Raw genomic sequence first — 288,358 nt, forward strand, 5'->3', positions numbered from 1 at the left:
GCTTAATTGGAGGGAGAAAGAATTTGAGGTTACAATGGTCCTGAATCCTTGTCCAGGTCATTTTTGTGGCAACATCAGCCAAAGGCAATATCTGATATTGTACTGCTGTGCCCACCACCATAAGGCACTGGATGAGGCATTGTCCATTGGGAAGGAAAGCCACCATCAGAAACAAATGCTTCACACCTGGACAATAATTAAATACTACTGTAACACTTGAAATTTGTTGAAGTGAAGGAGAAATTAAATTAAAAACTAAAGCACATTGTATTTGGGCTGATAGAAAAAGAGTTGGAAACAAACTGTGATGATGGTTGCACAACAGTGTGAATGTAATTAATGTCACTGAATTGTACACCTAGAAACAGTCAAAATGGCTATTTGTTACATATATTTTACCATATAAACATTTAAAAAAAAACAAAAGCAAAACAATCTTTCGTGTACGCCTAACATTGGCAGATATATAATATCAGGAAAATATCATGACAAGCCTCAGAGAAACAATGAGCTACATCACACCAAACAATCCCATCCCCACCCCCAATCTTACATTGCTTTGTCCTTACCTGCTAACAGCTACAGTCCAGTCTATGCTACATAATTAATATGATGAATACCTGACCCAAGGATAATTAACATGGATTGGTAATTAGAGACCAAGATCCCACCCACTTTGAGGTTCCTTCAATGTAAGAAAATGGTTCTCTTTTAAGGTTTTATTCAATACAATATCTTAGCCAAAAAAAGGCACACAGACAAAAACAAACAGGAGTTCCTTAAGTCCAAAAATTTCTTTTGGAATGTTTTTCAAAACAGTAAAAATTAACTATATGCATGAAATAGATTGTCTCAGTTACACAGTACTTTGAGTGTCACGCTCGTATATGCAGAACAGCTGCAATTGTAACAATTGTATAAAGTACTAATTTGCAAATTGTCTACATAAAAAGACTTTAGATTCTTTTTTTTAATAAAAGAAAATTTTGTTTAAAAAAGGCTTTCAAATTTAATCAGATCAGTTACTTTTTTAGTGCTAGTAATAAGGATGAAAGTATATCTACATATAATAATTTGAAATATCATCTTTTCCTATACTGTTCCACAGTTTTCATATCATCTATTCCTATGGATTTTATATTAAACACTTATATTAATGATGGCATTTTTAACGATTTGGAAATTCGTGTATAAATCATTTTATTGAAGTTCATATCTATATTTTTTCTTAAACACATAATTAAGGAATGCTAATATAGTGAAATCAACTTACAAAGATATATTTATTATGTGTAAAAGCATTAAATAAAATACTAAAAGACAGCTTCACAGTATAGCTATACTTAAAGCATATCCAATTACCTATCTTGTAGGTGCCTTTTTCTTTATTAATGTGTTCATTTAAAAATTTATTAGATAACTAGCATGGACTATACATGGACATTTTGAGCCAACATGAAGGAAAAAGTTGATAAATAATGCCACAGTAGAACTTTAAAAAAAGAACTAGAGAGCCTTGAGGCTGTTTTTTAATCATTTATTTTTATTTATTTTGCAAAGACTTTTCATTTGTATTATTTAATACATAAATACACTTGGGAGAGAAACAAATAGCACATTTATGAAAAATTTTGATGGAAACCAGCTTTCTGTTTTAAGACTAGACTGCTTTAAAGGTCAATATCCACTATTCTTCTATTTTACAGTTGAAGAAACACTATATATTCATATTATATTTAATAAAAATTAACCTCATCTCTTCTTTGAGGTAACAAGGCTCTCAAAAATAACTTTTTATTTCGCTTTGCACAAAGGGGTTTTGTCACTAAAAATTTACAACACTGCAACCAAGTGTAAATGTATCTTCAAGGCTGGCATATGCCGCAGTTTAGGATGTAAAACCAAATCTTGTGGCAGTCTCAATAGATTTGAAAAATCCAATTGTTTGGCCAACATCCAAGTAAGAATAAGCATATATATATATATATATATATATATATAATATACACATAGCATAACATTTTTATATGTACACAGATAATATTTGCATGTTATACAAGAGAGTATTTCACAATTTAAAACTAGTCTACCACAGTTTTCATGAGAAAGCCTTTAAAACTCAGAGTTAGTATAATACCCCTACTATTAAGTAACTCCCACAAAAAGGAACATAAATCACATAGTGGGAAAAGTAGTGGAGAAAAGATAGAGAAACTAGATTTGGGTCTTGCTTCTTACTCTACTCACTAGCTGAGTGATCCTTCATTAGTTAAGCAGGATCAGGTTCCGTATCTATAAAATGAATGGGTAGAGTCTGATCATCTTTAAGATCACATAAAAAAAACTCTTTCTTTAATTAAAAAAATTAAGTTCACTTGAAAGAGAAAATACAAATACAAGGAAATTTCTCACATGCTATGTTAGATGTTTATCTCTATATAAGAGACAGGTGTCAAACAAACAAATTAAAAAAATAACCGCTAAAGCAAAGAGAAACTTTAACTCACCAGATTCCATCTGTTACATTTGAATTCATGCATAATTGATTATCCATGACTGGTAAATTCTTTTCTCACTAGCCGACCACAATTTTCTAAACGTTGTGTATTAAATCACTACTAAAGTAGACTGCATTTCAGAAACGGCATGGGGCAGAATACGAATATTTTAAATGAAAAATTACATGCCGGTTAGTAATAATACAGCTGACCTATGTTTAAGGGAGAGAAATTTTAATCATGTGCATATTAAATATTAATAACCTATTCTGTTATTGTTATAATAAGGTTAAGTAGGCTTCTCCATGCTTAAAGAAAGAGGGAGAAGTGGGAATGCATAATGGTGCAAAAAGATACAGAGACAGGAGACAGACATAAGGAAAATGTGTCAACAATAAATAAGAGGAAATGAGAAAGAAGGAAAAGATGAAGGTGGAAACTAATCTCTATGTGTCATTATGACTGCCAGAGTACTGGCAAAGAAGCAGCATCCTTTTATTTCAATTTTAATCATTTCTGAATTTTAATACCCGGCTCCTTTTGTAATTCTCCTGGCATTCCCCATATGCCTCCATCCCAGCCAAAACACCAGTGTAAATTAAATGGCAGGCAACCACACCACTGATGTAGCCTCCCCAAAGAACCTACCAGGTGACCAAAAGCAAAAAAGGTATGTCTACCTTATGTCCCTGAGGACCTCTAGCCAATTAACTGGCTGAATGTTTTCTACTTTCTTTAATTTTGAAAAGAAGGACAGTAGTTAGGTAATCTACAGATAGAGAATCATTAAAAAAAATAAAGCAAGCCAGTAGTAATACAATAATCAGTGACCATCAGGGCCTGGAAAAATGAGTTTGCTCTCATTGGCACTAAGGAGCATCACATGATTATTTAATTACAGCTCTAATTTTTGTCTCGTGGATGGCAACATATCAACAATTAATAGGGCAAATAGAGGAGACTGTGTTTTTAAAGAGACAGAATGTGCATGATAATGTAATAGGTCACACAGCAGTGCACCACTTAAGAAATTCTGTCTTTTGTGCAACTAAATAGGACTGTCTTGCAGGCAGCCCCGCTCATATTTTAAAATGAAAATAAAATTTAAAAGGAAGTGTCTTTTTTTAAGATAACTTTCATAGAATGCCTAGAACTTTTCAGAATATTTTGGATGCAGCTAACACAACCCTACTGCAATTTCAGAATTAGTTTTAAGGAATGGAATAAAATATTCATATATAAACACTCCAAATCTTAGAATATTTTTCAAACAATGTATTTAAGCTGCAATGAAAAATATCTTTTTATGCAATAATTATAGTAGTATTTATTCAATGGGAGCCTGAAAAACAATCATTATTGTAGGAAAGAATTCACAGAAGGTCAATCAGCCTTGAAGCACTAGTCCATAATATTTTTGGTTCTGGAATATCAGAAGGATGGCTACTTGGTGGCTCAAATTGCAAGGAACTCAGGGGAGTGCTCTGTTTGACTCCAGTATTGTTTGTTACCACAACCAAACACCAAAGAATGAAGCTGAGCAGGCATACTTAACCTAATACTGAAGGTCAGACAATGAGGATAGAACAGAGACCCAGGTGCTACCAAAAAAAAAAAAATCATCCAGTTATCCAGAAAATGAGGCACATGCAGATTAAGTGTTCAGATAACCCTAGTAAAAACAGAAAATTAGAAAGAAAAGTCTCTTTGCCAATAAATCTTTATCGGCACAAGCTACATTTTATATTTTATTATTAATTTAGCAATTCTTTAATGAGTGCCCAATACGTACAAGGCACAGAATGCTAACTATGAACTTTCTGTTTTATATAACACAGACATACCTTATCACTTACTTACTTTTTTGTAGTTTAATACTTACAGAAATATATAGCAGCTTCTACAAACTTCAGAAAGTGGGAATACTAGTGCGTTTTTAAGAGCCATATTACAAGGTTACAAGATCTACAAATTCAAATCAACCAAGATAACTCAAATAGTTAACCAATTTGATAGAATTGTCTAAGTAAGGCTAAGTCTAGCTTTAAATCCCTCCAGTTTCAGTAACCCATTGTTTTGCCATGCCAGAAGCCATAGTGAAAACCCAGGTTTGAGATTTAGACAATGAAATAATCTTAGAACTACCTCTGTGATTAACTGCTGAAATGTATGTAGAATATTGGGTTATATAGAGTTGTAAGTAATCACAATTTGGCTAAAGAAAAAGTGACTAAAATTATTCCACAAAAAGAAGTATTAAGAGGAGCAAAATCAATTGAATAAGCTTTTAATGGATTATGTTGGCCAAAGTCATCAAAAAACAAGAAAACATGGGTATCTCAAAATACAATTTGGAAAAACTAAAACCACTGAGGAGCAATAATTTCTAATGACACTGGAAAGAAAAAAAACACAGGAGAAAAATTTTATAACCCAGTGAAAAGTTTTAAAATCAATTTGCTTTAGTAGAAAATCTTTCATAATTCTGAACCAAAACCCTGACTCCATACATTCTAAAAGAATTTTTTTAAAGAATCAAGCAAGCAGCCGCTTGTATGAGGAGTATACATCATTCTTTTTTAACATGGTTGTTAATAGTTAACATGTCTCAGAAAAGGCTGTAATTAACTGTCTACTGCTCTAATAACACTAATAAGCATACAGTATTATTAAAATACAGTGATTCTATACAAACTGTCATTGTTAAACTTTTAAGATAATGTTCTAAATTGTTTGAGTCCTCTTAAACCACCCAAAGGGAAATGCAACTCTAAGAAATTTTTTAAAGCATAGTTATTAAAATATTGTTTTTTCCTCCCACAGTCTGGAGATCACTGTCTACCATTAAACAGTACATCCAAGTATCATTTCAGTTGGTGAAAATACAATGGGAAGCATTTGGATTATTTTACAAATTCTATAGATTTTTTAAAAATTTAAAACTGTATGCATCTTAATTTAGTACTTCATTCATTGATAAAATATTTTCTGGGGGAAAGAAAGGCTTGCTATATCAAGAATCACATAGCCCTGTTGTTAATCCCCAATGATTTCCATTGTCTGTTTCACTAGAACAGGAAAACTCAATTGCATTCAATATCAAACAGCTAATTATGGATATGCTATATTCAAGATTATCTCCATTTCAAAGATATCTGCATACACTAAGTTCTATTTATAATAATTATTACAATAAAATATTTATAACATAAAACCTCTTTTGCCTTAAAGTCCGTGACATTATAAACATTAAAAGGCCAAATTGTCATTTACATGCTCTTAATGGCATATCAGCAACCATTGAATAAGACTATAGAGGAATCTCTAGCAATCAACTCTACTACCTGCCTAGCTTCCGGGAAAACTGCATCTAAAGAATGCTCCCTCACACAGATTACTGACTACCTTTACTTTAAATATTTCAAGAAGGTCTAATAATTCTCCCTGGGAACTTGCTACTATATCTCACCACCCAAAAAAGAATGCCCACTGAAGAATTTTTCTTAGTATCTGGTCCCAAATTTTCTAGAGCTCAGAAAAAGCAACATCCCAACAGAAAGCCCTCCCCCGAACACTCAATGCCTATCTGTCACTGTGGCTGGAGTCCTGATTCTCCATATGTAACATTACAGTAACTTTTCTGGCACTTACCCTCCAAATATCAGAAGCTGCTCTCCGAATCTAGCCCTACAGGAGATGTCTGAAAAAGTAGTCTTGATGAGGTGACAATGATGAAGTTCTCTCTGGCACCGCTAGCAAGGCAGAAACATCCCCAAATGAGGTGGTTACCAGTTGCCTGTGAAGCAGCTGGACCATTACTGCAGTTCTGAGGGTGCGTCACAAATCAGGTCATAGCTCTGGGTAGAGTCCACCCACTTCACCCAGTATAACGCCCTCTACTTCCTGCACACCTGGGGGGAAAGGGGTGCAGAGGGGGAGGCAGCTTAAGTCCACATAGGTACTAGTAAAGGCACAGCCAGGTGCAGCCTGACATCTGCTTCTGCAAGCATTTCAGCCTCATCTGGGGACCTGCACCCCTAGGTATTCAGGAATGTGTGCAACAATAAGCAGGCTCTAAAATGAGTGATGAGTGTAATAAAATATTGCACAGTTAAATGTTTTATCCAGCAAAATCTTTCCTCCACTGGAAACTGAACCAACTCTTAATTTTTGATTACAAGCCACTTCTCTACAAAATGTCAAATAACTGGACTGAATAAATTTCAGCAGAAACCAGGGACATAAATCCTGAGGTACCAGTTAACTAATTTTCATCTCTTGTAACTAAACTACATCACCGCATAAACTGAATTACATCCTTGAAAGTCCATTGAAAGAGGTTATTAGAATTTCGATTAGGAACTTTCAAACTGCAACAACTGTAGAAGTGATACAAAATAACTTGAAAGCATAAAAATAGGCCAATATGTTGGAGAAATGCTACACTACTAAATCTCACCCTGAATATATATACACACAATCTGTATCTATTTACTCTGAAATATCTAATCTTAAAAAAGACTTAAAAAAAATAAACAGCAAAAGATACCATTGGCATAAGTTCAAAAGTATGAAATAATGTGTGTTAATGTGTTGATCACACTCTATGAAGACATCAAGTTTAAATAGACTTACCATTGAGAACAGCATTTAGGAACGATATATAAATTACTATAGTAGACACTTTTTCTTCAGTATAGTGAAGGAGAAGAACCTTGTGTAACAGATTTGATTTATATGTTGTTATTAAGACCATATTCTACCCTGATGTCAGTGGAATATGTGACTAGGTATTGATAACTGTGTATAGACAGTTAAGTGTAACCGCTTCTTAGATAATTTAAGTGATAATAAGCCTTTTCTCAAGTTAATTGTGAGTTCTGGAATTCAACTTTAACAATATTTTGATGTTTCCAAGGGGTCTTGAAAGAGAAAGGATTTTTAACGTAAAAGAAAAACAACAAATACATTTAGTATTATAACAAAGTAGAAATCTCCCTTATTTTAAGGATGGCAGATTAACAAGAAGTCAAATGAAGGAGGTAAGAATATTTTCAGAGAAAAGCTTAGAGAGTCAATCAATAAATCAATCAATGAGCCCCACTTTATATTCATATTTTCAGAACTCCATTAAAAACTCAAACATTCCATCTAAGACTTGGAAAAGGAGACACTTTATTGAAGTTATTATCTGAGGAATCAAATAGTTTAATCTTTTTGGAACTCTGTAGAAAGTTAATTTAGCAAAACACATTTGAATGTGTTTGAACATATTTATCCCGAGGTTGCTTTAAGATGACTATTTTAAGTGGCATGCAGATTCTTTTGGGGTTTTGATGTTATAGTTGAGGTATGCAAAGTAAAAGTGCATAACATTTCTTTCAACTGGTTCTCACATGACAGAAATGAGAAGATGAAATTAGCTGTCTTTAAAGTTTTGCCATAGGGAAATGATAAGAAAAACTCCTCTCGACCCCTATCCCCAACCAGGAAGAGTCTGAAGCCCTGGATTATAGCACAGGTAGATATTAAAATGGAGACAGAGCCGTTATTTAGTGGTGACAGGAATATAAATACGTGCACTAACCTATAAACTGGTATTTACTTCAGGAAGGTAAGTAATATTTTTCCTCTGATTGCTGCACTGTCAGTTTAATGCAGCGTAAATAAACAGTAGGTGCCTGCTAGCTCGAAGTAGGAAGTGTTCATTCCACACGAGGAACAGATTACTGAAGCCTGATGCTCATCATGCTGAAACATAACTTTCATTTTACCAGAAAATATACCCTACTGTGGATGATTTTTCGTGCCTGATCTATTAATTAACTTAACTCTGTTCTGTCAAAATGTAAACCAATTTGTAAAAATCATCACAGAGTTTTGGAGTTTGAAAACCAAATCAATTTGAAAAGCAAGAGTAATGACTGTTCTGTAATCTGATCACAAATGCTAAAAATGAATAGCTAATATAATAAGCACAAACCACACAAAACCGAAAAAGACAAAAAGCATTTTGAAATATCATAGAACTTAATCTGAGTTATCTGATTTACTCGAGACAGTCCTCATTTGTTAATTAAAAGCACCTGGCACCTTTAATATTTTGCAGCCTTGTGCCACTTTGGTCTTTTCAATATGTATGCTTATTCTGCTCTCTGAAACATCTGAAGGTAAACCATTCATAAAAATCAAACCCCATTCCTTAATTCCAATAGAAATATTGCTGAACTCTCCTGAGAGAACCGGCAAGTTTGAAGATCAAATGATGATATCCTTCCTAACAGTATTCATGTAAAACGTGTTTTTTCTATTTTATGTATGCCATAAAGCTATGACAGTATATAGCAACTAATTTTCTTTTTATATATGAGTACTGAGCAAAAAATTTTGTAGCATCATTTAAAATAAGAACCCATCTTATCTAAAAAGTGTAAAAGGCAATTTGGGGAGGTTTCTGTTTATAACATGAACAAAATTCTGATAATCAATATATTGAAAAGGAAAAAGAGATTAAAAACATTTTTGCATTCAACTACACCATGTCTAGAAATAGTCTGAAGATTGCTTTAGTCATATGCATTTATTTTAAATGCTTCATCAATTCCAAGTGCTAATATATTAATTACAGCCATCCAAGACAACATGTATGGAAGAAACTATGTGTGTAAAGGTCATATCTATGTATAGCCCTTTTGGAAATTTACAGAGCAGATGAAAACCCACTAGAGTGCTTTATAGAGTCCCTGCTGTATATCCATGTTGTGTTTAGCTTAATAGTGTTTGTAACCAAAATATTTTTACAATAATGAGGAACAGGTGCCTGTCACCTGACCTTTCAGGCCTAATTTACAATCCACAACCTGTCATATGAAAAAGAACTAAAAATTCTCCTCCAGATATTTTAGTCTTTACTAAGTTAATGTAGTATTTCTTTACCATCACTGAGCATATCATGTCTTATTTAATCACAGGTTCATATAGCTGGCAACAGATTTCTTTGCAGAAATAAACCAATATTCATTTTGTTGTCGTTCTTAAGATGTTGGGAGACAAAAGAACTACTTTTGTAGATTATCAACCAAAGAATATATTAATTTCTTACAAATCTGAACAAAAAACATTCCTTTTGAATACTTTTACATACAAAGAACTATTATTTATTACATATTTCAGCTTGTGGGAAAGTGAGGAATGCATTGATTCTGGAAATAACTATTCAGACTTTTGGAAGTTATTTAGGTCTTCTTTCTCTATCATTTTTCTCCCCCCATCCTGCCCTCCCACCAAATTTTAAGGAGCTAGTACTTTAGGAGGGAAATCCCTATTTGTTATTTTTTCATACATCATTTATATTCATTATTCAGAAAGAAATACAAAATTGAATTGTAATTTTATTTCTCTTGTATAATGTTAGATGTAGCACTATCCAAATTTGACAATCCCTTGTATTTTATAGCTACTGTTTACATATTATGTATTACGTATGACTGAACAACTCTACATTTAAAATATTGTTTTCATTAAAAAAAACTATGAAGTAATAAGTGTCAAATGAAGAGGAAGAATAAACATATTTGGTATATTTATAAAATGCATAGTCATTTAAAACGTGTACAAATAGAATACATAGTTTGCTACTGTTACATTTTATATAGTATACACATTGTCCACAGTGTATTTAATAATGTGCTTAACCAAGTTAATTAAAGTATTTGTCTGATGATTGTGTAATAAACACTTGGAGAGGTAGTGAAAGATACAGCCAGTTACTTCTGCTAACTAAAGTTGAAATTATGCACTTATTATAACCTTTTCTAACAGTGTGAGAAAAACAGAGTAAATATATTAAATTTGTTTCACAACAGATGCTTAGGTTGTTAATATTTAAGATGCCTATTCATGCTATTCCTGTCTGCACATTTGTCAAAAATGTAAGCTTGAATGCTAATGTTTGCCAGCAGACTGGAGCAGCCAGTATATGAATGTACTACTGTTCTACGAAAATAATATGCAATAGAAATAAAGGACTACTGCTAAATCATAGCACTAGTACCATACAGGAGATGAGAGGTTTTTAGAGCAAACACCTCAACCTTGGTTTTCTTCAGACTTAAAGTATGGGTTTTTGTTTTTTATTTTTGCAGCTACATTTGACCACAGAATAAATCTCACATTCCTGACATCTCAGAAAAATCCACTTTAGATAGAGTGTAAATTTCAACTAAGTTTCAACGGGATGAGTTACTCTGTCAGCAGTACAAACACCGTAAATATCAGATTGCTTAGGACAAAATCTGACACCGAGCGGTAACATTTTACTCATTCTTACCCTACCCCCCGCCCCCTTGAGAAAGTCAGGTCCCCTGGCCTCCAAGGATGCAAACATGGAACCCCAGTCAGTCAGAGCAGTAAGGTTCTCTCCGGGGAATAGGGCATCTTTCTGTTTTCCCTGTCTCTTTTATAACCATGTGGAGTTCAAGTCTTAGAACATTTGCTTGTAAGTCCCGAATGCCACTGAGAAAGTTCGCCCAGGAAGGGAGCAGAGGTCAAAGTTGCCAACCAGGACACTTTGAGAGAGGACCCTGTGGTTGACATTTGTTAGTGAAATTTGCAACACCCCAGTGGAGGCCAAGGCCAAAACCTTCAAGGAGATCCCTATGCCCCTTTCCCCTGTTGGTCTTCTGAGGTCATCCCAAGAAGAAACTGCGTTTCCCCAGTAAGCACGTGGCACTCCCCGGACCTGCCACCTGCCTGCTTCGTCCTCCTCGTCGTGGTTTCCCAAACCCCGGTTCTGCCGCCCCGGGAGTCTTGGCACTGGAGCAATAGGAAAAGGCCACCGCGCTCGGGTCTGGACAGCAGGAGGGAGACACGGTGTGGACTGCGAGGCTGCACCTGTGATGTCCCGGCCCCTGCTAAGAGGACGGCCCTTTCTTCTGCCTCTTGCCCAACTCCAAACCCACATTCACGCCAGCAGCCTCTCCAGGACCGGCCTCGCTACAGCCAGCGATGGCTCGAAAAGAGGAGTGCCGCCGCTTTCAAACTCCGGGCTCCAACTTGAGCGCCCCGGCGCCCGAGTAGCTGCCGGGATGCAGAAGTTGCCACAAACTTCCCAGGCCCCTCTTCGCCGATGCTTACAATCAGCCGTGCCGGCAGGGAGCGGAGGGAGGCGGAGATGGGCCGGGAAAGGATGCTGAGCAGACTCGCGATCCGGTGGGGGAATATTACCACTCCCGCAGCCCACTCCTTCAGGCACCTTATTGCCCGCCCGGCTCCAGAACGCACGGAGAGGCTCCCCTTTTCCCCATTTGCTTCCTTCGGTCTTTTCCACTCCCTTTTCCTCTTCTAAAAGAGGCCATACCGGTGACCTGAAGGAGTTTGTTCAGCCAGGGTCTACTGGGCAGGTGTGGTGGTGTGTCCACACCCAGACAGAAAACGAATGGCATCTTCAAGTCCCCCATCCCGACCGCTCTCCCCTACTCTACCAGCCCACCCCTCCGAGGTCCGTCTGCGTGAGAAAAGGGGCTCAGAAGACCGTTGAAGCCCTGCGCCCAAGAGAGGGGAGCCGAGCCGCCCCAATAGGGGACGCGGGGTGGGTGCTACAGAGAAGTTTGGATTGATTCCGGAAAAAGAGGGACAGAGATAAAACAGTAAGAGTAGCAAGGGGAAAAGGGAGGCAAAAGAGCAGAACTCACTCAGGCATGGACGTTGGGGGCGGCGGTGGCTGTCGAGTGCGGGCCTGAAACCAAGAACGGCTCCCCGGGCGGGCGCGCCGGCGTCGGACTTCCGAGGCGGCGGCTTCTGCCTCTCCTGCCGCCGCCGCCGCCGCCGGAGCTGCGGCTGCCGCGGAAGTTAATTGCAACTTGACTTCAAGTTGTCCTCTTTCCCCATCCGAAGTGGGCGTTTAAAGGGGAGAGCGAGGCGAGGAGCGAGCGAGCGAGCGCGCGGGGCCAAGGGAAGGAAGAGAAGGAGGGGGAGGGAGGAGATGTTAACGGGCGGGGGGGGGGGAGAAGGGGGAGGGGGCGGCGGGGGCGGGAGGGGGAAGGGGCCGGCGGGAGCTGCTCTCGGCTCGTCGGTCGCGGCGCCCGCAGTCTGGAGGCGCACCGGAGCGGCCGGGGCGCCCCCCGCGGGAGCCCGCAGCCACCCGGGACGCGCATCCAGCCTTGGCGCTTCGGGCCGGGCACGCTGCGTCCGGGGGCTCGGAGGACCCCGCGTAGCCGCCGCTTCGGAGCCTGTGCGGCGCGGGCTGGCCAGCGGGGTGGCCAGGGCCCGGCCCGCCTCCCCAGCGCCCGCCCGGCTTCTCCCCCTGGCGGTGGGAGCCTCGGCGGCCGCTGGCGACACTAGGCGCACTGAAGCCCGAGCCGAGCCGAGCCCGAGCCGCCGCAGCCGCCGCTGCTGCGCGCCGCTCCCGGGCTCCCTCCCAGCGCGCCGGCCGGGGTGTGGGGGGCGGCGGGCCGGAGGGCTGAGGGCGGGCCAGGGGGCGCACACGGGGGTTGGCGCGGAAGACAGGACCCTCAGCCTCGAGGGGTAAGTGTGGGCGCTTGGGGGTGCGCTTGGTGTGCGCGGCGCGGTTCTCATCGCCCGCCAACCCTGCCCCCTCACCTCTCCGGGGGCCCCCAACACGCGCACCCCTCCTCTTGTCGCCTGCGGCTTCCTCTTGTTGTTCGTTGTTTGGCTGGGTTTTGGGGGGTGAGTAGAGGGGGTTACTGTAGTGTGTGTGCAGGCGGAGGAGGAAGTCAGGTGAGAGGCCCCGAAGCACCCCCACCTCAACCCAGCCTGCGTGGGGTGTATGCTTCCCCACTAGGGGCATGTGGGCCAATTTTTTTTTTTTTTTTTTTTTTTGTCTGTCAATGTTCGGTCGAGACGATGTTTCCTAGAGGGCCTCCTTCACTTACAGCCTGGTCTGTCCATCTCCCTTCATCCCACCCTCGTCCCTCTTAGCCCCCTATTCAGGAGCCCTGCACCCCAAGTGAGGAGCACGTGGCGGAAGGAGGAGGAGGCCCTCTCTTGACGACCCCCACGCTGTGACCCAGCCCATTTGTTTAAATATTTATCCTCACGTCACCAGCTGTACTTTTCAACCCACTGGAACAAGATGCCTAAGCAAGGTCCAATTTCTCCAAAAAGCTGGGGGCAAAGCGGGAGAGATGAGGATTTTATTGACATTGGGAGAGAAGGGGCCAAGGAGCCTTCCCAAGTGGAGACTGAAACTCAAAAAATCTCTATAAAAAGACTAGGGTGACTGGAGGCTCGGGACTGCAGGCTTAGGAGAAACTGGAGCTCCATCAACTTTTATTTCTCTCCCCCTGCCTCTCCTCCCCCCAGCTCTGAGGAAGCTAACAGGTCTTTTGTTTTGTATTGTGTAGCCTTCGAGAAATTTGCACTGAGTATGTCAACAGAAAATTACTACTGTTTACTCAAAGGGATTGCAAGAAAAAAGAGAAAACATAGTTTTTACTTTTCCTCTTCTTTGTACGCGTGTGTGTATTTGGCAAGAAGTGTAGTTAGGTTCATGGCATGAACTGCAAAACGTCAGGTTGTAACAATAAGGACTGTAGAGCTGCCTAGGTGTATTTTTAGAAGCCGCACTTTCTGGAATTCCTTTCACACAAGGCTTGCTCTCTCATTAAGTCCCCATAAATAATTTTATTTAGAGAGGAGGAAACTATGGAAGCAGGAGGGAGATTGCTAAGATTTCCATTCTGCCAGCGCACAGCACTGTTTGCAGGGAAGTTCCTGGAAAGTGATTGTGGGCTGAGAATTCAGTTTTTCCTAAAAGCTCTGTTAGGTCCTGTTGTGTCAGATGGCTATGAATAAAGCACGCTGGGAAAATCCTGATATCCGTGCAGTCTTATTTTATCTTTTACACAGTAGTTGATTCGACTTTCAAGCCCTGGTGACAAACACATAAACTCTGCTGTATTTTTGTGTGATTTTTCTAAATAAAGGAGAATACAGCATGTATTCATGCTGCTGTTTTTTCCCTCATCCATGGTTATTGAATTCACTGGAATTTATTCATCTTTTTTCAGTTGATCATCATTTTATGCCGAGACCACAATTCCAAACATATAGGAATTTTTTAAAATTATGAATTAGGGTCCTTTTAGGGAACCAACCCTCCTTTTTAAAGATACAGGTGCCCACCACAACTCCTAGTTTTGTAAAGCAAAGCAAAAAGGTATAAATGATTATAATGAGCAAAACAAAGTAAAACGTTTTCCTTCTTGGATCACTTTCTGCCCCCACAGGTCCCAGGAGACATTAAGTCCTCCTGCCTTAATTTACCAAAATGCTGCATTTCCTAACCAGTAACAATATCTGTGTCTGAGAAAGACATCAGGCTTGGAATGGAAAAAAATACATTCTCAGTATTTAATTACTGCTTAACAGTAATTTTTGGTAGCAGGCAGTTGATTTTCCAATTCTGAAAGCCTGAAATGAAGCTGAACAGAAATTTGAAATTTTTAAAAAAGGTTTGTTTTTTTTCTTTCTTACACTCATATGCTCATCTGCTTCCCTAAGTTATCAGCCAAGCCCCTATAACTGAAAGTATGATATGCTCCTCTGAGTTGAACCAAGAGACCATTTTGCCCCTCATTTTTTGAATTTGCTTTTTCCTCCAAATAGTCTTGTATAGAAAGCACATGGGCTTTGTTAGAATACAGAATTATGTAATTCTGGGTGCAGTGCATTAAATAACACAGTTTGATAAACTCTTAAGCCTTACACCTCCACATAGTAGGGGTTTATTAAATGTTAAGATGTTAATAAAATATTGTAGTTGGCCACAAATTTCATAGCACAAGGCTAAGATCATTTTTCAGAAGAAAGGGGCATTTAATCTGGATTATTTGGTTAGCTGCTATGGTCTGAATGTTAGTGTTCCCCCAATATTAGGGTTCATGTGTTAGAACCTAATATCAAAAGTGATAGTATTAAGAAGTAGGGGCTTTGGGAAGTGATTAAGTCATGAAGGCTCCAACCCTCATGAGTGAGAGGAGTGCCTTTATAAGACAGGCTGAATCTAGCTACCTTGCCCCTTCCACTGTGTGAGGATACAGCAACAAAAGTGCCATCTGTGAAGCAAGGAGTGAGCCTTCACCAGACACTGAATCTGCTGGTGCTGTAATGTTGGACTCCCCAGCTTCTAGAACTGTGAGCAATAAATTTCTGTTGCTTATAAATTACCCAGTCAAAGATAATTTGTTATAGCACCTCGAATGAACTAACACAATAATATATTTGTGCTACTAGATTTTTTTTAACAAGTCCAAATCTAACTTAAATGGCTGAAAGACAAATCTGGAACATATCAAATGGCCAATAATAGTAGCTGGTATCAAAAGCTACACTGGTTATTTCCTTAAAAGAATAGACAATAAAATACCACCTACTAAATATTAGAAGAAAGATCAAGGGAAAGGATAAAACAGCATTGGCCTTGAAGGAACTTATTTGCTGGAAAAAAGACATCAAAATGTAAAAAGACAATGGATCAGTTAGTGGTTTGAATCAAAGAAATACTTGAGGAAAAAAAAAATTATATGTACGTATTTTTCTCTTCTTTTAAGACCAGAGGAATCAGAGGTCCTAAAGCTCTAGGTTGGAAGGTATTTTTAATTTGTTCTGTCAAATCTTTAGAGGCCATTGCATGCAGACATTTTGGGTGTGAAGGAGAACTTACTACTTACCGCCATTAAGGCAAGGATTTTTACCTATACAGTACTTACCAGATAATAGAGTTCACTATATATTGTGCAAGTGAATGGATAATTTCAAAAGTATTTCATTTTATCTTTATATACTGTATTATGTTTTTACCTTATATTTTTTTTTACCTTATATTGCACAGAATTAGTCTTCCTGAAACTTCCAACCATTAGTCTTCATCCTGCCAGTTACAGCCAAACAGAACAAATTTGTTTGTCAGTCAAGATAGGCAATGTTGTGCTGGAGTAACAATTCCAATTTTTTAGTGGCCTGTAACAGCAAACATTGTTTTCTTGGTTATGGTTTGAATCCATTGCAGTTCAGCTGGTCTGTTCCATGTCTGTCACTCCAGGTCCCTGGCTAATGGAACAGTTGCCATCTTGAATGTTTCATGTTGTAATGGCAAAAATAATGATCACTCTGGAGGGTTTCATACTGATATTTAAATGCTATGGCCCAGAAATGACATACATCATATGGCCTCACAAAGAATTAACCAGGATTAGTTGTGTGGCTCCAAAGAATCATGACAAGGAGGTCAGATAGTGCAGTCTATCTTGTACCCAACAGTAGAGAGCTGTGGTACACAATTCTGTGGACTACTGCTACTGGTAGTAATCCTTGTCCATATGATAACCTGCCAGCTAAACAGTATCTTCCTGTCACTTTATGGCCCAAGTCTTACATTTTTTAGGGCAAACACTGCCAGAGTAGCCACCAGCTTAGAGTGAAACGTTGTTATCAGGGGAACCCGCCCCCAATATTTCAATATAGAGTCTTTCTATTTTCCATAAGTGTCGGCCAGTCTGAGCAATAAAGAGAAAGAGTACAAAGAGAAGAATTTTACAGCTGGGCCGCTGGGGATGACATCACATATCAGTAGGTCCGTGATGCCCACCTGAGCTGCAAAACCTGCAAGTTTTTATTAGGGATTTCAAAAGGGGAGGGGGTGTATGAACAGGGAGTAGGTCACAAAGATCACCTGCTTCAAAGGGCAAAAGGCAGAGCAAAGATCACATGCTTCTGAGGATACAGAACCAGAGCAAAATCAGAAACTCCTGATAAGGGTCTATGTTCAGCGGTGCACGTATTGTTTTGATAAATATCTTAACAGAAAACAGGGTTTGAGAGCAGAGAACCAGTCTGACCTCAAATTTACCAGGGCTGGGGTTTCCCAATCCTAGTAAGCCTGAGGGTACTGCAGGAGACCAGGGCGTATCTCAGTCCTTATCTCAACCGCATAGGACAGACAGTCCCGGAGTGGCCATTTGTAGACCTCCCCCCAGGAATGTAATTCTTTTCCTAGGGTCTTAATATTGTATTCCTTGCTAGGAAAAGAATTTAGCAGTGTCTCTCCTATTTGCACGTCTGTTTATAGGCTCTCTGCAAGAAGAAAAATATGGCTCTTTTTTCCCGACCCCACAGGCAATCAGACCTTATGGTTGTCTTCCCTTGTTCCCTGAAAATCGCTGTTATTCTGTTCTTTTTCAAGGTGCAGTGATTTCATATTGTTCAAACACACGTGTTTTACCATCAATTTGTACAGTTTAACACAATAGTGGTCCTGAGGTGATGTACATTCTCAGCTTACGAAGATAACAGGATTAAGAGATTAAAGACAGGCCTAAGAAATTATAAAAGTATTAATTTTGGGAACTGATAAATGTCCATGAAATCTTCACAATTTATGTTCAGAGATTGTAGTAAAGACAGGTGTAAGAAATTATAAAAGTATTAATTTTGGGAACTGATATGTGTCCATATTAAAGTGAAATCTTCACAATTTATGTTCCTCTGCTGTGGCTCCAGCTGGTCCCTCTGTTTGGGGTCCCTGACTTCCTGCAACATATTGTGTGACTTCTTTTACTCTCTACTGTCTCTGAATGCAACACTACAACCTCCTGTAACCTTAGAACCCCTAACAAAGTGTGGCTTCCTATCAATTTTACGTCACTCTTTTATATTTACTAATATTATATACATTCTATTTTCTCAGGACTTATTTTCCTGGCAAGGGTATAATAAACAGGCATTTTTAACAACTGTTATATGAAAATGTCATGATCGTTATCAAAATTTAAAATTTGGTCTTGAGTAGCTACTTCCCTTGTTGTGAACGTCAAATGTGTTATATGATTTTGTAACACAAATTTTAAAAATCCTTCATTAATTCATTTATCCTACTTTTGTTCATTCAATAAATACTCATTTTCTACCTAGTAGAAGGCAGGCACTCTTTTAAGGACTGCAATATGGAGATGATTAAGAGTTCTCCTCTTCAAGAAACACATTTTCTGATTGGGCAGACAGAATTAAAAGTCATTATAATGCTAATAGAAGCACAAAGTGTTATGTGAACACTTAGAAAGAAGCAAATAGCTAGCTGGCAGGATTTAGAAAAGCTCCATAGAGGAACTGACACTTAAACTAAGTCTTGAGGATAAGTGAGACTTCTCCAGGCAGAAAGAGGAGGGAGAGAGGGGATATTTCAACCAGGGGGACCAGCATGGACAAAGACACTGAACATGACAAAGCTTATTGTTTATGGAACTGTAAGGAATTCAGTGAGGCTGGCACATAGGGTCTTTGTAAAGGCTGAAAATTCTGAATGGCCTTGCAGACATTATCTGGAGTTTGGACATCATCCCATACATCAGGAATTGCAAACTCTTATATCTACCTTGGGCCATGCATGGATGTACATGACTAAAGCAGACCAAGTTAAGACTATAAGCAGTGGTGGGGCTGTGGCAATGTGAAGAATATATCCTCTGTCCAAATGGGATAGTAAATGCCATTGATGCCTCCATTCTCCAAAGAAAAGCAGGAAATTTAGATTTATATGAAAAATTGAATATTAAATGTTGTCAACTTATCCATATTTTGAAGTACACTGTTAGTCCTTAAGCTAATTTTGACCTACAGACAAATTTTGTATAGCTTTTGCATGTATATTTCTACTGAAGGTCAAAGTGTTTATACCCGTTGGAGAACAGTAGCCACTCTTTATCTGCAAGTTATATGTTCCAAGATCCCCAGTGGATACCTGATACTGTGGACAGTACTGAACCGTATGTATACTGTTTTGTCCTATACATACATACCTGTAATGAAGTTTAATTTATAAATTAGGCAGAGTAAGATATTACTAACAATAGCTAATAATAAAATTGAATAGTTATGATACACTGTAATAAAAGAGACTGTGATCTCTCTCTTTCAAAGTTAACTTATTACACTGTACTCACCTATTTTCAGACTGCAGTTGACCTCAGGTAACTGAAACTCCAGAAGAGAAACCTCAAATAAAGGAAGACTATTGCCTGTTTTATCTCAACCTATCCCATAGCCATGTGCCTAAGGACTGTCTTGAGGATATTTAATTTTTGTTTTTTTTTAATTGAGTCCACTAATTACTTACTCTTCCTAGCTGCTCTCTTGCTTTGATGCCAGACTTGCCTGCCACTCAATAGTCAGAAATATGCAGCAACACCCCACACTTTCCTATAACCATTATAATGTTAGAAATACTAGGTATCCTTTCATAATGGATGCTGACCATTTTCTTGTAGATTTGGTCCCATGGGTACATCCATATTCTTAAAGTCATTCAATTCACTGGGCCATCAGGTCTTTAAGTTCTTGACAACTTGGCTCTACAGATTACAAATTTTTTTCGATCTTATTGACTAAAAGAAAGTCAACGTTCCTGAGTTGTTTTGTCTAACTTATAAACAATAAAAATCATCCATTTTATGTGTTCTGTGAGTTTTGAATATGAAGGGGCAGCATGAGCAAATTATATTTTATGTGAACTTTGGAGTAAATAAATACATCTAGGCAAAGCCACATTAGGTGTCCAACTGTCTGGATTCTAATTCTGGTTCAATTAGTTGCTAACTATGTGACCTAGAGCAAATCTCCTAATTTCTTTATGCCTCAATTTCCTCATCCATGTTACAGGGTTGCTAATAGTAGATGGGGTTAGTAGATGCAGAGTGCTTCAGAATAGCAAAATGAATTTATTAGGATGTAAGTGGGATATAAGTACTTACTCCTGGATGACATGATGTTGTGCTGGGGGTACACAAGCCAAAGAAGAATTATGGCTTCTATTTCTGGAATATTTATTTTTTACTTGAGAATTTTAGAAATTATTTTCTTATGAAAACAGTCACACATATAATGGAATTAACTGTAGCATTCTGCATGAATTTTAAAGAAAAACAGTCTTTAAAGATCTTTCAGCTGCTTCAGACTTTGGGGGGAAGAATGGGAACTGCATTTTCTTCCTTTTGCTGCGCTCTCTCCTTTATCAGGTTGGTGGAAATGCTTATGATTAGCAGACCATATACACTAGTTACATTAGTTACATTTACCTCAAAACTGTGAAAGTACCTCCTGTTTTTATGTGCTATGAATGCTGCCCAAGTGTAGAATCTTTGCCATTTAAATGTTCAGATTTTAAATCAGAAATGTGTTGGGGTAAAGAAGAAAATTATTAGAGCATGACCTTAGGGAAATCAAGTCACAAAAAAGAAAAGAGCTGAACTGAATTCTATTTCCCATTCTGTTACTAACGAGCTGGCTTATTAATGTCCATAAAGAGAGAGATTTTTGTCCTTTTCACTGATAATCCTCCACACCTTGAATAAATAGATAATGTTGAATGATCTTGGGAAGGACACTTTCTTAAAGTCTCAGTTTCCTCAGCCACAAAACAAAGATGTGATCTTAAACTTTATTGTGTATGGAATTAAATAGAGTGTTTGTTTAAAATGCAGGTTCTTTGAGTCCATGCCCAGAAATTCAGATTTGGTAGAACCAGATGCTATTCAGCAATCCACATGGATTTGGGGCTTGGGTTGTAAGGAGCAAAAATACAACTTAAAAAAGAAGGTTTTATTTTTTATTTTTCTTCATTTTTTGTCCCCCCTCTCTTCCCCTCCCCGCACATAAATTGGAAAATACAATGCAAGGACTGCTTAAGGCATAATTAGATCTAGCTGCTCAAATAATGTCACCAACCATCTCTTGGTTATGCTTTCTTCTCTTTTAACTTTATTCTTAGTCTGGTTTTTCCTTTAAGGAGTTCATTTTTAAGAACTTCATTCTTAATCTGCCTTTTCTCCTAGCTTCCATTCTTCTGACATAGAAACCCCAGCACAAAGAGTATTCCTTTTTCTCAAATTTTCCAGCTAAAGAACTACGCCCAACTTGACTGTATTAGATTATGTCAGGTACCCATACCTGCACCCATCACCATGGTGAGCACCTGCGATTCACTCCTCAGCAGCCTTGAGTCAAATGCCCACCTTGGATTTGGGAGTACAGTCACTCTACTCAAACCATGTGGGCTTGGACGTGAAGGTGGGATGGTTCTCCAAGACAAATTGGAATTAATTTTTTTAGAAATAAGGAAAGTGGGTACTTTTTAGCCAAAACTATAGATTTCCTTCCACTACTGAGCATTTTTAAGACGTATTTAGAGATGAATGATCCAAAAATGTTACCAAAATATAACCAGTGTTCCAAGACATTGAGGCATTCAGCCCTCAACGTGACAAAGCAGGGGCTGAGAAGTACCTAAGATGGTCACAGTCCCAGTGCCAGGTGCCTCACCTATTTACCTCAGTGTTTGGGGAAAATATTAAGGATTTTCCACATGTGTTATTGTATTAGTTCGTTTTCACACTGCTATAAAAACTACCTGAGACTGGGTAATTTATAAAGAACAGAGGTTTAATTTACTCACAGTTCCACATGGCTGGAGAGGCCTCAGGAAACTTACAATCATGGCAGAAGGCGAAGGGAAAGCAAGACATGTCTTACATGGCAGCACGAGAGATAGAGAGAGCAAGCGAGGAACCGCCACACACTTTTAAACCATCAGATATCATCAGATCTTGAGACAGCACTAGGGGGGATGGTGCTAAACCATTGAAACCACCCCCATGATCCAGTCACCTCCCACCAGGTCCCACCTTCAACTTGTGGGGATTACAATTTGTCATGAGATGTGGGTGGGGACACAGAGCAAAACCATATCAGCTATGAAGGTGATTCATGTGCAGGTGATCTGTGACTTGTGCTATGGGAATCAGTGGATTTTGAGAATCGGTCAAAATCATTATTGTATGTTTGATGTGACACTTTCAAGTCATCCCAGACATATAATAATAGTACTACTCTAGGATCTTCATGAGATAACCTGGAAGTTGGTTGATGCAATTGAAAAGACAAAGCTGTAGTACAAAAAAAATGGGACAAAGAAACAAGCAGGACCAGCAATTGAATCTTGCTTTGATTTGGTTATCAGTTTGTGTTTATTTAATAATCTTGGACAGATGTATTCATCTAATGAATACAGCCCCAGCCTGGATCCCAGCATGCCTGGTTCCCATTAATGTTTGAAACATAATGGATACACGCTATACAGATAATGAAAAGGGGTAAGCAGGCAACAGTGTGGAAGACAAAACTGAGTTGACTTAGTTATCAGATAGGTCTTAGGTGTATTACATGTGAGTTCACGGAAGTAAATTCTGATGAATGAATTATTAACCCCTATTTTTGTTAAGTGAAGAAGCTGCTATCATTTCCTTAAGCTTGTTAATACAATTAATAAAAATAAAATGTCTACCTCTTCATTTTAGTATTGTCGTTAGTTTAGTTTCAGATGGCTTTTCCATACCCTCCCCCCACTGTTACCTTCACCAAAGTAATCCAATGTGCAGAGAAAAGTGTTTTCAACAAATAATGCTGGAATAAATAGATATCCATGTAGGAAAACAAAACAACATTTATCCATATCATACCATACACAAAATTCATTTGCAATGGATTATAGATCCAAATATAGAAGCTACAAGTATAAAGCTTGTATAGGGAAACATAATGTAAGTTGTAGATAGACAAAGATTTCTTAGATGAGCCACAGAAAACAATAACCATAAAATAAAAAATAGGTAAATTACATGTTAAAATGTAAAACTTAGCATAATGGCATGTGCCTGTAGTCCCAGCTACCCAGGAGGCTGAGGCAGGAGGATCCCTTTAGCTCAGGAGTTCAAGTCAAGCCAGGGCATCATAGCAAGACTGCATTTCTACGATTAATTAATTAAAAAGTTATGTCTAAAGAAAAGCAGAGTGAGGAGTGATATCTGGAAATTCCTTATTAAACAAACATTACTACTAGAAGGATTTCCTCTCTTGTGCATTTAGTTCAAGTTTTTTGTTTGTTTTGCTTTGTTGTTTTTGAGACAGGGGCTTCACTCTATCACCCAAGCTGCAGTGCAGTGATAGAAGCTGACTCTGTGAGCTTAAGCAAAGCACATGGGGGATTTTCATGCAATCCAAAATCAGGGATGCAATGGAGCCTTAAGAATAGAAGAACTGGGTTGGTTCCAAATCTTTGCTATTGTGAATAGTGCCGCAATAAACATACGTGTGCATGTGTCTTTATAGCAGCATGATTTATAGTCCTTTGGGTACCAGTAATGGGTTGGCTGGGTCAAATGGTATTTCTAGTTCTAGATCCCTGAGGAATCGCCACACTGACTTCCGCAATGGTTGAACTAGTTTACAGTCCCACCAACAATGTAAAAGTGTTCCTATTTCTCCACATCCTCTCCAGCACCTGTTTCCTGACTTTTTAATGATGGCCATTCTAACTGGTGTGAGATGGTATCTCCTTGTGGTTTTGATTTGCATTTCTCTGATGGCCAGTGATGATGAGCATTTTTTCATGTGTTTTTTGGCTGCATAAATGTCTTCTTTTGAGAAGTGTCTGTTCATGTCCTTTGCCCACTTTTTGATGGGGTTGTTTTTTTTCTTGTAAATTTGTTTGAGTTCATTGTAGATTCTGGATATTAGCCCTTTGTCAGATGAGTAGGTTGCGAAAATTTTCTCCCATTTTGTAGGTTGCCTGTTCACTCTGATGGTAGTTTCTTTTGCTGTGCAGAAGCTCTTTAGTTTAATTAGATCCCATTTGTCAATTTTGGCTTTTGTTGCCATTGCTTTTGGTGTTTTAGACATGAAGTCCTTGCCCATGCCTATGTCCTGAATGGTAGTGCCTAGGTTTTCTTCTAGGGTTTTTATGGTTTTAGGTCTGATAAAAAATGATGAGTTCATGTCCTTTGTAGGGACATGGATGAAACTGGAAATCATCATTCTCAGTAAACTATTGCAAGGACAAAAAACCAAACACCACATGTTCTCACTCATAGGTGGGAATTGAACAATGAGAACATATGGACACAGGAAGGGGAACATCACACTCTGGGGACTGTTGTGTGGTGGGGGAAGCGGGGAGGGATAGCATTAGGAGATATACCTAATGCTAAATGATGAGTTAATGGGTGCAGCACACCAACATGGCACATGTATACATATGTAACAAACCTGCACATTGTGCACATGTACCCTAAAACTTAAAGTATAATAATAATAAAATAAAAAAAGAAAAAAAAGAAGAACTGGCTGGGCACAGTGGCTCATGCCTGTAATCCCAGCACTTTGGGAGGCCGAGGTGGGCAGATCATGAGGCCAGGAGATCGAGACTATCCTGGCCAACATGGTGAAACCCTGTCTCTACTAAAAATACAAAAATCAGCTGGGCATGGTGGCACACACCTGTAGTCCCAGCTACTTGGGAGGCTGGGGCAGGAGAATCACTTGAACCTGGGAGGCAGAGGTTGCAGTGAGCCAAGATTGCGCCACTGCACTCCAGCCTGGGTGAGAGAGAGAGACTCCGTCTCAAAAAAAAAAAAAAAAAAAAAAGAATAGAAGAACTATTGAAGTGCTATAGGGAACCAAGTCAATTCTTTCTCTCCATATCTCATCTTTGTCTTTCTTCCTCAGAGTAGTCCAGCTCCCCGCCTCCTCAGTTCGCACAGCAAATCATGGTTTCCAATTGTTCTTGAGCCATTTTCAGTCAGTCCACCCTGAGAAAGGACCATCTTCCTGTCTTTCACAATTCTTAGGAAAGAGTCTGATTGGCCTGCTTGGGTCCAGTGACCACCCTTATTCCAATAAGCTGTGACCAGAGGCAGGATGATGTTTAAAGAAACATAGCATTTTCTTTCATCTCTTGTAATGTGGAGTGAAAAGAAATTGCATTGCAGTTGAGATCCACTGTACATTTACTCTTCATTAGACACAAGACGGAGTTCACAAAAATTTTGCATTTGGTCACAGTTTTTAATGGCAACAATTATTGTTGTGTTGGTTTTTTACTTCTTTGGTTATCTAATATTGGCATCTCTTCTCTGCTTATCTATATATTGACTAATACATATTAAGGGCCAAAACAAAGATGGTTCATTTTAGAAATGGGCACATTTATTTATAAATTATTAGCCAAGATCTATTCAAATCCAGACATGATTTGTTCTAGTCTGGATATACAACAAAATTAATTTAAATAATTCTAGTCAACTTCAAAAACAGCAAATTCCAAGACAATTAGGATAACTTTAAGAACTCATATTTATTGAGTTAACAGATGGTAAATTAAAAAACAATGAAGCTAATTTTTAAAATCATTCATTGAATTAAAAAATAGACTTATTCAACAAAACTGTTTTTAAGCTGCTTTTTTATCCTAATATGCATGTTTTAAGATTCCAATTTGGGGGACTCTAGAAAGACGCAAAGTGAGTTTCAGTATATGAACACTCTTCTACTGAATTACTTTTTAAAAGCTTCAGAATCATCTGGAAAAAAAAAAACTATCAACAATAAAAATATAAGAAATAAGAATATGTCAGTTATTGGAAGGGATGGAGGGTTTGCTTCTTCAATTCCAGTTTGCTTGCTAACATGGTCCTATGGTGTATTAGTTTGTTTTCACACTGCTGATAAAGACATACCTGAGACTGGGCAATTTACAAAAGAAAGAGGTTTAATTGAACTTAAAGTTCCACGTGGCTAGAGAAGCCTCACAATTATGGTAGAAGGCAAGGAGGAGCAAGTCATGTCTTGCATGGATGGCAGCAGGCAAAGAGAGAGAACTTGTGCAGGGGAACTCCTCTTTTTTGTGAGGCTTATTCACTATCACGAGAACAGCATGGGAAAGACTTGCCCCAGTGATTCAATTCCCTCCTACCAAGTTCCTCCCACAACATGTGAAAATTCAAGATGAGATTTGGGTGGAGACACAGCCAAACCCTATCATATGGTCTTCTGTATTGCTGACCTTGAAATATCTTGAGAGTTTCCTCTGCTAACAGGGTGAAAGTTGCTCCTGGCCAGAACTTTATTTCTGCATTTTAATGGACAAACATAAAAAACTTCCCATCTGATGGCTTCTTGAGCCTAGTGCATGGGTGACTTGAAATATGCTAGCACCACACAGACATTTTTTCTTTGATCTTTTCTGTTTTCTCCTTTGTTTTCTAGTTGTAAGTGCCAGAAGCTGACTCTGTGAGCTTACAGGAAAAGGGAATTTCATGGAAGCACACTGAAAGCATGGGTTCTTTTCCTTTTGGGTTCCCACTTGGTGGGGTCTCCTTGCAGCTTTTGGAGGTGGGGCAATTAATATCCCCGAGTACATGAAATGTACCAGAAACTGTGGTTGTTTTCAAATGAGAGTCCAATCACTTCTACGTCCTGAGGATTTTATAAATGAAATTGGAGATAACACCATTGATGCATTAGGATATATCATTTGCATTTTACCAGCTATTATCAGTTTTAACATGATGGCATATTTAGAACTAGAGCTGTCCATGTAGAAATGAAGTTGTTCCATAAAAAAAAAATGGGAATACATTTGTTCGAATGGCTAGTTGCTCAATTACTGTTATAGTCTTTACCATGGGCAGTCACAAACTGATGTAATTTATTTTATGGTCCTGGAAACTTCTTGTCTAAGATCTGATCTTATTTTACATTGTAGGTGTTCCATTACTTGATCAATAATGTTTAGAATTGTATATATTTGTTTTTGTAGACCAACTCATTAGTTGTAATTTGAGTTAAAAAAACATTTAGAGATATAGAAACACATTTATTGTTGAGATTGTAGTAAAAATTATTTTATTGTTATGCATTTGAAACTCTTTGGCCCCTAGCCCCCTTTCCTCTGGAAATAATTGTTTTTATAATACCAATTTGATAATATGAATGTTCTTAGGAATGTAATTATAACAATATAGTAGGAGAGACTATATTGTTTTTAATTAAACAAGAACAGGTGAAAATAAAAATAGATCATGACCAAATGAAAAAAATGTACTAGACGTAACTTCCGTTTTGCAGAAATAGAAATCAAATATATAGAGGAAAAACTTCATAACTTCATAAACATCCAAGGAAATGAATAGAGTTAAATGGATAAGAGGTAATTAGATGACAAATTATGGAGCTCTAATTTAGAATATAAGCTACTTAATGGCAATAAACATCTTGTTGTTACCCAACCCCAAAGACATAGCTTAACATATAGTATATACTATTATTGTTAAATAAACATTCTTTTCTTGAATTTATAAATAAAATAATGAGTGTTTTAAAAATAGAGCAGATGGATCAGAAGGAAAAACTTGTTATAATAAAATAAAACTTTCCATATGTAACAACTACACTGACATTGTAGGATTTCTTTTGAGCAAAATTAAGGAATGCAAGGCATAAGTAAATAAATTTTTAAATTTCTGGGACAAAGAAAATTTCTTAAAGTACATGTGAAGGAAAAACATACACACTTTTGTAGATTGCCTTCATCTTTCTTATATAGAACAAGAACTTTTTAAAGAACACAGGTAAATGTCCACATAATTTTAAGAGAAACAAGTTTGAAGTATACTAGAAACTCTGGTTGTTTCCGTATGAGAGTTCAATCACTTCTACTTCCTGATATTTTACAAATGGAATTGGAGATAACCACAATGATGCACTAAGCTACATCATTTGCATTGTACCAGCTAGTATTAGTTTTAACACGATGGTATATTTGGAACTACAGCTATTTATGTAGAAATGGTGTTGTTCTATAAAACATTTTATGCCTACCCAATTATCAACTTATGCATAAAAGCAACAGAATAACAAAATCTTCCAGGTATCAGAGAATATAACAACCGAATGTCTTTTCCTTAAAAATTGCAGAGAAATATTGTCCAGATCACTGAGAGATGAGATAGTATAAAAACTCAGGAATAAGAAATTCCAATGAAAAAGATTAATACTAAGCATTGAAGGCAAAGACAAAATAAATGAAATATAGTGAAATCAAAGTGAATTGGGAATTGATGCTGATAGCTAGATATTTTTTACTAAGGGAGCAATGTTTTCAATAAAATAATCCTGGAAGGTTTTACATTTAGATGCATAAGTTTACATTTAGATGCAAAAGTTTATATTACATATAGAAATAAAGCATCTATACCTAGTGATCACAATATGGAAAGAGGACAGGAAGGAAATAAAAGCATTATAAGAAGCAGCATTGTTGCTTTATTTTCAAGTCATTAAATAAGAATGCATATAAAAGTGTAGTTGTAGACAATTTAATGTCGGCACTAGTAGAATTGAAAGCAGGGTATCTATTTTCTAAATAATTATCAAAGATAAAAAAGCAAACATAGTCCATTCAAAAGACAAAATGGAAAGACAACAAGGAACTATTGAAGAGAAGAAAGTTTAAGTCCAATCAAGCTTAAAAAATATGACAAGTATAAATGGCTTAAGTTTTCCTATTCAAATGGAAAGATCCTTAGATTAAATTAAAATGAAAGTCAATGATTTGGTGGTGCTTAAAAAAGTCATACTTAAAGAAAAAGGACACAGAATTATTTTTTAATGGCAAAGTTTTTTCCAGCCTAACATGTTCACGTCCAACTAAAAAATACAATATGAATATCAAACAGGGCAGAATTTTTGGCAAAAAAACTCCAAAACAGTAAACATGACAAAAGGGACTATTTTATACTTGTTAATAATGTCGTTCTACTGAAGGAATAATAGTACTGAAAGATTATGCATTAAATAACTACAAATAAAAAATAATTTATACATTCTGTGTTAAAAATACAGTATTACTTACCACAGCAAAATAATATATATACAAGCAGTACAAAAGTTTACAAATTTAGGAGCTATACAAGTGAAATACTTTGTATCAGTAGGTTAAATAAGAAATAAATTATTAATTTAATAGGTTTTTTGAGAGCAGAAGAGAAAATTAACTATCTGTTCCTGATAAAATGGTGAAAATAGAAAAAACAAAATATTTTTCAAAATAATAAATATTGTATCCTAATTATTAATATCAAAATTAATTCAGAATACTAAAAATGTACATATTTAAAACAGGATGGGATGGAAGTTGTTATAATGGTTTTGCCGTAGTAATATCATTTAATAGTATTTTTAAAAGTCTGATCAATGTAATAAAACATACCAAGGAAAGAAAAGCTACATAGAATGAAGAAAGAGATACAACATTATGTATTGAAAAAATATTTTTATAGTTTAAAAACCCAAAGTAGTCAATGAAAACATAAATAAACTTAATAATTAGTAAAATATTAAAACATATAAACATTAACATAAATCAGCAGTATAAATGTAAGCAATCATTAACTCAAACATAAACTTTTAAAAGAGAGAGCTATAAAAAACAAATTCACAAACTGGTTTCAAGTGTGAAGGATAACATTTTTATATTGTTAATTATTTCCCAAGTTTAATGGAAATATAATAACAATCTCCCTTTCATTTTTTACTTTTTGAGGTACTGGTGAGAGGAATTTGATTTTATTATAAATCTAGAAGAAAAAGTAGTCAAGAATAGCAAAGTTCAATTTTTAGAAAGAAGAAGAATGAGTGACTAGTCTCATCAAATATTAAAATATATAATAAAGTTATAATAATTAAAACCATACTGGCACCAAAATAAATATATTAATGAGGCCAAACATGTGGGCAAATAAATTATATATAAAAATGAAATATTTGATAATGGCTGGACCACAAATTAAAGGAGAGGGAAAATGTTTTGCAATATATGGACTAACAGTTTGGAAAAAAAATCAGCTTTTACACTCATTATATACATAAAATACATTACGCAAACTCAAACCTTAGGAAGTCTAATGAGACTTTATTTTATAGGCTTAAAACATTGTAACAAAATTGCAAAGTGAACAGTAAAATAGATTTGATTATATTAAACACTTGATTATGTTAAAACAACAATGTAACAAGCAAAGGGTGGCCTAGGTGCAATTGCAATTATTTGAACATAATAACAAAGAGTTGATATGATTATTTCACAAGAGCTCATACAAACTCATACTTAATCAATATATGAGATAAGAATGAAATCACATTTCATAAAATATGAAATATAACACATTTGCAAGCACATAAAAATCCAGCCTTAATAATAATCAAATGAATATACACTGAAACAAAAAAAAATGAGTTATGTTTAGGTTTAATCAACTATTTAAAATTGATGTCAAGGACTTAACACTTTCAGCTGTTACATTTAGATCAGCTCATCCTATAAGGACAAGTAGAACAAATAGAAAAGTTGAATAAAATCTACCAACGTTTGTTTAAAAGCACTGGAGAGCTCCACAGTGGAGAGAGCTTGAGAGCAGAGAATTTAAGAGAGATCCTAACTGCCTGTCAGAAACTAAAGTAAAACATCACTTAAAGAAGAGATGATCCGGCCGGGCGCGGTGGCTCACGCTTGTAATCCCAGCACTTTGGGAGGCCGAGGCGGGCAGATCACAAGGTCAGGAGATTGAGACCACAGTGAAACCCCATCTCTACTAAAAAAAAATACAAAAAATTAGCCGGGCGTGGTGGCGGGCGCCTGTAGTCCCAGCTACTCGGAGAGGCTGAGGCAGGAGAATGGCATGAACCCGGGAGGCGGAGCTTGCAGTGAGCCGAGATTGCGCCACTGCACTCCAGCCTGGGCAACAGAGCAAGACTCCATCTCAAAAAAAAAAAAAAAAAAAAGAGATGATCTTCCAGAGTTCTAAATTATCTCTACAATTTTTCATACACAATGTCTGGCATTCAATAAAATTACCAGGCATACCAGAAGACAAGATAAAAGGACTGAAAACAGAGCTAGAGGAGATCCAGATATAGGATTAACAAATTTTAAAATATCTATGCTAACTTTTAAAAATTATATAAGGAGATAGAAAATTTCAACAGATTACTATTAACTGTGATAAAGAATCAAATGGAAATTCCAGAACTGAAAAACTAACTGAAATTAAAAACTCAGTAGTTGGATATAAGAGCAGATTAGAAATTGTTGAAGAACAAACAAGAGCAATAGAAAGTTTGATGTTAATACCTAACAAAGTCAGAAAAGCTGTATTGGAAAATGGTTTCTCTCATTTAACTGGTGACATGTAAACCTATATACCACTTTTTGGAAATACTTTGACAATGTGAATTCATTATTTGAGCAAAAAATATTTATATCTTTTAACCCAGTAATCTTATCTCTGGGAATGTACCATAGGAAGTAAGTTTTTAAATCCACAGTGCCTCATGTATGAAGATATTCACTACAGACTTATGATAGTAATAACTATCTACAGACAACGTTTAAATACTTTATTTCAATTAATGCAGGTTAATCCTCACAACAATCTATGGTGCTAGTGAACATTACTATCCTCATTGTACAGATGAGAAAACTGAAACATTGAGAAGTCAAGTAACTTGCTCAAGATTATATAGCTAGTGCATAGAGGGGCAAGGATTTGAACCAGGCTGCCTGGTTTCACATGCACTTTAACCTGCTTTATTTAGGCTTTTGGAAGCAACCTAAATAGCTAACATTCGCTAAATAAGTACAGTATACCTGGTCTGTGTGACATTTTGCAGGTATTAAAAAGTGAACATTCTGAACCCTTTTAGCGACATGGCAAATACTTCTGATGTGATGTATGCATATAAATATGATCGAAAGCAAATATCCCAAAAGGTTAATGGCAGTTATGTGAGGTTAGTAGCACAATAGTTTCTTTTCTCATTTTCTCACATTTTTAGTAATGTGTGTTGCCAATATTAAAAACCAAATATTAAAAAGTAGTAGCATGTATTGGATCAGAGCATGGGCTCAGACTGCCTGTGTCATCTCTTATTAGATGTGTGACCAGGGACAAGTTATTGACCTTTTGTTTCTAAGTCTCTAAGTTTATCCTGTAAAATGAAGACAATTGTAGTAACTACCTAATAACATGATTGTAAGGATTAAATTATTTAGAACACTGTTACTTGGAAAATATGCAAGCATAAGCTATTTTGTTGTTATTGTTATTTTACTACGAAAGCTTATTGTTTCAGAGCCCCTAGGTGACCAGGCAAAATGACAGTTCCCTCCAGCTGGTCCTCAGATGGGCACATCTATTAGTTTCATTTCTGTATGTGGATCTTTATTCATCCTTACTATGAATTCCCCAATATGAGGTTTCTAGGAACCTACCTGCCATTGGCTGAAGAGTTGCTTCTGAATTCTTTCCCAGAGGCAGTGACAAAAATCAAACGCCTGGTGTGTTCTTTAACTTTCAGTAAGCTCAGGCTCCCTGTTTGTGTTGCATCTCTAAACATATGTACATGCGTGATTGAAACTGTCTATTGAAAGCAATATTACATTAACATTATCAATACTGAATTAGAGAAAATATCTATCAATGTCACCAATTCCACTTGTCTCTTGATGCATGACTTTTTACCTGATAGGCTAAATAACAATAGAAAGTTTTTTTAAAAAATAGAAGAGTTGCTATGCAGGGATTTTTTTGAATTAAGTGCCCCAGAGAACCTAGAAATTTGCTCTAAAACTTTTTGTTCCACGTGGCAGATCCAAAAAAAATTCGGAAACTTTTGGTTGAATTCCCTCATTACTTGAAGTTGTTTCATGAAAATTGAATATATATATCTGTTAGGTTACCAAGACTTATGGTTAGCTATCTTAATGGCTAGTGATATAAGACGTTGTAACAAACCCTACCAATGGAACTGACAGGATTTTACCAGGGAGGATATTGCAGTACCTGTAAGAGGAAGGAATACAAATTAGCATTTCATACGTTTGTGAGAACAATCGCCTTTAATGTGTCTATTTGGTTTTCATGATATTGCAGGCCTCTGCTCTTGTAAGAAGTTAGCTGCAGAACCCACGTGTGAATCCTTGTAGGTGAGTCCACCATTTCACTAATACTGTCTGTGTTTTAATTGCCTCAATTAAGTCCATCTGACATTCATTGGCAAAGTCCTTTGGTTAAACTTCCTAATAATTCTCAGCTCTTTCATATGGCAAATGTTTAACACATTGCTTTAATGTTTGAGTTTTTCATTTTTGCTGAAGTTATTATTCCTCTCAGGCTTATTCATGAAGGCGTTTCTGGATTTATGCCTCCCCCGACCCATTCCAGGATTTACCCCAAACCTTCCACACTCTTTTCTAACAGGAAAGTTCTGTTATGACACAATAGTACTTATTAAGACAGATTTACCATCCAAGTCTCAGGACAGCATTTCACAACCAGAAATAACTGGTCACATGAAGAACCAGAGTCTGGTAGTAGTGAAATTCATTTTCCTTCTCGAAAAAGTGGATCAAAGGATTCAACCAGCAAGTGGTGAATCAATAAAAAGTGGTAAAATGGTGAGAAAAAAATGTTACTAAAAGATGACCTCAAGATTACTGGTGCATATGAATTGCTTTTTTATATAGGAAAATACTGGATAATTTCTTACTGTCATAGTATAATTAGAAGCAATTTCATGTATTCACTTTGCCACATGAGTTTACATGGAATCGATTTGGTTCCCTCTCTAACATGAGTTCAGTATCTGAACTTGGGCAAATTTCTAAACAATTCTGAGCTTCACTACCTCTGCTTGAAAATGAGAACAATTGTATTTATCTATTATTTGTCTATTAGGTTATGAGAGCAAAAATGTCATAACATAAAACACCTGGCACCCAGCAAGCAATTAATGCTAGTCCTTCCCACCCCTATTTATGGAGGTAGAAAGAAAAAAGATAACAGACAGCTCTACTTTTATTTTTACATATATCCTTCATTGATTACCTTATGAGTAAACTTAAAAACAGGCAAAATTCTCATCTCTTCATCCTTCATTTCTCAGTGCTTTATCAAATTTCTACTATGAACTAAGAACTGAGTGCTATGGGAGACACAAAGGAGAGTCAGGTATTGTTCCGTTCTCAAGGATATTGGCATCTAGAAAGGGAGATTTTTTTTAATGCCATTAGAGAGACAAAATAAAGCACTGTCCTAGTTTTAAGTAGGAAAAATCATTTTAACTGGGGTTACCAGGAAGGTTTCATGGAATAGGTAGTGTTTGGGCTTTAAAGAATGGGTATAGTTTGCAAAGCAAGAAGAGAGGAAATACAATGAGTCATGACTGAAGCACAGTTGACCCTTGAACAACACAAGTTTGAACTGTATGGGTCCACTTATAGTGGATTCTTGTCATCCAGAAGTGGATCAAAAATATGGTATTTGCTGGATGCAAAACCCATGTATAGGGAGGACCGACTTTTCTTCTACGTGGATTCAGCAGGGTCCACTTGAGTATACCAGGATTTTGGTATGCTGTGGGGTGTCCTGGAACCAATCCCCTGCGCATGCCGAGGGGAGGGACAACTGTAGTATAATTGAGAGAAAAACCATTGTCCCAGGATTGGAAAGACAGGTTGGCATTACCTTGGATGAACCACTTCTCCCCTCTAGCCTTCAACTTCTTCACTTGTGAGAGATGTAGAATAATCCCTGCCTTGTTGGTCTTTCAGAACTCTGGAGAAGATCAAATGGGAGCTTGGATGTGGAAGCTCTTTGGAAACGAAGAAGTACTCTGCAAATGAAAAGGGTATCTTTTTTCCTTTTCTCCCTTGTACCATAAATTTCATGATGGCACTTAACAAAGCCAGTCATTTTGGTATTTAAAAAATGTTTGGTGAAATAATTAGTTATTGGTTGAATGAATGAATTTATAAGTGAATACATGAATTAAACAAAGGTATGGAGTAGGAAAGCACATAATATGAGCAGAGAATATGGGGTTCTATTTGGAGGCATGCACTAGAACTAGATGTTAGGGATGTGAATGTGGCTAGCTGGAATGGGTCTGTGGTTCTCACAATGTGATCTGTTGACCAGCAGTGTCAATACCACCTGTTAACTTGTTAGAAATGGAAAAAGAATTGTGAATTTGAAACTCAGGGTGGGACCCAGCAATCTGTTTCTCTCTAAGTCATTCTGATGCATAGCAAAGTTTTGAGAACCATGACTTTGTATTAAGGTGGGGAGTTTGGAAATTATTTTTCTGTAAGTTCAATGCTAATGAAGATTTTCAACTGTGGGTGGACATAATCACAGCCGTATTTCCAGGATGATGAGGCAGGAGGTTGTATCTACAATATCTATGACTTCAGCATTAAAAGGATAATTAGAAGTACTGGAAAACACACTGTGTTTGCCAAGCTCCAGAGATGAAGATTTTGTTTTTTCCTATTTCCAAATAATATCCCCATACTTACCTAAGAGGCAAAGCAGAACAAGCATTGCTCCCAGGCACTGGGGAAACCCACTTGGTCTGCAGAGGCCAGGCAGGATGAGAATGTTTATGTGAAAAAAAAATGAGAGCAGACTGTCAAATATGGCCCCAACCTTTCTGCAGAGGGAGGAGAGGAGTAAGTAAGCCTTCAGTCCTGACCAACTGTGGGGAAACATTAAATGGAACCTTCCAAATTGGTTTAAAGTGGGCAGCTAAGCCTATGCCAAGGACTAAGCCAACTGCACTGGCTACAAATACACCTATGTCTTTAGGGCTGGTGGATACAAATCTGCCAAAGGAGAGCACATTACATGGAGGAAAAATGAAGAGCCGCAGGGAAACATTTATCCTAAAGGGGAAAGAGTCAAGACAGGGATATCATCGGTCAGTTGGGAAGGAGATGGAGGGGAGAGGCAGGAGGTGAGCTGTTCAGATTGCTAGCATGACCAATCCAGATGGCTAGAATGACCAGTCATCCTGGTTTGCCCAAGAGTGAGGGATAGCCCATATCATAGGATTTCCAGGACAATCCTTGTCAAAGCAGGACAATTAGTCACCTTAAGACTCTGCCCTTTCACCTGTGTTCAAGACCTGGGGAGAAGGCTTAATAAAAATAGAAAAAAATCACTGCTGTCAACCTCGCTTCTCAAAATATTGTCCAGAAACTAGCAGTGTAGGCTTCACCTGGGAGCTTGTTAGAAATGCAGATACTCAGGCATCCTAGACCTACTTAATCAGAATCTGCACATTAACAAGAGCCCTGAGTGATTTGTATGCACATTAGAGTTTGTCTCAAAAGATCTTGTGGCATCCCACGGTAAATAATGGAGCACAAATAGCAGAAATAATTTCCTCTGGGCTGTAATATGGCTAACATCCAGGTTGATCAGATACTAAGCTAAAACCAGATCAACCTTGCCTGGGAAGGACGCAACCTAGGGATGGAGAGCAACCCAGGCAGAGAGGGAGAAAGATGGCTGACACAAATTAGCCAAGAGGGGACCTCCTGAACTATTAATAGTAGTAGTATTTGTAGGGAATGTGAGAAAAGCCAGCAAGCCAGCAATTGTATGGTAAGAATAAAGCTAGAGAAATTAATGTTGCCAGTACTGTGACCCTATTTTTACCACTTCTAGGCTGATGTGGGCTGGGAAATGGGTTATGCTTAGAAATGTGGAGCCTGCCAGGTGTGGTGGCTCATACCTGTAATCCTAGTACTTTGGGAGGCCGAGGCGGGCGGATAACCTGAGGTCAGGAGTTCAAGACCAGCCTGACCAACAGGGAGAAACCCCGTCTCTACTAAAAATACAAAATTAGTCTGCCATGCTGGTGGATGCCTGTAATCCCAGCTGCTCGGGAGGCTGAGGCAGGAGAATCGCTTGAACCCGGGAGGCGGAGGTTGTGGTGAGCCGAGATCACACCCTTGCACTCCAGCTTGGGCAACAAGAGTGAAACTCCGTCTCAAAAAAAAAAAAAAAAAGGAAAGAAAGAAATGTGGAGGCACAAGTAGTAAGCTTGTAGCAGTAAGCTTGTAGAGAAAAATCCAAAATGATCATCCACTAAGTGTTCAACTCCAGATCTTGGCCTCATCCACTTGCATATCATTCAAATATAGTGTGCAAAGAAAATTTAGTTTTCTTTCTTTTTTCTACCTGGTCTGATCTTCATGGGCTCCAGCTCTGCAGTCTAGCAGGAATAATTGACACTTAATTAATAGTGTTTCATTCTCCTCTAGCTTGAACATATTTCTTTCACTTTCAACATTGAAGCCAGTAGTTCTTAAAATCAAACATGCAAACATGCATCAGTCACCTGGAGGGCTTGTTAAAGCACAGATTACTGGGTCTGCCCTCAAGGTTTCTGATTCAGCACATCTGAGGTGGAGCCCTAGAATTTGCATTTCTAATGAGTTCCCAGGTGATGCCGACATTTTGGTCCACAGGCCACACTTTAAGAACCTCTGATTAAACTATTCAGAGTTTATTTCATATCCAAAAGTGATTATTTAAAAAGTATCTTAGGTTAATCCTCCTCAAACTGATTGATTTTTCCAATCATGTACCAAATACATAGTCCTATTGCGCATGACCAGTATTCAGCTTTTGCTACAAGCAACTCACCATGCCAGTTCTACACAACTGAACTGGTTATATCCTGTTTAACAAGATCAGCCCATTGATCACATACTAGAATGTCATGGCAATGTCAATTTATGATAGAAGTTTCTAAACATGAACTTTCATCTGTATTTATCTCACCCCGAACAGGAACAGTTTGTGGACTGGCACTGGCCCTTGGACCACACTTCGAGTGACATTGTTATAGATGACACAGTCTCTTATAGGAAAATGCACAGTCTTTCTTAGATTCTCTACCTCCCTCTTCCATCTCATTCCCAACATAGATCTGGGCACATGAGTGGGGTCTTATTATAATCTTGTGACACCCTTGGATCATGCACTATCCTCTAAATAATCAATAGTTTCTAATATAGAGAGGCTCAGTTTATCTTCTCCCTGGAATTGGGACCACTGAAATATAACTAGAACCCAACTGATCTTTTGAGATGTTGTGTGCTTGCCCTTACTGCTACTGCCATAGTTCTGAACATTTCCCCAAGCATCAAAAAGGCCCCATGACCTCTTTTCCCCTAGTCCTCTGCCAGTCCACCAACACTCTCAGTGGGGAAGTAAGAAGCCTGGTGGATCCTGCTTCCCACACAAAGGCCATGATGAGACAGATGCTTTCTAAGTCCAATATATCTACCCACCTTCTGCTGTCACCTCTGTACCTCCTGAGTCACATGGAATGTGGTGCTGAGCCAAATGGTCAGTCTTCTAGAAGCAGTGGAATGTTGGAGGCAGCTTGTACCTTAGCTGATTCTTAAATTTTCAGGAATTTTGTGAGCCAGTTTTTAAACACAGCCATTGTTGAAAATTAAACAATATAAACTTATAATCAAATATATTATATTAAAAATAAAGATAATGCCCTCAACTGATCACTTCCTATTTGTTGTTTTACACTTTAGTACTATCTATGCTTATTGTCTGTGTATGGTGGAAATACTACATAATGATATTTAACAGTGTACTGCCACATAGCTCTTCCCAACTCTGCATTGGGTGACGTCACTTTGGTAGCTTGAAATCAGCCATGATAGGAGTATTTATATCTTGGAAATTGGCAAATATTACAAATCAGCATTCCACCCTCCCTTACATCCCCACCACCCAGCCAGTTGTTAAACATTTACCAGCACACAACCACCCAGAGCCTGCATCTGGGAAAGTGAGCCACTAACCCAACGACCTGTGATAACCCTATACATATCTAGCTGTTACTAAGCTGCCCTTCCCATAAGGGTCCACCCCAAAAAGGTGTGTGTGTGCAGAGGAGAATAAAAACTAAAACCCTAAGATCATCTTATTTGCTTGCCCTATTTCTGCCTCTTTTCTCTCCCTGCCATCTCTGGGGTCCAGAAGTAGAAGCTTTTTATTTCCTCCGGAGTTTATTCTTATACATCAAGGATAAACATTCATGACCTAACATCACCTCTCTTGTTTTCTCCCGCCAAAGCTGTAAGGATAGTCTAATCATGAAAAAACATTAAACAAACTCAAAATGGGGACAGTCTATAAAATACCTAACCAATTCTCTTTAGAACAGTTAAGGTCCTGAAAGGCGAGGAGAGAACAAGAAACAATCACAACTTGGAGGACATTAATGCACTAAATTTAATATGGTTTCATAAGTTGGGCTGAAAAGAAAAGGACAGTAGAAAAGCTGGGATATGAGAATACAGTCTGAGTATAGTACTAATGTTAAGTTTTTAATCTCTAACTTGATGGCATGGTTGTAGAAAATATAAACATTAGGCAAAGCTGGGTGAAAGGTATACAGGAACTCTATTATCTATACAACTTTTCTGTAAACATAAAATTATTTCAAAATAAAACTAATATAAGAAAAAACATGGCCTACATAATAGTTAGAATGGATATCTTCTCTAGTCTATGAAAAACCCTGTGTCCTACATTCACTTGCTTTGTGATATAGTAAAAGGGGGAAAGGAAGGGATGATAGAAACATTATTTCTCTTAATAAGCTTGGATTTTAAAATCTTTTATCTTTTCACAGCATAAAACATTCCACTTAGGATGCTATATGTTGAGCATTAACTTTCCCTTTCTCTTTTTCTTTATAGTCTTTCTGTAATAGTTCAAATCCTGCCCACCCTGAGGGTGGATGTTTCTAGATGATGAAGGAGGTCATAAACACAGAGTAGATTAATATAATTACCTTTATTTCATGTCTATTTGCAAATGGGCCATTGTTCACATAGTTGCCTCTCTTTCTAAATGGAAGAATAGTTGGAGTTGGGGCGGGGGGAAATACCAGAACTGAGAGGAGTAAAGGTGCTTCAAGACAATGCTTCTTAAACTTTGATCTGTGTTTGCATCTCTTGGGGATCTTGTTTAAAGTAGTTTGAGATTTAGTATGTTTGGGGAGGGGCCCATTAATCTGATTTTATAAAAAGTTCCTAGATGATGCCATGCTGCTGGTCTCTGAGAAGCAAGAGTCTGGCGTCCTTTCTAAAGTGTTTCCTCTCTCCTCTATACAGTCAGAAAAGGAAAGTGCTTACTGGTCAGAGATTTAAAAGACATAGGAGATATACCATACTTCTATAAGACCAGAAACAAAAACAAAGAAAGAAGAAATATAATAATCAAAATATGACATTATTGCACACAATAAGATGCAGTAAAAGATGGACTACTTAGGCATTCACTGGATATAAGTGAAGCTGCCTTTGGAGTTTAATTTTAAGTTCTCAGTAACTCACCGTGTTTAGTCATATCATTTCACACACAGACAAAATCGTTCTCTACTAAGAAGGAACTAAAGCTCTCAGAATTACTGAGTTGCACAGTACCAATTTACATGAATTTTTTTCTTCCTCTAGAAGTTTCTAATGACTATGGTTCCTGGAAAATAATATTTCATTTTTTCAATTCATACTGTTAATCTACCAAAAAAACACTCTTCCAAAAATGTAAGCTAAAAAAACAGGTAATTTGCTCATATCATAGAGACAACTCATACCAATAAAAAATACATTTTAAAATTTGGAAAATTGGCCGGGTGCGGTGGCTCACGCTTGTAATCCCAGCACTTTGGGAGGCTGAGGCGGGTGGATCACGAGGTCAGGAGATTGAGACCACGGTGAAACCCCGTCTCTACTAAAAATACAAAAAAAAAAAAAAAATTAGCTGGGCATAGTGGCGGGCGCCTGTAGTCCCAGCTACTCGGAGAGGCTGAGGCAGGAGAATGGCGTGAGTCTGGGAGGTGGAGCTTGCAGTGAGCCGAGATCGCGCCACTGCACTCCAGCCTGGGTGCCTGGCTGACACAGCGAGACTCCATCTCAAAAAAAATAAAAAATAAAAAATAAAAAATTTGGAAAATTACAATGAGAGAATAAAGCATTTTGCATGCAAATGTGTTGTGTTTTTACTCTACAATATTGGGAGCTTCCAAAGTGTAACGTGCATTTACAGAGCCACTCTCTTAGCATTTAAATTGGGAGGCATTTTTCAAGAAGCATGAGATGAGTCTTGCTCAGCGGTCCTGTAGCCACTCTAGCAATCTCACACGGTACATGACTTATAAATATTGTGTGTGCTTGATGGAAGTAGACCTGACTTTGCTAATCACTTACCAGTTCTTTTGCCCAGTATTTCTTTGTTTTAGAATCAACTTTGTTTAGCTTACCAAATGTATATTGTCCAATTTGCAGGAAATATAAATAATATTACAAGTAGCAAAATGGGATTGTATGTGCAGATCTCCGCATCCTGGTGGGCCCTGTCATGTTTAGTAATAGCTTTTCCTTGTGCTGTTGCCACTACCAGACAGACGGCTTATGCGATCTTTGGCTTTCTTAACGCCTCTTTGGGGATCAGTAAAGTGTTTCTTTTTTTCTTAGATACCAACTTCATCTCTCTTTAAGAATACAATCTTAGTTTAAAAGATTGTTCAACTTAAAGCAATCTTTTTTTTTTTTTTTTTTTTTTTTTTTTTTGCGACGGAGCCTCGCTCTTTCGCCCAGGCGGGACTGCGGTGGCGCCATCTCGGCTCACTGCAAGCTCCGCCTCCCGGGTTCACGCCATTCTCCTGCCTCAGCCGCCCGAGTGGCTGGGACCACAGGCGCCCGCCATCACGCCCAGCTAATTTTTTGTATTTTTAGTAGAGACGGGGTTTCACTGTGTTAGCCAAGATGGTCTTGATCTCCTGACCTCGTGATCCACCCGCCTCGGCCTCCCAAAGTGCTGGGATTACAGGCGTGAGCCACCGCGCCCGGCCTTAAAGCAATCTTGTGGAGATTGTCACCCATGATTGATGCTGGGTGAGTAGAAAGGAAAATGTTGATGTTATCCTCTGCCTTCAAATCTTTGAAGGGGAAAGTGGGCTAGTTTTTTAAACTGCAGCCTGATCAAATGTTTCAAAAGTTGTTCAAAAGTAATCTTAGTCCAACACTGCTCTTCTGACTTTTATCTAGAGAAATGGAAAAGTTTATATATTAACCATTTGTTTCTTTTAAGTACTTGTGTACATTTTTCTCTTGCAATAAGTATTAATAATTGAAAATTATTAAATTGTCATTTTAATGTTTTTTATTAAGTAAGTTTGATATGTTTCTTAGCAATGAAGACCTGTGGCTCAAACAGGAGCAGACAATTCATGGAATCAAATTTTAAATTCAAGCAGAGCTATCATACTGACATATTTGTATTTCTCTTTGTCTTGGAATTATTGGTTTGTTTAAAATAGTAAGTTTAGCCAATTATTTTGTTATTCTGTTATTTAAAATATAAATTTGCTGTCTAAAATTTTTTGTGTAAAGGTGAGTGTATAAATGAATATAAATATAAATAAATAACTAATGATCACATTTCTACTGGGAAACATCATTATTTCTTACTTTAAATGTGTCAGTTATCTTTCCATGATATGTTTGTGCACATGCAAGTGTTGGCTAAGCCTGATTCTCTTTTATAAGAAAAAATGGTAAATCTCAAATAAAAGTGCAAAATATTATCTTTCATGCAAATACACTAAGAATACCAAAGAAAGCAGAAAAACTTACTTAAAAATAATTTTTCTTGACAAGAGATTTATAAATAGGAGCTTGACTAATCAATTTCATTACTCTTCCTTAGCTGCAGCCATGTTCTCTTAGACTATATTGCTCAGATGATCTTGTGCTTTCTTTGCTACTCATACTAAATAATTTGTGGTGTTTTGCATTTTTTATATCAGGTAGCAAAATACTTAAAAATTTATAAAAGTTGAAGGGAAAAAGGGCACTCCCATAGTAGATAAAAGAAAATGTAGCATTACTTCATCATCTTTATAGAAACTCTTCAGAAAGATACATGGTTTTTTTAGAAATATGAAATGATATAGTGTCTGAAAGTTGCTTTAACTACTAATGATTGGGATGGTAAATTGGCACAACCTTTCTGATGGGCAGGTGGGCACTGGTCATTAAAAAACAAAACAAGAAAACCCTTAAGCTGTATAAACCTATTCATACAGAGAGATTTACTTTTATAAATTTATGCTAATGAAATAATTATGATTGTGTTCCCAATTTAGCATAAGAATGTTTATCACAGCGTGGCATATATTGGAAGTTTAGTAAATGAAGATACATCCAATCTGACATTCCATTCACAACCACAAAGAGGTAATGTAGAAACATATTTAGTAATGTGAGAAAATACTAAATATTAAGTGAAAAAGGTAAGTTACAAAATAATTTGCATAAAATCATCTCATACACCACCCCCCCATATATACTTATAGTATGTTATACAATGAAATGTTAATGGTCTCTGGTTTGGGGTGTGGGATTATGAAATACATTTTTTTTCTCATATGTATTTTCTTGACCCTTCAACTAACAAGCATTATCTTTTTAATAAGGAAAATAATCATTCACCTTTAAAAAATGAATTCCATTAATATGCTTCCATTTGTCCTTTGAAAATTTAATAGCTTTATATATTAGTTATTCCATAACAAGTAGTTGATTTTGAAAATAGAAAATTAGGTAGTTGTTCTAAAACAAAGCAAGAAAGGGTTGTGTAAAATACCATAATGACTTATTTTATTAATAGATAAGCCATAAATATCCTGATGAATTATTTTCTGATGAGAAATAAGAATTGTTGTGGCTCAGGGTTACATTTTCTTGTAATGTGACCAAGGCCATAAGGAATTTGATAGCTATTCCAGCTTTGTATCTTAAGGAGTAGTTTTTAACATTCCTGAATAGATAAGATAGCTCCTGGAATCTTCCCAGTTTTCAACTATTTCTTTGATGACTATCTATAGTGATTGGATATAAATGTTAAATTGACATATATTTACTAAATGTCTATTATTAGTTAGATTTTACCAACTACTATGCATACCAGAGAGCATGAAGTATGGGCTCTCACCTAAAGGAACTACAGTATTGTTGGGTAATAAATTATATGAAACAAAAAATTTTTAGAGAATATAATGCAAGTACTAAAATGACTGAAGAGATAAGAACCATGATATTTATAAAAAGCAGTGGATAAATGTAGGCTGAGAGTTTGGGAAAAGCTTCAAGAAAAGTTGTGACTTGCCTGGCTTTGGAAAGATGAGTGATACTTGGTTATGAGAGAGGAGGGAAAAGCATTTCAGCTTGTGAGGTGAAGGTCTAAAGTCCTTAGGGCTGAATTTGCTGGTTGTGGCTATGTTTACTGCAGTTCCAGCAGAGTTAGGGATGTGGTTAGGCCAGGATAGTAAGGATATCTGCCCGGAAAATTCCTATTTTCTCTTTAGAGGGAATAGATTAAGGTGGCAGGGATCAGGTAGGAAATGATCGGGGACCCTGAAGTTAGAGCTGAGGATGTCTTCTCAGCTTCTCTGATACCATGCTCTAAGTTTGCTCCCATTTCTTTCGTGGTTCCTTCTCTTTTCATTTGTTGGCTCCCAACCTCTTTTCTACTCAGTCTCTGAATGTTGGACTTATCTGAAATTCCTTAGCTGCTCTTCTGACTCTGTTCTCATTCCCTGAATGAAAGGAGAGGGTTCAAACTATCCACCACTATGGTTTAATACAATTACAGAGCTCCTTGGAAAAGTGATTTGTCTAGGGCTGGGGCAGGGATAAAAGAAGATGAGCCTGGAGGATGTCATGGTACCAAAAAGTAAGTACTCAAGAAAAGGGTGGGGGCACATTGAGAGAACACAGGAGCCAACCTGAAAGAGCTACCAATGGCCAAAGCTAGACCAATTTCAAAGACAAAATAAAATATTGAATTATGAAGCAGAATAAAATAAACACAATTTAGTCCATACTGATATAAATAAATGATTGAATAAAAGTAAATGGTAGAGAAAGGACAACTTCTTACAGAATAATTCCAAATAATAGATGTAAAAGGAAAGGAGGAAATAGAAAATCATTGTGAGAACACTAGAACACTGGTGAAACGTTGCTGCAGGGAGGATCTGCCTATGCATGCATAAATTAATCAACAATGTTTTGAGAGAAAATGGTTATTTGGGGCCAGGTGCAGTGGCTTACACCTGTAATCCTAGCACTTTGGGAGGCTAAGGCGGGTGGATCACGAGGTCGGGAGTTCAAGACCAGCCTGGCCAACATGGTGAAACCCCGTCTCTACTCCAAATACAAAAAATTAGCTGGGCGTGGTGGCAGGTGCCTGTAATCCCAGCTACTCGGGAGGCTGAGGTGGGAGAATTGCTTGAACCCAGGAGGCAGATGTTGCAGTGAGCCAAGATTGTGCCACTGCACTCCAGCCTGGGCAACAGAGCAAGACTCTGTCTCAAAAACAACAACAACAACAAAAAACAACAAAAACAAACAAACAAAAACCTTTACAATAGTTAAAAAGTGTGGTAAACACCACATTAGCCAAATGATCAAGGTCAACATCACCAGTAATAAGACATACTGACAACAGGTACCGCGAATATGATGTACTGAAAAGAGCACCTCACCTCTGTGGTGTCTTTCCTGTGAATACATAGCCTCAGTTTGATCGTGAGAAAGCATTAGGAGATATATCTAATGTTAAATGACGAGTTAATGGGTGCAGCACACCAACATGGCACATGTACACATATGTAACCTGCACGTTGTGCACATGTACCCTAAAATTTAAAGTATAAAAAAAAAAGAATTACTCAGACTAGGAGACCCAATATTTGAAATACAAAGTAAACCTCTAAAAATAAATAAATAAATAAATAGTTATTACTGCGAAAAAAATGCAAATTGAGGAGTGTTTTACAAAATACCTGACAGGTATTTCGCAAGAGTGTCATGAAAGACAATGATAAACAAGGAATTGTCCCAGATTGGAGGAGACTAAGGTGATGAAGAATTAAATACAATGTGGAATCCCGGATTGGACCCAGGAACAGAAAAAGGACATTAGTGGAAAACTGGCAAAATCTGAATAAAGTCTGTAATTCAGGTAATGATACTGTACCAATGTTAATTGCTTACTTTTGATCATTGTACCCTGGTCATGTAAGATGCTAACATTAGAAGAACCTGAGTGAAGGGTATATGGGAGCTCAGTGCTATCTTTACAAATCTTCTGTAAATGTAAAATTATTTCAAAATAAAAAGTTAAACATACAAAACATCTACCTACAGAGACCTCTCAGTCCTCTGTTTCTCTGATAGGATCTTATTTTTCTGCCTTTTTAAAATCTTTGCCTTCTTCCTGTCCACATTTAAAATCTTCACCCCCTTAGTCCTCACATGTGTTTGTCTTGTCACCTTGAAAATAAAAGCCACTGGGTCTTCTGGATAATTTCTCAGATGGAAATGAATGGCAAGTCTCCTTTTTCCCTCCAAGTACAGAAATCCTAGATAAAATATTGTTTTTAAAATGTATGAAATGTGTAGGTAAACTCGAACAGGGAAAATTCCCAGGTGCCAACACAGAAAGCGATGGTCTGTAGACATTCGAAACCCTGGACCTGAGTGCAGGACTAAAGTTGTAGTGCCATTGCTGGGACAGGAAAGAAAGCTTCAGGCCTGGATAAGGTAAGGAGCTAGAACTGGACCCTGCATCCTCAACAACACAGGGTGTAGGAAAGACCAATCATTGGCCAGGGAGGTGTCAAAGATGTGAGCCTTATGCTAGGGGCCACAAGTGGGAAAATAATCACTCATAAATTATCAAACTCAAACCTGCACTCTTTGTAGTTGTGGGATCCAAATTCATACTATCTATATGGCACAGAAGCTAATAAACGAATGTAGAAATGGTTATGAAATGGGTAACACTCCTATGGGTTTGGCAGGGACAAATGCAAAACCACTTTGCAGGGATGTTTTCATAAGCCTGAGCATGAGAGTCTCTCAGGTAAAAAGCTATTGAATGTCAGTTTACTATCAAAAATTATACAGCAAAGAAACAAATCCTCATCAGCAATGAACCCAGAGAATTAACACTCTAAAAACTAAAGATAATAAAAAAAATCTAAAATATAGTTTGAAATAAGTATGTTTAATTTGTTTAAGAAAAAAAGACAGTATGAAACTAGAAAAGGAAGATTTTGGAAAAAATGGAATTTTAGAAATAACCCATGTAAGCCGTTGATATTAAAACCTCAATGGAAGTGTTACACACGAGATTAGACACAATGAAGAACAAGAATTATACTAGAAAACAGATCTGAGGAAGTCATCCAGAATAAAGATCAAAGAAGTGCAGAGAAGAAAATTTTGGAAGAAAATTTGATTCATGAAGGCTAGAAGGTGGAGGTTCAATATTTTTCTAAAAGCAATTCTACAAGAATAGAAGAGAGAGATGGAGAAGCAATATTTACATTTTATCTACTTTATGGTCACACACACAGATACCCAATAGCTGATGGATAATAAGGACTGTCTGCTCTACTCAGCATAATCTCACTATTTATTAAATACCACACTCAACTCATCATGCTATTGCTGACTGGAAACATCCCTTTTTCCTTTCATCCAAATTATTTTACTATCTTCCAGATTCAATTTAAGTTTTGACTTTTCTATGAAGGGATCTCAATGATGTATCTCTTTTTCTTACACTTCTCTTATTGTTGCATCTGAACCACTCAGTACTAAATTGTGTTCTACACCAAGCTTGTCCAACCGATGGCCTTGTGGCTGCCTGTTGCCCAGGACAGCTTTAAATGCAGCTCAATACAAATTTGTAAAGTTTCTTAAAACATTGTGAGATTTTTTTTAGCGATTTTTTAAAGCTCATCAGCTGTTGGTAGTGTTAGTGTATTTTATGTGTGGCCCAAGACAATTCTTCTTTTTCCAGTGTGGCCCAGGGAAGCCAAAAGATTGGACACCCCTATTCTACACCAAGAGTTGGGAAACTATGAAAGCCAAGCAAATCCTGTCCGCTGACTGTTTTTGTATGGTCCAGAAGCTAAGAATGATGTTTACATTTTTAAGTGGTTGAAAAAAAAAAAAGAAGAATGTTTCATGGCATATTAGAAATTATATGAAATTCAAATTTTGGTGCCCTTCAGTGTCCAATAAAGTTTATTGAAACACAGTCATGTCCACTTATGTATGTATTGTCTATAGCTGCTTCCACGCTGTAACAGAGTTGAGTAGCTCCAACAGAAAATATGTGGTGCACAATGGCTAAAATATGCACTTTCTGGCCATTTCCAGTTGAAGTTTACCAGTCTTTGTTCTACACTGCAATTTTGTCATGTGAAGTACAGGATTTTAAGAAATGAATCTCACTTCATACTGCAGGAGGTAGCAGTGTCCCCTCTCCCTCTTGGGAACTGGACTCAAGAGCAGTTCTTTTCAAAGTGGTCCTCCTCAGAAATTCCTCTTTCATCTCTCAAACCTGACACTTTTATATCCTTGAGGTGGGTGAAGGCTTCCAGGAAATTTGTAACTAGGTTTCAGCACATCCCCTTTAGTAAATTTCCATATGGTCTAGCACCTCCCTTATCACATGGCATCACTCTTATGTGGTAACTCAACTGAAACTAACAACTTAATATTTTGATAGGGCTATTACAAAAAAATTGTGCTGGAAATAAAATGAAATAGACGTGGCTAACATGGACCTTTTATAATTGGAGCTCAACAATGAAAAAAATAGGTAATTAGTAGGAAAAGTAAAAGTTTAGTTTTAGGGTTCTGTAATAATTTTTTAAATAAGATAAGCAGGTCTTTACACATTTGAAAAGATCCTGGGTGAAACTACAGAGCAAAAATAGCGTTTTACTGTGGTATCATTTTTCTTTTCTTGGCTTCAGCTGTGTGTTTTTAGTGAAATAAATAAGTATTGAATGTCTTGGGAGATATGTGATTTTCTTTGATAACTGCTAAGACACCAGAGGTTTCAATTGTTTTTGATCCTCTTTGATCTCCCTCAGCTACTCTTTTTTCAGCATTGTAGCATTTTTGAAATTTTTACATGAGAATGAACAATAAAAGTTAACACTGTCATAATTAATTTGAAGAGTATGGCTGTGTTTACACAATAAAACCATTTGCAACCATCATCTTCATCTTTTTCTCAGTAGATTATTTTTTCATTTGCATATATACAGCATAACTGCAGCAATAGCAAGCAAATATCTTTTTGTCTTTCCAAAAGAATAATTTTTTTTAAATTAGACCATTTCATAGTCTTGAAGTTTAGTGCTAAAGAATTTCAAACAGCATTCGTATTTGAAAACTTACCACTGTCTTTTACAGGAATAACAGAATGTTTAATAACCAGACTTTAGCCATACCAAACTTTGAATTTCCCCAAATGCCTAAGATGGCAATATTTCATGGGTCCTTTCTAGTAGCTCTGTTTAGAAAACAAAACAGCTAGGCTTTGTTTAGATGGATAATTCAACAAGGATTTCCACTAATAATCATGTCCAGTTCGTTCAGGGGGAGCACACTCAATTTTGATGCTGCATCAACCGAGTATAAACCACGACTGTTTTCTGCAATTTTAGCTTTCAGTCTGTATTAGCTGTGTTTTAAAATGAACAAAGAAGAAAAGAAAAAGGAAAAATGTAATGTTAATAGGCTTCCTTTTGTGATCTCTTAGGGAGAGGTCGTTTTAAATAAGGGGCTTGAACTTGACCTTCTTCAATGGCACAAAGGTCCAATGCACAGTTTTTAAAGCTATATTTAAATTTTAATAATTATACTCATTGGAGGCTAGAATGAGACTTTGAGAACTTAATCCTCAATCTTTTAGTGCAACTGCTTGGCAAAGAACAGAAGCTTAGGAAAACGTCTGCAATAGGTACACAAATATTTCCCTGATTTCTTCATCCCACAGAATCAAACTGACTGCTTTGAGGTCATCACTATAGTATTTGAGTTTGCAAATATAATTTAATGTAGAGTTATAATTTAAAAAATGCTTATCTTCAAGATAAATCTAGTTTTAGTGACCTGATACTGAAACTAGATTTTCAACATTTTAAAGAAATCACACTCTCAGTGTTGGCAAAATGGCATGGAAAAGAGCCACTGTTGTATGCTGTTGTTGAAAGTGTAAATTTTTAAAATCTTTCTGGAAGGCAGTTTGGCCATATCTGTTGAATGCCTCCAAATTTTGCATAAAACCTTTAAACCAGCATTTTTACTTTAGGGGATTCATGCTAAGAAAATAGTCATAGATGTTTGCAAAATTATAGCTACAAGATTTTTATGTAAGTGTTTTTCGTAGAAACAAGAACTGGATAAAGCATAAATATTTAACAACCAGGCTCTATTCAGCCATTAAAAATGATACTAGAGAAATATTTAATGCCATGGAAATGGTTAAAAAAGCTGATTAAAAACAGTATGCACAATGTGATTCCCTTTTGTAAGAAAAAAAATTTGCATCAAAAATACTGGATAAAAACAAATAGAATGTTAACAGTAGAATCTGTATATATAGAAATTTTGAATACCATTTTTCCAACATGAAAATAGCTTTTTAAAATATTCTTAAAATAAAAATGTATAGCAGGTGTAAAAATCTCAAACTATAGGAAAGTAAAATAAAAATTGTAAGCCCTTTTCCTTTCAATTACATAATTTGGTAGGGGACACACACACACACACACACGTGCACACACACACACATGCTAACTTCTGTTTTGGTTTTTTATTCAACAGTTTATCTTGGAGAATTTTACGTGTTAGTGCATATAGATCTACTACATTCTTTAAATTGCTACGTGGTATTCCATAATATGATTGTGTAATACCCTTTCTTATCAACTACTCTGATTATTCTTATCAACTACTTATCATACTTATCAGCTACTCTCACCATTCTGTTCCAACAGCAGGATTTATAGATTTGACCTTTTTCTTCATTTCCTCTCTGCTTTTCACTTCCCTCCTTTTCCAGCTTATATAGTTATTATTTCATTTGACGCTCTCTTTTTTTGCCCCATCTGCAAAACCACAACTCTAAATTCCCTGTGTAAACAAGCAGACAAACACTGTTGAAGAAAATCCTGCCATAGGGCAGTTATGTCCCACCTTTTAAGACACTCAATACTACCCGGCAATCCTGCTAGTTTCTCTGGTTAGGTCACCCTCCCACTGTCTGCCACTATTATTTCAAATGGTCTCTATTCCCCTCAAAAGTCAGATTTCCCTGGATCTCCTCCAACTTTCCCTCTCAGAGGTTGATGATGTCTCATAATATAGAGAAAATTGAAGGCTTGACTTCCATATACCAATTTATAAACCTTCTTAATTGTGTATCTTTTCTCTCTCTTCCTTCTTTTTACATGGAAGAAATGTATTTGCTTTGCTGTTATTTCATTTAGGAATTTTGTATATATTTTTATGTAATATTATTTTAACAGTTTTCCTATGTAGACATGCTTTTCTTAGTTTTGATATCAGGGTTTATTCTCCTTGACTTGTAGAATGACTTGGGAAACTTTCTTTTGTTTCTTTGCTTTTTCCTTTTACTCGGTGCTCAAAGAAATTTGTTCCTTGAAAGTTTGGTAGCAGCATTTTGGTACAAGTCTTTGAGTAGTGGTAAGGGTGATATTAGTGTATGTGTGTGTGTGCCTGTGTGTATGCCAATCTTTGATTATCGTTTTCTTTAGTTTCTCCTAAAATTACTGGTCTATCTCAATGTTCTTCTACTTCCTTGGTTCGTTTTGGTAATTTTTATCTTCAGAAAACATCTACTTTGTCCTTCATCTAGATTAGGGATTTGTTTCTTCCCTGTGGAACTCTTTGGCAGTTGATCAAGTTGATGAAGTTGATAAAGACCTCTTCTTAGAATCATTTAAAAAAATCCTACTTGGGAGTGGAGTCACATGACTTTCTGTGCCTTCCTACAAAAATGTGTGTGTGTTTTCTGTTTACATACATGGTTTTCTCACAATGCTATCTCAATATACTCAGTAATTTTATGGAATAAAAATGTATAAACCCTGCTTGAATAATATATTCTGTGTGCTTACCTCCTTTACCTCATAACACAGTGTATGAAAAGGGAATTGAAGCGGAAGTCAAATAAAAGAAAATACTACCTGTGCAACTTGCAACACGTATGGCCTGTATCACCACACAATCTGTGAATAACAAGAAGTTACTTTAAATAATACTTCAGCAGTTATCTCAATCATGTGATTTGTTTGAACTTCCAAGGCTAATACTTTCAGCTCAACAGTTATCTATATTATAACATACCATACTGCCTTATGGAGAGTTAAAAATTCTCATTTCAACTGTCCTCTTCTGCAAAGCTTTATTAAGTAGTGCAAAAAACTCACCCCCTTTCATGTATTGATGAATATAGGTAGATAAAAATTTTAGAGAGCAAAATAGGAGCTGGGTCACCAAGATGAGAACGTAGATAAGTAGGCACATTTGCCTGGTGGGTGGTCAGCTCATTTGCAGGGGCATCTGTAGACAGAAACTTGGAGATTATGTGCAATTTATAGGCTGATCTAATGACTGTCATGAATGATAGTTTCACATAGATGCACCAACTGAAAAGTGACATACAGATGGTCCCCGATTTATGATGGCTCAACTTAAGATTTTTCGACTTTACAATGGTGTGAAAACAATATACATTCAGTAGAAATTGTACTTAGAGTACCCATAAAATCATTCTGTTTTTCACTTTCAGTACAGTATTCAATAAACTCCATGATACATTCAACATTTTGTTATAAAATAAGCCTTTTATTTGAGGATTTTGATCAACTGTAGGCTAATGTAAGTGTTCTGAGCACATTTAAGACAGTTTAGACTAAGCTATGATGTTCAATCGCTTGGGTTTATTAAATGCATTTTTGACTTTGAGATATTTTTAACTTATGATGGGTTTACCAGGATGTAACCCCAACATAAGTCAAGGAGCCTCTGTCACCATTTCTGTTACTTTTATTGATGAAGGTCACAAATATTGCTAATATCTCTGTGTTTGTTACCTAAATTCATAATTGAAGGCCACGCTAAGCTTGAGTTAGAGATGAGTGGAAATAAAGACATAATTTATTTTAACATCTAAGATTATGGACCCATTGAAACCTAGAATCCAGGATCCTGGAGTCTTGATTTCTAGATTTACTAGTGTATTGGTATAAAGGAGTATATAATATAATATTCTCCTTTTTTATGGGTATATACTTGCTATTTTAAAAAAGTATTTCTAGAGAATAAGAATTATACAATTGCCTTAAATGTCTGTTACTTAATAAATAACGATAATTTAAATTGAATAAAGATTTTAATGGTTTTTTTCTACTTTTTATATCATGCTTTTTTCTTTATTGCATGTGTATGTATATGTGTATATATATACACGTATATATATACGTGTATATATACACATATATATACGTGTATATATATACACGTATATATATGTGTGTATATATATACACGTATATATATGTGTATATATATATATACGTGTATATATATATATGTATATATATTGCTTCATTTGAGTACTGAATTGAGTAATTCTGGTATAAAAAGTTTGTGGATTTTAAGCTGTCAGAGTCTTTTTATGCCCATGAATGTTTTCCTTTACTCTTATACATGATTGATAATTTTGCTGGACGTAGAATTCTTGGTTCAAAATAATGTAATCTCAGAACCCAAGAAGACATTTTTTCATTGTCTTCTAGGATCCAGATTGCAGTTAATGCTTATGTATTCTCATTCTAATTTCATGCTTTTGAAGCTGAAAATAACTCTTTTCATATTTTTGTGTAGGTTTTGTGATTTTTTTCTTTATTTTTGAAGTTCTACATTTTCACCAGGTTATGAACATTTCTGCTTGGGAGTTGACAGTCCTATCAGATTAAAGATGTGCATCTGTTTTTCCAGCTCAGGGAAATTTTTTTATTTTTCTTTCATTATTCCAACCTTATTCCTTATTAATTCTGTCTTTATTGAGTCTCTGTTAAATAGAAATTGAAACTTTTAAATCTATACCTTATTTTTTCTGTTTCTTCACACTTTCTACACCTTTACCCTTCTCAATGCATTCTGACAGAATGGTTTGCTTGATCTTTGAGGTTGCTAATCTGTTCATCAATGTCTACTTCTTTTGGAATAATTTATATCAATATATTTGTTCATGCCTATCTCAGAATCCAAAATGTAGGTGCCCCTCTTTTAAAAAGAAATTATATATATATATGTATGTATGTATATAAACAAACCAGGTATTATACTTCTAAAAAGATAAATGCATCTTCACTCACATCTCAACCTGTACTATATTTGAAATCATAAAGCTTTTTGATTTCTAAGATGATATAAAGTGATATAGGGATTTTTGAGTGAATGTAGGGCAAAACTATTTGAGGTCGTTATTCTTTTTGAGTTCAATAAATAGTTTTCCGTTTGAAATATTCAGGTTTTGCCCTTCCATATGTGTTCATCTTCCTACCTGAACAATATTTGTTTGCTGAGGATATAAATGCCTGTGCAATGATAGCTTTACAGGCAGACAGTAGGTTCAATCTGATTGCACTGAATAAAGTGCAGTGATTTGCACTCACTCTTTCATAAGATATTAATTATTGGAGTAAACCCTATACATTATATAGATTTGTCACTTTTATCTATTTTAAAATGTCTGTTTTTATTACCTTCTGACTATTGTCTCACTGTGCTAAATATTAAACTACCTCTTTTTTATTTAGTCATTCTTTTAAGGAGCTATGAGTTTCATGTGCCAACTTTTTAATTTAATTGATTAAAAGCAAAACTAATTTTCTTAATCACAGTTTGCTTGGCATTGCACAGCTCAACTTGCAGTTAGAGAAAAGAATACAAAACAAATAAGCAATCTGTACTTAAAAAAAGTTTTGGACAGTAAAAACAAATGTAAAATTGTACTCAAGTAAGCAATGCTAATTAAGTGGTGGAGTTATATTTTAAATGATTAAATCAATGAAAGAAAATATGCCTTTTCTCTGAAAATTAAGCACTTTTTTGTGTTCTTATTTTTGGTTAGGACAATTTGGTGAGGATAACTCAAAGAATAGTTCTGGATTATTCCTATTATAAGACCAAAGAAAATAGCAAGATCAACATTTGCACACCTTGGTGGTATATGTGGAGCAAACAAAAAGGGTCAGAAAACTTTATTGCTTTTGAGTGTGTGTGTATGTGTGTGTATTTTTCAGTGTGATGAGGAAAACACCTACTAATCATGCTAACTTTGCAGCAGTTAAACGTATGATGCTACTTTCTTAGTTATGCGATAATGTGTGTGTTTGCTGCTGTGGTGTGTGATATAATGTTTGCTTTTCTTGATGTTGTTACACATCTTACAACTAATGGCCTGTTTTTTAAAATGTACGCATATGACACTAATGATCAAACACAAATGTTATGCTTTATTAGGGTTTAATGTATGGCAAATAATGTTCAATTTTTAACCTCCACTTATTATGCAGATTTAAAAAAAACTCTTACTATTTGCTCAGCTCCAGAAATGCACAGAAACAAATAGGGCAAGGCTTTTGACCTCAGTGAATTCCCGGGTTATTGGCAAAGTCAAAGGGGCTACAGGAGTCAGTATCATAGTGCACTGAGGGAAGCTATAGCCACTATGAGGCCGTATAAAAAGAAATGTCTAATTCAGGGGTTGAGGCAGTTGGGAGAGGGGCATTTCAGACAAAGTCCCCTGGAGGAGATGGGTTCTGAGCTGAGTGTCTAGGGAAAGCAGGATTTAGTTAGGTGAAGAAGGTGTAGGGAAGGCATTTCAGTCAGGGAAAACACAGTCTACAAAGCAGAGATGCAAGAGAGAACATTTGAAACACTTGTCGTTGTTAAATGCAATGACATTTCAGATATGCCATTTTCACTCAGAGAAAAATAAGCAAAATTGAGATGCCAAGTTTGGAAAATTGATATCCCATTTCACATCTGAATTATTGAGAAATCCTTAAACACAAAATGTTCGTTCCTCTGCTGTTTTTGAAAACTGAATGTTTGAACATTACCTCTTCTGCTGAAAGTAAACACTTTATAGTGAACCAAAGTTTTCCTTGATTTTCCTAAATATACTCTATTAGAAAGAAAATATAGATTTTCATTGCATCAGGAAATTCATATGATCAATTTTATGCATTTTTTGGAATAAGCAATACACAATGGAAGAAGATTTTGCTTTTGTCTGGAGCCACCTTCCTGGGCCTGCTAGCAAACTTGAGATCCTCACGCTTTCACACCTGAGGCACAGCTGCAACCACATCAAGGTCATCAGCACAGGATGTTGATGCACACACTCACACACGCACAAATAATAAACATATGCATTTTCCTTGGGGACAAAAGCAAATGGTACGGTTGAGTTTTCTTTACTTTGTCTTCAGCAAAGTGGCACGGTGGACATTATGTTTTATTTTAAAACTTTTAAATAACATTTATGTATTTTCATACGTAAGTGGAATCCAATTCTGTTGGGCCTGGATAACTGTTTCCCAAGGTGTGACCTTGAACTGTCTAGGTCAGAATAATCTAGAACATTTTGAGAAGGTACAAATTCCCTGGTTCTGCTCAAGATCTGTTGAATCAGAATCTCTGGCTATAAGTACAGATGTTTTATTTTTAGCAAATCCCCAGGTGATTTCTTGTCACTCTAGTTAGAGAACCACTGGTATAGATTTTGCAACTGCTTTGGCCCAGGGTCAAATATTTAGGGCCCAAAATAAGTGAAAACCAATAGCATATGTTTGGCACGATCCATCAAACTTAAAAACATTTATATATATATTTCAGAATTATAGTCTTGTAGCCTTTTTTATAATTTCAAAACTCCTTCTAGCCACCATGGAAAACACCACAAACATAACTTTTTTGTGCTCCTAATACTTTCAGAAGTCCAAAGCTCAATTGTATGAAGCATGGACTGCCTAGCATTTATTTCTTCCTGACACATTTGAATTTGTCTTACAGAAAATTTTTTCTTCTTTACTAATTTATACCTCTCAAGGTTACATTTGCCTACAGACTCTTCTTTCAGTATTTTGGTATTTATGACGGGCACTGAAACCTATTTAAATTATTTCTGACATACATTTTCCTTCAAATGCCATAAACATTTTCTTGTCTCACTAAAATGTCTAGTGTTAGTTTTCTCTATTTCTGGTTTTAAAAAATGTCCACAATTACTATTCCTCAATACAATTTTTGCATAGGAGATCTTTATCTTTTCAGATAGTATCATAATCCCCCATGCTATTCTGTAAAAATACCTTCTGAGTCCTCTTGGATTTATAACTGGAGCAAGTGAGGGGCAGGAATGATTTTAATGTTTTTTCTTACCCTCTGTTTCTCCATGCCAGGTGAAGAATGAGTGAGCTGTGTGTCCCTTATAATGTAAGGACATTTTCCAGCATCACTCATGCTATAAAAGCAAACTAATACGGGAGCCTCAAAATAAAACTGTGATCACATAGAATGCCAGAGCAAAATCTCATCCTTTGCATCTCATTTCTGATCAGTTGTGTTACTCTGTCAGAGTTCAGTTGGGGAACAAAACTATTATGATATATAGAATCCATAATAGAAAGACCTTATACAAATGTGAGGGTAAAGCTGAAGAAATGTCCAAAAGGAGGAGTTGAACAATCAAATAAAAGGACCATTCAGTGGTCCTTTTGACACACTGGTATGAGAGAACCAGTAGCTTACAGGAAAATCTGGGAAGCAAAGCATGTCCAGATGCTGAAGTTGTACTGTGAAGGGGAGAGAGTAGAGAAGTATATGGAAAGCTGTTGCCTCTGTGTCAGGTGGTGTGTCTGGGGTAGCAGTTGAACAGCAGTGCCACAGATGAGCAACAGAACTGGACATGGAACAGAAGTGAAGTAAGGACAAGCTGGAATCTATAGGCATCTCTGCATCTATCTTTCACTGCATCTAGCCATGACAAACTTCAGAGTATAATGACTACAGCTTTACCTCCAACTTTTTTTTTTTTTTTTTTTTTTTTTTGAGATGGAGTTTTCCTGGTTGGAGTGCAGTGGCGTGATCTTTGCTCAATGCAACCTCTGCCTTGTGGGTTCAAGTGACTCTCCTGCCTCAGCCTCCTGAGTAGCTGGGATTACAGGCATGTGCCACCATACCTGGCTAATTTTTTTTTTTAAGTAGAGACTGGGTTTCACCATGCTGGCCAGGCTGGTCTCGAACTCCTGACCTCAGGTGATCCACCCTTCTCTGCCTCCCAAAGTGCTGGGATTACAGGTATGAGCCACCGCACCTGGCCCACCTCCAACTCTTAAAAACCTCATGTGAATTTTGATTTTGATCAACTGTAATCTGGAACTGTAAGTGAAAGGAAACTTTGGGAAAATTCTTCCAGCATAGCCAATTTGATAAATTATCAATAGGAAAACTTTAGAGTCTTTATGAGTTTCATACATATACTTCTATATTTTTCTAGAGCACCATGTTTTATTTCTTTTTCAGTTATAGCCAAGATTTTGTTTTAATCTGCCTTAAAACAGGTAGAAAACTATAACCTCCCCCTCCTTCTTTTATACACTTCCTACATTGTTGATATTGTATTTGATAAATGTATTTTTTCCTTATTGACAAATATGCTATTGAGAAGTTGTATGAAATCTCTGAAGACACTAGGACCTGTGTCTTCATGACTTGAGCCATAAGTCATTCAGCTCTCTGGATCTGATCCACCACATTACATAGCACATTTATAAGAGTCTTTTGATAGCAGCATACTTTGCGCCCAAGCTGAGGTATCGTTTGTCCTTGCTGTATAGCAAAGCACCCTAAAACTTAGAGGCTTAAAACAACAACAACTCCTTATTTCTCTTGATTCTATGGGTTGGCTGGGTGCTTCCTCTGCTGGTTTCATCCAGGTTCACTCATGAGGGTGAGTTGGCTGGAATATAGGCTAATCCGCAAAGTCCAAGATGGCCTCATTCATATGTCTGGCAGTTGGTGCTTGCTGTTCACGGGGACATCTTGTTTTGCTTTTGTGTGCTCTCTCATCTTCTAGGAGGCTAGACTGGCTTCCTTTTATAGTGGTCTGAGGGCAGCACCCCAATACAACAAACTGGAAGCTTGGAGACCTTTTAAGGCCTAGCTTCAGGTGTCACACAATGTCACTTCTGCACATTCTTTTTGTCAAAGTTCTTCACAAGGCAAGGCCAAATTTGAGGAGAGGGGGAAATACATTTCACATCTAATGAGAGGAGATGCCAAATGCTGTGGCCATGTCTTTCAATGCACAGTTGCATCTTAAACGAGAAATTATCTTTTAGTTAGGTTTCTTTAGTAAGAAACTCCACCCTCTGCCTCCCCCGTCTTCCCTCCCAAAATACACAGACACTACTAGTAATTTTGTATATGAGTGGTTCTCAGTTGAGTGCAGTTTTGTCCCTGTCTTCCTCAAGGGACATTTGGCAATGACTGGAGGCATTTTCGATTCTCAGCGAGCCTTGGGAGTTACTACTGGCGTCTAGTGGCTAGAGACCAGGAATGGTGCTACACATCCTACAATTTATAGAACAGCTCCCTGTTACAATCAGTTATCTGGTCCAAATTGTGCTGAGGTTGAGTAACCCTGCCTTATATGGAATATAATGCTAGCAAGTTGCCTGCGTAAAACTTTGGTCAAGAGTAATACCTAAAGGTATTCTTTTTACACAGTCTGAAATGATTTAAAATTTTGAAGGAATCATAAATTTCTTTTTGGGTGGAAAGGGACTAGTTATGGAAGCTGCCTTTCTGTCATTCATTATTTATGAGCAAACCATTTTAGATAGAATATGACCACTCAAACCCTTCTTTAAGATTCAAACTGAACACAGTACTTAGACTTTTGAGACTCTGCGTGTTAGTTTTTATTTTCACCTCTCATTCTGGCTTTTACCTTTGTGTGTGCACACACACGTGCACACATGCACATTGTTTTAGCTACTTTTGTCAGAAATCTTTTAAGGACATTTCCACATTGTTTTAAAGGTTGAAAAGTAGGTATTAATTGGTCAAAGCCATTGTCTCTCATTAAATCAGAAATAACAATTTACATAGAACCCTGTGATTTTTCTACTTGTATCTTTAGATATGGGCTGATAAAAGTTAAACATTCTCTACCATATTGTTGTTATGACAGGCTGAAATTTTCAAGATTTCCCCTCCAGAATAAAACATGGTGCAATTTAAAACAAAATGGGACAAATTGGTGATAACGCAAAACAAGAATTACGTACAATAAATTAGATTTCCTTAGGGCAGAGAAAAATAAAAATGCTGAAAGGGGATACCGGGGACAGTTTTTTCATTGTTTTTAAAATAAGAATTAAAAAAAATAGAAATGGGCAGAAACTAGTTATGCATTGTAGCCCTTTTCCATATTCCAATTACAATTCTTGGGTTACTCCTGGCTTGGATGGTCACCAAGTTTGGTTATTCACATTTCTCACCCTAACACACCCCATCTGCTCCCCCCTGAAGGTGTGTGATCACAGGTATCATACCTCATCAAGCAGTATGTAGTGACATCCCCTCTCAACTGACAGAGGCTGTTTGTTGTTGTGCCCGTTCCAAAGCAGTGATGACTGATAATGGTAGAGTGGGTACATAATTTGAATTCCTCAGTAGAAGTTTATTACATTAGCTCAGGCCTGAGGATTCTTGCACAATTTTGAGAGAAAGAGAGCACAAGAAAGAAAGAGAGAGAGAGAAAGATAATTCTTGAAAATTTAAGAATCCATTGAGTTCAATAAAATAGTTACTCCAATCTGTGGATGAGACCAAACCCATAGCTGTAATTAAGATCACTTTGGTTGTCTCAAAAACAGATTAATTCCTCTTTTCAGTTAAAAGATTGATGTCATGAAAGCAATATTTTACTGGAGAGAAATTGCTAAAATCTGTTTGCTTAACAAAGCAATTATTGATAACCTGCAATTGCTTATTGCTTCCCCTGTCATCCACTTGTTGGCAAAAACGGTCTCACGTCTCGATAGTGATGCCTACTTTTACTTCAGGGAAGACTGATAAATAATATAGTTTTCATAGAAACATGTAAGACAACAATAATCCTTAAACTATGAGACATCATATCCACAAAAATTGAAGAAGTGTTACTGAAGTACTAAACATATTGTTTGAGTTCTCTGCTTCAGGAGTATTAACCTTTGACTTTCAATTGATATCTCTCTTCAGAATAATAGTGATGAATAATGGAAACAAACGTCTTTAACTTGTGGTGTCACAGCAACAAGATCTTTTCCTTGGGGAACTTAACATATGGGTATCTTCCAGGGAGCGGATAAATGAACTGATTTTGAAGTGCTCTCCTAATGCAAACATTTTCTTTGTAACTGCCTCAGAAAAATGCAAGCATCCAAGGTAGGCCTTCATCAGCCTTGAAGTAGTCGTTTTGTTTGCTTTTTTATTTTTTTATCAAGACTCTTCCTTCTCTCACTCAGAAACAAATAGCAACAGCTTCTTGTGACATTGGCCTGTATCTTGAGTTCTTAAAAGTGTAAAACACTGGTTTTGAAGTATTACTGCACCCAATTCCCAAGGTATAACTACACTCACTTAAATGGCTCACAAGGATAGTTGTATCATTCATACCACTTTGGGGTATCGCTTCCTTTAGATGGTAGCAATAAGAATAGTGCAAGATTAAGACTCTTTTCTAGTAGCCATGGTAAGAGTACCACCTGACATTTATAGAGATTGTTAAACATTTTCAAAGTATACTTAAATGCATTAGAGGAAGAGGCAGTGTAGTGTAAAGGTCAAAAACTTAGACTTTGGAGTTAAGGCAACATTTTTTTAGCAATGTAAAGGCTTAGTTTCTTTATCTGTAAAAATATAGATAATAGTACCTAAGTTGTAGCATTATTATAAAGATTAGATGTATGCGAATAGCTTAGTCTTATAACTGTGCCCTAGTTAGCACAGCATAAACAGTAGCTATCATTGTTACTACCCTAATAATGCAGGTATCCTTTTCACTTGTTTTATATATTTAGATCTTAAAATAGTTATTATAAATTTATTGCTACAGTACAGAATTTAAAAAAAAAATCTACATTGGAACTGAGATCCCTGGAAAATTTGCACCACATTCCAGCAAAGAAGCACAAGAGAACAAGATAGGCAGTTGAATTCTCCGTGACCAAATAAACCACATTCTCATTGAAGCACCTCCAAGATCACAGATTTCAGCTGACATCTTCTAAACAGTATCTTCAAATACTGTAAACATGGCTAAAAACATCTTCTAGGTTATCAATTTTAAACCAGAGTCTAAAATTTGGATGGTGCTGACGGAGCACCAAATAGTGCTGAAACAGATTGAATCAGCTTCCTATTTTTGCACTCCATGCCATTAGGAACACCTTCTTTTACGATCTTTTTCTGAGGTGCTAATTCACTAAACAAACAGTACACGTTACCCCAGGCACCAAATCCTTCAGGATGCTCCCAAGTTGCCCATTTTCCTTGGAATGGTTTGGGAGCCACAGAAAGCTCAACAACTGTTTCAGAGCCTGCTGCCTGGGGTGCCAAAGAATTATGCACGAATAAAACCCTGGGGAGAAAATGTAAGATGCTAACTAAGCATCTTAAAGAATGGATAGAAAGAAAAAAGCTTTAAACCATCCAGCAAAATTCAAATTAGAAAGGGATAGGTAGTCACAAAAATGATCTGAATTGTGATGTAAAACAAAATACAAAAATAACATGCTGAAGTCTGACGTTCTGGTGTAGCAAACCCATTCACTAATTCTGAAATGGAATACTATTCTGATATGATGCACATTATAGTCCCAAATGTCAAAATTAGAACTTAGACATATATAATTTTGGGGAGTCCTTTAAATAAGAGACCCTCTTTGAGCATTTAAAAAATATAAAACATTTGAAAAATGATGTACACACGTCTTTTTTAGGATGTATGTATATTCTATATCAGATTTTTTATTGGAAAATCTAAGCCATCATTACCCTGAGAGAGGGCAGTCAAGGAGAGCAAAGAGCCCCAAGCATGTATTCTCAGAGTCCGTTTACTCTAAATTGGAAAAGACAAAGAAAATGATAAGTGTAATCAATTTGCCTTTACCTTGATGTCATTCTAGAATTTTGAACCATTTAATTTTGTTTTCTCCCAATCCTGGCCACAGCACTTTTTTTCTCTTTTTAGCTATTCATTGAGAAAACATGAGAAATAAGGGAGGCTTCAAGAGTGGTTTGAGGTAGTATGTCCATCCCCCAGGTTGAAGGGTACTCTGCCATTTGGTATTGGCAGCTTCTACTTTCCTTATGTTTATCTAGGTCTCTGGCTTCAGATCTGGCATACACACAACATCTGTGTGTGTTTTAGTTGGTTGTCTTCAATTAGAGAAGAATAATTCTGAGGTGGCATCTCAGGCATAGTCATTTTTTAAAGGAGTTCTTATTATCTGGGTATGTTTTGCTTAGAGATAAATATGTTTATCCTCCATTTTAACACCAAAGAGATGGCTATAAAAACAGTTGGATCCAAATGTTAAAAGTAAAATGGGAAATTCTCTTTGAGCAGAGTGTGCAAGGAAAGCAATATTTTTGTACAGTTTGCTATTGTTTTGTTAATCTTTAGTATATTAACACCCTGATGCTATACTCGGCTCATTTATGTGTCTGCATATTCACTCTGAAACCCAAAATGTCATTTCAAACATTCCCAGACATGTTAATTCCTTTAAGTTGGTGTCAACTATTTCATATCTTCCAACTTTATCAAGGTATAATGGAATGAATTACAATTTCTAGTTCTTAGAAACAGCTAGAAAATTTGTTCAGCTTGGTGTTTTAAAAAAGCAAATGGCCACCCCTTAGTTTCTGCTTCCTCAACAGTTTATGACTTTGCAGGAGTTATTTCAATGACTTCTCTTGGTAACTGCCAAGCCATCTCCTGCATTTGATTTAGTTTCTAGGAGATATTTTCTAGAAAAAGAAGAGAATGCTTGCAACAAAGATGGCAAATAGATTTACTGAATGTAACCCTTTCCCTGTAGGGAATCTTGATGGGAGTAAGCAAATGTTTGGTTTCACCAACCTGGGTCAAGTCGCTATGTAGGTGACTCTCACCTGGAGATCTGGTGTGAAAGACTGAATACTGAAGTCTTGAGAGCATGGTGGGAATGAAGGGCTGAGACAAGGGCACCAAACTCAGAAGAACTTAGAGCAATGTCAGGAGCTAGATGTGGAACCTGGAAGCTAAGGAGAGCATGACAGTTTGGGCTGAAGTCCAGGTGGTCAGACAGAAATTCAGTGTGCATGTAGTTATGGGCATTCTGAGGTTAGGTTGCATTCATTTATAGGACTTTTGGGTGGGACTAAGATACAAGATTCACATTGGCTAAACCCACTTACTATATCTTAGAATAACAAATTTTATCTTTTACATAAAGATAGTATCTTTAATTTGTTTCAAAACTATGTCTTGAGCTTCATAATGCATTGAACAAAGGGATGAGATTAAGCTTAGAATATGCTCTATTTCCTATTGCAGGATTTAAATTATGAATGAATAAGTGTATGAATTAGATCTATTTATAAGTAAACTGTCTCCATCTCCTTTGTTTATAAAATAGCTTTATGTGTTGGTTTCATGACAGATAAATTCAGCCTTGAAGGTTTTCCCAACAGAACTATAACTTTCACTTAAGTTTTTCATTTTCTGACTCCCATACACACCCAACCCACCCTCACAAACACACACACACACACACAGACACACACACACAAGCACACATATTTTACAGTTAAGTATAAGATATCCCTCTGGAATTTCAGTTTTTAGGGTTCTCTAAATTTTTTCACTCTTCTCTCCTTTTTTAAACTTCTGTTTTCGGTTCTGTTCCCAGAACCCATATACACCTCACCCAGAGTTTACCTCTAATCCTCTAATTTACTGCCCTAGTCATGAAATGTAACTTATTCAATAGGTTAGTATTTTTTTCCTCCTGAGAATCCCAAAAAGAAAAAATCATGAAAATTGCCTTTATTGGTCAGAATTTCCACGTTTCGAAGTTCTGATATTTTAGTATCTGATCAGGAGAGAAAAAAGTCTTTCACATGGAAATTAAATGATTTATGCAAACTAATTTGAAATATGAGATAGAAATAAGATCATTGAAATATATTCAGAGATTTAGCCTGAAAAGAACTGAGTCTTGAAGTCATTATCTGAAACAATGTGCCATATTATTTTGAAATAATTATAAAGATGGTTCGAGTAAGCCTATAGTTCTAGAAAATTCCTTATAGAGTTACTATAAATACTGAACAGTAGTCTTTGAATCATGGGGATGATTGGGTTTCATATAAGTCATTCACAAATGGCTCAGTGGACAAATTTTATCTCAGAAAGAGGATGCCCCATAGGAGTTAAAATTATGATGGCTGAGAATTCCTAGATGATGTCACCAGAATCTGAAAATACTACTATGGATGCAATAATGATGCTATCTGCATTTTCTGGGTCTAACTTCTGACAAGGAATCTGAGTTTTCTGGCAAACACAATGCACATCAGAGTACACAAGGGGCATGTCTTGGCAACTTCCACCTGAGCACACATGCACGGCTTCCTGTTTTGGTCTGATAGCTTCCCCTGGGCTTTTGTTAATGCAAAATTACCCACACAGAGATGGGTTGCCCATGCAAAAGAGTAGGTGTCTTATTTTGGGAAAGCTTGCTTCACATTCTCTTTGTTGTTTTATTCTACTAACCCTATTTCCTCTTTTATTTTACACTAGCGTTTTAAATTCACTTCATTTGTCTGTGAGAAATACTTCCCCCCGCCCCCCCACTTCTTAGGCTTATTTCTCTTGTTATCTGTTTTCTTTTTCTTCCCTAGGCAATGCCTTATTACTGCTTCATTTGTTTGCAATATTAATGTCTGCTAAAATGTCTTAAGATATACAATGTTAATTCATTTGCTCAATGATTTAAAAATATTTGTGAGTCTCTCACTCCTCCACATGTATATTTACCTTGGAGGTAGGACAAAGGTGCCTTAAATATTCATCGTACTTTCAGGTTTATACAGTTTGGGTTGGGAGTTATACTTTCACAAACTGTGGTACAAAAATAAAAAATGATGGCTCCTATCAAAGGTAATGATGAAATGCTATGAGGTATTTTCTCATGTGCTTTTTGGCCATTTTGTGTGTGCATATATATATATTCCTTTTTGAAGTGCCTGTTCAAGTCTCTTGCCAATGTTTCCACTGGATTAAAAAATTGCATTATAGAAATTGTTACATAGTGTAGGTACAAGTCCTTTGCATGTATATATTATATGTACATACCTGTGGCTTTTAAACCTATTTTCTTATGATTTTAATTTCTATGAAGTCTGCTATATCTTTATGCTTTTCCTTTAATAGTGAGTGCTTTCTGTGTCTTGTAAAAGGAATTTTTTGTTATTCTTAAGTCACTAAGATATATGCCTATGTTTTCTTTGATGCCTAGGTCTACATAATAAATCATTAGAGAAATGTGAATTAAAACCAAGGAGTTATTACTACAGAGTCACTAGAAAGGCTAAAACTAAAAGACTGACAATACTAAGTGTTGTTGAGGATGTGAAACAAGTGGAATCACCATACACTGATAATGAGAGTATAAAATGACAAAACAGCCTAGGAATTAGTCTGGCAATTTCTCGTATAAACATACACCTGACCTATGACTCACCACTTATGCTTTTAGGTTTTACTAAAAAGAAGTGGAGACATATGTCAACAAAAAGATTTGTACAAGAATGTTTAAAGCATCCTTATTCATAATAGCCAGTCACTCCAATGTCCATCAATAAAACAGTAGATAAACAAACTTTGGTTTATTCATATAATAGAATATTACTTGGCAATAAAAATATACAAATTACTGATATACATAAATAATATAAATTATTCTCAAAATGCTGAGCTAAAGAAGTTTTACACAAAGGAGTATATGCTGTATGATTTCATTTATATGAAGGGCCAGAATAGGTAAAACTCACCTGTGATGAAAGAAAGCAGTGGTTCTGTGGTCTGAATGTTTGTGTCTCCCTCAAATTCATATGTTGAATCTACTTACCAGTGTGATGACATTAGGAGGTGGGGACTTCGGGAGGTGATTAGATCAGCAGGACAGTGCCCTCATAATTGGGATTTACTGCACTTAATCCCAATTAAAAGGCTCCAGAAATCTCTCTTGCCCCTTCCACCAGGTGAGAAAACAGCAAGAAGGCACTATCTACAAATCAGAAAACAGGCCCTCACCAGACATTGAATCTGCTAGTGTCTTGATCTTGGACTTTCCACCCTCCAAAGCTGTGAGAAATAAATGTTGTTTATAAGTCATTCAATTTGTAATATTTTGTTAGGGCAGTGTTATGCTGACTGTAACAAGCGGGGATTGACTGGAACAAGCAAGGAGGAAATGTGCTTGAGCAATGGAAATGTTACATACTTAGATAGGAGTGTGAGTTATACAACAGTTTATCTTCATCCACAATGGGGGAATGTACATTTAAGATTTGTGCATTTCATTGTATGCAAATAATACCTCCTTAAAACAATGAAAAAGTTCTAGAGGGCAGATTTTGCAATTAATTGATTAGAAATATGGCATATGGGTTTACATATTGGGTTATACTCAGAGGTCTCAAATCATAGTTCTGAAACTTGTTAACTGTCAAAGTCTGGTAAGTAACATAACCTCCCTGAACTTGTTTTCCCTTTGCAGAGCTAAAATACTACCTTCTTTAAGAGATGTTATAGGAATGTATGTAAAAGGCTTATCACAAGGGCTGACATAAGAAATTACTTTATTGACTAATTCTCCTCCTTTTTTTCTTTCTTCTTGTTTATTACTTAGTAAAGTGTCAAATATGGCTGTCAGGTTTTGGTTGCTGCTGTTTGGGAAGATGATAAATTGTTAACAGAAATACAGAGCACACTAGTAAGATCATACCTGGGAGAGAATAATGAGTCCTCTAATGAATTTGAGACAAATAGGGATGTCCTGAATGTAGTGTCAGCAATGGGTCTTGAATTTGGGAGAGAAATCAGAAAAGGAGCTTTGGATCTGAGGTGTGGTGAACAGATACACCAGATCTCTGGGGATGGGAAGGGTCTAGAAAGGTGTGACTTGTAGTGTTTGCTGGTTTCCATGCTGTAAATACTGCGTCATGACCAATTTCAAGTTACCAAACCAGACTGCAAAATTCCTGAATGTTTATCAGTCAGCTCTTTTCAGCTGGTGACTGCCACCTCCAGCAAACTGCTAGATCTGAGTCATCTGCTGAGACAGAGAATGAGAAAGATACAAATATTTTCTCACCTTACACCAGGTCTTCTTGCTTGCAGGATACATTGAGTTTAATTAAATCCTTTTGCTATGAATCCCCATTTCTGAGTGTCTCTCTACAGCTCACGCCATTTCAGTTATGTATAAAAAAACACCTTATCCTCTTGTGCCCACTACCTTCAAAGAGGGCCTCCCTTTTATAATACAGAGGCCACCCGGGGACCACCAGACCTCAATCTGGGAGAGATTCAAGCACAGCCTCACACTGTGAAAAAGAGCAACTCTTCCCTTCTTTTCCTCAGTGTAGGCTTCTGCCTCACTTAAGAAAATATTTAATTCTCTCCTTGCTGGGAAAGACAGGGACACTTTCAAATCCAGTTCATCATCTCCTACCTCCCATTCCTCCCCCTGCCCAGTTCGTAAGTCTGTCTGCATGAACCACAAGTGTAGACAGAGTTGTTTTCATGAGCTGGAGGAATACCAACAAACCATGGAATGGGGTTTAAACCTATATGTAATGTCGTGGAGCTGTCTGTAGCAATAAGAGTACTTTTGTTAAGTGTACAAGAAGACTCTTCTTAACTTACAGGCCAACTAAACACTCTGTTAAAATTACATTTCCAGAAGTTTTTTGTCCTAAAAATAATAGGAATGTAAAGAATTTTTTGCCTAAGGATGTTTCTTTTCAATATTACCTTTTATAGCAAAATAAAATGAAAAACAAACAACAAAACTGTATGCCCATGTTTCCATGGTAAAATGTGACATACTCATTAAAAATAACATTTTGTAGTCCTTAAGATGATGATGATGATGATGATGATGATGATTTTTAAGACAGAGTCTCACTCTGTCGCCCAGGCTGCAGTGCAGTGGCACGATCTCGGCTCTCTGCAGCCTCTGCCTCCCAGGTTCAAGTGATTCTCCTGCCTCAGCCTCCCGAGTGGCTGGACTACAGGCATGTGCCACCATGCCTGGCTAATTTTTTCTATTTTTAGTGGAGACGGGGTTTCACCATGTTAGCCAGGTCGGCCTTGATCTCCTGACCTTGTGATCCACCTGCCTCGGCCTCCCAAAGTGCTGAGATTACAGGCATGAGCCACTGCGCCCGGCCTTCCTTAAGATTATTCTCATGAAACATATTTATACTATACTTTAGTAATGTATTTACCATTTTAACTCTTAAAAATATGAAAAGAGGAATGATTGGAAATAATTTTTTCAGACTATTAAGTCACTATTATTACAGTGATTTTTTTTCTTTTGGTAGTGGGATTATGGGTGGTTTCTTCCTCCTTCTCTGTGCACTTATGTGCTTTTCCAAATTTTCTATACAACAAGCAAAAAATATCTTTCAATAAATTCCCAGTGCCCCCGGAGACCACACTTATATTCCACTATCTTTTGTTTATCTATTCCAGTTTTTTTTTAATTCAAAACTCATTTGAAGTCTATAGTCAAATTATTTTTATAACACATATAGGACAAATGTCTAGTACCATAAAAATGGGCTCATTCATCTATGATGAGCAGTGCTGTCACCCCTCTGGTTATTTTCTCTTGTGCTTCAATAAAGAAGGCTAGTTTAAAAAATAAGAACCTAAGCTTTCCTCACTGCAAAGTACCTTTAACTTGTTGGCAATTCAGTGTTCAAACCCCTTTAAATGTATATGTATATCTATATCTGAGTTGTACATTTTCAACATTTTATTGTGAAAAATTTCAAACATACAGAAAAGCTAAAAAATGGTACAGTTTATAGTACTAATAGACCTATCAGCTAGCTTCTATAATTAACATTTTAGTATCTTTGCTTTCTCACATATCTATTTACCCTTCCATCAATCCATCTTATTGTTTGATACATTTCAAAGTAAGTAGTAGACATGAGTGTGCTTTGCTCCTAAATACTCTTTCATGCATATCTTTAACTGAAAGAGTTCAATGTTTTTCACTTTTTTTTTTTGCTTTGGGGGTAAAATTTATGTGCAATGGAATGTTGAAATATTTAGTTACCAGTCAGTGAGTTTTGACAAATGCGTGTGTCTGCGTCACCTAAACTCTTGTCAAAATATAGAACGTCACCGTAATACAGGAAAATTTCTTCATGTTTCTTCTAAGTCCCTGAACTGCCCATCCCAGAGCCAACCATTGTCCTGATTTGATTGCACAATGTAATTGTTTTTCCAAGGCTAGAACTGCATATAAATGGAATCATACAGCATGCAGTCTTTTGTGCCTGGCTGTTTTCATTCAGCATAATGTCTCTGCTGTTCATCCATGTTGTTTGGTTTTTTAGTCATTTTCTTTTTGTTACCAAGTTATCTCCCACTGTATAAGAGATTGTTTAGGTATCCATTTTCCTGTTGGTGAATACCTAGGTTATTCCACCTTTTAGTACTATGAACAACCTTGTATGAGTCTTTTTGTAGGCATCTGTTTTCATTGCTCTTGGGAAAATACCTACGAGTAGAATTGCTGGGTCAAAAGGTAGATGTGCATCCGGGTGTTTTCTTAAAAGAAACCTCTCAAACTTTTTCCAGAGAGGTTTATCATCTTATACTCCAATCCACAATTTATAGGAGTCCTATTTTTCTCTATATTCTCGGCAACACTTGGCATTGTCAATCCTTTTTTTTTTTATTTAGCTTTATTATGTGTGTGTAGTACCTGAATTGTATCTTTTACTGTATATATTTAAGGTAAATAAATTGTATTTTTAAAATGTTGAAATGTTTGGTCAATTTCTTTGCTGTCTAAAGGAGGAAAAGGCAAGAGAGTCAAGTTTTGCTCTAACAAACCTAGACTTCCTGAGTCCACAGCACATTGAAATTGGCACAATCCTAGTATTTTGTAAGAATCCATTTTTCTCCTGGGAAGAACTGTGTTTTCCCAAGATTTAAATGGTAATTACTATAGGCTCGCTTCACCATTATCATCATCATGATTGCTGGTCCCTCCTCATAAGTCCTTCTCTTTTGTTTCTTTACTTCTCAATTCATTAAGACTACTTGTAAGGATTATGGAGTTGCTTCACATATTCCAGGCATCTTTGTCAGGTAATTTCCTCTGCCTCATGTGTTCATAGGCTGTAGGCATTTGTGTCCATGTCTGATCCTTTTCTTAATCTGTAAACATTTTGAAGAAAGGAAGCATCTAATTTACCTTGGCACAGCCACTTGCACCTAATAGGTGCTGACTAAACATTTATTGAAGAGATGATGGAGTAGTGAAGAACACAAACCCTAGGGCTAGACTCTTCCACCTACCAGCTGTGTGATATCAAGCAGGTTACTTACCCTCTCTAAGCCTCAGTTTCCATCTGAATAATGAAGATAATAAGAGTACCTACCTTACTGAAGTTCTGTGAGGATTAATGAGCTAATTTTTAAAAAGCCTTTAGAAGAATGCCTAACATACTATGAATATATACAAATAAAATGAAACCAAATCATCTTTGGATCATATGCCAATTTTATAGAAAACTCTGGCTTTCTAAATCAATGTCTACCCTATTTGGAAATTTTTCTTAAAAGCAACAATAAGCAATAAGCAATAATTCAATCTAAAGCTATTTCTTTCAAGTATTCTAGTTCTGTTATTCCAGAATTTGGTGAATGAACCTATTTATCCATTATGATTTTGTAGCCTTTGATCATATGCCTCTCATTCTCCAGATTTTCAGAGGAAGCATGTCTGTAACACCTTTTCTTTTTTTCTTATCTAGGGTCTTTTATTATGTCTTCCGTGAAGTGCTCTGATCAGATCTGCAATACTTGAGATATAAATTCTACTCTACTTTTTTTTTCTTTTAAAAAGAAGAGCAACATAATCCTTAGTGGTCCTAAATATTATTCAACTTATCTTAACATTCAATTTCTTTATATAGGAAAGGAATGCATTTTTAGCAATGAAATAAACAGCAAACATTGACATTGCTTATTAACAGTATTTATGGTCGATGTGCCCCACATATTCTGAAAGATTGTGTTGTACATTCTTTTAAGAAGACTTCAGGGTTTTCTACTGAAAGAATTTGAAAATGAAGACTTGGAAGGGTCCTGAGAGCAACACTCTATAGAGGAAAAGGCTAAACAGTACCCCAGAATCTTCAGTAGCAGTGATAGTATGGCTTTATTTTCCTTCACTGGACTAGGCTCCATAACTAAGCGTCTTATATTTGGAAGTCAAAATGCATTTGTTTGTCTTCTTACAACATAGAGAAAACATGCTTACAAAATCAAAGGAGAGCATTGACTATTGTGACCTGTTTAACATATTTCTCCGCTTTGCTTCAGATGAGAGATTTCAAATCTCATCATTAATGTGGTGAAAAATATTGAATTGGAAAACACTAACATTGTCTTTCCATATTGATTCATCTTCTGTTTGTAACTTCAGAACAAGAAAAAGATACTAATGGTCACCTTGGCTGTTTCCTTGTGACCTCCAACATAGCTCGCATTTAAAATTAAATCTGGACTGGGGTGTCTGGGGGTGGAGGGTGGAAATCTACAGGGTGCAGAACAAAGGCTAGATATGTCCACTTCGTATTAAAGAAATGCTTCTGCAAGCACAAAAAGAAACAATATTTGGTAAAAATGAGCGTCGTTTTTCCCTGCTCCGGCATCTGCTTGCGTTGACAATGGCCGCAGTGTTTTTCTTTACCTGGTAGGTGGCCTCTCCATGTATCGATGAGGCACTGCGTGAAAATGTGCCTCCTTATGTCGGAGGGAAATTTGCTTTCACTTCTTTTCCCTGCTCTCCTGTGCCTCCCTTTGTTCTAATCATACATGTGAAGAGAAAAGCCAGTGATATCAGCAATCATTTTCTTCTCCAGCCACTTTTTGGAGTTAATAATTCAAACAGATCTTTTACAAACTCATTTTATTCTTAGAAATGGCCTTATTGCTAACAGTCTGCTCTCCAGTTGTACTTTATCAAGCAGCAGATCTGTTGTAAAATGTGATGACTGGATTTCATCTGTTTTGCCACCCCCTAAGAATTCATTGCCCACAGTGCTTCGACTGCTGTTATAAGAGACAGTTTAATTTTTGTGGTACATTGATTGATAACTGGGCTCCCTGGTAACATGGTCTTCCTTGAATAGGACTGCTGTTTTCTAGGTCTCAGATCCCCTGAAGATGCTACATAACTCCCTGTATGAAACAAATCTTCCACACCCTAATAGTAATATACCAAATCCCCAAATGAACAGAAAATACTCACAAATGCCTATAGGTATCTTCATGCCTGTAGGTGATATAATATGGGAAGGGAAGTTCCCCTCGGCCTTAGGTGTGATGAAATCAGCGAAGCAGAAAAAACAGAGAAACAACCAAGCAACCAACCAAACAAAACTGGAAGACTTGCCACAATTCTGAAAAGTTGTCTAAACTGGTCTCTACTGAGTAATAAAATTGCAGGTACTTCTTTACTCCTTGACTAATTTTCTGTAGCTCTCAGGTGAACCATGTAGGATACCTGCTATGTACCTTCAAATTAAAAAATAATAGTAATAATAACAACAAAAGAGAGGGCAAAAATAGTTGGCAAAAAGGAGAATTGTAAAAAATCATAAAAACTAGAGGTAGAAGGATTGGGTAAAGAGATTTGAATCTCCAAGTTATGGGAGCAATCTTATCATCAGTTTATGAAAAAACAATTTTTAAACAAAACTCTCATTATTCTTTTCACTATATTGAGGCCAAAAACTTCATGTTTACACACACTTCAAAGAAGAGGACAATGATGTAGTTCCTAATAAAACCATTACTACTGGTTAGTAAATTTGCTAAGCCTACTGCGTGGAAGGAAGTTGAGGGCTTGGTTAAAACCTTAGCAGATAATTTAGTACAAAATAAGTTCTTAGGAGCCTAACATGCCTGATGATTTTGGTGAAATCTATTTCTTCCCAACCATGTACATCCAATGACTGATGCATTTGGTGGCAATGTTAAGTTGGATGGTCACAAGTTCTAGTCTGGTCACAAGTTCTAGTCTGATACCTTATGTTGCTTCATTAATGATTGGCCTGGTCCCCCAGTGACCACTCCTGTATCCATTTCCAGAGCAACTCTTACTCTGCCTACTTCCTTTTTGCTTGAGTTAAATGCGATGATTAGATAAAACTATCTCTGTATTGAATGTTATTCATTCAACAAATATTTATTGAGATGCTGTAATGCTTCAGGCACTAGGAGCTGGAATTTAGTAATGAACAAGGCAGAAAAAAACTTCTGCCTTCCTGGACCTTGCATTCTAGTGAGTGAGAGGAATAATAAACAAAATATATAAACAAAGTAAATGAAATTAGATCGTGATAAAGGGCTAGGTGTAGTGGCTCACGCTTGTAACCCCAGCACTTTGGGAGGCTGAGGTGGGTGAATCTCTTGAGCGCAGGAGTTCCAGACTAGCCTGGGTAACATAGTGAAACACCATCTCTATGAAAAATAAAAAAATTAGCTGGGCACGGTGGCACATGCCTGTAGACCCAGCAACCTGGGCGGCTGAGGTGGGGGAATTGCTTGCGTCTGGGAGGCAGAAGTTGCAGTGAGCTAAGATCCTGCCACTGCACTTCGGCCTGGATGACAGAGCCAGATCCTATCTCAAAAAAAAAAAAAAAAAAAAAAATGGTAAGGGCTAATAGTCAAGAAAGAAGGAGGGTAGGAAGGAAAGTTTTAGATAGAGTAGCCATGGGTGGTCTCATTGATAAGGTGATTTTGATGAAAGACCTAAAGAGAGTCCAGGAAGTGGCCATGCAGATATCTGGTGGATTAGCAATCCAGACAAAGAGAATAGCAAGTGCAAAGGCTGCGGGGCTGGGACATGCCTGACATTTTTGTGGGGAAAGATAAAGAGGCTGGGATTACTGAAGTAGAGTAAATGAGGGAGAGAGTTATAAATGATGTCACAGAGGTAATGAAGACCAGGCCACGTAGGATCTTACAAGCCATGAAAGGAACATTGGCTTTTGCTCTGAGTCCCATGGGAAGCCATTGGAGCTTTTTGTGCACAAAACATTGCAGGGTTTTGTGCAGAATAATAAATGTTATGTTGACGGAGAATAGATGAAAAGAGTGCAAGGGTGAATGGTGGGAGATCAGTTAGAAGGCTACAGAAGTTATTCAGAGAGGATAGGACCCGGGTGATGGTAGTAGGGGTAGGTAGTCATGTTTTGGATACATCTTTGTGGTAGAAACAATAGAATTTGATGATGCCTGTTAGAGTAAGAGTAGAGTTATGGCTACCACCAAGATATGACTCTAAGTAACTGGTAGAATGGAGATTCAATGAATTGAGGTGGGGAAGACTGGAGGAGGTTTTTTTGTGGCATGTGTATGTAAAGACACTGACTTTGGACATGTTAAGAGTAAGATGTCTATTAGATATTCGAGTGGAGGTAGCAAGTAAGCACTTGGATATATGAGTCTGCAGTTGAGGAAAGAGGCAAAGTTGGAGATAGAAATTTGAGTATCATCAGCATATAGATGGTATTTAAAGCCATGAGACTAGAGGAGATCCCTTAGAAGACCTCTGAGAGAAGGCATCTATGAACTGAACCTTGGAGTTCAGGGAAATGAGGAGGAACTAGCCAATGAAGCTGAGAAGGAGTGGCCAAAAAGAGTACTGGCTGGGTATGGTGGCTCACATCTGTAATCACAGCACTTTGGGAGGCCGAGGCAGGCGGATCACGAGGTCAGGAGTTTGAGACCAGTCTGGCCAATATGGTGACACCTTGTCTCTATTAAAAATACAAAATTAGCCGGGCGTGGTGGCGTGTGCCTGTAGTCCCAGCTACTCTGGAGGCTAAGGCAGAAGAATCGCTTGAACCCAGGAGGCAGAGGTTGCAAGTGAGCTGAGATCGTGCCACTGCACTCCAGCCTGGGCGACAAAGTGAGACTCTATCTCAAAAATAAATAAATAAATAAATAAATAAAGAGTACCATGTCCTAGAAGACAAGTGAAAAACATGTTTCAAGGCAGATACAGTGATTGATTGCTGAAAGGTCACATGTCGCTGAAAGAACAAATAAGATGGGAATCATTGAGTGGAATTTAGTGACCACATTTAACAATATAGAGCTGATCATTGACCTTCAGAATAACTTATATCTGTTGAGCACAAGGTCTGAAGTAACCCAAAACAGCTTATCAACCTCTATGGATTAAATAAAAGAATGTGCTCGTGTGTAAGTAACTTGTTTGAAAGCAAGCTGGAGTGAGGGAACTAGATATTGAGAGTTCTAAGTTCCTTACCATCACCTTCTTGCACACTAAAGTACTGAAAGAATGTAATATTCAAAACAGGCAAGCATACAAACAAATAGAACATCATCTGAATAGTATTATATGTAACAGTCTTCAATGGAAACCATGACAACAGGGAAAAGAGGCCTTGTAAAAAAATTGTGTGTGTGCTTCTGCTCTGCTTTCTCAATGTATTTATCATGTCATGGCCTTGGCAAGAGCAAGAGGTAGAGAAAAATAAATAACTGATTTCTCATCTTTTGGAAAAAAACAAAACTGGCCTAATGTAAGTGGTTAAAAGTCCTCTCTGTAGTTTTCAATTTAAAGGTAAAGCCCCAATTAAAAATAAAGTGAATGGTGTTGCAGTTGTGTGGGCGGATTTGCTAGGGAGTTTAATTTTGCTACAGAGTGGAGGGTAATCTTGGCTAAAGAAAAGTATATCCCTTTGATTTTTTAGAATGCCCCAAGGTCCGTCTGGTGTAAACCAGAATTGGAAAAAGGGAAGAGAGATGGAAGGGAGTAATCAAAGTTGGAAAACTATAGAACTTCCCCCCATGAGATGCAAGAAAGGCAAATACAGGTGAAAAATAAAGATAGTGCTGCTCCACATGTTTGGAATTGCATTTTTGGTAGTCTCAACTAACCGAAATGCAGCCACTTAGAGAAGGCTGTCACGAAGCTTATGTAGTATAGGATAGGTGTGGTTATGGCTACCACCAAGATATGAATCTAAGTAACTGGTAGAATGGAGATTCAATGAATTGAGGTGGGGAAGACTGGAGGAGGGTTTTTTGTGGCATGTGTATGTAAAGACACTGATTTTGGACATGTTAAGAGTAAGATGTCTATTAGATATTCAAGTGGAGGTAGCAAGTAAGCACTTGGATATTACTTGATTACAGAGGGGAACATTAAACATACTGATTCCTGTTGGTTATTTGATTTCGTCTTTGAGGTTAGTGACAGAAAACTTACTTTTTAATTTGTGACCTATCTAGGAGTGGGGTACAGAGGAGAGAATAGAAACAAAGAGATAATCCATGAGAAAAACAATATACTTAAGTCCCTTAATGACCCCATTGGGAGTGATGTGGTTGGCTTGATACTGATGTTCAATAGACACCTCCCCCTCTCATCCTGGGTGGTCTTTAGCTCTAAAATCTCTGTGGTCGAACTTTTGAGATAGGCTGATGTGCCACCACATATGCCATGACCCCAGGGACTGGCTGGCAATTACTCTGGATGCTTCTTGAAGGTTCTTCATTGTTCTTGCCCTTAACCTGCCTCTGTAGGATCTCAACTTTTCTCTTCCTGCTCCAGCTGCACTGTGCTTGGCTCTCAGTTGTTGGATTCTCATGTCTCCTTTGTCACAGTGGCTCAGGTAAGGGGACTTGTTGCAACATCTCGAGATGCTGTCTTTAGTCCTAGCTCTCTTGGAAGGGAGGAAAGGAGATGAGACATACTGAAACCGCATTTTCTCGATGTTGAGCAGAATCCAGTTCACAGACTAGAAAATGTTTTATTCCTTGTAGGCTCAGCAGTACAGAAACAAAGTGGGGAAAGGAAAACAATTTCTAAAGAGTGAATTATTATGAATTATCTTATAAATGCCTATGCCACCTGCTTTACTTCTCATAATTCACTAAACCTCCTTTACTTCTCATAATTCACTAAATTCACTATGCTCTACATTTCATCTGTGGTGTGATGAGTTAAAGTTGCCTTGTTGGGAATTTTTTCAGAAAATTTGTCTACTTGAGTAAAAATCAATATTCTCTCTCTTAAACAGAAGCATTTGAACAAACTGCACTATGTGGAGGTGAGAATAATAATTATATTGGTCCATGTCTTAAAAATTACCCAGAAGCAGATGAGAATTTGTGAATAAATGACTCATTAAGAAAGTTCCCCCAGAAGAAGTCAGTAAGGGAGTGGGGGCATGAGGAGAGAAAAAGGGAAGTCAAGTAAAGTGTGCTATTTTTGGCCAAGTCTCATAGCAGGGAGCTTTGGCCTAAATCTACAAGGGAACCTTAGAGCCTAAATTGAGCTGTCTGCCATAAAGCAACTGGGAGGAACTTAGGTTTTCATACACTTGCATTATCAGTCGTAGCTAAGAACATCCAAGGGCCATGTAAACTCCCAATTACTTCTCTCACAGCCATAGGGTAATCCTCTAAAAACAGACAAATGGACAGGCCATTGGAAATAAGAGTCCTGGACCTAGGAAGAAATTCAGGAAACAGTAAAGGAATTCAGGGAAACCTGGGTGGGTCACTGCACTGACTACTACATCATTTTAAGCATTTATTGAGCATTTGGTGGTGCCTAGAAAGCTGTGTGTGTGAGTGTGTGTAGAAAGCTATTTAGTTCTCACAATACCCTTAGAATTATCTCTATTTTACATACGAAGGAACTGAAGTGTTCAGTAATTTGTAAGAGTGTTTAAAAAAAGGTCTGCAACAGAGCCAAGATTCAAATCCTGGTCTGTCTGAAGGCCATGTCCACCGTCACGTTATTCTCTCCTTATTATACTACCTCCTGGTCAGCCTCCTAACCAAAGTAAGGGGTGAAGTGCAGGAAGGATAGGAGAACTTGGGATAGGGTAAACAGAAAAAAAAACAGAGATGATAAAATAGTTTGTAACTAAGAAATGTTATAGCAAATGAGTGGGGATTATTCTATGGCCAGGAGAAGGGAAGACTGAGGAAACTTAATAATGATCTTCAAGTTCATGAAAGGGTTTAACACAGAATAGATTGGCCAGCTGTGCTCAAATTTCAACATAGCGAATTTAAAAAGAAAACTATTCGCTATTATAGCACGAGGATTTTAGGATGGATTGAAGAAAGTGTTCCCTGGCCAAAAGGGCTATTGAGCACTAGAGTGAAATCCTATAAACTCAAATTAGAAAGAAAATAAAACAGAAAAAAAAAAGAGAAGAAAAGAAAAAAGAAAAGAAAAGAAAAAAAGAAAAGATGTGAGCACAGTCTGTCATGCTGTGCAAATGTATGAGATGTTACCTTGAACACAGCTGCTTCACACATGCAACCTTCCACAGAGGGAGAGCCGTGAATTAATAAAATAAAGCAGCGAACTTCATTGTAGCTGAGGATGCCAGGAAACCTGATGGCCTTCTAGAAACTATCATATTAATTGTTGTATTAGGGCAGAAACATGTACTGGTCTGGTTTAGTAGTTTGCTCGTTAACGAGAACTCTCTTTTTCACTTATGTCCTTTCTCCCCCAAAGACAAACATTTCCAAGACATTTTATATGTAAAAGAGCATTTTATGTAGAAGTACAAGAAATAACATTTGGTGATGCAACAATGTGGCACAGAGTCAATGACTGTTCAGATAGCAAAGGGAATGGACTTTGACAGTACCTTGTGAAGTGGCACATATCATTGAATATTCTGTTGTCTTGATGTCCTCTATGCACCCATAGACCCTGCCCCTGAAAATTTTCTGCCTAGTCCAACTTAGATTTATGTATATATATATATATATATACACACACACACATGCACACATATCTCTCTATATATACACACACATACATATAGATATATATACATAAACACTCTCAATGATGTGTTGAGATGGTATGTACTGCAGCCAGACTTTAAACTAGCTCACTATTTTATAATGGGGTGTATACTAAAAATTTATTTTGAAGTCACTTACAAATGTGTTTTCCCCATCAACATTCTGGTGTAGATATCATTATTTGGGGGCAGAATATCACTGTAATCACACCAAATTTACCTGTGAAGTTACTATTTTTTAGCTACACTGTGGACTAAATTAATAGTTCTGAGTTACTGGAGGAACTCGATCACCAGATCACTATTTCTCTGGAAAAAAATGAATTCCATTTTGAATTTGGAACTCCAGAAATATTTCCATCCTACTGTGCCTCTCAGTAGAGGTTTGTTAGAGGATTTTCTACACATTGGGTAAAGCCAATTGTCAAAAGTCAAATGTTCCCTGAAATTGCTTTTCCTTTAACCAGAGTGGTGACTTGTGCTCTGTGAAAGAGAATTTTCCTTCCTTCCATTTTAATAGCAGGCTTTCATAGGATTGAAGAATTTGTACAAGAGCAACAATTATTGTTAGCACCTACTGTGTATTGGACACTATATTATTTATTGTATTTATATTATCTTATGTAGCCTCCATAACAACCTTGGGATGTTATTATTACCATTCTACAGAAGAGGAAATAGATGTAAAGAAGTCAGCTTGCTGGAAGTCCTGTAAATAATAAATGATAGAATTGGGTTGTGCTGTGGTTTGAATGTCTCCTCCCAAATTAATGTTAAAATTTAATTGCCATTGTAACAGTAGTAAGAGGTAGGACTAGTAAGAGGTAGATTAGGCCATGAGAGCTTCACCCTCATGAATGGATTAATCCAGCTTTCACAGGAGTGAGATCATTATAAAAGGCCACGTTTGGTCCTCTTTGTCGCTTGCCCTCTCTTGCCCTTCTGCCTTCTACCATGGGATGATGCCACAAGAAGGCCCTAATCAGATCCAGCTCCTCAATCTTGGACTTAGCCTATGGAACCGTGATAAATATTTTTTTTCTTTAGAAATTACTCAGATACTGGTATTTTGTTACAGCAGCACAAAACAATCTAAGACAGGTTGTAAACTCTGGACTGTCTGACCCTAAATTCAAGAGCCTTTTCATGGATGTTGTGGTGGATATTTGTTGGTAGTGTGCCTGACATCCATTCTCCCTTACCATTATTTTCCTTTGGAAAATTTTATCTTCACTACCTGTCCACCATACCACACCCCATCACAGACATTTAGTTTGTATGGAATTGACCCCACCACCTGTCTTAGGAGTGAGCCCAGATTGACTTAGGCCAACCACTGTATTATATTCCTCTCCCTCATTTCCCCCTCCCATACTGCCTGGCTCAGAGATAAGTAGGTAGCTCAATCAGAGCCAATGAGATAGAAGGAGATATTTGCTTGTCACCTTGGAATGAGAAGCTCCCTTCTTTAACTGTGTTGCAAAAGAATGTGAGTTCTGAAATGGTGGAAACATTTTTTTACCTATAGGAGACAGCCTGTTTCTGGTGTGGCAACCACTGTGTAGAGCCTTAGTTTTAAGCCACTGGGGCAGAAGACAGAGGGAATTCAGGGTCAAAACAACAACTTTTGGACTCCTGGATCAATCCTTATCTGAAGTAAGAGCTGCTTCTGGGCTCAATTGTAAACATATTTGCTCAAACAACAACTCGTAGTTTGAGCTACTTTATGGGGTTCGTGTCAATTTCAACATAAAGAGTTGTAAGTAGTACAGGCACTCCCCAGGACTATTCCTTCATTAAAAACATTTGCATCTTCCAAATCTCTTGTATGATGAGACTTGACTTCCACAATCACACTCCTGAAACAATTCAGCAACCTAATTAATCAAAGAAGATTACATTCAGGCTATTCTCCTTGCTAAGTGAAAAAACTTGCCCACTTAAAATTTACAAAGATTCTGAGCAATACAGAATAAAAACAAAGAATGTTTTGGTTAGTGATTTTAAGTTAGGCAGAAAAAAAAAACTAATTAAACGATGCCTTTTTCTAATAATTCTAGTTAATTGAAGTTTTAATTCCAGTAGGAATAATAAAAACTGGGGTCTAAGTTTGATAAGTAAAGTTTTCAAATTATTTATATATGCTTAATTTAGAAAAATGTATGTACACATTCATTTCCCTGTGTGACATTAAAATATATTAACATAGATTAAGCAAAATATATTTTCCCTTATTGTGATAATTCCTTGTTATCTCCACTCTTTCCCCTAAATGTGATAAGAATACATAGCTACAGTTTTCAAGGTGTCATATGTATTACATATAAATCCAGATCCCTATCAGTATATCCTGAGAAAATTAAGAAACTGAGGAAAACTGAGGAATCACTGTAAAGAAAAAAGCAAACAGTACAGAGAAAATAAGGTGTAGGAAGAAGTAATAATGACTCATTTCAAAGGTCATTTTACTGTGAAACTAAGAAAGATTAAGCTTCAGGATCCCTCACTTGGAGGGGCGTTTCCAAGGCTTTGAGAGAGACCCTAGCAATGTGTTCATATGGTTATATGATTTTTCAAAAACTTGAAAAGCTAAATATTTTAACTGCAGTTGGTCAAGACTACTGTATTTTTCCCCACTATAATCCTCCCTCGTCCATTATATTTTTACTTGGTTTAGATAATAGGGGAATGACCACAGAAATTTTTGGACGCTGGCTAAGGGAAAGTTCTATTGTGAATGCAATTAAAGTTAGGTATATTTATATATGTCATAGACACTCCCATATTTATTTAAGGTATTGGTAGACATCTCAGTGTAGGATTGCCTTCTAGGAACACATATTCTTTCAACTGTGCCAACTCACCTGGCATCGTGACAAGAACCTGCTTGGTCAGAGATTTTATCAGGATATGAATGGATACTAAGAATGTCTAGCACTAGAAGTATATGTGTAGTGAAGAGAAACCTCTGGTGAAATGTAGAGACAGATGCTAGTCTATGGAAATTCTTCCAATTATCTGAAATATAAAGCTGCCAGCTGACGATTCAGTTCTCATCAATATGAAGCGAAAAAGAAAGTTAGTTTCCTGTCAGGAATATAACAAATAATACTGCATATACAATTATTGATGCTGTGTGTGTGTGTGTATGTGTGTGTGTATAAGAAAGAATGAATTATCTTTATATTTTCTTATAGACAATGTTACAAAAATCATCATCTTATGAAAAGGTTATCGAAGAGTTTGCATAAAAAAGTGTTAACAAGTAGATTAACAACTCCTCGTCTTCTGGAACCCTCCATTCTATTTTCTGCTTTTGAGTTCTTTAATGGGTATAAAGTTATAGTTATGTAAGATAAATACATTTTAGAGATTTGCTATACAACATAGTGCCTATAGTTAATAATGTGGTATTGTGCACTTAAAAATTTGTGAAGAGGATAGATCTTACATTAAGTGTTCTTATCACATGCAGAAAAGCAAAGGGGCACGAGGAAACTATTGGAGATTGTGGATATGTTTACTACCTTGCTTGTGGTAATGGTATCATGGGTGTATGTGTATTTTCAAACTCATCAAATTGTATATATTCAATATACAAATATTTTATAAGATGCACTTATTTTTTATTAATTGTACTTCAATAAAGCTGTAAAACAGTGTGTTAAGTGGTTAGGTAATAAAATATTTTTCATGAGTTTTGTGATATTTGTAGTTTTTGTTGGTCTTTAAGATTGAAAGATTTTCTGGTTTCTTATTCTATATTAATAATCACTTTTGTACTCAATATCATATTTTTGAGTTTGTATATCTTTTCTTAAAGATTAACCCTGAAATAAACATTCATGCTCCAAACACCTAGATACAACCTTACCTATTTTAGCTTTTGGTACAGAGGAATTAGTTGTACTTCTAGACAAATCTTGTTTCCTCTCAAGGTTTCTGCCTGAGGATTATTTGTTGGGTCATCAAAGACACCATTTCAATCTTTATTCTTGTATAAAAGGAAGAATCAATCCCACTTATTTCATATTTAAACTTTTTATCAGCATTGTTGAGGAATAACTGCAATAACACCAATAATACATATTTGAAGTGTACAGTTTGGTAAGTTTTGACCTCTGTTTACACACACGAAATGTCAACGTAATCAAGATAATGGAAATTTCCACTACCCCCAGACCTTTCCTCATGCTCCTTTGTATCCTTTTCTTCTGTCTCTCCTCATGGCCACGTCCCAGCCCCAGTCAACCACTGATCTGTTTTTTTCCCCAAGATCTTGTAAAGTATTTATTTTTATTTTTTGTTTTTAATTTTTTAATTTTGCTTTAAGTTCTTGGATACATGTGCAGAATGTGCAGGTTTGTTACATAGCTATACATGTGCCATGGTGGTTTGCTGCACCCATCAACCTGTCATCCAGGTTTCAAGCCCTGCCATCCATTAGGTATTTGTCCTAATGCTTTCCCTCCCCTTGCCCCTTGACAGGCCCCAGTATGTGATGTTCCCCTCCCTGAGTCCATATGTTCTCACTGTTCAACTCCCACTTATGAGTGAGAACATGCAGCGTTTGGTTTTCTGTTCTTGTGTTAGTTTGCTGAGGATGATGGCTTCCAGCTTCATTCATGTCCCTGCAAAGGGCATGAACTCATTCTTTTTTATGGCTGCATAGTATTCCATGGTGTATATGTGCCACGTTTTCTTTATCCAGTCTATCATTGATGGGCATTTGGGTTGGTTCCAAGTCTTTGCTACTGTAAACAGTGCTGTAATAAAACTACATGTGCATGTGTCTTTATAGTAGAATGATTTATAATCCTTTGGGTATATATCCAGTAATGGGATTGCTGGATCAAATGGTATTTCTGGTTCTAGATCCTTCAGGAATCACCACACTGTCTTCCACAATGGCTGAACTAATAAGGCTGGGAGGTCTGGCCTGGGTGTAGCAAAGCAGTTGTGGCCAGACTGTTTCTCTAGATTCCTCCTCATTGGGCAGAGCATCTCTGAAGGAAAGGTAACAGCCCCAGTCAGGGGTTTACAGACAAAACCCCCATCTCCCTGGGACACACTACCTAGGGGAAGGGGTAGTTGTGGGCTTCAGCGGATTTAATCATTCCTGTCCGCCAGCTCTGAAGAGAGCAGCTGATCCTGACAAGAGAGATTCTCCCAGCACATGCACCAGCTCTGCTAAGGGAAAGACTGCCTCCTCAAGTGGGTTCCTGATCCCTGTGCCTCCTGACTGAGAGAAACCTCCCAACAGGGGTCGACAGACACCTCATACAGGAGAGCTCCAGCTGGCATCAGGCTGGTGCCCCTCCAGGACAAAGCTTCCAGAGGAAGGAGTAGGCAGCAATCCTTCCTGTTCTGCAGCCTCCGCTGGTGATACTCAGGTGAACAGGATCTGGAGTGGACCTCTAGCAAACTGCAGCAGACCTGCAGAAGAGGGGCTTGACTGTTAGAAGAAAAACTAGCAAACAGAAAGCAACAACATCAACATCAATATAAAGGACTCCCCTACAGAAACCCCATCCAAAGGTCTTCAGCCTCCACCATCAAAGACCAAAGGTAGATAAATCCACAAAGATGAGGAAAAAACAGTGCAAAAATGCTGAAAATTCCAAAAACCAGAATGCCTCTTCTCCTCCACAGGATCGCAACTCCTGTCCAGCAAGGGCACAAAACTGGATGGAGAATGAATTTGATGAATTGACAGAAGTACGCTTCAGAAGGTGGGTAATAACAAACTCCTTTGAGCTAAAGGAGCATGTTCTAACCCAATGCAAGGAAGCTAAGAACCTTGATAAAAGGTTACAGGAACTGCTAACTAGAATAACCAGTTTAGAGAAGAATATAAATGACCTGATGGAGCTGAAAAACACAGCACGAGAACTTCTTGAAGTATATACCAGTATCAATAGCTGAATTGATTAAGCAGAAAAAATGATATCAGAGATTGAAGATCAATTTACCGAAATAAGGCATAAAGACAAGATTAGAGAAAAAAGAATGAAAAGGAAAAAACAAAGCCTCAAAGAAATATGGAAAAGACCGTATGTGAAAGACCAAACCTATGATTGATTGGTATACGTGAAAGTGACAGGAGAGAATGGAACCAAGTTCGTAAACACACTTCAGGATATTATCCAGGAGAACTTCCCCAACCTAGCAAGACAGGCCAACATTCAAATTCAGGAAATACAGAGAACACCACTAAGATAATCCTCGAGAATAGCAACCCCAAGACACATAGTCATCAGATTCTCCAAGGTTGAAATGAAGGTAAAAATGTTAAGGGCAGCCAGAAAGAAAGGCCAGGTTACCCAAAAAGGGAAGCCCATCAGACTAACAGCGATCTCTCTGCAGAAACCCTACAAGCCAGAAGAGAGTGGGAGCCAATATTCAACATTTTTTTTTTTTTTTTTTTTTTTTTTTTGAGATGGAGTCTCGCTCTGTCACCCAGGCGGGAGTGCAGTGGGGCCATCTCAGCTCACTGCAAGCCCTGCCTCCTGGGTTCACACCATTCTCCTGCCTCAGCCTCCCGAGTAGCTGGGACTACAGGTGCCCCCCACCACACCCAGCTAATATATATATATATATATATTTTTTTTTTTTTTTTTTGTATTTTTAGTAGAGACGGGGTTTCACCCTATTAGTCAGGATAGTCTCACTCTCCTGACCTGGTGATCTGCCCGCCTCAGCCTCCCAAAGTGCTGGGATTACATGCATGAGCCACCACGCCCAGCCACAACATTCTTAAAGAAAAGAATTTTCAATCCAGAATTTCATATCCAGCCAAACTAAGCTTCATAAGCGAAGGAGAAATAAAATCCTTTCCAGACAAGCAAATGCTGAGGGATTTCGCCACCACCAGGCCTGCCTTACAAAAGCTCCTGAAGGAAGCACTAAATATGGAAAGGAAAAACTGGTACCAGCCACTGCAAAAACACACAAAAATGTAAAGACCAATGATACTATGAATAAACTGAATCAACTAATATGCAAAATAACCAGCTAGCATCAGGTTGACAGGATCAAATTCACACATAACAATATTAACCTTAAATATAAATGGGCTAAATGCCCCAATTAAAAGACACAGACTGGCAAATTGGATAAAGAATCAAGACCCATCAGTGTGCTGTATTCAGGAGACTCATCTCACATGCAAAGACACACATAAGCTCAAAATAAAGGGATGGAGGAATATTTACCAAGAAAATAAAAAGCAAAAAAAAAAAAAGCAGAGATTGCAATCCTAGTCTCTGATAAAACAGACTTTGAACCAACGAAGATCAAAAAAGACAAAGAAGGTAATGGTAAAGGGATCAATGCAACAAGAAGAGCTAACTATCCTAAATATATATACACCCAATACGGGAGCACCCAGATTCATAAAACAAGTTCTTAGAGACCTACAAAGAGACTTAGACTCCCACACAATAATAGTGGGAGACTTTAACACCCCACTGTTGATATTAGACAGATCAATGAGACAGGAATTTTTTTTTTAATCACAATATGCTAGTTTGTGTTTTCTAGAAACTTATGAGTAGAATCTAACAGTATGTATTTCTGGAGGGCAGGAGAGTCTGGCATGTTTCATGCAGCATAATTATTTTGAGACTCATCTATGTTGTTGCTTGTATCATTAGTTCATTCTTCTATCATTGCTGGGTATTATTCCACTGTGAGGCTATATGACAGTTTGTTTTTCCATTTTTCTATGCTGAACACTTGTGCTGTTTACAGTTGTGGGATTTGTGATGGTTAATAGTAAGTGTCAACTTGATTGGATTGAAGGATGCAAAGTATTGATCCTGCATGTGTCAGTGAAGGTGTTGCCAAAGGAGATTAACATTTGAGTCAGTGGACTGGAAAAGGAAGACCCACTCTTAATCTGGGTGGGCACCATCTAATCAGCTGCCAGCAAATATAAAGCAGGCAGAAAAACGTGAAAAGGCTACACTGGCCTAGCCTCCCAGCCTATATCTTTTTCCTACGCTGGATGCTTCCTGAGTTCGAACATCGGACTCCAAGTTCTTCAATTTTGGAACTCAGACTGGCTCTCCTTGCTCCTCAGCTTGCAGATGGCCTATTGTGGGACCTTGTGATCATGTGAGTTAATACTTAATAATCTCCCCTTCACATCATATGTATCTATCCTATTAGCTCTGTCCCTCTAGAGAACTCTGACTAATACAGATTTTGGTACCAGGAGTGGTGTTAGAGGAACATTAAGGATGGAGTTATTTTGTTAGTTTTGGGGTTTTTGGAGTTGGCTTCTTAATATGATTAGACCCCAAAATGCTAAGGACTCTACTTCTAATAGTATGGAGAACACTGATAGTCCTTAGCATGAACTATTTAGAGAGTTATGCAAAATAAATGCATTTGACACTCCTGATTCATTGCTTGTGAGAGGGAAGGAGTTTAGTGACTCTATACATAATACCTTTGACCATATGTGGAGAACCAAGGAACATAATGAAGCTGGTTTGTTCCTTCTAAGTTCAGTGGACAAGGTGATGAAAGAAAATGATATACTCAGGGATTCCAACTCCCGGTCTCAGAAGCAGATACTGAGTCTCATATCTGCTAAGATTGCCCTCAGCGAGAGTCTTATCTCCTGTAGAGAAAGGGCTGAAATTGTGGAAAAACAGACACAAACTCCTGTGAGAGTGGTTGATCTGCAATGAAAGGTGTATGCACAGCCTCACCAGGTGTCTACTGTTAAAGTGAGGGCATTGATTAGAAAAGAATGGGACCCTGCAACTTGGAATGGGGATGTGTAGGAGGACCCTGATGAAGCTGGGGACACTGAGTTTGTAAACTCTGATGAACCTTTTTTGCCAGAAGAAACAGCTTCCCCATTCCCAGTAGTGGCAATATCCCCTCCCTGACCCATGCAGCCATCAGCCTTTCCACCTTTGTCTGAGGAGATAAACACTGCGCTGCCTGAAGCAACAGTGATGGCCTCCCATGAGGCAGTTTCCCTGTAAGATAATGTTGATTCTTCTCAGGAGCCACTCCCAACACCCCTGTTTGCTTCTAGACCTATAACTAGACTAAAGTCCTGGCAGTCCCCTAGAGGTGAGGTTGAGGGTGTGACCCATGAGGAGGTGCACTACACTCAAAAAGAACTACTTGAGTTTTCTAATTTATATAAGTGGAAATCTGGAGAACAAGCATGGGAATGGATATTAAGTGTGTGGGATAATGGTGGAAGGAACATAGAGTTGGACCAGGCTGAATTTTTTGATTTGGGCCCAATAGGTAGGAACTCTGCATTAAATGTTGCAGTTCAGGGAGTTAAAAAAGATTCTAATAGTATATTTGCTTGGTTAGCTGAAATATGGATTAAAAGATGGCCCACTGTGAACAAGTTGGAAGTGCCTGATCTCCCTTGGTTTAATGTAGAGGAAGGGATCCAAAGGCTTAGGGAGATTGGGGTGGTGGAGTGGGTTAGTCACTTTAGGCCTACTCATTCCAGCTGGGAGGGTCCAGAAGATATATCCTTGACAAATGCCTTGCAAAATAGATTTGTGAGGGCAGCACCTGCATCTTTGAAGAGCCGTGTAATTGCTCTTCTCTCTGTGTCAGATCTAATAGTGGGAACTTCAGTTGCTCAACTACAAAATTTAAATACAGTGGAAATAATTGGATCACGAGGTGGCAGGAGCCAAGTGATAGCACTCAACCATCAAAGGTAAGGTGGGCATAGCTACTGTAATAGACAGTAGGGGGAAAGCAAAAATCAGTATAGTCTGACTGGTGTATAATTAATCATGGTGTTCTTAGAAGTGAAATTGATAGGAAGCCTACTGCATTCCTACTTAATTTATATAAGCAGAAAACTTCTAGGTTGAATGGACAAAAGACTAAGTTCAATTATAAAAACAGAGAATCACAGCCCCTCAATCAATTTCCAGACTTGAGCCAGTTTACAGACCCAGAGCCCCTTGAATGAAGGGGAGACCAGATTCCCTTGAGGAAGAACCTCACTACACTACTGATAATTTATGCTGTTAATCTTTCTCCCATCCTTCCCCAAGGAGACTTCCAGCCTTTTAGTAGGGTAACTGCACTGGGGAAAGGGAAATGATCAGACATTTCAGAGACTACTGGACACTGGCTCTGGGCTGGCATTGATTCCAGGAGACCCAAAATGTTATTGTGGTCCTCTAGTTAAACGAGGGGCTTACAGAGGTCAGGCAATTAATGGAATTTTAGCTCAGGTCTGAATTACAGCATGTCCCTGGACTCATCCTGTGGTCATTTCCCCAGTGATAGAATGCATAATTGGCATAGGCATACTTAGCAGCTAGAACCCCCACATTGGTTCCCTGACTGGTAGGGTGAAGGCTATTATGGTGGGAAAGACCAAATGGAAACAATTAGAGCTGCCTCTACCTAGAAAAATAGTAAATCAAAAACAATATCACATCCCTGGAGGGACTGTGGAGATTACTGTCACCATCAAGGACTTGAAAGACACAGGGGTGGTGATCCCCACCACATCCCCATTCAACTCTCCTCTCTGGCTACTGCAGAAGACTGATGGATCTTGGAGAATGACAGTGGATTATTGTAAGCTTAACCAAGTGGTGATTTGAATTGCAGCTAGTGTACCAGATATGGTTTCATTGCTTGAGCAAATTAGCACATCTCTTGGTACCTGGTATGCAGCCATTGATTTGGCAAATGCCTTTTTCTCCATTCCTGTCCATAAGGTCCACCAGAAGCAATTTGCCTTCACCTGGCAAGACCAGCAATATACCTTTACTGTCATACCTTAGGGGTATATCAAGTCTCCGACTTTGTGTCATAATCTTGTTTGGAGATATCTTGATCACTTTTTGGTTCCACAAGATACCAGACTGGTCCATTACATTGATGACATTATGACTATTGTATCCAGTGAGCAATAAGTAGCAAGCACACTGGACTTATTTGTGAGACATTTGCATGCCAGAGGATGGGAAATAAATCTGACTAAAATTCAGGGAGCTCCTACCTCAGTAAAATGTCTAGGGGTACAGTGGTGTGGGGCCTGTTAAGATATTCCTTCTAAGGTGAAGGATAAGTTGCTGCATTTGGCCCCTCCTACGACCAAGAAAGAGGAACAATGCCTAGTGGGCCTATTTAGATTTGGGAGGCAACGCCTTCTTCATTTAGGTGTGTTACTCCATCCCATTTATCCAGTGACCTGAAAGGCTGCCAGTTTTGAGTGGGGTCCAGAACAGGAGAAGGTTCTGCAACAGGTTCAGGCTGCTGTGCAAGCTGCTCTGCCACTTGTGCCATATGACCCAGCAGATCTAATGGTGCTTGTGGTGTCAGTGGTAGATAGGGATGCCGTTTGGAGCCTTTGGCAGGCCCTTATAGGTGAATCACAGTGGAGGTCTCTAGGATTTTGGAGCAAGGCCTTGCCATCTTCTGCAGATAACTATTCTCCTTTTGAGAGACAGCTCTTGGACTGTTAGTGGGCTTTGGTGGAAACTGAATGTTTAACTATGGGAAATGAAGTCACCATGAGACCTGAACTGCCTGTCATGAACTGGGTGCTTTCTGATCCATCTAGCCATAAAGTGGGTCATGCAGAGCAGCATTCCATCATCAAATGGAAGTGGTATATACATGATTGGGCTTGAGCAGGTCCTGAAGGCACAAGTAAGTTACATGCAGGTACTGAACGCACAGTAAGTTACATGCCTACATGCATTTGAGGAAGTGGCTCAAATGCCCATGGTCTCCACTTCTGCCACCCTGCCTTCTCTCCCCCAGCCTGCACCGATGGTCTCATGGGGAGTTCCCTACGATCAGTTGACAGAGGAAGAGAGGACTAGGGCCTGGTTCACAGATGGTTCTGCATGATTTGCAAGCACCACCCAAAAGTGGAGAGGCGCAGCACTACAGCCCTTTTCTAGGACATCCCTGAAGGAGAGCAGTAAAGGGAAATCTTCCCAGTGGACAGAACTTTGAACAGTGCACCTGGTTGTGCACTTTGCATGGAAGGAGAAATGGCCAGATGTGCGATTATATACAGATTCATGGGCTGTAGCCAACGGTTTGGCTGGATGGTCAGGGACATGGAAGAAGCATGATTGGAAAACTGGTGACAAAGAAATTTGGGGAAGAGGTATGTGGATAGACCTCTCTGAGTGGTCAAAAACTGTGAAGATACTTATATCCCTTGTGAGTGCTCACCAACATGTGACCACAGCAGAGGAGGATTTTAATAATCAAGTGGCTAGAGTGACCTGTGGACACCAATCAGCCTCTTTCCCCAGCCACCCTTGTCATTGCCCAATGGGCCCATGAACAAAGTGCCATGGTGGCAGGGATGGAGGTTGCATATGGGCTCAGCAACATGCACTTCCACTCACCAAGGCTGACCTGGCTATGGTCACTGTTGAGTGCCCAATTTGCCAGCAGCAGAGACCAACTCTGAGCCCTTGATATGGCAACATTCCTTGGGGTGATCAGCCAGCCACCTGGTGGCAGGTTGATTATATTGGACCTCTTCCATTATGGAAAGTGCAGAAGTTTGTCCTTACTGGAATATACACTTGCTCCAGATATAAGTTTGCCTATCCTGCACGCAGTGCTTCTGCCAAGACTACCATCTGTGGACTCACGGAATGCCTTATCCAGTGTCATGGTATTCCACACAGCATTGCCTCTGACCAAGGCACTCACTTTACGGCTAAAAAAGTGTGTCAGTAGGCTCATGCTCCTGGAATTCGCTGGTCTTCCCATGTTCCACATCATCCTGAAGAAGATGGATTGATAGAACATTAGAATAGCTTTTTGAAGTCACAATTACAATGCCAACTAGGCGACAATACTTTGCAGGGCTTGGGCAAAGTTCTCCAGAAGGCTGTATATGCTCTGAATCAGCGTCCAGTGTATGGTACTCTTTCTCCCATAGCCAGGATTCGTGAATCCAGGAATCAAGGGGTGGAAGTGGAAGTGGCATCTCTTGATCATCACCATTCACGGTCACCGCTAGGGATCCACTAGCAACAGTTTTGCTTCCTGTTCCCACAACATTACAGTCTGCTGGCCTAGAGGTCTTAGTTCCAGAGGGAGGAACACTGCCACCAGGAGACACAACAATTCCATTAAACTGGAAGTTAATATTGCCACCTGGAGACTTTGGGTTCCTCCTACCTTTAAGTCAACAGGCTAAGAAAGGAGTTACAGTGTTGGCTGGGGTGATTTACCTGGACTATCAAGATGAAATCATTCTACTATTCCACAACGGAGGCAAGGAAGAGTATGCATGGAATACAGGAGACCCATTAGGGCATCTCTTAGTATTACCATGCCTGTAATTAAAGTCAATGGGAAACTACAACAGCCCAATTCAGGCAGGACTACAGATGGCCCAGACTCTTCAGGAATGAAGATTTGGGTCACTCCACCAGGAAAAAAACCATGACCTATTGAGGTGCTTGCTGAAGGCAAAGAGAATACAGAATGGGTAGTAGAAGAAGGTAGTCATCAACAACAGCTATGACTACGTGACCAGTTGCAGAAACGAGGACTGTAATTGTCATGAATATTTCCTCTTAATTTTGTTAAAACGATGTTTATGCATGTACACACTTGTACTAAAAAAAGCCTTCATTTTCTTTTTCCTTTATTATGTGACATGAGATTTATTGACTTCCTATCAGCATTTAAGTATTGTTAACTTTAGGTAATAGTATCTGGGTTAAGGATTGGTGCATTTCTGGTTTTATGAAGGGTAGTTCTACGAAGGATAGTTGTATTATCTTAAGCGTAATTATGACCTATTAATATCTTTATTGAAAGAGTATGTATGATCTCAGGAGATGTGTGTGGGTACAAGTTGACAAAGGGTGGACTTGTGATGGTTAATACTGAGTGTCAACTTGATTGGATTGAAGGATGCAAAGTATTGATCCTGGGTGTCTGTGAGGGTGTTGTCAAAGGAGATTAACATTTGAGTCAGTGAACTGGGAAAGGCAGACCCACTCTTAACCTGGGCAGGCACCATCTAATCAGCTTCCAGAGAATATAAAGCAGGCAGAAAAACGTGAAACGGCTAGATGGCCCAGCCTCCCAGCCTTTCTCCTGTGCTGGATGCTTCCTGACCTCGAACATCGGACTTCAGGTTCTTCAGTTTTGGAGCTCGGACTGGCTTTCCTTTTTCCTCAGCCTGCAAACGGCCTATTGTGGTACCCTGTGATTGTGTGAGTTAATACTTAATAAACTCCCCTTTATGTGTATCCAATTAGTTCAGTCCCTCTAGAGAACCCTGAGTAACACAGGATGTTACAGATAAATTTACTATGAACATTTATGTACAAATCTTTATATTGACAGATACTTTAATTTTCTTGGGGGAAATACTTGGAAGTAGGTTGCATGGATTATATGTATGTGTATATTTTGCTTTTTAAGAAACTATCAAATGGTTTTCCAAAGTAGTTGAATCATTTTACATTTCTATCATCAGTGTATGAGAGTTTCAGTTGTTCAAATTCTTGCTAAAACCAGATGTGGTGTATTTTTTTTAAAATTAGCCATTCTAATAGGTCTATAATGCTATCTCATTGTGAGTTTAACTTAATGGTGTTGAGAATCTTTTCAGGTTTATTTGCCATCTATATGTTTTCTTTGATGAAGTGTCTGTTCGCATCTTTTGTCCATTGTTTTCTTATTATTGAATTTTAAGAATTTTAAATATATATATATATAAATATATTTTGGATATAAGTCTTAAATCAGATATGTGGTTTGCAAATATTTTCTCCCAAGTATCTGGTTTGTCTTTACATTTTGCTAGCAGTGTGTTTCAAAAAATAGAAGTTTTAAAATTATGATAATGTCCAATTTATCTATATTTTATTTTACAGATTGTGATTTTGGTATCATATCTAAGGAGTCTTTACCTAATCAAAGTTGCAGAAGTTTTCTCCTAAAAGTTTTATAGGTTTAAGTTTTACATTTAGGTCTATGATTCATGTTGAGTTAATTTTATGGTGCAAGATATAGATCAAAGTTTATTTTTTTTTCTTGCATATATATATATATATATATATCCAATTATTCCAGCACCATTTGTTGAAAAGACTAATCTTTCTCTACTGAATTGCCTTTGAAACTTTGTCAAAATCATTTGTCTGTATATGTGTGGGTCTATTTCTGGACTCTCTTCTGTTCCATTCGTCTATTTGTCTATCTTTACACCAGTACCAAACTGTCTTGATTATTGTAGCTTCATAATAAGTGTTAGTTCTCTAAATTTGTTCATCTTTTTTTTCAGAGTTGTTTTGGCTATTCTGGGTCCTTTGAATTTTTATATCAATTTTAGAATCAGTTAATTTCTACAAAAAACCCTGCTAGAATTTTAATTGGGATTGGTTTAAATGTATGGATTGGTTTGGGAATAGTGGCTTTCTTAGCATTATTGAGTCTTTTGACTAATGAACACAATATAGGTAGAACATCACTAATCTGAAAATCTGAAATTTGAAATGCTCTAAAATCTGAAACTTTTTGGGTAATGACATGATGCCACAAGTGGAAAATTACACATCTGACACCTTTGCTTTCTTATGGTTCAATATACACAAACTTTGTTTTCTGAACAAAAGTATAAAAAAATTACCTTTAGGCTGTGTACATAAGGTGTATATAAAACAAATGCATTTTGTGTTTAGACTTGGGTCCCATTCCCAAGATATCTCATTATGCATATGCAAATATTCCAAATCCAAAAAAATTTACAATCCAAAACACTTCTGGTCCCAAGTATTTTGGATGAGGAATACACAAACTGTATATCTCACCATTTATTTCGGTGATCTTTAATTACTTTCAGCAATGTTTTACAGTTATTCAGTGCACAGGTCTTTTACATCTTTTGACACTTTTATTTTTAATTATTTCATATTTTTGAGGCCATTTTTAATGGCATTGTTTTCAAAATATTAACTTCTGATGGTTCATTGCTAATATATAAAATAAAGTAGATTTTTATGTATTGATCTTTTATCCTGCAACATTGCCTCAACTCATTTAATAATTCTAGTAGCTTATTTCAAAAATATAGATTCCAGTGGATTTTCTACATGAATAATTATGTCATTTGTGAATACAGAGTTTTGTTTATTTCTTTTCAATCTGGATACCTTTTATTTCTTTTTCTTGCTTTATTGCATTGACAAGAAATTCCAATATAATGTGAAAGAGAAGTGGTGAGAGTGGATATCTTGCTTTGTTCCTGATCTTAGCTATTCCTTATTTTTTTTAAGCTATATTTTCGTAGAAGCCCTTCATCAAGTTGAGAAAGTTCCTTTTTTAAGGCAGTAAAATTCCTTTTTTAAAGCAAATAAAGAATTTATATTGATATTTGTCAAATACTTTCTTCTACATCTATTGAGATGATCATATAGTTTATACATTTCTTTTGTTTCTTTATTATTATGGAGTACATTCATTGATTTTCTATTGTTAAACAAACCTTGCACACTTGGTCATGATGTATTATCCTTTAACCTGGTGTTGGATTTAATTTGCTCAAATTTCAGTAACAACTTTTTCATCAGTGATCATGAGGGATGTTGGCCTGCAGTTTTCTTTTCTTGTAATATCTCTATCTGTTTTGGACATTTAATTCTGGGCTCATAGAATGAGTTGAAGAATGTCCTCTCCTTTTCAATTTTGTGCAATAATTTGTGTAGAATGGACACTATTTCTTCCTTGAATCTTTGGTAGAATTATCAAGTGAAGCCATCTGGACCTCAGCATTTCTTTGTGGGAAATTGTATAATTATTGATTTATTTCTTTAGTAGTGGAGGGCCATTTATATTACCTAATTTTTTTCTTGAGTTAGCTTTGGTAGTTTGTATCTTTCAAAGAATTTGTCCAATGTATCTAAGTTGTAGAGTTTATTCAAATAAGATTGTTTATAATATTCCCTTAGTGTCATTTTGATATTTCTAAAATTTGCCCTGGTTTCATTTCTCTCATGCCTACTACTGACAATTTGTATCTTCCTTCTTTTTCTCTGACCAGTCTGGCTAGGGAGTTATTAATTTCATCAATTTTCTCAATTTTCTCAAGACTGATATATTATTTTGCTTTTGTATGTCTCAAAAGTCTTTATTTTGCTTTCATTTTTGAAATACTTTTTTTTCAGTGGGTATAGAATTCTAGAATAGTTTTTCCCTCCCCATACTTTCAAGATATTGCCCTACTGTTTTTTACTTTTGCATTGTTTGTAACAGAAATTTACTGTTACCCTTATTTCTGTTTCTGTATACATACCTGTTCCTTCTACTGCTTATAAGGTTTCCTATTTATCACCCATTTTGATACATTTTATTATTCTGTGCCTTAGTATTCTTTCCTTTATGTTTCTTTTGCTTAGGGTTTGCTATGCTTCTTATGTATGTGGGTTTGTCATTTTTATCAAGTTTGGAAAATTTTCATCCATAATATCTTCAAATATTTCCCCTCCATTATGACTTCAATTACTCATGTATTAGGCTGTTTGAGTTGTCCCACACCTAACACTCTGTCCAGTTTTCAACAGTTACGTCTTCTCTCTATGTTTCATTTTGGGTTGCTTCTATTTCCATGCCTTCAAGTTCACTAATCTTTTCTTCCTCAATGTCTAATCTGCTGCTAATTCTAGAAAGTATATTTTTCATCTTACACATTTTAGTTTTAATCATTAAAAGTTTGATTTGGATCTTTTTATGCTTTTCATGTTTTTGCTTAACTTTTTGAACATATGGAATACAATTATAATAACCATTTTAATATCCTTCTCTGCTAACTCCAACATCTGTGGTTAGTTCTTAATCAGATTCAATTGATTGATTTATCTCCTCATTATGTATCATATTTTCCTCTTTCTTTTGTGTGTCTGGAAATTTTTTATTGGATGCCAGACATTGTAAATTATACCTTGTGGGATGCTGTACATTTTTGTGTTCCTATAAATATTCTTGAGCTTTATTACAGGACACAGTTAAGTTACTTGGAAACAGTTTGATCTTTTCTACCCTTGTTTTTAGGAATTGCTAGGTAGACCAGAGTAGTTTTGATCATGGGCTAATTATTCATTACTACTGAAGCAAGTCCCTTCTGAATACCCTACTCAATGCCACGTAAATCTTGAAGTTTTCCAGTCTTCCTGGTGGATAGCAGGCACTATTCTCCCCAGTGAGTGCTCACTAGGTACCATTTTGGGTGGTCCTTTCTCTGGTCGTAGGTAGTATCTTTACATGAATGCATTTACCCATACTGAGAATGAGGGACATTTTGTAGAAATCTGAAGTTCTCTCTCCACATAGCTCTTTCCTTTCTGGTACTCCGTTCTGTGAACTCAAGCTGTTTTGGTCTCCTCAGACCCTCCATTTCATTTCCTCAGCTCATAGAGTCTCCTACACTCCACCTGGGTTCCCCTCCCTGTTCTGTGGCCTGGAAACTCCCTTAAGGTAGTAAGGTAGAGGAATCATAGAGTCCACATCATTTGTTTCACATATCTGAGGGCTCAGTATCCTGCATTGCCTGGTGACTCAGTGTCTTAAAAACTATTGTTCATATATTTTGTTTATTTTTTTGTTGTTTCAGGTGGAAGAGTAAACTGTTCCTGTTTCTCCATCTTGACAGGAAGCAGAAGTTCTCCTGAGCTGATTTTTCTTCTTGCCTTATACTGGGTTCTTTAACACCAGAACAAAAATAAATAAATAAAAGAATCTTCCAGAAATTCACAAAGAGACTTCAGGTATGCAGCATAGGTGTCTGACAACTATGTAGAGCAGTGGGCCAGTCTTAATTTGTTTCATTAATATGGTAAAAAAAAAAAAAGAAAGATTTGCAGGAAGTTCACAATTCAGATTGCCATGTTAGCCATTAAGTCAGAAGACTTGAGAGCTGAGCCTTGGAGAAACAAAATCCTTGACAGTTGTTGATGTTTTTGTAATAGGAGACTTCTATTATTTTAGCAAACAGAAAGACTGCATAAAAATGTCAGAAAGAAACTACTTTTGGAGAAAAAAATAGGAACTGACTCACTAAAGGGACCTATTGGGGATAATTACCCAGAGCCTGTGGTAGATCAGGATGGCTGATTTAAAGTTATTGTTTTTGCAAATTCTGCAGAAAACAAAAAAACAAAGATTTTTTTTTCTTGGCTTTAGCAATAGTGGAAAAATTTCTTCCACAACTGTAATCTCATGTAAACTGCCAAAGTGGATTTTATTCTCTGAGTTTCTCAAGCCTCCTTTTCTCTAATACAGAGTAATATTGGCTAATGATAAAACACTACAAACTATAATTTGAAATAGTGTTTCAATTTTCAATTTGCAGTCTGGGAATAGATCACAGGAATTTTAGTTTGTTGGTTTCCTGCTGCCTTAGGTCAGGAAAGCCTGAACTCTCTCATCCAACACCTGTTCAAGTCGGAGGATGCTGATTAATTCATGATGGAAAGGTATCAATTTCACAGCCCAGACCTCTACATTCTTGAAATGCTCTTCTCATGGGAGACATTAAATAAGCTTTGAATTAACTGTAAGTAAATAAATATTCAATTATTTGAATAGCACTATATTCTGTTTCATTAAAAATATTTCTTACTTGATTTTTCTCACCAATAAAAGTATTCAAAAATGTTTAATTCAATCATCATCACATCAAGAATTACTATATTATCTCCGAATTATATAAGTGATTTTCTGGTCATGCACATACTAGTTGTTCTTACTCTCTATATAAACATACTTTTTTGTTAAAATATAATCATTTAGCTTAAAATTGAGATATCCTTGTTACAGGAGAATTTCAAATATATTTAACAACAACAATAAAAAGCTTAAATATAAATAGCAAATGTGAGTAAGCATGGGATAATTGAATGGCTTTTTATATTTTTGGAAGTCAATTCCATCTTCATAGACTAATTCTTCCAGGTTTTAATTCACATTAAGTTCTAATGGCTGACACCATTTTTCCTCCTCCATATCTTCTTCGGAATATGGACATCTTGGGTTGTTGTGAGAATGAAGTTACCAAAGTTATAATCAGATAAACACTAAGAAAAGTGTTATGGCAAAGTGTAGTCAAGTGCGTTTCCTGTCAGACGGTCAACACCTTAAGTGCTTGAGGTTGATGAGAATTGTTTTCATCTCTGTTGATAGGAAGAACCAATGATGTGATCCCTGGATACTGGCAATTGTTGCCCAAGAAACCCTGTCCCCTTGCTATGGGACTGCTGGGCACCCAAATAATTTGATAGCTCTTGTTACACAGCTCTTCTTGGACTAAAAGGCCCTCAGCATTCCTGGCAATTTCTACAGTCTTGAAGCTTTATCTGGTAATTCCCTGACTTATGCAGTACCACCTCACTCCTAGAGTGTCTTTAGAGGTGTTTGCTTTCTTCTTAAAGCTATTATCCTCTTGTTCTTCGAGGGCTCATTCTTGGGGGACTTAAAGGGCTTATTAAGCCCTAAGACTCAATCATTAGCAACCAAAAAATTAACTTCTGCTCTCCCAAGGTCAGGGACAGCATAATCTTAAAATACAGTGGTTAGGGAAAATATTTGCAAAACGTATTTTTAGGAATGTACAGGAAGGGAAGGCAAATATAGAGGAGGAAGATGAGTTAAGAGAGTAGAGCAGAAAATATACAGCTGCCACAAAAATTTAGAATTGCAGAACCAGCTAAAGGTAGGTGTTTGTTCTGCTTACTAATAAAGCATACACCAAATACAATTATTTGGAAGCCTATAATTTTTTAGGGTAAAATTTTTTAGGTGTTCTTCTAGTCTTACCCCATTATTTTAAAGATGTAAAAACTGGATCCCAAAGAGGAGAAGTGACTGGGTTAAGCTCACACAGAAACTAGAATCCTACATCCTTTGTATTGTATCAAATGCTTTTATGATTACCATATGCTGCCTTTTTAAGGCCTGTGATCTCCAGAGAGAGATTTCAGCTTTTTGATATGCCAAAGTGAGGAATTCTTAGTTGACCTTTTTTTCTTCTTGAGTTTGTGCTTGCTTAACCTAATGAGTAGGTAATAACTTTGTGTTTCCGAATTTCTTAAATCAGACTTTTTGGGGGATGAGATTTTGTTAATGATTCTGTTAAGAAATAATGTCTTTTACACTTTTTCAGCTGGAAGGCAAGGGGATGCAGGATGGAGGTTAGAAATACATAGCTGCCATAGTCTAATTCTTGTATAGATATTATTGAGTGATTAAATGATTGAGAAAATTGCCTACTGCTTCTCTTTACTTTTCTGTATTTAGCAGGAACATGACCTTTTCTTTTTGATCCATAATGAGGGAGATGAAGAGAATATGAGAGAATATATGAGAAAATGAAAGGAAAGTGCGCTAAGAATCCACATAATTAAATGCCCAAACACTTAGTTTATCATTCAAGATCCTTCATGATCTTGCCCATCTATTTTCCCAACTATATCCCATATTATCTCCCTTTGCATACAGTTTAATCCATACACTAAATAACTTGCAATTCTTTAAATGCTTTGTTTTTCTACCTCCACATCTATTTTCATACTGCTTTCTCTACCTGACATTCTCTGTCCCCAAACTGTTGCTATTTAAATTTGACTTAGCTTGGGTTACCTGAGATGTAGACACTGAGACAAGCTTTTGAAGTTGAGTAATTTATTAGAGAGTAAAGGTAGGAGAATGATTAAGTGAAAGAATGAAAGAAAAGTTATTTTGGAAGAGCATGTTATCAAGACAGCTTTCAGTTCCAGGAAGCAACTGAAGCATAATCCCACAGGGAAAGCTCCTGAAGCCCAGACAAGCTATTCTGCCTTAAAGTTATCCTACCCAAGGGGTAAGGGAGCTAAGTATTTATACACCAACACTCTTCCGATATTGCTTGAGAGCTGCTCCTAGAGACATTAATTCCAGAAGCTTCCAACCTGTTGAACAGGTGGCAGAGTGAGTTTCAGCAGTGAGAGGACACCCTTAACAAAGAACTACTGGTGCTAGGAGTTGGAAATTGGGCCAAAGGCAAACAGATGCTAACAGGGAGGTAATATGAGAGGCACTGACAACATCTGCTACAAAACTGTCCCCAAAAGAAAAGATGGGATACAGCTGGTTATGCTGCAGTTAAAAAGCAACCAAGTATTAATGGCTTAATACCACAAAAGTTTATTTTTCACTTCTTGTTATCAAGAGACCTCTGTGGCTTCTATAACTCAAAGACCCAGGCTGATGGCTGGTGGAATAGCTACCATCTCAAACATGGCATGATGCTGCATCAGAGGGAAAAATAAGCTCTTGCATTGGCAATGAAATGTCCACCCTCTAGTGACTTGTGCTTACTTCCACTCACAAGTGATTGCCCAGAGCTACTTACCTGGCTCCAATCTACCACTGGGTGTGTACGTGCAATCTACTATGTACCTAGAAGATGAGAGAAACAAATTATTAATGATGACCACACCCCAAGACTAACAATAATTGCAGAAGAATCAATGACTTAAACAAAAATGTGGCCATTGAAGGAATAGAAACTATAGTGAGTTTAGTGTAAATTTAAAAGTGATTTATAAGTAACACACAAATTCCAGAAACTATAAGAAAACAGATTGACAAATATAAATATATAAAGCTTTAAAAAAGTTTAATATAACAAAAATGGCATAAAAAGAGTCAAAAGTGTTTTAAAAATATGTTAATGCAGTAGATTAGATGCTAATTTTCTTAATATACTAATAACTCAATAAGAGAAATTTTGTATCTAGAAGAAAATGAACATGGAAATAGGCAATTCACAGATAATGGCATTCATCTGGCCAATAAAAAATGTATGACATTCAGAACAAAATAAAAATGAAATACTGGTTTTCAGCCATCACTTGAGCAAAACTGCAAAGATACAATGAGACTCAGGCATTCCCATATACTGTGGATGGGAGGGCAAAGATCTTTAACCTCTAATTTTATTTCTATTTTTAAACATGTATGTTAAAATTTTAAATGCTAATGTCCTCTTGACGCAATAATTTTATGTCTAAGATTTGAATCTGGAGATAAACTTGAACAAATGCATACAGATTTATGTATAAGTATTAATATAGTTTAGATGTGTGTTCTCACCCAAATCTCATATTGAAATGTAATCCCCAGTGTTGGAGGTGGGTCTTAGTGTGAGGTGATTGGCTTATGGGGGTGAATTTCTCAGGAATGGTTTAGCATCATCCCCTGCGGCCCTGTCCTTGCATAGTGAGGTGAGTTCTTCTGAGATCTGGTCATTTAAAGTGGGCAGCACCTCCCCGCTTCACTATCTCTTGCTCCTGCTTTTGCTATGTGATGTGTGAGCTACTGCTGTGCCTTCCACCATTATTTGAAGCTACCTGAGGCCTCCCCAGAAGGAGATGCTGCCATGCTTCCAGTACAGCCTGTAGAATTGTGAGCCAATTAAACCTCGTTTCAATGCAAGAATAGACTAATACTAATATGTTCAGTGAAACATTATTTGTCATTATAACACCCCCATCCACCAATGTCCATAAATAGGAGATTAGCTGAATTATTTATAGTACATACTTATAACGAAGTATTATACAGCCATTGAAAAGCCTGAAATAGACTTTCGTGGGCTGAAACAAAAAGCCTAGGATAGAATATTGATGAAAAATGAAATAACAAAAAGCAATCTATAGTGTGATTCCACTTGCGTGTGTGTCTTGCAGATGCATAGACAATTTGTGAGAGAATACAAGACTGTTGAGTGGCAGCCTGTGGGGAGGGCTAATAGGAGTTCAGGGAAATAGAGCAGGGCTGTAGAGGATGTCAATTATTTTTTGGCCATGCTCACTTACCATTCCTTGTCTTTATTAGAAAAACCCTTCTCACTCACATAGCATGCTTTGAAGAAGGTGCTTTGTTACTTCAACTCCAGAGATGGAAGATGAGACCCAAGCCTGGTAAAAGAGCCTACCCAATTTCACTAGCCACACTGACCCATCAAGGGTGCTATGAGTTGAAAGTTGGTCAAAACTGAGAGAGTTTTGGGACTTGTATGTGAGCCCCTGGGACTATAGAAAACTCTTTTCTTCTGAGTGTGAGTCTGGAGGATGTATGCTTGAACTACTCCAGCCTATGAATATTATGAAAGACAAAACAAAACAATGAGGAAGAAAATCATTGGACATTTCAGTTAAATAAACAACAATAAATAAATAAACAAACAAGCAATTTTTCCCCTTAGGCAACTTTGAATTAGGACCTACCTAGATGAGTTCTTTTCCTTTATTTTAATATTATGTTCAGTTTGAATAAATATAGGTAGTTTTGTAGTAAAAAGTATTTTGTAAATAAGAAGATTCTATCCATTTTGTAATCACACTTTTAAAAAGATGCACAATAGAAACCTTGGATATATAAACTGAGATATTTCTAAATGTAATACAAGACAGCCATTAAAAAATAATGAGGTTGATTTATGTGTATTCACATGGAAAGATTCTCTAAAAGACTGAGAAAATATCAGGTTCCAGAAAAATCACTTAGAATACATTTTTCATTTACATAAAAGAAAAAGATGTTTATATGTGTATTACAATCCAAAAAGCTATACAGCAGATTAATCAGTTCCTAAGTATGGGGTTATGGGTGGGGGACTTCACTTCCTATTTTATACACTAATGTATGTAAATATTTTATCCCCATTCTTAGGTGATAAAGACCTCAAGGATGAGTTTCATCTCATCTTTGAATTCTTCAGATCACCTGCTTATATTAGGTAACAAATACATGTTTGTGGAGTAAATGAATGGAAAAAAGAAAATATAAAGTTAATTAAGAGGAGGATTTTACCTCATAGAATAAGGAATATCCAGCAGTTTTGTGTGTGTTAAAGGCAAATTTCCAATATTAGCAGATCCATAGGCTTTGAAAAAATAATCAGTTCACAAGACCCACCCCCCAACCACAATTCTAGTTGGTCCTTTGCAGCTAGAGTTACTCAGAGAATAAGTAACATTTTATGGGTTTTTTTGTCTGTTTGTTTGTTTGTTTGTTTTACTGGAGATTTTTTTCATAGAGGTAGTAATAGTTAGGATAAATTAGGGTTATGCTACAGTAACAAGCCCAAAATCTCAGTGGTTTCAAAAGTAAAAGTTTATTTCTTATGTTTGAAACCACTGAGATTTCATGCCACATTTCCAAAGCAAAGTAGCAGTAGTACTGTTCATTCTAGTCACTCAAGAACTCAGTAGATGAAGTCCCTGTCTCAAAATGTACACCCACAATCACATTGGAAAGGAAAAGTCATGGCAAATTCTGCAATGGTTCTTCAAATTGTCATCTGGAGGTGACATACACTCTTAGGTTTCATTGGACCATGCAAGTCACATGAACACGACTCACTTCAAGGAGGTAGGGAAGTGCTATCTTACCACATGCATTTTCTGAGGAATGAGAGATGAGATTTACTTCCATGCAACATTACCCACATTTACATACTTTTCAACATTCCAGTTTGGTGTCCCTTCCTTGAAGTCTATTTAAAAATGCTTGTATCATAACCACTTGCCCACAAATTACTTCCCAGAACACATGATTTTACCTATTAACAGTGTGTTAACAATTTTGTTTAAAATAAAAATTCTCTTGACTTGTTAATTGCCATTTTCAGCAAATACAAAGCAAATAGAAGCTCTGCCATGTTCCCTAGGGTGAGTGGGAGGCTCAATAAATACTAAGGGGTGAGAATATTTGCCTTAATTAAAATGATAAAGTAAATACTTATATTTGAAAATGTTGATCTGAGTAATAAGAGCTCTAATTTTTTTTACTCATAATGCATGATATAAAATATATAATTTATTGTGAAATAAACTGCCCTAAATAGGCCAAATATCATCCCCTTTACTGGCTAATTTGAACTCTAGCATATATAAACTTCCTGATCATTTTTGGTATTATCCTAACATTCTTTGTTTTATAAAAATATTTTTTGTTTGTTTTGTTTATAGCAGAGATGTTCTTCTATGCATTTTCTGTTCAAGTTTCACTTATTTATAAATATAGCCATTTAAATTTTCATTGCCAAGTTCACACGTTTAATAGAAATAAATTTGAAGCAACCTTGATAAACACAAATGAAAGTAAAAAAACAGAGAGTATTATAGTTTCTAAGAATAAATTTAACGCTGTGTATATCAATCAGAAATAACAGGCCATATTCAACCACCAAAAAAATGACTAAGACTTTACTTGAATAGTCTGCGAATCCTTTGCAACATTATTGAGTATAATTTTATTTAGCAAAGCAGTGAGGCACTAAGTGCTGTCTAGTGTTTCGAAGCAGAAGAAGCCCCTGTGATGTACCTTATGAGGAAAATGACAACTTATTTGTGTTAAATAAGCTTCATTCATGTAACATGAATATCAGGCATGCGTTATAGTGCTTTTGGCTCTGAGTTCAATATTAATGAATCAACTACATATATGTTAAATAATTGCAAGAAATATGTTTGTCTGGCATCATGGGAATGAGTAATTAAATTATGTCATTATAAAACAGAATATGATATTTATTAAAAATTTAAATTATCAATAGTGGAAAAGAAAAATGAGTAAGTTGTCTACTGGAACTATTTAGAACAATATGCATAGGAGGGAAATACAACAAATTATAAAGAGGATTATCTCTGTGTGCTGGGATTAGAGGGATTTTTATTATTTTGTATTATTCTCTTCCTTGTAAATTTACCATTTCAAGTATTTTAGGGCAATAAAATTTATTAGTTTTATAATTAGAAAAATTTATACTTTTTTTGTCTTCATACCAAGATATTATATTGTGGGTCATTGGTTTTATCTGCACTAGGTCAGACGTTTGCTGAATTCAGTTCTGAGCTTTTGAACCAAAAGCAGATCAGAACAAGAAAGAATATAATAAAGGAGAAACAGGAAGAAACTGAAGAGGATTGGAGAAATATGAATCAAGATGATTAGACCTAGCAGAGGGCTGGTTGGATGGCATTTATGTTGACGATGGACTCCTACACAGAGGATGATCATGGTCTAGGACATAATAGTCATTCAATCATCATTTCTTAAATGATTTTTTAAAACAAGTGAATGAATGACCAATTACATATCTTCCCTGAGCCAATAAAATATATTAAAAGTATAAGCCTGGGCACAGTGGCTCATGCCTGTAATCCCAGCACTTTGGGAGGCTGAGGTGGGTGGATCACAAGGTCAGGAGTTCAAGACCAGCCTGGCCAACATGGTGAAACCCTGTCTCTACTAAAAATACAAAAATTAGCTGGGCATGGTGGCGTATGCCTGTAATCCCAGCTACTCAGGAGGCTGAGGCAGGAGAATCACTTGAACCAGGGAGTCGGAGGCTGCAGTGAGCCAAGATCGCACCACTGCAATCCAGCCTGGTGACAGAGTGAGACTCCATCTCAAAAAAACAAAAACACAAACAACAAAAACAACAACAAAAAAACCCCAAAAACCAAAAAACCCTGAAAATTAGCTGGACAATTGCTCGAATCCAGGAGGCAGAGGTTGCAGTGAGCTGAGATGGCACCATTGCACTCCAGCCTGTGTGACAGAGTCAAAAAAAAAATGTATAGAAAGAGTTTTATATTTGATAAAAATTTACATAAGTTCATTTAAAATATGGATGGTATCGTATTGGCTTTTTCCAGAAGGAGTTGGGGGAAGAATTCGAAAGTGAAAGGGTAAATCAGGGTGCTAACTATGATATAACAAGGCATCTTACAGACCTAAATCAGGAGGTTCCCTAAGGAATGGCCACAAAGACCGAACTCCAAGCAATAAGCTTTCTAAGCCTGGCAAACATGACATATAACAATAAGTGACTGGTTTCTGAATTCTGGGGTATTCGTATTTTAGAGAAAATTGTTTCACAAAGGTAACATGAACTATGCAAAGTACTTTATCTAGTCTAGGGAAAGTCTGAGGTTAAATGATTATTTATAAATTATTAACACACTTCTGGAGAGAAAGTCTTAGTTAAATTCCTTTTAACTACTAATGTCGAATTTAGAAAATACTGATTGTTCAATATAAGGTATCCATAGATAACTATTTTTTTCTAAAAGTATGTCAGCAAAATTTGCATCTTCAAGGAGCACACTATCTACTACACACACACACACACAACACTCACACACATGTACAGTCAAGCCTTATTTGTGGATTGCATATTTGTGAAATTGCCTACTCACTAAAATTTACCTGTAACTCCAAAATCAGTACTTGTTGCACTTTCACTGCCATTTGAGGACATGCAGTTTCTTGCACCCAACCTCATCCCAGCTGAGGTTGGACAGGAACAAACCCTGCCTGCTTGTTCAGTTCTCATTCCCTAAACAAGCATTCTTTTTATTGTCTATTTAGTGCCACATCTTTTTATTTTTGCATTTTTGTGCTTTTGGTGATTTCTCTGTTTTAAATGGCCCCAAATATAGTGCTGAGGCACTGAAGTGCTATCTAGTGTTTCCAAGCAGAAGAAGCATGTAATGTACCTTATGAAGAAAATGACATAATTTCATGTGTTAAATAAGCTTTATTTATCTAACATGAATATGAGGCATGAGTTATAGTGCTGTTGGCTGTGAGTTCAATGCTAATGAATCAACTGTATGTATTAAATAAGGTTTATTTAAATAGAAACACACATAAAACGAGGTTATATGTTGATTACTTAATGAAAATGTTGTGACCAAAGGTTCACAGGAAACTAACTCTGTATTTCCCACAGGGAAATTAGTGAATGGTTTAGTATTCACTAACTCAGTGTTTATGGAGACTTTATAGAAAATAACTACCAGAAAAAACTGCATATATAATATATATTATAATTAATATAATAATATATATACACACACAAAGACACATACACACAAACTATGATCTCATTTTAAATATATTCATAAAAATACTTGATATTAAATAGAAGTCTTTACTGATGTATATTTTTACACTATATATGTACCAATGTCAGGCTTATGTTCGTTACTTTTATAAAAGCTGTTAACATTTCCATTGCAGAGGAATTCTCTCTAAACCATAAAACTATATCAAGTTGGCCAGGCGCAGTGGCTCATGCCTGTAATCCCAGCACTTTGGGAGGCCGAGGTAGGTTGATCAGGAGATCAAGACCATTCTGGCTAACACGGTGAAACCCCATCTCCACTAAAAATACAAAAAATTAGCCAGGTGTGGTGGCGGGCACCTGTAGTCCCAGCTACTTGGGAGGCTGAGGCAGGAGAATGGCGTGAATCTGGGAGGCGGAGCTTGCAGTGAGCCGAGATCACGCCACTGCACTCCAGCCTGGGCAATAGAGTGAGACTCTGTCTCAAAAAAAAAAAAAAAAAAAAACTATATCAAGTTGTTGTTTTACAGTCTTAATTGAAATCTTGTTTTTTTGTTTTTTGTTTGTTTGTTTTTGTTTGTTTTTTAAATAGAGTCTCCCTCTCTTTCCCAGGCCAGAGTGCAATGGTGCAATCTTGGTTCACTACAACTTCTGCCTCCTAGGTTAAGTGATTCTCCTGCCTCAGCCTCCAGAGTAGCTGGGATTACAGGCACATGCCACCGGGCTCAGCTAATTTTTGTATTTTTAGTAGAGATGGGGTTTCACCATGTTGGCCAGGCTGGTCTCAAACTCCTGACCTCAAGGGATCTGCCCTCCTTGGCCTCCCAAAGTGCTAGGATTACAGAAATATTCTTTTATTATGCATTTTTCTAATATATATATCATGACCACTACCAAAATACACATGAAATTCAAAGGTGGACAATTTTTTTTAAGCAAGGACATCTGAATAGGTCGATACATGTTGTTATGATGTAGGTGAATTTTCACACAGAAAATACAAGTATGCAGAAGTCAAATGTATTTTTAGTAAACAACTTTAATTTCCATCCTTACCTACAAACTGCTTGTTGGGCAACAGCTTAATATTGCTATTATTAAGTACACTCAGTCACTTCAGGATATAAACTTGGTAGATTTAGAATTTAAGCTCTGTCAACTTAAGATAAACATTTTTTTTTATCCTTCTTTTGCTCTTTAGGATTATATCTAAGTTCTGTGAGGACATGGCATCAGTCTGAAGGCGGCTTTTTGTTCTCTGTAATATTGTCACCCCCAAGTCATTAATCAGATCACTACTTCTCCATATTTTTGTGCTGGTGTTCACTACTAACATTTGTGGTCCAAGCACGATCTCTGGCTGCATCCTTATCCTGTGCATCCTTATCTTCTAAATCCTAAAGTCCTTTTGGTTTTGTTTTGCCGTTTCAGCTCTTGGGATACAGAAAGTCTTGGCTACTTTCTTTTGCTCCAGGCTTAACTATATGGACTTCATTAAGCTGCTATGCAAACACATTTGCAGATCAGTTCTTGTTATTCCATAAGGCCCAAGTGTCCCTGAATTCTGCTCTAGTTATCCAGACACTAGCCTGCCATGAAGTCTATAAGAAATAGAGTGGCATAAATAAGAAGGAATAATAATACCAAGTGTCAGTAAGCATGTGAAATAACTAGAATTCTCATACTTTCCTGCTGGGAATGCAAAATGGCTCAGTCCCATTGGAAACATTTTGGCAGTTTCTTATTAAAATAACTATCCATTTATTATACAACTCACCATTTGCATATCTAATTATTATTCCAAGAGAAATAAAAAGTTATCTAACAAGGCCACAGACCCCGCCCAACAGCCAGCACCCCGGCACAGGCCCGGCGGCCAAGCTTTGCAGTGGCACCATGCGGGTCACCCTGAAGACCCTCTGGCCGCACACCTTCAAGATAGACATTGACCCTGAAGAGACAGTGAAAGCACTGAAAGAGAAGACAGAATCTGAAAGGGAAAAGATGCCTCTCTGGTAGCAGGTCAAAAATTAATTTATGCAAGCAAAATCCTCAACGATGATACTGCTCTCAAAGAATATAAAATTGATGAGAAAAACTTTGTGGTGGTTATGGTGACCAAACCCAAAGCAGTGTCCACACCAGCACCAGCTACAACTCAGCAGTCAGCTCCTGCCAGTGTGTGCGTAATTGGTGGGTTCTTGGTCTCACTGACTTCAAGAATGAAGCCGCGGACCCTCGCGGTGAGGGTTACAGTTCTAAAGGCGGCGTGTCTGGAGTTTGTTCCTTCTGATGTTCGGATGTGTTCGGAGTTTCTTCCTTCTGGTGGGTTCGTGGTCTGGCTGGCTCAGGAGTGAAACTGCAGACCTTCAAGGTGAGTGTTACAGCTCTTAAGGCGGCACGTCTGGAGTTGTTCGTTCCTCCGGGTGGGCTCGTGGTCTCGCTGGCTTCAGGAGCGAAGCTGCAGACCTTCGCGGTGAGTGTTACAGCTCGTAAAAGCAGTGTGGACCCAAAGAGTGAGCAGTAGCAAGATTTATTGCAAAGAGCGAAAGAACAAAGCTACCACAGTGTGGAAGGTGACCCCAGCGGGTTGCCACTGCTGGCTGGACAGCCTGCTTTTATTCTCTTATCTGGCCCCACCCACGTCCTGCTGATTGGTAGAGCTGAGTGGTCTGTTTTGACAGGGCGCTGATTGGTGTGTTTGCAATCCCTGAGCTAGACATAAAGGTTCTCCACGTCCCCATCAGATCAGTTAGATACAGAGTATCGACACAAAGGTTCTCCAAGGCCCCACCAGAGCAGCTAGATACAGAGTGTCGATCGGTGCATCCACAAACCTCAAGCTAGACACAGGGTGCTGATTGGTGTGTTTACAAACCTTGAGCTAGATACAGAGTGCTGATTGGTATATTTACAATCCCTGAGCTAGACATAAAGGTTCTCCACATCCCCACCAGACTCAGGAGCCCAGCTGGCTTCACCCAGTGGATCCTGCACCGGGGCTGCAGGCGGAGCTGCCTGCCAGTCCCACACTGTGTGCTCGCACTCCTCAGCCCTTGGGTGGTCGATGGGACTGGGCGCCCTAGAGCAGGGGCTGGCGCTCGTCGGGGAGGCTCAGGCCACACAGGAGCCCACGGAGGTGGGGGAAGGCTCAGGCATGGCGGGCTGCAGTCCCGAGGCCTGCCCCGCGGGAAGGCAGCTAACGCCTGGTGAGAAATCCAGCGCAGCACCAGTGGACTGGCACTGCTGGGGGACCAAGTACACCCTCCGCAGCTGCTGGCCCGGGTGCTAAGCCCCTCATTGCCTGGGGCCAGCAGGGCCGGCCAGCTGCTCCGAGTGCAGGGCCCGTCAAGCCCACGCCCACCCGGAACTCCAGCTGACCCGGAACTCCAGCTGACCCGGAACTCCAGCTGGCCCGCAAGCGCCGCATGCAGCCCCGGTTCCCGCTGGCGCCTCTCCCTCCACACCTCCCTGCAAGCTGAGGGAGCCGGCTCCCGCCTTGGCCAGCCCAGAAAGCGGCTCCCACAGTGCAGCGGTGGTCTGAAGGGCTCCTCAAGTGCCACCAAAGTGGGAGCCCAGGCAGAGGAGGCACCGAGAGCAAGCGAGGGCTGTGAGGACTGACAGCATGCTGTCACCTCTCACCAGCACTACAGCAGTTACTTCCTCCACAGCAACAACTGTGGCTCAGGCTCCAACCCCTGTCCCTGCTTTGGCTCCCACTTTCACACCTGCATTCATCACTCAGTGACAGTGTCTTCTGAACCTGCACCTGCTAGTGCAACTAAACAAGAGAAACCTGCAGAAAAGCCAGCAGAGACACCAGTGGCTACTAGCCCGACATCAACTGATAGTACATTGGGAGATTCTTCTTGGTCAAACGTTTTTGAAGATGCAACGAGTGCACTTGTGACGGGTCAGTCTTACGAGAATATGGTAACTGAGATCATGTCAATGGACTATGAACAAGAGCAAGTAATTGCAGCCCCAAGAGCCAGTTTCAACAACCCTGACGGGGCAGTGGAGTATCTTTTAATGGGAATCCCTGGAGACAAAGTCAGGTTGTGATTGACTCCCACCAAGCAGCTAGTACTGGGGCTCCTCAGTCTTCAACAGTGGCTGCAGCTGCAGCAACTACGACAGCAACGACTACAAGTTCTGGAACATCCCCTTGAATTTTTATGGAATCAGCCTCAGTTTCAACAGATGAGACAAATTATTCAACAGAATCCTTCCCTTCTTCCAGCGTTACTACAGTAGATATATTGAGAGAATCCTCAATTATTTCAGCAAATGAGCCAACACCACGAGCATTTCATTCAGATGTTAAATGAACCAGTTCGAGAAGCTGGTGGTCAAAGAGGAGGAGGTGGAGGTGGCAGTGGAGGAATTGCAGAAGCTGGAAATGGTCCTATGAACTACATTCAAGTAATGCCTCAGGACAAAGAAGCTATAAAAAGGTTAAAGGCATTAGGATTTCCTGAAGAACTTGTGATACAAGCATATTTTGCCTGTGAGAAGAATAAGAATTTGGGTGCCGATTTTCTTCTACAGCAGAACTTTGATGAAGACAGAAAGGGAGTTTTTTATATCTCACACTTCACACTAGTGCATTACACCAACTTGTTCACTGGATTGTCTGGGATGACTTGGGCTCATGTCCACAATACGTGGTATAAGGTAGTAGACTGTTGGGGGTGGGGAGGGAGGGATCTAGGATATAGGACAGGGATAAATACAGTGCATATCTGCTTCAATTAGCAGATGCTGCAACTCCACACAGCGTGTAAAATATTATATACAACCAAAAATCAGCTTTTGCAGGTCTTTATTTCTTCTGTAAAACAGTAGATAACTTTTCCTTGGTTTCACTCTTTTTATTATGTACTAGATCCAGAAACTTAATGTAATGCCCTGCTTTATATTTCTTTGACTTAACATTGGTTTCAGAAAAAATCTTAGCTACCTAGAATTTACAGTCTCTGTTTCATGGCAGCACTGGATAATGACTGTGAAATGTAAAAGAATTTTGTAGTGACTGTAAATAGAAATGCCAAATTATTGATAGTTAATTGTTGCTGCTTCAAAAATAAGTATAAAATTAATGTGTAAGGAAGCCCATTCTTTCATATTAAATACTTGGGGTGGGAGGAGAGAAAGGGAACCTTTTCTGAAAATGAAAATAATTACTGCTATTTTAAAATTTCTTGATCATTGAATGTGAGACCCTTCTAACATGATGTGAGAAGCTGTACAAGTATAGGCAGAGTTATTTTCCTGTTTACATTTTTTTTTGTTTTGGGGAAAAATTAGTAGGTGTCTAATTACTGTTTACTTCATTGTTACATTGCAGTAAAAGTTATAAAACAAAACAGACAAACAAAAGTTATCTAACAAAGACTTGTTTACAACTGTTCAGGAAACTTTATTCATAATTACCCACAAATTGAAATCACCTAAATATCAACTGATAAATGGATAAAGAAACCATGCTATAGCTATATAATGTAATACTACTCAGCAATAAAAAAGAATGAAATGCTGATACAAGCAATAGTATACATGAATCTCAAAAACATTAGACTGTGCAAAAGTAGTCAGATCAAAAAAAGTACATACCAAATGATTCCATTTATATAAAACTAGAAAAAACAAGTCTAATTTAAATGGACAGAAAGCAAGCCGTTGACTCTCTGGGGCTGGAGATGTTGATGGGGTTGGCTGGGAAAAATGTAGGGAAGCTTTCTGGGGTGATGAAAATGTTCTATATCTTCATTTGATAATGGTTGCATGAGTTAATAAATTAGCCAAAAATCATCAAAATGTACACTTCAAATGGGTACATTTGGTGTTATGTTAATTATATATCAATAGAGTTGATTTTAAAATAATCTAGAAGCTCAATTTACTTCTTTATTCTCTTTGGACTCTTTTGGTCCTCCCATGGGAAAAAAAAATGCATGAATGCCTTTGACTTTTGTGATTAGGAGCAAAGTTGCAGAATCTACACAGGAAAACCTAAGTTAATATCTCCAAATTTCATATGCTTTATTCTGATGAAAGTGAGAGGTGATATAAGGAGAGACCATTTTGCAAGTATGAGATATAATGTAATAGGTCCAAATAGAGACACTCATTAATCCTCCCAATATGCCAAGCAGTGTTAAGTGTTGAGAGTCCATCCAAGAGTAAGACATTTGACTGAATGCATCTGAGTATAGGAACCTTGCCTGTCTGTTCTATGTTGCATTCCCAGTACCTAGCACTGTATGCCTGCTACATGCTTATTGAATTGTTGAATGAAGACATGCTTACTTTTATCATAGATGTTAGAATCTAGTGCAAGTGGCAGGCATAGATTTATGTAATTTTAATAGACAGATAATTGCTGGGTGATGACACATTCAGTGCTATGAGAATAGAGAGGAGGAACAATTAGCCCAAACTGAAGTTTCTGGAAAGTCCTTATGAAGGAGATGTATCCATGCTGAGAAAAGTGAATTTGAGCAAAACAAGAGAAAAGGTGTAATATGTCAGACAGAAAAATATAGTCTATATAGGGGCATGGAGATTTGCTAATTCATCCAAAGAATATTTAGTGAACCACTATCGTGCTAAGTACTGTTGTAGGAGCAGAAGACTAAAGATGACTAAGAAGATAATCCCTGTCCTCATAAACTTTATATGCTAATGGAGGAGGCAGATAATTTTTTTTTTGAGAGTGGCCAGATGTTGGCTTTAATAGGAAATGATTTTTTTTATTTTTTCTTTTTTATTTTATTATTATTATACTTTAAGTTTTAGGGTACATGTGCACAATGTGCAGGTTTGTTACGTATGTATACATGTGCCATGTTGGTTTGCTGCACCCATTAACTTGTCATTTAGCATTAGGTGTATCTCCTCATGCTATCCCTCCCCCCTCCCCCCACCCCACATCAGTCCCCTGAGTGTGATGTTCCCCTTCCTGTGTCCATGTGTTCTCATTGTTCAGTTCCCACCTATGACTGAGAACATGCGGTGTTTGTTTTTTTGTCCTTGCAATAGTTTGCTGAGAATGATGATTTCCATTTTCATCCATGTCCCTACAAAGGACATGAACTCATCATTTTTTATGGCTGCATAGTATTCCATGGTGTATACGTGCCACATTTTCTTAATCCAGTCTATTGTTGTTGGACATTTGGGTTGGTTCCAAGTCTTTGCTATTGTGAATAGTGCCACAAGAAACATACGTGTGCATGTGTCTTTATAGCAGCATGATTTATAGTCCTTTGGGTATATACCCAGTAATGGGATGGCTGGGTCAAATAGTATTTCTAGTTCTAGATCCCTGAGGAATCGCCACACTGACTTCCACAATGGTTGAACTAGTTTACAGTCCCACCAACAGTGTAAAAGTGTTCCTATTTCTCCACATCCTCTCCAGCACCTGTTGTTTCCTGACTTTTTAATGATGGCCATTCTAACTGGTGTGAGATGGTATCTCCTTGTGGTTTTGATTTGCATTTCTCTGATGGCCAGTGATGATGAGCATGTTTTCGTGTGTTTTTTGGCTGCATAAATGTCTTCTTTTGAGAAGTGTCTGTTCATGTCCTTTGCCCACTTTTTGATGGGGTTGTTTGTTTTTTTCTTGTAAATTTGTTTGAGTTCATTGTAGATTCTGGATATTAGCCCTTTGTCAGATGAGTAGGTTGTGAAAATTTTCTCCCATTTTGTAGTTTGCCCATTCACTCTGATGGTAGTTTCTTTTGCTGTGCAGAAGCTCTTTAGTTTAATGAGATCCCATTTGTCAATTTTGGCTTTTGTTGCCGTTGCTTTTGGTGTTTTAGACATGAAGTCCTTGCCCATGCCTATGTCCTGAATGGTAATGCCTAGGTTTTCTTCTAGGGTTTTTATGGTTTTAGGTCTAACATGTAAGTCTTTAATCCATCTTGAATTAATTTTTGTATAAGGTGTAAGGAAGGGATCCAGTTTCAGCTTTCTACATATGGCTAGCCAGTTTTCCCAGCACCATTTATTTATTAAATAGGGAATCCTTTCCCCAATGCTTGTTTTTGTCAGGTTTGTCAAAGATCAGATAGTTGTAGATATGCAGCGTTATTTCTGAGGGCTCTGTTCTGTTCCATTGATCTATATCTCTGTTTTGGTACCAGTACCATGCTGTTTTGGTTACTGTAGGCTTGTAGTATAGTTTGAAGTCAGGTAGCGTTATGCCTCCAGCTTTGTTCTTTTGGCTTAGGATTGACTTGGTGATGCGGGCTCTTTTTTGGTTCCATATGAACTTTCAAGTAGTTTTTTCCAATTCTGTGAAGAAAGTCATTGGTAGCTTGATGGGGATGGCATTGAATCTATAAATTACCTTGGGCAGTATGGCCATTTTCATGATATTGATTCTTCTAACCCATGAGCATGGAATGTTCTTCCATTTGTTTGTATCCTCTTTTATTTCATTGAGCAGTGGTTTGTAGTTCTCCTTGAAGAGGTCCTTCACATCCCTTGTAAGTTGGATTCCCAGGTATTTTATTCTCTTTGAAACAATTGTGAATGGGAATTCACTCATGATTTGGCTCTCTGTTTGTCTGTTATTGGTGTATAAGAATGCTTGTGATTTTTGTACATTGATTTTGTATCCTGAGACTTTGCTGAAGTTGCTTATCAACTTAAGGAGATTTTGGGCTGAGACAGTGGGGTTTTCTAGATATACAATCATGTCATCTGCAAACAGGGACAATTTGACTTCCTCTTTTCCTAATTGAATACCCTTTATTTCCTTCTCCTGCCTAATTGCCCTGGCCAGAACGTCCAACACTATGTTGAATAGGAGTGGTGAGAGAGGGCATCCCTGTCTTGTGCCAGTTTTCAAAGGGAATGCTTCCAGTTTTTGCCCATTCAGTATAATATTGGCTGTGGGTTTGTCATAGACAGCTCTTATTACTTTGAGATATGTCCCATCAATACGTAATTTATTGAGAGTTTTTAGCATGAAGGTTGTTGAATTTTGTCAAAGGCCTTTTCTGCATCTATGGAGATAATCATGTGGTTTTTGTCTTTGGTTCTGTTTGTATGCTGGATTACATTTATTGATTTGCGTATGTTGAACCAGCCTTGCATCCTAGGGATGAAGTCCACTTGATCATGGTGAATAAGCTTTTTGATGTGCCGCTGCATTCTGTTTGCCAGTATTTTATTGAGGATTTTTGCATCAATGTTCATCAAGGATATTGGTCTAAAATTCTCTTTTTTGGTTGTGTCTCTGCCCAGCTTTGGTATCAGGATGATGGTGGCCTCATAAAATGAGTTAGAGAGGATTCCCTCTTTTTCTATTGATTGGAATAGTTTCAGAAGGAATGGTACCAGTTCTTCCTTGTACCTCTGGTAGAATTCGGCTGTGAATCCATCTGGTCCTGGACTCTTTTTGGTTGGTAAGCTATTGATTATTGCCACAATTTCAGAGCCTGTTATTGGTCTGTTCAGAGATTCAACTTCTTCCTGGTTTAGTCTTGGGAGGGTGTATGTGTCGAGGAATTTATCCACTTCTTCTAGAATTTTTAGTTTATTTGCGTAGAGGTGTTTGTAGTATTCTCTGATGGTAGTTTGTATTTCTGTGGGATCGGTGGTGATATCCCCTTTATCATTTTTTATTGCGTCTATTTGATTCTTCTCTCTTTTCTTCTTTATTAGTCTTGCTAGCGGTCTATCAATTTTGTTGATCTTTTCAAAAAACCAGCTCCTGGATTCATTAATTTTTTGAAGGGTTTTTTGTGTCTCTATTTCCTTCAGTTCTGCTCTGATTTTAGTTATTTCTTGCCTTCTACTAGCTTTTGAATGTGTTTGCTCTTGCTTTTCTAGTTCTTTTAATTGTGATGTTAGGGTGTCAATTTTGGATCTTTCCTGCTTTGTCTTGTGGGCATTTAGTGCTATAAATTTCCCTCTACATACTGCTTTGAATGTGTCCCAGAGCTTCTGGTATGTTGTGTCTTTGTTCTCGTTGGTTTCAAAGAACATCTTTATTTCTGCCTTCATTTTGTTATGTACCCAGTAGTCATTCAGGAGCAGATTGTTCAGTTTCCATGTAGTTGAGCGGTTTTGAGTGAGTTTCTTAATCCTGAGTTCTAGTTTGATTGCACTGTGGTCTGAGAGACAGTTTGTTATAATTTCTGTTCTTTTACATTTGCTGAGGAGAGCTTTACTTCCAACTGTGTGGTCAGTTTTGGAATAGGTGTGGTGTGGTGCTGAAAAAAATGTATATTCTGTTGATTTGGGGTGGAGAGTTCTGTAGATGTCTATTAGGCCCACTTTGTGCAGAGCTGAGTTCAATTCCTGGGTATCCTTGTTAACTTTCTGTCTCGTTGATCTGTCTAATGTTGACAGTGGAGTGTTAAAGTCTCCCATTATTATTGTGTGGGAGTCTAAGTCTCTTTGTAGGTCACTCAGGACTTGCTTTATGAATCTGGGTGCTCCTGTATTGGGTGCATATATATTTAGGATAGTTAGCTCTTCTTGTTGAATTGATCCCTTTACCATTATGTAATGGCCTTCTTTGTCTCTTTTGATCTTTGTTGGTTTAAAGTCTCTTTTATCAGAGACTAGGATTGCAACTCCTGCCTTTTTTTGTTTTCCATTTGCTTGTTAGATCTTCCTCCATTCTTTTATTTTGAGCCTATGTGTGTCTCTGCATGTGAGATGGGTTTCCTGAATACAGCACACTGATGGGTCTTGACTCTTTATCCAATTTGCCAGTCTGTGTCTTTTAATTGGAGCATTTAGCCCATTTACATTTGAAATTAATATTGTTATGTGTGAATTTGATCCTGTCATTATGATGTTAGCTGGTTATTTTGCTCGTTAGTTGATGCAGTTTCTTCCTAGCCTCCATGGGGCATTAAGCTGGTATTTTAAAAAATTTGCTTTGATTTCTATCAACATGCAGGGAATATTGTTTTCTAAATTGTCCATGGAATGGAAACCTAGGGAAACTTGTGCATTTCATCATATTTTATCCTAAATTGTTTGCTATATTATGATTCTTATATAGAAGACTCCTTTCTGCTCTTTTGCCTCATTGTTTAGACTTCTGAATTCAAAACCAAGAAGTGATTACTTTTTTTCTGTGTTTTATATTTTCAGATCCCTTCTCTGAAACAATCAGATGAGAACAGCTTAACTGGCTAAGCAGAGAGTAAGCCAAAGACATGGTAAGAGCCCATTCTGGGTGCGTGGGTGGGGATCACATTGGCTAACATTTTAACCTTATTATTCCATCTCTCAATTAAATGTCAACTTTTTATTTAAAAATAAGAGTTATAAGTAGCCAAATCATGTAATTTCCCTTTCAGTGTCTCATGTTCTCCTATCCACGCATTAACAGAAAGGTTAATAAGAATTGAAAAGGAAAATCAAGGAAGTAAGGCAGCAGAATAGACACTAGGGAACATTTAATTATTGGATTTTCTCTGATTCCATTACTGAGATATTCTTTGTGTTCTTGGTACATATTTGCAGTACTAATGTAATCTACCCCTCCCCTGCCCCCCTAGAAGAAGTGATGAAGGAGTACGTAAAGTAAATAAGGACCCATGTTTGGTAAATTTCATTCCTAGTCTTTCCAGGTACCCCTTCCCGCTCCAGAGTCTGAAATCTTAACCCTCAATGCATACACATACACACACGTACACAGATACAGGTACACATAAACACACATGCACATATGCTTGGAAGTCATTTGGATTAAGAGACTACTCTTTTGGAGTACAAAAGCTAGTCTTCATCCAATAATAGTTTGTTTTCAAGAAAGTCTGGATTTGGAGGTTTAAGAGAAGAAGAAAACAAGAAGAAAGAAACAGATTTTGTCAACATGAATCTAATTCTACTTTCCTGTGGTCATTGTTTCACTTCCTCCTTCTATATCTTTAGCACAAGAACTAGATTATGCTACCCTTGGAAAACTTTGGAAACTGAACTGTAAACAGTATAGAGAATTGGTAGAGAGTTAGAAAAATGAAGAAAAATTAAAGGATACCAAACAATTGCAGAATGAGGAAAAATTGTAGAATAATGGAGAATTAGAGAATAATGAAAAATTGTAGAATAATGGAGAATTGGAGAATTATGAAAAGTTGTTTGGTTTTATTTTTTAGAAGATGATCTATTCCTACACAGAAGTGCTGGAATTTGTGGTAGAGTTGGGAAAACACACCCCAATCCTACAGATTCAGTGTTTAGGTGTAAACACCAACCTGTGAAATTTAAGTTGGTGGCCCTTGGGAGTCATGGAAGAAATTGAGCTTTTAGAGTAAATTAGCAATTACCATGCTACTTATTCAGAACTTAATACGGAGGTATTGTTTTTATTATTATGTTACGGCATGTTGCTTTATAATGCACTTAAATAATCTGTGCAATCAGTGTTTTATGTCTATATAAGCTCCTTGAGGGCAGTGGTTTTACTATTTATTTCTTAGGATCCTTCTAAAATGTTTCATGTTTGGCTCACATAAAACACTTGAAGCATGTTAATTAATATTCCTTTAGAGTGAAACTTGTGAGCTTTCTTCTCTCCAAGTTATTTCTAATATACTTACTATGTGTTTCTGACTAGTTTGTAAGCTTACTGGAGGCGGGGACCAGGCCTTCCACTTAGTTTCATTTTTTCATGCCTAGCAGAGTGATAGACACAAATGAGTTCATTAAATACTTGTTGATGGATTGAATGATTGACTAGAAATTTGCTTGAAGTTCTAGTTCTGGGAAATTAAAGCTTTAGTTTGTCTGAACAAACAAGCAAATGAACAAAGAAAAATAGAATAGTAAAGTATCTCTAGATGTCCTAATGGTTCTGATAATTTCACTAATACAAGATCTTATATTTATTAGAACTTGTTTGGTTTCTGATAACAGAATTTCAATTCAAATTTGCTTTCCTCAAATAAATGAATGAATGAACAAAAGTAACAAAATTAAATTTACCGAGTTACATAACTGACAAGTCCATGAACACAAGACCAGTTTCATTGTCTTCTTTGCTAGTCTCTGCTTTTGTCCTCATTGCCTTTTTAGTAACACAGACTTCTCTCATTTGTGGCTCAGGTTTCCTTTTTACTACTCTAGAAAGTATCAGGGCTGACTTTTGATCACTCTCATGGCTTGACTCAGATCATCTTCATGGGTTTGAATCATTATTCTGGCCAAAGGGTTGTAATACTGGCATTATCCAGGTCTGAGTCACATGTTCATCCCAGAATCAGATGGTACATTCAATTAGACTCAGACTGACATTGGGGAAGAGATATTTCCCCATTACAAAATTGAGGTGTTGTTTTCAAAAGAAGGAGAATGGATGTTGTATAGGCAAAAGCCACAGCTATCTCTCAGAGATCCTGTTTTTAGTTTTTTCCAAAATGGAGTCAATGGTTAAACCATTGTACTAAAAATATTTTCTTATGTAATAATTCATTTCTTCATTTTATGTTCATCAACGGTCTTTCACGATACAATAGTGATGCAATATAATTACAGATCAACCATCCATCCAACCAACCAACACAAAACCTGGATATTGTAGGTTGTATGTATAATTCTCTTGGACTTTCTGATAAATTGGAAATAGCTTTGGGCCCTTCAATCCTGTCCCTACTCTCTCTATCATCTTAGAAGCCTGGGCTGGAAACAGTTACTAACGTTTGCTTTAATACAGTTTTTTTAAGACCTAACTATGCATCAGAATCACCAGCTGTTATTAGAAAATACTGATATCCAGGCTCCATGCTTAGAGGTTCTTATTTCATTAACCTGTAGAAAGAATCAGGCATTTGAATATTTTTGAAAACACTCTAGTGAGTCTCATAGGCAGACAGGGTTGGGAACCTCTGTAAGACTTGCTCCCTTTGCAGTGACTTTAAGGGGCTCTGTGAATCAGGAAATACAAACAATGAACAAAATTATACCTACCATAGTTCCGGTGTGCAACTATTGACAGCTGCACAATTCCCTCCAGGTGTACATTTCTCCCTGTCCGTCACACCTCTGCAAAACCCAGCAAACACAACTGTAATCACAATAGAGAAGTTCACAGAAAGGTTGACACCAAAGATGTGTTTTTCCTTTTGCTCATGTGCTAATTTTCTTTTCATATATATAAACACTGAGTGGTTTATATTTTTGGCAGGGTTGTACTTCTAAGTTAATATGCATCGTGAGTGCCAGTTAAGAAAAGTTTTCCCAAGAATTTAACATTGTTTGTGGTTTAGAGGTCACTCATAATGGCTTAAAGAGTTTAGCTGGAGTTTTGATCTTGCATTTTTTGCTTTTCCTACAGAATGCTACTATTTTTTCTTAATTAATTAAATATCTTTCTTTAGGAATGTACAGGATGTACCACAAACAATTCTGACATATGATTTAATCTATGTGTGACTACATTTTAAATACATTTGGGAAGGACTGAACAATGACGTGGAGCCCATCAATATTGGTACTGAAAATGAGACAGTAAGTTCATATAGAGCAAAATCCACAGAAAATTTAGGAAACCACAGAATGCATGTGATAGCTGAACTTAGATATCACATGTTATGTTTAATTATCTCCCAAATCATTAAAATATTGTGGGAATTTAATTATTCTGGAATATAAAAAATACATATTAAATTGTTTTCCTTGCAGTTGTACTTTAAATCATTATTTTAGGTTTGGAAAATCACAGTAACATAAAAATAGAGCAAATAAGACTTGTAGGGAAGTAAAATTCAGGAGTGATTCTGTTTTCACTTCAAAGAGATCATTGCGCTGTCTTATAGATTGTGAGAGGATTACAGGAAATTAAAGTTCTAGAGTAAATAAAACTATATTTGAATTTTTCCAATGTCACAGTTCAAACTCCACAACCTACCACAGTTGACATTCTAATTGAGTCTATAAATTGAGTCAGCTTTTGGAATTGATGTATAAACTGAAAGATAACTCATGAATTGCTAATTGTGTTTGATTTGAATTTTATTACTTTTGGCCAAAGGCATTACAAGATTTACATGGTAAGAAGGAGATACAGTATGGCTCCAAAATGATTTATGAAAATTAAAATAGAACAAAGATAGAATGAGGTATTGAATGTATGAATTGGTAGTTATAGAGATGATATCTTAAAATAACTTACCAGGCCAATAACAATTGTTTCTTTCCTGATGTAGAGACCATTTGATATTTAGCTAGGTTATATACAATAATCCAGCCATGGAAATTAGCAAAATCTGAAGGTATAATGAGAAAAGGAATAAATATGAACATTAATTAAATCTCAGGCCCCGACTTAAAGGAATAATTCTTCACTTGTTTAAGATACCAATGTGAGATGAATCATTCCACTAAAAATACACACTGTCTGAGAGTTCCAGTTGCTTCACATACTCACCAGCATTTGGTATTATCAATCTTTATAACTGTAGACATTTTCGTAGAAGTGTAGTGGCATTTCATCATTGTTCTAATTTGCATTTCCCTGATGACCAATGATATTGAGGATTTATTCAGATGCTTTTTTTGCCATGTGTTTATCTTCTTTGAAGAAATATCTGTTCAAGTCTTTTGCCTATGTTTCCATTGGCTGTTTGAGTTCTTATCATTGACTAGTAAAAGTTATTTATGTATTCAAATGCAAATTCTTTTTCACATATATATATTGTAAATATTTTCTCCCAGTCTGCTGCTTGTCTTTTGTTTCCTTAGTGCTGTCTTTAGAAGGACAGAAATTTTTAACTTTGATGATGTCCTATATATATATTTTTTTTTCTTTTATGGCTTGTGCTTTTTGCATCCCCTGTAAAAAATTTTCGCCTATTCTAAGGTTGAAAAGATTTTCACTTGTAAGCTTTATGGTTAAAACCACTTAAAAAAACTACATGGAAGTTTTTTTTTAATTTAAACCTTAAGTTAAATATGCACTTACCATACAGCATAGGAATTTCCCTGGTAGGACGCCAGGCATACCTCTTGGACCCAAGAGGATGCAAAGGCATAAGAATGATACAATGGACTTTGGGGACTTGGAGGAAAGAGTGGGTGGGTGGGGGAGGGGGCAAGGGATAAAATACAACATATATGGTGCAGTGTACACTGCTTGGGTAATGGGTGCACCAGGATCTCACAAATCACCACTAAAGAACTTACTCAGGTAGCCAAATACCACCTGTACCCCAATAACTTATGGAAAAATAAAATCAAAAAAAAGAAATGAAAACATATATCCATAGAAAGATTTGAACACAAATGTCCAAAACATCTTTCCAAATGAAAACAACCTTAAAGACCATTAACAAGTGAATAGATCAATATATGTGGTACACACACGCAATGTGGCATATGCATACACAGCAGAACAAAGGAACAAACTATTGATATACGCAACAAGGTGAATTGACCTCAAAACATGATGCCCAGTGAATGGGGCCAGAGAGAAAAGAATACAAACTGTACAATTCCACTTACATAAAATTCTAGAACAGGAACAGTGAATAATCATAGTAATAGAAAATAGATCAGTTGTTTCCTGTTCAAGAAGTGGGGGAAGATTTGACTGGGAAGGCACTTAAATAAACTGTTGGGAATGATAGACATGTCCTCTATCTTGATTGTGGTGTAGTTACATAGGTGTGTACAATTGTCGAAATTCATCAAACTGTCCACATTTTAATGCACTTTAACATATGTAAAAGCTGGGAAAATGTGATTAAAATGTTATTAAAAATACTGCAGGGTTTGCCAGTAGTGGGATACTTATTAAAAATCCATATGAATGGATTTTAAAAATGTGATTATTGGTAGAATTTCAAGCTCTTAAATCTCCAAATTCCTACGTTATTATTTATTTTTAAAAATAAGAAATTTTTCTTAAAGGAAATTTAAAAAATACAGAAAAATTAAAATAATAAAAAAATTACTCCTGTATCAACACTCAAACCCAATTTTTTCTCTGTGCTTTGTATTTTTCTTTTTACAGTTTTAATCACATTATTTATATAATATTGTAGTCTACTTTCTTCATTTAACATTATATTTTAAGGATTTTTCCAAAGAATGAAATTCTTATGATTTGTGCACAGTTTTTACTATGTGATTTTAACTGTACACAATATTCACAGAATATATATCATAAATTATTCACAATTATCTCCTACTTTTGAACACTTTTCTTTCTTGTTTGCTCTTGTATTTTTCCCCTATCTAATGCTGTGATGATTAGCATACAATGTTTTCCACATTGAGGATTATTTACTTAGGATGGATTCCCAAACACCTTGATCAAAGGGTAATACAGTCAACATTATTACTTGTAACCGAAAGATTAAAACTTGCTTCTTCTGCATGGCTTTTCTGTTAGTTTTCTATTCTAGGAAATCTTTCATTCTTTTAGCTTTCCAATTAATTATTGTTTTTTTGAGGCAGGGAGCAAAAGAGAAAGAGGATTTTCACCTACTCTCTGAATGTACTGCGTTGCCTGAATTAGCCTCATCTATCTGTCAAAGTGCCCAGAAACCATGATGATAGGAGCTGTGGAAATAGCTATCTAGCATATGGGAACCTGCTTATAATTTCTTGCTCACAGCATTTATCCCACATACAGCATTTATCTTTAAAAGAGCAAGACTAATGAACCCGTATGTATTGTTTTCTACTTATAGCATATCCTCATTTGAAATACATCCCATGAAAAATAAAACTCTGCTAATGAGTAAGGAATTGCAATGTTTTATAGTGAGTAGTGTCATAATACCTTGGTGTAATTCTTGCTTTTGCCACTGACCTTATTGAGTTCTTTTTTTTCTTAGTTAGAGAGAAAACTTATTGTCCGTAAAAAGCTTTGATCATCTCTGACCTAGAATACCATGTAACTATACCTTCCAATGAAAATTAATCATGCTTCAACAATATTGAGATTGGGCAAACAGATTACTGAGGAGGTGTCCATTTGGGGCAGTTATTTTTGCATTAACAAAAGATTCACAGTAGTATTCCCAGAAACGTTGTGAATTGCAGCTCTTGCATGGTTTACAAAAATTCAGATTGTGATCAACTCATTCAGGAATACATCTGTTACTAAGTGATGGGCAATATAAAATAGTGGTTAAGCTCTGTCATTTAAAATCGGTATATTTTGGGGCAAGTTACATGGTCTCTCTAAATCTGAATTTCATCCTTTGTGAAATAGACAATGAGGCAACTTTCCTCACAGTTTGTTGTGAAGTTTAAATGAGATAATGCATATACAATACATGCCTCATACATTGTGGATACTCAATAATAGACATGATGGTGGCTGTGTTTATAGAAAATGCAGTACCTAGGAATAATTCCATCATACCTCACAATTCTACTTGTTCTTTTCTCGTTCTCGATTCTTTGAACTCTTATCCCTGGACAACTTTGGCACAGCCATCCACTTCCCTCATTTTCAAATCTTGACCTCTCTTTTGGGAGATAAACAGCACTACACCCTCATATTCTCCAATAAAATGTTAACATAACCACTTGGACTAAAACCTGGATGTCCTCTGAGGACCTCATTACTCAGCAACCCTCTTGCTCTCTCTTTTTCTTAGCACATTCTACCCTTCACAACCAGGAGGAGACATCGTGTCCCCCTCTACACTATGCTATCTTTAAATCAAAGTTTCCCTTCTTCCTCCTACACAGCATCTTTGAGGCTCAATCCTTCTAGATAGATCATCATCTTTTTCCCATGGTGATCATTTATAGATCTTTTCCTAGCCACTTTCCATCTTTCACTAACTTTTGGCCTCAGCACTTTTTTTTTTTTTTTTTGAGATAGAGTCTTGGTTTTGAGATGGAGTCTCAATCTGTCACCCAGGCTGGATTGCAGTGGCACGGTCTCAGCTCACTGCAACCTCTGCCTCCCGGGTTCAAGCAATTCTTCTGCCTCAGCCTCCTAAGTAGCTGGAATTACAGGTGCACGCCACCACGCCTAGCTAATTTTTGTATTTTCAGTAGAGGTGGGGTTTCACCATGTTGGCCAGGCTCATCTCGAACTCCTGACCTCAGATGATCTGCCTGCCTAGGCCTCCCAAAGTGCTGGGATTACAGGCATGAGCCACCACACCTGGCTTGGCCTCAGTATCTTTATTTCCTTTATTTCCTGTCATCATTCTTGGGAACCTGGCTTGTCAGCTTCTTCTCTTTGCAGTGACCTTTCCATCTCCACCCACTCCAAAATCTCAAATGCATATATTCTTCTCTCCAACTACAACTTCCCATAATTCTGGTACTTCCTACTTCATGGCAGTAAATCCATTGATCCTGTTTCTTACTCATAATCCTTCAACTCATTTATCTTATCACTTTCCTTCCTTTCTAGCTTAGATTTCATGATTCATTAACTTAATTTCTCCCTTCCAAATATTCAAATGCTCTTGCCCTGTCTCCTTCTGCTGTATAAACTTCGTAAAATTCTAACCTTGGTTTGACTTTTCTTGCCCTTTCCATATCTGCTTATGAGGAAGGGAGCAGATATAGCTTATGCCTCACAGCTGAGGAATAAATCAAAACATCAGACCTCAAATGGCATCTGAACATGATTCCATAATTCTACATTAAAAAAATTATTCAGTATTTTAAAATTCGTTTTACTCTTATTTCTTTCCCTCTCATTTTAGCTAATAACTTAGTGTCATCATGAGCATAGAAACTACAAGATGGAGACTTTGTTATTTTCTTCATCACCAAAATTGGTGATCCAAAGCTGTCTGCATTAGTACTTATCTCTTTCTTTCTTACTTTTTTTTTTTTTTTTTTTTTTTTTTGAGACGGAGTCTCGCTCTGTCGCCCAGGCTGGAGTGCAGTGGCACAATCTTGGCTCACTGCAAGCTCCACCTCCCGGGTTCACACCATTCTTCTTCCCCAGCCTCCCTAGTAGCTGGGACTACAGGCACCCACCACCACGCCTGGCTAATTTTTTTTTGTATTTTTTAGTAGAGACGGGGTTTCACCGTGTTAGCCAGGATGGTCTCGATCTCCTGACCTCATGATCCACCCGCCTCGGCCTCCCAAAGTGCTGGGATTACAGGTGTGAGCCACCGCTCCTGGCCTTTCTTTCTTACTGTTAAAATGAAGGCAATATCCCTTCCTCTTCCAAATGTTGGTACTTACACACATACTCCAGATCTCATCCCTTATCACTTCTCACTTTCTTAAAGTCTTTGCTCAGTTGCTCATTCTCTCTCCCCACTGCATCCTCAATCTTTATCTTCCTAAATGATCTTTCCCATAACACAAAGGTGCTTTATTATCTCCCATCTCCACACTTCCTTGACTCTGGAACTCCTGCTATTACTCCATGGTCCCCACCTTTTCACAGCCTGGCTTCCCAAGAGTGGCTTGCAAAAGCTACTTTTACATTTTTACTGAATTCACTCTCCAACAAGTTCTAAAATGGCATCTACTCCTGCCACTTCACAAAAACTGCTTTTGTAAGACCATCAACAACCTTCATGGTACCAATTTCAAAGATTCATTTTCTGACCTTATCTTTATTGACCATCTAACGGCATCTGGTGATATCTTTAATAAAATAATACCCAATTCTTTAAAATTCTCCAAATGGGAGAGAGGTGGTTGTGCCTGTAAACTTCTCTCCATTCCCAAGATGCATATTTATTTCCTTTGGGAGACCTCCCAGTAACCATATGCCACACAGAAGCCTCTGTTCCTTCTCTTCTCTAACTTCTAGTTCAGATGTGGTGGACTTATCTCTCAGTACTCTTAATTCAGATGTAGACTTAGGCTCTTCTTTAAGATCTCTCAGCACAGTGGGAACATGTAAACAAACTTACCTAAAAACTCAGGAATAACAAAAGAAAATACATCCAGAAAGAATTTAGCAAACCAGTATTCTGTTCTACAGGCATGGCTCATTCATCTGCAGTGTGGGGCTCCCAAAGTGCTCAGAAAGAACGGTTTGTGGTCCTACTGTTACACATGAGGGGTCTCCTTTGGGCAGAAAATGATTCTCAAAACACAAATTCTTTTTTTAATTCTCAGGGGTAGACAATGTGTCATTTAATAAACTTTCATTTATATATGTAATCAAGAACTATTTACAAATAACCTATTGAGTTATTAAATATTAGATCAACTAACTTGGTTGAGTTGCTCATTTGGTATTGAATAAAGTTAATTATAAGTTTATATTCATCAAATAAATGACTAAATAGTCGGATTCCATCAAGGGATTTATTCTACGAATAAGTCTGTGGGCCATATATTTGGCAGCATTGCAAAGCACCATCTGATAATTCCAATACTATTATTGTAATAATAATAATTATTAAATAATTACAATACTATTATTAAATGTACATAAATGTACACAGAAGAGAAAGGGGGCTTTGGCTTGCCTACTAGGATAGCAGTGCAAAGCAGTAGAGAGCCACTGTGCCATTTTTTTCTAATTTTGATAGATATCACGTTAGCAGCACCTCCCAGAAACTGATTTTCTCTCAAAGCTAGATTAAAAGGACCGTCCTCAGAATAAAAGTTTCAACTTGATAGTTTGATGTTAGAGTTAAAGGGAACTCCTATATTTTTGAAGGGAAACTTTGTTATTTTGGGCTAGTACTTCAAGAACTCTGGATATGCTTGAGGTCATGGACTCCATAGTGACAGAGGAAAGGTAGCCTCTGGAGGAAAGGTTAAGGCAGAATGGAAACAGGAAGGGCTTCACCAGTTTGTTGTGGTGGTTCCCAGACTTTTGGATTTCTGGGATGAGTAAAATTTTAAAAGTGGAAGAGTAACACAAAATGACTAACTTTGTATTTTACCAAATAAAGATATCAAAAGAGAAAATATAATCTACTATTAAAAGAGAGGAGTATTTATGATAATAAAAGTGAGGATATAATCTTAGAATAAATAAGTATAATTTACAATATATGCTATAATTGAGTATAAAAATCTCACTGTATCTTTTTTTTTCCATTTTGCTGCACTGTGCAACAGTGAAAAGTCCATCAGGGATTTGCTCTGCCATATGGGAATCAATGCTCCATCAGACAGCTTTACAAAGCTGCCATGTGTGATTCAGATTCGCAAACTGTATATTATTTTTATTGTCTATTTTTCTAATTTTTTCTCATCCCGGAATCCTTGGTAAAGTTTGGTTTACATATTCTTTCATCACCTCAGTAAAAAAAAGAAATACAAATACAATAGACCCTTTGAAACCAGGGTGGTGGTAACTATGATAATATTTCAGAGATTTCCAGGAAAATGTAAATCTCAGGGAAGAGAATTTAAGATAAATGTCCAGATGCTTATTACAAGTAGAGATGTTTCATTGTCCTATCTATTGGAGGTTTGTGGTTCAATTTATTTAAGGAATCTGATGGTTTTCTAGTGGACCTTCCCCACATTTCTGGAATTGCCTTTTTAGTATCCCTGAAAATGGAAAGGAATTCCCTAGATATCCCAATTTATTCCCACACCCTAACACTGAAGAGGAGTCCCCGAAACATTTCAGCCTCTCCTCATTTCTTTCAAGGGTACATTGAAAGATACCAGCTTCAGCAGATAACATGTGAAGCAGGCTTCATTGGTGGGGTGGAGGGGTTCTCCTTGACATTGACCTCACTGTACTCCTTGGCCATCTTTCCTCCAAATCCCCTGGGGCCATGCCTATCTCACATGTAAAGTCAACAGTTGGTACACAATCAACCAGGTGAAAAGCTGGCAGAAGTACCCTCTGGGGAAAAAACGGTGTGTTAGAAAGCAATGGTTTAAAGGAGCAAGGCCGCAGGACCCCAGTGACTCAGTGAAGGTGGAAAACCAAGGAGGTGAACCATGGCTCCTCAGTATTAATCAGGCATCCACCATGTTCTTGTGTCAAGGTGTGTGATTGTTTCTAGTGTTAGAAAGGTCAACTCTTTCTTTCCTAGACCACTGGTAATTTAGCTAAAAGGTAAGGTATTACTGTTAGGGCCTTTGGCCTGCTTTATTCATCACATTTCCTATGTTGGTGGATGGAATTGTTGAGGCTGCCCACCAGACAAGTTCAATGTGGATACATTAAGAAAACCCTAAATACAGGTCTGCATCCAGAAGCAGTATTTAAGAGTCTATTGAGATTAGTGCTGTAAAATTGAGCAAATAAACAAATAAAAAAAGATAAAAATAAAAAGGGAAACGGCAAGTAAGGCTCTGGGAAGTACAACTAATTTGTGGATCAGTCATCCTGTTTCTACCACACAGTGCAGTGTGATCTGACAAGGCTGAGAAAGTGTGGTTTTGGCTTTGCACAGCTGAGGCGTTTAACTGCATCATGCTGAGGTGGACTGAAACTTCAAGGGCATCCAGTGACTTCTGTGTTTCGTCACCAGTCTGCCCACTCCAGCATTTATCAGCAAGGCAATGCTGTGTGTGTGTGTGTGTGTGTGTGTGTGTGTGTGTATTTATATATATATATATATTTTATATATATATTATATATATTTTATATATATAATATATATATTTTATATATATTTTATATATATTATATATATTATATATAATATATATATTTTATATATATAATATATATTATATATATTATATATATATTTTATACATATATATATTTATATTTAACTTCACACCATGGTGTCTGATTTATAATTTCCCGAGGGCAATATTTTTTTACATCCACTGGCAGAATTTTTTGTTCTTCATTAGGCCTTTTATTAACCCACTGCCAGAGCTCTGTATCCAACCACTCCCAGTGTTTCAGTGATCATATTATCAGTAATAGCATATTTCCTCTGGGAGATATGAATACAGTCTATTGCAGGTGGAATGCTGGGAGGAGGCGGGATAGAGTGGAGTATTCACATTTCTATCTGCACTCTGCCTTCAGACTCTTCCTACTAAACTTGCAGATGTTGCTGACTAGTTACTTTGATGGTTCCTTAACTTCATTATTATGTGTAAGAGCACAAACTTTATTCAGAAAGTTTTGTAAAGCTATGATACCTTCCTCTGTAAAAAGTAGATTTGACCACACATTTGGGGTTCAAATTCCTGAGGTTTACAGAAGTTGTTTGCTATTACCAAAAAACAAAGTCTAGATGGTTAATGGAAGTCTAGATGGTTAATGGACATGGACCAGTTTGAAAAGAGCCATATCATGCAGAGTGAGTGGGTCCTTCCTGTCCAGCTGAAGAACTCAGATAAAAGGAAATATGAAAGCCTAAAGCTTAATTATTATCATCACTGTGCTTCCATTTAGAGAGAAAGAAATGGTCCCAATTACAGGGCTAGCAGAATACGTATGAGGCCTTCTGGTCTCTTTGCTTGTCTTTAGTCAGGACCACATATAAAAACACTTAAACCCTTGAGTTAGAAGAGAATTGTTGGTTTCTAAAGAGATTTTCAGGAAAGGAAGTTCCATTAATTTCCTTGGCATTACATTTAAGCCCCTAACACCACAAACTTATCAAGTATAAACATTTACTAGCAGAATATACTTGAATAAGTCACTTAATCTTTTGGAATCTCATTTATCAAGTGCAAATTCTAATAAGAACTTATGAAACACATTTTATTGTTGTGAAGATCAAACCAAGCAACCTACTTAAAAAAGATTTTTCAACTGTGAAATACTACACAATGGTAAACTCCTATGATATTAAGCATAATTCCCATTCATGTAGTATCTCTCAAGATTAAATACAATTAAAAAACACATTGAACACCTTAATAGAGATGGAAAACCAACTGACCTTCTCCCTCACTCCTATTACCTATATTATATTGAAATAAGAGGGAATATATTGTAGGAAGAGGGCAAAATAACATGTTCTGTCATTAAGACTTGAAATATTGAGGTCCTTACACTGGGTTATTCATTTTATTCCTTGACTCTGGTTTCTATGCCATCTGAATTATATTCCAAGTGGATGAGAAAAGTAGTAACCTTACCCCATTACCTGAGACTTTGGCTACTGTAATGACTGAATCTATCTTCCTAAGATCTTCTTTCAGTGAGTTAACTGGATAAGTATGTTGAGAAGTATCTCCTTGAGTATCTGATGACTTCCAATAATGACATGAGATTTCAACCCCCTCACCTACATAATTCTGTTTACTTAACTTTTGTAATTGAGATACTGTCCAGAGAGTGGTGGGGGAATCACTCAATATTGAAGCCTATTACTGTGTTTGGATAATATTTTTCTTTAACTTTTTTTTTCTTCAACAGATTGTCCATTGTATTTTTTTGTCTTCAACAGATTGTCCATTGCAGAGTCAAAGGGTTTGCAGTAGGGTCAAAGTTTTCAGATATATCCAGAAGATCAGTACTTTAAAATTACTCACTCACAGTTAAAATAAAAAGAAATAAGTAAGAGAGAGGAAATGGGAAGGGAATATTTGACTCACTAGTTGTGGGTTAGCTGGGCTTTAGATGCAGTCATTCTGTGTGATCTGGAGTGACTAACAATATTCATCTGAATGGACATGGCGTTAGGTGCCTGAAACTGTTCAACAGATCTGTTTTCTCTGGCTAACATTTCCTAATGCTTTAAGATACCTAGCTTGGCCAAAAATGGCTGAGTGAAGACAAAGAAAAAGGGGAGTTTTCAAAGCCTACCTTGACACAAAGCGGGCATCATCTTCACAAATGGTGAGAAGCTAGAAATAGCTTCTACTCGACTAAGTTAACAATCATACAACTAGTACACTGACTTAATAGCATTTTAAAAAGGATTCTGTCCCTTTTCTTGAAAGACAATCTACCATCAGCTCCTTAACCATACAAAAAAGCATGACTCTAACTTCAGAGAAGAAATTGTAAGAAATTCCCAAAGAAGTTTGACAACAATGTTTACTTGTTACCTACTTAAAAATTTTTTTGAGTCCATTCTTCATGCCAGACATTATGCCAATTTCTTCTTATACATTATCTCATTTAGTTCTCACAACAAATCTAAGAGTTGGGTACCATTACCATTTTCATTTTTCAGAGACTCAAGAGGCTGAATAATTTTTTTAAGGTTATGTATCCAGTATAAGGCTAAATTTATATGATAGAAAGAAAGTCAGGATTTGACTAGTCAGGATTTGACTCATTTCTGTTGCTCTCCAAAGCTTTCTCTCTTAATCACTACAATAATATCATCTCTCTGAAGAGTTCAGTTATAGAAGACAAACGGAGTAGCAGAAGCAAGTTGTGCTGTACAATTGCTTATTCTCTTGAGGTGTCTCACAGAATCACCACCACACCCTTCCCAGAGAGTGTCCTTAAAATACTGTTTTTGTCAGCCAAGAATAAAATGGCTTTTGCCTCTGGCTGTTGTTCTCCACACGTGCCACAAGGTGGCTCAGTGTAGAGTGACCTCCCTTCTCAGTGTGAATTCCCAGAGGGAGAAAAGGTGCGGGAACAAATTGCTGTTTCCTGTCCTATTGGATTTCACTGGCACTAGCTTATCTGCCCGATTGACTTTCACTAGCACTAACTCATCCCTGTCTTAAAGAACAAAGAGCCACACCTCGGCTGAAAGCTTAAAGTTGTACTTACTGGACTCACAAGGAGACTCATTTGAAACTGACCTCAGATTTCCAGTGGGAGTCTTTGTAAGCAACTTTAGCTTCAAGAGACCAGATGCTTATTGGTAATTATTTCTTCAAGTGCACAAAACAAATCCAGGAAGAGCTTATAAAATTTCCAGCAGAGAAGTTTGTAGCTTAATCAAAAAACATCACACAGACACACACACACACACACACACACACACACACACATACCCCACATCACACACCCCTCTTCCCTGCCAAAAATGGCTGCCCGTAGAGAACACCTGGGCAGATGAGAAGCTCCTTGAGCAATAGATGACAGAATTTGTAAGGAAGGTCAAGGTTTACTAGGTTGTGATCAAGCTCACCCCCACCCTCAACCCCTTATACTTCCACCTTCAACCTTTGGAAGATGAATCTTTTCAGAAAGAAAATTCTGTTCAGACTGTGGAAGGGTACCATGGGGTTTGCCTGTCGCTGAAGCTGAAATGAACTTTTTCACCCCTTTTAAATATTTAAAAACAGAAAAATCTCCTGATAGTGGCATATAGGTCATAAAGTACCAAAAAATATATCTGAGAATACGTCTGCCTTTGAGATCAGGACTCCTGATCATACTTTGTCCATTTTGATTTGCTTTACTGTTCAAATGTGAGTTACCAAAGTCCTAGCACAAGAAATAACTCACATATCCAATGCCTCAGTAAAGGGAGATCCCTTCAGGGTAGATGAAATTAATGTTCTGTCATTCAAATGGGTGTCTTTAGGCTTAATGTGGTCATCTTTTCCCATGGAACAGGGACAGATCAACTTAGCCCATACATACTGGCTACAAATGACTAATAATAGAAACCCTACTCATTGAAAAGAATGGGGGTAAGCACATAGATCCAGCTGGGATGTAAGGGCTTGGAAAGAAATTAAGGAGCATCAGATACTTTTCATCCATTTGATAATCATGACTTGGGCTGACCTTGTGCTGAGACCAGATCCTGTCCATCTATTTTATTTTGCTTCTAAGAAAGAACAAGATGTGGACCATTATAGTTCCTTGCTGTAAGGCTACATTTTATGTGATTTGTTGTGAGATATCTCTGATCAGGAAGAGAGGATTTGAGATAGGAGGAGACCCTAGAAAGCGTATGATTGAAACTAAATTCATAACTGTCCCCACACAGAATTACCTTCTATCCTTCATATGGGCCCCTGACTTCTAGATGACCTATATGTATCCATATTCATTGTATCATAGGTAGCAACCAACCCAAGACAGAATTGGAATTTAGTCTCAGTGTGTGGAACTTGTATGTGTTAGCTGGTTGGGGGATGGTAGTTGGGGCATCCATTTCCTGCCTTGTAAACTGAGAAGCAAGGAGAGAAGGTCTGAAGAGAGAGAGACAGAGACAGAGAGAGAGAGAAAGAGATAACAAGAGAGATCATGAGGAGCGCAGTGATGAGAGAGGTGGAGTGTTGTGATGAGTTTCTAATTCCCCTTCTTTGTGTCTTTGTAAGGCTGCAGAACTCTATGGGATATCATCACTGTAGCCTCAGAAAAAAATTTTGTTGATTTGCTTGCATTTAATCAGTTTCTGCTACTTGCAATTAAAGGTTTTTTAACTAACACCAGTTTTTGTGTATCTCTTGTATTCCAAAATTGGCAAGAGGCTTTTTAGATTACTTTGTGTAGAAGAATAAATGGACAACAAAGAATCAAGGGATAATTATCAATCATCCAAATATCTAACAACTTCCATTGTATACCTCTCCAATTAATCTACAGTGGTCCCCAGATAAAGCTTTTCTGTAAACCCACTTGCAGTGTTTCTCCAAGTTTGATCCAAAGACCCCCTTTTCCTATGAATCTCCTTGTTAGAAGAGAGGTTCCAGCGTTCTGCTCCCTGTTGAATTAGGCTCTCTGAAGGTAGATCCAGGAATCTGCATTTTAAACAATACTTCAGATAATTCTTAAACTCCATAGAATGTGGAAACCAATGAATTAAGGGATTGATAGTACCTAAAATTTTGCAATTGGTCCTGGGAAAATGAATATGCTCCATTCATATTTCTGATTCTGAGATCACATTCCCTCAATCTTTATTAGCTGGGGTACCTGAGCAAATGTCTTTTTCTTCATGCCTTCTTGACTCAACTATTACAGGCTCACTACTTAGACTTTTTTTTTCTTCCCTTCTCAATTTGCGTTCTTAATTAGAAAGGTTTAGCAGGTTTTTGCATACGAAACTCTGCATTTTCTTCTGGCAGGATTCAACTGTGCAACTATACTTGTGACAACAGAGAGAGTTAGTTTGCAGGTTCCCTGGCAGCCATTGGCAAGATTTGGTATAAGTTTTGTTTAAGCTCTTTAAAGCTTCTCTGGCACAGGACCAAGAAACAGGCGCTTAAGAAGGGCGAAAAAAAATCAATGGGCCAATCAATATGATGAATATATGGCTCCATTAGCTACTTCCCGGTCTTTAGGATCTGGATGATGGTTTCTGCATTTTCTTTGTTTCAGGTTTTTGATGGAAAATTAGATTGGGGAAACTGTCACTGCCTGTTTTAAAGCTGCCTCATCTTATCTCAGTGGCTAGTTTTGGACATTTTCACTCTTGAGGCGTTGAGAGATTTAAAGAGCCTGTTGGATCAACAAGTCTGTTTTCCTTCCCTAGCCTTCCCAAGAGTTTAAGACTTCTCCAGAGATGAAATTCAATTGCCTCTAACCTACTCATTACCTGGTGACTTCATTCAGTGAATTATTTTCTTTGCCAGGCTGACTTGAACACTGACCCTGAATTTGTTTCCTCAAGTGCCTTGTTTAGCCACATTTTACAACTCTACTCTTGACTGAGGCATACAGGTCAAATTGTTATAAAGGAAGAAAGGTTCACAAAGTGAATACTCCTCTTCAAGTGATTCTGGAAACTTGAGAGGAAATGATTTTAGGGGATACAGAGGGGCACAAGCTAGTTAGTTTTTTGAGCTTCCATATTGAAAAATAATGGCTCTACATAGAACACAAGCACTCTTCAAAGATGTTTCTACAAAACATACTTATTCTAGTAGAAGTAGTGCTACTGAGGAAGGTTTTCTGATACACGGTTACAGTAAGAACTTCCTAAACTTTTAGTAAACTGAAAAGGGGCTTTTCAGAAATGTCCTCTTCTTTCAGAGAGAGGTTAGATACATGCAATGAGTACTGAGTCAACGTTTGTTTTTTGCTAAGCACTCAGTAAATTCTAGCTGAGATCTTATACTAAACTGTAGTCCTAACAATGAAAGTGGGACTTGTTTAGCAGTTTATGTTTCTATTGTATGGGAGAATGACTTGTTAGCTTAAGTGACTAGGGCTTCATTAGAGGTTATTATGATAAAAAAGAATTTCAAGTCCTTAAGGGTTCTAAAAGGGTAGTAATAGGCTCTTCTTACCTCACTGTATTTCTCTCAGGAATACACAATGAACTCCATACAGATCACTAAATAAATCTAAGATATGAGACCCTATCTTCCTATAAGATACTGACATGAGAGAGGACCTCTAGGGGCCTATAACTGAGTCACCAAGTTGGACATATAAAAGCAACTAAAGGAAATAGGCTAGCAGGTAAGACTCAAATAAGGTGTTTAGAGGAGGGCACTGTGCATATAAGGAGGATATTGAAGACAATTGAGATCACCAAAATGATGGGACTTAAAATTGTCTAGGACACAGTTAGCTTATGGCCATAACAGGAGATTGTAATTAGAATGTTAGATCGGGGCAGAATGATTGGGGCAAAATGATAGGCATCTTTCATTTTGCCAATGAAAAGTTTGTATTTAATTTTGTAGGAAACTTCATGATATTTATTTACTTAAGTTTTAGCTCTGGAATTCCTGACTGTGAAAGCAAAAATAAAATTACAGTTTTTTTTCTATGGAAAAAAGATGAATGTGTGCCAGTTAATCAGATAGGACAGTTTGTTTTTACCCTTTTTAAAGGAATATTGACTAACACTATGGACAATATTTTTAACAATTTTTTCCACATGAACTTGGTCTTAATTGTCCTCAATGAAAGCCAAAGCCATACTCTTGACATGCAACTTTGAGAGAGTTGTTCTGAGAGGCCCACATTAATGAGTTTCAAACATGGAACTTTCCGATTATTTAACTTGATAACAAAAATGGCATGTCCCTTAACTTAAACTCCACAAACAATAGTTGTTTTACTAAATGTTTCAGACGTCTAGTCATAATTCTACAGTAGGTTCTAGGAAGAAAATTTGTATTAATTACCAAAATTTGCCTGAAATGGGTCAGCCCACGGACCTAGCAATTCTGTGTCTAGAAATGTATCCTATCCATGTCAGTAATAATCTGGAACACCCAAAGGTGTTCATTGCAGTATTATCGATAATAGTTAAAGAAAGAAAAGAACAAATGTGCGATTGTAAACACATTTGATATTACACATAATAAAATATCAAGCCATTGAACAGGCAATAAATAACATAAATGACTTAAGGCTTATGATATAAGGTAAATATGCAAGATTGCCTATGAAACCTAGAATAGTCTGACATATTAATGATTGCTTACTGGCATTAAATGTCATTAGCAATGACTATATACAATGTATGAAAAATATGCATGGAAAAGATGGAAAATCAATATGTTAAAGTGTTAATTATCATAGCATTACTACTAGGAGTGATAATTAACATGGCGTAACTATTAGGAGTAATCGTTCTGGTGTTTTGCAAATTTTCAACAAGGGATTATCACTTTAATAAGAAAAGGCTATAAAATTGTAAAGAAGAATTGTACTGTTAAAACTTAAACATAATAAAGTTTAAGTTAGGTCCCCTCTTCTTTCAAGGAGGATTTAAGGGTAATGATATATTTTGAATATCAGGCATGCAGAAGGCAAAGATATCTGAAGTAAGAGGAACTGTTCTGTAAGCTTTCACTCTTATGCAAGACCTATCCGTCCTCAGATGAAAGATCGTAGTAGCAGGGCCTCAAGAAGATCCAAAACTATGCTGGAAAAACTGAATCTCCTTAAGAGGGATGATAACATTAAGGCAATAAAAGCAATCTATTGTGGCCTGGAGTAAGACTGCCTGGGTTCAAGTTTTGGCTTCAGTATTATCTTGTTGTTTGGGCAAGCCAGTTAGCCTTCTGCTGCATCACTGCCTCATTCATGCAATGAAGAGAAAAGTTCTTATCCTTATGGAGTTATTATGAGGATTAAAATATGTAACTGTAAAGCACTTAGAATAGTGACTTGCTCTTGGTAAGAACTCAATAAATGTGAGTTATCACTAAGTCAAAGGCTCCATTTCTGAGGCTTGGTTTCAGTTCCTGCGCTGGACTCTGGCTCACTCTATCCTAAGCTGCTGCTGGCCCCCGTTACATTCTTCCAATTGTTTCAGTAAGAAGACGTGAGAAGTGCCATGTAAATGTCTTTGTAAACTCTTTCTAGAAAGAAAAAAACTCAAAAGGCACAAATGTCTTTTATAAACTACAGACATTTTACTTATACGGATGATTGGTTCAATAATAGGAAAGTAATGAAGTAATTTACTAATTATCTATCCTGGCTCCATGAAACAACTGGTCCTTCCTCAGAATGTTGGTGCATTATTCACAGTTGCCAAAGGAATGACAAAAGCCATAGAAAAGGAAGACACCCAAGAGACAGGAAGTGACAGACAGCGGGAAGTAATTTTATCTCAGATCTAGGTTTGGCCCAATATTATCAGTTACCAAGTGAAAAGAAGAGTGCAGAACCCTGCACCCCTGTTTTCCCTGGGGAGCAACACAGGAGTCTATTGAGAAAAAATCCAGATTTCTCACAAAGGGGTTCCAGAGCTTTGAATTGTTGAGTAAAACTACATATTCACAAGTAATTACTAGTACAAATAAAATGGAATTGTAATACCATGTACTCAAATTTTCATCAGTTGACATTATATCAAAACATTCTCTTAAAAATGTATCTGAGAGGGTTTAGAATCAGGTCCCCAACCCTCTTGAAATGGGGCCTTTTTGAGAAGCCAGTCATACATTAATTCTATTGAAATAAATGCTTTACTTGTTAGTGAAACAAAACAGTTTGAATTCACTATGGTCACACTAAACCAGGCCTTTGCTCTGAAGTTAAAGGCTCTAAATAGATCAAAACATTCTTTGTAATGTCCTTGAGTGATCCATTTATTGCACTTAACTTTCTCATTACTTAAATGCAAAAGACTAAAGTTGAAGAGGCCAAAACATACATTCGGAAATTTCAGAAAACATAATAGACCGAGAGAGATAATGTAATACTTCTCCATGAAGAGGAGAGCTTGAATATCTCGATTACAGCTTCGCTATCCATCCCTCACACATTCAAATCCAATATATGTGCTTTTATTAATGCGTGAGTGCAGAGATATGCATAAATGAATATTGATAAGGCAGGATACTGTATATTTATGAGGTTTTATATGTTTTCTCTTTATGTTTTATTTGTATTTATATCCAGTGATGCATACTGTATATATGTGTTTATAAGTGTAGCAGCTATGAAAAGAAATAAGATTTTAATCGATTTCACAATATTTTGCAACCACATATACACTACCATCTATTTCACTGAATGTGCATTGGTATTGGGAGGGATATGACACTTTCTACTGGTCTCAGTGAGAACTGGTAATAAATATCTTAGTGCTCAAGTGAGATTCTATAAACAACCTTGTGTTATAATGCAGCCATATCCTTGAAATTTTACATGCATAAAAGTCAGAAATTTGGAGTTGTCATAGTAACATTAATTCTGGCCCTTTCCAAAAGTGCAGTATTTTGTCATATAGCATAAAATGTTAATGGTTGTGTCTCTGTGACTCGGCAATGAGACTGAGTTACATTTGCCATGGAAATCATGAGTTTGGAGAGCTTTACTGTCGACATTTAAAATCAGAGGCATAACATGTTGCACTAAATTTCCTTAATTAAAAAAATACAAGACAGTAACAAACTGGACAAAAGGGTAAAGAACAATGATTATTATTTTTGAAGTGAGTTGAACAGATGGAAGAAATAAAAAGGAAGATGTTAAAACATTTGTTGGGAAGAACTTAGTGACCTAGACGTGTTTATTCAAATACAGTACACATTTGAACAAAGGCTCCTGTATCAAGTTTGGTGCATTTTGCCATGAAGATACAAGTCTCTGTTCACCATAAGCAACATCTGGATAAAATCCTGCAGCAAACAAATAAGGCAGAATGTCATGTTTCTGTACCTAGGGCTCTACAAGAAGGAAATAAATAGTTGTCTTTTGGGGACAGGTTAAAAAGTACATGTCTGAGACAGATATCTGATTGGGAGTGGTTTTTAAAATGTCTTTTCTAGGTCTATGGTTCTATACTCTTTAATATAAGTGAATATTTCTCAGTGTATATATAAAAAGTGAAGCTATGAGCTGGATGAAATGCTGATGTTCATTGCACTGATGAAGGTAAAGGAAGTCTGAGTTGTAGGACTCTCCGCTGGAAGCACAGGAAAGTCAGGAGTGGTGATGAGGTGGGAGAAGAGAGATAAAAATGGCCTTGTGTCTCCTCTGGCTGTCTCTCTGCCAGTTCTAAGGATGTTGGCAGCATCTTAGATAAAGGTACTTTGGCAGTAGAACTAAAAAGTGGCTTTACATGAAACCAGAGTTAACCTAAGCATATGTGGTCTTTCAAATGTGCTTATAGTGGTTTTGGTTTCTATGCTAGTCTCATCTCTTTTGAGACCAGTGATGACAGTATAATACTGTCTTCACTCTTTTTTGGAACCCAAGTCAACCTACCCCTCTGCTTGTCTCATACTCTTTGTCCTTCTAAAACTATTACTTCTCTTGGCAACTTTTATACGTCTTTTACTGTAGTTCCCATCTACACAAGAATGTTTAGCCAGAATTCTATGAGAATCTGTGATAATATTGATTAGAATCTATCCATATAGCAAAGTTTCCTCCTTTGATAGAAAAAAAAAAGCCATGTGTTTTAAAGAAAACACTTTTCTTTTGTGAGTACTATACTTTCTTGAGTCTATCAGGGCTGGCTATTTGAATTGGTATGTGCATGGTAAGTGGTAATTTCCCCCTTTCCCCTCCAAAGAAAACTGTTGTTACATTGATGACACACCTTATAATTGGGGGCATCCTAGAATTCAGGAAATAGAGCCATTTCAATATCCTTCCTAGTCTGCTTTGCTTGATAACTTACGAATTAGACCACACATAATTTGAAAAGGATGTATTCTGTTTATTTACATTCTGAAATATTTCTGATGCATGATGCTATGAATGTGATTGCAATTGTTATTTTAATTTTAGTTCACTCCTAAACCCATTGTGATTTGATTCTTCACCTATTACACTCTGGTAGGTATCAAAGGTCACACCTACCACCCAATATCCACCATCCATGGAAATGTCCTCATCTTTACACTTCCTTGTCTATTACATTTCTGCTGAAACCATTAACCACACTTCCTTTCTAAAATTTTTCTCCTCCTTAGCTTTCCTTAAGTTATTTTTTTTTTAGTTTTTTTTACCCACCTATTCTCTTTATAGCTCCTCTGCCTCCTCCCACTCTTAAATCTCACCTCTTTCTAGAATTTTTATGTGCTTTTCCTGTTACCTACTGAATTATTTTACCACTCTCTCAGCTATAATTATCATCTATATCTGTGCCGCTCAATAAAATAACCACTAGCCACATAAACATAATGGTTATTTAAATTTAAATTAATTAAAAGCAAGTAAATTTAAAATTCTGTTTTTCAGTCAGACTAGCCACATTCCAAGAATTCACTAGCAGCCACATGGGCTAATGGCCTCCATATTGGAGAGCACTGATACAGAACAGTTTCGTCACTGCAGAGTGTTCTGTAGGAAAGCATCACTCTATATGTTACTGATTCCTAAATTGCATCTGAAGTCCAAACTCCCTTTTGAGGAACAGACTTACAGTTTGCAAGCAGAGAAGTAAGGTGGGAAAGAAGTTCAGCTTCACTTATTCAGATGTTTTGGCTAACATGAGATATTACAATTTCGAGTTTGGAAATAGTTGGCAGCAGTGACACTTAACATTCTCTACCAAGACATATAAGATGAATGACAACCATTTGAACCCAGATTTTAATAATATCCACAACTTTTACTGGGAGGTAATGTACTATGATGATTTGAAACCATTGCAAACTCTTCTTGATATGAGAGCAATGGCCTTCAGCTTAGAGAAGATAGACTATACCTGGTAAACTGTTTTCAAAACCACTTTGGAACATCAACTCTTTTGTGTGCTTACCTCTCCTTGGTATGTCCGGACATTTTAGTCGTCATTCCTGAAATCCCTCTGAAACTATTCCTGAACTATCTCTGATCATGGCATTACCTTTTCTATGTCCCCTAGACTGGGAACCACATAGTCAGCTTTGCTTCCTTCCCGTTTCTCGTGCACCATATTCATTTGCCCATTAGGTTTTGCTGGTTTTATTATTGTCCCTTGAATCCCACCTCCCATTCTCAGTCTCATGGCTACTTTAGAAAACCAAGCCTTTATCGTAACTCAGCTGGATGACTATAACAGCTCCATCCCTTTTCTCACCAAATCCTTCAATTTTCCACTACTGGGTAGCAGCTGCAATCTTTTTTTCCCCATATTTAAAAATATTTCCTTGATTCCTCAGGGCCTACTGACTTCTTAGCCTGGCACTCCTCAATGCCAACATTAGACTCCTTAATCTGGCTCTCTTGTAACCTCAAATTACTTTTTCCTTTGCCATTCATTACCATTCCCATCACACTACCACCTCTTCCAAAACATTTCCCTTTATGGTTCTCATCAAAAACTATTTTCTCCATGAAGCTTTTTCTGAGTTCTTACTTTTCACACCCCAATTTGTTGTGATCTCTAGCTCTTTATCTATGCCTATATCTAGATCAGGAATCAGCAAACTATAGCACTCAAGCCAAATCTAGCCTACCTCCCATTTCTGTACTGCTTGTCAGCTGAGGATGATCGCTGTATTTTTAAATGGTTGAAAAAATAATAAAAAAAATAAATGTATCATATGAAAATTATAGGAAATTAAAAATTCAATGTCCATAAATAAAGTTTTATTGGAAAGCAGCTATACCCATTGATTTACATATTGTCTATGGGTGCTTTTGGCTACAACTGGTAGAGTCCAGTATAGCCCACAGAGACTAATTTACTTACTAACTGGCTTTTTCTGGAAAAAGTTTGACAAACCTTGATCTATATTCATCTTTACATCTATATCTACATACAATTTTTGAAATACCCATAACACTTTGTTTACATCTCTATCATTGTTACTTAACTAAATTTACTTAATAGTTGCTTGTTTACTTATTTTTTTGACTACCTGATAAACTGTAAGCAGCTTGAGAGCATATATATTAAATTTTTTATTAATCTTTATTTCCTTTGCTAGCTAGCACTTAGCACAAGAACTTGCACATGTAAGGCATTCGCTAAATATCTTTATTGAAGTGATAACGTGATTTGTTATGCAAAATCACTTCAGTCTTAACTTTGGTGTGAATTATAGCACATTATGATATATACCTTTATATACACCCAGAGACACACACAGTACACATATATGTGTATAGTTATTTATACCCAAATATAAATATTTATATGTGCACACAGTGTTTACAAACAGAAGCTTGCAACTTCTATGAGATAAAATTGATATGATAGCATGGAAATAGATTGCGGTGTTTGTCAGATATGGACACATATTTTAAGTATTTTGTATTTGAATTGCAACCTATGTTCCCAATCAAGTGGTAATATTTTCCTTATCTGATAAATGCTTAATCCTATTGTAAGTGGTGGAAACAATCACTCATTTGGGCTCTCATATTTTCAGCATATTCAAACTTGTCAGAGTGTGCCTCTGACTATCAGTTAACACATTTGTTGGATGAAGAAATAAACACACAGCAAAAGTGTGCCGGTTGCAGGATGGTTTAATGCCATATAATACTTGTTTTTACAGTCCAGAAAAATGTCAGTGAACTACCTTTTACAGAGTACGTGGTTCGACTGTTGCCACATTGGCAAAAAAGTGGAGCTAAATAATTTCTTTTGGGCTTCTTTGGCCAAACTGTACACTTTTTTTGAGAAGGTTGGCAGGAGTTAGAGCATGAGTCCATGGAACAGAGCCACACTGGTTGTTACCCAGAGAGCTTGGACCTACATCCTTGGCCCCACGAGTATTGTAGTCTAATTTTTGGAAAGCCAAATTAGAGTGGAGGAATAAAGAGGCAGAAGTAGGGAAGGAGTTATAGTCAGCATCCTTTAATTTGTGGGTATAGGCTAAAATGTTAAGGATCAAAGTAGTTCGGCATGTAAGTATGAAGTGTTTGGGGCAGTGGTGGACTTTCAACATCTAGTTTGGAAATAGTCTGAGTATTCTGTAGCTTTTACTCTCAAATTTTATTTTACATCATGCAGTGGCTACGTGATGAAAAGTGATTCCCGTGCAGACACTAGCTAGACTTTGACCTGCCCCTTATCATGGCCAGATGCCATCTTGCATATCATCCCCTAAACCATCCATTTGTAGGTGGAGATGTCCTATTGTAAACTCTTTTCACCTAACTGGTGATGTATGAGTAATGGGTTGCCTCTTGGATAACGTCAGCTGTGGATGGTTTGCACTTCCCCAGGTTTGTGGGAATTCTAGCTCCTTCTATCTTCCTCTACTCATGACAACATGTTGGAACTCAATAAAGTAAAAAACAAACAAAAAAAAAAGAAAGAAAGAAAAAGAAAAGAAAGAAAAAAGCATTATTAAAGGGAATACTTTAAATTCACAAAGCATTTGCCAATTTTAGTGCAGTTTTACTTGTAATAAGAAAATGTTGATTTTTTTATAACTAATCCCAAATTTATATCTGCCTATACAATGTAATTGAGATTTGCTTATCTATAAAATCATTTTTATCTTATTGTCACAATTATCAATACCTTAAAAAAACTATTTTAATTACACAAATAATATGTTATTAATCCAGAAACATGAAAAATAAATTAAAAACATTTGCATCCTATTCCACTAGCCTGATGCTCTCATTGTAAATATTTTCCAGCTTGAGAAAGAAAAGGGTATCTCATTGTTATTGTCTTTTACATTTCTAATATTATTCTTGGGGTTAAACAATTTCTGTGTTGTGACTACTTAGTTTTCTTTTTGGTAAACTGTGTAGTAGAGTACAGAACAGACTTTGGAATTATGATGTGTGAGTCCAGTTTTGGTTCTGGTATATACTAGCTTTGCGGCCTCACACCCTGTATTTCAGCTTCTTCATTTATAAAAAGGAGAAACCAAGAATATCTTCTGCACCAGTTTGCTATGAGGAATAAATGAGATATTTTATGTAAAATACCTTAATACAGTTCCTGGTACATAAGTCTATAGATGCTCAAGAAGCTCAAGTGTGGGTACAACTATAGCTCGTCTTAAAACCATACCAGAGGCGCAGCAGAACCCTGGTATGAGGTGGGCCGAAGACATTTTCATATTGCATTTCAGAGATTAAACAAAGAATAAACTTTTAAAGAATGTCATATGGCTTCCTTTCACCTGTCCCTATGACACTTACCCATACCTGAATTGAATCCTGCCGTTTCAGAAAGAAACTCTTGGCCGTAGAAGAAATTGCATTTGAAGAAAGCAGAACACTGCTAGAGCCAGAAGTGTACCTGAATGGTAGGAGTCTATAAGCTTGCGGGCAAAGAGGCTTAAGTCCCAACCTTGCCGATGGACACAGAGCCCATGTGGCCATGGGTATTTTAAAGACATTTTCTAATCCTGTGAGAACTTTTCATCCATCTGTGTGATTTTTGATTTAAGTGACCAGCTGCTTTAAAATAGACTAAGCATATGACATGGGCAGTCAGTACATCTTGAGAAGCAGGAGGGATTTTAGTCATTTAAAATTGCATTTCCCTCATTCCTGCATGACTCACCCCTGTATTATCTTTCATCAGAGCATCAAATGTTACTAAGAAAGACTGTTTCCACTCCACTCTTAATCCAAATAAACAGCACCTTTTCATCTCTGAGCTGGCTGCTTCAGGCTGCTTATAGTTGCCTTCCTAGTGCCATTTAAATCTGGGTTGGTTTTCACTAGAGCTGCAGGAGGATAACAGAGCAAGAAGTTTCAAAGCAGTTGTATCATGCCTCACAAGGCAGGTGAGCAAGTACTTCAAGAGGTTTTGAACCTGGCTTTACCTCTGTTTTCTAGTGCTGACTGAAAAGCAATCAATGAGCCAAGCTAGTTAAGAAATGAGTAATTTCAGAGATTCAGGAACACTTTATACTGGATTAGGTTACTTAGCACAGGTGTTTTAATGATTATAATATATTGAAAAACCTCACACTGCTGGGCGGCCCTCAGACTCACAGTGGTTGCCTCCTGGTTGGGCCCAGTTCTGCCCTTGAAGACAAGGGGAATTGTGAGCCTGCTGGAATTTTAAAGCCATGCCTCAGACTGAAATCAGATAGTATTTGAGTTCTGGCAGCTGCTACACCTTTGTCTGGGTTGAGCTTGAAAGCCTGTGCTTTCTGAAGGCATTTCTTTGTATCTGCATTTATAATTAGCATGTTGAAAAAGAGGGGTGGAAGGGAGACCTGTACACAATATAGGAATCAGAGAAACTCTGAAATGCCACTCATTGCATTTTTTCCCAAGGAGTCACAGGAACATACAAAGCACAGGTGGTAACGTGATGGTGATGGAGGGGAGGGTGAGTGTAAGGGGGGTGATAATTGATGGGGGCCCGGAGTCCAGACTGCAGCTGTCCCCAGGTGCACCCAACTGCATCTGTTCTTCTGCAATGTACTACACAGTAGCAGATTTTGGATTATTTAAGCAGGGGGAAAACAAATCAGGAAAGTTAACGAAGCTCTTGGAGGAGGAAGGTGAGGAGGTGTGATTACCACATATGAGGAAGGAAGCCTTCAGGAAGGGAATAAATTGGATCGGGGTGTTGGCACCCAGCACCAGAGACACCTTCCATCATATCACCTGTGAACTCTGTGGTTCTGAGAAGGGTGAGCAGGTGGAGAGCTCATTGGCTCCAGACTGCCCCACTCTTATGCAAGTTTGGATTTTATCATGTGGTGGATTTGTGTGAACACATGGAGGGGAATTATAAAACTGAGATAAAGTTGTACTCCTTCTATCTTCTTCTTTTTTCATCTTTATTAAGACTACAGGAAGACAATAGAACTATCTGCAGCTACCAGGAATGTTCTTCCAAGCCAGTGTTCCCCCAAGTCTCTCTAATGCAATGATATTGGTAAAAGAAATAAATTCATTTACTGGATGTGATACTTAATGCAGGCCTGAGGCTGGAGTCCCACTGTCTGTCCTGAGTCAGTGAGGAGGAAGGCCAAATTGACAACATTGGGATGATGGGAAATTCAAGCCATTTGTCATCCACAATTCAGATCATATGATATATTTCAAGATTCCTCCTGACATAGTTATATTGGAAAAGTCTTGAAAGGTCTTCACAATGTAACAGTAAAATCTGACAGTGAGGGAAACTGGTTATTTCTTTTCTTTTCTTTATTTTTTTGATATGACTTTTCAAAGGTGGTGTTAAAAATTTACCTGTTTTGATTTAGGGGACCATAAAGACATTGCAGGAGAAATAAGGTCAGGGTGTAATAGGGAGCTGTCATACTGTCTCATGATGCTTCTTACGTTAAATAACTTTGGCAGATAATCCTCCCATAGAGTTGGTGGGGAGCAGGACAGGAGCAGTGCTGAAGGAGAGGGATGGAAGACCCATGTAAAGGGTATTCTCTGGACCTTAAGGGTGTATGATTATGATGCTAAGCGAGTTACTATAAAGAGCAAATGCTCTACCTGGAATTCTAACAATAGTTCACCATAATACTGGAACTTGAATTGTAACTCCTGTGCTATTAAAATATATCAATTGGTATATACCCAGTAATGGGATGGCTGGGTCAAATGGTATTTCTAGTTCTAGATCCCTGAGGAATCGCCACACTGACTTCCACAATGGTTGAACTAGTTTACAGTCCCACCAGCAGTGTAAAAGTGTTCCTATTTCTCTACATCCTCTCCAGCACCTGTTGTTTCCTGACTTTTTAATGATGGCCATTCTAACTGGTGTGAGATGGTATCTCATTGTGGTTTTGATTTGCATTTCTCTGATGGCCAGTGATGATGAGCATTTTTTCATGTGTAACAAACCTGCATGTTGTGCACATGCACCCTAAAACTTAAAGTATAATAAAAAAATAAAATCTACCAATTGGTGTATTTAGTATATTCAATATACTAAGCATACATTTTAGCTATATAGAGAAAAAATATAAGGCTTCTATATCAAGAAAAATGAGACTGAAGCAAAGAAAATCAGTCTATAGAATGCTTTGAAATAAGTAGATTTACTTCAGGTCAAGAAACAACACTTTTGTATATAGTGGTATAACCCAGGTGGTACAAATGGTTAAAAGGTGTTCTTGATTTATCATTTGGTAAACTCACTCAGTCCATCAGTTACCATGCTTTTGGCTGCAAGTAACTTTTAAAAATGAATTAAATAATGAGAAGAATTTGTATGGTCACAAAACAGGAGCACTGGAAATATACATTTCCAAGACTTGTTAATTCAGTGTCCCGAGATGATCCCAGTGACCCAGGTTCTTTCCCTGATCCATTCTCTCATCCTCTGGTGGCATTTCCCCTCAGTTTGTTTCCTCAGGGACACAAAGTAACGGCTGTGACCCTAGGTGTCATGTCTTCACACAACCACATGGAGTGGCAGAGAAAAGGAAATTTCTCCTTAAACGTTTCTTTTTATCAGAGAAGGAACTTTTTGGGGAGAAACTCCTTAGGAGACTTCCCTGTAAGTCTCGTTAGCCAGAGTCATATCACAGGCCATTGCCTTAGCCAATCTCTTGCATGATGAATCAAATTACTGAGAATGCTTATACTAATTGAGTCATTGTGCATATAAGTTTTTGAACAAACCAGAAAAAAAAAAAACACACCACACACACACACACACACACACATTTCATCCTGGGGACATTTCTATATGCAAAAACTGCATGGACTAATCCTAAGAGAATTATTTTCACTTACAAAATTATTATCTGACAACAAAAAAGATGATTAAAAAGTAGAATAAATTGCATAGTATCATACACACAGAATGCTATTGTTGCATTAAACTGTAAGCTTCGTGAGAGTAGAAACTTTCTGTCTTATGTGATGTATCTCCAGTGTGGAGAATAATGCCTGAAACATAATGGATGTACAATCAACATTTGTTGAAGACATGGATCCTTGTTTCTTAGCCATTGCAGAGCCCCACTAAATGCCTCACTCCTGTCCTGCTTCTTTCATTCATGCACTTCCCTCCAGATCTGGCCTATCCTGGACCACCAGGATGTGTGTCCCAGGAATGTGTGCACCACCAGATTCCTCAGCCAATATCTGTGCCTCATCCCGTTCCTCACTTCATTATTGGTGTCTGTTTTTCCTCCAACTCCAGTGGTAATCTCCCCTCCCTCACCAAGGGGTTTTCTCATTATTTCCAAGAGTCTTTGACAATATCTCAGGGTACCCATGAATGCATCTCCCATATCTTAAACTCTATCTCTCTCAGTGGTAGGTTACCTGGGAAGCATTTGAGAGGGCTGTCTCACTCGGGCCACAGTGTCCAGTACTCACCCTGAGGTCATACTTACCTGTTGTGAGGGTGCTGCCTCCAGTGCCCTCAGATTCACATGCCTTCCCTTAGAATATCAAACAGTGCTGAATTCCCTGTGGTCCTCACAGCCTTGAGGACACAGTGTGATCTGTATAGAAAAATCAAGAAAGCGCCCCTTCCCATGGTGTCACAGCTTCTCATGTATCCACCAAGTAGAACTTATCTTTGTTGTCTACCAGAGTTCTTTGGTTTCTTCCCATGAGACATAGAGCTCTGGCAGGATTCTTTGGGATGGGGCTGGGGAGCAGACACCACATAATCAATTTTGTTTTCTCTACTTCTTGTTTCTGCTGCCCTTTGTACTGGAAGTCATTATTTTTCCACTCTTTCCTTCTGCTACAATCTGATTGCGTTCCCCAAAGTTCATGTGTTGAAGCTTAATCACCAATGTGATATTATGAAGAAATGGAGCCTTTAGGAGGTGTTTAAGTCATAAGGGCAGAGCCATTGTAAATAGGATTACTAACCTTATAAAAGAGGTGGAAGGGAGCGCCCCTTTTTGCCCTTTTATCTCTTCTGTCAGATGAGGACACCTGGTGGTGCCATCTGTGAGGAATGGGCCCTGACCACTCACCAAACCTGCTGGAGCCTTGATCTTGGACTTCCCAGCCTTCAGAACTGGGAGAAATAATGTCTGTTGTTCAAAATTACCCAGTCTAAGACATTTGCTATAGCAGCCGGAATAGAATAAGACGCCTTCCCCCATTTCCTAAGATACAACTACATGAATTTTATATAGACTCAGCCAGAAAAATACACTCATAATTCTTCCTTTTCTCCCTTCCCAAAGACTAAGGTGTTTACTGCGAAAGCAAAGAGGTCTTGAACAGGAAGAAGAAGATATCAGAACCACCTATAGAAAAGACTCAGTCCTATACTAGCTGGGCATCCTTTCATTCCATAGTTCTTTGTGAGGCCCTTAAATGCCACTGTGGTAGGAGCTTTGAGTGCCCTGCACACATTCTCTCAGCTTTGGCCTCTATATGTTTCCAAAACCGCTTGTGAAAGCACTTTCAGTGCTCTCCAGAGGCTTTTTCTCTGGAAGGATGGGTGGCCCAACCACAGGGCAGGCTGAAGAGTATGAATGCCTCTAGAAGCAGTGCACAAAAGGCACGTGGGAACTGGCAAATAAATACCTGCTCTCCATATTCCTCAGCTGGGATAACTCTGAGGTATTTCCCATATTATCTCCCACAGTTCCCTGGGAGGATTGACTCTCAGTTGTCCGCAGCAAGTATCTGCTTGATAATGCATGCCTTATGGGATTTTTCTCCTCCTTGTCTCATGTCCCCATTCCTTTTCCAGTTTCCTGGGATCATGTTCCAAATATACTTCCTGCACTCAAATCCTTATGTCAGGATCTGCTTCTGGGAATCAAATCAAGACAGATACTAAAGGGTATTAAGTCTATCAGGATTAATTTTTTAAAATTCTCATTCTGAAATGTACTTAAATTGACACAGTTGTGATATCTCTATTATGGACCAAATTCAAGCATGTTTAGAGAAATATAAATTCTCCATGTTAGTTTCAGCAAAGGGCATGAGATATTTTGGAGACACACATACACACACACACACAGACACGCACACACAGATACACACAAGACAACATGAATGTGAATATTTCTAAGAATAATACCTTGAGTTTTTAGTGACATTTTCTGCCTTGTTTACAAGATGTATTCTTACAATATAAATGTACAGGAGGTTTTCTTTTACAATTTTGACTTTCTTATGTAGTGCTTCTGTTGTTGACAGTAACTCCAACTGCCTCTTGTTTGGTACTGAAGTTCATACAACAGACTATGAGCCAAAGTTAGTGATTAACTGTTTTGAAAGAATCTCCCAAAATACACTTGTTTGTAATATGTCTTGCTTTTGTGTCTCAGGTGTAAAATAATTGGCATTTTATGCCCAATTTGCCTTTTGCAAATGGTATGTTGTGCAGTGAGACTTGAGTGTCTTCGTAGACATATTTTCAGAATAGTAGTTCAAGGCACTTTCATAATCCCGTCACCTGGAGGAAAGACTTCTCATTTCCCACCTCTATTTTCATCCAGGTCATCATAAAAATGTTTGATTTTCCTTCTGGAGTAGACTGATTCAATTTTAAACATAACAATTTATGAAGTGTACATTATCTTCTCCCAGAGTAATATTCTCTGACAGTAACCTCAACTGTTTTTCTTTTCCAGAGATATAATGATATTTTAAAATAATTCCAAGTGGTTTCAATAAGTTAATCTAACACTGCTGCTTTCTTTTGATGGTATAAATTGGAGACCAAATGGCTTATCTAGATACACTGTTTGCTGTGCCTTTATTAAAGTACATATATTTGTATTAAAAATATATAGTTAAAATTAGATAATATGCACAACAGATGCCTCAGTTATATGCTCTATTCCTGAGCATTTTCCAATTTCTGGCAAAGAGTTCCAAGTTTTCATACTCTTACTATGAACTAAAGGATTAGCTGAGACCACCCTGTCTCAAATACCAGAATCTCTGGCTTGCGAAATGTGTCCTCTTTTGGGAGGGAGGTTCAAGTGTCATTCTTGTGCTAGGCATGCAATTTTTACTTCCCCTGACTCTTTTTATTTTAATGGCTTCTCTCGCCCAACCTCTTGCACTACTTCTGTTGTGTATTTAATTGATCTAGAATGGACTCAGTCTCTACTCTTGGTTCCAAGACTCCCCATTCTCCGCCCAGATAATAATTTCTTAGAACACTCTCTTTGTTGTATGGGGCTGATTTTATTGAAAATTTGGTGAAGTAGAGGACATTTACATCACAGAAACATAGTCACTTTATATTAGAAGTTTAGACATCCTTATACATAAAGGCAGTTTAGATACTCCCCACTCTGGGATATTTCTCTGATCATACCTTCCCACACGGTGCCCTGGCCTGAACACTATTAATCTGCTTTCCTACCCCTTTTTTTCCCTCACATCAGTCTCAGCAAAACAAGCCCAATTTATTGCATTTTATTCCACTGAGAAACGCAACCGATTTTTTGTTCTATCCTCTTCTGCGGGTCTATCTTTTCATACCTAAGTGGCCCCTCATGAGATTTTGTTAAGTAGACACAGTTCCCTCCCTAAGAGGGATTCTCATGCCAGCTCTTAAGACAATTGGTTTTCCTTTTACTCTGCCATAAGAGCTTTGTAACCAGTCTTCTCAACTCCTGCTCTACTTCACACCAGACTCCACATGATTTTAAACCGTAAACTTGATCTTGTCACTGATCCTCTGTTTTAAACCTTCCCACTGTTCTTGCGCCATTGTTCAAAGCTTCCTTCCTGGTGCTGTGCAGCAGAGGGGAACAGCAGCCACTGCAGAAGCTCCTAGAACAATCTCCTCAAAAAACTAAAAATTTTAATCTGTAATAATGCAAGAAAAACTGTTGTCTTAATATACTGGTGGAAATACACTGCAGCTGGGGGAAGACAACAGAAGGGAAAAACAAAAAATAGACCTCAACCTCTGGCGAGGGGCAGGCCTGCGTGACAGCTCAGCATTCAGCTGGGAGAGGGGCAGGAGAATTTGTGCCGGCCCCTACCCGTACTCTTGCCAGACTCATGGACACTATGCCTACCTATAATTGAGGATTAGTCAGACCCTCAGAAAATGCCTTCCCTCCTCCACTCCCCCGACACCAGGCTAACAAACATCAAGTAATAATCGCAGTGGAATAGACCTGTGAGAGCTGCAAGAGACAGATTGTCTTTGGAGAGCAGTATAAAGGGAAGACCCAAATCCAACTGGGAAGTAAATGCCAAGGAAATGACCTTTTAGAAGCCAGCACCAGCCTAAAGAGATGGTATGACTAGCAGAATGTAAAGTCTGAAGTACAATAAGGGTAACTATAGCAATAACAAACCTGGCAACCAGCCAACTCCTGAATAGATTACATAAACCTTCAGCACTAAAGGCCCAGCAGAAGGAAAGGTGTGCTCATCTCCAAGCATAAAATATAGTTACCCCAGTATTGACTGTTTTACACTAGATGAGCAGCTTTCAACAAAAATATGTGTGACATATGCAAAGGCAAGTAAAGCACACTTGGAAGAGACAAAGCAATCATCAGAAACAGACTCAGATGTGACACAGACAGTGTGGTACTGGCAAAAAGACAAATACATAGACCAGATAAATAAATACGAAGCTCAAAGATAGACCCACATAAGTACAGTCAACATATTTTCTGGCAAATGTGCAAAGGCAATTTAAGGCAGAGAAGATGGTTGAAAAACAAACGATGAGGAAACACTTGATATCCATACGTTAAAAAAAATAAAAACAAGCTCAACATATACCTCAAACTTTACACACAATAACCAAAATAGATCATTGCCTTAAATGCAAAATATAAAACCCTAAAACCTCTAGAAGAAAATTAATGTAACCTTTGGTTTGGCAAAAAGATGTTTAGTTATGAAACCAAAAGCAAAATCTATAAAAGAAAAATATGTTGATAAACTGAGCTTTATTAAAATTATAAACCTTTATTCTTTCAAAAACACCATTAAGAGATTGAAAAGAAAGCCCATTGTGATGGTTACTACTGAGTATAAACTTGACTGGGTAGAAAGAGGCAAAGTATTGATCCTGGGTGTTTCTGTGAGGGTGTTGCCAAAGGAGATTAACATTTGAGTCAGTGGACTCGAAGAGGCAGAACCACCGCCTCAATCTGGGTAGGCAAAATCTAATCAGCTGCCAGTGTGGCCAGAAGAAAAGCAGGCAGAAGAATGTGGAAAGATCAGACTGGTTTAGTCTTCTGGCCTACATCTTTCGCCCATGCTGGATGCTTTTTGCCCTTGAACATCAGACTCCAAAGTTCTTCAGCTTTGGGATTCAACTGGCTTTCTTGCTCCTCAGCTTGCAGACAGCCTATTGTGGGACCTCACCTTGTGATCATGTGAGTCAATACACCTTAATAAACTCCCCTTTACATATACATCTATCCTATTCTGTCCCTCTAGAGAACCCCAACTAATACGCCCATAGACTGGACATGTCTAATAGGATACTTGCATCCAGAATATGTTAAAAAAATTCTGAAAACCCAACAATATAAAAACAAACAGCCAACTTCAAAAATGGACAAAGATTTGAACAAACACTTTATCAGAAAAGATACATAAATGACAAATAAGTATAAAACAATATGCTCAACAATCACTAGTTTTCAGGGAATTGCAATCTAACAATGAGATGCCATTACATTAAGATAGTTAAAACAAAAGAAGAAAAGAAAACAAAACAAAACTGACAATTCCAAATGCTGACGATGATGCAGACTAACAAGAACTCTAGTTCTAGTGGAATGATATTGTCACTGTGGAAACAGTTTGGCAGTTTCTTGTGAAGTTAAGCGTGCACCTGTCATATGACTTACCAATCCTACTCTTAGGTATTTAACCAAGTTGGTTGAAAACTTCACACAAAAAAACATGTATGTAAATGTTTATAACAGCCTTATATATAATTGCTAAAAAATTGGAAACAGCTCAGATGTCCTATAACAGGAGAATGGATTAGCAAACTGTAGTTTATGCTTGAAATGCAATACCTTTCAGCAATAATAAGGAACAAATTATTGATTCATGCAATGACATGAATGAGTGTTAAATTCATTTTCTTTAATGAAACAAGCTAGATACAGAAGTCTACATGTCATATGAGTCTTTTTATATAACATTCTGGAAAAGGCAAGTTTATAGCCATAGAAAGCAGATCAGTATTGAGGGAGTAGGGACAGAGGAGAACTACAAAGGAGTAACATGAGAGAATTTTAGGGGTGATGCTTTGAATTGTATTGTGGTGGTGCGTATATGGCTCTATGCATTTTGTCAAACCCATAGAACTGTACATCACAAAAAAATGAATTTTACTTATGCCAATTCAAAAAATTAACCAGGATGCCAGGGGAAGCCAAGAAGGAACATAGAATGTAAAAACAAATGTATGATATAATAACTAAAAGTGGTAAGGAAGAAAGGAGCAGATGTATGGGACTTTTAAAGAACATTACTGTAACTGGATGCTATAAGTCCTTTGTGCAAAATGGCTGTACACAAACTATTTACCCTAATTGAGAAATTGCTTCCCACAGTGATATAGATTAGCAATTCTAAAACTAGTTCGCATGTATACTAGGATTGAACAAAAAATATGCATATAGTGGAAAACAAATGCCATACTTTTCATTGCCAGAGAAAGAAGTTTACAAATAAGTAGGGAGAAGTCTACAAAGATCTCTGTGGTTGTAGATTAGATTCAGAGATATCAGTATGAACTTGTTTGTTTATATATATATATATATATATATATATATATATATAGTTAAATACATAAATAATTATGTATATTTATATGTGTGTGTGTTTACTTATCAGTTACCACACACACATGTATTCCCTGAGAGGGACAGGCAACAGTGACACCTTAGTAGCAAGAAACATACTTAGTGCCCAGAACATTGTTTCTAAATACCATTCACCAATAAAAGGAATCAGGGATTCCTGGAGAAAGACTGGAGGCAGGAAAAATACAACATGAGATTGGAGCACCTTGTGGTTAAGAAAGTGATAAAAAAAATTTAAAAGAATATAACAGTCAGTAACCTTAAAAAGCCCCCAATGGCCAAAGCTAGAACAATTTGAGCAACAAAAATAAATAGCAGTAGTACTGGATTATAGCCCAAAGAAGAAAATAGATATTTATGAGTGCATATTTATATAAATAAATAAATAAAAACTTTCTTACACAGAAATTCCCAATAATAAATACAGGAAGAATAAGAGCAATAGAAAATTATCACTAGAACACTATAGTAATAATTGCTCAGCCAAGACACATTAATGAATGCTAAAATGAGTGGGCAAAAGTTAAAGGAGAAACTTTTGCATCACCCCAAAGTATCTCTCCAAAATATTCATTAATTACTATGGTGGTTTTCATCATGCTTATGAATTCCTTCCACCAGGAAGGAAAGCTTATTTCTTCTTTCCTTGGGTGAGAGCTAGAACTAGTGACTCACTTCTAATCAAAAGAGTAGGAAAAGAAAAAAAAAATCATGTTAGAGTGGAGAAACCTGGCAGAAAACTATCTTAACCAAGCCATCATGGTGAATATCACCAATAATAAAGCATAGCAACACCGTATACCTCCTGATATGATGCACTGAGAGGGCCACCTCACTTCTGTGATGTTCTTCTTCAAGTCTCATAATCTTAGTCTAATCATGGGAACACATCAGACAAACTCAATTTGAAGTACATTCTACAAATTTTCTGAGCAGTATTCTTCAAAAAGTTCAAGGTCATGAAAAACAATGATAAATTGAGGAACTGTGCCAGATTGGAGGAAACTAAGAAGATGCAGCAACTAAATGCTGTGTGAATCCTGAGTTGGACCCTAGAGTGAAAAAGGGACATTAGTGGAAAAATAGTTGTATTAGTCTGTTCTCACACTGCTAATAAAGACATACGTAAGACTAGGTAATTTATAAAGGAAAGAGGTTTAACGGACTCACAATTCCACATCGCTGGGGAGGCCTTACAATAATGGCAGAAGATGAAGGAAGAGCAAAGGGATGTTTTACATGGCAAGAGAGAGAGCTTGTACAGGGGAACTCCCCTTTATAAAACCATCAGATCTCGTGGACTTACTCACCATCACAAGAATAGCATGGGAAAGACTCAACCCCATGATTCAATTACCTCCCCCTGGGTCCCTCCCATGACATATGGGAATTATGGGAGCTACAATTCAAGATTTGTGTGGGGACACTGCCAAACCGTATTAGTAGTGAATCTGAATAAAGTCTAATTTAGTTAATGGTATTGTACCAATATTAATTTCTTACTTTTGATCATTGTGTCATGGTTATGTAAGATGTTAACCTTAAGAGAAGCTTAGTGAAAGGTATATAGGAATTCTATATACACCATTACCATCTTCTGTAAATAAAAAATAATTTCAAAATTAACAGTTATTTTTTTAAAAAGGATTATAACATTTTGAAGCTTTAAACTTTGGAGTTTTTCACTTCTGAGGACCAAGAAGCAAAGAGCAAAGAGTTTCTTGGTCCTCAGCAAGATCATTAAGATGGCTACAAGGAGCTATTTTCTTTTTCATAGAGAATACTGATCCTGCCCTTTGAATAATCTTAGCATCAAGAGTAATAATAACAATAGTAGTTTACATTTGTTGAGTGCTTGCTACACACCAGCCACCTTGCCAAATATTTTGCATAGATATCCTCTCATTTCATACTTACACTATGTTATGAAGACATTCTACCCAATGTTATAGATGTGGAAACTGAGGCAAAGTGAAGTTATGCTGAAGGCTACATAATAAATAGCTGTTGAGCAAAATGGGATTCAAACTACTTAAGATGCCTAGCTCCAAACCCATGCTAATAATAATAATAATTTGAGTAAGTAATATGTGCTATAGAATCGACTAATTTTTCAGGAGTGTTATTTTGTTTAATCTGTCTGAGAGCTTGTCATTTTTACTGTCTTCAGTTACTGATGGGGAAACCAAACCCTGGAAAAGAAGCACCTTGCTAAGATCCATATCTAGAGATCTTAAGACTTCACTCTTAATTCCTAGTCTGCCTCACTATCTTTACAAAGATGTGTCTTTTCCTGCTGCTACTGCTAAACTCAGAGGCTACACCATGATATGATTTTTAAAATGATAAAACTGTGTTCTAATGTTCACCCTGATTCCAATTGCTTTGAAATCAAAGTGATTTAAAATTGTTCTTTGTAAGTGCCGTGACACCCAGGATGCAGCTGTAGGAACACCACTGGGTCCCTGGATGTCATGGTAAGGGTTTCACATAATATTTCACATCATGACGCCATCTAAAAACTCCCCACCTACCAGCCTGTGTTGCAGGCAGTTTTTATCAGTATAAACAGTTAGTACTCTTTATGTCACAGCGCCTTCCTTTCAAAAGGCAATCTAACAGAGGAATTTTCTTTCTATTTTTATGCTCTGAAGTAAGCCCTTTAGTAAAAGTGCCATCAAATGATTTCTTGGAAATTATAAAGAAACAAAAGGACCATAAACAAGATAAGGTGGCACGAAGAAACATTAAAAGTACCTTTCAGAGCTGACTGGCAAAGAAACTCCTAAGGTGATGGGTAAGGATGAGTTTGCCTCTGCTGCACATTGCCGTTCAGGCTTACTGCTTTCTAGAGTTCTGTCCTTGCATTGAACTTTAGGGAACCATTTTGCACAGGAAGAGGCTGTTACACCCATATCATTGCTGTCATTGATTTAGCTAAATATATCTTGGGGTCCCTCACCTTCATCTCCATAAGGGCCAATCTGCTGGAAAAGAGCCCACCGCCAAGTGTAAGAAAACAGTGGTGCCCTATAACTTTGCAACCAGGTACCATAAGCCAAGGACGTTGAGGGATGATGAAACCAGACTGGGAGGCGAAGTACCTTGGGTTCCAGAAACAGAATGTACTTGAAAGTAGAAAAATTCACTATTGTTAATAACCATGGCTCAAGAGAAGCCTTTTATATTCTGTCTTTTTTACTGGATACCCCTTATTCATGAACTGATAGAAGGGAAGTGTTTATGATATAAAATAGCAATCTATTTAGTCATCAACAAATATTTACTGAACACTCACCATGAACTAGGCATTATGCCAGATGCAGGGACAGAAAGAATTGTAAGACATAGTCTCTGTTTTTGAGGACTCATCATTTGTTGGGGAAGATGGACTTGAAAACAAATAATTGAAATTCAGTATGATATGTCTCAATACAAGGTAGGTACCAGTTTGTTGAAAGGACCAAAAGAGGGTGTGATTTTCTCTGCTCAGGAAAGATTTTCTGTGAAGATTTTTTTTCTCATGGGGATAAAATAATCATTAGTGTTAAACTATTTGGTAAGATAGTTTTACATGCATCTGCAAGGATGGTGCCATCTATTGTCAGACATAAAATTAATTTGAAGTTAAATTAGTCCTGTCTTTACTGCTTCTTTTTATCTATTCAATATAATTAAGCCAGCTCTCTTGTGCTCTTACCCTCCTAGACGGGAAAAGGCCTTCTGATCTACTCCTGCCCCAACTTATTCCAGAATGATGGCATGCATTTCACCTGTACAATAGTGCCACATTCCTAAAATGTGCTTGTTTGTGTTTCATTTCTGCGTCTTTGCATATACCGTTTTTCCCATCTGGATTGTCTTCATAAATGCCTAACAAAACCCAATCTATCCTTTTACAGTTCTACCCCAATATTACTTCTTCCAAGAGCAACCTAACTGGAAGTGCAGCCTTTCTTTTGAATGCCTAGAGGGCATTGTTTATGTCTCCTTAATTTCACTGCTCACACACTTCCTTAGCATGCAGATATTTACACCTCTACCCTATACATGATTTCAGACTTTTTCAGTAGTCAACTGGAACATTGAATTCAAGATATTTGGCAAATAAATGCACTTATAGAAAGTGATGGTGAGAAGTTGCTAGAAAACTTAGACCTGACCAACTGTGAACAAGACAAGAATGCTCCACAAAGAGACGATACATTCCAGAATTACCCAGTGAAGAATGGGGTGTGAAGGCATTGTGCCTTCTCAAATATCTGGTCGGATCCAGTCAGGGCCAGCTTCATGGTCATGCAACCTGTGCAGTCACACAGGGTTCCAGGATTGATTTAACATTCTGCTATTGACATCTTGAAATTCTTAATAATTTTTAACAAGGGGATCTGCATTTTCGTTTAGCACTAGGTCTTGCAGATTATATAGTTGGTCTTGCACTCAGTTTAGGAAATGATTTCAAGATTCAGAAGAGTTAGCAAGAACCGGTAAACATTGACCCTTGTTTATAACCTGGCGATGTACAACTGAAGAAATCAAGATGATCTGCATCATGTTCCTGTGGGGGTCATGAGGCTATTATTTCCTTTCTACCCTGCTACTAACCCTCACTATCCCCTTCCCTCTAAAACAATTCCATGCCTCTAGTTAGCTGGAGAAAATGGATGTAAGATGGTACATTAGTTTGGTAGAGCCGTCATAACAAAGTAGCCCACGCTTGTTGCCTTAAACAACAGAAATTTATTGTCTCGCAGCTCTGGAGGCTAGAAGTCCAAGATCACGTTTGGTTCCTTCGTGGTTATGAGGAAGAATTTGTTCCTACCTCTCTTCTAGCTTCTGGTAGCTTTGGCATTCGTTGTCTTGTAGATGGTGTCTTCCCTGTGTCTTTACAACTGAATGTGTCTGTCAGTGTCTACAGTTCTCCTATATATAAGGACACCTCTTCTACTGGATTAGGGCCCACCCTAATTACTTCATTTTAACTTGACTATCTCTATGAATACACAACTCCCAAATGGGGTCATATTCTGAAATAGTAGGGGCTAGGACTTATGACATCATTTTTTTTTTGGAGGGGGATATAATTCCACCTACAGCAGGAGGATTTTGTCATACAGAATTATTATTTGTATTTAATTGAAATTAAATATCTCCATTTTCTGTCCTATTAAAAGGAAATTTCCTACTCCTTTCCCTTAGAATTTTACTGTTCAGAGGGGATTAAAATCACCGTTCTAGCATCACACACAAGGTGTCATTAGGATGTCGTTAGGATGGTTTTCCCATCCACTCTCACCCTCATGCCAGGAGGTAATGTATACATCAGGTTGACTCCTGAACCCACATGGTTTAGCCACATGCGCGGCACAGCCATCTAGAACTGGAAGGAACACTAAAGGTAACTTAGTAGGATATCTTTATTTTACTAATGAAGAAATCCAGGTCCAAGAGGTTAAAATAGTTGCCTCAGAGTGCTCAGCTAATTAAGGGTTGAAGTGGGATCAAAGTCACGTCATTCAACTATGAATATAGAAGCTTTTCAGTGTATTATTGTTTCCACATATTCACATCCACAAATAAATATTCTAAAAACTTTAGATAAGAAAAGTTCAAATACACAGCATGTGTATTCCCTCTCCAATGTCTACGACAAAGGTAAAAGCCTTAAAAATGCTCACAGGTGCCATACAGATGATGGAAGTGAAGTAAGAAAGCAGGGTGTCAGTAACAGAGAGTTCAGCAAACCGAAGAGCACAAGCCCTTCCCATGAAAGGGATGGAAGGCAGTAACCATTTCTCAGCCCAGCTGCTTACTGCTCTGTGGAATTACATGCTCACTTTCCTAGATCTTCTGATATTTAAAGGAAACCTAATGATCTGGATTTTATTTAGAATACTCAAATTTAAGTGCAGTGTAAAAAATATACAAATTCAAAGAAGCACTGTATAGTCAAACAGAATTTTTCAGGGGGCTTGCCCAGTTTGAAACCTATTTCCTATATTCTCCTCTTTTCTTACTTTTCCAATAATCCCTTTACTCCTTGGATGGTTGCTAGGTTTAGGAACCAAAAGGCATTCCTCAGGAACAAATGTAATCACCTTTGGCAATACATATTTAAGGCTTTCTGTTGGATTTCCCCAAGTGTTCTTTCAAGGCTTTTCACTCTTCTAGTACATATGCTGTTCATTTTCAAGGTTGGTATGTAACAGTAGTAAAGTTTGTATAGTTGGTAATTAATGGGTCTAACTTATCTGTCATCTCAGTATTTGAACGTCAAAAAGGTTTTATGAGAAGGATATACATTTTTCAGTTTGGGGTTAAAAATTCCACTTCTTTGAGGTACGCGTCAACTTCAAATGTTTTAGGGCATGGAGGCCATCTAATGTTAGCACTATATAGTGTGTACAGGTGGTTTATCATAAAATGGTAACAATGCTGGCTCAAACTTAATGTACTTACCCTTTTCTTAATTCTCCAGGCAGGGTATTTTTTTTTCTTTTAATTTCTAATTTCACTCACCAAGACTGAGTGTTAAATCTATTTTTTTCTTTGAAGAAGAGGTCAATCACTCAAACCACCACAAAAGCCTATCTGTTTTACATTTATTCAATGACTCCTTTACTTCCATTCGATTTTCTACCTGTATAAAGTTATTCCTCTTTGGTTTGTCTGTTAGCATTCTGAAGGTGGCGTGGGTGTATTTTCTATTATAGAAGGAGTGACTTTTGGCCTTTGAGGCACTTGACCTAAAGGTATTATTCCTTAGACAACTTACAATGGCTTCTTTTCCTTTCTTTCTTTTTCCCTTATTAGGCACGCAGGCACTCTGGTGGTGTTTTTCATTCTTCACAGCGCAGAAATTGTGTGAAAGACAATAGGCTTGTTTCTAATTTGGTGTTTCCGAAAGCATGGCAAAATAGAAATAAGACTGTATTCAAAAGTTGAAAAAGAGCATGTAAATAGCAATAACTGAAATTTGTGATTAAACAATTAACAAAAAAGAACCCTATGAAGTCATTAAAAGTATAAAGAGGGAGGCACTTCCTGCTTTATCATTACTGGGTTGAGCTGTTATTATTTAACACTGATTGAGCATCAGCCACGTGGGAGCCATTCTGTGAACAGCAGAGTTGGAAACAGTCACTTTCCAGTAGCATTCTATCTGGAGCCAGCAACAAAACCTGAAAAAGTTTTAGATAGCACTTTATAAAGATAGGGAATCAAGGGAAGGGAATATAGACAACCTGAGTATTGGGACTACAGCAGAGAAAAACGGGCTTTGGAGCAAAACAAATACACAAGCAAATAATAAATTTGAGTTTGAATCTTGTCTTCCCTCTAGTGATTGCCAGAACTTTGAACAAACTATTTAATTTTTCCTAATCTTAGTGCCTTCATCTTTAAAATGGGAGTGAAGTATACCTCTTACAGTTTTCATGGGGCATAATGATCACGGAAAGTCTAAGAACATTCTAAATCCTCAGTAAAAGATAGTCATTTTATTGTGATTATTGTTACTAGCTGTCTTCATTTATAATAATCTCATTGTTTTATAATATTGATGAATTCTAAAATACTTAAATGTCATAAAGAATTTGAAAAAGAGGAATTTAAAGAGATCAGGGAGAAGTGTACCAGTCAGTTAGGATTATGTTATTTCATTTGGCTTTAAGCCAAGCAAATATTCAGCTGCCAGTTAAAAATGTACCACCTGCCTTTGCCCTCCCTTTAATATATTCTTTAAAGTAGTATGGTGGAAGATATCCAGCTACATTCAGACCATGCTTTTTAATTTGCGGTTTTGAGCAACCAGATTCTTGAAGGAATCCTAGCTTTGGACTTATAAACAATGAAGGAATTTGAGGGCTTTTACTCCCAACATGTTTAAAGGGAACGTTGCTATAGACAAATGCATTTATACTACGTTTTGCTTAGGATTGCTCTCTGTTCATATAGAATGATGATATTTTCTCCTCTGAATAGTAACAGATGCAAGTTGAAGATAATGTAATAATGGCTTAGTAAAGATAAGCATATTTTCACTTGCGAGAGATGGAACACGTTAGAAGAAAGCAGAGAACAAGAGCACTCTCCTGCAGTAGGAAATACATTTGATGACCAGATGCAAATATTATACACTTTTGAAAGTGCTTGATAATACAAGTATCATTTTGTAGTGTACACTTCACTCAGCACATTTACTATTTTATTTTAATGCACCCAATTAGCACTGGAAGTGGAGAGTGTTATGGATAAGAAATTATATAAACATGGAGGATATAGCTGTGGTGATCAGGAAAAAGCTGAGGAAGCAGGCATATGAGGTATCCCACAGAGAGGCTTAACCTCCTCATTCTGGAGGAAGGAATGCAGCAGGAAATGCAGCCACGTTCAACAGACAAGAATATTGAAAGTGGCAACTACTTACATACAAAGAGAATTTTTAAAAAGAGAGATACCTAGTAAAGTGCTGGGCACATAGTAGGCACTCTATATAGATGAAAACTTATTTTTATTATCGCCCTTTTTCCAGAAAGTATGACATTATTGCTGGCTAGTGGGATATGAGAGGGTATTCATTGAATGCTATTGTGTGTCACAAATATTCTGATAAAAATGATTTTAATTTGCACCATAAAACTTAATTTTTTTTTCTTCCTAGTGGCTTAGCTTCCTCAGTTCCCTGTGGTGAACTTTTGTAGAGCCACACGAAAGGAGGTTTTTAGCTCTCACCCATGGTCTTCATCATGCACCTCCTAGATTCAAAAGTTCAGCAGGGGCATGTCAAGCTATATAAATAAAAACAAACTAAGACAAAAATGTAACATTCCATACCTTAAAACGCAACCTTAATAACGTGAAAGACCCTGAAGGACTTGAGATGTGAAGATTTTCTACCACGGTCTTTGCATGTATTATTTCTGGCAGTTGTTCCTTTCTACGCCCTCTTGCACACATCTTTAGTTACTCCCTGTTCTCCATCCCTCTGATAAAATCTAGAGATCCCCCGTCAAATTAGAAAATTTAAAAAAATAAAAAATCTAAAATTAAAATTTAAAAAATTTTTTAAAAATCTAGAGTTTACAAAAAAATTTTGTATCTCAGGCTTGTGAACCATATTGTTAGTTCACAATTAAGAATGATGTACATCCATTGGATGAGTTTTAATTAATTCTTTCCCTTGGCTGATTAGTAAGTTTCTGCAGTGAGTACAAATGTTTACTTGGGAGGGCTGAAGAATGCATTTATAGGTTTGATGATGAACTAGAAGGTCATGCCCAAAGGATATTTGTGTCCATTTTTTTGGAGAACTGTAAAAGAGTGTATTATTGTGAGTTGGATAATGGTGGGTTCCTTCTATACTTAGTAATTTCATAGCAATGATACAGCTGTGTACTATGGGAAACCACCCAAACACTTGGCAGAAGTAGAATACCAATGTACCAGCGGTTCATTTCTAATTAAACTTGTTTATTAACTTTTTCCTAGGGTGCGTATGGCCTTATTTCAGGTTTGAGCTCTTTCAGAGATACAAGGACTGAAAGTGAGCAAAGAAGGGCTATTTTTAATGTTCAAGACTCATTTTTTCTGAACCATCTCCTTCCTTCTTTTTATCCATTCCCTCATAACAGGCATCTATTTCCTTAACTTTTGTCCTTCCTGTCTTTCATGCAAGATTCATTGGGAATAATTTGATACCAGATAGTGTAAATATAAATATAAACATGCTGCTTTTCTCAGGCATAGTTAAAATATTTAAAATCTGATTTTGATTATGGATTGAAAAATGATGTCACATTTATTGGGAAATTAGTTGGTAGTGAGCTGCTAGGAGCAAAGAAGCATTATAGGGCTTCTGGTTTAAGCACAAGGTGATAGTAAGTTATGGGTTTTTTTCTGAAGGCTAAAATAGCCCTTCCAGTTGGCTTAGCAATTCTTTGGGACTTATATAACTTATAATTAATAAACAAATGATCAATACAATTTGTTCCAGTTTGCTAAGGACTATTCCCTGCCTCTACCCCCAAATCATCCTAAACTTAAGAAGGATAATTCAAATTTCAAAACAAAAAGCCATCATAGTACATTGTACTTTGCAAAAATGCCTTCTGATTTTGCTTTTTCTCCCACTACGTTGTATATTCAACTGTTATATTAGAAAATGATTGCAGAAGTAGAGAAAAAAAGGCTAAAGCGAGGAAAACCAAAAATATAGTAGTTTTTTGCTCATTCATTTATTCTCTCAGAAAATATTTATAGAGCACCATCAAGAACTAGGTACTATGGAGATTACAAATAATATATTTTTTTCTCATTTCAGAGGAAAAATAATTTCTGATTTATCTTCAAATAATAAAGTCCTTATGTAAGAAAAAAGATTTTTAAATGATTACACACAACCATTTCCCATTTGTACAAATATCTGGGCACCATGTTGCACAAGGCTACAGGGTGACTTCTGCATGTGGACCTCTGTAAGAGGTCCCTGTTGATGTTGCGTAATGCCCAACCTACTCAGTCCTCTGAGGCAGCCCTTTGATACTTACTTTAGGGGCAATGAAAAAATGACTCTTTGTCTCTAATATATTTCTCTAGAAATTTTTCTTCTTTGTTAATATGATAACCAAATTCCCTCTTACTCTTAAAAAAATAAATCAACAAAAAAAATTCCAAATTAATCCAGATGCTGTAAAGTGTTTTCTCTTTAAAGTTCATTCTGTACTTAACATGGGGAGAAAGGTGAAACAATGAGGAAGAGTTTTGAAACAGTTTCTAGTGACTTCCCCATATTATAGATTATTAGAGCTATGGAAAAGCGGGTCTTGTCTCTCTGATTGAATGGAACCTGTTCAGCTCTCCCCGCCAGACATAAATTACTCTCTTTGAGTCAAATGGTTGGCTCCTCTTTATGTAAACTTGATTAAAAAAAGAAAAGCAGAAACTGAGCCAGTAGGGCCAAAAAGACTGAGTAGATTCTATTCAGTCACAGAAAACCAAAATCATCAATGCCTTTAGCATACCTTTTTTTTCTTTTTAACAAAGCAACTCTCAATTAAAGGTGGGCTATTTCATTTGGGCCAGTGCAAACACACAGCCATCAAAGGGTTTCATGAGTAATTAGTAATGCGAACACAGCCGTCACATTCTGAGATGTGTACATATCTATCCAAACAGAGGGGAAATCGTGTAATTAATTTTGAAGCTGTTATGATGTTTCAATTGATTTGGATCAGAAAAAGGAGAACAATTAAGAAGAATCAGAAAACAATATCCCTTTTAGTATTCTAAAGGGAAGAGAAAAATTAAATAGGAGTTTAATTGAAAAATTCTGATCTATATGAGGGAAATGGAATGTTGTGTATAAAGGAATAGTGACTTATTATGGGAGCATTAGTACTGGGCCAGCATCTTGGGCAATAACGTTTAAATTCCAATGACTAAAAAGCTTTCAGAAAGGTAGGAAGGTCAGGTCAGAAGTCAAAATGTTAAAATTGTTTCTCCCACTACTCAGAACTTTAATTTGAATAGTATCATTCTGGAATTATTCTATTGGAAAAGTATTACTTCAAATTAATTCTTAGTACATGTATAACATATTGTCATTATTTTAGTCATTCTATCACCTTTTGTGGGCTATTTTACCTTCTTCCTGTGAATCTTTATGAAGTTGGAATAAACGTGTCTGTTTTCATAGCCTATATCCTTCTGAGAATGCCATTAGTAACTTATTTGATTAACAGATAAAACATAATGACATATTTCCAGGCTAATGTTATAGGGTAAAATTTTGAAAAATTAATACATTTTAAAGTTTTCAAAACAACGTTGCATATACAATAATAAGCTAAGTATTACATGGCCATAAAATAATGCATTGTCTCTATATACATTTAGAAATTACTCCTTACTTAATTAATTATGTATTAAGCATCTACGATTTTATCATATTATTTCCTACTGCTTCTTTGTCCATTATTACTAGAAAAAATGCATGCAAGGTTTCCCTGTGTCCACTGTACTCATAATTCTCTTGTGAGCACAGATCTTCTTTTTTTTTTTTTTTTTGAGATGGAGTCTCGCTGTCGCCCAGGCTGGAGTGTGCAGTGGCGCGATCTCGGCTCACTGCAAGCTCTGCCTCCCAGGTTCACGCCATTATCCTGCCTCAGCTTCCCGAGTAGCTGGGACTACAGGCACCCGCCACCGCGCCCAGCTGATTTTTTGTATTTTTAGTAGAGACGGGATTTCACCGTGGTCTCGATCTCCTGACCTCGTGATCCACCTGCCTCGGCCTCCCAAAGTGCTGGGATTACAGGCGTGAGCCACCGCGCCTGGCCAATGTGAGCACAGATTTCCACAAAAACCAGCTGTAGTGTCTTGGAACTCCAAAACCATGTAACTTAGAACTCACTTAAACAGTGGTGAGGGTAATACAGACAAGAAAACATGTATTATACCAACTACATGTTCTATTGTTTAATAGTTTGACTTAAAAATAATGATATTCTTGTGAATTATGACAGAACTTTGTTTTAAAAATAACTAAAATTAGTATTCTATATATATAAATATATATAAGATATATATATATTTGAGACAGGGTTTCACATTGTCTCCCAGACTAGAGTGCAGTGGCATAATCATTGCAGCCTCGACCTCCGCTTAAGCAATCTTCCCTCCTCAGCCTCCCCATTAGCTGGAACTACAGGTGTGTGCCACCACGCCCAGCTAATTTTTTTGTATTTTTTATTGTAGAGATGGGGTTTTGTCATGTTACCCATGTTGGTCTCAAACTCCTGGGCTCAAGCAGTCCTGCCACCTTGGCCTCCTAAAGTGCTGGGATTACAAGCGTGAGCCACTGTGCCTGGCCCATTCCATAAACTTTGTTCAAATTATGTACTTTGTCTTTAGATAAATATAGTTGCCTAACCTCAAATCTCCTGATGAGCCAGTTTATTAGAATAATTTTTTGCTAATCATATAAGAAAACTGAGTCAAAAGAAAATAAAGGGGTAAAAAAAGTCATGTTTTATGAAGACAGTTATTTCTGGCCTTTGATTAGGTGGACTTTTGGCCAGGTGATAGAATTCCCCTTTCTTATGATTTGGCATTTAGATTCCCTTAAATTCAAAGTACTTGCTATATCAGAGAGGGCATTACAGGCAGGCCAGACAAGATGAAGTGTTGCTTCTACTCTCAAAATTTTATTTGCTAATTTCAATGAACAGGGTGAAGCAATAGAACCTGGTTGATGGTTGATATAGGAAACAACCTGTTTGAATATGCAAAATTATATCTATTTAATTGCCATGTGTTAGAATGTGTTAGGTAAAATATTCAGTCTTTTCCATCTTATATTCCATATTATATTAATGTATAATATATATTATATATTGTACTATAATATATATTATAGTACAACATATAATATGTATATTATGCTTATATTAGCATAAAGTTTAGGCTAATTGAGAATATTGCCTGATAGTGCATCATTTCTCAGCCTTTTCCTAACTCTCCTTTTTCTTCCTCTAATCACAAGAAGAAAACAGCTAAGAACAGTTTGTGGTGCATTCTGGGGGCGTGGGGATTTCATGAGATTTCACATACTCTAACCAACTGTATTAGTGCATTTTCATGCTGCTGATAAAGACAAACCTGAGACTGGGCAATTTACAAAAGAAAGAGGTTTATTGGACTTACAGTTCCACATCCCTGGGGAGGCCTCACAATCATGGCAGGAGGCAAGGAGGAGCAAGTCACATCTTACGTGGATGGCAGCAGGCAAAGAGAGGGCTTGGGCAGAGATACTCCCATTTTTAAAGCCATCAGATCTTGTGAGAGCCATTCACTATCACCAGAAGAGCATGGGAAAGACTCACCCCATGATTCAGTCATCTCCCACTGGGTCCTTCCCACAACACACAGGAGATACAAGATGAGATTTTGGTGGGGAAACAGAGCCAAGCCATATCATTCTGCCCCCGGCCCCTCCCAAATCCCATATCTTCACATTTCAAAACCAATCATGCCTTCCCAACAGTCTCCAAAAGTCTCAATTCATTTCAGCATTAACTCAAAAATCCACAATCCAAAGTTTCATCTGAGACAAGGCAAGTCCCTTCTGGTTTTGAGCCTGTAAAATCAAAAGTGAGTTAGTTACTTCCTAGATACAATGAGGGTACAAGCATTGGGTACATACAGCCATTCCAATTGGGAGAAATTGACCAAAACACAGGTGCTACAGGACCCATGCTAGTCCAAAATCCAGTGGGGCAGTCAAATCTTAAAGCTTCAAAATGATCTCCTTTGACTCCATATCTCATGTCCATGTCACGCCGATGCAAGAGGTGGGTTCCCATGGCCTTGGGCAGTTCAGCATCTGTGACTTTGCAGGATATAGCCTCCCTACTGGTTGCTTTCACCAGCTAGTGGTAAGTGTCTGTGGCTTTTCCAGGTGCATGGTGCAAGCTGTCAGTGGATGTACCATTCTGGGGTCTGGAGGATGATGGCCCTCTTCTCACAGTTCTGTTAGGCAGTGTCCCAGCAGGGACCCTGTGTGGGGGCTCTGGCCCCACATTTCCCATCTGCACTGATCTAGCAGAAGTTCTCCATGAGAGCCCCACCCCTGCAGCAAACTTCTGCCAGGGCATCCAGGCATTTACATATATGTTCCAAAATCTAGGTAGAGGTTCCCAAACCCAGATTCTTGACTTCTGTGCACTCACAGGCTCAACACCATGTGGAAGCTGCCCAGGCTTGGGGCTCACACCCTCTGAAGCCATGGCCCAATCTGTACATTGGCTCCTTTCAGCCACGGCTACAGTGGCTAGGATGCAGGCACCAAGTTCCCAGGCTGCACATACAGGGACCCTGGGCCTAGTCCATGAAACCACTTTTTTCCCTCCTAGGCCTCCAGGCCTGTGATAGGAGGGGCTGCTGTGAAGACCTCTGACATGCCCTGGAGACATTTTCCTCATTGTCATGGGGATTAACATTTAGCTGCTCATTACTTATGCAAATTTCTGCAGCTGGCTTGAATTTCTCAGAAAATGGGATTTTCTTTTCTATCACATTGTCAGGCTGCAAATTTTCCAAACTTTTATGCTCTGCTTCCCTTATAAAACTGAATACCTTTAACAGCACCCAAGTCACCTCTTGAATGCTTTGCTGCTTAGAAATTTCTTTTGCCAGATACCCTAAATCATCTCTCTCAAGTTCAAAGTTCCACAAATCTCTAGGGCAGGGGCAAAATACACATATAACATAACAAGAGTCACCTTTGCTCCAGTTCCAAACAAATTTCTCATTTCCATCTGAGACCACTTCAGCTTGGATTTCATATCCATATTGCTATCAGGATTTTGGGCAAAGCCATTCAACAAGTCTCTAGGAAGTTTCAAACTTTCCCACATTTTCCTGTCTTCTTCTGAGTCCTCCAAACTGTTCCAATCCCTGCCTATTACCCAGTTCCAAAGTCACTTTCATATTGGTGGGCATCTACAGCAGCACCCCACTCCCAGTAGCAGTTTACTGTATTAGTCCGTTTTCACATTGTTGATAAAGACATACCTGAGCCTGGGCAATTTACAAAAGAAAGAGGTTTATTGGACTTACAGTTCCACATCCCTGGGGAGGCCTCACAATCATGGAGGAAGGAAAGGAGGAGCAAGTCACATCTTACATGGATAGCAGCAGGCAAAGAGAGGGCTTGTGCAGAGATACTCCCATTTTTAAAACCATCAGATCTTGTGAGAGCCATTCACTATCACTAGAACAGCATGGGAAAGACTGGCCCCATGATTCAACCATCTCCCACTGGATCCCTCCCACAACACATGGGAATTATGGGAGCTACAGGATGAGATTTGGGTGGGGACACAGAGCCAAACCATATCACCAACTCTGTGATTATGATGAAAAGAATATGAACAAAAGCCACTCAGTATGGACAAGCAAGATTTGTTTGATGTACTTAGAAAAACTTGCTCTTATATTTTTGCTCTATTCATCAACTTTTATTCTTTCTATTTTAGAATTGTATTCTTTTAACTTCCTATCTAGCTACACTACAGAGGGATGTTTTTTGGGGCCTTCCTTGGAAGTAGAGTGTATGGTGGGTGGTTGTCATTTATTCTGTCATTACCTGAAACTTGCTCCTTGGACCCATTCTTCCCTGGAAAGCAACTGTTTTGAGGATGATGTATGTCTTTCAGTTGGGTGATAATAAATCAAGGTGGCACAGAGCCCTAACTGCAATCTTTTCAAAAAACAGTACTATTTCAAGAAGTGCAAAGTGAGGTCTTTAGGTTTAAGATACTGGGAAATCCCAGTGTTTCTTCTCTCCAATTGTCCCTTGCTTTTCTGCTCCTTCATTGAATAACCATATGAATATACTGCAGAGGCCTTGTTACCTGGTTGCTAAGGCCTCTGTCTCCTTAGCAACTAAACTTTTCAGGGATTATAGGGAAAATATTTCCTTCAGCCCTGAAGCTGTTTTAATGCTTTCAAATGTCAGGAAAAAAAAGTTTGTATAGTCCCTTGGGTGCTGGTGGGGCAAGAGATAATATTTTAAAACATGTTTAGTAGGTTCTTTACTAGGCAGAAACCTTCAATTTAAATAAACCTTAAAATTTATACAGAAACGTGTATAAATTTTAAGCATAACACAAATGTAAGTAAGTTGTAGAGTCTGAGCAGAGGAAGACCCCCTTATTTGGCTATCTTAAAGGCATCGGATATGGGACATTATGATGCCCTCTATCTACCCATTTTCAAAGCAATGGGGATTTGCTTTTACAATTGCTAAGCCAAAAAAGCAAAGGAAATTGGGTCAAAAAATCACTCACAATGATTTTCATCTTGAGTATGCAAGGAAAATGCAGTTTTTAACATTTCTCTATCAATTATTAGATCCTTCTCACCTCCTCATAAGTACCCACCTATCCAATATCAGTTCTTTTGGATTTTTCCTTATGTGATCCATAATTTGGACATTCTCTTTAAGTAGCATGATCTAATGGAGATCATGTTTCTTCAAACTCTTCTCCCATACCTGGACCCCAAACCATTTTTTTTTCCTCAACAGAACAGCTGAATGTAGAAAAGAGACTTACCATCTTCTTATGGTGTTGAGGAAATAGATTTTCAGATCTTTGTTTAGTAATCTATGCTGTTCCTGGAATGGTGAGCTCTGAAGTATAACTAATTCCATCCCTGCTGGCATCTACTGCTGAAGGATGCACCTGGTAGTCCTTAGGGTCTCCATTCTTTCTTGGATTAGTCAGAACACAATAGTTTCCTCTTGTATATTTGATACTATCTGGCACTCCCTGGTGCCGTGGATACACCTGAGAGACAGTGACAACTCCTACATGTCAAACATCTGCTTTGTAGTATTTAGCTATACCAGAGATACAGCTAAACATACCTCTGCTTTGTAGTCTTTAGCTATACCAGACCCTTAACTGACATCCAGGTGCCCCGCAGACCCATGTAGACAAATCTGAGTCCCATCCATGCCTGTGAGAATCAAGTTTGACTCAGGAGAAATAACTCTGACTCTCCGTCTGGTTAAGTTGCCTATACCAGCAAGACTACTTTCACGTGGCTGACTCCACATTGATGAGCCAGAAGACTCAGCCCAGGGTACTGAATGTGAATTAGGATGAAGGTCCCTTGATGTCTGTGTTCATCTCAACTTTGTTTATCACGCCAACCTTACCCCTAATTCCCAACCACCTACTCCTACAGATATACAATCGCCATACAGTTCTCTAATCCCATACTTCTACCTCTTTCTTGTCTACATAATTCCATGTCTTAAAGAAATATGGTTTTTTTATTTTCCTTTTTTATCTGTCTAGGCCTTTTTTCTACCGTATATTTTTCTGTAACTACAGTCTCATGCTTGAGTTTTAATGGTGGACAAACTATGGGAGGGACATTTCCCCACCAAGGGCACAGATCAAGAGGCTTTTTCTAATATGGTACCTTCTGCCCATTGTGTGCAATCAAGCTTATTACCTGAGAGCATCTTGGGAAAGAAAGAAATGCAGAGAGAGTAAGAGGAGGCTGAAGGCCCTAAGAGGTGGTAAACAGAATGAGCATCACTAGATAGAGAAAGGGATTCAGACAGCAGGGATAATAGGGCTCGGTGAGTTCCACAGGACAGTGAATGGGAAGAGGAAATTTTAGAATTCCCTTAGGGCCATTTTGGAATATGCTAAGCAGGATATGAGTGGGAAGATAAGGTCAGATATGAGAAAGGCTGGATTGTATATCAAATCGGAAGGAAGAGGGTAGCACAAATCAGAAAGGGGCAGCAAAGTCAGGAGGCAAGGGAGTCTAATAATAGCAGAGGTAAAGTATAATGAAAAAAAATATTAGCAGAGGTAGTCAGGTGGAGGTCAATGAGGTGGGGTAAAGACATGAGGAGAAATGTTCTTTAAAGTTAAATGTATGGGGCCAGGCGTGGTGGCTCATGCCTGTAATCCAAGCACTTTGGGAGGCCGAGGCAGGTGGATTACGTGAGGTCAGGAGTTCAAGACCAGCCTGGCCAACATGGAGAAACCCCATCTCTACTTAAAAAAAATATATAGATAGATAGATAGATAGATAGAGATAGATAGATACACACACACACACAGGTGTGGTGGCAGGTGCCTGTAATCCCAACTACTCGGGAGGCTGTAGCAAGAGAATCACTTGAACCAGGAAAGTAGAGCTTGCATTGAGCCAAGATTGTGCCACTGCACTCCAGCCTGGGCAACAGAGCCAGACCTTGTCTTAAAAAAAAAAAGTTAAATGTGTGGAAGGCATTCTCTTAATGTGAAACTTACTCCGCACATCTTCCTAGGGTGACTCCTCAACAAAAATAGACCGGACATGCCAAACCCCAAAATATCCCACTTATCATCAGCATGGCTGAAGGGGGTTCACCGAAAATGAATTTCTATTGTCATTTTCATTTTTTTTTTGGTCTTGGCCTGGGTTCCATGCAAGCAGGCCCATGTTTTCACTTCAATTGTGAGAGGTACAAAATGGGCAAACAAATCAACTTCCCCATTGTCAATTTTTGGTCTCAATCTGGGTTCCATGCAAGATTCATGCTTGTCACCTAAACTGTTAGAGGTACAAAATTGGCAGACCAATTATCTTTCTCATTATCAACTCCATCAGAGTCCCATGATTGATACTTAATGGGCCCTTAATATGTATTTGCCAAATGATTGAATTGATGAATCAGTGAATTACTCCATGGAGTTCTTAAGAAGTAGAAGTCTCTAGCCCAAATAAATGTATCCTTAAATATTATACAAGTGGTATTCAAATTCATTTTCAGTTGAGAAAAGAGTTGATAAGTGCCAGGTCATTTAGGTAAATGAGTCAAATAAAAAATTCAAAAGGCAGAAAATATTTTAGAAGTGACCATTTAAGACACCTCTGTGAGGTTCTCTATTACCCTGCTGTGATAATAACAGTCCATCATTAATACAAATAATTGCTGAAGTGCGTTTATAAGAAAGACATCTTAATTAAAGATTCTACTATAAACATATGTGAACCAATCCAATTTCTAGGCCACAGGGCAATAATAACCTTGCTATCTAACATGTTTCTTATTTTTATGAGCATTTATTCTTTGGAGCAATGCTGCCTAATTGGACCAAGCACAGGGGAAAATAACATTAATGCTATTTGCTCTATGTTTGATATCACCTTTGAATGGGAACGTGACACAGAGCACAGGAGTATGTAAAGCTCCCATACAACCTGACTTCCAGACATAATGAACAAAGATAAGTCCTGGCTAAGTCCACTAGATGTAGATATAAGGGCTTTTGATATATTTACACTCAAGTGTTGGTGCTGACTCAGATTTCTTATTATTTAAACTTCTTCCAAGATTGAGTAGATTCTTTCCCCAGTTTCTGAATCCCAAAAGAAGGTAGAAAATAGAACTTTAAATACAAGATACAAAGATTAAAAACTTTAAGGAGACAACTAAAATTGCCACTAGAAGTAATCACATATAAATCTTGAACAATGTACAACTTCTGCTTACAAAAAAGACTAAACCTTGAAATAAAAATGTCTGGGTAAGGACAGTCATGGTGGTGTATGCCTGTAGTGCCAGCTACATGGGAGGCCAAGGTGGGGGGAATTGCTTGAATCTGGGAATTCGAAGCTCTAATATTGCCTGGGCAATACAGTAAGAACCTATCTTTAAAAAATTGCTGGGTAGAAAATGCTTTAAAGTTTGCCTTACATTACCTTGTCTATGGACTAACAGTTTCTAAATTTTTTACTGAGCTTATGTGTTTGAAATGAGGAAAAACTGACTTCTTAATTTTAAACCATGATTTGTTGCAGAGAGTAGTTGCTGCATGTTCAATAAATAGTTCTGACTATGATTCTGTATATTTTTAGGGAGTTTTCCAAGAGACAAGTCAGTAGATACTATGTGGTTTGTCATTTTAAATTGCTTATTAATAAATAAAAGTTCTCATCTGTACTATTTTTCCACTGTATTCTTTTGTAACATTTCACTAAAAATATATTGCTATTAAATGATTTGGAAAACAGTGGGTTTATATTTATTTGTTATAGATTCGATATATTATATGGATTTAATATCATTGCCTACACTACTTTTCAATAGCACCACAACCAAACCAATAGAAATTTTATTGAGAAATATCTTTTAGTAAAATAATTCAACCTGTCTTTTGTACAAGAGATGTATATCAGAGATGACACAATATTCTCTTCCACCCACTTGCTTTCATTAATGGCAAAATACAACTATGAACATTAGAGAACTTCCACTTTGTGTTACCTCAATGTTGGTTCATTTTTCTACCAGGATTCTTTCTCACTTGGCTGAATTTTTTTCCTCCATCTTCCTTTGCCCTTTGCTACCTTTGTTGCCATCTGAAATATTCTTTATTCAACTTTTTGCTTTTTGTTTTAGCTTAGGTGGCCTAGAGGGGCAAGACTGGTGTGGCAATTTGGGATCAGCAGTGTTGATGGGTGAACATTTTCATTAGTGGCCTCATTTTTGGTGTCAGGCTGAGGACTTGGGGATGGAAGTCAGAAGACCCACACAGTCTAGGCAAGTAGCCTTTGAAAGAAAGCCTTATTTAGCCTGTCTTAGTTCATTTGTGCTGGTATAAAATAATATCCCAAACTAGGTAATTTATGAAGAACAGAAATTTATTTCTCACATTTCTGGAGGCTAGGAATTCCAAAATCAAGTAAGTTGCTGGCATCTGGTGAGGGCCTTCTTGTTTAGTCCTCACATGGCAGAAGGAGAAGTACAAGATGGGGCCAACTACCTCTGTCACACCTCTTTAGAAGGGTACTTAATCCCACTCATGAGGGAGGAGCCCATGTGGCCTAATCATTATTTAAGGCCTTTACTATCATATCGACAACACTGAAGTTTGGAGAAGATACATTCAAACCATAGCAGAGACCCTGCGTGTCACTTGAGAATTATAATAGCTCTGACCATTCTAAGACATTACAAATGGAGAGGTGATTGAGACTGACTCTTCACTGACAGGATCTGCTAGGTAATTCCTTTAGCAGTAGCTAATTAAGAGATACTTGTTATTTGTGTCTAACTTTAACATTATCCATCATAAGATATCCCGATGTCAAATTCCTTTTGACTTTTTTTGGATATCCTTTAATTATTTACCAGAGTACAGATGTTTTAAGGCATGGAAGGGTGGGTGGAGGGAAGAAAGCTGACATATCTGAACAAGTGAGTAATTTATAATGGAACTAAAATATTCCTAAAATGACAACTCAGATACTTCAATTAACACAATCCATTCTATTTCCCCTTCAAATAGTAAATTGAAGCCTCAAATAATATTTGTTTTGCAACGGACGATGCATTGCTAAACTAATCAAGCAAATGTGAAGTCACTACTTTTGTGCTTAGTTGATCTCTTTAGATCTGGAGTGGGAAATGGACTCTTTACTATACATCAGTATAAATAGAAAAAATGAGAACTCTGTTTAGTTAATTCATTTTCTAAGCCAATGATTCTTCACTATTTTTCAGGAAGACAGGTCACTGATTTAACTTGGTTACTTGAAAACATTTTTCATAGGTTTGTTAGGTTTTTATTCTTTGTATTTTTGTAGGAGAGAAGGCTCAGGTGCACAAAATTGGATGACTCATAATCCTTAATTCATGATACATTCTTATAAGGGATACTTGTGCAACAAATTTAGATATATCATTGGTTAATTACTTAAAATATTTAATCAGTTTCAAACAAACCAAAGCTAAACCTTGATAATAGCTTACATCTAATTCTCCACTCTCCCACTAACCCGTCCTCACTGGGGTGAAATCTGAAGCTGGAAAGGACAAATAACTTGCCCAAGGTCACGCCACTGTGTGTGAGGGTAGAGATGGATTTCAAAAACAGGTTTGAACCTTCTAACCATTAACTATAGGTTTAGAAAAAATAGTATGTCAGTGATGTTTTAAGCAAAAAACAAAACAAAACAAACAAAAAACCTTCATGGAAGAGAGGACGCTTTATCTTCATTGTCAGCAGATAAATTATCTACTACACAGAGATGAAAATGAAAACCATTTGGAAATATTCCGTGAGTGATACGTACTTCTTGCAGTCATATAGCCTTACTTATCTATAAAGGCAAGATATAAAATATAGGAAAAAGTAATAACTTAAAAACCTGAATATCTATAAAGCTATGTATACATATACTGATATACTGGTTTCATTGCTGAGAATTCTTAAACTGTTAGTGTAATATGCCTCATTCATATAGGTTAAATCATCCATCATTATGTGCTACAAATTGTTTAAAAAATCATCACAAAGTGTCACCTTTTACATATCAATCCAAGCAACATCATCTCCTTCAATACAGTCACCTTGGAAGACTTGGCACTTGTTCTAACAATGCTGCAAATTTCTTGAAAAGTTTTTGGAGCTTATTTTAATTGGATTTTCACGCACGGCACTTAAGAGATGCCTAATAAACCAATATCACTATTTTAATATCCTATCTCTCTATACCACCACTGCTCAGAATTGCATCATTCATTATTATATCAGTCAGGATTTTTAGCTGCAAGCAGCAGAAACTGACACTTACTGGTATAAGTAGACAAGGAATTTCCTGATTGAAAACAGGATAGCTCATAGAATTTCTGGGAAGGGTAGAAAACTAGGCTTTTTAAACAAGTAGATTCTAAGGGCATCTGGAATCAGAAGGATTGACCAAATAATTCCCTTGACGCAGCATTATGAAAACACAACTAACTGTGTGTTGCCACAGCACCTGCTTTTGATAACATCGGCAATGGATCCTGGCTGCAGACATTGGCATTGTGTATGTTGATGCCACTTTCACTGTAGGTGGAAATAATTCTCCCTCCTTCCTTCTTCCTTAATCTGCCAGCTCCAGATTCAAAATACTGGTTGGGTTCATCTAATTGGCTTAAATTTCACCATGGTGCTGTTACTTTCAGGAGAGCTGGAAAAAAGATTGCCTGTTTACTTCCCTTCCCATGTAGTAGAGACGGAGTAGGGTTCACAAATATTTATGTTTCTCATCTGTAGTGTAGAGTTGTTTCTGCTGGCTTCCTGGCCAGCGTCTCTATTTCCCAGCTCTCTGTGTATTTAGATGTGGCTGTGTGACTAATTCTTCCGAGTAGAATGGCAATGGAAATTATGTGTGTCAATGATGTAGTTAAGGATGGGTGTGCCTTCTTCACTTTCTCTTTTTCCTTCTGTAGGACCTTGTATTGAAGACAGCGTAACCCCCAAGAGGAAAGAAACTTGGAGCCCTGAATCAGAGTAGAAGACAAGCTGAACACCAGCCTTGGACTGTTGTATGAATGAAAAACAAGTTTTGAGGTTTGTGTGGTTTATTTATTATAGTTACTGTTATTATTAAAGTTTTTCACTGCTTTACTCTCAGTTATTGGTACTAATTATGCAGTGGCTTGTGACACACTGATCTCTAGGGATCGCTGAAAGTGTGAATCAATGTGCTCCTATAGTAGGAAGAGAATCAGTTGATTTGCACTTAAGGTTGGGTATCTGGAAAAAGGTAGGTGGCATACATTAGAACTAGGCCAAAATTTCTAATCCTTTCCTTATGTGATATACAGGATGTGTGACTCAGGAATAGTGATATACTCCCTTGTTTGTGTTCTATGCTGTCTTTAATCCCGATCCTTACATATAATTCTACCTGGACTTAATTCATAGAATTACCTTAAATCTGTTTAATATATATGTATTAAAAATCACCCAACCTCACATTTTCATACTTTAGCCTCAGTAGAAAATTACTTGAGACATACCTCACAGTCATGCAACATATCAGTATGTCAGGACAATGAGGTTAGCACTTTCTTACCAAGCGTAGGCTTGAATAGAAATCTACTCAGGAAAAAGTGGATGGTTGTTTTAGTTCATTAGAAAGAAACTTCATACCCATGTGCATAAATTCAGCCTATAAAATACTACACTCTCTAACACACACTTTACTCTTCTCCATCACCCAAACCACGCCTTCCTCCACAAAATCTTTGAAACTGTTTTTTCATTACACAATTTTCTCTCATAAGTCTCTCCCTGTTTTCATTTTGGCCATATAGCTCTTACTTATAAATGTGACATGGAGGAGCCTTGTCAAGTCCCCAGGAGGCTCCAGGCCAAGCATTTCCCCCAAAGGGGAAGCTTATCTATGTAGAATGTTCCAGGCTACAAAGGATTCTCCTCCTGAGTTTCAAATTCTAATACCACTGGTCTCCCATAATGTTTCTTGTTGGCAGGGAAAGTGAGATTTTTCTCTGAGATAATTTTAGTTAAACCCATCAGCTGCATTTTATGCAGCCTCAGGAGAACACAGAGAACCTGCTCTGAGGTCACTTTTTCTTGGTGACATTTTCCAGGTTAGCAACTGTGCTGGGACAAGGAAAGCTGCTCTGAGGGTCAGGCATGAAACTTGAGGTATTTGTGCCCTGGTAAAAATCGTTTCCAGAGTGAGTCAGATTCTTCTGATAGACAGTGATGGGATTATGCTGATCAGCAAAAGCCAACAGTATGTGTCTTACATTGTATCTGACAGATAGGGGTTAAATGGTCTCCTAAGTCAAGGATGGGATAAGGGAGTCTAGCTTTTGGTTCCACTGATATTCATACCTTCCTCAACTCTTGAAGACATTTTAAAATAATGTTTATATTTTTGCAAAGTTTCTCAGAAAAGCAACTCCCAAACTTCGCAGAGCTCAGTTACACTGTCTTCAACTCTGCAACACCTCCCCAGGCATTCATGGAGAACTGGAAACATTTTTCCTTTCTAAAGAGGTAGTTTAAATCCTCCAGAACACAGTCACTGCCCACAGTGGTAAATTTGTTAATTGACAAACCTGGGATATATAATGGAGGGTAAAGATTTAAGAGATCCTTCAGGTCATAGTCTTTTCTTCCAGGAAATTCATCTCATGAGAAATGAAAACAAACAAAAAAATATGCCAGTGGCGTGTACCCTGGTGGAACCTTCAAAATCTACTGCTTTGACACTTCCACATTTTTCTTGCTATTGCAAACATCATCTCTTCCTTGCTAGAGATGTTACCCCTCCAGCAAAGTCTGGATAAGCTAGGGTGGCAGACACAGTTAGTTAGGGACATGAAGAATGGGGAAAGAAGAAGATGGGAGCAGGGCCTGTCTTGCCTGGGAACGCTCACATAGATGCATTTGTCTGGTGGACCAGCTGGAGATGGAGGTTTTAATATGGCCTCACCCACATCTGGGGTCTTGGCAAAGATGGCTAGAAAGCTGGGACATCTCTCTTCACATGGTTTCTCATCATTCAGGCATCAAGCCCAAGCTTCTTTACATGACAATTTATTCTAAGAAGGTGGGAATGGAGACTACAAGGCGTTTAAGGCCTAGGCTCTAGAATTGCCAGGTGTCACTTCTTCTACTTTCTATTCATCAGAGCAAGTCACAAAGGCAGCTGAGAGTCAAAGGAGAAGTAGATGTATTGCATGCTAGGAAGATCAGAACATCACATTGCAAAAGGCTATGGACACAGAGATTCATCCTGTATTGAGGGCCACTATTAAAACAGTAGCCATACCAGGAACGTTTCCCTTCACTTGGCTAATTCATATTTGTCATATGGGTGTCAGTTTGTTTGCCACTTCCTTCTGGGATCCCATGATCTCCTGGGCCTATTCCTCTTTTTTATTTTTTATTTTTGAGAACTAGTCTTGCTCTGTTGCCCAGGCTGGAGTGCAATGGTGTAATCCCAGCTCACCTCAACCTCCCCCTCCTGGGTTCAAGTGATCCTCCTGCCTTAACCTCCAGAGTAACTGGGATTACAGGTACGCACCACCATGCCTGGCTAATTTTTGTAATTTTAGTAGAGATGGGGTTTCACCATGTTGGCCATGCTGGTCTCACACTCCTCATCTCAGGTGATCCACCCACCTGGGCCTCCCAAAGTGCTGGGATTACAGGCGTGAGCCAATGCACCTCTCCCTATTACTCTTACAGTCCTTATCAGAGTCTCTGAAATCACTCGTTTCCATGTGCGTCGTATCCAGATTGTGAGTCCACCATTTTGTCTCTAGGGTATAGTGCAGTGTCTGAGACCTGGGAGGATTCCATTAAATATTAGTTAAATGGATGAGGCTCAAAGAGCTGAGAATCTTATCCAAGATTACACGGAAAATAAACTCAGGTGCACTTCCAGGGGATCTTACCTCAGGAAAGGAAGACATTACATCAACTTTTTAAATAATAATGATTAATACAATGGAATGATCTTCTTACTTTGGCTTACAACAATCAGGACGTAATTTTGGCAGTGGTCCTTCTCATTGTCAGGTTTGTTCTGGGGAAAAGTCTGCCATTGGAGAGATAGAGTTCAGCCTGCTACTCAAAGCGTGGTCCGGGGCCCAGGATCATCAGCATCATCTGGGAGCTGGTTAGCAGTGCAAAATCTCAGGCCCTGCCCCAAATCTACTTATTGAAGATCTGCATTTTAACAAAATCCCAGGCAATTCCTATGTTCTTTAAAGGCCTAGAAGCACCCAGTTAAAGTATATTTCTGAGTGCACTTTTACAATGCCAACACCAGTGACTCTGAAGAGTCAGCCTTAGAAGTAGCTTCCTTCTCTTTTCTAGGTGAGATGATATTTCTTAAGGAGTTGTCACCAGATTTCCAACGTGACTTGAGTTTCATCTTTTCTGATTTTGCTAAGTATAAATAAAAGCAAAACAAATAACACTGGGCTTTTTGCTGAAGTTTCATAGTGAAGCATGATGGTGTGTTTGTTACTGAAATATTATCATAATGTTTAAGTATTTTAGGCTTATACTCTACTCTTAAGTATTCAAATAGTAACAAAAGAATAATGTGTGTTCAGTGTAGGTGAAACCTTGTATTTACTGAAATTTGTGTTGATAATTTCTAGCCTTTAAATTCATATGGAAATGTTTCCCATTTTTATTCTTTTACACACTAAAAAATAAGGCAGGAGAGTGTGCTATTCATAATAACCTGAGAAGAAAAACACAAAACCATAGCTATGTGAAAGTGTGGAAAGAGATATAAGCTTACCTAATTTAACCATGACTTTATTAAGTATTCAAAAGTAATAATTTTCCATGTTACAAGCATAATTCAAACCAAGAGTTTCAGGTAACAATCCATTAAGTATACTTGTTATTATTATATTAATTACTATTATTATTCAAATAAAAAGATCAATTTCCCTGTGAAGTCAGAGGTGTGTTAGAATTTCTATAATAAAAGGGTTGGATTTTAGTGGTGTGTGTGTATGCACACATGCACATGCATGCATGTCTGTGTTTGTAGGTTGAGTCTTCTTTGGACTAAACCTTTGAGAATAAACTCTTCAGGAACTCCATCAGACTAAGATTTGGATTTTCCAAGGATCCTATCTCTCACTGGGGAATTCCCAGGGCACAGTCCCTTACCTACTCAAAGACTTTGCTAATTCAAGAAGGAATATTGAAAGTGTTATCAAAGCCTGCACAAAGCCCCTATTTGCATATCTTTCTCAGTGGTATCCTCCCAACTTTCAAGAGTTGCCCACATGTTTAGCAGCTCAGTTACTCAGCTCTTTAAGGGTTAAATGACTTAGGGAGGTGGTTTTTAGTTGGGGAAGGGCCAAAGTTGGAATTTAGAATCAGGCTTAGTGGCTGTATATCTGTTCCCTATCTATTACTGGTCAAACTGCCCTTGAAATACAGGCAGTCTAGACCAGTGATTCCCAAACTTGAGCCTGTATGAGTCACATGGAGATCTGGCTACATCACAGATTGCTGGGCCTCCTCAGTAAGTCTGATTCAGTAGGTCTAGGATGGGCTTGAGTACACCTCCAAGAACTAGATAATGCTAATGCTGCAGGGCCACACTTGAGAATATTTACAACTCTCAAAAAGTTAAGAAAGACTATTCTGAGAAAGAAAACTACAGACCAATAATCCCTGATGAACATAGATGCAAAAACCCTCAACAAAATACTAGTGAACTGAATCCAACAGCATATCAAAAAGATAATCCACCATGATCAAGTGGGTTTCATACCAGGGATGCAGGGATGGTTTAACATATGCAAGTTAATAAATGTGATATGCCACATAAACAGAATTAAAAACAAAAATCACATGATCATCTTATTAGACACAGAAAAAACATTTGACAAAATCTAGCATCCTTTTATGATTAAAACCCTCAGCAATATCACATAGAAGGGACATACCTTAAGGTAATAAAAGCCATCTATGACAAATAAACAGCCAACGTTGTGCTAAATGGGGAAAGGTTGAAAGCATTCTACTTGACAACTGGAACTTGCAAGAATGCCCACTTTCACCCCTTCTATTCAACATAGTACTGAAAGTCCTAGCCCTAGCAGTCAGACAAGTGAAAGAAATAAAGGGCATTCTAATTGGCAAAGAGGAAGTTAAACTGTTGCTGTTCGCTGATGATATGAATGTGTATCTAGAAAACCCTAAAGACTAATCTGAAAAGCTCCTAGATCTCATAAATAAAATCAGTAAAGTTTCTGGATACGAAATCAATGTACACAGATCAGTAGCACTGCTATACACCAACAATAGCTAAGCTGAGAGTGAAATCAAGAACTCAACTCCTTTTACAATAGCTTCAGGAAAATAAAAATAAAATAAAATACTTAGGAATACACCTAACCAAGAAAATGAAAGACCTCTACAAGAAAAATTACAAAACACTGCTGAAAGAAATCGTCGGCGACACAAACAAATGGAAACACGTCCCGTGTTCATGAATGGGTAGAATCAATATTGAGAAAATAGCCCTACTTCCAAAAGCAATCTACAAATTCAATGCAACTGCCATTTAAATACCATCATCATTCTCCACAGAACTAGAAAAAATAATCCTAAAATCATATGAAACCAAAAAAGAGCCCACATAGCCAAAGCAAGACTAAGCAAAAAGAACAAATCTGGAGGCATTATACTATTCAACTTCAAACTATACCACAAAGTGATAGTCACCAAAACAGCATGGCACTGGTATAAAAATAGGCACATAGACCAATGGAAAAGAACAGAGAACCCAGAAATAAAGCCAAATACTTACAGCCAACCAATCTTTGACAAAGCAAACAAAAACATAAAAGTGGGGAAAGGACACCCTATTCAACAAATGGTGCTGGGATAATTAGTGAGCCACATGTAGAAGAATGAAACAACTCTCACCTTATACAAAAATCAACTCAAGATGGATCAAGACTTTAGTAACTGAAACCATAACAATTCTAGAAGACAACATTGGAAAAACTCTTCTAGACAATGGCTTAGGCAAAGCGTTCATGACCAAGAACCCAAAAACAAGTGCAACAAAAGCAAAGATAAATAGAAGGGATTGAATTAAACTAAAAAGCTTCTGCATAGAAAACAAATCACCAGAAGAGTAAACAGACAATCCACAGAGTGGGAGAAAGTTTTCAGAAACTGTGCATCCAACAAAGGACTAGTATGCAGAATCTACAAGGAACTCAAACAAATCAGGAAGAGGAAAACAAAGAATTCCATCAAAAAGTTGGCTAAGGACATGCATAGACAATTCTTAAAAGAAGATATACAGATGGTCAAACGTAGGAAAAAATGCTCATTATCACTAATTATTAGAGAAATGCAAATCAAAACCACAATGTGATACCACATTACTCCTGCAAGTATGGCCATAATTTTAAAAAATAATAACCAAAAAACAGATGTTGGCATGGTGAAAAGGGAATACTTTTACACTGCTGGTGGGAATGTAAACTAGTACAACCACTATGGAAAACAGTGTGGAGATTCCTTAAAGAGCTAAAAATAGAACCACTGTTTGATCCAGCAATCCCACTACTGGGTATCTACACAGAGAAAAATAAGTCATTATATGAAAAAGACACTTACACATGCATGTTTATAGCAGCATAATTCATGCAAAAATATGGAATCAGCCCAAATGCCCATCAATCAATGAGCGGACAAAGAAAATGTGATCTGTATATACCATAGAATACTACTCAGCATAGGAATGAAATAATGGCATTGGCAGCAACCTGGATGGAGTTTGAGATCATTATTCTAAGTGAAGTAACTCAGGAATGGAAAACCAAACATTGTATGTTCTCACTCATAAGTGAGAGCTAAGCTATGAGGATGCAAAGGCCTAAGAATAATACAATGGACTTTTGGGACTCGGGGAAGGGTGGGAAGGGAGTGACAGATGAAAGATTACATTGGGTACAGTATACACTGCTTGGGTGATAAGTGCACCAAAATCTCAGAAATTACTGTAAAGAACTTATCCACACCACTAAACACCACCTGCTCCCTAAAAACTATTGAAATAAAAAAAAAGAGACTATTCTGAGATTGTCACTAAGGACACTCTGAACGTCTGACTTTTTTTTTTTTTGATAGGCAAGATTATGTAATGGTAAAGAGGATAATCCTTGGAATCAAGTTGTTCAACTCTTAGTCTCATTATTTGCTAGGCTAGGTGGTCACAGTAAGGCACCTAACTTATTTTGTCTCAATGCCCTTGTCTATCAAATAAAAACAATAATATCTAACTCAAAGGGATTTCATTCAGATAAAGTGAGATTATACATTGGAAGCATAATGCTTTGCACAACTGTTCAAAAAATCTTAGATATTATTAATTACTCTTACCTATTCCTACATGAGTGAATTATTCCTGAAAGCTCACTCAGGGCCTGTCAGGTCAGAAATGTACCTACTCTCCTAAGAGGCATTGTCATGTGTAAACTCAGTGTTCATCCTTAGAGCATAATTCAATTTAACTCATTTCAATCCAACAAATATTTATAGAGTCCTTGTTCTGTGCTGGAGACCATGCTAAGTACTGGGAAAATATCTAAACATTTTTGGCTTTTATCGTATTATCTATTGCTGCATAATTAGTTATCCCAAAACTCAGTGGCTCAAATATGCGTTTATTATCTTACAGTTTCTATGGGTCAGTGGGTCAGAAATTCAGGATCCACATTGCTGTTGGTACTTCTGACTCAGGGTCTCACGAGTTTTTGGTCAGACTTTCTACAGTCATCTGTAAGCTCAACTGAGGCTAGAAGACCCACTTCTAAGGTGGTTCACTGATACTCCTGAGAAATTAGTGCTGTCTATTGGCTGGAAGCCTCATTTATGCCCCACATGGTCTCTGAACAGGGGTGCTTAATTGTCCTCATGATATGGAAACTGGCTTCTCCCAGAGCCAACAGAGAGCAGGAAGGGAGCCTCGATGCCCTGTGTGAAGTAGCATCAGAAATCACACTTTGGATGGGCACTGTGGCTCACACCTGTAATCCAGCACTTTGGGAGGCCAAGGCAGGCAGATCACCTGAGGTCAGGAATTCGAGACCAGCCTGGCCAACATGGTGAAACCACATCTGTACTAAAAACGCAATAAATCAGCTGGGCATGGTAGCACATACCTGTAGTCCCAGCCACTCCGGAGGCTGAGGCAGGAGAATTGCTTGAGCCTGGGAGGTGGAGGTTGCAGTGAGCTGAAATTGCACTACTGAACTCCAGCCTGGGCAACAGAGTGAGACTGTGCTTAAAAAAAAAAAAAAAATCACACTGTTATTTTGACAACACCTCATTGGTTATACACATCAGCCAGCCCTATTATTGTGTATCTGGTAGAGTAGGGGAAGGATAAAACTACATTAAAGTTATTCATATCAGAAGGTGAGAATCACTGGAGACATCTTGGAGGCTGGCTAGTATATCATCAGACCAGAAGTTTAGGATGAGTGATATGTCTATATGTACTCAAAGATGGGAATGGATGAAACCAACAAATGAAGATACAGATCCAGCAGTGTGTGGGGGGAGCGTGATTCTACCTAATACGTAGATGCTTGTGTAAGAGGAAGTATCTGACTTGGGCTTTGAAGAAAAAGTCAAGGATAGATATGACTGGAATAGGAGCAAGATGAGGTGAGGAAAAACAGAGTACTCATGGAAGACAGTAAAAAACTGTTTGAGCTCCAGACTACACCTGTGTACCTGGTCTTCACAATATGGTCCTGTACAAAATGTATAACCACACTTGCAATCCATGTGCATTGAACAGAGGACTCCATCTTAACACCTTATGTTTCAGCAGTCATATGTAAAAAAGACATCAAGATTGAAATGTGGCTTCCTATGAGAAAATGGGAAAGTTTCTGTTCTCTAAACCTTTATAGCTTTTATGGTTTGTACACCTATAAATAGGATGATCATTTACCCAGGTTTGACTAGGACATTCCTAGTTTATGCTTGTTGTCCTTGTATGATTAATAGTGCCTCCTTTTATTCTTAGAAATGTCCTGGTACATTAAATTGTACGGTAACTTGAGCTACTAAGTGACTGGGTGAGACAAGTTTTCTCGTTATAGATCTATGGCTCCAAGCATCCTGAGGATAGACTTTGAATTAACTTTCATGTATTTTCTAATACCTAGATGAAGACACTGGATAGAAGTGATAAATAAAGATATGTTATTGGTTGGAATTTTATAGTACATGGTGGATATTGCACGTAAGTCTGAATATATACGGTGTTAAAACACATTCCAGAAGTCAGTTGATATTATAAGCATCCATGGAGGCGAGGGAACAGAAGAAGAGTAGAAGGCCAGTAGTGAATGAGTTGCTTCATTGAGCATTTAAGGGGTTAAAGTAGTTCTTCAAGCTCTGGGTGTGAACTACACAGTGTCTTAATAATACCCCTAATACCTGTGCATTTATATGAGCAGAACAAGTGAAAACCTGCCTTGCAGAAATTAGATTAAACAGTTGAAGGAGACAGTCATTTTAATAAGGAGCTTCTATGTAAAAACCCTTGATACTTCATTATCTATTTATTCCTCTCAGTCACTCAATTTTATTTTATCCTTCATAATTAAAAAGGAGACAAAACCAAGTCTTCAAAAAAAAAAAAAAAAACAACCGACCCAATGCCACTGTGTTTCATGTAAACAGTATTGGTTGGATGCAGTTTGTTTGTCTACTTTTACGGTCGATTGCTATTCTTTCTCTCCCTCACCCTATCGTTATGCTTTCCTCCCATGAGGTCTTTTACAGCATCACAGGGGGCAGAAATATCTTGTGATACAGAGGCTATTAGTAGAATTATTAGTAGAATTCTAATTACACATAGAGAATTATACCATTGCAACATTTCAAAGATGATACGGGCAATCTTAACATTTCCTTCTTTTTTATCTAGATAGCATTTATCACCTTCTGTACTCCCTCGGTACACCATCTTTATTGGTATCAGGAAGTATTAGCTACTCTGTCATTCTCTCATTCTCTCATAAATTCCCTGAACCAAGTTTTCATTTTAGGGCTCTGCTGTAAATTTCATTCAGTGCAAAATTTCTTGGAAAGCTGTGATAAATGTAGTGCAAGGGTGTTGATGTTAAGACAACACCTATCTTTCCTCTCTCCCAAGAAGAAGATTGCATTTGTATACATGCATGCACATTTTTCTTACACACATTAACTTGTTAATGGAACTTAGACAAGTTCTGATGACAAACCTCAAACAATCAAGGCCACTCGGTTGAACACTGAAGTTTCTGGCATGTGTTTTTCCTACAAGTAAACTAAAGTGCAAGGCAACTAAATAGCTTTACATATACAATTATTCTTAGTATGAAATTATGAAAGTTAAGGTACTTATGAAAGTCTATGGCACTAAACCATTGTGGTTTAAATGTCAAGTCTGCCAAAATTTAAACATGCAGCTAGCTCGAGTGCCAGTCCATGGCTTTAGGCTGTCCTTAAGGGTATGGCCCATGCTTAATTTGTTTCTGTATAGTGTCATGGTGTTCTTTAAATGTTGTTGAATCAGTTCACTGTGTACTCTCTTAGATATAAGACATTGATTGTACATCCTAGATGTAAAAAAGAAAAATTTTGGTATTTAATCCTTAAATATATTTGACATATGAAAAGAGAATAAATTGGAAATAAATTTGCTGATGGGTGAAACTGAGTCTTAGCTTTTCATTGAAGCCTTCTTATTTGTGATTAGCATCTACCTTCACCCATTTCCTTTAACTTCTTTCTCTGGGGCTACAGGAAACTAGGAGTGAATAGATGTGAAAAACATTAATGGTAGGATGACAGGTGCTGGCATTGTAAAGGAGAGGTAAACAGCATTCTCTTGAGTAGAATCCTCAGAGTGGAATTGCTGTGTCATATGGTTAGTTTATGTTTAACCTTATAATAAATTGCCAAATTGTTTTCCAAAGTGGCTGCCCCATTTTCCATTTCCTCCATCAATATCTGAGGTTTCCAATTTTTCCACATCCTCACCAATACCTGGCATTGTTTCTTTTTGATTATACTATTTTAGTTGATGAGTATTGGGAATGTAAATAATTCATTATTCTTTTAATTAGCATTTGCCTAACGACTAATTATGTTGTGCATGTTTTTACATGCATATTGGCCATTTGTATATTTTCTTGGTGGAAACCTGTATTCAAATAATTTGCCCATTTTAAAAATCTGAATTTTGTCTTCTTATTGATTTGGAAGAGTTCTTTACATATTCTGAATACAAGTATTTTATCAGAGATATAATTTGAAAATATTTTATTTCATCCTGTGGCTTGCCTTTTAATTTTCCTAATGGTGTCCCTTGAAGCATAACGGTTCTCACTAATTTTTAATGCATGGTCTTTGAAAAGAACTGTGTTATTTTATATACACTGTCACTGTCCTTTGTTATTTCTCCAGCTAATGTGAATCAGAAACTACTCTACTGCTTTTCACACCATCATTTAAAATACTTGAGGATGTATACTAAGTTTTTTTTCCTTATTGAGGATCTATTTTGAGCCAAGCTTTATATATTTACTCTAACTTAGCAGCTTCTCTGCAAACAATTTCTTGTGATTCCCACTTTATAGATTGAAAAACAGGCTCAGGAGGTCTAGCAAATTTTCCAAAACTAAAGAGGAAATTACAAGAAGTGAGTTGAATCCAGTTTTAAATCACTGTAAACCCTGTGCTTCCCGTAGGATGCTAAGATGGGCCTTTTCAGGCATGACAAAGCCATGGGTTCGTCACAGTTGGAAGTAGGAGGTTAAACTTTAAGAACCTTGGATTGCTCTCTGCCCTTGGATAGTAGAGTGGGGATAATATCTCTTTATGTTGTTTCTGGCTCTCCATCTGGTAGCTGTGAAGTAGCCCATGTTAGTCATCACAGACAAGGAAAAAGTACTGTTCAACTTCAAATAGTTAATATTCATCAAATGTTAATGAAAATACATAACAAATAATTACCACAAACACGGTGTCTGATTAAGATGAAAGGGATGGCAATCCTGTGAGTTTTTAATCTGAAAAATAAAGAATGTTACATTAATAAGATTTAATTATATCATTAAATATTTAAAATTACCTTCCTTAATAGATTTTATTTTTATTTAAAATATTTCATTTTTAAATGTTTATAACACTTTCATGAGACTGGTACATAAAATCTATCAACTGTGATGGCAAAGAGAATTTTAACTTAATATAATCATCATATTGATCTCACAACTTCCACTTTATTTATCGTTCAGAAAAGCTAATAACCCTTTTACACTTTATTATAATTGATATTTTCTCCACATAGAGTGATAAATAATTAATACCATTACAGGCACATCATGTGCGGTACACTTATTTGGGAAAAAAATACAACAAACCATCTGAATAGTGTATTATACATTCCATTTTAATACTCTACACTTACAATTAATGCTACATTTTACAGGAAAACATAATTAACTTTGGGAATCTGTCTTGAAATGACCACATTTAGGCAGCTGAAGCTAAGGCAGGGGATCTAATCTAAGCCAGCTCTCTGGTTTTTCCACATTTCAGCTGCTTCTAAAGGATCAGTAAAATTATATACCTATCACTGAGTCTTTTCACAACTTGGGAAAGGTGTTTATAAAACAGAAAGGATAGTTTTTTCAGCTCTGTGCTCTCCACACAAAAATTGAATTTGATTTTTAATTTTTGCACAGTTTTTGTAATTGTCTTTCTAATGAAAATCAACACCTCTCTCAAAATTGTTAATAAGATAATAAAACTCATTTGATCTTTCTCCTTCCCCTACCCCCATCACAAGAGCCTTTTTTGGGAGGAAGGAAACTGTAGTTATTCCTTCCATATTGCCATGGGTGACTTGATTGTTTACTTCTTTCAGGGAGGCAACTGGATACAGAGTAGTAGGTACAGGGCCTGGAGATATGGGTTGAGATGATGGGTCTGCCTCTTCCTAGCTTTCTCACGTAGGACAAGTTCCTTTACCTCTCTGCACTTTAGCTTCTTCCTATTAGATTATAAGCTTCATGGGGCAGGGGCCATGTTGGTCCTGTTCATTTTATTCCCAGGCAGTGTCTAACGCATGGTAAAATACAACAATATTTGAGAAAGAAAGCATGAATGATGCAGTTATTGAATTGTAGAACTCTCATGCAGAAGGAAAATTACTTGGGAATTTATGTAATAAAGTCAATCAGATCAAGCCACCTAATTAGTTTGTTCTGGTTTTGTATCTGTGGCATAGACAAACTTAATCGTGCTCAGCAGGCTCAACCAGTAAAAAGGAAGGCTGGACTATCTGGCTCGATCATGGGCTATTTCTGAATTCGCCTGCACCCTGACCTCTGGCTTTGTCTCCTACCATTAGCCTTGTCCTTGCCCCTTGAAGCTGACATACACGAAATTGCTCTTCTCAGAGCCCATGGATATTTTCCAGATTTCTAGATGCCCCTTTGTCAGCTTCTGTGTGTGTTTTGCCTCTAATGACCTGTACCTGGGAGTGACTCACCTTGGAGGCTTGTCTGCAGGCTACTGTATCCGTTTTGCCTACATGAACAGACTGCTGGCTGTGCATGTAGGGGTTTGTCCTGCACTGGTGTTTGGTTGCTCCCTCTCCACCAACAGTGACCAACCAGGATAGGAACATAAAAGCCCAGTTTGCTTGCCATGAATTGGGTAATTTATACTCTAGAACTCCCCTGTGAGAGGAGACTAAAGATTGTACTTTTCTTGAAACTGTCACTTTGATTGGCTGCTGCTTCTTTCTAATGCTTCCCCGGAGCATTTTCTTAATAAATCCCTTGTATGCAGATCCTCATCTCAAGGTCCCCTTCGGGAAAGTTGACCCAAGACACACAAATACAGATTTAGGTTTCCATATTTGATCAATGGCACTTCTTTATCTCACCTTTATGATCCAACTGCTGGTGTCAACTTCATGTAATAATCCAATCTCAAAGAGCCCCTAGGACTCTACTCTAGCATAGGCTGTGATGGCCAGTCTCTAATTACCTGATGTATTTGACCTGGCTCCACTTACAGAGAAATAAGACTTCTCTTTCTATACAGTCCCACATTTATAAATCCTGGATAGTATCTATTTAGTTCACGGCAGGTTATAATTAAAGAGGTATCTGTGAAAGACGTGTTGGAATTGTTCTTTTTAAACCTGTAACCTCTGTAGAAAGCATGAACATGTTACAATAATTGGGTCATATTTTGTGGAACCCATCAGATTAGGGAAGTATGAGATAATATTCTTGTAAAATCTGGTGACAGAGAGACATTTGTTAAGAGAACAGTTGTCACTGAGTGTCCTCAGGGGATTGGTTCCAAGATTTGCTCCAATACCAAAATCCACAGATGCTCAAGTCTCTTATACAAAATGGCATAATATTATATAACCTGTATGTGTCCTCCTGTATATTTTAAATAATCTCTAGATTACTTATTATAACTAGTGCAATGTAAATGCTATGTAAATAGTTGTCATACTGTTAAGGAAACAACAAAAAGAAAAAAGAAGTCTGTACATGTTCAGCATGCTCAGTAGAGATGCTTTCTTTTTCCCAAATATTTTTGATCGTAGTTGGTTGAATCTACAGATTCAGAACCAATGGGTATGGAGGACTGACTGTAGTCTGCACATAGCATATTCTCAGTAAAGTATAGCCCATCCTATGTGTGTGAATATAAGTGCAGCAATTTTTAAAGCTTCAGAGATGGGAGGGAAGCCTGCAAATGGGGTTCCAAAGGCAATCTAAATTGAATTGCTCAAAAGGAAGGACAAGTAGGATAGGAATTAGAAGTCCTAGTTCAAAAGAAAGAATGCATTGAAACTGAAGGTTAGGAAAAGCCAGAACAGATAGAATAGTGACGTTATAGACTTTACTCATTATGATATGCAACACTAGCTGCTAAAACAGACACCAAAATTTCAGTGGTATAACACAATGAAAGTTTATTTATTTTTTGCTCCAGTGGAGTCTGATGCAAATGTTCCCGATTGTAAAATATCTTATCCATGGGCCCAACAAAAGACTTAATGGCCCTACTTCATATCATACAAAAAATTAGATGCAGGTGGATTGTGGATACCAATGTGATAGTTAAAATAAGAAAGCTTCTAGAACCAGTGTTGTCCAATGGATTTAGTTGCACTGGTGGAAACATCACTGTCACCAGCCACTGGCCACATACTGCTATGGACCACTTGAAATATGGCTTGTGCAACTGAAAAAGTTAGATTTTTATTTTATTTAATTTTTATTAACCGAAATTTAAATATTAGTCACATGTGGCTACTGGCAACACCGGTGAATGGCACAGTTCTAGAAGATAATGTAAGACAGTATGTTCATGAAACTAGGGTAGATAAAGCTTTCTTAAACAGGTTGCAAAGAGGACTAACCATAAAGAAAAAGACTGATACACTGGACTTCTTTAAATGAAGAATTTCTGCTCATTAGAAGACATACTAAGAAGGTCAAAGGTAATGTAAAATTGCAATGCAACATATGGCAAAGAATCATACCCAAATATATTTAAAATCCTATAAATCCAATAAAATCTAATAAAAAGGTAGCATAACCTAATTTTAAAATGACCAAAGATTTGAACATACTTTATAAAAAATTATCTAAATGGTCGGGTGCTTAACATTAATTTGTCATCAGGTAAAGCAAATTAAAACTACAGTGAGATACCACATATCCATCCAAATGGATAAAAACAAAACAAAACAAAACAAAACAAGAACTGACAATGAAAATGTTCGCAAGGACAATTGGAACTCTCATTCACTGCTAGTGGGTATGTAAATTAGTGAAACCACTTTGGAAAACTGGCAATTTTTAATCAAGTTTAACATTCACTTATGGCCAACATTTTTACTTCCTGGCATATATATCAAGGAGAAATGGGTACATGTCTGCACCTAGAGATATGAACTAGAATATTTATAGCAGCAAACTCAAATGTCCCTCAAAGGTAAAATGAATGAATAAATTGTGATGTATGTATGCATGTGAAAGTGTGTGTATGCATATGATGGAATACTCCACAGTAACACATATATGCAATCACAGGAATGAATCTCATAAATAGAAATTGAAGTAAAAGAAACCAGATGCAAGAAAGCACAGTTAATAATTTACCTAAATAAAATTTAAAAAATAGGCCAAAGCACTTTGGAAGGCTGAGGTGGGCGGATCACGAGCTCTGGAGATCGAGACCATCCTGGCTAATACGGTGAAACCTCGTCTCTACTAAAAATACAAAAAATTAGCTGGGTGTGGTGGCGGGTGCCTTTAGTTCCAGCTACTCGGGAGGCTGAGGCAGGAGAATGGTGTGAACCCAGGAGGCGGAGCTTGCAGTGAGCCGAGATCGTGCCACTGCACTCCAGCCTGGGTGACAGAGCAAGACTCCATCTTAAAAAAAAGAAAAAAAAATAGGCCAAAGTAATCTATAGTGATAAAAGTCTGAATAGCACTTTGTGTGTGCATGGTGTGGCAGTGGGTAAAGGTAGAGGCATAGGGAGGCATCTGAGTGCTAGTAATTTCTATTTCTTAATCTTGATGGTGGTTAACCAGGTATGATTACATGGTAAAAACACTTTGAGCTGCACCTTTATAGTTTGTGCACTTTTCTGTCTGCATGCTGTATGTCAACAAAATATTTACTTTAAAAAATACTCTATTAAAATGTATGAAGCAGGTCAAAGCGTGATAGCAAGAACCTTAAAGTGTGAATGACGAAGAAGGTCTAGATCAATCATAAAAGATTTTATTTTCGTTTGTATGGCATGTTGCATGGCAAAGTAATGAACTAGAGATTGGGACACTTCATATCTGCATCTGATTTCTTACCTCTCAGAGATGGATTTGCCTTTTTATATATTTGTATGTATAGAGTGTTCATTTATCCATTTAATGAATGTTATTGAGCATCTCTACTATGTGTCAGGTTCTAGTTTGGAGGTGCTATGTTGGAGTAGCCAGTTTCTTAATTATTCAGAGATGAACAAATTGGTTGATGAAACTTTTGAACTTTCCAGTATCTCTTCCCCTTTCCTGGCAGCCCCTAAGGTTTCCTCTGGCTGCAACAGTGTATGGAATTCTATGTGGTTACATTAAGGCAAATCCAGTATGTTAGTTAGTATCCAATATGATTAATTCAAAGTTTCTAGATGAATGATTCTGTAGCTGAATCTGTGAACTCTTGTGGACAGAGGCTTTGCCTGTTTCTCCTATGAGTCCCTATGCGTAGAACAGCACCAGCATAGAGGTGAACTCAACAAAAGATAGAAGGTGCGGAAAATGAAAACCTCTACCATTACCAAGCTAGCTAATGGCAGTTATCTGCTTTCATTCCAGTGTAGTTTTCCTTTTCACTCAAGGGGGAAAACATTTCTGGATTTTTATAACTCAACAAATAGTGAAGTGTAATGACAGCAATCTTCCTCACCAAAGTTCAGATGTAGACATTGGCTACCTGATTCCCAATTTCATCAACTTTTAAAAAAATCTCTCTATAACACAGCTGTCCCTTAATAGCTTCCGGGGAATATTCTGTGGATTAAACAATTTCTCCCCTAAAGCGTGGACTCCTTATGTCAAAGACTGGTAGTATACTGATAATGGGTAACACTGGTATTTACCCATTCCTCCATGCCAGGTTAATAAAGAGGTACAGTCTGACTTCCCTTTTGAATGATCTGGGATCTTTATCAAGTGAGTTCATAAAGGGGATGGAGAAGTGTGTACTTTTGTCCTTAAGGAAGAGAGATGTGGAATCAGATTTTCAAATGTGCTGTTTTCGTGTCGTTTTTACTTAACCTTTAAGACGCTCTTCCTGGGAACACTGGAGACTTGCTTCTGATCTCAGTTCCTTTGAATTCTTTGATGTTTTGTTTTCTCTGCCTGAAGTATTTTACTGCGGTGGTAGTAAAACCACAGAGAACATATAACTGAACGGCTGTCCCTTGCAAGCCCCGTGGATGTGGTGGTGGCAGGAACAATTCTTGGCTTTGCCCCGAGATATTGGAGCTCATTGGAAGAAGTTAAAATGCTAGCTGCCTGAAGGCTCCTTTTTGTTTTCCTAGGTGTATAGGCAGGATGATAGGGTTGGATTAGTCAGTTTATGAATTATTCAGAGATGGATTAGCCAGCTGATGGATTATTCAGGCCTGTGTTCCTTTTCCATTTCTCTTACCCTGCCAGGCTCCTGTTCATTCCATTCCAACCTGGCTGTTCTCAAGGGCATTAGAAGAAGCAAGAAAAGAAGATATGGTGACCAGTGGTTCACAGCAATGCCCAGAGGAGTTAAAATTGGTCTGATGAAGAGTGTCTAGCCCTGCAGCGTTGGGAGGTAGGAAGAAGGATGTTGCAGAAACTCAGCAGCCTGGGTGTCAAGGCACATAAATCAAGAAGGCCACTTTGGGGAGCAAATCAAGAAACCAAGTTGACACCCAGATATGGATAGTGAGTAAAGCTACTGTTAAGTGAAATATGCAGGACTTTGGGATGTGGGTACCCATCCCAAGCACACTTTTCAGCTAGGTTAAATTTAGGCTTTATAACGGGCATCTGAGGCCTATTAGTTTATTCTAAAATTAAAATATGAAGAGTGTCTAGTATATGCTAGGCATCTTATAAACTGTATTAGGATTGCTTTTAACTGCAAGTTATGAGTCAATTAATGGTTAAATATAACAGACACTTTTGAAGTAAGGAGTCCAGTGTTGATATAGCACTCCAGAGATGTCATGAAAGATCCATGAGTTTCCAATTTTTGTTATACTGCTATCCTAAGCATGTTTTTGATGTTTTTATATGATTAGAAATGGCTGTGGAAGCTCAAAATACATCATGGAAGGTGGGGGTATGGGGGAGGCAAAAGGGCTTTCTACTCCCATTGCTTGCTCTTTCATTAAAGAGGCAAATCTTCTGGAACTCACAATCAGCATTTCTCTTAAATCTCATTGGCCACATGTTCCTAGACTAACAGCTAGGAAAAGGGAAAGGAAGTCTCATTGTTGGCTTGGAACAATCAAAGTAATTGTCCAGGTCTAGGATCATGACCAGCATGAACAGAATAGGAAATTTTCTAGCAAAGAATAAAGGGAAAGTAAAAATTGGGTAGATAACCAATAGTATCTACTACTTATTTATTTGCTCATGATCTGAGTGGGCTAAGTCTACTGAGTGAAGACCCTTAAGTGTCTGCAAAAATAGGGAAGGCAAAGATGGGACTGTCACTTGTGTTTCGACTGGTAGCAACCCCAGTGGCCCAGTGAGCAATGTCTGGGTGGTCAAGGCTCCAAGCTTCTCATTCTCAGTCCTAACTATGTGGCTTATTTTTATTGTTATTAACAATTTAACTCTTGGTGACATTGTTGTCTCATTTTTAGAATGGAACAAAGTTCATGACACAGGAGTTTTAATAAATTGACATTTTTGTAAGTATTTGAGATTAGAAGTTATTGGTGAACATTGATGGAAGATTTTTGTGAATCAATTTCTTGACTTTAAGTGCCTATCTCTTTGACTTTAGCTATATTAAAGATCCTGGAAGGTGTGCTTTATAAAAAATATACATACATTTAATATATTCATATGAGCTGAGGCTCAGGATCAAAATATAGTCTGTTTCATTAATTCCCATCACAATTCAGAACTTATGATACATAGTTTAAAATTATTTTTAAAAAATAAAGTTAAAAAATGTGTGCATCAAATACAATATTAATAGAGTGAAAAGACAATCTGCAGAACAGGAGAAAATATTTTCAAATTGTATACCTGATTATGAATGAATTTTCTGAATATATACAGAACTCTTAAAACTGAGCAACAAGAAACCCCAAACCACCTGATTCAGATCTGAGCAAAGACTTTAATAGAAATTCCTCCAAAGAAGATATACAAATAGCCAATAGGTACAAGAACATGATGTCACTAATCATTAGGGAAATGCATATCAAAACCAAAAGATACCACCTCTCACACCCATTAGAATGGCTATTACTACAACACACACACACACACACACACACACACACACACAAGTGTTGGTGAGGATGTGGAGAAATTAGAACTCTGTATACTCTTGGTTGGGATACAAAATGGTGCAGCCTCTGTGTGAAAGAGTATGATGGATCCTCAATTAAATATGTAATTACCATATGATCCAGCAATTCCACTTCTGAATATATACCCCAAAGAAATGAAAACAAAGTCCTGAAGAGATATTTGTACATCCTTGCTCATAGCAGCATTATTCGCAATAGCTAAAATGTGGGAGCAACAAATTGTTCATTGATGGATGAATAAATAAGCAAAATGTAGTATAGAAATGGAATGGAGTATTATTTAGCCCTAAAAAGGAGGGAAATTATGACATATCCTACAAAAAGGATGAACCTCAATGACACTATGTTAAGTGAAATAAGCCAGGCACATAAAGACAAATAGTGTATGATTCCCTTACGTAAAGTGCTTAGAGTGGTCAAAATTGTAGAGACAGACAGTAGAATGGCAGTTGCCAGAGGAAGTGGCAGGGGAAATGAGGAGTTATTGTTTAATGGGTATACAGTTTCAGTTTTATGAGATGAGAATCATTATTGAGATGGATAGTGGTAATGGTTACACATTATGAATAAATTCAATAGTATTGAGTTGTACAGTTAATAATGGCTAAGATGGTACATTTTATGTGTATTTTAACAAAATAAAAAATTAGAAAAAATAAACGTAAGTACCCAACTTAAATATGGATAGCTTAAGAGTATCACTGGTAGTTTCTCCTTGGCCTAACCATCCATATATAGAATTTCCCTGTGGCTTTATTGCTGTTTACCTGCAGCTTGGATATTTAAACTAGGATCTGTGTTTTCCCACTAAGTCAACTGTTCGTCTCACGCTCCTTATCAGTTTATTGTAGCACTGTGTACCAAGTTGTTTAGTTTTGAAAATTATAGTTATTCTTGATGACTTTCCTTTCACCACATTTAATCAGGTGTCAAAACTTTTCAGTTTTACCTTTAACAGTTCTAACACTTGTTCTTTTTTGTTTGTCTTTGAGGCTAGCAGTCTATCCATAAAAATGGCGGTAATAGGCCAGGCGCGGTGGCTCACGCTTGTAATCCCAGCACTTTGGGAGTCCGAGGCGGGTGGATCACGAGGTCGGGAGATCGAGACCACGGTGAAACCCCGTCTCTATTAAACATACAAAAAAAAAAAATTAGCCGGGCGTGGTGGCGGGCGCCTGTAGTCCCAGCTACTTGGAGAGGCTGAGGCAGGAGAGTGGCGCGAACCCGGGAGGCGGAGCTTGCAGTGAGCCGAGATTGCGCCACTGCACTCCAGCCTGGGCGACAGAGCGAGACTCCTTCTCAAAAACAAAAACAAAAACAAAACAAAAAAACAAACAAACAAAAAAATGGCGGTAATAATGATTTTCTCTAGGGGACTTTTCTTGTCTTTGGAGGGCTTTTCTGAATTTTCCAACTTTTTTACAATTAATTATCACCAGAAAAAAAGAATATAAAAATGTAATAAAAGCTGTTATTGAGTAGTTAATTTGGTTATTCTCAATGCCCTTTATCTAATTCATTGATGTGAACTATTTCTCAATATATGGTGTATGTGTCTATCTGTCAGAATCTTCTGGAGACCCAGATCCTTATAACATCGCACAGAGTCTAGATATTCTATAATGTTCATTGACTTAAATTTAGATGATATTTCTGGAGAAGGTAGGAACCACACAAAATTTTGTTTTTCATGAGGCTGTTCATAAGGTTAAAAATTAAGTAAAACAAATCCTCAAAATGTCAATCCTCAAAAATCCTCAAAATTTCAAATGGCAGAAAATAAGAAAATGTGAAGAGGGACAGAGTGAGCTCCCCCAACCAGTGACTGCCAGCTTTCTTTGAAAGTTACCATCAAGCTTTGTCATCATTTCAAGAATTTACCTTATTCTCTGTTGATTTCTTCAACTTTTAGTTTAATTTTCTTTTGTGCATCATTTTGCTAACTTTTCTTTCTTCTTTTCAACATTAAGTTGAAACTTATCATTATGTGTCTAGGCAGTAAGTTTCAGAGCAGTTGGGCATTGGAATATTACAACATTCAGAGTAATTTATTCTAGACCATTAGTATATACTGTGTATCTATTTAGCCTAAAAGTTTGACAAAGTTTATGACCGTGGCTGCGGAAGAGGAATCCCTATGGAAGGAAGAAAAGAAATTTCATTCTAGCTGGCTATACTAGATGGCATTTTGATTTCCTACTAAGCTCCCCAAATACTGGCAAGTAATGATTTTGGTATAAATTGTACACTTTGATATGTACAAAGTTATGGAGCATTTTATATGAAGTAATAATATTAAGTAATTTGATTGAACTAATGACCTTTTAATCTGATATTTGACAAAATAAGCAACACAAAATATGACACATTTGCCCATTATGGACTTAAATTCTGGAACAGTCCAAATTTCTATTTTTACTGATCTTTGTAGATCTTTGAATAACTTTAATAACAATCAGGAAACTTTCAACCTTCAGCTTACGAATTGCATGGCCACTTCTAGATAGATTGCTTAAATCTTAGTTATTCTTATTAACTGACAATAACTGTATCTAATTTTTAAAGTAAAAGTTCATTTCTTGTTTAATTTTCTTTGAAGCATAATCATTCTTGTTATAAGTTGTGTTCAGGGACACACCTCTTGATAGATGATTAAATGTCTCTCCTATCCTTGGATCCTCTCTCCCCTTCTTAACTTCCATTATATCAGAATTGTTCCCATCAGATGAGTAGCTTTAAATAACAATGCTTATATATTTCACTGGGAATTTAACACCTTTAAAAAAAGGTGCTGGTGTAATCAATCAATACAAATAACCAAAAAGGAAAAAAACCCCAACTAATCTTGATTACATGCTTTTAAATATTTTTAAACACTCAAGCTACCTGCTTTTAAAGAATCACAGAGAAATGGAATATAACTTGGCTGTGCACTGATTTGTATAGGCAGTCCAGTAGACAGAGTGAGGGTGCAAGCTTCTCTATTACTTTAAGTCTTTGAGAATTTTGGTGAGCCTATGATTGGATATAGTGATATAGACTGAATAATCTTCTTTTGAATTCAAATGAATCTCCAGCAGTTTTCTTCCTTCCACTATGATGAAAATAGTTACAGTTAAATCAGTTGGTTCCTGCAACCTTGGAACAATTGCAAGAGCATTTATACAATTCAGCAAAATGGAAGGGAATGAGAGGCAACATTGTCTAATATATATACTCAAAATATCTTTTCTTCTCTATGGTACAGACATTTGTAGACACACACATTCATTTGCTTTGCTTATTCTTTTTAATAATAATAACTAACACTTACATAGTCATTACTAAGTGCCAGATACCATTTTAAAACAGTTACATAGTATTGATTAATTATCTTCACAACAATCCAATAAGGTAAGTCTTATTATCCTTCCACTTTACAGAGGCAGAACTGAGGCAAAGAGATGTTAAGTTACAGCCTCAAGGTCATATGGATGGCGAGTAGCAAGTGGAATTAAATCCAGGTCTCTATATTAGAATCCATGCTCTTATGTGTTGATGTATTTCTCTCTGCTTATATTATAGACTTCTTGAGGGTAAAGACTTTCTTATTCAGTGACAGAGGAGACATGACTCTGGTTTCAGAGGCAGACAGACATGACTTAGAATTGTAAGACTTCATAAGTTGACTTAGAGAAATTATCAGCACACATACAAATAGTGGTGTGCTGTTAATTGACTCTCCAAAAAACAAAAAACTAAGCCCTAATTTATACTTTCTGCTGATTTCCATGGTGTAAATACTCTTGACATGACAAATTTCAAGTTGCCAGTGATTTAGCAACAGGCTTGCAAAATTTCTGAAATTTCAATAATCAGTGAGATGGCTCCAACACATCGCTGATGGAGGATGGGTAACTTGTCAGTCTTGTTTAAACTCCTGGGTCATCAGCACTAGAATAGCACTTGGCATATGGTGGTTGCTCATTCATATTTATTAAACGAATGAATGAGAATGTCCCTTATACTCCTTTTACTCGCAGTTTACTGTATTAGTAAAATATTCATACTTGTAGGTAGGTTGTTGAATGTCTTAAATATTAACTAAAAAAAAAATGTCTGCAAAAAGCCTACCAAAATGCTTGGCACTTAATGGAACTCACAGGTTAATTTTTATCCTTTGGAATTCTCTCTTGTCTTTAAAGTGCCTTCTATCTAGCAGGTAAGTACTAAATGAATGAATGAATAAATGAGTGAATGAATGAAATTAGTAAAAAGCATCAGTTTCAAATGAACATGCTTGTTATAAATTGTGTTCAGTGGAATAGAGAATCTAGAAATGAGGCGGCACACCTACAGCCATCTGATCTTTGACAAAGTAGAGAAAAATAAGAAATGGGGAAAGGACACCCTATTCAATAAATGATGCTGGGATAGCTGGCTAACCACATGCAGAAGAATGAAACTGAATTCCTACCTTTCACCATACACAAAAATTAACTCAGAGTGAATTAAAGATTTAAATATAAGACCTCAAACTATAAGAATACAGTGGGGTGCAGTGGCTCATGCCTGTAATCCCAGCACTCTGGGAGGCTGAAGCAGGAGGATCACTTGAGCCCAGAAGTTTGAGACTAGCCTGGGTAACACAGTGAAATCCTGTCTCTACCAAACAAACAAACAAACAAACAAAAAACAGCCTAGTGTGGTGGTATGTGCATGTAGCCCCAGCTACTTGGGAGTCTGAGGTGGGAGGATGACTGGAGCCTGGAAGGTAGAGGCTGCAGTGAACAATGATTATGCCACTACACTCTAGCCTGGGTGACACAGGGAGAAGCTGTCTCAAACAAAAACAAAAGCAAAATCAAAAACAAACAAAACCAGAAAAACCTATAAAAATCTTATGAGAAAACCTAGAAACACCATTCTGGACATCAGCCTTGGGAAATAATTTATGACTAAGTCCTCAAAAGCAATTGCAATAAAAATAAAAATTGACAAGTGGAATCTAATTAAATTAAAGAGCTTCTGCACAACAAAAGAAACTATCAACAGAATAAACAGACAAGAATATGGGAATGACTCATCCTTCTTCCATTCTACAGAGTGGGAGAAAATATTTGCAAACTATGCATCTGACAAAGGCCTAATATCCAGAATCTATAAGGAACTTAAATATTTCAACAAGCAAAAACCAAACAACTCTGTGAAAAAGTGGGAAAAAGACATGAACAGACATTTCTCAAAAGAATACATACAAGCAACTAATAAACATGTGAAAAAATGCTCAGCATCACTAATCAGAGAAATGCAAATCAAACCACAATAAGATATCATCTCATTCCAGTCAGAATGGCTATTACAAAACAAAAAACAAAAAAAACCCCAAAAACCCAAAACCAGATGCTGATGAGGCTGCAGAGAAAAGAGAATGCTTATACACTGCTGATGGGAATGGAAATTAGTTCAGCCACCATGGAAAGCAATTTGGAGATTTCTCAAAGAACCTAGAACTATCATTTAACCCATCGATGCCATTACTGGAGATATATCCACAAGAAAATTACTAATTATACAAAAGACACCTGCACTCATATGCTCATTGCAGCACTATTTATAACAGCAAAGACATGGAATCAACCTAGGTGCCCATCAATGGTGAATTGGATAAAGAAAAAGTAGTACATATATACATGGAATATTATGCAGCCATAAAAAAATGAATGAAACCATGTCCTTTGCATTATCCCAAGTGAATTAATGCAGGATCAGGAAAGAAAATACTGCATGTTCTCACTTATAAGTGGGAGCCAAACACTGCATATGCATGGAGATAATAACAATAGACACATGGAACTAATAGAGTGGGGAATGAGGGAAGGGGTCAAGGGCTGAAAAAATTTCCTGTTGGGTACTATCCACTACCTGGATAACAGGAACCAATTGTACCCCAAACCTCAGCATCATACAATATACCCATGTAACAAACTTGCCTATGTACCACCTGAATCTAAAATAAAAGTTGAAATTATAAAATAAGATAAAAGTGTAAAAAATAACTTGTGTTCAGGAACTCACATCTTCATACATAATTGTTTCTGATATCCTTAGATCTGAGCTTTCCTTCTTAACTTTCCTCATAGGAGAAGTATTATCATCACATGAGTAGGCAGGGTCAATTTTAGTCTTTAATAATGTGTAATGGATATAAATATGTGACAGAATTTACAGTTTTGTGACTTCCCCATACTTATAAGGGGCTTTCTTGACTTAGCACAGGGATGTGAATTCAAATGTCTACAGAAGCCAAGCTATTATTAATGTAAATGATTGAAATGTGCTGAATGTCAAGACAACAGGGAATGATTGGCATTTAGGTAAACTGGAGATCCCACACTCAGCATATGGACACACAAATTTAAATATTTTTATACTTCTGTGTGAGCCAAACAAAACAAGTCTTGGGCTGGGTTTGGCTCATGGGTCCACAGTATTTAACCTTTGCCTTTGTAATGGCAAAAATCATGAACTGGAGCCAACACTGGTTTGATTTGATATCTAGTTTTTCCGCTTAACAGCTGGTAGCCCTAGCAAGTTATTTAACTATGCTGCAAAATCCAAGAGGTCGCTATGATCCCCAGAGGAGGAGGCTCTGGGCGAGATTGGGAGCAAGTGCAGGCATACCTGAGATTAAATGTTAATCCTCAGATAAATCACAGGGCAAGGGAGTCAGGGACCATTTTACTTGCCTCTTTTCCTTCCTGATATAGGACAGGAGAAAGAATTCTCCATCTTATTACTGGAGACTTACTAGTACAATAACTGATTCTCAATTTTGACTGCCCATTGGAATCACCTGTGGAGCTTAAAACTATTGATTCCTGAATTCTAAGCCTAGATATTTTGATGTAATTGATCAGGAGTATGGTCATCATCAGGTGATTCTAATGTGCAGCCAGGGTTAAGACACATATAAATTATTAATTATATGTTTATATTGTATTAATTATATGCTAAAAGATGCAATGAAGAAAAAAATTATGATTTTCAGTGACATTATGTGAATTGTTTTATGTACCATTGTAGCTTGCGATTTTCTTTGACAAATGAATGCACGAAAGCTATTTCCACTGAACTTTCAAATATTTTTAAAAACAGCCATAAAATATCCAAACTGCTTTCTGTTAAAAAAGGGAATTCTGCCTTCATGGGACATGTAGAATTACGTGTGATTGTTACTTTAAGACGTGAATATTCCATCAATTATCTCTTGCTCCCTGAATTCTGCCTTGCCCTCTATACGAACTCCCACCACGAAAAAGCTTAAATGTTTCACCTAATTCGCCATGCGGCTGCTTACCTATTTAGTTTAGGGTACAAGAGTTGATGAGAAATTCTTTGGGAGCCAAGCACAAGTTTTTGCTTTCAACTATTTATAGCAATCAGCTGGCTTTTCCAGTCCCTCATTAGATCAATCATGGCCATTGTCTTACAGTTGAGTGGGAAATCGTTACAGGTGGAAGAAGGCACGATGCCTCTAATTCAGCAGAGGCCCCCCCTAACAGGAAAGCTGCAAGGAATTACAATCAAATAGGAGACTTGTTAGGGGAATGGGGTTGCTTCCAAGACAGAATTTCTGAAGACTCTCTGGATTCTGGGTTGAGCATAAAATAAAACGTAGAGAGAAATTGCAACAAACCTACATATACATAAGAGAAGACCACCCTTTTTATCAGGCACAAAGTCTGGTGTTGGACTTTCAGCATTAGCTGAAATGCCACTTGGTACTGACACACTCACATTTGGCGGGGGCTTATCTTTTTTACAGGCCATTTATTTGGGAATGGGTTTTACAGGTGGCTCTGCTGTGGGGTCCAAATCCTGGGCTTATGTAGCATAGTATGCTGCACATCTTTGCGGCTGAATCAAGTGTCACATGTTATGGGCTGTTGCTGGCCAACAATTTGGGAAGTTCTTTTACCCTCTCTTTGCTTTTTCCCTGGCCTGTTGAGCAACGATAGTCAAAGGCCAGCTGAACCCATCATGAGTGGGAGGCAAAAGAGAAATCGGTGGTGTCCAGATTTTTTCTTGGGCCTATATATGGGCTCTGGGGTGACCCTGGGAGCAGGTGGGACTAATTTGGCACCCTTCCCAATAAAACCTGCCTCAAAAAATCAGTTTATTTGAAGGAGTTAACGAAAGTACTAGATATTTTTTACCCACTGGCAGAGGGAAAACTAGTGCACACGTCTGAATAAATAACTGAAAATGGCTTCTCACTGTTCAGGAAGTACAATCAATTTGAAATTAGGATTATGGAAACATCTGCGAAAATTCAAGTGTCATCTCAATTTGGGCTCATTCAGATCCTGTATTTTTCAACTTCCCAAGCAGTGCATTTAAAATCTAATCCTAATTAACACACATAGTTTAATTATAGCCAACAAAATATTCTACAAAAATTGTGTGTGCTGGTTGGGGGGATGGTTGGGGAGGGAGGAGGCGAGGGGGAAGCCAGACAAATGTTCCCTGATTGTAAAAATTCTTGTTTGGTTAATAATATAAATCCCCAAGATTTTAAACACACACTGAAGTTTGCTTAACATGAATCAAAGTAACATAAAAAAGCATGGAGCCTGAATTCTGTTCTAGTTCTACTTTTTGCTTTCTTCCTATTTCTTGTTAACCTGGAAAGAACAAAGCACTTGTTCATTTGGCCCTGTTACTCACTTTTGTGAAGACCTTTGTTGCTTTGTTTATTTTCTTTCTCTGATCAGAAGATAAACCTTTATGGTTGTGTGTGAGTACAAATAAAGGAATAAATCTACTTGCATAAAGCAAACTTTATGGTCTGTTGTTTTAGTGATGAGAAACACCTCTAAGGATTTGAAGGTTTAACTGAGAGGCACACCAATACATTTTGATGCTTTATTGGAACCTCATCCTAATCAACCAAAACACAGCAATCAACCATCTTGCAGAATTATTGAAGCTTTTCCCCTCCCAAACCTGGCATAAGTGGAATGTGCAAAGGGAAAATAAATTTTAAGAAAACAAAACAAAAATCAAGTAAACAAGAGGGAAAAAGTCCCCATTTAGAACCTCAAAAATCATTTTAACTAAAATTAACCATGAGAGAAAGCTCAAAAATTCAAGTAGACTTAGTCTTGGTCATTTTGTATTATTATTTTGGTCAATAATAAGTCTAAGAGAAAAAGTAAGATTTTCTTATTTTCTTACGCATTTTGCTCCTCCGTCTCGTAGGTTAAAATACAGGGGACTGACTTCTGTTCTAGATTCTGTTAGCAGAATTTTATTGTACTGTTATTGTTGGAAAATGAAAAACAATAAAAGAAAAAAGTAAAATTCTGAAAATTTTACTGTGGTGCTTGCTGTTAATTAAATTTGACCCTCTGTTAGTATTAAACTAGTCTATATTTCTGAGGATAAGGAGGTGATATTTCTTCTTAGATTAACATTACTGCGATTTCCCACATATAAGCCCAGTCTTGAAGACAAAATTCATTTGCTTCAGTACTTAATGGTCCACACATTTTCTTTGTCTATAAATCAATTCCATTCCTGTATTCATCATGATTTCCAAAAATTTATAACAATGGAGGCAGTTCGTAGTTGGCTAATAGTAATGAGTTAGTTACAGAGAATGTGCTATGATATTTTGTGGAAAAGAACCCTAAATTTCTCTGCAGAATCCAGTGGCTCAGACAGGCCTTAATCATAGGAATGTCAGATATTTCCATACTTACAGAATAAAATTTATAGACTAGAATAAATCTTGAAAAGCTGTCTACGGTGTAAATTTTGATTAAATTTTACCTATTGACCTATTTTGTAGTAAATATTTGTAATTTTTTGCCAATTCTTTTTCTCATTTTCTTTTTCTTTCTCTCTCATTGTCTCATCTCTTTTTTCTAGTGTCTTGCTCTCCAAACTCCATGAACAAGGGACTACTAATTTCTAGCTCTATCATAGAGCCTAGCAAAGGGTCTCTCACATAATAACCAAAATATACAAATTGAATGAATGAATGAATTTTACCATTTATTAATTTCCATGATGAAATTAGAGATATGACTTCTGTCTGGAGGCTATAGAATCAATCATAATAATTTAATGACAGAAAAGATAGAAAACTATTACAAGTCATTTAACAAAATAACGTTTTATAATAGTAGATTATAATATGTTTTTATAATATAATTATATAATGTGATTATATAATAACAGTAGCATAATGGTCAAAGCAATTCTAATGGTAAGAATGAAAAAACTGTAAGGGATTTAGAGCTCAGGAATTGGAATCAGAACACCTGGATCCAAATTCTACGGCTTCCTCTTCACAGCTGTGTGGCCGATCTATCTGCTTAACCTCTGTAAGTCTTGATGTCTTCATCTATAACATGGATTTTGGAATTTAGTAAGAATTCAGTAAGATAGTGCTTTTTAAGTTCTCAACAAAGTACCTGGAAATTAGTTAAGGATAATAAATTGAAGTGATTATTATTAGCTAGGAATGTTTTTATTTTTGGCACAATAACTTAAGGATCTGAAGAAGAAAATACCCACAAAAACTGAACTGCACAGAACACCATGGATTAAAATGCCCCCGACTCTTTCAAACTCCTTCCAGATATTCTGTGGCAGAAAGCTCTATGATCTCCCTGGATTCTGGGCCCTGTCTTCTGGTATAATGTGGAAGTTCTTGGCTTGTGGAAAGAAACAGGTTGTTCTGGGCTGAGGAGTAGAAGTACAGAAGGGCAGAAATGCAACTACAAATTAAGGAAAACAGAAAAGTGGAGTCTCAAATTTCCAACCTTCCATAGTTCATATATATCCAAATACTTTCCCAAAGTTTTTGACTCCCAATGTGATGAGAACAGAAAGCACGCTGTACCCAAGAAGGTAAAGTTTATCAGGCATTCTGTTATTGTGCTGACCAGAAATTAGTGCTCACATCCTAAAAATTATTGTAGAAATAAGATTAAGAATATATTTATAAAACAAAAACTAATAAGAATAATTATCCATTTTGCATTAAAATTGAATCATAACACTAAAGCTATATTTTTAGTTATGGAAATTGTAAAACAGATACATACAAAATTGTAGTCATGAGAATGAATTTTAGTACTATGGCTAACCTAAAAATAAGCATGATAATTTTGCTATCAACATATTTATGTGCAATTATAGGTGGAGTGGGCGGGGCTGATCAAAGATTATGAGCATAAATAGGTCACGTGATCAAAAGATTAAAGATGGGTGGCAAAGACAGTGTATTCTATTCCCAATAGAAAAGACATGGAATCAACCTAAATGCCCATCAGTAATAGACTGGATAAAGAAAATATACATATACACAATGGAATATTATGCAGCCATGAAAAAGAATGAGATCATGTCCTTTGCAGGGACATGGATGGAGCTGGAGGCCATTATCCTCACCAAACACAGGAGCAGAAAACCAAATACCACATGTTCTCACTTTAAGTGGGAGCTAAATGATGAGAACACATGGACACATAGATGAGAACAACACACACTGGGGCCTATTGGAGGGTGGAAGGTGGAAGGAAGGAGAGGATTAGGAAAAATAACTAATGGCTACTAGGCTTAATACCTTGGTGATGACATCATCTATACAACAAACCCCTATGGGGCAAGTTTACCTATGTAACAAACTTGCACACACACTCCTGAACTTAAAGGTTAAAAAAAAAAAAGACAGTGTATTAAGGAAACAAGTAGAAGGGGTATGGAGTTGAATGTAGGAGGGTAGTAGAAGCATTTGGAACTTTTAATAGTGCCCTTATTTATGTGTTTAGGGGGCTATAATAGAGGATTAGAAGAAACGCTAAATATCGAATTTTCTTATTTTAAAGCCAAAATGTCATAAATATCATAAACACAAAATACAACGTGTGTCAGGTAGAGTCAGCTGGAGATAGAACATGGCTGGGAAATGAAGCCTTCCACTTATGTAGATCCACTGAGGTGGCTACGTGCTTTATGGTTTAATTTCATCTGTGGCTGTACAATTGCCACTAGTTTTGTTCCGTGGCCATAGATGATAAATATAAAGGCAGAAATGCCTGCTGCAAGAGGAGAAAAGATATTCTCTTTCCAAGAAATTTAAAGTATTAGTTGAGCTACTTAGAGGAAGATGCTTTGGAGCTATTGTTTCATTATCAGTGTCCTGTTGCACAGGTCTGCTTTCATCCCAAGGCATTATTTAACTCTTCCTTAGTTCTAGGAGCAATCTAGTACTTTTCTAATAAATATTTCCCCTTCTTTACATTAGCTCACCAGCAATTACCCACTACCCAGAAGACCTTATGTGATTTATCATCCATGTCTTTCTGTTCCGCAGTGATGGTGGCTGAAGGTTAAGGGGATTGGACAGCTAAGTACAAAGAAGTTGTTGGTCATATGGAACAAGTTATCCCATGATTTACAAAAGACAAACAAATTTTGCAGCAGCTCATTTCAATTTCCAAGCTTGGGGAAAATTAAGCCATATGTAGTGATTAACTAAGCAGGCTCTGGAGTTTGAATCTTGCTTCTGTCCTTTACTATGGGACCTAAGCTATTTAAGCTCTCTAGGTGCTTACTTTCCCTATCTGACAAAAGGGAAATAATGTGGGTTTGTGAGGATTAAATGAAGAGTAGGACATAAAGCACTTAGCTTAATATGGTACTTATTAACAGCTCAGTAAATGTGGTGTTTTTTGTTGTCTTATATTATTATGAGATATTCCTTAAAACAGCTGGCATAAACATTGCTTCTTCCATTTTATATTTTCAAAAGTTGAGGCTGTAAAAGATTAAATGGTCAACATCATACAATGATAGAGCTAGGGCCATATTCCAACATTTTGATGTCATTCACAGATATTTACTGAGCGTCTACAACATACAGGCATACCTCAGAAATATTGTAGGTTCAGTTTTAGACCACAGAAATAAAGTGAATATTGCCATTAATTGAGTCACACAAGTTTTTTGGCTTCCCAATACATATAAAAGTTATGTTTACTCTGTACTGTAGTCTGTTAAGTGTGCAATAGTGTTATGTCTGAAAAATCAATGTACATTCCTTAATTTAAAATACTTTCTTGTTAACGCTAATGATCATCTTATCCTTCAGCAAGTTGTAATCATTTTGTTACGGAGGGTCTTACCTTAGTGTTGATGGCTTCTGACTAATCAGGGTGGTGGTAGCTGAAGTTTGGGTGACTGTCACAATTTCTTAAAATAAGAGAACAATAAAATGTGCTGCATGAATTGACTCTTCCTTTCATGAAAAATTTCTCTGTAGCATGCAATGCTGTTTGATAGCATTTAACCTACAGTAGAATTTCTTTCAAAATTAGAGTCAATCCTCTTAAACCATGCTGTTGTTTTATCTACTACGTTTGCATAATATTTTAAATCCTTTGCTTTCATTTCAACAATCTTCACAGGATCTTCACCAGGAGTAGATCCCATCTCAAGAAACCACTTTGTTTTCTCATCCATAAGAAGCAACTCCTCATCTATTTAAGTTTTATCTTGAGATTGCAGCAATTCAGTCACATCTTCAGGCTCCACTTCTAATTCTAATTCTCTTGCAATTTCCACACTATTTGCATGCAGTTACTTTTTCCACTGAAGTCTTGGTCTTGAACCCCTCCAGGTCATCCATGAGGACTGAAATAAACTTTTTCAAACTCCTGTGAATGTTGATATTTTGACTGCTTCTCCTGAATCACAAATGTTCTTAGTAGTACCTAGAATACTGAGTCCTTTCCAGAAGTTTTAAATTTATTTTGCTCAGATGGATCAGGTGAACACTGTCTTTGGGACCTATTTAAACTTTATTATTGTCTTATTTTAAGAAATTGCAACAACCACCCCAAGGAACCCTACAAAATGTGTTTCTTCAACAATAAGACTTGAAAATTGAAATTACTTTTTGATCCACGTCCTGCAGAATAGAATTTGTGTTAGTAGGCATGGAAACCACGTTAAAATCCTTCTACATCTTCACCAGAGCTCTTGGGTGACTAGCTGCATTGTCAATGAGTAGTACTATTTTGAAAGGAATCTTCCTTTTTCTGACCAGCAGTTCCCAACAGTGGGCTTAAAATATTCAGTAAACCATGCTGTAAACTGATGTGCTATCATAGAGGCTTTGTTGTTCCATTTATAGAGCACAGGCAGAGCCTATTTAGCATATTTATTAAGTGCCTTATGATTTTAGGAATGGTAAATGAGCATTTGGTTCAACTTAAAATCACCAGTTGCATTAGGCCCTAACAAGAGGGCTAGCCTGTCTTCTGAAACTTTGAAGCCAGACATTGAATTCTCCTCTTTAGCTATGAAAGTCCTAGATGGCAACTTCTTCTGATAGAAGGCTGTTTCATCCACTTTGAAAATCTGTTTCCTGATGCAGCCATCTTCATTAATTATCTTAACTAGATCTTTTGGATAACATGCTGCAGCTTCTCCATCAGCACTTGCTGCTTCATCTTGTACTTTCATGTTACAGAGATGGCCTCTTCCCTTAAACTTTATGAACCAACCTCTGTTAGCTTTAAACTCTTCTGTAGCTTTCTCATCTTCCTCATCCTTAATAGAATTAAAGAGAGTTTGAATATTGCTTTGGATTAGGCTTTGGCTTAAGGAAACGTTGTGGCTGGCTTGATCTTCTATCAATATCACTGAAATGTTCTCCAGATCAGCAGTAAGGCTGTTTTGCTTCTTATCATTCTCGTGTTCACTGGTATAGTACTTTCAATTTTCTTCAAGAATTTTTTCCTTGCATTCACAACTTGGCTAACCTTGTGGCACAAGAGACCCAGCTTTTGGCCTGTCTTGGATTTCAACATGCTTTCCTCACTAAGCTTGATCATTTCTAGCTTTTGACTGAAGTGAGAGATGAGTAACTCTTCTTTTTACTTTAACACTTAAAGGCCATTATAGGATTATTAATTTGCCTTATTTCAATATTGTTGTGTCTCAGTGAATAGGGAGGGCCAAGGAAAGGGAAAGAGATGGTAGAACAGCTGGATGGTGGAGCAGTCAGAACACACACAACATATATAGTTTGTTTGCCATTTCATATGGACATAGTTCATGGCACCCTGAAACAATTAGAGTAGTAACATCAAAGATCACCGATCATAGATCACCATACCAAATTTAATAATCATTTAAAAGTTTGAGATATTGTGAGAATTACAGAAGTGTGACACAGAGACAGGAAATGAGCATATGCTGTGGGAAAAATGGTGCCAGTAGACTTGCTTGACTTGTGTTACCACAAACCTTCAATTTGTAAAAAAAACAGAATATTTGCAAAGTGCAGTAAAGTGAGGCACAATAAAATTAGGTATGTTTGTCCTAGGCCTTGGGAATACAGGCTCTCTCCTTCATAAAACTTACAGTCTAAGGCAGAGATCAACAAAAAACCACCTGTTGGACAAATGCAGCTTCTTTTCTGCCTTTGTAAATAACGTTTTAATTGAGCACAGCCAACTTCATTCATTGTCTGTGGTTCTTTCCCTCTACAATGGTAGAGTTGAGCAGTTAGTGCAGATTACAACAAAGCTTAAAAATTTACTATCTGATCCTTTACAAAAGAGTTTGTCAAGCTCTTATCTAGTAGATTTATGACTTACTTTTCTAGAAATGTTTTTCTTTAATAGTAAAGGACTAATTAGGACATGAATAAAAATTACTGCAGAATGGGAACAAGTTTTACTCTTTATAGCTTCCATTATTTCCCTATGCAACTTCTTCCCTCACTTTCTAAGAGAAAGATTATCTTTTTGCAACTATAGGACTTTGTTTCTGATAGCTCTATATTTCTATTGCATTGCTCTCAACTTTTAATCCCAGATGATCCTCCCAGACCTATAGCTTTGCATATCGTCCTTGCTTTTCTAATTAGAAAGAAGAAACAACATGCTATGTTACTCAACATGGGTAAATTACAATACTTCTTGACAGACACACCCTTCAGCTGTACCACCTAGAAACTTCTCCTCACATCCATTCCTTAGTAATAATAAAAAAAATCTGACACCTACATTTACTTAAAATATGAAATCATCAACTCATTTCAGCTCTCTGGTCTCAAAATTTTGAGTGTGTTTTATCTGGTTAACTGTGTTAACCTTTCTCATTTAAAAAGTACATGCTACAAATGTTTCAGAATTGTTTCTTTGAAAAGTAGACATTCTTCCACAAAGGATGGTTGAGGACAGCAATGTCATTGTCTGATAAAAATCCTCCAGCCTTGCTGGTGGTGGACAAGTGGCCCTTGGAACAGGAAATACTGATTTAAGTATCTGGCTTCCTAGCTAAACACCATGATGTGCATTCTGAAAATGCTTTGCTTGTGGAGGGAGTAGAAAAAAACTAATTGCAGATGGGCTGTCTTGTTGGAATGCATGGGGCATTAATATCTGATTTTGAAGATACCATTTGGACTTACTTTCTGGAAGGGAAATGGCTTGGACAAATGCTGTGGAGAGGGTTCTAAGTCTTGCTGCTTAGAAAAGCATAGGCTGGAATAACCATCAAAATTATCCTAAGCAGGAACTTCTGAAGCCTGTTGAGAGCAACGAACATAACTCTGAAACCTCATCCACCTTGGATTCCATCTGACTAGCTCATGTAAGCTTCTTGTGGGAGGAGGCACATACCACTTGAACAAAACAAAAATGGTATTTTTGAAAACGATGCTCAGGTTTCTCATTGCATTGTGAGAAAGGAAACATCTGAATACCAGGCAGCTCCAGAAATTGCATTCAAGGATATTGAATTTTGATAGTAAGGAGAAACTTGGCTCTGTCACGTACAGGTGAGCCAAGTCTACCTTGTCAGTGGAAAAAAAGATTTAAATGTGTGTCATCGCCAGGAAGGTGTGGGTCAAAACCAGGAAACCTCTAACTTAACAACTTGTTATGAGTTCGCTAAATTTTTAGGAAAAAAGTAGAGAACCATGTTGTGATTTAAGGTATTCTAGAGCTATTTGGAATTAAAACTTAAGTCAGAACTGTTATGCCAGCAGTATGTAGTATTGGGCCAATTAGAAGATTGTGACATGACACCTTATGATTTTAAAGACTTTTAATTTTGAAATCTCGGTAGCATTTCAGTCTTAAAAATTGAATGTGTACATTTTCTTAGTCTCCTCCATGTGCATTCCCCACTGATCTTGCTACTTAATCCTAGAGATATTTGATTAAGGAGTACATAGGACTGGCCCAGTGTTTGCTTGTTGCTTTAGTGGCTGTAGTGGGGCTGGGTCCACATTGAACAATGAAATACAACAAAGGCGGTTGAAGCCTCTTGGGTCAGTGGTGACAGGAGCTAGTAGCGAGCATTCCAATTGAATAAATTAGAAGCCATGATGAGAGATTTTCTCATAAGATATTTTTTGTGCCTATCTCATTGCATACCTTAAATGTCCCATTTAGCCTTCTGGCTCACCTTTTACCTAAATATTGAAATAAATTTATTTGAGGCTCTATCCTGCTTTGAATAAAGACATTCAGCTCTTTCTCTAATGTATCTGGGGACTCCTTGGTTGGCAGGCAAATGTATACAGATGCCGTTGCTTCCTGCCAACTCCTGCTCCCAACTCTTACTCCAGGATCTCCTTTGACTACCTGTGGCTTCCAGCACCCCACTCTCTCTGGGGCTTCAGCCTCCTTTTTTATGCTTTGCACTCCAAATGTGGATCCGACCTGCATTGCATTCATCAAGGTAGCATTTTGCAGGGCTGGCACTTATCTGTGCTACGTATTACCCTTCACTTAGGGACCCTGGGAGTGGGAAGCATATCAAAGAGGGGCACTGCCCCACAGGAGGCCACATCAAACGGGGAAGCAGACATTCCCTTCCCAGTGTCCATCACAGAGAGGCTTCTCATGGTGTTTTCTCTCCCAGGAGCCTGTTCTGCAGCCGCATCACTGGGGGCCCATTGCTTTCTTCTATTTTCACCTTCCTCCGTTCTAGGTCCCACCTCTCTAAACCTCAACTGGGTCATTCAACCTCCCAGAGGAAATCTAAAAATTCCTTAAAGGACATACATAGACCTCAATGGCCTAGGTAAGACATTCTTTCCCCTTATCAAGCTGAGTATGTTTATACCTTCTTTGTCTCTTTCTCTCCCAGACCAGGGTTGAAAGTACTCTCAAGAATAAAACACCCATAGTAACCAAAAAAAAGGAAAACATTTTCTGTTTAAGATGAATCCTTGCAGCCGTCTTAGGTCAACCTTAAATCAATAGCCATATTATAAAATAGCAAATCTGAGTTTCTTCCCAGTAGCTAGTGGAAAGAGAACCTTGGTTGGAAGGCTATGAAGCCAGGGTTATTGTCTCAACTCCACCTCTAACAATTGTGATGACCTTGGAAAGGACCCCTTTCCTCTCCAACCCTCAGGCTTCTTTTCTATAAATAGATTGGGTAGGTTAGAACAGCATTTTCTCAAACGAGTGCTTCATATGCTAGTTTGGCAAGATGTTGATGGGTGTGCCAGGGAAAGTGTGTTCTGGGCTTAACTCTTGAGGACCACACACTCCAACAAGATGGAAAACGTTTATTTGCTGCAGGACTTCTCAGATCTTTCAATAAGCTAATGTGCACTGTGACTATGCAGAAGAGAGATAAAATATACAGAATTTCCCAAATGCGTTTGGAAGATCTTCCCCCAGCTTTAAGTAAGAAACCTATTACTATCTTGCAAAAACGCTGTTTGTTGAACACTAACATTCTGGAGAACAATTACAATTTCATGTTACCCTCTTAATGCGTTGCAATTGTTTCTACCTGTTCAGCCTGAATGAAGCAAAGTTAAATAAGCATAAAGGGAGGACTGGCTATTTCTTGACGGCTTTGTCTCGCTCTCTTTTTTTGGGTCAGTCTTTAAAAATTGTGGAGAATCTTCTTACTTTCTCAAAAACTGTAAAGTAGAGTTCTGTGGACGTTGATAATTGCAATGCTATCTGTTGAGAGGGCTCTGGATTCTATTATGGCTTCTACTGTAAGCCTGCATCTACCTCACTGAGCTGCTCTTGCTCCCTGTTACCTGTAGCTCATGTTTTCCATTTGAGGCATGGTTCTGATTAAGAGATTAAGGAGTCAAAGTGCTAGAAAGGTTAGGTTACCCCCTTGGCTCAGTGCCACTCTCCCACCTGGTAATTCAAAGTACAGAATTTTTATGTTTTGAAATGATTCAACACTTTTGTTCATTCTGAAATGAAAATAGCTCCTTTCTAGATTTTCTGATTGCAAAATTCTAGGTAAGTTTGTCAAAGTGGACTTTTTAAGATGAATGGGGATATGTGAGGTGCATAGTTTTTCCTGTGGGGCTGGTTCTCTAAGAATATACTTGTCTGCTTGTTGGGTAATTCAGTATTAATTAGAGGCAAGGATCAAGGTGGATCCCAGGAAATAGTATGCTGCATAATCTTGACTTAATACCAATGACCCAGCAAATGTTCCCTTCTCAACATGTACCAAGTTGCTTTCAGAGCTGCTGGCTTCTCTCTCATTCCCTGATCAGTCCACCCATTCCTGGTGTTCTCTTGCCATTAGATCTCTCTGGGCTCAACAAGATATCTGACATACTCAACCAGTCTAAGGAGTGAGGAACTATGGTGAATGCTGTGAAATGCCACCCAGATTTACCTTCAGGAATAACATACACCCCCAGCTTCTGGAAGTACTGACAGCAAACATCACCCAGTACCCAACCCCTAAAGGACCTGGCTTGGCTGAACAAAGCCTTCTTGCCCATGATCGAGTGCCTCCAATGCCTGGTAGATGAGGAGATAAGGGCCTCTGTGCTTCAACTTGGAAAATTTCTGAGGGGGCCATTCCAGCTTCTGAACTACCTGTGGCATAGGGTGAGGCCTCCATTGAGACTGCATCACAGCTCAACTTCTCCCTGTCTAATCCTATTTCCTTTCCTTCCTGCCAGTGGCATTCCTCCATAGTTGTTGATTTCAAGATTCTCCTTAAACACACACACACACACACACACAAACAAACAAACACAAAACATAATTTATCTGTGCTAATCTTTGTCTTAGAGACTGCTTCCCAGAAAATCTAATGTATAGCAGAGACTTAATATATTATCAATTTCTAGAGGACATTGTGTTTTAAAGGAATCCCATAGCGTTAGGGTTAAGTTTAACTAAAAATAATGAGCTACTAATGGTTCAATTGCTTGGCAATGTAACATCTCAGAGAGAATGGGAGAAGACATTGTTCACGCATGAGAAGAGGAGTTTTCATTTTTTCTTTTAATCATTAGTGATTTTGCTGTCTTGTTTAAAACATCCTTTTCTAATTGGAAGTTGTAAAGATACTGTCCTTTATTTTCACCTCAAAATTTGAATATTTTTCCATTGGCAATTCCAGTTAGAATTGATTTTGTGTGATTGGGTTTTCATTTTTATAAAGTACAAAATGTCGGGTAAAACCAAGTACATGTTGTTTAGGAATACAAACATTTATGACAAAACTATGTATAAAAGAAAGGGAATGATGAATACAAAATTCAGGTGACTGCTTTGGTGAATGGAGGCAGGGAGTGGGATGGAGAGTGATATACAAGTCATTTCAATGGAATTGGTAAGGCTCTAATACTTACGTGGAGCACTTACGGGGTGTCCACTTTTATCATCAAGGTTAATGATATACCTACACATCACATATATTGCTTTGTGTACTAATATTATGTGGCTTCTCTATGAGAGAAAAAGGAAGAGAGAAAGTGGAGAGAGTGAGAATCACCAACTCAACATTCTTCTGTAAAGGATACAAGAGAAATGGGCAGTAATTGGAGTGCAATGTAGAAGTCATACAAGGTTATTTTTAAAGACATGAGACATGACAACAAGTTTGTAGGTGGATAAGAAAATCCAGCAGAGCAAGAAAAATTTAAAATGCAGGAGAAAGTAGGAACATTTAGAGGAGCAATGCCTTGTGTTCTTTCCGAAAACACTTTTCCTGCGTTTTAACATTTGCCTAAATTATATCATTGGCCTTTCTGAATTGTATATCTCACCCATTTATTCATTTTTCCTTATTCACAAATATTATTCAGCTCCTCCTAGGTGCTAGGAGCTCGTTAATAAACTCAGTTAGCAGTGAGATCTGTTTCAGCCACCTATGTTCATGAGCTTGCTGCTGCAGTGTCCTGCCCTTTCCTCTCTAAGTTATAACACAACTACTTTGCTAAGAGCCAAAGTCTGGCTCCATCTACCTTCCCAGCCTCTTTAGGAAGCAGTCCCCTCACTGAATGGCTCCAGTCAAACCCACCTTCTCTTGGGCTCTTTGACTTTCCAAAATACCTTCTGACTCAGGCTCACTGCACTTCTAGTCGCTTATGCCTGTAGTTCTCTCTCCCCTAATTATCTCTTACTCTCAGCTCACATACCATTCCCTCCAAGAAGCTATCTCTCCTGTTCCACCCACTTCACTTTGCCTTCACCGTCTAAGTTTTAATATCCATCTAGCCTGGCTTATATAGTCCTGATTCACAATACTTACTCCAATTGCAATTATGTTTGTTTGTTGAGTTCCGTGGTAAAATAAGGAAAATCCACAGGAGTAGGGACCATGACTGCTCTGTTCCCTCTTGTATGATTATCTGAGTGCTTCGCGTGTGGTAACTGCTTAACACACATGCTGTGTTCTCTGTCCTTCTGCTGCTTCCATTCTACACTGGAGAAACCTGAACTCAGCAAGAAAAGAAAGTTGTACATAGATGAGGAACTAATTCTTAATCCAGTTTTGTTTCTATTACAGTTTCAGGATTTGGTTTAGTGGCTACTCGGCAGTTTTTTGTTTTTTCTTTTTTTTAAGAAAGAACTAATTGTTAAATTAGACCATTTTGAAGCTGGAAGGGACCCAAGAAGGCCTCATGGAAATATTTCTAGGGTAGAGAATGACAAACAAAAGGAAAAGGAACAAACAGCAAAAGCTAAAAACAACTATTTACGAAGCTCTTAATATGCATTAGCCTTGTTCTAAGAGCTTTACCTACATGACCTAATTTAATCCTTTTGAATTTTTTGAGAGAAGGTTCTATTAGCCTTGTTTTACTGTTAAAGAAATTGCAACTCCAAGAAGTTATGTACTTGCCTAAGATCATTCCCCCTAGTAAGAGGTGATGCCAAGACTGTAAGCCAGATCTGCCTGAAACTAAAATAGTGCTTTTCCAAGTTTAATGTGGGTACAGAACACCTGGGGATTCATTAAGATGAAAATTCTGGGCCAGGCGCAGTGGCTCACACCTGTAATCCTAGCATTTGGGGAAGCTGAGGTGGGTGGATTGCCTGAGCTCAGGAGTTTGAGACCAACCTGGGCAACATGGTGAGACACTGTCTCTACTAAAATACAACAAACTAGCCAGGTGTGGTGCTGCATGCCTGTAGAGTCCCAGCTAGTGGGAAGCTGAGGCATGAGAATTGCTTAAACTCTGGAGGCAGAGGTTGCAGGGAGCCAAGATCATGCCACTGCACTCCAGTCTGGGCAACAAAGCGAGACTCAGCCTCCAAAAAAAAAAAAAAAAAAAAAAAATTCTGATTGGGTAGACCTGAGATTCTGCACTTTTAACACACTTGCTGGTGATGCAGATGCTGGTCCTGGAGACACACTTTGAGAACCACTGGTCTATCTCAGCACTTTTCTAACTTTAACATACATATGAATCACATGGTCATCTTACAAAAATGCAGATTCTGATCCATTGGATCTGAAATGGAGCTTGAGATTCTGCATTTTTTACAAGCTCCCAGTTGAGGACAGTTCTGCTTATCCATGTCCATGCTTTGAGCAGCAAAATTCATATAACCTGAAATACAAATTTTGTGTTGGGGATGGAGACTGGTATGGGTTTTGGAGCTTCCTTTCCACTGCTCACAGTCAGAGCATTCACTGAGGATGATTATGCTATCAGGTGGTAATGGAAGCTGCCTTTGAAATAACAAGGTCCACCCTTGATTGTTGACAACCTCTTAAGGGGTAGAAGGGCAAGAGTGGCCTAGAAGGCTAATGAGGCTTTGAGTGAGGATGAGGTTGTGTGTGATGTCAGTGAAGAAGCCTGTAAGACATGCCAAGTTCACGTGAACATTGAGCATGGACACCAGCCCCCATCCTTTTCAACCTTTCAAAGCAATGTGACGTCACCAGCTCTAAAAAACCCGAGGTTCATAATGAAACTTGTAATCAGGTGAGTCTTGTTTTGTTTTGAGTCCATTTATGCTGTTTCTCACAGTCCCTCACTTGACGACTTCAGGGGCACACTCTGGGGGTGAATTCTGGGAACTCTAACTGATCTTTCAGGTTTACATAAAGTGGGTTGACTCCCCTCAAAGAACATCACTGGCTTTCTTGTAAATCTTCTCTTTTGCTCAGAGAGGGGGAACCTGGCTTTCATGACTGATTTATACTTCTAGGGCCTGCAGGTGTTGTGCATACTAGAATTTTGTTTCAATCTCTCCTCTTACGTAAATGTAGAGAAGATGATGCTGAGAGAACTGCCCAGAGCAGGGGATGGACAGGTCACACTCTTGAACTTCATATCATAGTGTTCTGCCCCCACTCTCTGCAAAAGTTGATTAGAAAAACTCTTTGATCATTGTCCAATTGAACCTAGCCCAGCTTTTCACTGGAGTCTACTTTTCGAATAAGATACATTCTCCTTCTTTTACAGTAGGGCAGACAAGGTGAAGGGCACTTGCTGAAGGACAGCTCCACTTGTATACTTAGAAAGCACCAGATGCAGAGAGACTCTAAAATCTGGATAAAGGAAGTGTTTTCCCCCTGATTTGTACCACAGTGTGGAAATAAAGGAAGTGGAAAAGTATGGACTTAGGAGTCTAACAGACCAGGATTGGCATTCTGACTCCCTCACTTACTAGCAGTGTTGCCTTAGGCAGGCTATTTCACTTCTTAAAATTTGGTTTCCCTATCTGTAAATAGGAATAAAGCAACTAACATGACATTGTGAGTATGAGGACTAGATCCCATGAAATAAGCAAAGTCCTCTGCACCTGGAGTGTAGGATGTGCTCCATAAAAATTCGCCCTTCTTCCCCGTCTCTTCCTTTCCCTTCTCTTTCTGGATTCCAAGTGCAACAAACCAAAATTATCAGACTCTGCAAAATGGCAGTTTCAAAGTGTTTTGTGCCAAGGTCCATTTAGGTTCCAAAATATTCCCATCCCACCGCTTATTTCTGTGTTCTTGCCGTCTGATGTGTATCTGCGTGTCTCTTTGATTATACACTGCTGTCACTCAGAGCGCCGGCAGACACCAACAGATTCTGTTACAACAGCTGATTGTACAGGCCTGCCTCAGCATTTGATCAGCAAAGATTCCACTCAGACCCCAAAGAAACCATACTACCAGCCAACTTTATTTTAAGAAATTGGTTGCTTTATTTACAAAGCGACCCTTCCGAAAGGTTTCCCAGCAGAACCTAAATTGGCGATTTTATGTAAAATAATTAAAAACTAGGTTCCAACCGTGTTGTTTATGGAGGGTCTGCCACATGTGCAATACAGACAAATCAAGGCCTTAATGCTTTATTGGATTGGAATCATTTCTAGTGCTTAAGCATTTTGATGAAATTTGCTCAATTTTCTGGGTGTGTTTCACATGAAAAAATTAAATGCCTTTTGGCAGTTCCATTAAATAGACATCAGCAACATCTCTGGATTGTTTAGTGCTCAGAAATCAATGATATAACATCTTGCTTAATCCACCAATTGAGAAATGTATTGCAGCGACTTTCTTTTCTTCTGGTCCATACATGATCGTTACTGTATATGAAGAGTGAAACTGTAGCAGGAACATTCTCTTTTTAGTTAGGAAAACAAGCCAACACAATATACTATGTCATTGTGTGAAAGAGTAAAAGTTGTCATCTCTGGGCAGATGTGGCCCATAGGCTCTCTGTTTGGCAAAATCCCAGAGCAGGCAGAATCTCGGTACCAGCCAGTCTCTCAGGACAGTGCACAAACTGAGGAACAAGACACAGGATAGGTTAGTCAAGCTAGGGGTGCCCCTTCCTTGCCCAAATAAGAACGGTGCCTCTACTTTGGGCATCTTGATCTCTCTCTCTTAAAGCTTTAGCCTCTGAGTTAGTTGTCTTTTCCCCACAAATTGATCAAGGGTACCTTGATCCTAAAACAAAATATTTTTTCTCTGCTCTTCTGTTCTTAATTTGTATTTATTAGGCATCTCATGTATGCTAGCACACAGAATGTCTTCGATAAATGTCTGTTGAATGGTTAATTGTGCATTTATCTTGCTCATGTGGATTGAAAGATCACAGTAAGAATGAATACAGTCCACTTTAGGTCCTAGAGATGACGTTTGTCACTTTGTGGGCAGAAGGAAAGCAACCTTTGTTTTTCCTTCCATCCCGTTCACATTTCCCTAGTGTCTGGGAGGATAGATATATTTGTTTCATAGTCTATGACTGCAAGGTAACAATTTTCTACTGGGGATAGAAATGCAATTGGTACAAACACAAGAGGTTGAATTTTCAACAAATTTAGTGAAGGGCTATTCATAGATACAGTATGTGGATTTGAAAAGCCCTCAAAGGCCACTTTGTTCCTAAAGGTCTCTCTCTCTCTGGAGTTCTATTCTTGAATCCCTTCATTAGACATGAGTTTGAGATACTTTTATGCTGAGTTGACCCTGAAAAGAATTTGCCCTTATATTTCCACTCTCATCCTTTTAAATTAGAAAAAGAGAAAATCAGATGCCATAGTAGACAGAGAGAAGGAGGGAAAAACGTAGAGAAGGCTTCAACTTTTTGAAAGATTCTAATGAAGATGTTTTAGCCTTTGGGACACACCTAAGCCCAAGTGACCAAATGACCAAGAATTGAATGACCTGTCTTTTTTCATCAGGCAAGATCTACCAATGGGCAAAGAACTGGGAAAAACAGAAGTCAGGACATTACCTAAACTTTGCCCCTAAAAAACTCTTCTCAGAAGTTGACACCGGATTTCCTTCTTTGGGATGGGATAATATAAAGGGTGAAAGATACCCTTGTTGCCCTTTTGAGTGTCCAGGGCTAGTTGAGCATATTTGTTCCATTATTGAAAAGGGGGATTAGTTGAGCATATTCTTCTAGTGGTTCCTGGTCATAGTCTATGAATTTTAGAACCACTGACACTGCCCTTTTTATTCTGTCCTATTCTGCTTTTAACTCAATGACAGTTAACTGTCTCCATTGTTCCCTGCACCTTACGTATTGTTCCATTACTTTTCATGAGTCATGATTCAGGGAGGAGGAATGAGAAAGGCCAAAAAACACACTAAGAACATCTTTCATCACTGGATTGCAAACTGCTTTTAAACGAGGTTAATCCTCACAACTTCCCTGTGAGGTTAGGAAGCTTATTAACACCTTTGACATCCTGGATGACACAGAGGCTGAGTGCCCCTCTGGCAGGGCACAGAGCTGGCTTCCTGACTTCTCTAATCATTCAGGGCCTCACCCTAGCATTCCCATTCTCTTCTCCTCCAATATATCTCCTCTAAGAAGGGAAGCTGACCCCTTGCCTTCAGTGGCTGGCATAGAAAGATTCACATGAAAAAATAAACCACAAGTCTCCTATTCCTTCCTGTGGAAAAGCCCTGGATTTGCAGTCAGAAATCCCAGGTTCAAATCCTGGCACTCTGACTTATTACGAACTACTTTTGTTTTCTGAACCTTGCTTTTCTCATCTATAAACTGGGATCAATAGATGCAATTGGCATACACACAAGAGGAAGAATTTTGAAGAAATTAGATGAAAGGCTATCCACAGTGTGTGTATCCACAGAGGGCGGACTTGAAAAACCCTCAAAAATCTACCCTGTCCCCAAGTTCTTCTGTAGGTTCATTTCTTGGGATTGTTCTGGGGATTAAAAAGAAATAATATAGATAAAAGGCCAAGCAGAATCTTGGTACATGCTAGGTACCCAACTAAGAGTCATCAGTCAGAAAAAAAAGATGAGTGAACAAGATCTCAGAAGTGAGACCAGGGAAGCCTTTTCCTAGGCACATGGTGGAAAATTACTTACTAAAATAGTTTTAAAACGTTTTTAATTTTTAATTTTATTTGAAACAATTATTGTGCAAATTTATGGGATACTGTGTGATGTTTCAGTACATGTATACATCATGTAATGATCAATTCAGGGTATTGAGCATGTCGCCTCAAATATTTAACATTTCCGTGTAGAGAGGACATTCAGAATCCCCTCTTCTAGTTATTTTGAAATGTACACTGTAATATTCTTTACTATGGTCATGCTACTGTGCTATAGAGCACTAAGACTTATTCCTCCTCTCTAACTGTAACTTTTCACTCGTTGACCGATTTCTCCTCATTATCCCCTTCCTCCTACCCTTCCCAGCCTCTGATAACAACTATTCTACTGTATGCTTCTATGAGATAAACTTTTTTAGATTCCAGAAGTGAATGAGATCATGTGGTATTTGTCTTTCTGTGCTTGGTTTATTTTACTTAGTATAATGCCTTCCAGGTTCATCCATGTGCTGCAAATGGCAGGATTTCATATTTTTATGGCTGAATAGTATTCCATTGTCTATATATTTTCTTTAACTATTCTTTTTTTTTTTTTTTTTTTGAGACAGAGTCTTGCTCTGTCACCCAGGCGGGAGTGCAGTGGCGCGATCTCGGCTCACTGCAAGCTCCGCCTCCCGGGTTCACGCCATTCTCCTGCCTCAGCCTCTCCGAGTAGCTGGGACTACAGGCACCCGCCACCACACCCGGCTAATTTTTTGTATTTTTTAGTAGAGACGGGGTTTCACCGTGGTCTCGATCTCCTGACCTCATGATCCGCCCGCCTCGGCCTCCCAAAGTGCTGGGATTACAAGCGTGAGCCACTGTGCCCGGCCTCTTTAACTATTCTTTATCCATATTTTCATTATCTATTCATCCACTGATGGACACTTAGGTTGATTTCATATCTTGGCTATTGTGAATAATGCTGCAAGAAACATGGGAACACATATGTCTCTTCAACATACTGATTTCATTTTATTCGGATAGGTACCCAGAAGTGAATATCAAAACCAGGCAAGAACATAACCAAAAAATAAAACTACAGGTCAGTATTTCTGATCGACATAATTGCAAAAATTCTCAACAAAAACTAGCAAACCGAATTCAACAGCAGTTAAATAGATCATTCACCATGATCAAGTGGGATTCATCCCAGGGATGTAAGGAAGGTTAAAAAAAATCAATAAATGTGATATATATATAGATGGAGTTTCACTCTTGTTGCTCAGGCTGGAGTACAATGGCACGACCTTGGCTCACCACAACCTCTGCCTCCCGGGTTCAAGTGATTCTCCTGCCTCAGCATCCAGAGTAGCTGGGATTACAGGCATGTGCCACCACGCCTGGCTAATTTTGTATTTTTAGTAGAGACGAGTTTCTCTATGTTGGTCAGGCTGGTCTCGAACTCCCGACCTCAGGTGATCTGCCCGCCTCGGCCTCCCAAAGTGCTGGGATTACAGGTGTAAGCCACTGCGCCCAGCCGTGAAAGTACTTTTAATGGAAAGGAACGCCTTCCTAATATCCAAATACCCTTTTCTCCCTGCCCTCCTGTGACTAAAATGCCTTTAGTCTCTGACCAAGCTTATCTTGTCCTCCGTCCATGCCCCAATTTTAGGAAGGTATCACAAGAGTAATGAATAATAGTAAACTCACCGCTGAAAGGAGAGAGGAAAAATACAAAGAACTGGTTAAGAAGAGAAACACAGGAGAGAAGCAGAACACAAGGGAGGGAAGCCTAGTGAGGGGTGGGCAATTTGGTAAAATCTGCTCCATTACTTCACAGTACTTCCCCTGGGCTGGCCTTAAAGACAGCAGTGAGGATAATGTGTAGGTGCAGTGGATAAGACAGCTATTATAGTTTAACTTTATACCAGTTCTGTAGACATCAAGGCATTATGTAGCAAACCTTTTTACCGGGACCTAGTTATATCCAGTAGGATTAGTGCATTTTTCTACAAGTACAGAAAAACAGGCAAAGAGTAGTTTAAATGAGTAATAGCTTTATTTGTCCCACTAGATGCAAGGGAGCTTGGGGAAGAGAATTCTGTGGTATGTGCAATATAAACTTCTTCCATTTATGCTATTACATCTTTGGTAAAATCCACGTCGTGTCTTTAGAACTGTACTGCACAGTATAGCAGTCAATAGTCACATGTGGCAATTTAAATGTAAATTCATTAAAAATTAAATAAACTTAACACATTATTTATCCCATAGCACTTGCCCCATGTGGCAGGTGGCTACCATACAGGACAGTGCTGATATAGAACATTTCCATCATCACAAAAAGTCCTGCTGGACAGCACTCTTTAGATAAAGCTGAGGATTTGCAGAATCTTGCATAAGAGTTGGTAGAAGTAGAAAACATTACATAAAAGACAGCTGAAATTCTTGGCAATGGCAAAGGCTCCAACTGCTGATGATATTAGAGGAGGGTGGCTGAGGAACCAGGATAGAGACTGGATTTCAGAATATTTGCTGTTAGTTGGTGGCAGAAGCAAAGCCAGTAAAACCTTTTCACAAGGAAGATCTCTGGCCTTCCTTAAAAACATCTGAGATTGCCGCCCAGATTTGGAAAATTGAGTCAAGTATAGCCCCTTTTCTCACAGTATTGACAGTTAGGGAGTATCTCCCTTCTCTGAAATGATCATGAAGAATATATTTTGGATTTAATTTTTTCCTACAGCTAGCTCAGTCTGGTTTTTAGAAGCTCCTGGAAGCTGAGGGGTGGAGACATGGTCTGATTCCCAAGAATGTAGGAGCATTATTTGTCTAAGCATTAGGGGGAATTATTCAGCTAAGTCCCAACGACTTGACTGCAAGTTTACCTCTGAGAGTGTATTTCCCCTTCCTTCATCACTTCAGTCTCATTACTTACACTACATCTTTTGCTTGAATCACGCAAGATGCTCATCTGTCCAAAGGCTTATGATGTGGCCTCACTCTGAATGGCTTCAATTTGAACTTTGCTTTGAACTTACTAGCTTTATTCCTCCTGCTTTTCCTGGGCCACATGTACAGTCAAATCACATGCTTATTTCTGACACTTGGAGCTGAACTAATGCCATGAAAACCATGTGACATTGGTTTTCCTCTCCTGGTTCTTTTTGAAATAGCAGCCTATTTCATATCTGGGAATCAGTGGAAGGGGCTCTGCTAGGAGAGTGGCTCTCCTGATAAAATGCTATGTATGGTGCCACAGCTGAAAGTTTTCCTCTCCCAGCTCTGGTTAAAATTAATTATACTTATTGTTTCCCTTCTCATTTATCTTTATGTCTAGAAAGTGATAGAAAGTTTTGATCTTCCTTTTGTGGTTCCAGGGCAGTCACAGTTACCAGTAATTAAAGACGCAGGGCCTGTTGTAATCATGAAATCAGAATTGAATTGTGAACTTAGTGAACAGGGACCATTTGCCTCTGCATGAGGCTTTTATAACTTTTTCTCTACAGTAGGGACCCAGTTGGCACCCAGTAAGTAATAAATAATAATGATAAGTAGTCTCGCCTTGTGCTTTCCAGAATGGTGCCTTGCTTTTTCTAATTTTGTAAAATGGCTTCCTGATGAAGTGGAATGTCCATGTCACAATTGTGCAAAATATGGATTGGTATTCAATGAAATATTAATGATTATCAACTTACTGGGGGCTTTCCTTTGTGAAGATTGAAGTAAAAAACAAGCTAGATTTTTTGATAATGAGTTAAAATATGATTGCTTCAGTATTAACTGTGGCTGATACATGCCTTTTTTTTTTTTTTTTTTTTTTTCTCTTATTCTACCTCATTCCATCTCTCTTCTGAGTGCCCTCATTTTGGGTATTTTTATTCTTTCCTAAGAGCTTCAGACAGATAATGACATGGTTTGAGGGGCAGGGTGTATGATGCTAGAATGTACCAGAAATCAGTCTTGCCTCCATCATATTGCAATTTTTAAATTAAGAGAACTATTTAACTGTAAAATGGGAATAATAATACCTACTTCATAGGTTTGTGGTGAGGATTAATGAAAAAGTAGCTATGAAGTGCTCTAATGTCTGGCACATAGTAAGACCTCAAGATAGCTTGATTTAGCCATTCTACAATATATACATATTTTAAAATAACATGTACGTGAAAAACACATACAATTTTTAATCGTCATTTTAAAAAAGTACCTCAAGAAACGTTAATTTTTATCATTTGGTGGTAGTGGTGCAGAGGAAAACAGACGGGAGGTAAAATCCCAATCTGCCCATTTGCTTGTTAGTCGCTTGGGTGAGAGATGTGGTGGAGCAGCTTGTCACAAGGAGCGGCTGTCATGAGATTTGGGGATTATCTGTGGGTTTCTGCTTCCTGCCCTCTTCTGCTTCCTGACACCATTTGAGAGTGGTTCTGCTGACTTTGAGCATGCTCTGGAGCTTCCTCCACACCTTTGATGATGCTGTCAGGATTAGCAAGAGTCACTCAGTCTTTCAAGACCCACTAAAAGAAGAGATGCCTCTGAGTTCTGGAAGGAATGGGTGTTGGCTCTGGAAGGGATTCAGACTCTGGGAATTCACTGTGCTGTGCTTTTCTTTCTCAGCAACTGCCACCTGCAGCCACCAGTGTGGGCTCCCACTGGTACTCCCTACACCCCACCCCCTCCTTGGGCTGTCTGCAGCCTTATCTGGAGAGTCAGAGAAGGCTGAGGTGAGATGAAGCGATAAGCAGGAAGTGCAGTGGAATTTCATTCCAGGAAAAAAAAAAAGGGACCTTGGCATGAGTAGCAGAATGGAGGGTTTGGGATGTTAATCACTGCTCCTTTTATCAGACAGCTTTATTAAGATCAATGTTTTTTGTTGCCAAATTAGAGTGGACCTAGAGCGAACTTCCCAGCAGTTATTAACACAAGTCCACATTTGCTGGAAGGATTGGGTACCTCCATGTGCTCAGCCATAGCTGGAAGTTACACAATATCTATATCATTTTTCACAGCTTTGTCATTAGCTGGTAATGATTTGATTATTTCGCAGATGAATCACAGTATAAATCTCTTTCACAAACACTACCTCTAAGTATTAATCAAAACCATTAAGGCAAAGCAGTCGGTGCAAATTAAAAAATTTGCATGTCTAAATTAAAAATTACAGTAATACATCATAAATAAATCTTTTAAATTCTCTATGGCCTCTATGTACATCCTTTCTTTGGTGTGCATATTCTATAATGAGACCATGAATACCAAGCTTTTCTCTCATATATATATATATACACACACATTATTTAATTGTAAAGGTAGAATTTAGGTCCTTAGGTGGAATCTGGTATTAGAACATGAAAGGGAAGGGAGAGATTTTCTTTTCCTTTTTCCCATTTCTTTCTTCGCAACAAAAAATTCAAAGACAGCACACAAAAAAAGAAGAGAATAGGAGGTATTGCAGATAATTTGCAGCGTCTCCTGTTGTTGCAAAGTAAATATTTGTAAAAGGTGATGCTTCTTTTTCAAATAACTTTGAACTGCGAGGAAAATTACCAAGTTATGTTTTAGGTAATATTTCATTTTGGAACTATTAACACATTACTTGCAATAAGGAAGGAAATTAGAGGGCTTTGAGTGATGAAAGCCACCTTTGGCATTAAAAAACTATTATTATTCCCTTGAAACGCTGAAGCAAATTAAAACAGGAAAATGAAACTTTCAAGTGCCCTGGATTTGAAAAGGCATTTTTCCCCCTTTCATTTGTCAAAAAAAAAAAAAAAAAAAAATTAATGACTTGTTTCACTGGAAACCTGGAAGAAATAACTTATTAGGCAGAAAGCACTCCTTTCAAAATGCCTTTGCAAGGAGTTTAGGGGAGTGATACTGCCCTGTAAGTCTCCACCGTGTACTGTGCTTAAATAGGCCTCCTGTGAGTGGAATATAGACTAGTATATGCTAAGGATCCATCTCAGTTCCAGGTAATGGAATGGCAGCAGCAATTAGAAAGCACTTTTGCTCTGCCCAGGATTTAACCCAATTAACCTATCTGTAACCTATTAACCTAATTAAATAGAAGAGCTTCTCAGTGAGAAAGATATGCAGGACTCTACCCATTTGTGGGTAGAGGGTGGAAGGAGGGCATGGTTTAGGGAATATTATAATTTGAAGTCCGATTTTTTGTAACAGAATTGGGGCATCAAAATACAATTCCAAAGTGCTTGGTGTTTCCCTCACAGAAGGCCATGGAATTAGGCAGCAGGTTAGTTTTATACTTACTTATGCTTCCCTGCCTTGTGGGAATTTTACCTTAAATTATTTTTTACTGATACAGATTTGGCAAGAGGCAAGAAAAGCCATTCTGCCCAAGACTCTGTTTATCATGTGTTCCTTACTTCACAAAAACTTCAAAAAGAGTAAAGAGAAAATCCTTTTATCTTTTTTTTTTTTTTTAGTTTAACTCAATCCTATGCAATTAACACCATGGCTGGAAATTTAACAGCATAGCTTAAAATTCATTAAAAGGCAGGATTTATAACTGGCTCTTTACTAACTTGAGTGACCTTACCAAATTGTGTAATCTTGCTGCGTCTCAGTTTACTCATCTGTGTAAATGAGTGGGTTGGATGGGATGGTCTCATAAAGGTTTTTTCCAGCTCTAAATACTTTGTGATTTTATATGATTACTTCTCCCTCTACTTCCTCTTCTTTTGATTCCATTTCACCAGAAATAATGCTTCTTGAATGACTTTGGTTAATCTAATATGAACAATAGCCATTTGTTTATTTAAAGTTAAATAAAATTAAAATTAAATTAAATTAAAAATTCAGTTTTTAAATCATACTAGTCACATATCAAGTGCTCAGTAGCCACATGTGACTAATGGTTATTTTATTGGACAGCACAGATGTAGAACATTTAGATCAATGCAGAAAATCCTATGTGCTGAATGAACCTGAAACATCTCCTTTCTTAGATTTTCACATTTGCTTGGTTGTGTAATGTCCAGTCTTTTGTTTATGTATGACAAGGGAAGCCAGACTCTTATGGAAAATTCATCTTTATTCAGTTTAATTTTAGAGACATTCTGTCACATCCGTAAGGCATTTAACTAGACACTCAGCTGCTTACTAGCTATAAAATCTTGTGCGAATGGTTCAGCCCTTCCGAGCCTCAGTTTTTCTACCAGTAAAATAGGTTTAATAGTACCTATTCTGCAGGGTGTTTTTTTATATTATTATTATACTTTAACTTCTGGGATACATGTGCAGAACGTGCAGGTTTGTTACGTAGGTATACATGTGCCATGGTGGTTTGCTGCACCCATCAACCTGTCATCTACATTAGGTATTTCTCCTAATGTTATCCCTCCCCTAATCTCTTGCTCCCCAGCAGGCCCTGGTGTGTGATGTGCCTCTCCCCATGTCCATGTGTTCTAATTTTTCAGCTCCCACCTATGAGTGAGAACATGTGGTATTTGGTTTTCTGTTCTTGTGTTAGTTTGCTGAGAATGATAGTTTCCAGCTTCATCCACGTCCCTGCAAAGGACATGAACTCATCCTTTTTTATGTCTGCATAGTATTCCATAGTGTATATGTGCCACATTTTCTTTATCCAGTCTATCATTGTTGGGCATTTGGGTTGGTTCCAAGTCTTGCTATTGTGAACAGTGCTGCAGTAAACATACATGTGCATGTGTCTTTATAGTAGAATGATTTATAATCCTTTAGGTATATACCTAGTAATGGGATTGGTGGGGCAAATGGTATTTCTGGTTCTGGATCCTTGAGGAATCGCCACACTGTCTCCCACAATGGTTGAACTAATTTACACTCCTACCAACAGTGTAAAAGTGTTCCTATTTCTCCACATCCTCTCCAGCATCTGTTGTTTCCTGACTTTTTAATGATCGTCATTTTAACTGGCATGAGATGGTATCTCATTGTGGTTTTGATTTGCATTTCTCTAATGACCAGTGATGATGAGCTTTTTTTTCATGTTTGTTGGCTGCATAAATGTCTTCTTTTGAGAAGTGTCTGTTCATATCCTTTGCCCACTTTTTATGGTTTTTTTTTTCTTGTAAATTTGTTTAAGGTCTTGTAGATTCTGGTTATGAGCCCTTTGTCAGATAGATAGGTTGCAAAAATGTTCCCCCATTCTGTAGGTTGCTTGTTCATTCTGATGATAGTTTCTTTTGCTGTGCAGAAGCTCTTTTAGTTTAATTAGATTCCATTTGTCAATTTTGGCTTTTGTTGCCATCGCTTTTGGTGTTTTAGTCATGAAGTCTTTGCCCATGCCTACAGCCTGAATGGTATTGCCTAGGTTTTCTTATAGGGTCTTTATGGTTTTAGGTTTTATGTTTAAGTCTTTAATCCATTTTGAGTTAATTTTTGTATAATGTGTAAGGAAGGTGTCCAGTTTCAGTTTTCTGCATATGGCTAGCCAGTTTTCCCAACACCACTTATTAAATAGGGAACTCTTTCCTCATTGCTTGTTTTTGTCAGGTTTGTCAAAGATCAGATGGCTGTAGATGTGTGATGTTATTTCTGAGACCTCTATTCTGTTCCACTGGTCTATGTATCTGTTTTGGTACCAGTACCATGCTGTTTTGGTTACTGCAGCCTTGTAGTATAGTTTGAAGTCAGGTAGTGTGGTGCCTCCAGCTTTGTTCTTTTTGCTTAGGATTGTCTTGGCTATACGGGCTCTTTTTTGGTTCCATATAAAATTTAAAGTAGTTTTTCTAATTCTGTGAAGAAAGACAATGATAGCTTGATGTGGATGGCATTTAATCAATAAATTACTTTGGGTAGTATGGCCATTTTCACAATATTGATTCTTCCTATCCATGAGCATGCAGGGTGATTTTATGTAAAGCACTTGTCACAGTGCTGGGTAATAGTAGATGACCAAAGATTATTATTTTTAACATTCATTTCATGGAATGTCAAAGCCTTATCACTGGACGGCTGAGGAACTGTTGTTTGTTGAAAAATACGGAACTGGGAATAAGACTTGTAGAAAAATATCATAAATACAAGTATTTTGCTTCTGATAGGAATGTTAGGTTGAAAAAAATTAAACGGAAGGGTGTCAAAAGTCATACGTCTCCTGTGGTAGATGAAGGAGAACTGGACATCTAAAAAGGTTCAGTCCCTTTATTTTTACCCTTTAGTGCTTGGGGTATCTCCTCCTCTGTAGCCCCAGCCCAGTATGAAGGGTTGGAGCTAGAGAGGAGGAGATGCCCTTCTCTCACCAAAGGAAAAGTGAATGTATTTAGACCTCCCCTCACTCCCGCATTTGATTTTTGATCTAGTTAAGAACAGAATATCCTTAGTTCTGCTGGTGATTTACACTGGCTGGCTTCTGTGAGAGAGCTATCCTTTCAGTAGGTTTCTAGAAGATCTTGACTGTGTCACTGGAGAAGGCCTCTATTTGCCAGTTCTAACTTCAACCTCTCGCAGCCACCTTTTCAGAAAGGTACTATAGATCAAATAATTTGGTCTTATGCATAACTGTGGCTTTTATGCTTTAAAGGAATGATACTAGGAAAGGCTCCATAGAAATAGTGGCCTCTCCTGTTTACTGAGGGCCAGGTCTAAAGATAGAGGTGGAATGGATATTCCAGGCTCTTTTTTGAGTATGTTGACATCCATCATGGAATGTTCTCTGCTTCCACAACCCCTTACACATATTTCTGTCATTCTTTCAGTAAAGGGCAACAAATGGCATCTTTGTAACTTCAGTATTGTAATAAACATTCGGGCCAATGGATGACTCAAGTGCTAAATACTTGGCAAAGGAAGGGACTTATGTTTCCAACTCTTTCATAGTTAATGGAGGCAGTATAGTTTTCGAAGTATGGAATTTGTCTTGACTTGGGCTTAACATTTTGTTTTCTTCACACATAGCTTTCTCCACCTTTTATAATATTTATTACAGTAATCCCACTGCACAGATAACCTTTGTTGACATTTAAAAAATTTATGATAGGAGCACGTGAACATATTTAGAAAATTCAAACAAGGCAGAAAGTATACAACAGAGAGCAGAAGTCTCCCCCCACCTCCAGTTCCCCCACTCCTTCACCCAATCCCTCTAACAAAGACAACCACTGATAATGCTCTCTGGTGTGATCTTAAAAACCCATACATAATACCTGCTAGTACCTTCTTAATAATATAAAGAATAAAAGCCATGGTAAACACAATATTCTGACCCCGCTTTTTTTTTGTTTGTTTTGTTTTGTTTTTGTCTTACTGATGTCTGAGACTTTTCCGTGCCAGCACATACAAAACTTCCTCAGTTTTTATTTTATTGGCTGCACATTATTTTACCATATGGACATTCTATTCTATAATATATTTAATCCTTCCCCAAATAGTAACCATTTAGGTTGTTTCCATGTTTTTTCTGCTATGAAAAACTATGGTTCATATTTCTCGTATACATATATTTGCTTTTACACGTGTGTCTATCAGGTCAATTTCTAGCTGTGTTAATGTGAGGTCAAAGACAATATGTTTTTATTTTAATACCTGTTGCCTAATGGCCATCTAAAAAATTTAAACTTATGGATATTCTTATCATCAGTGTTAAGAAAGCTTGCTTTTCTGCAGGCTAACTAATATCAGATATCATCACACTTTAACATTTGCCCATCTATTTAGGGGAAAAATAATTTCTTGTTTTGATTTAGATTTCTTTAATTATGAGTAAAATTGCACATCTTTTTGTGTTTTTATTGTCCATTGCCATTTGTATTTTCCTTCCCTATAAGCTGCCTATGCAGCTATCCTTTGCTAATTTTGGGGCAGTTCATTTTTTTCCCCCATTGTTTTGTTCAAGCACTTTCTAAATTGGCCAAATTAGCCTTGTATCTCTGTATTGCAAGTATAACTTTTGTTCAATTTCTTGTTTGGTTCTGCACTTCAGTTACAGTATCTCTGCTCATCCTCTGCCCCCAACATGGAGATGTTTATTTTATGTAGCCAATTCTCAATTATTTCCATTACTACTCCTGGTCAATTTGAACTTGTGGTCTTCCTAGAGCACAAAGGAATGATTTGTAAACATGTTGCCCCAAGGCAATTGTTTATATTGCCTCCCAAGAGTATCCTAGCTTGCATGATAAGTTGTATGGTCACCCTCAGTTTCTGTCCTCCCCCACCTCCATTTCAATCACGTGAATTTCTCTTTGACTTACATACAATATTGAGAATTTGGCATACAATTTAAACAATGCCTTTTGAAGCCCCCCAAAATATGGACACCCACTGATATAGGGGCTTCATTTATTTGTTTAGCAGGATTTGTTGAAACATAAGAATTCAAAATCTTGCTCTGGGCAATATGAGCAATTCAAATATAAGTTTATAATCTACTAAGAAAGGCATGAAAACCACTATGGTAAAGAGAAAGTGTATTTATCTGAAGATTCTCAGTTCAGTCCACTCTTGTGGGTATATAAATGCAAATTTTCTTTTTATTTAAGTAGCAACTAATAAAAAGACCTCTTAAATTGTATCACATGAAGTAAAGGACTTGTTTAACAAAATAATTATGGAAGATCATACCTTCAACTTTTTTTTTCCCCAAGAGGATAACATAAATTGTCAATCAGCCTTTTCCAACAGAAAACAAGTAGAAGAATGGCAGAGGCAAAATCAGTTGGTGGCTCTTAAATACGGCCACATATAAAAGATGATTGAGTGATTAAGAATTGGTTGGCTGGGCTAGGCACAGTGGCTCACGCTTGTAATCCCAGCACTTTGGGAGGCCGAGGTGGGCAGATCACTTAAGGCCAGGAGTTCGAGACCAGCCTGGCCAGTGTGGTGAAACCCCATCTCTACTAAAAATACAAAAATTAGCCAGGCATGGTGGTGCATACTTGTAATCCCAGCTACTTGGGAGGCTGAGGCTAGAGGATCACTTGAAACTGGGAGGCAGAGGTTGCAGTGGGCTGAGATCACGCCACTGCATTCCAGCCTATGCGACAGAGAGAGATCCCTGCCAAAAAAAACAAAAAACAAAAAACAAACAAACAAACAAAAAACAAGAATTGGTTGGCTAAGAATAAATACTAAGTCTTGCATGTAACTGCTTTTAAGAGAAGCCTTGTTCAGAATTGTCCATCGTGTTATACATCAGAACTCTCACAGTTATCTTCATGTTTTTTGTCTCCTGTTAACTAGGACCAATCATGATCTTTATAGAAAAATTGGAAAGAAGTACAGAAACATACGAATGGGTAAAAACAAATTGGTTTTCTGTTTTTAAAACTTCTTATAAACATTTTTTGATGTCTACAGAATATTCCTCTTCTTTGGACGCTGCATAATTAAACCAACAACTTTTTGTTAATTACATAGTTATGTCCTTTTATTTTATATTTTGTTTTTCTTTCAATTACATATAAAACTAAGATGAACATCTTTGCACATAAATTTTTCTATGTATTGCCAAACAGTCCACTAGAAGAGATTTCTAGAAGAGGAATTATGAGGTGAAAGGATATGAACTTTGCTAAGGCTCTTATATCCAGAAGCCAGTTCTGGGTAAAGAATTGTCAATGCCTGCTTCTTGAACCATGGTGTCTCTTGCTCCAGTCCCATTGTGCAAATATCCTGGCTCCAAAGAGGAGGAAATATAAACCTCTTTGGTGGCTTTAACAAAACAAAACAGTACCCCTGTAAGAATGAAGGGAACAGCTCTCCGTTCATTGTTCCAATATTAAGAGTACTTGTCCCAGTGAAGAAGAATTTCATTTTTTTCTTCCATATTGTAAATCTTCATCGTGTGGTACAAACAGAAATTTCTTAACTATGCTTTTTTACCTGTTATTTGCGCACTGCTTGGATAGCACCTGCTTTCCTGATCTAGGTTCTGGGTCAACAAGGATAAAATCATTCAAGTTCATCCTTCTAAGTCATGCTTGAGAATCCCCATTTACTGCCTCTGTGATTTGCCCCCAATTTGCTTTCTACTTTTCCCCAATCCCTGGAGAAAAATTTGGCCACATTCTTTGTAGTATTCAAAGAAATGAGAAGAATCTGTAACAATTCTAGCCACTTTATATGGTGTGGCATATAAAGCACATGTGGCGTTTTTAAGGGTGAGCCAGGACTTACAGAGGTAAGTATGATTTGTATTTAAACAGGAATAAATGACTGAGTCACATGGGATGAAAACCTGTTTGGCAATCCTCAGGAAGGGGCAGATTACTTCTGACAGGTCTAAACAGCCCAGGTAGATAGGATCATTTAACTATATTTAACGAACACTGACAAAGGAATGCTTGATTAATGTCTCCCACCCAAGTATCCAGGGACTGGCAGGTCACCTTCTCAAACCAATAGGCAGTTGAAGCTACTTCAGAATTTTCTTTCATTATGCACGATTGCAACATGCTTTAAACTGTCTGACGAGGACACGCTTCACCAAGATCTGTCAGTTTCCTCAGTTTTCTGGACTGGGGTGGGATGCTCTCTTCAATTTTGTGTAGGCATTTGGGGGGTCCATTTCGTAGGACACACAACTATGCTAGACCAGTGTTATATTAATGATTTAAACACAAAACAAGTTAATAAAAATCAAAACAACCTTGCCCTTCAATATTGTTAGATATTGAAAATTCCAGTGATTTTTTTTGGCTACAAAATAATTGAATTAAAAAATTCTTGGCTTGGTGCGGTGTTTCACGCCTGTAATCCTAGCACTTTGGGAGGCCAAGGCGGGTGGATCATGAGGTCAGGAGTTCGAGACCAGCCTGGCCAACATGGTGAAACCCCGTCTCTACTAAAAATACAAAAATTAGCCAGGTGTGGTGGCTTGCAGCTATAGTCTCAGCTACTCAGGAGGCTGAGGCAGGAGAATTGCTTGAACCTGGAAGGCAGAGGTTGCAGTGAGCCGAGATCACGCCACTGCACTCCAGCCTGGGTGACAGAGCAAGACTGTCCCAAAAAAACAAAAAATTCTTGTAGGTGTTTGCACAGAACCTTAATAGTGTTTATGCCAAGCTCATTTGTGTGGTGCCATTCGTTTCTGTTATCTCTTCAACTATCTGTGAGTTTCACACTTTGAAGATTTAAGATAAAACCTATTCTTAAGTCTTACCACTAGGATTTCAGGAGGAGCCTACTCCAGTTATAAATCCAGAGGCTGATCCTGTGTAAACGTTGGCACTTCCAAGAGCCAGAGCTGTGGCTCGCTGCAGTTCACATTGCTCAAACAATCAGGTAAAAACTGGGAAACAGCGAAGTCAATTGATTCTTCTGACTGTCAAGACTAAATTACCAGGGCTTGCATTTTTTTTGTGGGGTCTCTGTTGAACTAAACTTATTTTATCTTGGCACTTTCCAAACTATAGCACTTTCTAAGATTACACCAATTTTTCCATGGTGGTTCTGCTTTTCAAAAAAGAATTACGATCAAATCGAGTTAATCTTTTGCATGAAGGTGAACTTCAGTTATATTTCACCAACAGGAACATTAACTTTTTCTTTTGTTCACTGCTGTACCCCCAGCATCTAGACAGATATTGGCACAGAGTAGGTGCTCAATAAATAACTTGTTGAAAGAATAAAGCGTATATTGGCATATTCTGTGGGAGTATGGTGGCAAGTGGTCTCAGTCTCAGAACTACCTAGCCCCATGGACCCTGTCAGGAATATGACCTCCTGGACCAGCTATTTCAGGCAAATCTACAGCAGCCATCACTAAGGAAGCCATGGACCTTGATGCCGGGCTGTGGGGTATCCAGTGAGGAGGGAGGGACGGGAATTCATGGGTATGGCACTCTGACTAACTCCAACTCACCAGTTAAGTTTCAGTTAAATTCCTCAGAGGCTTTTTCTGTCCCTGTCCTCTTCTTGCCCCACTAAGTTTAGGACTGTGTGAGTTTTCTACGGCTGCCGTATTATTAATAAATTATCACAAACTGAGTACCTTAAAATAACAGAAATCTATTATCTTACAGTTCTGTAGGTCAGAAATCAGATGTGGGTTTCACTGAGCTGAAATCAAAGTGTCTGCAGTCTGCTTTCCTTTCTGGAGGCTCTAGTGGAGCATTTTCTTTCTTTTTTCAGCTTCTAGAAGTCACGTGCATTTCTTGGCTTGTAGCCCTCTCCTCTCATCTTCAAAATCAGCAACGGTAGGTGGAGTCCTCCTTATATCATCCCTCCAACCTCTTCTTCCTGTAGTCAAATCTCCTGCCTTCCTCTTCCACTTTTAAGGACTCTTGTAATTATACTGAGTTCACCTAGATATCCAGGCTAATCTTCCCATCTCCAGATCCTTAACCTGATCACATCTGCAAAGTCTCTTTTGCCACGTAAGGTAACACATTCACAGGTTCTGGGGATTAGGGCATGGATATTTTTGGGGTGGCTGTTATTCAGTCTATTATAGGGCGAGTTTATTATATACTCCTATAGCATTCTGAACTTTATATTCTTTATATTATTTGATAAATGTTAATTACTTAGCTCATTTTTGTGTGACTACTCGTTTAATGTCTGTCTACACACAAAAACCTATGAGCACATAGCAGTGTCTGTTTTGTTTACTCTTGTATCCCCAGTGCCTGGCACAGTATTTGGTTTATAGTAAGTGTCTGGTTATTTTTTATTAAATGAATAAACATTATTTTATTATGTTTCAATGCCCTTGTCAGACAAGGGTACCATTTCATTTTACAGAAGAACATACTGAGGTTCAAAGAGCAAATACCTTTCTAGTTTCTTCCTAGTCAGTGCATGCCCCTCCTCCACCTGCTTTCATATCTAATTTGTTTAATATTCTGGTATGTTGTAGGTGGTACTAGCTACCACACCCCAAGCATGTCAGAAGACAGAAAGCAAGCTTCCAAGAAGGGCAGCTGAGATATCATCAAGTGCTGATGTCATTGCCAGGGTCTGCTTGACTCTTTTGACTGGAAATGGTTGGCTGTGATTTAGTAAACATGAACATTCACTACCAAACAGGATCTCTTGATTGGGCAGGTTTGGTGTCAGCTGCTCTGAGTAGAGGGCAGATTAACTGTGCAGTTAACAGAGTTTTGGGGCAGATTAACTGTGCAGTTAACAGAGTTTTAATCATACCCTGGTACCTTGCTGCTGTTTCTATACATTTAAAAGATCTCAGTAATGTAAAAACATGTTTCTTTTTCAACATCTTCAGAACTCTAGTTTGTTCAAGCCTATATGGGGCTCCTTGTCCTTTCTTTAGTTTTTATGTTCAGCCATGAGGTCTATCTGTGCAAGCATCTGTTTAAAAGCTCTGTACAAGTGGCTGGTCCACAGTACGTACTAGATAAATATCTGCTGAGCTATTTAAATGACTATTGATGGTAGCTGATGTTCCTTGGTGACTATTAGGAAGTTCATATTGTGGGAAGATAATGCAAATATCATTTTATTTATGTTGTTGATCTCCACCTTATTCCAGAAAGTAATTGACAGAGCTGTGAGTGTGGTGGTGAGTTTGTGAAATCTAAAACCAAGAATGAGTTCTAAACCAGATGCTTTTCATAACAATGCATTGATTATGAAAAGCCAGAGCTACCAGTTCTACCAACTAATTGGTGTTGGAAAAAGGCAGCACATTGATGGAATGAGGTTAGACCTTGGAGCAAAATTTTGGTTTGTATTCCTGGATTTACCACTTACTAGCGATGAGAACTTGGGTGAGTTACTTCATTTATCTGACCCTCAAATTTAGTCTATCAAATGGGTATGTGATTTGAGCTTTGAAGGAAATACTTTATGTGGAAATTATCTAACACAGTGAATGACTTTAAAAATGTTATTTCTCTTTTTTTCTCCATCTTTCAAAAGGTTAAAGAAGGTTAACCTTTTTTCCTTTCAAACGTTTCTTCAATGAGCAACCGTTAGTCTAGACCACTCCTTGTCAACATAATGAAAAGAAGTAGGCAATTGATAAATGATAATTAAGTGTTACCCTAAATTATTGACCACATGGACAATGAAATGACTAAAAACTCCAAATAGCCCTGGTGTCATATGCCTTACAGGGTAGAACAGTGTGGTCAGCAGGACTTTTCCACCAGTGCAGAGGTGCTACAGTCCAAAAGGGGTTGGAGAGAGAGAGAGAACTATATCTTTGGAATCACAGTCAGGAAAGACACATTCAGTTTTATTTAGTGACTGTCACTTACCCAGCAGGATTTTGATGTGTTTATTGATGTGGTTACCTGTACAAATCAGGATTTGATAAGGTTTTAGGGTCTTTAAATGAGCTCTTTGTCTACATTCTTGAATAGGCCAACACATGCTTGTGGCATCAACTGAGTTCCTGAGGAAGTAATTACTCACATAGTGAGGTGCATGACAATGAGAATGGCTGAATCGCCTCTAAACTTGTGTGAATGAAAAGAAAAAAAGCCATCAATCCCTCTGAGTTGAACTTCAAGTCTACATTGAGGTGCCATTGAAAATTAAGAAAGAAAAGCAACAGATGAGAGCAAATCTTGGCCTAAAAGGATTGAATGGACTGGAGACTAGGCTTGCAAAACTCAAATACGGCCTTATTAAATAGACTTAGATTTCCAAAGAAATATTGTGTTCACAGGAAGGAAGGATCACAACGTAGTAAAAGGAAGATAACAAAGGCAAACCCTAGCAATGCCTATCCACACACTGTGGAGGAACCCGTGGGCTCTGGAATTGTGGCTCCATTACAATTCAGTTCAGCCCTTCTCTCTGAATCTGTGGTGATCAAGCACTCTTCTGACTGTGAGTCTGACTTTGATTGCCTTTATCAGGGTGAAGTGAGGATGGGATAGTCATGTGGTCACAATGGTATGATAAATGTGATGTACTTTGCATACACGTTAATTTCATAATGTTTAATCAATTTTCAGTCCAACCTTGGGTGATCTACTCCCAGGAGTAGACTGAATTGGGAGGTTCTGTACCTAAAGGTAAACTACCTCCCTAACTAACTACTTAATTACCACCCTGTGAGGCTTCTTATAAGGTTGCTAGCCTATTTTCCCAGGTAAACGAATACTACTTGCATAACTTTTTGCATTTCTACCTGTGTTGAATTACTCTATGAATCAAAAGAGTCAGCAGACTTTTTCTGTGCATGTCCAGATGGTAAATGGTAAATACTTTAGGCTTTGCAGGTCATCAGTCTCTGTTGCAACTACTCAACTCTGCAATTATAGTGGGAAAGCAGCCATAGATAATACATAAATTAATGGCATGACTGTGTAGCAATAAAACTTTATGCATCCTGGTATTGACAGACTAAGAATGAATTTGTTGAACAGCAAAATAAGAGCACCCCCGAAATTTTTTTTTTGCAAGAATGTGTTATTGAAAGAAAAGCAATAAAGTGATCACCATGGAGACAAATTCTGGACATGGCTGAATTTCTTTAATTTAAAAATCATTAAGTACTATTTTGTTTAGAATTACATGTGGCGGTGATGAAGGAAGATAGGTACCACCATAAATCTCTTTGGTGATTAGGGCCTCTAAAGACCTTAACCTGGCTCTGAATTCTGGATACCTACCTTCTGTTTGCAAGGCATCATTACATCTTGCGATCCTAGTGCACCTTATTATTGCTCCTCTATAGACTCTCATCAACTGCCTCCCTTCTGCATCAATGAGATCTCATAATTTCTATCTTGTATTACAGTTATTGTTACATTTGTCTTACTTTAAAGGATACATTCTAGGAAGACCAAATTTCTTCAACTTTCTCATACTCAAGTTTCTTCATGTATAAACTGGGACCAGAATGCAGACTTTACAGCCCTTGAGGGCATAGCCCATGTACTATCCTTCCCCCAACCACTCCATAATACCAAGCATATAGTCTTGTTGATAGTAACTGATTAATAAATTCTGAATGAATGAGTAAATGAATGAATGAATTTGAGTTAAGGTCTCTGCTCTATTTAGGTTTGAACTTTGGCTTTTCCCTTTCTTCAGGTGAATAGCCCTCTGTCTTTTTTCTTTTGGTCTTAGTGTTCTCAGTTTCTGCACTAGGTCTCTTCTTCCCCAGAATTTGCTCAGTCTCTGCCTATCTGTCTCTGAAAACTAAAGAGAATTTAGGAATTCTGCCAAAGCTCTGGGGTTATTTGAATTTATGGTACAAAAAGAGCCTGCCTGGGATTCCCCTTTCTTGTAGTTTCGTTTCGAGTAGAGTATAATGTTAGAAAGACAATTTACAGAAAATGTACTTTAAAAGGAAGAGATGAAGGATGTTTCAAAAGAGGAGTGATTCTTATATTGGCAAAATGTGCAACTCTAAATAAATCATTTTAACTCCATGTGAAGGTTTGAGCATTATAGTGATAGAACAATATAAATATATGTTTATAAACTGTGTATATGTATGTAAACAAAATAGACTGCCTTACCAGCCTGGAGGTACACCCAAGGTCATATATTTTGCATTTTTCCAAATAATGATTCAAACACTCACTTTTCCAGATATATATATATATATATATATATATATATATATATATATATATGTGTGTGCATGCACATATGAATATACACATATTATAAATGCATGTATATTTATATATGTATATATGCATATATAAAATATATGCATGTATGTATGTATCATCTATATGTCTGTCTATGGGGGTTGGGGGAGAGAGAAAGAATTTATTTTAAGGAATCAGCTCATGCAATAGTGAGGACTGGCAAGTCTGAAATCCATAGGCTGGCATCCTGGAAACTCAGGCAGGAGTACTATGTTACAGTCTTGAGGCAATATTTTTTCTTCTTCAAACCCATTTTTTTCCCTAAGGCCTTCAGCTAATTGGAGGAGACCACACACATATTATTGAGGATAATCTCATTTACTTAAAGTCAACTGATTATGCATGTTAATCACAACTACAAAATAACTTTATAGCAACATCTACGCTGGTGTTTGACCAAACAACTGGGCACCATAGTCTAGCCAAGTTGACACCTAAAATTAACCATCATATTAGATTAGGAGAAAATTCAGCAGTTGTTTGTTCAGGCCAACTCTACCCCCAAATTGTCAAGACCTCCAGGGATTTCCATTCCTGAAAGAATTCATCTTGTTTCCCAAGTGCACCTTTGAGGATACTGGAGAGGACTGTTGGACTTATCCAGTCCACTTTTAAGCAGCTGTTCATTCTGTTGCAGCCTTTTGGTCAGCTGGTTGAACACTTCTCCCTCACTGGCTCCCCACTGCAGTGCAGACATCCAGCTGCTGCACAGGTAGCATGATTGTGTTATGCTTGCATACGAGCATTACAGCTCTTTTAGTTCATTCACACTCTTATACTGGACCATTGCTCAAAGGCATCACTTTTATGCCTAAGGAATCTGCGGCTCTGGACAGATGCTGCATGAAACCCCATGGACCAGCAAATCCCAGGTATTATGTTGGCCCTTAGTTCAGCAACCCATTTCCATTACTTTTCTTTTTGTAAAACTGAGTTGTTACTAAGCTAACAATTTCCAGAGCTTCTTAGATTACCTACTCTTCAAAGGGAAGGGATTGCTTTCCTCCAATAAGCTTCTTGCCCTTCAAGCCAGAGTACCAGCTTCCTTTCCAGTTCTGAGCTCAGTATTCCACGTAATATTGAGGAGCAAGCTACAAAAGGATGTTACAGCAGGGCAAGGAATGACTCCCAAACTTATATTTGAGTAATAACAAAGACCACTTTTGTATTTAGGGAAAGGACAAAGATCTGCTTCCAGCTAACTTCTCGATACAAAGCTTGACTGGTAACTGTGCCTGCAGAGGTTTAAATTTCATCTCAACAGGAACTTTACTCCATGCAGACACATAAGTATATATGTGATGAATATTATTGATCTACTTTATATTTTTGCATTTTACAGTCTCTAATAGCATAGATCCTTTTCTATCATCGCCGAATAGTCAGCCTGGTAGGGAGAATTGATGTTTTGATGCCATCTCATTATGAGGCATTTTACTACTCCAAGTTCCAATGTGGAACTATGTATATAAATAATATATACAAGGATTTCATGCTTCTAAATGGCTCCAACAAAATCTCTAAATTTGATTCACCTCAGTTAATGAGTCTCTTCCCTATCCAGATTGTTCTTTGTGTGACATTATTTTAAAGTTTGCTAAAATCCTTACGTCTCATGAAAGAGCCATGACATTTCCAGCTTAGGTGGTTTGTCCTGTTGTCCTTGGCTAAATTTTCTTTGTAGCCTAGTTAAAACCTGGACACCTGGGAGTTTAAATTATCCCTGTAGGATATTAGTATATTAGCTACCTATAAAAATGAAATTTATATGAGGCATCTGTTTACATTGAGCATCCCATAAAATTGTGCCAGAGAATTCAAAGGAAAAGGCTTTCAAATGATGGTTTCATAGCCAGGAGCAAAAGGCTTTTGAGAGTGGCATCTAATGAAATTAGATAACTAATTTTCATTTTATATATTTAAAAGAATTTTTAATAGACATAGGATCTTGTTTTTTCCCAAAATGGTGGTCTAGAATACACAAATGATTTCAAGAATTATTCTATGTTCACATTAGCTGTTTCAGTTTTATTTATTTTATAATTACTTGATTCCAAGTGAAAATAGGGGAACAGAGTTTTAAGCATTAATCTGTTCTTGTGCCATTGAGGACTTGGTGAGTAGGAGAAGCAGAAATTCCAATTGTTATCAAATAGTGAGAGATCTTATCAAGTCATTGTGTACAAGTAGTGAAAAGTGTAAAGTTGCACACAAGGACAGGTCTCACCCTAGGAAAGGGTGTGTTAAAAAGTAGGTCATTTTGAAAGTCTTCAGTAACAGTCAGGTTTCCAGACTAGTCCACTCTATTTCTAGCATTCTTTGGTTGCAAGTAGCTGTACCTGACTTCAAAAGGAAAAAAGGAGTGGAAGGAAATTTATTTTTAAGATGTGTGATAACTCACAGATATAAAGGAAGAGCTGAAGAACTGAGCCTTGAAAATTGACAGAGGCCAGGGCAATGTAGATATTATACACAAAATACTTAACAACAGGTACAGTGCAGATACTGACCAAATGGAGTGGATACCTATGTGAACAATGAGTATAGTCATAGTGGAGCATATTGACTCAAGATGAGCCCTGCATTTGGGAAGTTGGACCCAATAGACTATCTCTTAAGGGAATTCTCATGGAAAGGAGACAATGACAACTCTTCTTTCCTGTTGCCACTTCCTTCAAGATGAAGAGTTCGTTATTTCAGCTTGGGTTTTTGCTTACAGCTTGTCAAGGAGAGGGCACGGCAACTAGATCTACATTCCACCAAATCTGTTGGAGATAATGGAATGGTGGTTTTCAAGGGAAAAATCAAGGTGTGACTATCAGAAAACTGAGATTGGACAAAACAAACACCACCAAATCCTATATAAACTTAAATAATTGTAATGGAAATTACTTGGTCTTTCCCATTTAGCTGAATCACCTACTGTCACCTGTATAGAACTCTTCTCCTTACTTAATCACATTATTTCTCCTCTTGATCTAACCTTTCTTCTAGTCTTTCCCTTCTTCTTCTTTCCATAGTGTTCCAACTGTACTGTGGATTGAATAGATTTGAAGAGTGCTAGAAGTCTTAAGCTAAGGATCTGAGCATCACTATGACATTACATCTCTAAGAAAATGTGTTTTGTTTTATAAATAACAGAATGAGGTGTTTCAGGAAGATCATGTGTCTCTTGATGCAAAAGTGATGGCTCCAAAAAAACATGGTAACTCTTCTAAGTATTTTTCCTTGAAATAGTGTGATTGTCTTGAATGCAGTGTAGAGATTTCCAAATCAGGGAAAGACTTTTCTTTCCAGTTGAGTTTTCCCATCCCTTTCAGGCATAGGCCAATCTTGTCACTTATATTCACAGGTACTTGTATGTTGGAAAGTATCAATACATAAATATTTTTTGATAGCCAGGGTTATTCAGTTTAAGAACTGGTACAGGCCGGGTGCAGTGGGTCACGCCTGTAATCCCACCACTTTGGGAGGCTGAGGCGGGCAGATTACGAGGTCAGGAGATCAAGACCATCCTGGCTAACACAGTGAAACCCAGTCTCTACTAAAAAATTTAAAAAAAAAATTAGCCAGGTGTGGTGGCGGGTGCCTGTAGTCCCAGCTAATCAGGAGGCTGAGGCAGGAGAATGGTGTGAACCCGGGAGGCAGAGCTTGCAGTGAGCTGAGATAGCGCCACTGCACTCCAGCCTGGGTGACAGAGAGAAACTCTGTCTAAAAAAAAGAAAAAAGAACTGGTACATAGGGAATATAGATAATACTAGCTGCCATGGGGCAAGACTTTTTACAGGGGCTTGACATACATAATGTCAACACTGAATCATGCTTTAATTTCGTCCACCTCAAAAAGCCTTCATTTGACTCTACTTTTCACAGCATTTATCATTCCATTTTTTTTCATTTTCAGCAAAACTTCTTGATAAAGGCATCTATTCTTATTGTCTCAAAAAATTTCTCTTATTATTGTCTTTTAAACTTGGCATAGTTAGGCATCCTCTACCCCCATCACCATTCCACCAAAACTGCTCTGATCAAATTAACAATGATCTTTATGTACCCAAATCAGTTCTCAGTCCTTTTCTTCCTGTACAACCTACTGGCAGCATTTGTAGTCACTGCTCCCTCCTTTCTTATAGATATGCTTTCTTGATTTGCCTTCCAGGGGTGTTTCCTTGAATTCTTTCCTGCTTCGCTGGTTACTTATCTGTTCTCCTGATCTGTGGTCCTCTTCTCTCTCTAGCTCTACTCACTTGCCTGTTGATTTAATCCAGTCCCATGGCTTTAGATATTTCTGAATGCTGTTGACTCCAGAGTTGAAATACACAGTTCAGATCTCTTTTCTGAGCCCTAGTCTCATAGATCCAATTGTACATTGGACATCTTTTCTTGAGTGTTTAATAGACCTCTGAAACTGGCTATGCCTAACTTAGTTCCTAATCTCTCTGCCCTGAAACTTGCTCAACCCATAGTCTTCTTCATTCAAGCTAATGGCAATTCCATTCTTCCAGTTGCCCAGCCACAAAATCTAGAGGTCTTCATTCACTCCCCTATCTTTTACATGTAATATTCAATACATCAGGAAATCTTATGAGCTTTACTTTTAACTTAGATCTACATTTTCACAACTTCTCATCATTCTACCATTTTTGCTTGCTTTACTCCTCTTCCACATTCTGCCTCTAAACCGGTTGTTCCACTACTATCTTGTGTCCTCCCAGTTGAAAAAATTTCAACACAGCAGTCAAAGGATTTTCCAAAAGCATCAATTGGATTACATCACTGCCTTGCTTAAAACCCTACAAAGGGTCTCTGTTTCCTTCAGAATCAAAGTCCTCACAACGGCCTTTAAGGCCCTATGTTATCTGGTTCCTATTGCCCTTCTCACCTTTTCCCTACTAGTTTCTTCAATACTTACTTATTTCCAGCCACACTGGCCTCCTTGCTGTTAGAGTTTTTACTTATCTGATCCTGATGATTGTAATGCTCTTCCCCTCCTATTCCCACTTGACTGACTTACTGACCCTCCTCAGGATTTTGCACTAATCTCACGTTTCAGTGAGCCCCACCCTGATCATCACATTTCACACTGAAACATGGTCTTCCTTCCTTTCAACTCACAAAACTTCCTGCCAAACTTTCAAACTCCTTTCTTTTTCTTTTTTGCTATAGCATTTATAACCATTTAGTGTGCTATCCAAATTATTTATTTTATTTATTATCTATCATTTGTCTTCTCCCACCACAACTCAGACCTCCATGGGGCAGAGATTTCTATTTGTTTTGTTCACTAATACATTCCCATGTGCCTAGAACAGTGCCTGGGACTATCCAAAAATATTTCGTTGCATGAATAAAACAAATACATCGAATAAATGATTTCAACTTAAAGAAATCCTAGTGGACGTGAAGTACTATCCTCCTTTTACAAAAGAGGAGACTTAGATTCGGAGAGATTAAGAATCAAGAAAGTTCACAGAGCTAGTAAGTGTGGAACTGGGATCTAAACAGGTTTACGTATCTCTAAAGTCCTTGCTTTTATTCAGAAAGATTTTCTTTTACTCACTTTTTGATGTAGTTCTCTCTAAGGATTGTTTAAGAAGGAGTAGGCAGAGGTGAAGTTAGCCAACATTTAGTCTAGTATCTTTTCTTAAATTTAATTATTATATCTCAGTTAATTCCCAAAATATCTCTTCAAATTATGAACTTATTCTTATTTGCAGATAAAAATCTGAAGTTCAAAGAACTTAAACAATTAAATGACCTGTATAATGCCACTCTATTAATGGCACAGCATTTTGAGTTCAGGATTTTGATTCCAACATTCTATCATGGGACATTTCCAATTTATGAACTTGTAAAATAAAATTGTGGGACAGGATATCTGAATTGCAAGGAATGAGAAATACTTCAAGGAATGAAAAATGTAAAGCCTTCTCCCTGAAGCTTCTATTGAGCCAGAGGGAAAAATGTGAGCCCTGGCTGGAGGGTGGACATAAGCTTAATAAAAAACACAATCAAAAAAGTTATGTTGCAATTTGTTGTTTGAGAGCCAAGCTTCAATGTTGCAGGCAAGGTAGTTTGGAGTTAATTCTTTTTGTTAAAAAACTGAACTGCAGCTATGTTTTCTCCAGAAATTTTGTAGGTTCTAACCCTTTCAACTATCTCTAATGACGGCATTAAAGGGGATGGGAGAGAAAATATCAGATCTCATTTAGACCTCAAGTGGTAATGTAGTAAAGTGAACTTGCTTCACATTTGCACTGTGGCTTCCTTGCTTTGTCTCTTTCTTTCTCTGATTCTCAGCTGTAGGTGACATTGTCGTGGCCACAATGAAAATCTTCACCTGCTCTGTCATCTCTGAATTTATGTTGCACTTTTTGGTATCAGCCCCAGTGATCTTCTCTCTTTCTCTCTCTCTCTCTCTCTGTTTTTTTTTCTTGCCTTTGCACCTTTTTGCTCATTCACTTCCTGACAACATAATACTAATTTTCATTCTGAAACTGTATTTAGCCCTCTTCACTATTGCCAGTAATTCAAAACCAATAATTCCCCAGACTGCTTAAATTCAAGGAACCACACTAAATTTCCAGGTTGCTATAATGATTTTCTTTGAGAAATCCAAAACAAACCTTCTCACCATGTTTCTGCACATAGAATGGACACTTTATAGTATCTTCCATCTTTATGAACTCTCAGGATCTCCATAGGTCTGTGTACGGCAATCACAACTCTTAGTTTATTTTCCTGATAGTGACCTCAATAATCAAAAACTCTTTCCATTGTGGAAGCCCAGGAAAACTGCAAAAATAGTCACTTTGCTGAATGGAAATGGATTATATTTTGGACAGAATTGAGTGAAAGGTTACATTTGAAAATTTGCCCTGTCTTTAAATTTTGCCATCACAGTTGTAGTACTTCTGGCTGGGTAAGATTTTAATCTATGAGGATATTTCCATATTGTATATTTGAAAAAACCACCAGTCGTGAACATTTAGTTGTGCTGAATACACTGGAGCTATCAGCATGCTGTCTGAGCCAGTTGGACTACTTCTTCACATTTTATGTTAATAGTGGCTCTGGATTAGCCGGACATGTTTTGAATTTTTAAGAATTTATGTATGCAGAACTGGACAACCATAAATTCAAAAGTACATAGAAATTATAAAATTAATTGTGAATCCCAACTTGAAATATGTGTAGAATTCCATTACTGTGTAGAGTACAAAAATAAGAAGGAGAATAATAATTAGGATAAATATTAGTTACATCATGCTCAGCAGTTTTTAAATGGTTTCACATAATTATTTTACTTGATTTTTCAATATCCTTAAATAGTAAATTTGACGTGTTTTTATCAGTTTCTTCATTTTACCAGTGAGGAAATTAAGAATAAATGAGTAAATTAAAAAACCTAAAAGGTCACAACTCTGTAAGTAGAAAAGATATACACAAATATATATGCCCTTGACTCAAATTAAATGCTCTTACTATTACATAATATTAGTACTTATAAACTAAAATCAAACAACTTTAAATGAATAATGATAACAAATTAGAATAAATGTTAATAATCATTATATTAAATATTATGACTACAAGCCAGAAAATCAAAACATTAACATTAGTCTTTTGAAAAGACTGGCTTCAAAATGAACTTAAACAATTTGCTTTCTATGAATTAAACATTAAAGTGTACAAAACAATTTAAAAAATGATCATAGCCTGTTTTTTTTTACAGATTAGAGAAAAGATGCAATCATGTTCCTTTGGCCTTCGGAGGAGGAAGAGAAAAAAATTGCATTTTTCCTATGGCTAGCAAAACTGCTGAAAATGGATGAGTCGTCAATTTTGATAAGATCCATGACTGGTATCATAATTTGCAGTGATTCATCTGTGATTTTTTCCCCTTCCAAAATAAGGTCTGAAACAAAACCAAAGCCTTGGGGAAAAGATAACAACTGGCATTTTTATCTCTTTTGTGTGTTCGTATGTGTATAAAATGGAACTTATGATAGATTTAGAATACATTTGATTCTGGCACAGTAAGCGATCTTAAAGATCATCTGGTCCACCCCCTCACCGCCCTTCCCCCAAATTCTAGGTTGAAGAAAATAAAGCCTCAGGGAAAGTCCTTCCAACTAATTCTTGGTAAACCTAGGAACAAAATTCAATGCCTGTTCAGCTACACTAATTGTTCCTGGGATATAATAATTCTTCTTCATAGCTTATTTTTAAAAATTAGAAAAAGAACAAATGTTATCCCTCTACCTTCCATCACGTTTAGCCATTCTTCTTTACTCTAACTGGTATGTAATTTGACATTATAGTTTATAGATAAATGTATGTTTCACAAACACTATAAATTGCTCCATATTGTGATGCTTTATTCTCTCTCTTTTATTTGTGCCTATGTTTCTTAGTAAAACCAAAACTCACATCCTCATGTGAGCCTACAATCCCCAGGCATTCAACTCTATACTACATAAGTTCACTAGCTATATTTTTTAAAGTTTCACCTTTATTAAATTTGCAATTAAAAATCAATTCTGAATCCTTGAGTTTTTTCAAAAAGGAAGCCCAAAGATTGGAAGGAGAAAAACAATAGTACTGTTTTTGTTTTTTTCTCACTAGCTTTTAGGCATTGTTCAGACAATGACCTAGAGGAATCATTCTGACTACTGGTAATTTTTGCTATAGCAAAATTTCTCAGATGAACGTCTCTGTTGAGATTTTTGTTTCTCAGTTCAATTGCATTTCTGAGCAGGATGTATTATCTGTGTTCATCATATTTGGAGATACCATTTTAGATGGATGCAAGTCTCAATAGATGCTGAAGAATTGTTGACACTTTGGATTTGTGTGTGCACATGCCAGTTACTTGCTGTTTGCCCACCACCTCTGTTCTTCATAATAAGAAAAGATAAAAGGAAATGAGAAAATGAACAGTGAAAATAATATTTTTTCTTCTGTTTCCCTTCTTATTTGGTCTGTGGCTTTTTAGAATGGTAGCTCTTTCTAATCAGATATCACACCTTTCTAGACATTTCATTCATCACCAAGAACCGTGTAGATGTCCAAAGCATAACAACAGCAATTGTATAATAATGCTAGTACTTAATTCTATATAACTTTGTGACAAACCAAATTCCCAGATCCAAATTTCTATTGGTTAAAGTTTTGAACCCATGTTTGGAACTACAGGCATGCACCTCAGAGAAATATAGGGTTTGGTTCAAGACCACCACAATAAAATGAATATTGAAATAAATCAAATCACACGAATTTTTTTGCTTCCCAGTGCATATAAAATTATATTTAAACTATACTGTAATCCATTATGTTTACCATAGCATGATACCTACAGAAACAATGTATGTATCTTAATTAAAAAACACTTAGCAGCTAAAAATTGCTAACAAACATCTGAGCCTTCAACAAGTTGTAATCTTTTTGGTGGTGAAGGGTCTTGCCTCAATGTTGATGGCTGCAGAATGACGAGGGTGGTAGTAGCTGAAGCTTGGCTTGGCTGTTGCAATTTCTTAAAATAAGACAATAATAAAATGTGTCACATCAATTGACTCTTCCTTTTATGCAAAACTTCTCTGTAGCATGTGGTGCTGTTTGATAGGTTTTTACTCACAGTACAACTTCTTTCAAAATTGGAGTCAGTCTTCTCAAACCCTCCTGCTGCTTTATCTATTAAGTTTTTGTAGAATTCTAACTCCTTTGCTGTCATTTCAACAATGTACACAACATCTTCACCAGGAGTAGATTTCATCTCAAGAAACCACTTTATTTGCTCATCCATAAGAAGTGACTCTTCATCTGTTCAAGTTTTATCATGAGATTGCAGCAATTCAGCCACATCTTCAGGCTCCACTTCAGATACAGTTTGGCCCTGTGTTCCTACCCAAATCTCACATTGAATTGTAATTCCCAGTGTTGAGGGAGGGAACTGGTGGGAGGTGGCTGGATCGTGGGGGCAGATTTCTCCCATGCTGTTCTCTCATGATAGTGACGTCTCACGAAATGTGATGGTTTAAAGATATGTGGCCTTTTCCCCCACGCTTTTACTCTTTATCCTGCTCCATCATGGTAAAACGTGCCTGCTTCCCCTTTGCTTTCCATCATGATTGTTAGTTTCCTGAGGCCTCCCAGCCATGCATCCTGTATGGCCTGTGGAGAATTAAATCTCTTTTCTTCATGAATTACCCCGTCTCAGGTAGTTCTTCATAGCAGTATGAAAATAGACTCATACAGAAAATTGGTACCAGGAAAGTGGGGCACTGCTATAAAGACACCTGAAAATGTGGACGTGACTTTGAAACCGGGTAACTGGTGGAGGTTGGAACAGTTTGGATGGCTCAAAAGACAGAAAGATGTGGGAAAGTTTGGAACTTCCTAGAGACTTGTTGAATGGTTTCGACCAAAATGCTGATAGTGATATGGACAATGAAGTTCAGGCTGAGGTTGTCTATGATGGGGATGAATAACTTATTGGGAACTGGAGTAAAGGTCACTCTTGCTACACTTTAGCAAAGAGATTGGTGGCATTGTGCACCTGCCCTAGAGATCTGTGGAACTTTGAACTTGAGAGAGATGATTTAGGTTATCTGATAGAAGAAATTTCTAAGCAGCATGTGACCTGGCTGTTTCTGAGAGTATATGCTCATATGCGTGAACAAACGGACTATCTGAAACTGGAATTTACATTTAAAAAAGAAGCAGAGCATAAAAGCTTGGAAAATTTGCAGCTCAGCTATGTGGTAGAAAAGAAAAACCCATTTTCTGGGGAGAAAGTCAAGCCTGCTGCAGAAATTTGCATAAGTAAAGAGGAGCTAAATGTTAATAGTGAAGACAATGAGAAAATTGTTTCCAGGGCATTTCAGAGACCTTCATAGTAGCCCCTCCCACCACAGGCCCAGAGGCCTAGGAGGGAAAAATGGTTTCATGGGCCCGGCCCAGGGCTCAGCTGCTCTGTGAAGCTTTAGGACATGGTGACTTGCATCCCAGTTGCACCAGCTCCAGCTCTGACTAAAAAAGGCCAAGGTACGTCTCAGGCCATGACTTCAGAGGGTGCAAGCCCCAAACCTTGGGGGCTTCCACATGGTGTTGGACCTGCAGGTGTGCAGAAGGCAGGATTTGAGGTTTGGGAAGCGCTCTGCCTAGATTTCAGAGGATGTATAGAATTGCCTGAATATCCAGGCAAAAGTCTGCTGCAGGGGCAGAGCCTCATGGAGATCCTCTACTGTGGTAGTATGCACGGGAAAGGTGGGGTTGGAGCCCACACACATAGTCCCCACTGAGGCCCTGGCTAGTGGAGCTGTGAGAAGAGGGCCACCATCCTTCAGGCCCCAGAATGGTAGATTCACAAACAGTTTGCACCATGCACATAAATAATCCACAGGCACTGAATGCTATCCCATGAAAGCAGCCAAGGGGCTCTACCCTGCAGAGTCACAGGGGCAGAGCTGCCCAAGGCCTAGGAATCCCACTCCTTGTATCAGAATGCCCTGGATATGAGACATGGAGTCAAAGGAGATTGTTTTGGTACTTTAAGATTTAATGACTACCCAGCAGGGTTTCGGACTTGCATGGGACCTTTAGCCCCTTTCTGTTGGCTGACTGCTCCATTTTAGAATGGAATCATTTATCCAATGCCTGTATCCCCATTGCATCTTGGAAGTAACTAACTTGTTTTTGATTTTACAGGTAATAGGCAGAAGGGACTTACCTTGTCTCAGATGAGACTTTGGACTTGGACTTTTGAGTTAATGCTGGAATAAATTAAGACTTTGGGGGACTGTTGGGAAGGAATGATTGGTTTTGAAATGTGAAAAGGACATGAGATTTTTGAGGAGCCAGACGAGAAATGATATGGTTTGGCTCTGTGTCCCCACCCAAATCTCATGTTGAATTGCAATTCTCAATGTTGGAGGAGGAACCTGGTAGGAAGTGGTTGGATGATGTGGGCAGATTTCCCCTATGCTGTCCTCCTGTGACAGTGAGTTCTCATGAGATCTGATGGTTTAAAAGTTGGTGGCACTTCCCCCCATGCTCTCTCTCTCTCTTTCCTGCTCTGCCATGGTAATACGTGCCTGCTTCCCCTTCACCTTCCACCATGATTATCAGTTTCCTGAGGACTCCCAGCCATGCGTTGCACAGCCTGTGGAACTGTAAGGCAGTTAAATATATGTTCTTCATGAATTATGCAGTCTCAAGTAGTTCTTTACAGCAGTGTGAGAAAGGACTAATACAACTTCTAATTCTAGCTCTTTTGCAATTTCTACCTCATCTGCACTTAATTTTCCACTGAGGTCTTGAATCCCTCCAAGCCATCCATGATGGTTGTAATTAACTTTCCAAACTCTTGTTAATGTTGACATTTTCACCTCCTTCAATGAATCACAAATGTTCTTTTTTTATTTTTTATTTTGAGATGAAGTCTTGCTCTGTTGTCCAGGCTGGAGGGCAGTGGCATGATCTCGGCTCACTGCAAGCTCTGCCTCCCAGGTTCAGGCCATTCTCCTGCCTCAGCCTCCCAAGAAGCTGCGACTACAGGAGCCTGCCACCATGCCTGGCTAATTTTTTTTTTTTTTTTTGCATTTTTAGTAGAGACAGGGTTTCACCGTGTTAGCCAGGATGGTCTCGATCTCCTGACCTTGTGATCCGCCCACCTTGGCCTCCCAAAGTGCTGGGATTACAGGCGTGAGCCACTGCACCCAGCCACAAATGTTCTTAATGGCACCGAGAATGGTGAGTCCTTTCCAAAAGGTTTTTAATTTACTTTGTTTGGATGGATGAGAGAAATCACAATCTATGGCAGTTATAACCTTATGAAATGTATTTCCTTGATAATAAGACCTGAAAGTTGAAATTACTCATTGATCCATGGACTATAGAATAAATATTTGTTAGTAGGCAGAAAAACAACATTAATATTTTTGTACATTTCCATCAGAGCTCTTGAGTGACTAGATGCATTGTCAATGAGCAGTAATATTTTGAATGAATCTCTTTTTTCTAGTAGTAGATCTCGACAGTGGACTTAAAATATTCAGTAAATCATGCTATAAGCAGATGTGCTATCATTAAGACTTTAGTGTTCCACTTATAGAGCACAGGCAGAGTTAATTTGGCATAATTCTTAAGGGCTCTATGATTTTAGGAATTTCAAATGAACACTGGGTTCAACTTAAAGTAACCAGCTGCATTAGGCCCTGACAAGAGAGTCAGCCTGTCCTTTGAAGCTTTGAAGCCAGGCATTGAATTTTCTTTTACAGCTATGAAAGTGCTAAATGGCATCTTCTTCAACTAGAAAGCTGTTTCATCTACATTAAAAATCTGTTGCTTAAAGTAGCCACTTTCATCAATTATCTTAGCTGTGTCTTTTGGATAACATGCTGCAGCTTCTCCATCAGCACTTGCTGCTTCACCTTGCACTTTTATGTTATGGAGACAGCTTCTTTCCTTAAACTTCATGAACCAACCTCTGCCAGCTTTAACTTTCCTTCTGCAGTTTCTTTACCTCTCTCAGCCTTCATATAATTGAAGAGAATTGGAGCTTTGCTCTGGATTAGGCCTTGGCTTAAGGGAATGTTGTGGTTAGCTTAATCTTCTGTCAAGACCACTAAAACATTCTCCAGATTAGCAATAAGGCTGTTTTTGCTTCCTTATTATTCATGTGTTCACTAAAGCAGTGATTTTAATTTCCTTCAAGAACATTTTATTTGCATTCACAAGTTGTCTAACTATTTGGCCATGAGGTCTAGTTATCTCAATTTTGACAATCTTTCCTTACCAAGTTTAATTTTTTCTAGCTTTTGATATAAGATGAGAGATGAGTGACCCTTCTTATTACTTGAACACGTAGAGGACAATGTAGGGTTATTAATTGGCCAAATTTCAATATTGTTGTGTTTTAGAAAATAGGAAGGCCTGAGTAGAGGGAGAGAGATGAGAGAATAGCCAGTCAGTGGAGCAGTCAGAACACAAACACAAATTTTCAATTAAGTCCCCTGTCTTATATAGGCATGGTTCATGGTGCCTCAAAACAATCACAACAGTAACATCAAAGATCACTGATGACAGATCACCACCATAGATATAATAATAATACAAATGCTTGAAATATTGCTAGAATTACCAACAAGTGACACAGAGAGAGGAAGTGAGCACATGCTATTGGAAAAGTGGTGCTATAGACTTACTCAATACAGCATGGCCACAAACCTTCAATTTGTGAAAAGTGCGGTAACTGCAAGGCACAAAAAAGCAAAGTGCAATAAAGTGAGGTATGCCTGTATTAATATTTATCTTAATTGACTCACTGAAGTTTTTAATATCTTTCTCTTCTGGCCTATGTGGGAAGGATTAGGGAACTTCTTTTATCAATGCTTATTCTTAAGTACCATATGTGGTGTTAAGTAATTGTAAGAAATTTAACTGAGTATGGGCAGTGAATATTAATTTGCTGCCTAAAATGTCTTCATTTTTGGATCTCAGTGTTACCTTGACAAACATGTCTTTTCTTTTAGTATGGGGCTGACAAGGTGGTAAAATACAAATGCAGAGAAAATGAGTGTTGGTGAGTGGGATGCTTCTTGGGTCCTAAAAACATGAGATAAATTTGCAATCTTAAAACACAGGCTCATAAATGAACCTGAGGAGGCTTATGGTGACCTGTTCACAGTCATAATCTGTAGCCAGTCATGGCTTCAATCAGCACTTCGAGAAGTATATATCCCTAAAATAATAACATGAAAAGTAAACAATTTGTACTGTGATGCCCAGGATGGGAGGCAGCATTGTGTAATGGACTATGGCAGTGAATACATTAGACTTCCTTGCCTAATTAGACTTCCTTCCCTTCCTTGCAGGATTGGACCAAAGGCTGAGACCTCAATCTTTGAGTGACAGAAACAGCAATGTTTCAATCAGGGTCTGGGCAAGAAAGAAATAGCATACTCAAGCATGGTAATTAAGAATCATTTAATAAAAGGACTCTTTACTGAGACATGGGCAAGGTTAAAGGAAACCAATAAGGGGTAGAGTATACAAGGGCTAGCAATACCAGAGAGTCATTGCCACCCCTTGATCTAAAGGGACAAATGGAGGAAATGGTTAGTGGGATCCAGAGACAGCCCCTGTAGCTGTGTAAGAAGTCTACATGAGAGAAACTGTGGCTTTTCACAAAGGGTTGCAACAAACCTGTGGTGGCCCACAAGTCAAGGGACTCCAATCTCCTCTTGTGCCCTCCAGTCTCCCAGTGGTGACTCCTATTGGTCAAACTCAACTTGAAGCCAGGAGACATGGGAATCAGTTGATGTAATCTATACAGGTCAGCCTCTTGGGATACAGAGCAGGGTAGAGGGGACTGGAGAGTGAAACCAAGGCGAAAAGATAGCATGTCCAGACCAGCTCACAGCTGCCCTTAATGAGATGGTGAATTCAAATGCAGGCAGAGTGTGTTTTTATTGATATTAAATATTTTACGTATTTATAGGGTACATGTGAGTATTTGCTACATGCATAGAATGTGTAAGGATCAAGTCAGAATATTTGGGGTATCCATCACCTTGAGTATTTACCATTAGTATGTGTAGGTATGATTTTGAATCCTCTCTTCTAGCTACTTGGAAACATACTATAGGCTCTTGCCAACTATAGTCACCCTAGTTTGCTATCGAATAATGGGGCTAATTTGTTCTGCATACCTGTATGCTTGTACTCACCAACCAACCTCTCTTTATCCCCCACTCTACCACCACACACCCTTCTTAGCCTCTAATATGTCTATATATCTATGAAATCAATAAATCAATTTTTTCAGCTCCCACATATGAGTGAGAACATATGGTATCTGTCTTTCTGTGCCTGGCTCATTTCACTTAACAACCTTCAGTTCCATCTATGTTGCTGCAAATAATATGACTTCATTATTTTTATGGCCAAATAGTATTCCATTGTGCATATATACCACATTTTCTTTATCCAATCATCTGTTGATAGACACCCAATAGCAAAGATAGGTTGATTTCCTATCTTTGCTATTGTGAATAGTGCAGTGATAAACATGCAAGTGCAGGTATTCCTTTGATATGCAGATTTATTTTCCTTTGGGTAAATATCCAATAGTGGGATTGCTGGATCATATGGTAGTTCTATTTTTAGGTTTTTGAGAAACTTTCATACTGCTTTCCATAGTGGTTGTACTAACTGACATTCCCACCAACAGCGTATAAGAGTTCCCTTTCCTCCCTGTCTTCGCCAACATCTGTTACTTTTTGTCTTTTTAATAGTAGCCATTCTAAACGGGGTAAAATGATATCTCACCGCAGTTTTGACTTGCATTTCCCTGATGTTCAGTGACGCTGAGCACTTTTCATACTCCTATTGGCCATTTGTATGTCTCATTTTGAGAAATGTCTATTCATGTCCTTAGCCCAATTTTTAATGGGCTTATTTATTTATGTATCTATTTATTTGTTGAGTTGTTTGAGTTCCTTGTATATTCTGGATGTTAGTCCCTTGTCAGATAAGGGGCTGAGTGCTTTGACAACTTAGATCATTCAAAGTTATAAGCAATGGCAAGGTGGGTCTCCACTTCTTGTAATTTAGGGGACTGGGTCAATTATCTGCATGCCTTTGCTAACTGCTTTTCAGGTAAGATTTATCCAGGTGTTGGGTAGGCAGCCATTTTATATAGGAGAGTGGTCCCCAAATTTTAGTGTTATATATTCCACTTATTTTTCTGCCACGATTCCTGAATCTTATGAAAACAAAGAAAAAAACGCCCATTTATGCCCTAGACATTTCCATATTCACTAATTTTCTGCTTTAGAGTGATCATTTATGGCAAATTTTAAGTTAAAATATACAGCATTGTTGAGAGTCCATTTTACTAGTATACCTTAAAAACACAAGCAAAACTAACAAAATAATAGTTAAAAATTGTCAGAATGCTGCTCAGTAGTTTTTACCTCTCTGATATTAAAACTCAAAGATGATATATAAAAAAGAATTTGTATTATTGATAATATATTGTTATTAATAGACTAAAATCTAACAAAAATAATAATTGTATGATACATGAACTATAGTCATTAAAATAGCACATTAAAAATTGACGTAATGACTGCTCAAGAATCAGAGTTCTCAGTAACAGTTGTCATTTACATTTGTCATCATTTTATTTAAATTTTTTATTTTTAATTGACACAGGATAATTGTACATATTTATGGCGAACAGTGTGATGTTTTGATACACGTATACATTGTGTAATTATCAAATCAGGATATTTAGCAAATCCATTACCTCAAATATTTGTCATTTATTTGTGGCAAGAAGATTCAGAATCCTCTCTTCTAGTTATTTTGAAATATACACTACAATATTATTTACTATAGTCACCCTACTGTACAATAGAACACCAGAACTTATTCCTCCTATTTAATTGTAATGTTGTACCTGTTGACGTATCTTTTTTCATCCCTCTCTCTCCCATAGCCTCCCCAGCCACTGGTCACCACTATTCTGTAATTCTATGAGATCAACTTGCTTAGCTTCCATGAGTGAGTGGCATTATGTGGTGTTGGTCTTTCTGCACTTGGCTTATTTCACTTAACAAAATGTCCTCTAGACTCATTCATATTACCATAGAATTTCATTATTTTTATGGCTGACTAGCATTCCATTGTATATGTATATCAGTAATATTTTAATAAATCAGATATAATACTCATCCAAATACTGAAAGTACTTCTGGTAGATTTATCAAACATTTATAGTAACAACTATTTTTCACTCAAAACAATTAAATGAAATTTAAATTACTAGGTTTACTCCCAGATGCCTAGGGGAATTTGCTGCTGAATGAAAGATGGGAGGCACATATCCCTAAATATAAGTAATTTATATCTGTTTTATCAACTGAAATATATAGAGGACTCAATTAACAACAGTCCCTAATACAGAGATTATTAGGGCGATGTGGTGGTAGTGCCTCAAATGATCTTACATTTAGTAAGAAATTGAATGTTTATGCCTTTTATCTTTCAGGTTATATTAAGACAGTTTTCTGAGGAGTTGTTTGAGGTTAAAAGTTGTCATTTGCAAAGAGTACACCACCTTTCTGCCTCCAGTTTTAGAAAGACTCTTTCTGTATGGTTTAAGGGAGAAAGCAGAATGAGCAGATGTTTGGGAAACTGCCAGGAGTCTCAACTTTTAAACAAAGATATCATAGGTCAAATAAGTGAGCCTGATCAAAGATTGCCAGGGAAATAATGGTGAAGACTCTACTGGTGGAAGATAGGATGTCAGTGATACTAGTAGATTGAGGGAATGCTAGAGGAGCAGAAATGGGAAGGATTGTCCCAGGCAAGTAGAGGAAGTGATGCTTCAAAGATGCATGTTGTTGGCAAGATAGGCAGATGCTGGGAAAGACAGTGTCTATGTTTGCTTTCTGCTGATCTACTGAAGGTGACAGGTGGATAATTATATGCAGATATAAGATTTTTAGGTGACCACTGGAATTAGATAAGAGGAATTTTTCATCACTATTAAAAGGTGAATGAACAAACCAAACAAAACTGTGTTATATTTTTACCATTTGTCAAAATTAATGCCTTGTTCTTTTCCATTGGCTGGGTATAGATAGAAATTGCTCTTTGTCATCCTCTCATTACCCTCTTCTCCCATTACTTAATGAACTCCTACTTATTCTGTCTCTTTCTACAAATTTCTTTTTGTGACTACTTTCCTTGATTCTCTAAGCCTGGAGGCCACATTATAATACATCCTCTTAGTGTCTTACTCTATTTAGCACCCACCGGCTGCAATTATTTATTTCTGAGATCATTTATGTATCTGCCTTCCCAATATGCAGTATCTCAGTGAGTACTGGGGCCAACTCTTCTTAGTCTCATTATAAAACTCACACTGTTTTTGGGAATGTAAATTAGTTCAACCACTGTGGAAGACAGTGTGATGATTCCTCAAAGACTTAGAACCAAAAATACCATTTGACCCAGCAATCCCATTACTGGGGTATATAGCCAAAGGAATATAAATCATTCTATTATAAAGAAACATGCATGTGTATGTTCATTGCAGCACTATTCACAATAGCGAAGACATGGAATCAACCCAAATGCCCCTCAATGATAGACTGGATAAAGAAAATGTGGTACACATACACCATGGAATACTGTGCAACCATAAAAAGGAACGAAATCATGTCATTTGGAGGGACATGGATGAACCTGGAAATCATTATCCTCAGGAAACCAATGCAGGAAGAGAAAACCAAAGGGCACATATACTCACTTTTAAGTGGGAGTTGAACAATGAGAACACATGGACACAGGGAGGGGAACGACACTCACTGGGGCCTGTCAGGGGAGGGTGAGGGAAGAGAGGAGAGCATTAGGGAAAAGAGCTAATGCATGCTGGGCTTAATACCTAGGTGATGGGTTGATAGGTGCAGCAAACCACCATGGCACATGATTACCTATTTAACAAACCTGCACATCCTGCACATGTCCCCAGAACTTAAAAAAATAAAATAAAATAGGCCCGGCCCGGTGGCTCATGCCTGTAATCCCAACACTTTGTGAGGCTGAGGCGGGCAGATCATGAGATCAGGGGATTGAGACCATCCTGGCTAATACGGTGGAACCCCATCTCTACTAAAAATAGAAAAGATTAACTGGGCGTGGTGGCTGGTGCCTGTAGTCCAGCTACTCAGGAGGTTGAGGCAGGAGAATTGCTTGAACCTCGGGAGGCAGAGGTCCAGTGAGCCAAGATCATGCCACTGCACTCCAGCCTAGCGACAGAGCGAGACTGTGTCTCAAAAAATAAATAAAATAAAATAAAATAATTTAAAATAAATAAAACTCAGTGCCTTATGCATAATGGTTACTCCTCTCATATTTATTAGATTATCAATTAAAGAATTAGGGTGACCAATAATATTTCAATCCTAGAATCTTTTCTCTTAAACAGTTTATCAGTTGCTGTTTGTACACATATTCCCTCAGCACATTTCTAGACCCACTATCTGACATCCAAATTCCAGCAGCTGCAACTATTTGCATGAGTACTTTCTTTCTTTAGTTGAGATCATTCCCCTTGAGTGTTGGGTGCTTGGAAGTTAATGCCCCTCTTAGCATCCTTCAACAAAGGTTGGTGGATAACTCTGAGGATATGTCCCACATTGGCTCCCAGACTTCCCCAGTGGAATTAAGCTCCAATTGACCCAGCAGGAACTTGTTCCATAACCCTCTATTGACTTTTGTCTCTTTCCCCGTTTCCCTTCTCTACTTTCCTGGAATCATCACCCTAATAAATTATTTGGACTTGAATCCATGTCTCAATATCTTCTGAAGGAAAATCCAAACTAAGAGAGTTTGCTTCATAGAAAGAACCTGAATGAGTCAAGCCAGTGAATGAAAACATGTACACAGGTGTGTCCATGCATAGACATTAAGACTTCAGTATTAGCTTCTGTCTTTTTGGTCTCTTAAATAATTTTCTTTCGTATATTTCTAATAGCAGTTTGCTGTCAAAAAGCGGAAGGAGATGCATAAAGCATCTTCAATCCAAGACGAGATCTAATAATGAGCATAGTTTCAATTTCAGCACACCTTACCTACCCCCCAACCCTGATTGTACCAGTCTCACTCTACCATTCTCACCGCATGTCCTGTTGCTGGTCCCAAGACCTTCCCCTTGATCTGTGCTACAGTGGCTGAGAGGGCCAGTGGGTAGAGTAATTTCAATTTAAATACTTTAGAGGCACAAATTATTGAATTACAGGTGTGTCAAAAGCACAGTTACATTGTTAACTTTGCATGACTGACTGGTGTCTAGTTTCTCTGATTTTGACTGTTTCTGAAATGCATGACTTAAAGTCTTCTTTAGGTCTTTGCTCAAATTTGATCTTGTTAGTGAAACTTTTTCCGAAAGCACCTTCAGAATCTTAAATTCCAAACCAACCTCAGTCCTCTCTACTCCCCATTTCATTTTCATTCATAGAACTTGTTTGCAGCAGACATTTTCTATGTTGTTCTTTTATTTTGTTACTGTCTGTCTCCCTAATCAAGAAGTAAGCTCTATGACGACAAGGATTTTTGTCTGTTTTATTCACACCTATGTTTCTAGGGCACATAGGAAGCATTCAGTCTATATTTGTTGAATAAACAAGTGAATAGTTTTGGATACTGAATACAGTATATGTTAAAATAATCATAGCTACACATTCAGAAAATATGAAAGGCTGAATAGTTGGTTGTACTTATAGCCATTTTTTATTTGTTAGATCCTGGAAACCCAAATTCTAGCTGGAAACTATAGTCATTTTAGAGGTTGAGAATCTTCCTAACATTCTAACATGGATATTGAAATTCGGCAGATTAGCAAAGAGGCAATTTCTGTGGTTTATTAAATAATTGATGATTTTTAAAGATTTTATAAGCTTCCTTATACTTTAATATTTTCTAAGACATTCAAGAATTCCCAAGTACAGCAAACAAGCAAACAAATACAGGTTGAGTATTCCAAACCTGAAATGCACTCCAGAATTTTAGACTTTTTGAGTACTGACATGATGCTCAAATGAAATGTTCATAGGATCATTTTTAATTTCAGATATTTGGATTGGGGGTGCTCAACCAGTAATCCAAAAAAATCTGAAATCTGAAACACTTCTTGGTCCCAAGCATTTCAGATAAGGGATTTTCAACCTGTAACAGCAAACAACAACAAGAAAACCTCCTCTGTTAACTTTTTACATGCAAGATTTCCTCTTTTGTCTTTATTATGTTACTTTTATGGTCTGATTTATGAATTTCCTCCAGCAACCTGTTGAATGCCTCATAATAAACAATGGTGCAGCAAAATCAGGCTGCAATGGTTACACGGAATAAAAGAGAACAGAGAATCCCACAACCTAGTATTATTCATCACTTATCACTATTTCATCATGGTACAACTGCTAGTGTCAGAAGCATACATGAGTACACATTCTTTTTGTGCAAAATCTTGGACAGCGAGAGATTAACCATTCCATTTGCACACTAATGAATCAATTAAAATTTACTATTTAAGTGATAATTAAGAATTATCACTTTTCTTTCCTGATCCTTATTTTTTTCCTTTTCTTTTCTTTAATAGCTAGGACCCCAGTAAAATATCAAACAGAAGTAATGATAGCTCACCTTTTCTTGTTCCAAATCTTAAGGAGATTGCCTGTAATGACTCACCATTAAGTGTGATGTTCACTGTACCTTGTTTGTACAACCTTTTATCTGGTTAAAAAAAAAAAGATTGTTTCTATGCTTAGTTTGCCAAGTTTCTTTTTTAAATATGAATTAATGTTAATTTTAGCAAGGTTTTTCCAGAATTTATTTTTGAAAAATTGGGTTATTGTATTAATTTATGTGAGCTTATTTTCTAATATTAAAGCACCTTTATAAGCTTGAGATAAATGTAACTTAGTCATCTGTTTTATCCTTTTAGGTACTGCTGGATTTAGTTTGCTAATATTTGGTATAGAGTAGTTTTGTCTAACATCATGAGAAAGTTTGTTATGCAATTTTCCTTCCTTGTTCTGTGCTCCTCATGTTTGGGCATCAAGATCATGTTAGCTTCATAAAATGAAGAGTCTGTCTTCATTTATTGCTTCTCTAGAAGATTTTGTTTATTGTTGAAATTACTTGTTCCTTGACTGTTTGATAGAATTCACCAATAAAATCGTACCACTACATACCTATTAGAATAGGTATAACTTTTTTTTTTTTTGACAAAATGACATGCTAAGGACTGACAAGAATGTGGAGCAATGGGACTGCTAGTGGGGGTTCAAATTGATACAGCCACTTGGAGCAACACTTTGGCAATTTCTTACAAAGTTAAACTTACACTTCCCATGTAACCCAGAAATCCCACTTCTAAGTATTTACCCGAGAGAAATGTAAGCATATGTTCACACAAAGAGCTGTATAAGAATGTTTATTGAAACTTTATTCATAATTGCCAAAAAACTGGAAACAATCCAATTGTTCATCCACTGGTGCATAAACAAATTGTGCACCCCTACAGTGGCATATACAGCATTAAAAAGGAATGGACCAGTGATATACACAATGACATGGAAGAATCTCCAAACCTTTATGCTAAATGACAAAAAGCCAGTCTAATGGCTACATATTGTCTGATTCCATTTGTATGAAATTCTGAAAAAGACAAAGTTATAGGTTCAGAAATCAAGTCAGTGGTTACCAGGAGCTGGAGTAGGGAGAAGGGAGTGTACTACAAAGGCATGTAAGGGAACTTTTGGGGGACGATGGAAATATTTGTATTTTGATTGTGGTAATAGTTACATGACTGCCTGTGCATGCCAAAACATATTGAGCTTATACCGAGAAAGTATGGATTTTACTCTCTACAAATTGTATCTTACTACATCCAATAAAAAACAACCCCGGGACTGGGGTTACTTTACATGCATATTTTTTAACTACTAATTTAATATTTCTAATTATGGGATTATTCAGGCTTTTAAATTCTTCTAAATTTTTTCTAGGAATTTGGCCTGTTTTTTAATTTTTTGACATAAATTATGTAATATTTGCGGAATACGTAGTTATGTGTTCCTTTTCATTTCTGAGTGTTTATTTGTGCCTTCTCTTATTAGTAAATCTGAAAAGAGATTTTCACATTGTATTAAGATTTATATGTAAATACTTTTTTGGTTGCTTTGATTCATTCCATTCTAGAATTTACTTGTTTTCTGATTTGTTATTTTCCACCTTATCTTTTTTCTTTTAATTTCTTTGTGTTTGTCAACTTCTTGAAATAAATCTTATCTTGCTAATTTGTAACTTTTCTTATTTTCTAACATAAGCATTTAAGACAATACAAGTCCCTCTAAATACTGCTTTTGCTGCATCTGACAATTTTTATTAGGTCGTATTTTAAAATTCTTTATTTCTAATAATTTATAATGTATACTGTAATTTCTTCTTTGATCCTTGGTTTACTTAGAAGTATGTTCCTTAACATTTCAACTTGTGGAATTTTCATAGTTATCTTTTGATTATTGATATCTAGATGAATTGCATATTGGTAAGAGAACATATTCTGTTTTATTTCATTCCTTTGAACTATGCTGATACCTGCTTTATGGTTCAGTATATGATCAAATTTTATAAATGTCATATAGGGTAAAAAATGATGTAGTCAGTATGTATGCTGGTTGCAGAGCTTAATATATGTTTATTTCATCAAAATTACTACTTTTTTGCTTGTATGGCTTTATATTTACTGAGGGGAGTATAGAAATATCTCTCTATGAGGGTGGATTTACTTCTCTATCAATTTTTTATTTAAGTGATGTATTAGATCCTTCCAGATTTAACATCCTATGCCTTAGTGAAATGAAACTTTTTAATATTATGATCTGACCCTGTTTAAATCTAGTAATACTTTTTACTTTGAAGTCTGTTTCATCTGATTTTAATGTAATTAATTACTCTATTTTCCACTTATGTCAATAGCTTTTTTTTCCTCCATATTTTTCTCTCTGGTTTGCATTTTTTTCTGCATATTTTTCTCTCTGGTTTGCATTTTTTTCTGCATATTTTTCTCTCTGGTTTGCATTTTTTTCTGCATATTTTTCTCTCTGGTTTGCATTTTTTTCTGCATATTTTTCTCTCTGGTTTGCATTTTTTTCTGCATATTTTTCTCTCTGGTTTGCATTCTGGATAACACATTTTGCCTTATCTTTTAGTTTTTGTCTCTTGACACACCTGCAGGGTCTATTGGTTCTACTATTAAATGTATGTATTAAAAATATAATTTCAATTTTATTTTCAGTTTATTGAAGTTCTATTTGGCTCTTTACAAATCTACTTCCTATTATATTTTTATTATATTATAAGCCTCCTTTTATTTTGAACCTTATTAAATATATTTATTATATATTTTATGTCTAATGCTATACTTCTATAGCTTCTGTATTTCTAAAATTGTTTAGCTTTTTTATTATTCTCATGCTGTGGGCCTGGTTTCCTTGCAGGGTTAGTAAATTTTGACTGAAAGTTGCTCATTTCCCTTGGAACTTTATCTTTGGAAATGTTTTCAGGTCTCAGATGAAAATAGTATCTTATGTAAAGAGCTTGTGTTTATTTTTGTTAGGTGCTTGAAGCCATTACCAGTCCAGGACCACTTTAAGCTGAATCTTCAGTTGAAAATGTTCAGATTACCCAGTTAGTAAGAATTTAGGCTATAAATTTTAGCAGCTGACTTGTGATTATGAATTCTCAGGAAATATATTTTCCCTTTCTGCTTAGCACCAAGATTTAAGACAGGCAATATTTTAGATGCTTTGAAGTGGATGGGATTTTATTACATTAAGTGTTTAAGTCTCGGTGGAATCAGTATGGGAATCTTTTTATGGACTCCTCATCCTGGATAGGCTCTAGGCTTTGTTTTCTCCCCCTGAAGTCATCCTACCTTGTGAAAAGCCAATGGTTAAGTGTGTCTGGTTTGGTGAATGATTTTGAAGAGAAAATCGGTTTTGGTGCCTTTCTTACCTCTCCAGGGTCTCCCTTCTGTCAGTTTTAAGCCAGGAATGTTCACGCTTTTGCTAGATCATGGATGCTTTTCTATACTTCATTCATCATACTTTAGTTGTTTTCAGCAGATGCGCCAGTCCTTTTTCCCAGTTTTCTCTGTACCTGAAAATGGAAATAATAAATCATTCCTTTTCAAATTCTAGACGAGTGATGGCAAATAAGTTTTATCCTAAGTACTAACTCCAGTTAATTGGAAGAAGTTGACTACAGTCTTTAGTTGAGAAGGGTTCTGACTCCTTGTTCAGACTCAGAGGATAAGAATGCTATACTTTTTTTTGTGATGTGTTGGACTGGGCTAATATGGAAAGTGAGGATTGAAGTGGCATATATGCTGTGTTTTGTTCATCCACAGCCCAATTCCTGATTCTTTTGAACCTTTCAGAGAATAGTCATTGGACTGTTCCTATGTTGTTCTTGATTCTGAGTTCCAGACTCGGTGAGTAGTGTTTTATTTACTATTCCTGACACATTTTATTTGAAGCTTGCAAGGTTTTAGTATTTGAACAGATTTTAAAATTAAAGGGAAAAAATTCAGGAGCCTATCAGGGAATTTCAGCGGGCCATCAGATCAAGGGTAAAGCAGCCACATAATGTTTTAGATGGTGCCATGCATGGATAGTACAAGCTGATTCCATTTGTCTTCTATATTTTCTTCTTTTCAGTTCTTAAGATCTGCTATGAAAAATAAATAAGGATTTTGAAGTTATCCATGGACTTTTGGAGGTAATATCTAGTGAAATTTTTGTATGGTTGCATTTTTGGGAGATGACATTAACTGTGATTGGGAGAATGGCTAAGGAAAGACTTAGAGGAAAATGATGGTGATGGTAATGGGCAATCAGAAAAGGAAAAGTTTGAGTGTGATTGACTTAGGTGTTGTCAACTTGATTACTCTACAGTAGAAATAAATCAACCAGTATTCGACCAAGATATGTCTACCTTATCTTTGTCAAAAATTGATTCATCACATTTCAAAATCAAATGGCTTGTCATCTGGAGATCTCAGTACAAATAGAGCTCCTGTTTCTGATGAGACTTTTCTGTTTTTAAATGACTGTGTTACTAACAACCTTCTCATGATCTAATAATATTAGTAAGTACCTAACATAGGTCTGGAATTGTTTCAGAATCTTTGCTGATTGCATAGCAAAGAAAATACAGGACTTTTCCTTATTTCAACATTAGCAAAAATATTTTTTTAAAAATTAAGATTTTTCCATTGTGGTAGGACAGAAGCAAAAGTCTTTATAACTAGTATGAATAGTCACTTTTGTTGGCTGAGTCTATTCAATACTGATACGGAAATTATTGGCAAATTCAGATTAGGAAACTGAAGATACAATCAAAATTAAAGGAGAAAATATGAGAGAGAGAGAGAAAAAATGTGTGTGAGAGAGAAGGGATCAAACACTTCCATGGCTATAAACTACTTAAAATGGAATAGTTTCCCCCAGCTCTGGAATTTACCACTTCTTATCTTGCAAAATAACCCCTTCTGTTATCTTCTCTCCAGAATCTCCTTTTATCTTTCCTCCCTCTCAGCATGGAAATAAGCTCAAGCCTCTTCTGTACTAAAGATATATAAGCAAACAAACAAGCAAAACCTTGTCACTTGACCTTAAATTCTCTTCTATTTCATGCTTGATCTTTCCTACAATTTATTTTAAACGAGTCTATCCTTATTGTCTTACTTCTTATTTGCATGTCTATCCACAGTGATCAGCTTCCCACCTCTACCACCACATTAAAGTCGTCTGCCACCAAGACCACCAAATGGTGTTCCTAAATTCAGTGGACTCATGGCTCTGTCTTGATCTTTCTTCACTCTCCTCTTCTCTAAGTCATGCTGGACATGCCCTTTTCAAAGACGTGATGACAACCCCACTACCTGCACTAAACATTTTCAAAGTGGCTCCATTCAAGGGAGCAATTTCTTATGTACCTAGTTTTCTCAGACTCCATTTCTCGTCACTGCAAGCAGACAAGAACCTCTTAGTGTAGTTTCCTCATAGTCAGCGTTGAGGCCACTGAATCAGGTGGCAGATTTTAAATTGCTGCTCAAATTTTCTTTGTTACATTTACACATAATTTTTAAAGATAAATTAAGCCATAAGGCTCATAACAAAAGCCAACAGTCTTTTATCTCATCTCTACCAATACACCTGTTCTCAAAGGGAACCACTTTCACCCCTTAATAGTTGTTATTTTACATTTAATTCCATATTTTCAGATAACATGTTTATACATATATTTCCTGATTTTTCAATTTTAGACATTTTTTACTGAGTTTATACTGTGATAGATGAGGATTTATGCCCTGTACTTCCTTTCTCCCTTATTAAGGTATCAAATCAATGTTCATCATTATTTACATTTTAGTGTTTTTCTAAATATTCTTCACGATAAGAGAAAAAGGTATCACATAATTCAATTGTCTTACTTTTATCAGGTTTATTTTCTCAAGCAAATAATTGCATAATATGCTTGCATTCTTGCTTTGCTTGTACCTATCAGTAATTCTTTTTCAACATACCAGTGGAAATGTACAATTACTCTCAATACTTTTTTCCATTAGTTAAATGAATCAGGTGTTTGTATCTAGTTTTATTTTTTTTTTAATTTTCTTACTGTGTTTATATAATATTTAGCTCTCTCTGGGAATCTTTCATCATGTTTCTCTAATTCTGATATGTTTTTCTTTAAGACAAGCACACTCATCCTGGGATTTCCCTTCACTCTCATCCAATGAAAATTTTTTTCTCTCTTGAGTGTGATGCTCTGTTTTAGATGCAGCACTATTTTCAAGTGTTCTCTTGGTTTTGATGGAGAAGAAAATAGAGGAAGTATAAAGGAAATATAGAAAGTATATTTTACAACTTTTTCTATTTCTGATGACATGCTTATTCTACTCTGAGACATGATTGATGATTGACAGAGCACAAAATTTATGTTAGAAGTTATTTTTCTCCAGATTTTTAAAGGTATTGTTTCATTGTCTTTCTGCTTCCAGTATTGTTAACGAGAAGTCCAGAATCATTATGATTTTCAGTCTTTGATATGTGACTTGTTCTTTCTAGAACCTTATGGTGAGTACCTTGCTTTGGATCACTTTTTGTTCATTGCATTGGGTAGTGGGTAGGTGTTTTTACTCTGGTACCTGGTAGGAGAAGGGAGCTAGTGGATGGATTTTGTGCATATGGTTTACCTTAATCTCCTTATTTTTATTCTTACTGTAATACGTTAGAGATTTCCTAATATTTGACAATCCTTGTATTCCTAGAATGAAATTCTCACTTGGTCATATGTATTTTTTTTAAAAACATTTTTATCGGAAAATAACTTCAAACTTACTTTTTATTGTTTAAAAAATAGTGTGCAAAACATCTTTCTACTTCTAATTAAGCTTTTCAATTTGTTAAGATTTTACTGCATTCTTGTATCATTCTCTGTTTCTGTTTATTTCTGTCCCTCTCTCTTTCTGTACACACACACATAAAGTTGTTTACCCACACAAACCAACTCTCTCTCTGTCACACACACACACACACACACACACACACACAGTTTTGGGAACCATTTCAGAGTGTTATATTATGTCTCTTTACCCTTAAATACTTCAGTGTGTATATCCCATGAACAAAAAACATTCTCTTACATAACCTTATTGTTGTTCAGGAAAAATAACATTAATACTGTTATCAAACTTTTCTTCAAACATTTGGTATAATTCACTAGTGAAACAATGTGGGCCTGTGCTTTTCTTTGTGGCAATTTTTTTATTACTAATTCCACCTTTTTATTTGTTATTAACCTGTTCAGATATTCCATGTCATCTTGAATCAGTTTCAGCAGTTTCTGTCTTTTTAGGAATTTTCCTATTTTATCATAATCTATTTTTCCATACAATTATTTATAACATATCTTTATCATCTTTATTATTTACGTAAGGTGAGTAGTGATGTCCCCTCTTTCATTCCAGCTTTTAATAATTTCAATCTTTGCTCGTTTACTTTCGGACTTGTAGCTAAAGTTTTGTCAATTTTGTTGATTTTCTTCAAACAGCCAATTTTTTGTTTCATTGATTTTCTACTTTTTTCTATTCTCTATTTCATTAATTTCCACTTGAATCTTAATTATTTCATTTCGTATCTTTACATTAAGTTTACTTTCCTTTTCTTTTACTAGTGCCTTAAAGTGAGAGGTTAGGTTATGATTTAAAACTTTCCTCTGATTCTATCAGGAATATGGTGATTCATTAGGGAATAAGGAATATCTTGGCCAGCAAGATGGTGGAATAGAAGTTTCCACCAGTTGTCTCCCCACCACCAGCACACCAGTTTAACACCAATCTACACATAAAACACTCCTTCATAGGAATAAAAAAATCAGGTAATCCCTGTAGTACCTCGTTTTAACTCAGCGTCACTGAAAGAGGCACAGAAGAGATAGAAAAAACTGTCTTGAATCATTGATGTCACCCTTCCCCCACATCCAGCAGTGGTGGCTGCATGGTGTGGAAAGCATTGCTCGGCCCTGGGTGCGGGAGAACCTGTCAATTGTGAGGCATGAAACTCAGTGATGTTCTATTAGGGCAAAAAGGAAAACGGGACCAAACTCAGCTGATGCCTGCCCACGGAGGTAGCATTTAAACCAGCTCTAACTGGAGGGGAATCTCCAGTTCCAAATTTAAATTCCTCCAAACCTTGTCATTATGAGCTAAAGTTCTCTGAGTAAGTAAACTCGAAAGGCAATCTAGGCCATAAGGACTGCAATTGATATGTGAGTCCCAATGCTGAACTAAGCCCAGAGACTGTGGACTCGGGAAGCATGCAACCTACTGAGACACCAGCTAGGGTAGTTAAACTTCTGGCATCACCTCTCCCCAGGCTGCATAGCTCATGTCTCCAAAAGAGACACCTTTCTTCCATTTGAGGGGAGGAGAGGCAAGAATATGGAAGATTTTATCTTGCAACTTGGATACCAGCTCAGCCACAGCAGGATAGGGCAGCAGTCAGAGTCAACAGGCTCCTGTTCCAGGCCCTAGCACATGGATGACATTTCTACATACCCCCTTGGTGAGAAGGAAACCCAATTCCTTGAAGGGAGGGATCTAGTCCTGACATCATTCATCACCTGCTACCTGAAGAGCACTTGAGCCCTGAATAACCAGCAGAAATACTCAGGTACTACATCGAGGGCAGTGAGTGAGCCTCTGAGACTTGCCAGCTTTGGGTGAGACTCAGCCTATTACTAGCTGTGGTGGCTGTGGGGCAAAACTTCTACTGCTTGAGAAAAGCAGAGGGAAAAGTAAAGGGGACTTTATCTTGTATCTTAGGTACAGAATGGCCACAGAGGGATAGACTACTAAGTGGGCTCTTGGGGTCCCTGATTCCAGGACTTGACTCTTGAATGGCATCTCTAGACCTGCCCTGGACCAGAAGGGAGCCCACTGCCCTGAAGGATAATTCCCAGGAGAGGCAGCATTCACCACAGGATGACCTAAGGGTCCTTGGGCCTTAAGAGAACATCAGCAGTAGTCTGGCGGTACTCCCCATGGCCTATTGGTAATGGTAGCTATGGGATGAGGCTCCTCTGCCTTTGGAAAGTGGAGGGAAGAGTGGGAAGGACTGTGTCTGTGGTTTGAGTGCCAGATCAACTGCAGTACAATAACATACCACATAGACTTCTGAGGTTTTTGACCTTAATCCTGATGGCACCTCTGGACCCACCCAGGGACTGGGGAACCTCACAGTCCTAAAGGGAAGGACACAGGCCTGGCTGGCGTTGCCACCTGCTGATTGTAGAGCCCCAGGGCGTTGAGTGAACGTAGGCAGCAACTAGGGAGTTTTACAGTAGACCTTGGGTAAGATCCCGTGTTGTACTCATTTCAGATCTGATCCAATTCAGTCATAGTGGTGGTGGTGGCTACAGTAGTACATGTGTCACTCCACCCCCAGCGTTGGGTGGCTCAGAACAGATAGAGACTGCATTTGTTTGAGAGAAAGTAAGGTAGGAGAACAAGAGTCTCTGCCTAGTAATCCAGAGAATTCTACCAGATCTTGTCCAAGACCATCAAAGTGTTACCTCTGTGAGTCTGCAAGAACCACAGTGTTACTGAGCTTGGGGTGCCCCCTAAAGCAAATACAGCATAGATCACAACACCCAAGCCTTTTCAAATATGTGGAAAGCCTTCTCAAGAATGGTGGGTGCAAATAAGTCCAGAGAGTGAAGACCACATTAAATAGCTAATTCTTCAATGCCCAGACACCAAGAACATCCAGGAAAATATGACCTCACCAAATGAACTAAAAAAGGCATCAGAGACCAATGCTGGAGAAACAGACATGTTACCTTTCAGACAAAGAATTTAAAATAGCTGTGCTGAGAAAAATCTATGAAATTCAAGATAGCATAAAGAAATAATTCAGAATTATACCTGAATTATTAAATTAAATGCATTAAATGAAATTATATCTGAATGATTAATTAGTAAATTAAATGAAGAGATTGAAATAATTAAAAAGAATCAAGCAGAAATTCTGGAGCTGAAAAATGCAACTGTTATATTGAATAATGCACCAGAGTCTTCTAATAGCAGAATTGACCAAGCAGAAGAAAGAATTAGTAAGCTTGAAGACAGGGTATTTGAAAATACACAGTCAGAGGAGACAAAAGGAAAAATAATAAAAAACAATGAAGCATACCTATAGGATCTAAAAAATAGCCTTAAAAGGGCAAATCTGAGTTATTGGAGTATGTAGAGGAAGAGATGGGGTAGAAAGTTTATGGAAAGGGGTAACAGAGAACTTCCCAAACCTAGAGAAAGATATTAACATCCAAGTACAAGAAGGTTATAGAACATCAAGCAGATTTAACACAAAGAGACTACCTCAAGGCATTTAATAATCAAGCTTCCAAAGATCAAGGATAAAGAAAGGCTCCTAAAAGCAGCAAGAAAAAAGAAACAAATAACATACAATGGCACTCCAATATGTCTGGCAACAGGCTTTTCAGTGGGAACCTTACAGGCCAGGAGAGAATGGCATGACATATTTAAAGGGCTGAAAGGAAAAAACTTTTACCTAAGAATAGTATATCTGGTGAAAATATCCTTCAAACATGAAGGAGAAATAAAGACTTTTCCAAACAAACAAAAGCTGAGGGATTTCATTACCACCAGAGCTGTCCTATAAGCAATGCTAAAGGGAGTATTTCAATGAGAAAGAAAAGGACATTAATGAGTAATAAGTAATGACCTGAAGGTACAAAATTCACTGGTAATAGTAAATATACAGAAAAACACAGAATATGATAACACTGTAACTGTGATGTGTAAACTAATCTTATCCTAAGTATGAAGGATAAATGATGACCAGTGAAAAATAATAACAACAACTTTTCAAGCCATAGACAGTACAATAAGATACAAATAGAAACAAGAAAAAGTTAAAAACCAGGGAGACAAAGTTAAGGTGTAGAGTTTTTATTAGTTTTCTTTTTGCTTGTTTGTTTGTTTATGCAAACAATGTTGTGTAGTTATCAGGTTAAAATAATGGGTTACAGAATAGTATTTGCAAGCATCATGGTAACCTGAAACCAAAATTATACAATGGACAGACAAAAATACAAAGCAAGAAACTAAGGCATATCACCAGAGAACAATAAAGGAAGACAGGAAGGAAAGAAAGAAGGAAGAGAAGACCACAAAACAACCAGAAGACAAATAACAAAATGGCAGGAATAAGTCCGTACTTATCAATAGTAATATTGATCATAAGCTAACTAAACTCTCCATTCCAAAAACATAGAGTGGCTGAATGGATGAAAAAACAAGACCCATTGATCTGTTCCTACAAGAAACACACTTCAGCTATAAAGACACACATTGACTGAAAATAAAAGAATGGAAAAAGATATCCCATGCTAAAGGAAACCAAAAAAGAGCAGTAGAAAGTACAGACAAAATAGATTTCAAGACAGAAACTATAAGAAGAGACAAATAAAGTCACTATGTAATCACAAAGGGGTCAATTCAACAAGAGGATATAACAATTTTAAATTGTTCACATTTTAAATATGCATCTAAACCTGGAGTACCCAGACATATAAAGCAAATATTATTAGAGCTAAAAGCAGAGATCAACCCTCATACAATAATACCTGGAAACTTCAACAACTCATTTTCAGCATTGGACGGATCTTCCAGACAGAAAATCAACAAGGAAACATCAGACTTAGTCAATATAATAAAAGCCATATAGGACAGAACCACATATAGTATCATACTGAATGGGGAAAAACTGAAAGCCTTCCCTCTAAGATCTGGAACAAGACAAGAATGTCCATTTTTACTCTGTTATTCAACATAGTACTGCAAGTCCTACCTAGAACAATCAGACAAAAAGAAGAAATAGAGACCACCTAAATTGGAATGGAAGAAGTCAAATTATCCTTGTTTGTAGATGATATCATGTTTGGAAAAACCTAAAGACTCAACAAAAAACTATTAGATATACAAGTTCAGTAAAGTTTCAGGATACAAAAATCAATATATGAAAATCAGTAGCATTTTCATATGCTGACAGTGAACAATCTGAAAAAGAAATTTAAAAAGTAATCTTATTTACAGTAGACATAAATAAAGTTAAATATCTAGGAATTGACTTAACCAAAGAAGTGAAAGATTTCTATAAGAAAAACTATAAAACACTGAGAAAAGAAATTAAAGAGGACACCAACAAATTCAAAAATATCCCTGTTCATGAACTGGACAAATCAATATTATTAAAATGCCCATACTCCCCCAAATAATCTACAGATTCAATGCAATCCTTATCAAAATTTTAATGAAGTTTCTCACATAAATAGAAAAAACAATCCTAAAATTTATATGGAACCACAAGAGACCCAAAATAGCCAAAGCTATTCTAAGCAAAAAGAACCACATTACCTGACTTCAAATCATACTACAGAGCTATAGTAAGCAAAACAGCATGGCACTGGCATAAGAACAGACACATAGACCAAGGAACAGAATCTAAAACCCAGAAACAAATCCACACACCTACAGTGAACTAATTTTCAACAAAGATGCCAAGAACACACACTGGGGAAAAGACAGTATCTTCAATAAATGGTACTGGGAAAACTGGATATCCATATGCAGAAGAATGAAACTAGGCTCCATCTCTTGCCACATACAAAAATCAAATCAAAATGGATGAAAAATTTAAATCTAAGACCTCAAACTATAAAACTACTACAGGAAAACTTTGGGGAAACTCTCCAGGGCATTGGTCTGGGCAAAAATGTCTTGAGCAACACTCCACAAGCATAGGCAACCAAAGCAAGCATAGGCAACCAAAGCAAAAATGGACAAATGGGATCACATCAAGTTAAAAAGCTTTTGCATAGCAAAGAAACAATCAACAAAGTGAAGAGAGAAACCAAAAAATGAGTGGAAATATTTGCAAACTATTCATCTGACAATGCATTTATAACCAGAATACAAGGAGCTCAAACAAGTCTATAGGAAAACAATATAATAATCAGATTAAAAATAGGAAAACTATTTGAATAGATACTTCTCAAAAGAAGACATACAAATGGCAAACAGGCATATGAAAAGGTGCTCAACACCACTGATAATCAGAGAAAAGAGCATCAAACTGCAAGGAGATATCATCTCACCCCAGCTAAAATGGCTTTTATCCAAAAGATAGGTAATAACAAATGCTGGCAAGGATCTGGAAAAAAGGAAACCATGGTACTGTGTTGGTGGGAATGTAAATTAGTACAGCCACTGTGGAGAACAGTTTGGAGGTTCCTGAAAAAAACTAAAAATAGAGCTACCATATGATCCAGAAATCTCACTGCTGCTGGGTATATACCCAAAAGAAAAGAAATCAGTATATTGAAGAGATACCTGCACTCCCATGTCTGGTGCAGCACTGTTAACAATACCTAAGATTTGGAAGCAACATAAGGGCCTATCATCAGATTAATTGATACCTATACACAATAGAGTATTATCCAGCCATAAAAAAGAATAAGATTCTGTCATTTGCAACAACATGGATGGAACTGAAGATCATTATGTTAAGTGAAATAAGCCAGGGACAGAAGTACAAACATCACATATTCTGACTTACTTTTGGGATCTAAAAATCAAAACAGTTAAAATCATGGAGACAGAGAATAGAAGGATGCTTACCAGAGGCTGAGAAGGGGTAGTGGGATGCTGGAGGGGAGGGGACGATGGTTAATGGGTACAAAAAAATAGTTAGAAAGAATGAATAAGAACTACTACTTGATAACACAACAGGGTGACTATAGTTAATAATAACTTAATTGTACATTTCAAAATAACTAAGAGTATAATTGGATTGTTTTTAATACAAAGGATAAATGCTTGAGGGGATGGATAGCCCATTCTCCATGATGTGATTATTATACATTGCATGCCTGTATCAAAACATCTCATGAACCCCATAAATTTATATACCTACTATTTACCCCATAAATTTATATGCCTACTATGTACCCACAAAAATTAAAAATAAAAAGAATAAAAATATAAAATAATTTTTTCCTCTTTTTAAATACAACATTTACAGCTATTAACTTTCCTCTAAGCACTGCCTTAGCTGTATTCCTTAAGTTTTGGTATATTGTATCTTAATTTTTCATTCATCTCAAAGTATTTTCTAATGTTCTTTGTGATTTCTTTCCTGACCCATTTTTTAGTAGTATGTTTCATTTCCACATATTTGTGATTTTCCTATATTTATTTATGTTATTAATTTCTATGTTATTACATTGAGATTGGGGAAAATAATTTGTACGATTTCAATCATTTAAAATTTATTGAAGCTTGTGTGTGGCCTTGAATATAGGCTATCCTGGAAAATGTTCCCTTGTACTTGAAAAGATGCTAATTCTTTAGACGGAAAAATTCTCCGGATAGAAAACATATGGAAGTGTGGGAATTGGTGAGGTAAAGTGGAGGAAGACACAGCTTAGTGTTTTTCGTAGTAGTGGATGCAGAAAAGAAGGAAGAAGAAGTTCACTATAAGCCCAGATGCATCAATAAGGTGGGCAAGCAAGAGCAAGTTGTGGAGGAAATGGGCTGGGCATGGTGGCTCACACCTGTAACTACACCACTTCGGGAGGCCAAGGCAGGAGGGTCACTTGAGTTGCCCCAGCCTGGGCAACATAGTGAGACCTTGTCTGCTAATACCTAGCTTCACCTTAGCTAATACAGCATTTTTTCCTGTCTTCTTATATATCTTAGCAATGAAAAACGTTAAGTCCAGTGGCACCAAAAGAAGTACCATGAAAAACGATGGCTTTACTTTGACTCTTTGTTCCCTGGTAGATAAGCAACTGGCTGTTCTATGCACTGCAGGGAAAGCAGTGGAATGCTTCAAAAGACCACAGAATGCTCATTTTCAATAAGCAATGGATAAAAGACAAAAATTGGCCTGGGAAGGTAATGTGTGCCTGTAGTTCCAGCTACTTGGGAGGCTAAGGTGGCTAAATCACTTGATCCTTGGAGTGCAAGGCTGCAGTAGGCCATGATTGTATCACTACATTCTGCACTCCAGCCTGGGCAATAGAGGAGAAAGACCCTGTCTCAAACAAACAAACAAACGAACAACAACAAAAAGGAAAAAACAGGAGAAAATTGGATGAAAATCTCTATTTGGAAGAGCTAACCTCCCTACCTCCCACTAGAGCAAGCAGATCCCAGGTAGCCAGCTGTTTATCTCTAGGTTGGATACTGGAGCTTTTTAAACTCAGTAGTCCCAGATAAAAGATATTTGCATCTGCTTGCCTGTTCTGCGTCTAGCATTTTATTTTTCACTACCAGAAACACAGAAGCTGCTTTAAGAGAGCTCATACTGACTTTCCTGAAACAATAAGGAGCACCAAAAGAAAAAACAAAACTCAACCCTCCATGTATGGTCCAACTTGCAAGGAGCTGTTTGATTTGCTTGCACTGTGCTCTCTTTCTACACATAAATGTCACTTTCTCAGGGAAATGGTACCCAGAGGCCCCCCATGTGTTTTGACCCAACACTCCATTTGAAAACCAAGTCTCTGAAGTCTAGTTGTTCAGGTTCCAATCCTGTCTTCACTGCTTACTATATTGCATTTTTCCAGTTTGGCCAGTTAGTGTGAGTAGAAGTAGTCTGTGCAACTTTAAGAACCTCCCACGCATGGCCTTTTGTCCATTAAGCTGGCTGGAATGGAGTCAGTCACCAAGTTGGACTTGGTAGCTTCAAGATGGAAGGCACTTGAGTCTGTTGGTTAGTGCTTGGAAGAATGTTGTCTGCTTCCTAGAAATACCTAGCTTCACCTTAGCTAATACGGCATTTTTTCCTGCCTTCTTATTCTTCTTAGCAATGAAAAATGTAAGTCCAGTGGCACCAAAAGAAGTACAGTGAAAAATGATGGCTTTACTTTGACTCTTTGTTCCCTGGTAGATAAGCAACTGGCTGTTCTATGCACTGCAGGGAAAGCAGTGGAATGTTTCAAAAGACCACAGAATGCTCATTTCCAATAAGCAATGGATAATAACAACAATAACAGTAATACCATTAATGGTAATAATAATAAACATTAATCTCTCTTCAGCAGGCCCTAAATGTCGCTCAGTGGCCTAAGGGCCATTATGATTCTGGTGTGACTAGGCCCCTCTGTGGGCCTTTTCTAAGGCAAAGGAGTTGTGGGGTTGGGGGCAAAAACCTCTAAGCTTGGTACACAATGGAGCATAACCTCCTCTCTCCATTGATTTTCATAAGAAGCCAGTGGAGATCTGTCAGGGCAAAAGCTTTCTATAGAGCCTCCTAGAATGACAACGCCTGATGCCTAACACTTTTACTGGAGAGCAGCAGGTAGGCATAATGAAGTCAGTAATTTTTCCTAGTGCAGCCTTGAATTAGGCCACATGGTCGAGCTTTCCAGGCTGGTGAAAAAAAAAAGTACCACAGAACTTTAGAAAAATGGTAACATCTTATAAAATTATT

General features: G+C 37.5%; 1 protein-coding gene, 1 long non-coding RNA gene and 1 pseudogene across 5 annotated transcripts in view; 2 read left to right on the forward strand and 1 right to left on the reverse strand.

Moving 5' to 3' along the window:
- Positions 1-12,747, reverse strand: part of SATB1 (SATB homeobox 1) — a 97,103-nt gene extending 84,356 nt beyond the window's left edge. Inside the window, exon 1 of one of the 4 annotated variants that reach the window (XM_063611409.1) lies at positions 12,191-12,747. The gene's annotated coding sequence lies outside the window, so the exon portion shown is untranslated. Of the gene's footprint in view, positions 1-6,149; positions 6,272-12,190 lie in introns of those variants that run through there. The other 3 variants (XM_063611406.1, XM_063611408.1, XM_063611407.1) reach the window with 3 other exon arrangements.
- Positions 12,748-26,642: 13,895 nt separating this feature from the next.
- On the forward strand, positions 26,643-201,836 carry LOC129491358 (uncharacterized). The gene is made up of 11 exons (XR_010114122.1): positions 26,643-26,735; positions 32,535-32,600; positions 33,335-33,387; positions 35,014-35,090; positions 43,437-43,527; positions 99,071-99,224; positions 99,860-100,012; positions 120,482-120,549; positions 123,712-123,841; positions 182,892-183,012; positions 201,255-201,836. It is a non-coding gene; the product is annotated as an uncharacterized lncRNA (long non-coding RNA).
- Positions 111,236-114,112, forward strand: LOC129491660 (UV excision repair protein RAD23 homolog B-like; annotated as a pseudogene).
- Positions 201,837-288,358: the final 86,522 nt, after the last annotated feature.

Source organism: Symphalangus syndactylus, chromosome 10 (assembly GCF_028878055.3).
Source record: "Symphalangus syndactylus isolate Jambi chromosome 10, NHGRI_mSymSyn1-v2.1_pri, whole genome shotgun sequence".
In the NCBI taxonomy this organism is placed as follows: Eukaryota; Metazoa; Chordata; class Mammalia; order Primates; family Hylobatidae; genus Symphalangus; species Symphalangus syndactylus.